The sequence below is a fragment of the Gambusia affinis genome, linkage group LG23 (assembly GCF_019740435.1).
Source record: "Gambusia affinis linkage group LG23, SWU_Gaff_1.0, whole genome shotgun sequence".
Lineage (NCBI taxonomy): Eukaryota > Metazoa > Chordata > Actinopteri > Cyprinodontiformes > Poeciliidae > Gambusia > Gambusia affinis.
The window spans coordinates 8,705,717-8,994,074 of record NC_057890.1 but is presented as its reverse complement, the minus strand read 5'-3'; the positions used below and the strand labels follow the sequence as shown (position 1 = coordinate 8,994,074).

General features: G+C 39.3%; 11 protein-coding genes and 1 long non-coding RNA gene across 47 annotated transcripts; 7 read left to right on the top strand and 5 right to left on the bottom strand.

Moving 5' to 3' along the window:
• Positions 1 to 64,770: 64,770 nt before the first annotated feature.
• On the bottom strand, positions 64,771 to 108,759 carry tfec (transcription factor EC). Of its 8 annotated transcripts, XM_044108875.1 has the most exons (9): positions 108,631 to 108,759; positions 100,607 to 100,799; positions 72,949 to 73,203; positions 72,232 to 72,333; positions 69,360 to 69,480; positions 68,335 to 68,391; positions 66,976 to 67,051; positions 65,932 to 66,079; positions 64,771 to 65,676 (listed from the first exon to the last, which is right to left on the bottom strand). In XM_044108875.1, exons 2-9 carry the CDS (start codon positions 100,775 to 100,777, stop codon positions 65,209 to 65,211), a joined length of 1,398 nt encoding a protein of 465 aa, XP_043964810.1. In that variant the 5' UTR covers positions 100,778 to 100,799; positions 108,631 to 108,759; the 3' UTR covers positions 64,771 to 65,208. The 8 variants fall into 8 exon arrangements, with proteins under 8 accessions (XP_043964810.1, XP_043964809.1, XP_043964811.1 ...); XM_044108874.1 differs by lacking the exons at positions 100,607 to 100,799; positions 108,631 to 108,759 and adding an exon at positions 77,209 to 77,591; XM_044108876.1 differs by lacking the exons at positions 100,607 to 100,799; positions 108,631 to 108,759 and adding an exon at positions 77,209 to 77,586 and having other exon boundaries at positions 69,435 to 69,480.
• Positions 108,760 to 111,480: 2,721 nt separating this feature from the next.
• Positions 111,481 to 119,144, top strand: LOC122826708 (aldo-keto reductase family 1 member B1-like). 2 transcript variants are annotated; one of them, XM_044108886.1, is made up of 10 exons: positions 111,481 to 111,622; positions 114,038 to 114,205; positions 114,317 to 114,433; positions 114,591 to 114,668; positions 114,903 to 115,025; positions 116,274 to 116,380; positions 117,467 to 117,548; positions 117,733 to 117,816; positions 117,926 to 118,008; positions 118,509 to 119,144. In XM_044108886.1, the coding sequence occupies exons 2-10, from the start codon at positions 114,110 to 114,112 to the stop codon at positions 118,549 to 118,551; spliced, it is 813 nt and encodes a 270-aa protein (XP_043964821.1). In that variant the 5' UTR covers positions 111,481 to 111,622; positions 114,038 to 114,109; the 3' UTR covers positions 118,552 to 119,144. The 2 variants fall into 2 exon arrangements, with proteins under 2 accessions (XP_043964821.1, XP_043964820.1); XM_044108885.1 differs by lacking the exon at positions 111,481 to 111,622 and adding an exon at positions 113,184 to 113,372.
• A 150-nt stretch (positions 119,145 to 119,294) lies between these two features.
• LOC122826709 (aldo-keto reductase family 1 member B1-like) lies at positions 119,295 to 123,760 on the bottom strand. The gene is made up of 10 exons (XM_044108887.1): positions 123,495 to 123,760; positions 122,713 to 122,880; positions 121,531 to 121,647; positions 121,275 to 121,352; positions 121,059 to 121,181; positions 120,876 to 120,982; positions 120,699 to 120,780; positions 120,179 to 120,262; positions 119,995 to 120,077; positions 119,295 to 119,497 (listed from the first exon to the last, which is right to left on the bottom strand). The coding sequence occupies exons 1-10, from the start codon at positions 123,558 to 123,560 to the stop codon at positions 119,455 to 119,457; spliced, it is 951 nt and encodes a 316-aa protein (XP_043964822.1). The 5' UTR covers positions 123,561 to 123,760; the 3' UTR covers positions 119,295 to 119,454.
• On the top strand, positions 119,512 to 129,164 carry LOC122826716. Its single transcript, XR_006369848.1, has 2 exons — positions 119,512 to 119,731; positions 127,838 to 129,164. It is a non-coding gene; the product is annotated as an uncharacterized LOC122826716 (long non-coding RNA).
• A 582-nt stretch (positions 129,165 to 129,746) lies between these two features.
• LOC122826712 (dnaJ homolog subfamily B member 9-like) lies at positions 129,747 to 132,353 on the bottom strand. The gene is made up of 3 exons (XM_044108889.1): positions 132,252 to 132,353; positions 131,712 to 131,952; positions 129,747 to 130,361 (listed from the first exon to the last, which is right to left on the bottom strand). The coding sequence occupies exons 2-3, from the start codon at positions 131,926 to 131,928 to the stop codon at positions 129,886 to 129,888; spliced, it is 693 nt and encodes a 230-aa protein (XP_043964824.1). The 5' UTR covers positions 131,929 to 131,952; positions 132,252 to 132,353; the 3' UTR covers positions 129,747 to 129,885.
• A 146-nt stretch (positions 132,354 to 132,499) lies between these two features.
• LOC122826707 (THAP domain-containing protein 5-like) lies at positions 132,500 to 136,910 on the top strand. 2 transcript variants are annotated; one of them, XM_044108884.1, is made up of 4 exons: positions 132,500 to 132,518; positions 133,247 to 133,356; positions 133,788 to 133,974; positions 134,132 to 136,910. In XM_044108884.1, exons 2-4 carry the CDS (start codon positions 133,274 to 133,276, stop codon positions 134,828 to 134,830), a joined length of 969 nt encoding a protein of 322 aa, XP_043964819.1. In that variant the 5' UTR covers positions 132,500 to 132,518; positions 133,247 to 133,273; the 3' UTR covers positions 134,831 to 136,910. The 2 variants fall into 2 exon arrangements, with proteins under 2 accessions (XP_043964819.1, XP_043964818.1); XM_044108883.1 differs by lacking the exon at positions 132,500 to 132,518 and having other exon boundaries at positions 133,163 to 133,356.
• Positions 136,911 to 137,010: 100 nt separating this feature from the next.
• Positions 137,011 to 139,768, bottom strand: avpr2l (arginine vasopressin receptor 2, like). Its single transcript, XM_044108888.1, has 2 exons — positions 138,945 to 139,768; positions 137,011 to 138,347 (listed from the first exon to the last, which is right to left on the bottom strand). Exons 1-2 carry the CDS (start codon positions 139,762 to 139,764, stop codon positions 138,268 to 138,270), a joined length of 900 nt encoding a protein of 299 aa, XP_043964823.1. The 5' UTR covers positions 139,765 to 139,768; the 3' UTR covers positions 137,011 to 138,267.
• Positions 139,769 to 142,935: 3,167 nt separating this feature from the next.
• pnpla8 (patatin-like phospholipase domain containing 8) lies at positions 142,936 to 152,823 on the top strand. The gene is given in 12 exon segments (XM_044108892.1): positions 142,936 to 143,216; positions 144,610 to 145,102; positions 145,105 to 145,525; positions 145,578 to 145,744; positions 146,356 to 146,505; positions 146,600 to 146,751; positions 147,328 to 147,422; positions 147,509 to 147,680; positions 147,785 to 147,842; positions 148,033 to 148,227; positions 150,237 to 150,432; positions 151,339 to 152,823. Coding segments are annotated over 11 exon segments (2,190 nt in total). The 5' UTR covers positions 142,936 to 143,216; positions 144,610 to 144,793; the 3' UTR covers positions 151,614 to 152,823.
• Positions 143,252 to 144,039, bottom strand: akap14 (A-kinase anchoring protein 14). Its single transcript, XM_044108890.1, has one exon. It carries the CDS (start codon positions 144,014 to 144,016, stop codon positions 143,513 to 143,515), a length of 504 nt encoding a protein of 167 aa, XP_043964825.1. The 5' UTR covers positions 144,017 to 144,039; the 3' UTR covers positions 143,252 to 143,512.
• A 3,204-nt stretch (positions 152,824 to 156,027) lies between the features above and the next one.
• nrcama (neuronal cell adhesion molecule a) lies at positions 156,028 to 208,893 on the top strand. 20 transcript variants are annotated; one of them, XM_044107876.1, is made up of 31 exons: positions 156,028 to 156,464; positions 176,363 to 176,408; positions 187,981 to 188,162; positions 188,466 to 188,483; positions 188,890 to 188,995; positions 190,007 to 190,200; positions 190,286 to 190,408; positions 190,497 to 190,667; positions 193,128 to 193,239; positions 193,472 to 193,656; positions 194,076 to 194,207; positions 194,357 to 194,500; positions 194,602 to 194,713; positions 195,051 to 195,217; positions 195,303 to 195,450; positions 195,529 to 195,653; positions 196,127 to 196,156; positions 196,682 to 196,783; positions 197,180 to 197,377; positions 197,476 to 197,546; positions 197,637 to 197,862; positions 198,066 to 198,181; positions 198,339 to 198,546; positions 198,668 to 198,790; positions 198,886 to 199,062; positions 199,288 to 199,320; positions 200,350 to 200,415; positions 201,153 to 201,284; positions 201,373 to 201,451; positions 202,101 to 202,112; positions 203,851 to 208,893. In XM_044107876.1, the coding sequence occupies exons 3-31, from the start codon at positions 188,069 to 188,071 to the stop codon at positions 204,083 to 204,085; spliced, it is 3,639 nt and encodes a 1,212-aa protein (XP_043963811.1). In that variant the 5' UTR covers positions 156,028 to 156,464; positions 176,363 to 176,408; positions 187,981 to 188,068; the 3' UTR covers positions 204,086 to 208,893. The 20 variants fall into 20 exon arrangements, with proteins under 20 accessions (XP_043963811.1, XP_043963817.1, XP_043963812.1 ...); XM_044107877.1 differs by lacking the exon at positions 156,028 to 156,464 and adding an exon at positions 167,693 to 167,738; XM_044107867.1 differs by lacking the exons at positions 156,028 to 156,464; positions 176,363 to 176,408 and having other exon boundaries at positions 187,461 to 188,162.
• Positions 208,894 to 209,218: 325 nt separating this feature from the next.
• cntn1b (contactin 1b) lies at positions 209,219 to 220,510 on the top strand. Of its 3 annotated transcripts, none has more exons than XM_044107888.1 (24): positions 209,219 to 209,379; positions 211,780 to 211,853; positions 211,950 to 211,985; positions 212,061 to 212,187; positions 212,261 to 212,442; positions 212,583 to 212,678; positions 212,798 to 213,010; positions 213,106 to 213,205; positions 213,517 to 213,701; positions 213,774 to 213,898; positions 214,003 to 214,120; positions 214,214 to 214,364; positions 214,449 to 214,576; positions 215,571 to 215,743; positions 215,878 to 216,001; positions 216,090 to 216,257; positions 216,383 to 216,532; positions 216,623 to 216,693; positions 216,788 to 217,040; positions 217,176 to 217,297; positions 218,035 to 218,224; positions 218,308 to 218,429; positions 218,532 to 218,688; positions 218,778 to 220,510. In XM_044107888.1, the coding sequence occupies exons 2-24, from the start codon at positions 211,799 to 211,801 to the stop codon at positions 218,852 to 218,854; spliced, it is 3,123 nt and encodes a 1,040-aa protein (XP_043963823.1). In that variant the 5' UTR covers positions 209,219 to 209,379; positions 211,780 to 211,798; the 3' UTR covers positions 218,855 to 220,510. The 3 variants fall into 3 exon arrangements, with proteins under 3 accessions (XP_043963823.1, XP_043963824.1, XP_043963825.1); XM_044107889.1 differs by having other exon boundaries at positions 211,687 to 211,853; XM_044107890.1 differs by lacking the exon at positions 209,219 to 209,379 and adding an exon at positions 209,595 to 209,677.
• A 919-nt stretch (positions 220,511 to 221,429) lies between these two features.
• Positions 221,430 to 284,777, top strand: pdzrn4 (PDZ domain containing ring finger 4). 6 transcript variants are annotated; one of them, XM_044108532.1, is made up of 12 exons: positions 221,430 to 221,582; positions 221,756 to 221,827; positions 230,910 to 231,033; positions 231,360 to 231,448; positions 270,726 to 270,985; positions 271,576 to 271,678; positions 276,197 to 276,295; positions 278,930 to 278,992; positions 280,796 to 280,897; positions 281,115 to 281,234; positions 281,943 to 283,007; positions 283,096 to 284,777. In XM_044108532.1, the coding sequence occupies exons 4-12, from the start codon at positions 231,383 to 231,385 to the stop codon at positions 283,666 to 283,668; spliced, it is 2,451 nt and encodes an 816-aa protein (XP_043964467.1). In that variant the 5' UTR covers positions 221,430 to 221,582; positions 221,756 to 221,827; positions 230,910 to 231,033; positions 231,360 to 231,382; the 3' UTR covers positions 283,669 to 284,777. The 6 variants fall into 6 exon arrangements, with proteins under 6 accessions (XP_043964467.1, XP_043964470.1, XP_043964469.1 ...); XM_044108535.1 differs by lacking the exon at positions 231,360 to 231,448 and having other exon boundaries at positions 221,431 to 221,582; XM_044108534.1 differs by lacking the exons at positions 230,910 to 231,033; positions 231,360 to 231,448 and having other exon boundaries at positions 221,431 to 221,582.
• The last annotated feature ends 3,581 nt before the right edge of the window (positions 284,778 to 288,358 follow it).

Here is a 288,358-nt window from a genome sequence, read left to right as displayed (position 1 = left end):
TATGTTGTAATAGATTATAGGCTATCTATAGTCTCTCTTTAAAGTTTTTGATACTATTGCCATTGAAGCAGAACATTGGTTTTAAGGTTCCCCCAATCCACGTAGAGCTGTGAGCATCCTGTGGTTTTATGTCATAGGATTATAGCCCACCCCCTTACTTTTGACTTTTCTCTGTCGAGTATTATTGAAATATACAATACAGGAAAGTAGAAAAACTGATATGACAGCACAGCAGCTCACAGGTACATTATTTTGACGAACATCTGCCTGATAGTTCCTGTGAAATGTCTTCTATTTTCACTCTCCACTGATTTCTCTTGTCCGTAAGCTGTTTTATGGAGATAATCTTTGCTCAGATAGGGAACATTATAAGCCAGATGAGGTGAGCAGTCAGCAAGCTATTTATCCCCATCACCTAACACCGTGGATGGGGAGGAGGAGGATGGGGAGGATTAAAAATAAAATGAGACTTGTCCCGTCTTGATCCATCAGGGTCCTAAAAGACACAGAAATGGGTGGAGGGGGGCATCTTGTATTACAGAGATGTTAATCTGCTCATTGAGTGAGATTGACTCAAATTTCCATTTTTCTACATTTGGAGTCCATTCTGCTGGCTCTGCTGAAACTAATGTGACTCCTCCACCACCATAAGTGAAAAAGCTACAACTTGTAAATAAGGTTCAACAGAGTGAGACAGTGTGAAATACCAGTTTGTCCCACTGTGCATGTAAATAAGGTTCTCTTGGCATTTTCTTATCAATGTTCCCATGGCCTATTGCATCATCCATATCACTGTGTGTAAGCTGCCAGTAGCATTAACATAAAGCACAGCAACTAAATGCTCATATCATTACCCCATTAGCATGTGACATATATGTGTATAGGTGCCTTCTTAATTAATGTTGATTGATTGGAATCAGTGACTGTTAAAAGGAAAGGCTAAGAGGAGGCGGGGTTAGTGGATGGTTAAGTGGGGGTGTCTTGTGAAGGTACCTAGAATTAAACCAAAGATAGTCCTCTTATTTCTGATTTGATTTGGCTAAGCTGCTATAAAGCCAGACAATCTTGTTGCCTTTGATACTCAAAAGCTATCATGGTACCACACTGCTCCCCCCCCCAAAGAAAAAAAAAATGGCAGCCTAATTTTGTCACGGATATTATCCAGACACGTGCAAAAATCGGTGCTGGTTGTCATAATTATGTTAACATTTGGGATATTAAACGAGACAGGCCTGTTTCCAAAGGTGAGACGGTAGAATCAACTTAGCGCTCAACAAATCTTGGTGTCAATCACGCGAGTGATTCATATTCAACAAAAAGTCAAGCGCATCTGTCTGGATGCATTATTTATGTCAGAAATAAGCTGCTTAACCGAATCGTGCTACCAGCCATTAGCAAGAGACACCACAACTAGCTTACTTCATGGTTTGAAGTCTAAATAACACCAGTTTGATGGGGCCCATTGAAGCTAAGGCGATCCCACTGAAGTCAACTGTTTTATAGAGCTTGAACAAAGCTGTGTCTGTGTTTGTACTTGTCATTAGGCTGTGTATCTCTCTCTTTTTTTCTCTCTCTTTCTCAGTTTCTCCCGCCTCTCTGCGGGCCAAATAACAGCGGAGGTTAGCATTCTAGAGTTACGGCTCTATCCGCCTGTCATGAGCGCGAGGCTCTGTTTTAGATCAGCCGTCCCCGCAGCGCCTGACGGACAGCTCTGAGGATAAATGTAACATGAATAAAAACAGCAGTGTTGACTGTACAAAGGCTTTTGTTGATGAGGCAGAGCCGGCAGTGAGGGGAAAGGAAGAGTTACGGGGTTATGAGAGGGTTAAGCATTGCGCAGTATGGGAAGATAAGTGATTGTCCTCCTCCTACTCACTGTTCATATGCAGCCTGCACCTTTCAAACATGTCTTATTCATTATGAATAGATCCGGATCTCTGTTTTGAATCTTTCTGACAGTTTTAAAGCTTTATTTTTATGTTCTTCTTTTCTTTCACATTTTTTTGTTCCAATATTTAATACTGTAGTTTTTGTAGCAATTGAAACGTCAGCTACAGCGCGTTTTTAGATTTATTTCAGCTTTTTCTTTAAACTTATTCAATTATACATGGAATAGGAGCTTTTCACCAGTTTTATTTTGAGATCTCTAGCTTATTATCCTAAGCAGGTTTAGCAACAAAATCTTCTTACAACACAAAGGGGTCAACCATTGTTTAGTAATGTTTCTGACTCAAAGTAGTTTTCAGTTTCTGCTGCCATTAATATGAGACTAACGGCTCCAAACACTGACGCAATCTCACCAGGAGTTTTTCTAATTTTATTTTTATTTTTCATTTTTTACAGATGCTGATGTCAAACACCTAGAAACAAAAATAAAAAATTAAGATGGTATGGTTATTTGAATGTAAACCACAGAGCCAACAAAGTTTTTGAAAAATTGTTCCCATAATTGATTATCTTCCTGGGGGGGTTAAAAACTCTTAATTTAAATTACTTTGTAGTAACCTCAACCTCCAGCGTTGACTGTCAACAAGTATGACTAGGAATGTGTGCAGGATAAAATGAGCCTTTGTGCAGTCCATTTACGATTACAAGACGCACACAAAAAACTGTTATTTTTGAGATTGTACTGACAAATATAAAGTTTTTGTGATAAATATAGCTTTTAAAAGAAACCTATTTGTTTGTGAAACATAAAAACATGTTTTGTGCTCCATTGGACTGGTGCTGCCAGAAGTATGCTTTACTTTCCAGGGACACACTAACATTTTCTTTTCAAAATGAAATTCGGAAAATATCCTGGCTTTGTAGACGCATTACCGCCGTCTGAGTTCACAAACTTCTACAAGGATGCATCAGGTGGCTCTTGCAAGTTGCCCATCATTTGCCCTAAAAACAGTCTACACATCACAGCCTTTTATTTTGCTCAGTATACACACACATACCCTGTAACCCCAGCCGGCCTAGTGCAGGCTGCCTTTTACCCCAGCTTATTTAGATGCACTCGAGGACACAATGGGGGTGCATTAGCGGCGCTCAGCCTCACAGCAGCTGTAATTTCATTGTGGTTACCGCATGCATCCTACTTGACTCTCAATTCACTCTCCGGGATGAGGACCAAATAATGAGATTTACCCTGTCTGTCGATGGCCTCCCACCCTTCCCTGTTTGTGCCTGTGTGTGCATCTTATACTAATGTTTATGCGGGTGCAGGACACTTTTGTGTGCATTCACAGGGTTTGCACGTTTTAGATGTGCGAATGTGTCCTGCTCTTGCTGCTGCTGTCAAAATGGATGAGCTAGTTCAAAGTGGAGAACAGAGTAAAAGACCTATATGGGGTAAAAAATTGGTTAGACACATAAGGGGTGGGTGTGAGTTTGACATGTTACGTGTTCAGGATTTGAATTTAAAAAAATTTCTTTTAAATATTAAGATACAGTGCCATGACTAAGTCTTTGTACCTCTTGAACTTTTTTTTTTTCATGCTACAACCACAGATTTCGGTGTGTGCTTTTCTCCATTAATTTTATGTGATAGACCAGCAGAAGGTAGTACATGACTGCAAAGTGGAAGGCAAAACAATCTGGTTTAATATTTTTAATTTAAACCAGAAAAGTCAAAGGTATATTTGTTTTTAGCTCCTCTGAGTCAGTATGTTGTAAAATTACCTTTGTCTGAAATTGCAGTTGCTTATTTCCCTTTGCAAAACACTTCAAGCTTAGTCAAACTGAACGAGGAACTTGCCCATCTATTTCCAGGCCTTATTGCCAATTCTCAGTTGATTTTGGCTATAGTTGACTTTGATCGAAATGTTCTAACATATAAATATCCCTTGACCTAAATCATTCCAATCAAGCTTAGACTGTTGGCCATCCAGTGTTGATATCCAGATGAAATCTGAACCTCCACACCAATGTTTTCCCTACTAAACTGGTCCCACACAATGTTTCTGCGACCACCAGGTCTAATGGAGGGGAAGATGTTGGTTTTTGATCTAAAATTGTCCTTGTATAAATACTAAAAAGCCCATTTTTTTCTTATCTGATTAATTCTCTCACCTGAGTTATTGGTCTCTTCAGCTTTTCCAGAATTATTATGAGTCTATTGCTTCTCTAATTAATGCTGTAATAAACTACTTTGCGTTTGTCTATCACATGAGAGTCCAATAATCTTTAGACAAATTATATAAAGACAATATTCTAATATTTTGAGGAGGGTTAATTGGTGAAAAGATGACCTGCTTCTTTTTATTTAAAAAATGAAGCAGGTCTTTTACTTACTTACATTTTCTTAAGTAATTGAAACAAAAGGTAACTTTTATATTTGAGATGCAATTATTTTATCATACTGCCACATATTCAGAAAACACACATGCATGCACACACATGAATACAAACTATGCAAGAGAGAAAAAATAATAATCAGGATGAACAAAGCTTGTTTGAAATTGCAACTGCACGACGGCTTAACAAAACACACTCACACACAACAGAGGCATTAATTTATTCAGGTTATTGGTATACGTTAATTATTACAACCAGCCTTTTCCCCCCTGCATTCCCTCCCTCCCACCAGTCAATAATAGCCAGCCGGTCTGTAGCTGTCAAAAACGAGCTGAAACAATTTCATCTGCGAGCCGAGAAACAAACACTGTCGCCTCTCTGCGCATATCGCACGCTCTGTAGTGTATAGGCCTTTAATCAGGCCCTGGTGTATTTTGTATTTGTTTATTATGTGATAGTGAGAACACAGTCTCCGAATGTGCTATGTTGTTGTATGGGCTTGCGGAAAATTTCCAAGGGAGGGGAAATTGATAGGCAGCTTCATAATTAAGCAAATTAATGAGTTTATTGGTGAGCAACTAAACACAAAGTACAATGGCAGCTCGTATCTCCACAGAGACATGAAAAGTCTCACTTTGTTGCCACGGTTATTTATGCCAGCATGTTTTTCTGAGTGAGTTTGAAAGCCTTGTTTTATGTTCTGCTTTTATTTATTTATTTATTTTTTTACTTTTTTGCATTAAATGGCATCACAGCAAGACTTTGTGTTGTTTTCATGCTGATTTCAAAACCATGCATGAATGCAAAGAAAGTTATCCATAAAAAAACATTCCAACATCAAATGTGTGGCAGTACATCTCCACCAATTTGCAATATATATTTTTTCTTTTTTTCTTTTTATAACTAACTATTTTTCCAATCATTTTTGTTTGTCACCAGAGGCCTCGGGGATAAAATCTCCCCTACTTCTAATATCTAGCTGTGTCATAATGGCCTCTATGACAGCAGGCTATTAATGAGCAGCCATTTTGTGCCTTTGACTGCAGTTGCACTGGGCTTCATTAATTTCTTCAGGTTTCAGAGGTGAGCAGAGAGAGGGGGACGTATGTAACGGTGGAGTAATGTCTCCAGAGACACAACACAGCTCACGCTTGATCATCGCTTTTATTCATTTCTTTCCAGTACCTATTAAAACATATGTAGTGTGTGTGTGTCGCCATGCAGTCCCCTTCAGTATTATTGACACCTTTGTTGAAAACGCTCAGCACATTTAAAATAATTTGTTTCTAAGGAAGCATAGCGACCCCAACGTGCTACTCTGCTATAGTTTCTCAACAGTGAACTTGGAGATGTTTTTTTTTTATTGATTTTTTTTTTTTGTCTTTAATTTAGTTCACAGCTATTGGTAAAATTAATACAGCCTTAAACAAATACATATACAGTATATATATGTGTTACATACATATACACGTATATTTATTAGTAATTTGTACTTGGGCTGTACACTTTGGTTTGTAGCAACAAGATTATGTCATGCCCACACATGCTTTGGTAACGCCTTAATGTTAGTCATTCCAAATCCAGTTTTGGTGGATCTTTATCATCATTGTTGTGTTGTTTCCCTGCTGCTTATCAACCGTTTGACCCATCCCTGACCCAGAGATGAAAAGATGAAAGGAAATGTGTTAGGATGTTCCTGAACAGCTCAGCAACCACCAAAGTGCAAGCTTATCATAAACTGGAAAGTGGCAGAACAACACCAGTGTCACTTGCCACAACCAAGTGTGAAAGGAGAAGGTCCAGACCAAAACAGAATCTGCTAATTTGAAAGTTTTTGAAACTTGATTAAAATTTGGACCTGCCAGCATGGCCAACTTAGTAGAACCGAGGAATTCTACTGATAAGAGTGGTCAAATATTGTGCAATGGTAATGTTTTGTGACAGCATCTAACATCATCAACAGAAAAAGAGATGTTCCAGTCTGCATCTCCCCTTCTTCATCCATCTTTGCACTTCACCCCTACTCTGCGCTGATATATGTCTCTTCACTTCAAGCCACCCCACCCTCCCTCACCTCTGTCCTAATGTCTGGGCTCTCTCCCACCAGCAGAGACAATAAATATCATGTCACGAGAACGGCAATGCTCCTTCATGGAACACTGCTTGTTTATTAGAGGCAGGAGAAGTTTAAGAGAAATGCTAACAGTGTTCATTAATGGGCCGCATCCACGTTTGATGAGGCATGGCACATCCCAGCTACCGGCCGAACGGGAGAACGAGTGGGGGGGGTTTAGGGAAGGGAAAAGTGGTGGGGGCGCCGTAACGGCCACTGGTAAATGGTCGGTAATTGCGTCCAAATTGTACGGCGAAAAGGCCTCTCAAGGACTGACAGTGACGGAGCAATTATGGCAAGCCAAGCGAGCTGTGTCAAATTAGCCCTCTCCTCCCTTTCCTCTTTACACCAAAGCCCAACCCTTTCTGCCAGTTGATGATGGAGAGTCATATTTCTTTGCCCTACATAGCAGCATGGGGTGATAAACCCTTGATTGTGAATGATGGGCTAGACAATCCATGGCAGTGATGATTCGAATTGTAAATAACTTAGCTGCCTGGTCACGTGAGTGCCTGAGCAAGTAATTGGACTTTAAAGATCAGGTTGGATGGAGGAAGTTTAGAAAGGTGGTTGGGTGACTGGGGTGTGTCTTGTGCTTAGCGACCCATCTGAAGGAGTCTCCAACCAGGAAGGTCATCAGTCAGTGTTGCTTGTCAGGAACGCATCCCAGACAGCAGAGTATATGCCTGACTTTGGTAATTACATCTGACTGCTGAGTGGGGATGTCTTCTTTTGTGGGCCCACGATGACTGCATAATTTATAATTAAGAGCAGTCAGTTCAGTCACAAATAAGTTCATCTGGGCTTTTTGTTTCAGGGTGGGTAGATTAGCAGTTGAGAACTTGAGGGGGGAATGTCAATGTTCCTGAGCAGGTTTGAAAAGTCTGGGATTTGATTTTATTGATTTTTCATAGATTGAATAACTACAAATGAAAGGAGAACAGTGGCTAATATTGTTGTTAGCCACTGTTGTTGTTCCATATACTCAAGGTTCCCTGAGAGGACTGGTGGCATTAGCCATCTTTAGTGTTGCTCTGACCGACTGCATTGCTGTATAAAGATAAATAACTGTGTTGTTGAGGTAATAGGAAGTCACATCAAAAAGAGAGTAAGTTGTTCAAATAAGACATATTTGCTTCAAAAACCTTTCAAAAAATAAGTCCAGTATAGAATACCTAAAAACCTCCAAAATAAAACTGAGGTGCACTGTGTGCAAGAACAAGTGAAACTGGCCAGTAGTTTAACACACCATAACATAGATGACTTGTTACCAGGCTAAAGATGGTGACTCATAAGAACTGGACTTGGGTATGTAGTAGGAGTGAATGATGAACTTCATTGTATATCTACTCGGGACAAAAAAGCTGATTATATGTTTCAAAATTAGTAAATAATAGTCTTGGTTAAGAGACTAAGTACAACACCAGCCATATGGACAACTGTCCCCACTGGAAGCAGAGGTGGGAAAGACTAAGAGTTAAATTAAGACAACATAGAGATATAAGTCATCTGTCATAGGAACAGAAAGATATAACAAAGAAAGAATATGGGAGGTATCACCAAGTGAGACGACTTCACCAGTCGTTGAGAATGATGAGTGAACATCCTGTGAGACTTCTCGCACCAGACTGAAGCAAAACTGATGATTAATCAATCGGATGTTTTTGTGCAACATAAAGCACAAGAGAACAATAATTATAGACACAGTGATCCATACCATAAAAAATGAGAAATACTAGGAGGAAATAGAGAAATTTTGTAAAGTCTTTGCTGTAGGTTCCAGAGAAAACCTTAAAGAATCTAAATTCAATGTAGAATAATCCAACTTGATTACTTTCCAAATCTGTTATTAATTTTCAAAGAAAGTGGATCTGTGTTTATCCATACTGATATTGAATTAATCTAACTGTGTGCATGTTTGTTACAATGTTGTAAAAACTACAGTCTGGGAAAATGTGGGTTAAGGTTCAGCTGGCTCCATTTTAAGACTTGTAGCTCATTTTTACGTTTCCATGGAATTAACTTTTAGATTTCTGACTTTCCAAACCCCTTCCTCTGATAGAAATCTAAAAATATATTTCTCTACATTCTCGTGTTTTTCTTCCCGACCCCCCTCAGCTACTGCTTGTGCAAGCACGAGGAGAAAGAACAACTTATTGGCTGGATATGCAAACTTCAGCCGGAACAAATGGGTTTTATGAAGATCACAGCAGAGGGGGATCAATAGGGCTGATGATTCGAGGTGTCAATCCATACATGCAAACACACACTAATTGATTTTCACCTATTGATTTCACTCATGCCTCTGTGTCTCTGGTTAAGACTGGTACATGTGTTTGTGTTTGATGGTAGAATTCAGACGCTGATTAGTCCTGTAAGCGTGCTAAGATTAGTAATGTGTATGCTTTGATTTATGATTGTAATGCATATTAAAGAAACCTCAGACACTGTACCGTGTTTGAATTATGATTAAAGTATAATTATGTGCCATAACGTGATAATCATCTTATAAATTATGTAAATACTTATACTCATAAATTATATAAAACTTTCAGTCAATTTTCTGCCATTGTCACAGGATAGACTGAGACTCCCCTGTTTGCCTCAAGCCATGTAGTGGAGACCACAAACATGTAGAAGAACACAGACTGACCAAATGAGATCAGATTTTTATTTTTATTTTTTTTTATGGTCAACGCACTCAGTTTAAATTACTTTGGAACTTCATATTACGGGAATCCTTTTCTTCAGCAGTGACAAGAAAGCTGATTAGAAGTGATAGAAAGAAGGATAAAATTCGTTATGGAGCAATCCTGAAAGAAAGCTAGTTAGGAGGCTGAAAAGACTTAACGCTAAGACTCGGACATATAGCTAGAGATACAATAGAGTGGTTTAGATCAAACTATTTGCGTGTGTTAGAATGAGGTAGTCAAAGTTCAGAATAAACAATAAACTCAAACTCTTACGGGCACGTTCACAGGTGGCTGCAATACAGAAATGCACAGGACAAAGAACCATGCATTCACACATCCACTTCTAAGACCAATTTAAAACTCAATGTAAAAAAATGTGACCAAAAGAAAGCTGGATTACCAAAAGAGGAGGAAGCATGAACATGCAAGCTCCAATGAGAAAGATGGCAGGCCGATATATGAAGCTGGGACGTTATTCCTATAAGGCAAAAGTTCGAGCAACAGTGACAAAAAAACGAACACATAAAATCTTAATAAAATACCTTGAAGGTTGCAGCTGAAACAAAATATTTCAAGGGGTAAAAATACTTTTGTGAGGTCCTGTAAGATGAACAGGCTGAGTGATGGTGGTTTTTTCAGGAAAAGGATGTAAGTCAGAGTAATGTCCTTTAAAATGATGGCCATGAATTTGTGTGTACGTGCTCATGCTCATTTGCAGTGTGTACATGTGCTTCTATCAAAGTCTTCCGAGTTGAGTCCAAGTAAATCAATCTTGTTACTCCCATTAATGTCACTTTCAGCTCATCATTCTCAAATTATAATTAATAATAGATAGCTTATGGGCATAAATGTTAATGCAGAGTTGCGTGATATTTTATGTTCGTGAAATGACGTGCCTTAGTTAACCTCTCAGCGTAAAAAAAAAAAAAGAAGGCTGCACTTTCAAATGCAACGGCCAAAAATCTTAATAAGCGAGCGCCCAACTCCAAACTTCCTCTGCAAACTTTCCTCTTAGTCTAAAGCAAACACACGTCCATCATTTTGCTTCAAGCTTTGACCCAATCTGCTAGAATAGTAAACAGTGGGCTTGATTATTGATTTTAGTCCTAAAAGCAGCTCTTGCTAATTTGGCTGAAATAACATGTCGGCCTTAGTTACAAGACTTTCCCGTGATATGTTCCCTTTCCCAAAAGCAAAAGTGAGTCCCAGGTTAAAAAAAAAAAATAATAATAATTTGTTTTTTACCCCTCCAGGGGGTCTTTGTGGGCTCTAGTGTCCCTTATATGACAATAGGCTGACAGGAAAGGGGGGAAGACATGTGGCAAATATCGTCGGGTCCGGGAATCGAACCCACGATGGCCGCGTCGAGGACTCAAGGCCTCCAAAAATGGGTCGCGCTATTCCCTACACCACCTCGGCACACCCCAAACAATCAGCTTTAATGTACGTGCTGTTGTAAGATTTTCTTGAATATTTCAGAAACTTATGTTTAGACGATTTAAAATACAATAATGCAAATAGCCTGTTTAACTTCCTGAATATCAGTAATTTGTCAGAAGACGAGTGTAAAACCTCATCACATCCCTTCATTTTGCAGGAGCTTTCGGCTACATGTGATTATTTAGATAAGACCACTGGGAATTCACCGGCACTACAGCCCATGTATCGATTAGCTATTAACCCGCTAACACCCTGTAATCCTTGTTAAATGTTTCCACGTTCGACAGATGCAGCCTGAGTTTGAATCAAAGTTGCCTAAGGACATAAATGTTGATTTCCACTCCTCTACACACACAAAAACTGCGATGATGGGGAGCATCTTTGCAGTCGCATTGAATATTAATGCCATCCTCAAGTTATGTTCTTAAAACATGATGAGTACACTGGAGCTGAGTTGCCTCCAGGATTAATTATTGACACTGTCCTTTGCGCAACCTGATGTGAAAGTGTACTCGCTGTTCTATTTTTTTTTTTAAATCCTCTTATGTAGAGGAATATTTCTGACGCTTTGTGAGTTTCCGTTTCTTGTCAACATTCTGAAACTCTTTAGATTCAATCTGTGCAGTCTGCTGGCTTTAAAGAAATAGAAAGTTTTGTGATGCATGTCCTTCTCCCTGACCCATCTGTTGGTCTTCATGATGCTGTTTGATCACTAACATTCCGAAACAAACCTCTACACAGACCTTTGTTTTCTTAGATACAACTCTACACACATGTAGAGTTTATTTGCTGATTAGGTGACTTATGGAGGCGATGAGCTTCACTAAAATAAGGGGCTTGAATAGAAACTTATCAGACTTTTGCAATGCACTGTACCCATTTTTTTTAAAGGTGTCTATTTGATAAACTTAAAGAGAACGTGTAAACAATATCGGGCCAATTTTACTCGCAAGTTGTTGCTTTGGCATTGGAACTGAAGGAGTTTTGACGAGTGAGTTCTGCACACTGGGTGCATATGAGCTGCTGCAAAGTAGCAAAACTATGGTCACGTAGTGATGCATGTTGTTAGCATATATTAGACGTCTTTCTCGCTTGTCTCTTCTGTCCGTGCCATCCCTAGTGGTATGTTTTTGTTTATTAGAGGGATTCATGGGTCCTGTTGATTATTCATAAGCCATTGTTTTCAAGCCTGAATTGCTCTATTCATATTTGTCAGCTGAGTGTCAGTGAATGGCACTGGCACGCCTCCGAGCACCTCCAGAGACTCTCCTTCTGACAAGGACTTTTTTTTTTCCTCCCCCATGTTCTTCAAGCTCCTGGTGTAATGAAAACTAAATACGCTCGTCTTTCCCCTGCTGTCTTCTGCAACTCTTTCTTATTCTTCCTTCCATTTTATCCATCTCTCTCGGCTTTCCTGACACCTTGGCCAAAGGGAGTTCTGTCTGTGCCCAGCGGTTGTCAGGAGAGACATCCAATAAGCCATCAAAGAGACGGCCAGTGGCTGAGACAAAGAAGCACTCTGCCTTTTTCTGAGGTGCTGCAGCGGGCCGTAGTGAAGGGCTTGCATGTATAATTAAGTAAGAATAGGAAGCCAGGGCCACTTAATCTTCCCCCTAATGGTGATCCTAGCTCCATCACTAGGGCTCCTTTGGGGGGGCATACCCCAAAGACTCACTCTCTGGGTCAGCACCGTCCCCCAGTTGTCATTGGCAAATCTTTTTTATCGGCCGGAAGAGCTGTTTTCCTAGACTGTTGGCATTGATCCATTCATCATGGCTTTGTTCCTTTAAGAACTCTGAGGGCACACCAAGGGTCTGCCGAATGTGCTATTTATCATCCAGCCGAGAAAAATAGAGAAAAAAAAAGTTAAGAGATGCATATTTCACAGAGTTCTTTTTTTTTCTCCAAGTTGCATCAGCCTGGCATATTTTCAGGTTGGGATGTTCTGTTTAGAGGTTTTCCCATCACTTTTGTGATTTGATCGAAGAAGGTAATCACCTTTGACACCAAATTTGCTGCCCTGTTTATTTGCAGATTGTTGTTATTAGACATTGCTTTCCTGCTTTAATTGACAGAACTGAATTTTATGAGTTGTTAGGCAAAGAGAATCAGGTTTTGATTGAGTGCCTTTTCAGATCTTAGTCCTGATTCTTTTCAACCAGGTTTGTAAAACTGCTGCCATAAACACCATTAAAATTAAGATCTAATGTCACAATTATAAGTATCTAAAATATTTTGCACACCAATTTTAAGATATAAGAGAGCTTTAGGGGTACTCTATTTTGATGGCTGAAGTTAACCCACATGTTACTGCTCTGGTCCATTTTAGGAGGTCACCTCAAACCCATAATGACTTTGATGGAAAGGATTGTAGAACAGGCCTAACTACAGCCTCTTACACAAAATAGTTCAAAGGTGATTACTTCTTTGAGCTGCCTTTAGTTGTTTCCTTAAGTCATTAATCAAGTCATTGTTGTCTTTCAAAAATCAAACTGTCATTATGGAACCAAAGGAGACATTGTGTAAAACTCAGCAGGTTCGGCAAAGTGCATTACACAGAAAATTAGCACCAACCAGCTTCCTTTCTAAAGGGTGAGACATAAAATTGGCATGTCCTTATGAATTTTGTTCACTACTGAAAAAACTTTCCCTCACTAAAGTTGATTATTGTGTTCTGTCTTACTGTACTTCTGCGAATCTGGTACAGTATGTAAACGGTAAAAAAAAAAAAAAACCTGTGATTTATCGAGACAGAATTAATGAAAAGTATTGTTTCTTTTAATATTGCAAGAACGCTACATATCTATTGAATAAATACAAGTGAAAAGTGAATGTTGCTCAGGTGAATGCTGCTGTTTTCTGAAAGTACAAACGGTACAATGACATCAGCAGATTAACTTGTACAATGTTAGATCACAAAGTGACCCATGAAAGCAGGAAGATATTTGTGAGTTTATCAATGAACTATGACATGAAAAATATTAAATGGAGAACAGTTAAAGAGGAGCTTTGTCGCTGATGTGAAATTCAAGCAATACCGTAAAAACAGGTCCTCATACTCTCTATGTAATTCTCATTGTGCTCTGGCATTGAGTACTGCGGCATCCTTTGTCGCATTTTCATCTTCCAGAAAACCCTGGATGTCCTGAGCTTGAAAAATTGCTGTATGCATGAACTTTCTGCCTGATATTATTAAGCAACAACAGCAACAGACTTTCTCCCAAGAGAAAGACACACCAAGGTTTGGTCCTCCTGTTTTCAATTGACACAGCTAAAGGCAGCATAATGGGCCTATTATGAACTACCTGCATCATGCTTAATTCATCAGGGTGGTATCGCTCTGCTTCCTTATTCAGCAGTCTTCCTCATACATGTGATATAAAAAAGCAGCTGCTAACAGGAAAAAAAAAAAAAAAGACTTGCTAAGGTCCCCTGTGTCAGACCCGGCACTCAAACCACGGGTGACCCTTTGGTATCTTCGAGATGGAGGTGCAAAGTTGGGGACAGGGAACGTAGAAGAGGAGAGAGGACCCATGTGATTCAGTCCAAATGGAGCGCCTCGTGGTTATCCCTCTAAAACACCATTAGGTGGTCCCATCACTGACACTAATGGGATGTTACAACGATTTAAAATGATTTAATGGCTCCCAGGTTGGGGCCCCTAATGGCCCTCTTTATACGTCAATGCGTATTATGAATGGCAATGACAGTGTTGTGAAGTGCCTCTGTTTCTTCGGCTTTCTTTTCTCTCTCGCTTGGGCTTCTTTTAAGGTGCTTGCACAAGTAGTGTGACAGGTATCGTTTTGTTTGGGGATATGACCACAGATTCAGCAGCAAGCGTCTGTATGGCTGATGTACTACCAAGGCACTCATAATTTGGCTCATGCGATCATAAAATATCCACCAGTTTATTTCTGTTGGATAATTATCTATGCTGTTTAATAGTCGAGGGAACATATTCTGCAATATATCCTTTGAAATAAAGAAGTAAGAGATGTTGGTCTCCCAAGAATCATCTATAACAGACAAATATGTTTTGGAGAAAAAGTAAAATATATGATAGCCATTGTCCTTTTTGGTCAAAAGTTCTTTGGGAATGACAGTGTTGCCACAAATGGGTGTTCTATACTATGTTTATGCTTTAAGGTTTATGATTAAATATGTAATATTTGCAGAATTTGCTCATATTTTCTGTGGTTGCAGCATTTATTTGCATTTGTTTTGTTGATTGTAAGTTTTTGCTCCTATTTTTTGTGATTGCCTCAGTTTTGTTTTTTTTGCTACATTTTTCGGTTGCATTATCTTTTTTGTGTGTTCTTGCATCTTTTAAAGTTTGCATTATTCGAGTGTTTGCGGATCATTTCACTGTTTGCTGCATGTGTACACCTGTTTTCAGCATATTTTGCCATTTGCTGCATGTTTGTACTTGTCGGCCACCATAGCATGAAGATTCTCAACTTCTAGCTTGTAGTCTAATAAATCTGACAAACGGGCAACAATTGGTACAAACAAATGAAACTATTCTGGATACCAACTGCATCTTAATTAGCTTTAGCTGATGGCAGAGCAAGTTGAGGGAACAGGATGCCATTCTGTAGGCTTTTATAAAAATACTTGACATTGTACTGGAAAAAATGTTTCTAATTTTTTAATTTTGAAATGCTTTGGTTTGGGTTTTGGTCTCTGGTTTTCCATGTCAACATCATCCATTTAGGGAATATAATAGATATATCATCCATCTTAACTGTCATACCAAATCTGTTGTGAGACATTATGCAATTCACTATTTTCACCATAACCACAGAATGCATTCATAGAATATGCTGTAACTTATTTCTACTTTTCTGGATAATCTAAACCTCAATCATGCAATTGATGCCAAACACTGTGTGCTCAGAAACGTACTAGCCTAATTGATAGCTTTAATTTTAAAGTGCTTTATCCATTAAGTCTGTTTTACAATCCTAGTGGACATCTCGCGCTGCGGATTAAAGCTATTGATCACTAAAACACAGTCTGGTAAAGTGGCTTGGGTAATTTCTCTTAGGTGTTTCCCATGGAAGCATCAATTCTAAAACGCTTGCTCTCTGCGCTCATTTGTTTTGAAAACTCTGAAGTGAAACTTTTCGAAATGCCGTGCAATGATGGATCTGGACAGTCTGAATGACTTGAAATCCCCTTTCAACACCTATTAAAGCAGGCAAGCCACAGACGACTCCGTTTTATTTTCCCGGTGAGAAGCAAGAAAGAATGGGAGGTTTTCTTGTATGTACACGCTTACTTGGGGTGTATCTTTTAAGAGTGCTGTTTGGAATACGAGTCGGTGTGTGTGTGTGTGAGAGAGAGCAAGCGAAAGAGACTGTGAGAGTGAAGGAGAGCCTAGAGGATTGACAGGTCTAGCAGTCATTACACGCTGGATTGAATGCTAGATTAGTCCAAAGTGGCTCAGGGTCAAGCGGCTGCCTGTTCCCTTTTGGCACTGAATGACTTTAATACCAGCTACTGTATTAGTCAATTACTTGGCAGGCTAGGTTGGCCTCTTGCTACCTATCTCACAGCCCTGACTTCTTGCTTTATGAGGTATCAACCCTTTTATTGCATCTATTATTGAATTGCCTTTATTAGCAAGGAATATTGAAAAAAAAAGAGCACAAAAAAAGTTATAGGCAGTTCCTATCCTAACGGGGTACAGACTCGCTGCCCCATTAACACCTTCTCCCTAACAATATATATTTTAGTGAGGATAATATATATATATATATATATATATATATATATATATATATATCTATATATATATATATATATATATATATACATACATAGATAATGGTTACTCTTCTTCTTTGTTGCCCAGTATGTTAGGTACAATGTTTAAGCACCAGTGAAAATAAACCAGACCAACAGCATGATGCTACTAGCACTGTGTGTGAAAGATTCACCCTGTCTTCTTCAAAAATATTTCTTGTCTTTGTAGCCAATGACAAGAAATAAGTTATATCTGATTATTAACGTTTGCCTTGTCCAGGTTGGCAGTTGTATTATTCTATGTAAATGCACCAACCGGAAATGATATCATCCATGAACAGGAAGCTGTGTCAGACTGCAAAACCTCAGAGTGTAGGCCTTCAGAGTAGCTTTGGGAATACTTGGGCTCTTCTTATGAATGTTGATGTAGTTACTTTTGACATTTTTAACACCTGCTGACACAGAACAGGTATTACAACATCTTGATTGGTTTTCTGGGACTGTGTCCAGTTAACCCCAAAATTATTGATCCATCCATTAGATCAGTGCTTCCCAAAGTGTGGGGCACGCCCCCTAGAATGGGCACCGTGCCACTGCAGGGGAGGCGCGGGGAATAGTAATTTTTAAAAAAGTTACACTAAAGTGTTTCACTGTAAAGATGGTTTGTAGTGTGTTTTGTTGCAACCTGAAGTGTGAAATAAACTTCAGTGGAGTTTGAAAACAAAATGTGTATAGGTTTATGTCTGATTGAAAAATGTGTGTGCTGATATTTTTGATATTTGATATTTTGATTTTTTTTTTTTTCCTTTTTGGGGGGGTTATTGAAATCCATAGGGGGGCCCAGAAAATCTTTGGGATCCACTGCATTAGATTTAGATGTAGTACGTTGCTTCTTACTGGTATTATCTACACTCGAGCAGCCCAGCTAGAGATAGAAGAGCTGTGAAGGGAACTCAAGATTTTTGTGACCCCAAATAGTTTAAATTTCTGCATTTGAAATGCCATTGATTAGGATGTAAATAATTTTCAAAAACATAATAATCTTTTTTTATATATGTATATCAAAAACATATATGTGTTTTACATGGTTTGATTTTCTTTTCTAAGATCTTTATTTTATTTCCTCTCAAACATAAGCAAAGTACTATGAATAATTTTGGGCTAAAATAAAGACTGAGGTTTAAAAAGAAAAAGGAAGAAAAGAAAACATCTTCTGACCATGCAAACATCCAGACCCCTCTGCTTTCCACCTCTCTCCCATTCATTCTGTCCATCACATCTCCACTCCTCCCATTAGCTCTGATGTTAAATTGCTCTTGTGTGATTGTGTCACTGGGCTCTCCCTTTCTCTTTCTCTTGGGTGACTGATATGACCTTTAGGTACACCGACTGACAATTACTGTCACTGAGAAATTGAATTATTAGCTTTCTCTGCCAACGGAGCCATGGGTAGGTGGTAGGTAGTTGAGAGTAAAATGCTGTAATTACTTAGCTAAATTGCCATATTATATTTTTTTTGCAACTCCTTTCCCTATCTCATTCTTTCTCGTGAGTGATACAAAAGCAGGCTGGGAAGGGGAGAGAAGGAGGTTTTGAGCTGTGGAGCTGATGAAAAAATGATTTTGAATGTCCCCTATAACCTTTTTAAGGTGTTGATTGTCAATAGAAGCAATTTAGCGATGTCAAGGGAGGGACCAGAATGAAAGGTCGCACTCTGTCTTTTCCTTTTTTTTGTCCTTTCTTCACCTGTTGGTCAGCATGACTCTTTCTTTTCCTTTCTTTTTATTCTAATTTCATTCTCTCCCAAACTGCTAACAATTGATTCCCCCTCTTCCGCCCTCCTCCTTTATCACACCCAATGCCATCACATACACACCGCAGACTGGTCAGGCTGAACGTAATTATTTTTCCTGTGCTCTGTTTCTGTGTGAGTAAATGGCTTCCTTTGCTTAGCAGCTTGTATCACAGCCTGTCAGATCTCCCAGTTTGATTACAGGATCTGGCTATTTAGCCAAAGCCGAAACTGCGCCTTTGTTAATTAACCAGCATTTGAGGGAGACTGAAGACTGCAAGGGGTCTTTTGAGGTCACTTGGCTTCCTCAGAATGTGAAGCAAAGACTATGCAGAGGGTTGGAGATAAAATAAGAAAAAAGGGAAAAAGGCATTCACGACAGAAAATGGGAGAGAAAAAACGACTTTTCTCAGTCCCCCACTGATTTCATTCTTAACTACAGAATCTTCTTATACTAAATAAACATTGCACATGGATGGATAACTTGTTGAACATAAATTAAGTTATTGTAAGAAGATATAAGTGAATATTCAGCTGCATATTAATTAACTGCCTAAAAATATTTCAAGGTTTACTTATTATAAATACCTTTTTCTATCTTTTCTTTTTTTTCAGCTCTTCTCTGTGCAGCCTTAATGCTGCATTCAGGTCAGACCTGGAAGTCAGATTTTTCTGCTTCCCAGAGGGAAATGCAACGAAAATGGCCAAAGAAGTTGGAATTCAGACTGAGCAGGTCAAAAGTTACCAATCAACCATGAGGTCAGTGGCAGTGTTTTCACATCAAAGTTTATATTCCGGAAAAGTGCAGAACTTGTTGTGTTCTAGGAATTTTTTTTTTTTTAGATATTCTGGAATTTCAGTCACGTTTTGTTCGTGCTTCAGTTCACGCAGGAATGCCAACTGCCGCTCTTCTGAGTAATACTTATTCTAATCAGATAAAGCTCACCCCACATAAGGAAAGTATCTGCTCTCAGATCTTTTCCCAGCTTGCTGCTGCATTTTGTAGTATAAATACGGTTTGATAGTTTTATTTGAGCTCCTGTTCAATTTGCGGTCTTTCCTAGTGAAGGCCTCAAAGTATTAAAAGGAATTCTGTTTGGAATCTAAGAAAATCTTCCACTGTTAGTGGTCAGATAAATTATATGCAACTTAACAGTTGCATTCTGAAATGTTGGCCTTCATAAAGGTATGTCCACCTTATTTGAGGTCCTTTATGCATGAATTACTGTATAAATGCAACATGACATGGAGACAATCAGCTGAAATGTTAGAGAAGACCAGGTTGCTGTGGTAACAGCCTCCAGCTCGTCCGTATTTATGGATCAGGTGTCTTTCATGTATCTCCTGATGATTGTGGGTTTGCTGGAAAATCAATAATAGAATTAATTTAGCCATTATGGCATATATTGGTACATCTGCTATAATAGCGGTGAAAGAATATACCAAGTCCGACTGGAATATGAAACTAGCATCTCTATGAGCTTTTTGACTGTTTTCATGACAAATTATTTTTTAGCAAATTTTATTTTCCAAAGATTTCTTAATATTATATAGGTATAAGTACCATCTCACATTTTTAAACTCATTGCAAAAGTAAGAAACTCTGGTTCATTGCTAATTTAGGAAAAGTCACATCTTTTCCTGAAACATGCTCTTGGCATCCATCCCAAATGTGATATGAGCCAGGGGTTATTACCAGCCTGTCACATGCAGAATGGGAAGAATAAAAGGCTAATCTGATGTTTTTGTGTCTTCAGCAGCAGAAAAATAGTGTGCAAGTGCAAGTTTTACAAAACGGTGGAGCATTCAGAGGCTAAGGCCTTACGAAAAGGGGGACACTGCATGAGGAAATGGATGAGAAGGATCCCGTGTGTGTGATTTTTGATCCCTTAAGGTTGAGCCTGCTCAGTCGTTGTGAAAGGAGGGACAATTTGCACGCGCCATAAAGGACATTTATGTTCATGGCCGCGTCCCAGCAGAACCCCCATTGCTCTTTGTTTTAATTGTCCATGAACAAGGCATTGTTCTGCAAGATCAGGGTTGGAGAAAAATCTTCCTCAAACCGATCCTTTGTTACAGCAACTGCATTATGGGGGCCCTTCATTATTTTTACTCTGATATAAAGAATATGTTATTTGAATTTACATAATTCTCCCAGCAGCTCCAAAGCCGCCTCTATAAATAGCTTTATTCAAGTTGAGTGCAGATTCAAATGAAGGGAGAAGTCATAATCTCCTGTAACGTTGTATCTTTGTCTTCGTCGTAGAGCTCTTCTGTGTTCCCACATCCACTCTTTGTGTACTTTGTATAGGGTTTGTTATGCATGTCATAATAGTCCATATTTGATTACTGGTGTGTGTATAGCAGCCAGTAGAAAGTCTCACTTGTTGTCCGTTCACCAGAATTTTTGTGCTACATCCGACTTTCTGCTGACTTTGGTGTGTTCACGTGGGGTGGATTTGGCACTGGGTTTGTCCCACTTTCAGGCATTTCAGAAGACTGGCTTCAGGAAGGTGTAGCGCAACGTCCCTCCATCTCGAAAAGCAAACATTGACTCCCTCAGCATGGTTTGCCCTGAAGTTTAGGCAAAAAAAAAGTGTTTCGCAAGCTCTGTGGCTGCTTCTGCTTGGCTAGCCCGGCTGCACCCGAGGACATCCAGTTGATCGACGTGCCATCTCAGACGCAGGCAGGACTTTCAGCGGAGCATGACCGACTCTAGCCTGACAACTCGAGGTGCAATAATTCTGCTTTGTTGCTTTTTCCAGAGTCCAGAGGGTTCCACCATGCTCAAAGAACATCAATGTTTTTGCCTGAGCGAGAAATCACATTTACAGGCATCCAGCTTGATCTTTTCCATTCGGAACAGAAGGACGTGATATATTAGCAGTAGGTTGATCCCAGTAGAATGATAAAATGCGCAAAAATGAACTCATGTGTGGCCTCCGAGTGTGTGGAACAGCCACTCTTTTATCCAGCTTTCGGGAAAGTTTGCGGTTTCAATGTTATTCCACAACTTAGCATTATTCTGCTCTTACAGCAAGTCGACGCTGCCCAGCACTCAAGTATCAATAAGCCCACAGTCTCTCACCTCTCGCCTCATGGTATTAATAATACAACGGTATCCATAAAACGGGAGCTGTGCTTGTGTTAAAGAACAACTAGACAGGGCTATTTCCAAGGTCATCACAGTGCTGAAATGTTATCCTCTCCACACACCCACTCCCCCTGCCTGCACAGAGTGAGAGGGAAACCACCGGTCATTCCAGCAGGAAGAGGTGAGGGCCGAGACACATGGGCTCATTTTCCTAAATATGCAATCAGCGAGCCGTCGGAGACCTCTGTAGGCTGGGCCGTGCATAACCTTTCAATGCAACGGTGATGTGTCATCTGCATTCTTTGTTGTGTTAAGAAGAGTTAAGAGACCACCAGGGATGAGCGAGGCCTGACCTCTGACCTGCAAGGATAACGAGCGAGATGGGGAGCGGCAGGTGTAATGGACTGCTGAGGCTTGTGATGCCACAGATTTCCTGCTCAGTTGAGGTGATACAGACACAAAGGAATACGGCTACATTTTGTTTAATTACAGCCACAAACATCAATGGATTTAGTTCAGTAGATTTTATGTGACAGACCGAAACAATAGTGTGTAATTGTAGGTGGAAGGAAACTAATGAGTGGCATTAACAATGTTTTATTAAAAATAAATGTTTCCGACTTTAATGGAAAAGCTAAAAACCACTTCAACCAAGCTTAAAAATGTTTTTTGTAAAATTGAGAATGTGATTACAACTTTGTTGTTTCTATCAATCTTTTCTGATGCAATACTTCGAAGTGCACTGCACATAAAAAGGTAAATGAAAACGAGGATTGGAAAACTCCATTCAAACTTTCAAATATATTGACATGAAACAAAATTTTAAGGGATGTCACTGGACACTTTATGACCTACCAAACATGGTGTCCAACTGCAACATGGTCCACATTGACTTGGTGATGATGATTGAAATTTGATTAGGCTCCACTCTACATCCACCATGACATGGATGAGTATATCGATCAGAAGAGCAATGTCGAGGCCCGTGACATCTCTGAGTGAACTGCAGAGAGCTAAACACACCACTACCATGTTGAAACATGGTGGAGGTAAATACATGTGTGACCTTTGAAGAAAACTTTATTTCAGGCTGCAAAAGAAACAAAGACCCTAACCAGACAGAGCTAAAAGGCAGAGTTGTAGATCAAAGCACATGTAGCTACTATAACGATCCAGTTAAAGTCCTGTTCAGAATCTGAGGCAAGACTTGACTTCTTCAGCCCATCCAATAACACTAAACTTTAGGTATCTTGTGAAGGAAAATTGGCAAAGATCAGGAGAACATGATCTATTATGTCTTCACACTTTGTGATTATTCTCTATTTTGTGTTGGTCTCTCACATAAAATCCCAATTAATATTTCTGGAAAGCACTGTAGATGAAGTTGGTGTGGTGACAAAAGGCCAGCAGTACACAGCACAATTTCTATGATGGTTGCATTAGAAAAATTGAAGATGCATTTCCTACTGCATCTGTTATCCAATAATTTCTTGACAGCAGTGGGGAAAAAAAGAATGCAGAAGAGGCAGTTAGGCATCTGTGATTATTGATTAGAATGCTGAGAAGATCCAGGATTTTCCCTCTTACATTTAGTGGCCTTTAACTGTCAGAGCTGCATGTGTTTTTGTCCCTGAAAGGGCACGTTTGTTGCCTCTATAATGTTGTGTCAAGACAGCATGAGGCAAAAAAAAGGAGAGATCTATTCTTTCACCTCTTTTAAACAATCACATGCTGTGGAATTCATTTGTCTTGGTTTGGCTTTGTCTCGGAGGTGGCACGAAAGCAGGAGCCTCCTTTTGTTGCTTGAAATTGATGCCGCTAACGGTGTAATAAAAACGTCCAAAACTCGCGTTTCTGTTTGAGGGAAGAGCTCCTTTTGTTTCTCCTTGCAGAAGCGCTCGTACTGAGGAGATAACTGCAGGCTGTTTTAGTGGCAAGATTAATATGTTGTGCACTTAGGCTGGGGTGTGTTTTCTCACACCAGCAATATCTCGGGTGTCACAATCAAAGCGTTCTCTCTTTGTACGTCGACTTCGAATCCCTCCCCTGTTCCCCCGTCTTCATTCTTGTGAATGGTAAACAGTGCTGCGTGTCAACAGATAGCACATTTATCTTGTTAGAGGACGCTTTAGTGACTAAAGATATTGCTGTCATTATGTTTAAGATACTCCACAACAGCAGGAGAACTTCATTTAATCAATATCAACTGAGTCTGATGAGTATCGCATTTTGATCAGGGACAAAGGAGAAAGTGACACTGAGTAGTTTTCTCTGTCCCCAATGTTTTATTGGGGAGCCAATTCATCCACTTGAATCAGCTGCGTTGAAACAAGAAGATGGGCGCAGTTTGTAAGACTGTTGACTTGTCTTGCATCAAGAATGTACTCCAACTTCCTTCCACAGTCCAAAAGTATCACCATTGGGTAATTGATTACTCAAAAGTACCCAATGGTGTGACTGTGTTTGTTTAAAACGTGTGTCTTTGTAATGGACTGGATGCATCTTCTCTTTCTGCACAATGACCACTGGACATAGGCACCAGATGCATGTGGCAGGGACATATCTGAAACATGCAGAACGCCAACCTTGGAGAACTTAAATTGGACATCTTAAATTGCCTCTGGAAAACTGTAAAGCTACCTCTTCCTTCCCTGAATATAACCCCACCTCTTGTGGCCTACTCTACAATTTCTCCCACGTAAGTTGTCGATCTTAGTTGCTCTTCTAGAGTTAGAGGTGAACTCTGTTTCATGGTTAGGAGACTTCAGGCAGTGGTCGTGCAAGCCAAACAATTCCCTGCCTGGTGTTTCACCAGGTATTTTAGTGTAAATGGGGGTGAATACATATGTACACAACACAATTTACTTTTATTTTTGTTAAAAAATTCTAGTCATGATATTAGTCTATCACAAAACACCCCCTCCTGCCCCCAACTACATATAGTAAAGTTTGTGGGGTTTAATGTAAGAAAAGTTCAAGGAGTATGAATACTTTAGGAAGATATTTTAATTCCTCTGTGTGGATTTGCTGAATTTTAACTTTTTAAATAATATTTTCCTATTTATTTATTCCTTTTCTTTTTATTTCTGTTCTTTGTTTTTATTCGGTGACAAACAGTAACCTGCCATGGCTGGATTAGCGAGCTGTATCTGAAGACTAATGAGAGAAATTTCCCCCGAGAATCTTTATCTATTGCTCTTTCGAGAGCACCTTGGGGACTCACTTTTCCTATCTGTCACTTACTCAAGCACACACACGCACGCACACCGATCCAGTGTGACACACCTCCAATCCCATCACTGATCTGCCCCTCCACTGTCTGCCCATCATCCCCTTTTCACCCCACCATCCCCTCATCCTCGTCCTCCACCCCCACCTTCACTCATTGACACTCCTGTTTCCTCTAACACTATCATGTAGCACAGGCATTTCACTTTCACACCTTGCAATTAAAACTAGCAGAGAGGTGGAGGAAAAGAATACTCTTTCTTTCAGCCCCCACTTTCCCCCGCCACCCTTTCGCCAAACAGCAACCGTTCTGTGTTTCTCTTTTTCTTTTTTCTTTTTTTTTTGTGGGTACACGTGTTAGAAATTCAGACTTTACGAGAATGGCAGGCATGGAATTAATTAACAAAGGAAATCTCACCACGGCTTTCAGCTGGAGTTGATAATTTTGCCTCTTTTAATTTTTTTTTTTCCTTTTTTGTTTTTGTTCGTATGATAACAGGTGCAGGCTGATTTAGCAGAACACAATAACACAAAGTGTCAAATGGAAAAGAAAATTTCTCCACCCCAGAGTACTTACACACACACACACACACCCGCCCACACACACACACACACACACACACACACACACCATCATACTCGTACATAGCGTGCTCCAAACTTTGTACACCATCTGAGAGGAGTACACCCACTTGTGAAGTCCAACCCTTTGATTATTTGGTGCTGCTATACTGACCTCTGCAGGTTCCTCCCCCCCTGCTCCCCTGTGGGTTTTTGTGGTTGAATGCGTGTTCGCATATGTGTGTGGCCAAGCAAGTCTGGCTTCTTGAATTCGTTAGTGATCTTGTGAGGAGCCTGCATTGGTTGGAATAGGATTCTGATGCTGAACAAAAACACTAAAGAAAGTTCTGAGTAAAACCTACAATATGTAGGTATCTATTGGCCTTAATTTAAAGAGAAGAATGGTAATACTATTAAGCATGCAAATCTGAAATAAAGGATTACCTGGATTATTAATATATAAATTATGTATTTATATATGAAATTAGTGAATAAGTAATTACAGTATATGCTTAGTCTTGTTTTAATAATGGCATCAATGAAACTGTCAGCATACCGAGATTGAAAAGTTTATTTGATTCCTGAACCACCTAGTGATTCTAGTAAGCAATGTACCCAAATGGTAAGTGTGATGTTCAACTTAATAATCCCTAATTAATTTATTATCTTATTGAAATCGTAACAGAAATTGTGCAATTTTTTGCACAATTGGATAGAAATTCAGGCATTATAGCATTCTGGCATGGATGGTGTGTCATTATTTGTCACCACACAAATTGTGCATGTCGGCCAAAACATAAAATTTTGGGCATATTTTACCAAAACACTTTCCAAAGGCCAAATTGGAAGGTTATCAATTGTCCTGTCCAGAGATCATCCAACCTGTGCAGTGGGTCTCCGCGGCTCTAAAAGAGTTGCATTGGGCCTCTTGAGTGCTTTTCTGAGTCCATAAATCAGTCTATCCATCTCAATATTTTAGTGCATTTATAAAGTCAGCATTTTGTTGGACACTGCAGGGCACTTTTTAGCCAGTTTCTGAATTCAGGGGAATGTTTCAGGCAACAGCAAACATGGTGACGTTGAAGGAAATCTTCATAATATATGTTCGTAGAAACAGCTGAAATTATGGGAGATTGTTTTGTAGCCCATTGTTGCTCTAAGCTTCTCCAGAGCTACAGCCCTAACACCTTGTATGAAATCTAAATGTGCAATATCGTTTTTCTCCAATCCAGATTTAGCTTGTTCTTGTATGTGCGAGCCCCTGCTTCAGTCGCATCCCAACCAATCGGAATTCCAAAAGTTATGAGATTCCAAGATGCTTATGCATTCCCTTTAGTAAGGACACCTTGGGCAACTGCCTTTGTAAGCCATTAGAAAAGAAAACTGCATTGCTTATTTAAAGGGTGCTTAGTCTAATTAGAACAGGTCAAACAACGTGGATGACAGAGCAAACTGCATTGCTTATGTGGCTCTTCTCAGGCAAGTAAAGTGTACCATCCTTGTGATGATAGGTGTCAGAGCGGTCAGTTGTGGGACAGTGTTTGGATGGAGGAAACTGCTCAACAAACACAGGAAAAACTGTCCAGTGTAATCAAGATCCACACGTGCGTGACAAACATTCATGCACACTGACGCCTCACGGGGAAAGCATCATCACACATGGAGTCAGAGATCAGGGCAATGTAAACAAGAACTCCTGATTATTGTTGCATTCCTGTTCAATTTTTTATTTGTTTGAAATTGGAAGTCTGGGCTGTCTTGTGTTTTTGTCCCTCCCCATCTTTTACACAGCAGTGCCTTGATATTAAACATGGATTAGCAATGTCTAATCTCTGGCCAGCCAGACACGATGGAGAGCAGAGGAGGGGCTGGGGGTGCCTCCACCCCACACCACAGAGGCCATTGATTTTGAAGCTACTTACGCCCTGTTTGTATGTACAGCCACACTGGAGTGTAGGCTTGTTAAATGCGAAGTGCTTCACCTGTCACCCACAGGTCCATGTCTCATCTTCCTGGGGTTTATCAGCACATAAAGTCGCAAAGACGCAAAATAAGATCTGGGAATTTTGCAAATCGGGTTTAGGTATTGCATGTGCTTCGTGGTCCTCAGACAAGGCTGATTGGATCAATCCCTGTCTCTAACGTCATGGGTGACTCAGTACAGAATAAACAGGGTAATCATCCAGTATTCTGTCTCCTGCTCGCTTTTTATTTTTATGGTAATTCCAGATAGCTCCAGTTCCACTCAAACATTTACTCAATCTTCTGTTAATCTTAGGCTTTTAACGATGCATTCACAATGGGATGATTATACAACACACAACTTTTGAGGGTTTTAATTTCCTTGATTAACTGCAAGCTTGAATTTATGTACTCAATTTTATTTAACCCACCCAATCCACAATCATATTTGTAGCCTTAACCCATTTTATGGCATCATTTTTGATGAACATGTAAGCTGCCTTCTTAGCTGAATTGGTAAGATTAAATTTAACTAGGCTGGTTTCCTGCCATACACCTGGCTTTTAGAATAGTCTACAACATTTCAGTTGGACTGAGTGCATTACTTTGCGACGTCTGTTCTAGAAGCTTTTACACAAGTTCGGGATCACTGTCCTATTGAGTTATCCAATTGTGTCCAAGCTTTAAACATCTCATCCAAAATTTCACTCTCAAATGGATTTTGCTTGGGAACCACCCAGGAACCACAAAAGGCTTAGGCCCATCATAAATCAGAAATTAGCAGAACAAAAGTGGTACTGTCCACTTTGAGGCCAGTTTGATGTCGACATGGATTCAGAGTGCTAGCCAAGAAAGAAGCCTCTGTTCCAAAACCGTCACTTTAAAGCTCATTTGAAGTTTGAGGAAATAAACTTTTCGTAGGAGTAGAGGTAGCAAAGGTGGGTGTTCGAGCAGGACAATGATCCCAGATGTTATTAAATTACACATGGGTTCCACTGTATTGATTAATGGTGCTACTTAACAGGGTTTTCTTCCTCATGACCAACATAACATACCATAAGGGTTCTCCTCCCCCCGCCTGTACCGCCTTGTAACTGCTTGGAATAATTCAGTTCACATACTGGTCCGAAATGCAATGGTGCCACACACCAAACACACGGTATATCTGTTTGCTTTTTTCTATTAACAAAGCAAGCTAACAATAATCCTCTGTAATGAACTTGACATCAGTGCTGTTGAAAATGTACGAACTATGCATAGAGGCCAAGTCTGTGATGGAAAACCAGCTAATTTAAATGAGATGTATCATTTGTGATTGGAAGTGTGGTCAGACATCCATGAGCCAGGTCCAGGTTCAGAATCATGAAAACATCGTAGGGTTTTCTCTGCAAATTGTTGCAGTTGTGAGTTGTCCAGTGTTGAAAAGGGAACAGTTTAAATGAATCAATGAAATAAAAAAATTAAAAAAACACTATAAAACATCTGTGAGCGGATGTAAACATCTGTGTGAAACCAAATGGTGACTGATTTAGCATTGGAGATCCAGTATTTTTTTGTACAGCCTTGGTGGAAAAGAAGTCTCTTGTATAGATTAAGATTCATGCCTAGTCATATCAATCATGTGATTACTCTCTGACAAGTTCACTTTTCTCATGATTAGAGCCCAGGTTAAATCAAGTCCCAAACTAGTCTTTGAAAAGGCAATTTTATGTATTTCTCTTGGCCTCTGGAAAGTCCAAAGCGTGTATTTCTGCAGCGCAGGTTTTCAATCTGGCCTTGGTGCTCAATATCGAAGGATAACCCTGGTGATTAGAGTCTGAAGTCTGCTTCAGCTTATTATGCCAAACATCACCGGCCCCTTCTCCAAATATATCATAAATAATTATTACAGAGTGCATGTTCACTGGTCTGGGCTATGGATATAACCTGTTTAGTTTCAAACACGGCCCAATCAATATAACTCTGTAATCAAAAATGTATGGGAACACCAGCTTGTATTTTATTTATGTGATTTTTTCCACTGTCTTATATTATGTATGTGTTTATTTGTTTCCTCCAGCTAATTAAAGTCATACTGATTTTTAAATGAGTTGGGAGTAACTGCACACTGCACCGCTAAGTGCATTTAGCCATATGTGTGGGCAAGTTTGCGTGTTTTGCGTGCACGCACTCTTAATCTTGGTCCAGCAGGCAGCGCAGCTCGAGGGACTCTGGAATTATAGATTGAGGACAGGAGTCATGCGATGATTGACAGCCGCATTCTGTTTGAGGTGATTAGGTGCACAAGGCCCAAAGAAAACAGACATGATGGAAATTTCAACATCTCTACTCTAATTTCTACTGCAGGGTAATTATGATACATGATGATCTGCAGACATCATGGGCCACACAGTTTGACCCGTTCCGCTGCCTCTCTACTTCACAGCAGGCCCGTCCTCCCACAAATGCTGCAACATGGTAAAATTCAGTAAAAACTGGCGGCGTCAGAAAGCAGTGGGGAATTGTGGCATGAAGAACGTCTGTAATTACACTTTGTTTTTCAGTGAATAAATAGTGCACATGGGTGAAGGTGGAACTCACGACTCTGTCCAAATTCAACAAAATCAACCTACAGGCAGGCCTGTAATTATCCCAAACTACACGCGTTACCATGTTTATTGATGTGCACAAAGCACCAAAGTATAATGCAGCTCATACATGCGTGCTCTTAAAACATAATTATTGTTTCACATGTAACTCTTGTGATGAGATCAATCTGTGCACTCAAATCCATTCTTTGACAAGCTGAAAGGTGGGTTAGATCCATTCTCTGAAGTTGTGTAAGACTAATATAAAAGGACTATTTCTTTTTTTCTGGTAAATGTCTTTAAATTGATTTAAGCAATTTGTAGCTGCATTTTTCCCATCTTTGTTCGGTCTTGACTTGGTATGCAGTGGCATACGATTTGCAGCAATAGTAAAACTCTGATTGGAAATATTGTACTCAATGACAGCTCATTACCAAGATGCAAAGAAAAGAAAACAGATGGTTGCTCATACCCCAAACATAAAGATTTGATGGAAGCTGACCAAAGAAATATTCTAATTTTTGCATCCTTGATTTTGTTCTGTTGTTGTTTCTGTTGTTAGAGACCAGGAAATCAAGGTGGCACACTCCTCTCTACATAACAGCAGCTGAAGTTGCCTAAGGTCACACAACCTAACTGTAAATGTGCTGTGTAGTAATTTCATATTGCAGCCTAATTGTCAACATTTTCATAATTCATTCGGCAACATCAACATGGTGCCCTTACTCCTTCAAATAGTTTCACATATTTATTTTGAAGCCAGACTTTGATAGTTAATGATTACCATCCTGACACACATGAAAGTTTTGTTGTTGTTCAGGACTGTTCCTCAATAAATCAGCGCAGAAGCCACAGAGCAACATAATGTTCTGTCTTTAAAACATTAAATTTGGAGTGCATGTGCACGATTTAACTTTTTTTTCATTTATTCAGCTGTAGGGGCATTTTTATTAATGTGACTGTGCCAAAGAAAAATGGCTATTCTGCATCGCAGCTGAAAAAATGAAGCTTTACATTCAGTTATTCACTGACTGTTCATTGGCTCGTTTTCAACCTTAAGGTGAGTCTATGTTGAATGTTCATAAGCTCATTTACAAAGTACAGGAAGAAGAATATGTCCACTGCAACATGTGTGATATATGGGATCGTGTAGCCTCGAAGGCGCAAAGTCAACCCATATATGTGTACTATTTCAACGTAGAGAAACAGTAAAGTACCAGGAGGTTAATGACTGTCCCATATGTTCTTTGTACATCAATTTCAATACATTTGGAAGATATGGCCGTGAAAAAAGGACCTTGTTGTCACCTTTTGGGGTCACACTCCTCCTGCTCTACTTCCAGTCTGACAAAAGCTGCTGCTTCTCCCCACCCACATCAAGTGCATTTAACATGGCTTTGAACGCCACGCTGCCATATTTTATTGAACACTTTGTTGGTTGATGCAGGAGTCCTCCAATACTGCCTGGTTATGAGCTCATGTATTAGAGATGTAAGCTTTTTCCAAGAGGGGAGGTAAGGGGAAAAGGGTGGAGGGGGAAGTAGGAGGAAGAAGGGGGTGTTTTTGTTTTGATAGGCTGTATCGGAGTAGTTTTCACTTAGCATTTGAGCATTAGTTCATGTTTCAAAGAGAAACCTCTCGGATTTTCTCTAAAGAATAAAGAATTCTGCAGGTGCTCTTGTATGTCTGACAGCTGCCTATTGACTTGTTTACTTTTAGCAGGTGTGTTTATGGTCTTGTTATTCAAGGCAGGCCTTGAATCCGTATTGGATTTGACAGTGTGAGGCATTTTACAACCATCAACCGAGAGGCTGAGAGTCGGTGTTATTTCCAGCCCTTTGCGTTCAGAAAGTTGCTATAACTGTTTATGATCTGTCAGCGCAGTAGAAAGACAAACTCTGAGAAAAACATAACAGTTCCTCGCAAAAATATTCACAACTCTTGGATGCGTTCAAATTTGTTGCATTTAAAGCTGAAAGCATAAATGTATGTCATTAGAATTTTAGGTGAGATCAACTAGCTGTAGTTGTGAAAAGAAAGAGGAATTGTAAGTGGATTTCAAAATGTCTTTAAAAGTTCAAAATGCGGTGTGAACTTATACATTATATTTTTAGCCTAAAATGTAATTTTTCTGGTACTCAAACTGTACACAAGCATGTTTCTTGGTGAGCTTGGTTTGTTTTAGGCGCAGTATTACTTTTTCAACCACACTTTTTTTTTTACACTCTAGGTCACTCACAAAAATTGAATAATTCTAAACTGAATGCAAATACATGCTACACTTTCAAAATTTTAAGCAAATGTGAAACCCTTGTGTCTACTACAATCTTCCACTTTACCTGAAATCCGACTAAAATTAAAATGCAAGCTAGAAAATGTAAAACAAACATTCATAGTGTATGAATACTTCTGCATGGTTCTGTAAGATGCTACTTAAATCGTTTATCAACTGCATGACCTTTTTATTTAACTGGAAGACAGTCTTGAATACAGCTTGTGTGGAAGAAGGGCCATTAACATTTCTAGGGTTAAAGCCCAGCTGTCCTTCATATACACACCAGGTGAGAAAATACTTATTAATCCCCCAAGGAGGTGAGTACAAAACACATATCTACAACCTCCTGATTGTTATATGTAGCAATAGGAAAATTAAACACTGAAATGTGTCAAGCCTTAAATTAGCGCCCCATATTTTAGTGTCATTTTCCTCGGTGACACGCTGCAAAGGCCTCAACAGACAGGAGTCATCTCACTTGTTGTCAGACAAGCTTCCCGTCACCTCACCGCTGTCTCATGAATTTGCATGGAGTCTTGACTTTGTTTTCACTCCTTTTGTGTTTTTTTTTCTTTTTTTTTTTTTTTTTGGCTGCAGCTGTTTTGAAGGTTGCAAAATAACTTTCAAACAACCAAGTTGTTACAAATGTTTGTGCAGCTTATTGGCTGCCTTTCAAATGCTCTGCAAATGTGTTGCTATAGACAATCTGTTCTTGCCTTTTTTTTTTCTTGTCTCCTAAGGGTTTCAGGAATTTTTGGTGCATTCTTTTAACAGCAGATGTTTAATGTTCACCTGAAGAAGAAGGGGAGAAGCGTGGCTTAATTTAAAAAAATCTTCACATGCACCTCGCAGGTTTTATTTGAAAGGAAACAGTTTATGCTGATTCTCTTTTTCACGTCTCAGCGCCCCCCTCCGTCTGGGCAGCTATAATCCTACTTCTTGTAGACTAAACATAAAACCAGGAACCAATCTGCTTCTCCTGGATGTTTTAGAGAAATCTGACAAAAAAAAAGAAAAAGAATTCACATCAGCAACTTTTCCAGATAAAAGCGTCACGTCTCGCCAAGTGAAAAGAAGATCTATGGGTTTTTTTGAGTTTTTTTTTTTTTAACCTTTTATTGCCTTTGCATATGTTAGAACAGCCTGATTAACAACCAGGGCGCCCAAAAGCTAATTATTTTATTGAGTTGTGGAAGAGGCGGGATCCCACCGCAGAGATTTGGCTTTGGCTTGGGCTGCATAATAATAATAAAAAAGGAGTCCCGCATATGATTTGTGATTTCTCTCCCCTCTCTTGGTGACAGCAGGATGAGCCCCAGGTATGGGTGGTCTCATCTCTCGTCCATCAATAAGAAGCTTACTAGCAGTACTGGAAATGGGAGGGAATACAATAGCATTGCAATTTGATTTTAAGCCCCATAGGTCAATCTCCTGAACCCACCGTTTCTGGGACTGCCTTTTATCTTCTTTTTTTTTCCCTCATCCTTGAAGTCAGTATTTTTTGTCACCGGGACTCGGTCTAATTTTCTTTTCTTTTTTCATCTCTCCCCATCTCTTTTTGCCTCCTTTACCTTTCTGCTGAATTGTTGAACAAAGTGTGTTTTTATTCCTTTTTTTTAAGTTATGTCTCTTTTATGATTTGCTTTTAATTTGTACAGGAATATACACTGAAACTGTTAAAAGAGCATAGTGTAAAGACAAGACTGGATTTAAAAAGTTACACATTTAATATTAGAAATTATCATCCATCCTTTCTTTTTTATTTCACTTTTATTTAGACTGTTGTCCCAGATGAGTTTTTCAATTTGATATTTTTAACTTCTTTTTTTCTTTACAACAAATATACTATTTTACTGTTTTAAAAAAGTGGAATTGAAGTTCAACACAAGCATAAGAAATAAACCAAATATGTGTTTTCTTTTAAATAAGATCATGACACAAATAAATAATAAAATGGAAACAGATTTTGCTGTCCCTCAAATGGTAGATTTAGGTAGCAAAATAAAATAAAGTAAAAGCATATATGGTAAAACAAAAATGACTTCTACTTTAAACACCAAAGTCAAACATTGACCCTGCTTCTTGCCCAGGGTGAGGGTGAAAAATGCACTGTAGCATTTAGATCTTTTTAGAATACCAAATTTAATGTTTAAATAACCAAATATATTTACATCGTTTTATAAGTTAATGTAGAGCATTTTATATGGATAAAATCATGAATCTCAAATAGCAATATTGTGTCTACTGAAAAATAGATAATTACTATTTTTCATAAGGAAAGAATCTAGATATAAGCTGACCTGAATGCACAGGATAAAACATATACTTGGAGAATTATAGTTTTAACAAAAACCTTCTTTCCGTCTCAGATGCAAATTTTCTGATCATTGCAAAACCAGTTAATTATGATCAACTGGTTTATGATCAAACCAGTTGATTATAATTATGTGCAGATTTGTTGTTCTATTGTCATTTTCGTCATTTAAAACAAAACTTTGCGTAAGTGACTAATTTAAATAACAGCAAAATGTGTGTAAAGTGTAATTGACCATTTGTTTCTGTAGACTGAAAAACATTCAAATGAAGCAAAATCCTTGTAACTGTTTAAAAAAGGCATAAAATAGATCAATTTTGTTATACCTCTTCTAGTGTCATTCTTGCCGGGAGCAGCCTTGCCCTTTTAGTGGCGACACCTACTGTTGAGGATGAAAACTGCAGTGAGAGTTGCGCATCTCAACGCCATCAAATGCAACAGCGTTTTGGTTTGCTTCATAATTAAATGGGTTTTTTGCCAAATCAGCCCGCTATCATTTTGCCTCCTCTATCGTCTCATATGATTCTAATTTAGATTTTTTGCAGCAACATATTAGAAATTGGTAATCCTTCATCTCCGACATTGTGCTGAAGTGTTTGGACTAGCTATTCAAGGCTTACCATTTAGCAGCAAGCGATTAACATTTTGTCCACATCGAGTCATGTCTTCCTACGTATGCGTCACTGTATTAGGAGAATCTAAGTGAACTCACCACCCTGTCAACAGAATGTATCTTCTGGGCTTTCTGTGTGGGAGGGAAAAAAAAAAAAAAAAAAGGACTGTAGTCACCGCACTGAATCAACGGTGGGGTGGACAACAAATTGGCTTCTTCAAGTGTCCCTCTCCAAATGCTAAGGTTAGGCTTTAATTGTGGCACCTGGGTCGAAAAGCAGCCGAGTTATAGACAAAATAGCAATGCTCGTGTCAACGGACGTGTTGTGAATAGTTCACATAATACCAGTTTATACACAGTGGACACGGAGCCAGCCACCTTTGCTCCTCTCCCCTGTTCTCGCTGAATAAGAATCTGACATAAATTCTGCACATATAAAATTAGTAAATGCCACTGTAGCCGTAGTTAAATATCACACAAGCCCCCAGAGACGGAGAAGAGGAGGGGGGACTGGGAGGTGGAAATGCTGGCAAGTTACCTTGGCCTATTTTTATTTTTTTATTTAATTTTTTCATTTTTATAAAGGGGGAGGGAAAGCCAGAGAGAAAGGAAGGGGAGGAATACTGTCTGGTGGAAGGGTAGAGAAAGTGGTGAGAGGAAACAGCTGTACATCATCAGAGAGAGTGTTTAGACATGGAGCTGTCACTATTTCCACTTCCCGCCCCCCTCCTCTTTCTCTACTGCAATTCTTCCTTTCCATAATGAAACTATTATTAATACCAGAATCTTTAAGGAACGCTGATTCGTCGTCTTTCACCACCTTTCCCACTTAAAATAGAAGTTCCACCATTTGCTGACACATTTGTGAATGAACACAATATAAGGATCGTCGATCGAGGCTGTTTAATGAAGCTGAAGCGTTAAACTCTCATTGTAAAAGCATTGTTTTTGTATTAGTAGGATGATGTTCTGCACAATTCATCATAACAGGAAAAGTATCATGGAGCATCTTGGAGACTCGTCTTTGTACTCTGCTAGATTGTCTCAAATCTTACATTTATTATACATTATTCATTTTTTTCGTTTTTCTTTTTTACTCAAGAGTTGCATGATCCCTTCTTTCAGCTGTGAAACCAATGGCAATCTTTTACTAGGAACACCTAGTCATCTTAAAATGTGTGAATACCATAAAAGTCGCACAGTGTTTTCTCAGCTTTAGTCTTTATTCTAAAAACTGTTGTTTTAAAACATTAACTCCACAAAAGAAGCCATATGAATAATAAAAGGAAATGTTAAGAAGTGGAAAGTTATGGTCATAGCCGGCCCAATGCACAAAGAAGCTAAACAGCCATTTGGACCTTCAAAAAGAGCAATAAAATCGCAACACAGGGGGAGAAATGGAACATTTTCACAACTAATTAAATAAAGGAAATCTTGTTTCTTTGTAGTTAAAATGTTACATGCAAATGAATGTTGTCAGATAATAATTTTTATCCTGAGTTAGATATTTTATGTGCTCTTTTTCACTCCACGTTACAAAAAACCGAAACCTCAACAACAGAGCAGAAGATTAAAAACAGAAAAACAAATGTACCCCAAAATCACCTGCTTTGTTTTCAAGTAAATGTAGATCAAGAGAAATTCAGTTAGATCATTTCCATCTTCTTTTCACCCGCTGTCCACTGAGATTTAACAACACACATTTTGGCTGCAAAGTTGAGTGGCTGCTATTTACTTTCTGTTTATGATGTATGAGTCAGATGCATATATGTTTTGCCATGTAGGATATAAAATCAGTACTACTCGAGTTGCAATGATTGATGGTAGTTGGAAGAAGCCCAAATGAGATTCTCCCGCAGAGTTTTGCTCTATGAGTTGATACATCTTTTTTTTTTGCTCTTTCTTCCTGCGTCTATGTTATGCCGTCCTCCACTCATCCTCTCTGCCACCAGCTTGTTGCTCCCAGAGTGTGAGCCTGGCAAAGTGCCACAGCCCTCCCCTTTAATTTGCCAACTGATTGCCAAAGGCTTCCCTCGGTTCACAGAGAGGGGGGCTGTTTACAGCAGTTAAGTGACAAACCGACGGCAATTAAACCCTTAATGCAGCGCAGCATCACAGAGTCTTGACTCTACTTTTCTCTCTCTCTCTCTTTTGTTTGACACTCATCATGTCAAAGCAGCCAGTTGCTGTTGCTGTTGGCATTTTATCTTAATTGGACGTCCTCGTTTCCTGCCAACACCAGCAGCCGTGATGCAACAGGTCTGAGGACTGGAGGAATGCCAGCAGATTTACAAAGGGACATTCAGTGAATTGTTCTAAGTGACTTCTACGCATCATAAAATATGGCTTGAATTTATGATTGACCAAAACATTAAAAGTAAATGCATTATTAACTGTGGCAGCATAATTTCACACTGAAAATGCAACCTTGAGTTTGACTGAATTTGCTGGTTGGGGTTAAAAATGGCAAATATTCATAATTAAATTTTTCTACGACCTTTTGTCCAATCTCCTGTTTGACATTGCATAGTCCATAATGCCTTATGCCTCCAACAGGGCTCCCAGGATTTTTGGAAGAGAATCAGTCACATGAAAGATTCTTTACTATGCTTAACAACTGCTTGGCAAGTATATAGCATCTAATGTGTTTTTATGGAAACATAGTGACCTCAGAATGCCAATTTTTACTGCTAGCTTCCTTAACATCGCCCCGGTGACAGCAAGGTCAACCAAAGTCCTTATCCAGGCTGCTGGTTCGGATCTGAACATTTTACAGTATTGACGCCATAAGGGGCATTAAGGAAAAAGAGGCTAACACACAATATAGGAGGGAGTTTGTTTATGGAAAAAAGGGATTGTATCAATTAAGAAAAGACACAAACTATTTAGAAATATTTGTGAAAAGCACAGAAAGTATGTCAAAATTCTGACAATGTAAAAATATTTAGATTGTTTTAATCGCTGCAGTGTGCAGATACAGATCTGCTTGCTTCAAGCTTTTTATTATTTCTCGAACTGTAAGTATGCACAAATTTAGATGTCTGTATATCATTTTTACCATTTGTTGACCAACAAACATATTTAGACTTATTTTGTGCGCTCTCTTGTGTTTCCTGTTTTAAAGCACGGTTGAGATTTCCAATAAAAAGTTGTCAAACTTGTGTGATCATTCTGGAAAGAAAAAAAGAAAAAAGAAAAACTTCCAAAGTAAATGTTTTATATACATTTGGAAAAGCAATCATTTCTGAATGCAGTATTTAGCATAATAACAAATCAATCCTTTTTACACAGGATTTCAACAACAAGATTTTCACATCATACTTTTTGTCACTTCTTTTAATTAATGGAAGCACAAATGTGTGCAATTTACTGTATAACTTATTATTGCTAACAGCTTGCCAGATACAGCAGGGCCTAATTTGGTGGTCATTTTCCGAATAAATGTTATTCCACTCACATGCATCAACGCCATATGTTTTTTTTTTTTTTTTTGGGGTGGGAGGTGGAGATATTTTGCTTAAAGGACTGGGGAGAGTTGGGGGCAGTTGAGATTCCTTCCCCAAACGGATTGTGTTAAATTACTCCAAACCGTTTAGTGTCCAGCACGCAAAATGCAGTTTCTCAGCCACATGGAACCGCTTATGGATTGTTGATGTACAGAATCTATAACAAATGATAATGATTTGCAGGTGCGGGGCGGATGAGGTGTGGTTTAGGGCTCGGCGGTTTGATGGCTTCAGCATGAGTTGTGTTCCCCCGATTCTAATGTTCCGTGCCCACTAACTAATGAAATTTGATATTTATGCTTATTTTGCTCTTTTTGTATAGTGTTAACGGGTGGATCAGTTTAATATGGGCACAAGAAGGGGAGTTTAGGTGAGCAGTGGTTCTAAAACTAAAAACAAATCTCCATGTTGTTGCAAAGAGCATTTAGCCAAATAGTAGCCATTGTATCCAACTATCATATTGATTTACTCATGTTAATCAATAGCGCAACACATTCATTTCACTGATTTTTGAAAATTTCCTGAGCATACGACTGTCACACAGTTCCAAGAACAACAACAGCTGTACATCTGTCAGATTTATATGCATATGTATCACATCCTTGGTAACAACTTGCAGACAGATGACTTATTCATATTGTGACAGCTCCGTATTCTCTTGTCACCTCTAGAAAGACGAGAAGTCTGGATGCGGAGCTGATAAACAGGAGTTGCAGGCAAGTTTCTTTGTGAGGCCAAGAAAAAAAGAAAATATAGCAGGGCTGCACGAGCTAATAAAAACAGAACCTTCAAACAGAAAAAGAAGCAGATGTGCAGTTACTTCTAATCCATGTAAAATACCCTCTTAGATAGGTAACATACCTTCACTGACCACATGAAAATGTATTCAAGCCTGTGACAAATTGTATTACAGGCCAAACGAGTGAGTGTTTTAGAGGGCCCAATTTGTCGTCTCCAATAAAGGCCATTGTTGCTCAAAAGACTGGGCTCTTTGCCCACTTGTTGTTTGGAGCCAAACTGATGTAATGGATGTAATGTCTGACAGCTGTCTGGGGCCGACATGAATTGAGTGAAATTCTGCATGTCATGCCAAGTTTCTCTCCATCAATATGTATAAGGTGAACGGGGCAAAGGAGAGGCTGCGTTGCTACAAATTGATGACTGCCTGCTGTGGTAACAAGAGGCCCCATCTGGTGCTGCTTTAGGTTTCCCCAGGCTCCATGTGCAGACAGAAGAAAAGCTGGGTGAAGAGAAGGTGGCGGTGCCAGTGTATGAGGGCAAAGGTGAAAATGTGATTGTAGAGGGGACTTGGATGAAAGAGTGTCTAGGTCAAGACGGTCAAAAACTTGGACTAAGGCGCCTGGCATTGAAGTTTTTTCTCTAAGTAAAATGGCAATGCATAAAATGTAAATGCTTTAGATTACTAGCCAAACCAACAGCATTTTGTCACCTCATTGCTCTCAGTCTTCTTCTCTCTAAAAAAAAAAAACAAAAACAAAAGTCCACACTGAAGAGTGGTGCTGGTAGGTTTTAGACAAGATGTGTTTATTGACCAGAAAAGCACCAGATTTTATTTTAGCTTAGTAAGATGAATCTGGATATTACGGTAAAAGTGAGAGATTTAATCCAAATGCCAGTTTGTAGGTAAAAGTCATTTAACCCCCTGGTATCGACTGCTATACTCATTTAAAAAACAAAAAAAAATAACAAAGCAAAAAACATTAATGGTGACTGAGTGCACATGCAGCTACATGGGACCGCTGACATTACAATGAGCATCTCACAGCAGACGAAGTGTAGCAGAAAAAAAAGCACATGTGTAAGTAATAACAATAATGGTTGCCTATTACAGTGCCAGGACAGGCTATTCTAGAACGCCAAGATGCACAAAAACAGCACTGTTCAAACTAGCTTGAGCTGAAAGCAAGACAGCCATCATTTGTCTGATTAATAACACCAACTGACATGTCAAAACGCCCCGCTCCAACTAAACCTTGAGTTATTACATTCTGTACGTAATAAGTATGCACAGATATTGTTGCCAACTGTTGTGTTTTTATTATTGTTGCAGCAATCTGGCAATTGAGGCTACTTGGCTCATGCAGTTTATGGAGAAATTTACAAATTTCTATTGAAACGCCACAGATATCCTTGTGGCGGTCTGGGCCAGGAAAATTTTTTATTAAAAATCTAACGGTAGTTTTTGGGTGGAATTACCCGTGTGTACTATATAAAGGATGTTTTCCTTGTCTTGTGTGGCATGTCATTACTTGAGATTTTGTGGTATTCCAATATTTGAAATGTATTTGTCTCCCACAGTGAGTGTTTTGATGTGACAGCTATTAGGGATCAAGTGCTCCTGGCTTTGTTTTTTCTTTTCTAAATGTTGTTTTCACATCTTGATCAAATGGTACTAGCTGCGTGATGGTAGCGATGCCATCTCTTGCGGCTCTCTTCAAGACCTGAGATACGAGGCAGGTAAAACTCCAGAGATTTCATTGAAGCCACATTTCTGTCACTGATTATCCAGCAATTACCAGCGTCTGTTTGATTTCCTCTATTGATTAAAGGCAATCCCTAATCAAACAGGCCTTATTGATGAAACAACACAGGCTTCCCGTTCCCCCGATAAACACGACGCGGCTTGCAGTCCTCGTTGCGGAGCGTTGCCGCCAATCAGTTGCGGAAAGGTTTCAGCATTTCATCACCGGTGAACGCACCACTGAGATTTTGGAGGATTTTGAAGGAATCATTTGTGACAGTGCATGCAAAGATGTGTCATTGGATGCCCTATTGCAAGTGTTGCCATTTTTTACACAGAGTGCAGTATTTATTCTGCGTATTTCCTTTTTCTTTTTCAAAATTCACTCTAAGCAGTAGACATTGACTTGTCGCCATGTAAATCTTTACACTTCCCTCCTTTGTGAGGGATATATGTCATTTGGATTAATAATTAATGGCCTGGTTATTCATTTATGATATAAAGTTGTTGTTTCTCAGAAAAAAAAGAATTGCTCTTTCTCACAGCGTGCCGAGGAGGAAAAACAAGATTTCTGTTGATGTTTTCATTTATGTGTTTGTCGGCGGCGTGCTGCGACTCGACACTGAGCGAATCAAAGGAACATGGTAAATAATACACCAAATTACGCCACAGCTTTCTTCCTCTGTGTCGGGAAAGCCGATTTGAATATCCATTATTTACACAAAACATCTTGTCGGCTACAGAGTAAGCAGTTTGTTTACTAAATATGTGTTTTGAGAGTGAAAACACTCGCGGGTTGCATAATTCATGGAGTCAGGAGTTGTTTGTTCACACGAACCAATGCTCCGCAAAATGTTGTGGTGTCAGGCACATCCCTGCACATTAAAAATACACATGGAAAAGCTCCTGCGTTCCAGTCGCTTACTCAGACTCACTCGCACACATTAATATTGCACATTGCACACTGGAATGACAAAGCTGTGTATGTGTGTGCGTGTGTTTGTGTGTGCCTGCATCCGGCTGTTTTTGTTAGGAAACAGAAGAAACTGAGGATTTTTCCACTTTTTCTTCCCTTCCATCCCTGCTTCAGGCACCCTACATCCCTCCACCCCCTCTTCCCACAAAATTAATCCTCATTTTAAACGTCTGCTCTGGTAGAAGATCAGGGCCAGGTGAGAGATAGTCTTCTCTTCCCGCCTTTAGGGCATCTCGAGCTCCATTTAATCCAAATGCCAATTTGTAGCACACAAATAGGAAGAGACTGGAGTCTGGGCAGCTGACTTGTTTGGGCATTTTGTGCTCCCAGTATAAAGATGTGGGACAATCTGGATGCGTGCGTGCACGTACACGTGAGTTCTCCTCTGCGCTGGGTTTACACTCGGTCGTCTCAGCTTGCTACATCTATAATTGGAGAGAAGGGAACGTCCGGAGGTGTGGGGTTGTCAGTCACTGTTTGGGTTGCCCTGGGGCCCCTGGCACTCCTGTGGGTATCAAAGTGGTGCTAATTAAATGTGGGTCCCGCTGCACCACCCTCCACATCATGGGGCAAACAGAGCCCAGCTACGCTGTCCTCCTCGTGCCTTTGAGAGGCTGCTTCTTGCACTAATTACCCATTGTCCAATTGACTTGCCCATTCTTACATACGTTTCACCCCCTATTTCTCTCTTAACTCCCCCGTTCCCCCCCCACCGCCACCTCGCTTCCTATATTTATTATTTTATATTTCCCCTGCCCACTCTGTCTTTGGCTTGCCGGCCTAATTAATCTTATGGAAATCTCCTCCAGCCAAGGTTGGCCTCCGATATTTGTAATTTGATTTGCTGATGATAAAAGTGAAAGCCCGGTTCTGGGACGGTGAGGGAATAGTGTCATTTTTCTGTCCTCTCGCCTGTCACCCCCCCGCCTCCTCCTCCCCGTCCCAACACTCGGGAGATGCGTGGGGGCTATCAATCTTTCCCACGTGCCCAGCAAACTGATATCCCAGAAAATTAACTTCAATTAATAACAGAAATCCCCCGATGCAGCCATGGAGGCAGGCCGGGGCTTTGAAGGAGAACCTTCAAAGATGCCTCTCTGCAAGTCTTTTATAGACCAGCTGGGGAGGGGTTTTCTTTTCATTATCATCAACCACCATTTGAACATTCTTTTTTTTTTCCCCCACCACAACTGTGGACATTTAAATGAAACCACTGTCAACACACACAGAGACAGACAGACAAAAATCAATTAGATTTCCTCTGGCAAAACAAAATGACTGCTCATTATAAAAATGCACACCCTGGCCTTTGCCTGGATGTGCTCAAGACCTTGTTTGTAAGAGCTGAGAAGTTGCTTAGAACAGGGATGATATTAGCATACAACTATTTTATTATGACTCTGAAAACCTGCCTTTTGGTAGAAAATACTTCTTTCATTCATTGTTGTTTGACTGTCACTTAAACTCCAGATTTGAATATTTTCATGTGGGATTTCTACACTTTGACACTACAAAGAAATATCATTAAAATGTTTCTTTCTTCTTTTCCCAAAAGCATTTTGCATATAGAAATATTTCTCCTCAAAGTGAAATTTTGAGAAATTCTTTTTTTGAAGTAAGAAAGGAAGCGAGTCCTTTAGTTGCCATGTTACGAGATATTTGAATTATAAAAATGTCTCATTCGGTTGGCTGACCCGTTGGCATGGATACAATTTGTGACTATTGTAAGAAAACCACAGCTGGTTTACCATGAACTCATAAAAACACTAAAGTTAGCATCTGCTTGGAAACTACATGTTGGTGCAAAGTGCTATTTCACAAGTATTTTCGAATCTACATTAAATATAAATACTTTTAATCAGTAACTTGTAAAATGTTTGAACCAAAATATTGCTAAGATCTCATCCTTGTTTAGGATGTTGATAATTATTGTCTATTGTCTGTAGCGATTCTTAACTTCCTTCTGTTATTTTGTCACTTAGGTTTTAACCAAAGTGAACTATCTGAAAATATTGTTCATTATACTTTAAGGTAGTGTGTAGTGATTAATCTCTAGTTTCAAAGCCCCCCTGTATCCTGGATACAAATGTAAAAGAACCAATTACTTATCAGGAATGGTAGTTTTATATCTACATATTTGTACTTCGCAAGTCATGAAATCGATACAAGAATATAGCTACTTGTCTAAATTTACACAGATCTACAACAGTCAGGGTAATAAAAAATAAATAACAAATCAAGGCTACACCTCTTCATCTGGGTTGTGGAAGTGAAGTTTTGAAACGTGCTAAAGTGTGTTTCAAAGTTTTATTGAATTTAAAACTTAATCCTCTGTCCCTAAAGATCCCATTTTTCTGATAGTCGGTGGTAGTTTTATTACAGCAGAAGACCGCCTGCAGCTATTAATACAACTCGGCCCCTGTAACAAATTCCTGCATGCTTGTTGTGTCCCCCACCCAAGCCCTCTTAGCATCTTTCCCCCGCAGATCCAGCTTTAGTTTAAGTGGCACAAATACGACAAATACACCACGCTTATCAAGTCGCAGTCCCCTGCCACCCCGTACAATAAAACACAATTCTGTTTTCTTCACGCCGCCTTTATGGAGTGCTGGTATGCCATGGCGGTCACGTCTGGGGAGAGAGCTCTCTGCTTATTTATTTGTGGCTGTTTCCTCGCCTGTCAGGATAAAGAGGGCAACACGGAGCCTGTCTGAGAACATAATTTCACTTTGAGTGCCTTAGCCTGAAGCGCTGAGCACAAGCGCGCACACACACGTACTGTACGCTACACACAGGCCCGCACTCCCAAGCAGCGAGAGTGGCTGTTGACCTGCTGAATAATGCTTTTAGACTGCTAAAGCACTGCACGGTGTGAGCGCGTGTTTTTGCGTGTGTGTGTTTGTGTGTGCCTCAGAGTGGGTGGTTAGCAGCTTAACCCTCCCGCTGACTCCTGTTAAGGGCTAAAGGGATCCATGTCAACAACAAGCAATAAAGAAGATGCCTCTTCCAGAGAGATGCGCTGGAGATGCAAACACATACAGCTCGATGCACAGTCACTGAAACCGCACACACACACACACGCAAAAAAATACGTACACATAACAGGCTTGGCATGTCTCAAATAAAATATAGATGGAGGTAAGAGTATTTGAAGGGTCTATTAGCGTGGGCTGTCGGGGAGTGATAGGGGTGGGATCAGTGTCACAGCTCCTCTCGGCTCAGCTCGGCCTCGCTGCACACTGTGGGGAGCTTGGAGGCCTGCCAGCTGCCTGTTTACAAGCCAGACGCGTGTTTGACATTGGGCTACTTACACTTGATAGCAGCCAAATCCCCTTTCAACAAAAGAGAAGAAAAACAAAAAGATAGAAATAAATAAATATATATATATATATAAACCAGGGATGTCCTTCTGAAGCGAAACATGCCACCGCAGAGCGAGATGTTCTGACTCACCAAAAAATGCTGAGACAAGAGGCTTACTGCATTGCAGGTTACAGGGGCAAAAGGATTGATCTGTGATTTTCTCCGTGCCTCAACCAAATGGAGAAAACATCTGTGGTATTACTGTTTTTATCTGCATATTAACGTCCATCCACAGTATATCTAGCATTCGTATGAAGCACAGAAACTGAACGCTGCTTCTCCATGTTTGGGTCTGATTCTGGGGATGCAGACGAGTGTTATGGAAGGTTGATGCATCAATAGGTCTGCAATGTATTTTGGTGCTATGTAATTCACCTCTTTATTAACTAACAGAAGTATTTTAAAGTCTATTATCTGAGAAACAGGGAGCCAGTGTAAGAACTTTAGAAGTAGACTATTTTAGGCAGACCTTTGAAGACACTGTTGCATGCGTCAGTTTTACTACAGATAAAAACAAGGATGAGTTTCTCTTGATCTTCCTGAAACATTAGTCCTATAACCTTGGAAATGTTCTTTAGGTGATAGAAGACTACCTTCTAATTGTCTTTACGCTACTCTGAAGGTTCAAGTGTGAGTCCATCACTACACCCAGATTTCGGAGCTGATCAGGAGTTGTTTATTCTTGTGATAGCTGACCTGTGTGCCGAGTCTTGATGGTTCCTTACTTCAGTTGTGTTTCTGCGAAGTTGAAGAAAGTTATGAATCCTCTCCGTGCTTGAATGGGGTTAGGTTCAGTAGGCAACATTGTAATGTAGATCAGTGTATCATCTGCATAGACATGATAGCTTCTCTTATTACTGAGCTGATTGAACTTTGGGCTTCAGATGCTGCAGTGACAGGAAGGTTTGTCAGTCTGTCAAATGTGGCAAGCAAAGCATAAACATTGTTGATGTTTTTGTTTATGATGTCAGCAAGTAATATTTTCTTTACAGCATTCTACTACAGTCTCCTTAGTTTTCACAGTCTACATGGAGTCCAGTTTTCCACCTGTTTTAGATAGTCATTCATTTTTTTCCAGTGAAATTTAGAAACTGGTGAAAGAGATTTGGGGATGAGAACACAGTTCTAGCCAGGTACTCTGGTTTATTCCTACAATCCAGAAATATGCACATCAGCCTAAACAGTCTCCCTAAATTTCCTGTTGAAGGTTAAGTGGTAGTGGTTGTCTGTCCTCAGTGCTGACCAGTGATGGACTGGTGACCTGACCCTTTGTCAATGACCACTGGAGATGGGCATCAGCTCCCATGAGACCCTGAATGAATGAATGAATGAATGAATGAAAATTGACTTAAATGCTCTGTTACAAAAGGCAATATTAATAAACTTAGTATTAAGTTTATTAATACATTACTTGCATTATTTAACACATTTGCATATTCAAGCTCTAGCTTAAACCACCATCAAGTCAATAAAGCTTTCTTTAGGTTATGCTGAGTGTTTTTCCACACTTTCCCAGTGTGAGATCATGCTCCTGGAGGGGAAAAAATGTATTTATTTGAAGGCTTTTTTCATATCTTTACCAGTGATGCCAATCATTGTGAAGGGAGCTACATAAGTTATATAAAAACGACCAAATCAGCAGAAATTAGATTTACAATGACTTTAATTTCAACTTGCTTATACAGCCATGGTATTACAGCACCAGAAAGCAAAGAAAACAGCCAGATAGGCCACAGTGCATGTGTGAAGGAACAGAACAACCCTTTCGCCCCCCTCTCTTCTTTTTTCCTTGTGCCTATGTATATTGTAGCATTAATCATTTTCACCAAGCTGAATGTCACAGAGTCTGCCTGCTAGCCCTAAATAAACACTGTCATCCCTCTGCAGGAATAACCTTCACATATCACCGCTGCCATGTGTGTTTGTGTACATACAGTATGTACGTATGAGCCTCGCCAAAGGTTAGGAGGGCATGTAAATAAAAGAACTGTACTTGGAGAGTTGCCTATGTACATCTGTACATTTTCTCCTTTTTATTTTTTATTATTATTTTTTTTATATAGTACTGTGTTGTGTTTGATTAGTCTGAGCCAGTGCAGGCTATCTCTCCTCACACAAGCACTGCTTTCTGTCCCTCTTTTTCTCTTTGTCTGTCTCTCCCTCCATCCCTCCTTCTCTTACCGCGTCTCCCTCTGAGTCTATCCCTCGTTTGTTTTCATTAGTGTGATTGCCTCAATGTCTCCCTGACCTTCAGCCATCTTCGGCGCACTCGCCCCTCTGCAACACATTCGTGCGAACATTCCTCTGGAGGATTACTTCTGATTTTTTTTTTTTTTTTTTAGGCCTCATATGTTCATACAGCTTCTCTCTCATTCCGTCTTCATTGCTGTCGATTATTGTGAGTTGGTAAATGTCTGAGTTTTTCCTCCTAGTGGCTTTCGTGAAGGTACCAAAAAAAAAAAAGTTTCTAATTGTAATTTGACTCATTTTTCCACTTAAAAGCACACCTGGTGTTCAGTTTCAAAGTGTTGCAGTTGCAGATGTAGGCGTTCAAAAACGGACAAGAGACGGATCGCTGAGTAGCCATGACCTTCTGCTGTGATTGGGGACAATTACAGCTTGAACCACAGTTTGAACCCCAATGCCACTGTCACAGAAGAAGGAACATTTTCAGCATGGCTTGGCTCTATGATTGGAGATACTTTATTTATTTTTTTTTTTCCGGTGCATCCTTTCACGCCGACGTATATTGGCAGCGGCGAGACGAACGGCTTGTTGTGCGGGGAGGATGGAGAAAGGATTAATATTAATTCGACGGCTGATTGAAGGCAGCACTCAAGTGAAGTGGCTCGTGATGATGTCTCCTGAGCAACTCCCACGCACTGCTCCTGCCACGAGTGGGACAAGGAGAGGAGGAGAAAAGAAGACAGGAGAGGAGATGCCAGAAGTGACAGCATGAGGAAGATGTGAGATGTGTCGCCCTCCACCATCTGCCCACCCACTCTTCTACCAGCGTGTCTCAGAAGACAATGTGCAAAAAGTATTTGATCAAAGGAGAAAATGACCATGCTTGGATTGGTAAAGTGGAAGTTTGGGGATTTTCCACCTGCTGGATCATCTTGATGTTGATTTGACCAAATGTTCGTCTGACACCCATTGACGACCTATTTTTATTTTAGTTTCCTGCCCTTAATTGTCCTTATATTTCAAAGACTGCCTAATGTTATGTATTATGAAAAAGCTCCCATGGCATTTGAAAGGAAAACTGGCGTCCAGCATCTCGGTTCCTCCACCAGACTTGCTAGGCAGTGTGAGGTGCTTTTCCACATACAGCTCTGGAAAAAATTAAGAGACCACTGCACTGAAACCCATCGACAACCTCATGGTTATTCCACCACATATTGATTTCTGAATGCTTTCTGAGTTAAAACATTAGTATTGCTGTTTCTAAATGAACTTGTTTTCTTTACATTACTTGAGGTCTGAAAGCGTGGCATTTTATTTGTTATTTTGACCGGTTCCCATTTTCTGCAAATAAATACCAAATCTTTGCTTGGAATTTCGGAGACACGTTGTCAAGTAGTTCATAGAATAAAAGAACAATGTTCATTTTATTCAAACACATACATATCAAAAGTAAAATCAGAGAAACTGATCAATTTAAGTGGCCTCTTATATTTTTCCAGAGCTGTATGTTCCATTTTTTTCATTCCAAACACAATGGAGTGTTTTGTCTCTCCGGTTAAAAGTCCTACTTTACCAAACATAATACATTTATATTCTTTGGTACATACTCCTAGCAACCTTTGGGCAAGAGGCAGAATAAACCATAGACCCTTAAAATTATTTTTTTTTACTTTGGATAAAATCTTAAACATTTACTATTTTGAAAGAAAATGCAGTGTTTTTCTTATTATAATCTTAATTTAACCAGAAACGTCTGGGTGAAGATGCACCAGCACAGTTACTGCAGAAGCATATCCAAATAAGCAATAGAAAATTTGTCCTGCAGTTGACTGACTTTTTCTTAAGTGCTTGTGGCACCCCCCAGGCCATGCCGCCTTGGCAGAGAGCCATACTGACCATATCAAAGAAAAAAAACACCACTGCAAATATAGATCTACACAGACCTTTTACAAGCTGTTAGCATCAGCAAATAGATTGTTAATAATCTTATTTTGAAAGAATTATCTTAGCATAATTTTCCCCCCATTTGTCAAGCCTTCATAAACGCTGACCAGAGGTGTTAGGTTAATACTTGTTAATGTGTAGGGATCAATCAAGGTGTGCAAGATGATAGCGAGTCCACACTGCTTAAAGCCAAGCTTGGATTGACACCAGTAGGTCTTTTGAGGATCGTGAGAAGCCAAAGTCTGATGACAGAAGTAGTTGTGGGCAACTCCAGAGGGCATGGGTGGGTGAAATCAGTGAGCAACGAGGGGCCCCTTTAGGAACTATCTGAAATTAAGAATGATTAAAAAGCAAGACACACCAGAGGGAAATTCTGTGGGGTGGGGAAATGAATTCCAGGTTTTCAACACTTAAAGAATTTGAGACAGTGATAAATCATCTCCAAACTTTTTCCACCTTGAGAGTGGCATATGCCCTATTCTAAGTTTAACAGGGGAAAACAGCTGTAATAAGCTGGTTGAACGTTAAGCTTATACTTTGCTAGAAAACTCTTTGGTCTTATTTCAACTTCAATCACATGTGGCTGGAATTATTTTGGATCTGGTGTGATGCTCAGGACCACGTACCTATAGGATTTTGCTGACATCTGCGTATTTGTCATCTTTAGCAAAAGTCGTAGTTATCAGAGAGGTGAAGCCCAAAATCATTCAATCCCCTGGCAGATTTAAGTTCGAAGTAATCATTTAATTTTACCTGTTCAGATGTAATATTAGTGTTTTGGTGTGACCCATCATGTGTCTTGACTTGAATCTGATAGAAAACTCTGAGGAGGAAACTGAAATTAGGCTGCAAGTGTGATTGTAGTTATGCCAACAACAATTAGCTTTCTTAAAATGCCTTATCAAAGTGTAAATACGTTCCTTTCTGATCTCTGTGGATATGCTTGTTTCATTTTCTATGTATAGCAGATGGAAACAAAGACAAATCAAAGGTTTAGAAAGGTTTTAACCAAGGTTATCACTGTTGCTTGTGCATATTTTTCAGACATATTTTTTTCCTTTCACCAAGATTTCCACTGCACAACCAGCTTCTTTAGCAAGAAACTTGGTTGGTTACATGATCATTCCAGACAAAAAACGTTGTTTTAGAAATTATCTTATTGATTTTTACTAACTGTAAGACGTAACCATCAAATTGATCACAAAATAATATGAATTTAATGGTCTGTTTATATTTATTCTAATATGAATTTCACATTTTGCACTAAATTACTGAAATTAATAAACTCTCCCATGTTGTGCTATTTACCATAAAGCTGCTTCAACCTGCTTCAGTCAGCAACACAAAAGCTTTAACTGACATGCACAGCATGTGTGGCTAATTTTAAAAGTATCTGTATCCTTGTCAATACAGTTCAATTACCGTTTCTAATTTATAGCAGGTGGGTTTCCTGCTGAGAGGCAAACAAGAGTGGTGGGAGGTGTCGGCGCATGCATTGGGGACTGGCATTTATTTTGGCTCGGACAACTGATGTAATTAACTTTTAGACCTTCCCGTTCACGGCCGCTTCTCTGGGCAACGTTGCCAAGGAAAACATGCCGAAATTACCCTCCTTCCCTTCCAAATACACTCGCATTAATTTGCGCACACATTCCATCTCAGATGTTGTACCTTGCCCTCCTAAATCTTTTCTTCTTGCCTTTTACCTTCCAACTCCTCCCTTTCATGCCCTCGCTCTTCCCGTCTCTGTCTGGCTCTGCGGCGAGGTCTCTTCAAGCTTCAAGTTGTAACCAGGCGTGGCGCCTTTCAGTTTCACTCCGTCAACGCGAAAGCGCTTCTTTGCTTTGTAACAATTTTGTACTCTGGGGAGACTTGCTCTGTGTAGGCCTACAAGTTAACTTCAACTGCGGTGACGCTCCAAAGTTGCTTAACGCAGCACTTTCTCTCATCAGCCTGGCAGCTTTGCATCGGAATGACTGACAACATACAGCCATCAGGTGCATGTTTGTACCTTGTCTGTGTCAGGGAAACTACAAGAGTTTCCCATATAAGTTGGAGCTTTCACTGATTTTACTGACTTCACTGACTTTCAGAGGGGTTTCTGGTTGAAGTTGAATAAACGAATAAAAATTAATTCCACACGAGGTAAAGATGTACATTGCCTTGCAAGCGTATTCAGGCCCTTTAAACTTGTTCATTCTTGTCACGTTGTCGTCTTAAGCATTCTGCAGGTGTTGTATGTGATGGAACAGAAAGTACCGTATGGTCACGTGAAAGCAGAAATTTAAAACATTTTTTAAAAATTTGCATTTACTGCTCTACCCCCGAATCAAATCCTTTCCAAGCATCTTCAATTTGAAGCCAACCGATTTGTAAGTGACGTGTGGCTGGATTTCAAACCAACAAAGACATTGTTGCCCAAAATCTTTTGCTTCCTTTAAATATACTGTCATGTTGTTGGGAGCTAGATGGTTCAGATATTCATATATTAGAATGGTCCAGTAAAAGTCCAGTGTGGTAAACTGCTATGGCCGTTTTCTGTTTCCCAAAGAAAAATGTGCTCAAATGTATATTCAAGGCAGTTGAATACAATTTTATGCCACATATTCAGATTTGCATTTTGATTTTTCTTAGTTTTCAAGAGCCTTTAACTTGCAGAAAGATCTCAAGTGTCGCATGCACAGCCCACAGCACCTGTCAAAGGCACAAGAGCTTCCCAAGATTACTTTGATTAGGTCTGTCTGGAGTTCTGGTTTTCCAGCTGTACATTGTAAACACCCCCTGCGTCAGCCGTATCTTCATTAATAATGAATGCTGGTGCTTGAGATCCATTTTGTTTATTTGTCAGATCGACTCTGGCTTATCTCCTCGATACGACACAGATAAGAGGCTACAGTGGTGGGCGGATGAGCCCCCATGCAGACGAGGTGTTTGTTTGCACTAGCTGATTTCCCAGACTAAACGGGTATCGCCCTCCCCTCCCGCCAGCTGGTCCGGATCAAAACCAGCAGCCAGAGCGTCCAGCTGGAAAAATAAAACGGGACCCTGACATGACAGTCTAGAGTTACATCCCTAGCTAACGAATGAGCTGTTTACTGAAATGATGCGTCTGAAAAGTTTGCGCCCTTAACTCCTGTCTTAACTGTAAATTTAGTCTGAGTGGAAGCTGAGATCACAGAATTAGAGATGAGAAGAAACAGTGGAGCACCTGCTTTGTCTTCAGATCAGGGTCAGACTGAAATATGGGCTCAAACAGAGGCTACAAAAGCCAGATGCTATATTTAGTCATGAGAGAAAATCTCTTCACCTCTTCTTTTCTGTACTTTGTCTGTCTCTGCTGATACACACTCCAGGTGTTTGTAATGACAGCAGGACTGGCCTCACAAATCTACTTTTCAGTGCTCAGTAACAGCACATGTAGAGAGAGGACATTTCATAGGCACTTGGACTGTGTTAAACCAGGCTTTCTTTCATTGTGCATGTGAATGTGCCATTGTTTTTGCCGTCATGCGCTGTTGATCGCAGTCAGACGCCGTCAGTTCAGTGTCTGTGGGGCTAAAAGACGTAGTAAATCACTTTTAGTCATTCAGGTAAACATCTATAGAAATGGTACCCAGGAGAAAAGTCGAGGTTCGCTTTGCGTCTAGATTCGCGGTGGCAAAAAAATGAGAAAGACAAACATGGCAAATACGAACTTTTAATAGCAGGTCATGTGTATGTTTAATGACGGGTTTGTCCGAAGCACAGGTGTGTTGAAGCAAGGTTTCAGGGAAAGAGGTTAAAGGAGCACAGAAAAGAGGACAGAAAGAAAAGTTTGGAAAGGTTCCTATTCTTTATTAATTTAATTGTTTTGGCAGCTGTGCCAAACTTGTAGACAGCTAGCTGATGATGAAGAAAGGCCCTAATTTACTACTTTTAGATTCATGATTATTCTTCGCTGAATGCTCGTTTAGTTTTCAGTGAATTACAAAAACGTCATATTGACTATTGATTTTAAGTTAGTTTATGGGAGTTTTTGGGCTATTTATTGTGTTCTGAGATCAGTTCAAGGTGAGGGCCTTCATAAATGTACAATGTGCTTTTATTAGAGTGCGGAGTATGAAGTATGAATTCACTTATTAAGCAAACATGTTTTTGATGCATGAAGTGGAACCAAGGTTGTGCGGTTTTACAGATTTTGCTTATTTTTATTTTTTGCTTTGTGGTGTGAAAAGAGGATGTTTTTGGTATTAAAACATCCATGGCTGTAAGAATTGACTTCCTAGTAAACATAAGTCAATTACTGATATCAATCAATCAATCAATCAATCAAATTTTATTTGTATAGCACATTTCACCAGCAAGGCATTTCAAAGTGCTTTACATCAAATCAAACACAAAAACACAATGCAACATAGAATCAACAATAAAAACACAACATAGTCAGATTCCGTCAATAAATTTGCAATTGATTATGTTTCGAATACAACTCTAAACAAGTGGGTTTTTAGTTGAGATTTAAAGGAAGTCAGTGTTTCAGCTGTTTTACAGTTTTCTGGAAGTTTGTTCCAGATTTGTGGTGTATAGATGCTAAATGCTGCTTCTCCTCGTTTGGTTCTGGTTCTTGGGATGCAGAGCGTAGGTTTTTCAAGATCGCTAATTGCTTAAGTCTGATAAAAAAAAGTTGGTGTATGTCTGATTAGCTTGTTAGCATCCACCACCCTGGCAATTCTTCTCCAATTAGCTCCATAAAATAACATATTTCTGCTAAAGGTAAGGGACCTATTAAACCCGAACTTCACAGAACGACACTTCAAATAAAACTACCTCTGTAATGCAACTCTGTTTTGAAGCTCCAGTCGGAAAACTACCAGCTACGTGTCCTAGTTAGCCACTGATCATAGCTTGGTTGTGTTGTGAACTAGCATGAACCAATTATTATATATCCCTATTGTTTCTCAATTTTCGGGATCAAAATGAGAATAACAATAAAAAGATATTATTTATACAACTGCAATATATAATAAAATTGCATGTTGTGCTACTTTAACATGTTTTTTCATGTTTATTAATAAAATCATTTATAACTTGTTTCTTAAATTTGGTTAAACGTTTTTTGTAATGCCTTGGTATTTTATTTCAAATATGTGGTAGGAATTTTAGTTTAGCCTGTGGCTTAAATAAAATAAATATATAAAACATATTATTTTGAGAAAGATCAAAAATAAGCAGAACAGGTCAATTAGCACCAGATTTTCTGCTTTAGGCTAACTTTTTCTTTTTTCTTCTTTTTTTTTAAAAATGTTAAATTCTCTCCACCTCTCCAGCTTTAGTATTTAGCTCATCTCATTTTGCCGAGACTGAACACGCATATATGTTTTTAAAAGCCGTGCACAGAATGGATGACTGAACCATCTCTTCCCTTATCGCCCGCCTGTTACCACCGCTGCCACTCCATAAATAAAGCCATTACAGTGGAGGGCCTGTGCAGTCACACAGGCAGGCGCACATAAACAGGCTGACATGCAGGTACTCAGACTGCCGTCGCAGGGGAGCTTTAACCCTGAAAATCCTGTCCAGCTTAGCTCAGACATGCGGGGGCTTTATGGGACATTGGGGAGAGGCTTGCACAGAGTAAATAGAATATCCAGTGATATCTGTCCCAAGCTCAGATGAAGCTGCCAAATCTCTGCAGGTTTTTTTTTTTTTATTATTTTTATTCTGACACACTGAGGACACACTCGAACACAGAGAGGACAACAAAAAACAGATAAAAGACAGAAGCTCTTACAGAGAGCAGTGGGTCCCAGTGCAGGTAAGAGTTTCATGTCTGACACTAAAAAGAACGTGTTCATCTTGGAGTGAAGGACTTCACTCCCCCCCCCCCGTCTCTTACCTGCTTTTCTGACTGACTGAATGAATGAAGTGGAGTGTAGTGGGCATCTGACAGGGATTTTAATGTGATCCACTGCAGCTCCCAAAGGACTCGGAGCCAAAGCCTTTTCTTTGGATTTTAAGCGTAATGGCAAAAGACCCCAGTTGAGGAGAGCCAGCTTGCAGGGTCGCCTCGAGTTTTTAGGCAGCTGAAGATAGAAGAGATTTCGTTCTGCCTCTGATTACCAGAAGTCGCAACGGTCATGTAAGCTGTGTGTGGCGTCTGAGCAGGTAAGACGAGTGATGGCTGGCAAATGATTTGAAGTCATGCAAAAGTTATGAAAACAGTCAAAACAAGGCACCAAAAGTATTTTGAGAGCACCATATATTAAAGCCCTGCTCTCTACCGCCTCGCTCTGGGCCAGGTGTATGTAAATAATGGATAAGGCAGTGCATGGGAGTTTGTGAGGTGGTGTTGCTTGAAAATTATTGTATCTTGCAAAAATTTTAAACCCCCCTCATCTTATTGACGCCCTCATTTTGATTGTTTTATTTGATAGACCAACAAAAAGTGGCACACATTTTGAAAGAACAGCCAAAAAATGGCTCAAATTTTCTTTACAAAATTCTTCTTTATCTGGAACCTGTGGTGAGATTTGTATTTAACTCCCCTCTGCCCCTACTTTGTAGAGCCATCTAATTTTTAGATATCTTACTTCTGCAACATGGCTCAAACTCAGTATGGTTGGTTGGATAGCAAGTGTGAACATAAACTTCCAGCAATAGATTTCCAGTGGTATTTAGGTCTGAACTTTGACTGAGCCATTCCAAACACATGAATATACCCAATAAGTCTATTGTCTTCCTTAACAATTGTTCTTTCTTCCTATCGTATCTAAGGGTTCGTGTCAGTTTAGGTGTGGATGTTCATGTCTTTCTAGGTTTGAAGCTAGATGATGGGCTGAAGAGTTCTCCGTAACATGCTGCAAGATTGGCATGCAGTTTTGTAACCCAACTTTGCTGTAAACCTCTCCACAATGTTCGCTCTGCTCTGACTGACTCCTGTGTTTGTTGGCTTAAAGCCACAAAAGGAAGAATATAAGCAACTGAGAGACGATGATAGCAACTTATCTTAGCTAGCTACAAGAAAAGTAGTCAAAATTCACTTTTTCTTGGAAGATTTGATTATTTACCTTTCTGCCTTCATGTTGAGCTCAAACTGCTCTGGAAGTACTTTAACCAGTCATCGGTGATATTTATTGCCCCTACATAAGGATTCCTTAGGTTTTCCTTGGTTCCACACTGTGCAGGCATGATTGAATTCCCGCCTGCCCATAAATGTTTTTTTGATCTGCCGGGCTTGATCTTTGAGCGCCAGAGCTCCGACTCTCGTACGGTTGCCTCTGTACATGTGCGCGCACACCCACACATGCATTGAATTACACGACACCAGCCAGGCTGAAAGTGTGTCGTTATTTACCAAACAGGTTGCCTAACAAGCAAAGACGGATTCCCCTGCAGGGTTGGGTATGAAAAAAAAAAAAAAACTAAGAAAAAGAAAAAAAAACCTAGAAGCATGGCAGCAGAGCAATATCCATCATAATTGATGTGTCGCAAAGCAGATTACACACATTAGCGCACACTGTTCTAGCTGTGACAGCTCCAACTGAACATGACAAATTCCATAATATGGAGGGGGGGAAAAAGATATTTTACTCGTATTGGTTATTAAAAAGTAGAGCAACTAACAAGGGAGAATTTGCATTAGTAAATATGAAAGCAAGTGTGCTCTCTTCTCTGCTTAATTGCGTTGTATTTGTTCCACTTTGGGGGCCGAGTGGCTCCCGCAAAACTCTTTGTGGCTCTGTCGAGCGTTCGCCTGGTCCTTGCCAAGTTTTCATTCGACGGCAGCTAATCCCAGCACGCCTCAGCCACGGCAATATTTACCGTACACAGCACAACAGATAAGCCCACTGAAGTCGCACATGCCTCTTTATTGTGATGGAGCATTAGGAGAGAGTTCATCTGCCTAATCGGCAAGCTCGACACCGGTGGAGGACTAAATAGGCTTTGGGAAAGGGAGGCAGCTCGACTTGTTCAGCTCTCGACTCTCCCGGCCCCTCCGTCACTCTCCTCAGAGTCCTTTAATCAACTGTGTAGCGCTGCAGAGAAATTCCTGGATTCCTTTTCTCTTTCTGTGCAAATACTTTGAGTTAAGCAAAGGTGCTGCCATGAATTAACAACAAAAAAAGTTTGGGGTTTTTTTGTTGTTGTTTATTAGATTTTTCACAATAATTAATAAGCATAAAAGTGTGTGTTACTATATTTACATTTATTTTTATTTATCTTTCTTTCTTCTAGAAAAAATACAGATTATTTTTTTATGGAAAGTTTTGGCATTTATAAGCTAATGCTAAAGCACTCACCCCTTTTTGAGTATTTTGTTTTCATATTATCATCAATGTAAATAGATTTTTTTTTTGTTTGCTGGCTGTGAATATTAAAAAAATATTTACTATGATAATACAATGTTTTCCATTTATTTAATAAGTACTTGTAAAAAATATATTTATAAGCAAAATATATGTTTTACCCTCCAAATACAAAATGGCAATTTTCAATAAATGAATAAAATAATATCATAACACATGTCCATTGATCACGACTGTCTTTTATTTTACATCAAGGTTGCATATGACAAGCTATTGGAATAACTGTGCTCTAATTGTGGAATCCAATTTTATTTTATTAGAGAATTAAGAAGGCCCGAGTGGAGCCAGACGTTTCTGTGACCGAGCTGTTCTGAGTTGCATCATTTTAGCCACACACACACACACACACACACCCCTACACACACGCACACTCTCCTGACGACCTGCTAATTAACACCCCATGTTAATCACTCTCAACCCAGCCAATAACCGGTGACATGCCATCATCCAGATCACTTGATCGTAACACAGCAAAGCAGCACTCCCCTTTTTCCTCCCTGCTGCCATGTTGTGCAGACGTCGCGGTCGGTATTTTGACCGAGTTTTCCTTGAAGAATAAGTTGCTCTTTAGGAGGAAAATCTCGTGCCAAATGTTGCCAAAGCAGAATAAATACTCAAAGAAACATGTCACTATAACCCCTCCTGTTCCAGTGAACAGCCTATGGCCTTAAATTGAGAACATAAATTCTAACTACGCATTTATTTTTTTTGTTATGCATTAGATATAGTCCATTATCCTGATCCCGCTTTGCATAGACTGCTTTAAGTGCATGTCGGTTACACGTCGTCTGGGCAAACGGCTGCAGCAGAAACGCCGATTTTGATATAACTTAAACTGATTTGCCTAAGCTGCCGACTAATTAGCCAAACTTAATCATTTCATTTCAATTCACTGCTATTACCCCAAGTTATTTTTGCAACTGTCTTTTGTGCAGGCCTGCGTCGAGTCCACTGTTGTTTGTGAAATCTGTGACAATACTGACCTCTGGTGTCAGATTTTTTTGTTGGGGGGGAAAAAAGAAAACGTGACATTTCACCAGTCTCATTGGTAGTCCTATTTAAGGTAATGAATCCGCTTTGGACAAACTGCCTGGTTTGAAGCTTTAGCCTCCAAACGCCTGCAGCGGGGATTGCCGGGGATAGGGCAGAGGTAGATTAGGAGTCGGTGTAATGAGAGGCAAAGCGTCTCTTTAGCTCGCCCCCTTTGTCTTTGCCTCCTTCCACCGAGCCTTGGAGGAGAAGGAGATAACTTCTCTGGCCAGTAGCAGCCACACAAGCTTTGACTTTTTATTTTATTGTAATCATCGTCTCCTCTCGCCGCCTGCTTCCTCTTTCTTTCCCTGTCTCCATCAATTTCTTTAACTTATCTTTGCTCCACTCTCACCCTTGCTGACACTTACTCATGCCAGAGCGGCCTCACTTCCTCGACAGGGGATTGTCAGATCCCCTGGAATATGGAAAAAGACAGACACTTGCCAGGCACACTGGCGCGCCGCACATGGGTAATAGGCCTAATAGGGTCAGGCCTGCATTTAATAAACAATTACCCATCTATAATAGATGAGTCCAGCTCCTAAGGCCCCATTGAGATGAGGAGGGGGAGCAGGAAAGAGAGAGTAGGTGAAAGAGAGGGAAGGTGAATGAATAATGCAGACGAGATGCCCATCAGTGCACCTAAAAACGCGACACCAATTATCTCCCTCTGCTAACGATGATCGTCTTAATGCTCTACCCCTTACCCCCAACGCTGAATTCTGACATTTACCCAGCCTCTCCTCCGCTGCCACACCAATGCAAAGGCGAAGATGAAAGCTGTGCCGCCCACACGTTGTAGCCCGATTGAGGTTTTTTGTCTGGTTTCATTTTGTGTTGAAGAGGTGGCAGAAGGACTTTCTGAGGAAAAGAAGAAAACAAAAACACTTGAAGTTTTCCAGATTTCATCCCACTACAGGCAAAAACTTTAATATATTGTGTTTGGGTATTATGTGAAGGACATGGTGGAGGTGGCGTCATGCTTTTGTTTAGCAGGGGTTGATGGGAATGTGAATGGAGCTGTTTGCTGGACAATCCTGAAGGAACGTCCAGCCAGAGCTGCAACGGGACGGTTTAGATCAAAGTGTATTCATGTGTTGAAATGGTCCAGTCAAAGTGTAGGCCTAGATCAGAGCGGTTGAAAATTGTCGTTTTAGATGCACAATACATACATCAAGTTCAGTCAGGAAATATATTTAGTAAAAAATAACTTTCCAAAAATCTCTTTCTAGGTGTGCAAAGCTGGTAGAGACATGTTCAAACAGACTTAGTGGAGCTTAAATATAAGATTTTTATTATGAGAAAAACAATAAAGAAAAATTTTAAAGTCCATTTTTGAGTATTTTTTTGTTGGTCCTTCACATTAATTGTCAAAAATAAAAATAAAAATTCATGATTTTAACATGACAAAATTGGGAAATAATTGGATATTTACAATTACAAAGCACATGAGCACCTTTTTTTTCTTTTCTTTTCTTTTTCCCAGCAGCATCCTCTTTGCTCCAAGGTTACCCAAATTACACAAGGTTAAAGTGGTGCTAAAGAGGTGGTGCCGGCGGTGATGGTGGGGGTTAGGGGTGGGGACAGTTGGGTCGCCAGTTCAATTAGCATACAACCCTGACGTAGCAAGGGAATTATTGGCAGCACAAGAGGTAAGATAGCCAAGCAAAACGCCTGCTGCTCCCTGCTGCATTCGAATAGGCAGAATGAGATAGAGGGAGTGAAAAAAAAAAGCGAGGAAGAGGAGCGAAGAGACCCCGTTTCCTTGGCCCCAGCAGATCAGAGGAGACGGACCTGTGGTGCTCAAGCAGGCTGCTAGTGAAGTGGATAGGGGTCCGGCAGCTTCCACCATATAGGCTCTGGGAAAAAAAAAAAAATACACACCCGCCTTTACCTCCCCAAGGACCCAAGTCTGTGGTAATAATGGGATCAGAGCCATGACCCTCCCAGGACAACGTACCGCTGTTGGATATTCTATTAGTTTGCCCTGCAGTGAAAAGAAGTCAGCGCTCGGCTCCTCTGAATCACATTTGTTTTACTTTTATGTAGCTTTAACAGCAACTAATCAAAGAATTTAAAGTTTCCAAGAGGAGACTTTGTTAGAGCGCGCTGAGCATCAAGGAGATCTTCAAATCACATCTAATGTTCTTTCTTCTTGCGAGGATACTATGCGCCATTAACATGTGTTAACAAAAAAGCAAGACCCTTAATTGTTCCATTTTTTTCCCCTATTAATCCCAACTCTGGGAGATACAGCAGAGATCGCATTAGCATTCCCATCCTTTATATGACTCCAGCTTTCAGGCCCGGCATCTCATCTTGCCTTTACATGATATCAAGCTGTATTAAAACTACATATGGCTTTCGCCGTCTATGCAGAGTGAATTTACATTTTCCTAATGAAGTGCTTTCAGTTTTTTGTTTTTTTTTTGTTCTTTTTCCATCTGCCGTCCCCTTGTCCTTCCCTTCACCTCCAGCCCACAGCCCACTCTGATTTAAAACACACACAACCGTACTGCTGTTTTACTGCAAAATAACACAAAGCGCGGAGTGAGACACCTTTCGGTCGCCTCCAGCTTCCCATCTGTTGCACATCTGGAAGCGGTGTGCAGCACCAAGTAATTGGAAGTCAATTTGTTTGAAGTTATGTCTTTGGCATCTGGCTCGATTCATAAAAACCCTGGAAATGGCATTAATTTTATAGCGTCCCTCTTTGTTTCTCCCGCTTTCCGACGGCAACGCACGCAGGGGCCTTGCTCTCGGCTGAGTGACGTGGGAGTATTTTTCAGAGCCGTTCAGGGTGTGGTCCCCAATAAAAGCAGCAGTGGGGCCCCCCGAAGAATCATGGAAAGGATTACCACAGCGCACCGGCAGAGAAAATATTGATAAGTTCCCCAAGCATTAAATGGAATTCCTCTGACTTTGGCGAAGTTTTATAACTTCACCTTTAACTTTGACCGCGGCTTCAGATCGTTTCTTATTTTTCCTGAAGGGAAAGCTCATCCCGGCCCTAGTTTGCCACATTTCCAGCAGACGGGCTGACTGATTGAGAAGCAGCATGGTGTTGTTTGTCACACAGCTCTGAGTCACAGCTGAAAATAGAAATGACACTTGATGTTTGGTGCCTCTCTGCCGGCTGTCATATTGTTATTCCCACTCAAATTTCACCTAATTTGTGCACAAGTCTTGTCACAGTCCAGATCCTGATAAGGGCTTTTAGGTGGGTATTTTTTTATATATATATTCCCCCACCGCTCATCCTCGTATATGTGGCAATGAAGTGCAATGAGACACACACACACACACAAACCATGTGCATGCATTTGTGCGTGCGCGCATGCCAGCGTCTGCAGATTCTGCTTGCATGTGCACTTTCGTGTTTGCACACAAGCGCATTTGATTAGGCTTGTTTGTGTTCTGGAATTGCAGGGGCACCATGCGTTCGCGCATCAATGTGTGCGTGCGTGTGTGTGTGTGTTTCACCTCAGCGGGAGGTGATTAAGAGTTGCCAATGGCAGGCTCGACAGGTGAGTTCATTGTAGCACGCTGGCAGCCGTGGCATCTGCACAGGTGACAGCTTCTCCCCACTCAGTGCCGGTGTCAGTGTTGGTGGGTGGCAGGAGGTCTGACAACGTTGTTTTGGTGACAGAACGACTCTGCTGTGAGGTTCACGACATCACTTGCCTTCTTTAGATTTGTCAGTTTATACTGGGAGGTATAGTGCCATGAACTTTAGCTGGTAAACTACTGCCAGGGCGCAGTGCCATATGGGATGGTTTCTATTTACCAACACGGCATTGCGTCTCACTCAAAGAAACTCGATTTTAGTGGCTACCTTAAAGAGGATCCTTCACACAGTTCTGCTTTGGGTTAATTTTAGTGCAACACGCTGTAGAGATGAAGCACAGCCTATTACTGCCACCTGGTGCTCGAAGCCTGACACAGCAACAGTTTTTCTCTTTTTTTTTCACTTTCTACTAGGAGTGAGGTCATATTTTATTATGGAAACCTTATTCCTGTATGCAACACGGATACAAAGAGATGTGGAAAGATTATTTTACAACTTTGCCGTTTCTGGCAGACAGTGTAATAAGCTCGTCTGCTTCTTATGAATGAGATTAGGTAAGCAAGCAAAGGAAGTATGAAAGAGGTATTGATTTTTTTCCAAATGCATGTCACATGTTCTCCTGACTTATAGGTTCCATTCATGTTGTTTCAATGCAGTTAAGAAACATCACTGTCTGTGAATGACGTTACAAACATTTAAAAACCTCTCATTTTGATGACAATGTTACCCTCTGTGTGGTCCTCCTTGGTTTTGGAAACATCACTGTTTGAAAAACACCTGATGTAAGAATTTTGCTTTTATGGAGCATTACATTTAGAAATTCATATGTTGATTAAAGTTTTATTTAATTGGCAACGTCTGCCCCAGGGGTTACACTTCCTAGCGAGTTTGACTGCAGCATTACCAATGTCTGTAAACTAGATAAGGACTGATGCATTTGGGTCGCACTGAAATACCAGTTAATGTTAGAACCAATCTATTTGAAGATGTTGCAGTGAAAAACTCATCTGGCTGGCAATTTATTTATTTTTTTTATATATATTTTTTTTTGGCAGATCGAGTCTTAAACCTGACTAATTTGTATGAATAAAGCAAAACATTTATTTTTTTTATAGAAACAAATTTTCCACAGTGACTGTCCTACGTTTTAAATCTCTATCATATCAAGTACACTCATGTCTTTTTTATCTTTTGACTTATTTAAGTGTGACATTATTACCACACTTTAAAATTTGACCACAATAAAAATGTATGAAACTTGAGTTGCACTGTGTAATGTGATTACAGAACTTTTTGGAGTTTTTTTCAAATAATTACTTGGACTTTTAACGTTATGCTGTTAAATTTGAACATTTTAGTCATGGTTATAGTTTATCATAGTGATATTTTTTCTTTCAGTATTATTTGGAATGGTGTACCAAACTAAAAAATACTAATGATACAAAAAAAAACAAGTACCAGAAAATTAAAATTTAATATAATCTTTTTGAATTGCTCTGTCGGTCTTGCAGAGTCTATCTCGGACACACGGCATAATGAAAATCAATGTTGACCTTCCATAACTGCTTTTGCCAATTACCTGTAAACATCACTCACTACTTTGTACCTGGGCTGCCTGTGCTCCATGATGATTGATCGGTTTAGTCTTATTTGCAGCTCAAGAGGGGGATCCGAGCGAGTGGATGTTTCGATTTCTCCGAGAATCGTGCTCTAATAACACTCTGCAACATTAATTCAGAGAGGCTTTGATTAGAAATCCATTAAGGAAGTACGGGCATGTTGTTATAAGACTTAATAGTTTGCATGAGCGTGAGGTTAAAAAAAGAGAAGACGGGAGGTTTTCAGTTTCAAAATGCTAGAATTGTATTCCTGTTACAAGCAGGCCTTATTAAGTCTAAAGACGGTTTTTACAATGTTCTGGAAAAGTGTTGAATTTGATATAAGTAAGAAAATTGTGTTGGTAGATGTTTAGATTTTCATACTTTATTCCCTTTCCCAATACATCCATCAATCCTGATTCCTGATTCAATATTGTAGTAATATATTGTAATAGTTGAATATTGACTTGGATATTAAAAGAAAAGCATAGGACAGCCTATATTTTGCCATTCTCTCCTGGAAGAATCTGGAAAAGACTCATTTCGTCATCTTACATCAAAGGAAACTTTCTTAGTTGCCTGCTAGTAGCTCTTAGAGCAGCTCCTTATCTGACACCGTTATTCATTCTCAAGGGCTCATCAACTCACAGTAGACTCATCAGAATTATCACTCCTTCTCTACTTGTCTTTATTATCTAATTTCCCTCCTCTTTCTCCTCCTTTTCATCTCTCATTCTCAATCAACCAACTTGTAAGCAAGCCCTTCACCTTCCACCACGAAACTTCTCGTTCAAGAGGGGTTTATTACGGACTTTTCCCATACTTCTCTGAATAAAAAAAGTTATCTTTGAGTATTGTATATGTATGTATATATATCTTTTATATGAATACATGGATTAAAACGTATATAAATACAAAAAATGTGTAACAAACGTGTAAAAGAGACAGACAAAACCAAGTACATGTTAAGCACTGAGATGAGTACATTAGTTACATGTTCAAGGAGTTCGTATAAGGCCTTCCTAAGCAAAAGCAACTAGGATCCTTTTGTAAACGGGTAGAAAAAAGTACACTTCAGGCAAATATTCAGTAATTATTTTGCATATGTTACAGTGTGTAGCCACCAGTGTCTGACATAAAAAGCCAGTAGTAGTTAATATTTCTACTCTCAAATGTCTCCCTTTTTTAACACAAGTCTGTTTGTATCCTCTGTATAAAGCAGAGAAATACAGTGGTTACCCAAAATAAAGTTAGAAGTAGTTGGTTCATTGGACGTGACATTTGCTTCGGAGCAGCATACAGTGTCAGCATCTGCATCAGTCGAAGAATTTCTAAACAGGTGGCACTTTGATGGGTTTTGCTTAGTTTGTCAGCTGATATTTAAGTTACTTGCACCTCTGCAGTTGTCAGACATGGATTTGAATCCTTAAATTCATCAGTGAGTCTTTCAGGGCCTTCCCCCCCCATTACCAGGAGAAGTTTGACCTGTGCAGTCATTGGACTATACCAGAGATGAAGAGCCCTTATAGGTCGTCGGCCTCAGCAGAGCTGAAGCTACTCCTTCGGCTGCTGTCCTTGGAAGCAGCCCCTTGGGATCCGGTGGACAGGAGCGGATCGGCGCCAAAAGGCGAGAGCGGGTCATCCATCAGGATTTCGTCCAGCTGGTTCTCCTCCTTGAGCGTGGCGGTGAAGAAGTCTGTGAAATGGGAGAGCGGGTCGGAGAACGTGGTGCAGGCGTCGGCGCCCTGGATGTGGTCCTGCAGGCCGCTCGCGGTGGCGATGGACGACACGCCCGTCACCACGGCTATCCTCTGGAGGTAGTCGCTGTTGGGGTCCTCCTGGTAGATGGGTGGCTGTTGTGGTTGCTGTTGCTGTACCTGCGGTGGGGATTGCTGTTGCTGCTGTTTAAGCAGGTGGGAGGACAGTTCAACCGTCCCCAAGGCGGTGGCCATATTCGGGAGTCCGTGTGCTCGTGCCTGGATTTCAAGCTCCTGGAAAAAAAATGACATCAAACCAGGGTTAAGGTTTAATCTCTCCTGACCACATTCATCAACAGCTAGAAGGGAGTACTACTGAGAAATTCCAGCCACACCTTCATTACCTCCCCTTTCACATACTGACCAAGGATAGGAAAGCTATCAGTACTTATCTCTTATCTGTGTCATCTCATGGAAAATATCTCAAATATACAGCACAATGGTTCTTGAGGATTCACATTGGACACCAGTCTTCTTGATTTTTATTACCTGGATCCTCAGCAGCAGCCTCCTGTTGGCTTGCTCCAGCTTCTTTTGGCGGCTTTCGAGTTCCCGAGCATGCTGCTGCTCCTTCTGTAGCCACCTTATGTACTCCACCGAGGCCTTCAGGATGGTGCCTTTGTTCCACCGCATGTCACTACAAAACGAACAACAAAAAAAACCCCAAAAAACTGGAAGTAAAGGATAAGTTTTTACGCAGAAACCCCTGATGTCAGCAGAATACCTTTTTGCAAAAAAAAAAAAAAAAAAATGGGGGAAAACTTTTTAAAAGGTTTTTTTCCCCTCCTTTTTACGGTATGAATTAGAAATGGAGACTTACATGGAGCAATTATTCATCCTTGGACATTACACGAGGACATGGAATGGGGATTTTTAATAGAATAGTTAAGAAGCTCTGTGGAAAGTCCATTCTTGTACCTCCTTGTTCAGTAAAATTAATCCTCGAGTAAAAATAGGTGAGGGAAAATGAGCTAAGTAGGAAGCCAAGGAGGAAAATGGAACATTGGACTTAAGGTGCTAGAGTGCAAGTCATTCTTTTGCAGGTATTATTACTTTTTTTTAAAAAGGACAAGGGACCTCAGTAAAATTGTCCTTCTGCACACGACTGAGTCGCCGCTCTGATCGGCGTTAATAATCTCCTTTATCCCTTTGTTAATGGCATGGTGACAATACTAACCTCCCATTTATATTTGAAGCAAAAGTTCAACTGCAAATAGATGGCCGGTGTGCCGTGCTTCATCTGTATGTTCAAATTGAGCTCCAGACTTTGATTCGAATGACGTGAAAGGGTCTTTACATTTAACCCTCTTTCTCATCGCTCGGGCTTTAAGACAAAACAGCCTGGAGCTACTTAGAGAGAGGGGGTTGCACATCTGAAAGTGCAGAGACGACACACAGAAGTTTGAGTGCGCCCTTGAAAGACGTCTGAAAGGTACTTGAGGACTCATCTCATCACGTCTCTGCTTTGAGTTAAACACTTCAAGGTACAGTTTTTGCAGCAAACAGGAGCTGCAGAGGGTGTTGTTTACTTACGGGTCATTTGACTTTGGAATGAGCGTCCCCAGCTCCTTAATCCTGTAGTTAATGTTGTATCTTCGCCTTCTTTCAACTAAGCAAATCAAAAAGAGAAGAGTCGATTAGACCCACGATTTCTTCAACTGCGCGGTTTTCTAAATATGACAGCGACATGCTCAGTGATGGAACAAACTTTTGTCATTACCTAGTTTCACAGTTACGATTTTCAGTGTTTAAAGCATGTCTGATCAAGTGACATTTTTAAAGTGCTTTGTGAAGTACACATCTTCTTCACATTTTGTCATTTGCTGGTAAGAAGGCAAAGGCTATGGTAACGTTTAAGTGAAGCGTGTAGGGCGAGATAAATACAAATGCTCATCACTGTTCCAAATGTTATATGCAAAACGTTTTGAAAACCATTTAGTCTTTTCCTTCCCCCATTACAGCTCTGTAATACTTTGGGTTGGTCTAAATTTCTAACAAAATGTAAAGAAAGTCATGGTTGTAATGTGACAAAATTTGAAACTTCTGCAGGAATTGGAAAACCTTTTCAAAACGCAACAATGTAAAACTGTTCCAATGTGCTAAAAAATGTACTTTTTATGTATTTATCCTAAAGTCTTATGTGCATGGATGCCACATTGGATTGGGAAGTTGAAGTTGGTGTAAAACCCTCAACTCTTAAACTCAAAGTCCAACTTCTATGTGGATTTGTGTTAACTAGGTGTGCATCGGTGTCTTTTTGTACATTGCAACCACAGATGAGATTATATTGTAATTAGTTTCAGTGATGTCTGAGGGCAGTTAGTCATTCCAGATTTCATAAAACATCTGTCATCTGTCAATTTTCCACTAAGTCTAGATCTGTCGCATGAAATCCCGTTTGTGGTCATAAAGTGACGGCGCAAAAGTACATGAAGTATCACTATTTTGTTTGAACTATAATGACTGTTGACTTTACCAACAACAGAATTATATAGGTAAAATAGACTTGGTGGTTTCTAAAGTTGCAGTTGGTAAGAAACCCCCAACTTCTCTAGTCAAAATGCCATTTCTTCCAGTAACATTTCTTTCAATTTGTCCAACTTCTAATATGGAAACATCTATGTCTGAGTAAAAATGAAACAGGAAATGCTATCACACCCTTAGACCAAAAGCGAGGTGCCACTGGACCAGAATGTTGCTGTTTTTTATTTTTATTTTTATTTTTATTTTGGTTTCTTGACATAACACGGCAACTCACACACAAAAATCGCTCTGCAACATTGCTTCCAAGATAGTAATACTTAAAAAAATTGTGAGTTTGACAACAACTGGATTAGAAAATTACCAACTGAAGTCAGATAAAAAAGTAAAAAGCCAACTAAAGACACTTACTCAAATTATGATTGTCCTTTTTCTGTCTCTCTTTGGCCATAACCCGCGTGTCATGCTCTGTCAAAAAAAAAAAAAGAAAAATTAAATCACAGAGCGGAACAAATGGATTATCAATGCACACTAATTTAGAAGCTGAAAGACAACAATCAAAAAACTTCATAAAAGGTCCAATCATAAAGTCAAACAATCAGTTTATTCTGAGGAAGTTCAGTCCTGAGGTCAGAATGGGGAGCTATAGCCTCTTCTGCAGACATATATTTGACCTTCTCACACACATACACACACACGCGCACAATGCCCCATTCATCCCCCTTGGCATGCCATGAAGCTCATTGTAAAAGAAGAAAAAAATAATTGTGACCACTTTTAGAGTACTCATTTCGCAATTAAGATAGTTTAGCCAATTCCATAATCTGTCCCGGAGAGAGACGAAGCAAATGCGGTGGGGTCCATATTTGTATTCACATTCTTCCAAATTACATAATTAGGAACCTGAGATTGGATTTCTCAATTTGTCTCTGTTGATTCAATCAAGTCAATTTAGCGTCTGTGTAACATCCCATTGTCCTCTGCGCCCGCGTTCAAATGAAGCGGATTCTAATTTACTTATTTTCCCGTTCAGAGTGAAGCACTCTCCTGGCATCTTTTCTATTTTCTAAATCAATTAGGCATGATTTTTTTTTTAGCTTTATGCTTGAGATTAATATAACATTTCCAAAGGCTCCTTTGTTGGAGTTGGTCCTTCTTTTGAATAGTGATAAAAAGCAAGAGTAGTTCTTCAGGTAATGTGAAAGCTTAAGTACCTGACAGAAATAAACCCGACACACTGCACTTAATTTCAGGACTAAAGATTTGCCAGAATGTATATTTTTTTTAGCCACCACAGGTGGCCTTGCAAAATGCAAATTACAATCTGTCCTTCTGCCAAAGGTTTCAAAGAATCTTCATCGTTTCTTATGCTTTCTCTTCCTCATCTCACTCTAAGCGACTGGTTGCTAGCTCAGTCCCATGGTACGAGTCCATACCTGTAAATTCCCTTTTAACAGTGAGCTTTGTGGTGTTAGATGTGGGACTCATTCCACCATTAGGGGGGTTCATACCTTGTTCACCCCCATAGACGTCCAGCATGCTGTTGCTGAGGGAGACCTGCAGCGGGGAGGAAGAAGCAGAAGGAGGTGTCAGTCAAAGGGGAAACGCATTTCACATTCACGCACTCGGCTTTCACACCTCATTAAAAGCTATAAGACAAATAGTTGTTTTTGGCTGCTCAATGGCTTTGTCTTGCATCAGCAGGAACAACAAGAGCCAAGCGGAATGATCAGAGAAGGTTGTCGTCCCGCCCAGGGCTTTGGATCTTGACTAAGCAGCAGGGGGCCATAGCCCCAGACCTCACTTGGGACGATGTTCAAGTTAACTGTTTATCTTGCAAGACAAAGACAAAAGTCGCTGAAACAGAACCTGCTCATATAATCCTTACTGTTGACCTTCAACCCTAGCTTAAAACATTGTAAATTTCCGCATTTTGTCTCTTTTTTTTCCCCAGTTTTCCAACCTATTTTACTGTAAAACAGCCCTCTGTTCCACAACCTTTGACATTTATTTTGAAATACTTGGTGTCACTGATCATTTATGGCAAAATATTTAGTGCTCAGGCTTTGAATGCGAAACCTAAAAAACTAGGAAGACTACAAGGGAAGAAAGAACTGAAGAGAGGTACAGCTCAAAGAAGGCAATGAAGGAGGTAGAAAATAAATAAAAGAATGAAATGGTACTAGGATTTGTGGGAAAAAATGGAGGACAGACGATGCAAGAAAACACCAGGCACCCGTAAGGACAAGCAGAAACTAAATGTAAAACGAGGTAGAATAGAAAGGTGAAAAAGTGGTTTGAAAAGAAACGAAAGAGGAAACTTCTAGACAGTGGGACAAAGAATAAGTGAAAACTCAATTATTCTTGCGTACTTATATGTTCTTCTCCCATTCTTATCCAGACTTGGAAAACAGTGAAACTAAATTCAATGCTTTTCTACACTCTAGGAATACTGCAGCTCACTAAAAGCACAATTTGTCAACCTCCATTCATTTAAATCGGACCCTAAACACTGAGGCGCTCTGTGTTCAAAAACAGCACGCCATCAGATGAAAGGCCTCTCTAGGTCAACGGCATGAACAGAGGCAAAACTGTTTTCCTATGGGGGCCTCTCATCCTCTCGGATAATAACGCCTTTTCACTGAGTCCAGACATGACACGATGTACTGCACACTGGAACCCGTGTGACTAATTCGCATTTGTGTATTTATGGCAGGAAAATCTCGCATAGGGTCACCATGGATTCCAAGAAACGCACAGCCAATTTTAGCAATGACACGTGCGTCAAATGTAACTACCAGTGAGCCGAACGTGGTAAGACTGGATGTCAAGTCGAGAGACAAGCTGGGGACTGTAAAAGGAAGAGGCAAAACAGAACAGAAGAAAGAAGCACCATCAGATTTGTGTTAAGGGTTTGTAGGTATTGCCCTGCCAAAAATATTAAAAGCCCCTTCTGGGTTTTTTTTTTTTTTTTTCCCATTTTGTCACTTTACAATCACAAGTTTTAGTTTGTTTTAATGGGACTGTATCCAATAAACCAAGTCAAAGTGGTGCATAGTTGCATGGTTTAGATTTTTACAAATTAAAATTTCAACATTTGAGGTCTGTGTTCAGACCTCTAAATTTTAGTATATAATTAGTAAATATACTCCACCTGTGTTTTACTTAATCTCAGTTCAAATACAGCTGAGAAAATTGTGAACGAACAGCATGACGAGGTCCAGGCAATGTTGGGAAGAACTTTAGAGGAGGGTTAGGTTATGATGTGACACCTTGGATGGCAGAAATGTAACCCTGCAAATCAGCCTGAAAGCACTAGGCCCACAACGATAAATGTTAGTTAGCAGCATCATGATGTGTGGATGTTTTTCATTGGCAGGAGCAGAAAAGCTGTCAGATCAGTGGTTGAAATATGACTAAAACGTTCAAGTGATAGGAATACTGTTATTCCAATGTAGATTCCTAAAAATATTGGACAGTTAGAAGAAGAAGTAGGAGGGGGAGGGAGGGGGATAAAAACGCATAAGAAAATGAAAAGATTACAACAATTCCCCCTCCCGCTTCTACTGTAATCACTCCGATCCGTCTCCCGTCTGTGTCCCAGAATGTGTTGACAAGGCGAAGCGAAGTGATGCATCATGCTGTATGACTAATTAGGATGAATTGATCCATTTAAGCATGGTATCATTTCTGAACAAGCCCACAGGGAGTGTATGCATTAGCCCGATTCGATGGCTCAGTAACTCTTTCCGACAAATTCCCTCGCTCAAACAAACCGACTCTTCCTTTTCCTCCCACCTTCCCCTCCTCTGCTCCCTTATCTTTATCTCCCCCCTAATTCCTTCTGTTTTAGTACTTTATCTTTCTCTGCATGCATCTTTTTAATCTATCAGAATGTGCGACTCCCATCATCATTTTTATTTTTACCTATCTGTGCTTGTTTGGTGTTGTGTCCCACTACATGCCCTCCTAAGAACGACTTTCTGTTTTAAAAGAACCTAATCTGCTTTGCCCAGCTTCTTTGATAAAATGGTAAATGTCCCTAAGCCTTTGTGAACTTTGACTCGTCTCTTGTCTTAATCTGATCTGAAAGCAGGTCAGGTCCCCCTTTTCCCAAGCTAGTCTAGCTTGCATAAATCTGTGTTTGGGTGGACTAACTTTGCTTTCAGCCTTTAAAAGACAGAAATCTTTAGTCAAATAATGTGACCTAAATCTAACCACAGCTTTTGTTAGATTACAACAGAAACGCATGCAAATCATGGTTAGTCCCTGGCCGTTAGAGCAGGACTTAAAGTGATTCATACTTACATTGCTTTGCATTATGATGTTAGGCTCCATGCAATCCAAGCCTCCATCATTGAAGCCGGATTCAAGACTAATTAGGTCATCAATAACTTCATCCATTGGAAACTAAAAGAAAACAGTCATTTCAGTGTATTAAGGGACAGTTTTGGGATGTTAGTGTACCGTCCCCGTCTTTAGAGATCTGCAAATTCAAACCGTAAGCCGGTATAAAAACAGGGAGGCTGATTTAATAACAGTTTGTTTAGCGGCGTTTGCAGGAAATGCACGTTATCTGTTAGCAAACTAGCTTCCCCCCCTTGAAAAAAAGAGTCCTCTCATCAGAGACCGCATGTCTGAAGTTATTGATGAGCTCATCAGGGGGAAAAAGAGAGATCAGTGGTGGCAAAACTTTGTTTGGAAGATTAGTTCCTCTCAGCACCAGGGTTCAAAACCAGTTCAGTTGATTGACTATTCATCCACACAAAGAGCATGCTTTTATGATTAGATAGGATTTACAGCTACGTAATATGTCTCACATCAATACAGCAGCCACGTATTTTGCCGGGAATGTGGGCCGTTGACAGGAAACGTCTCAGGGACATTGTGAAATCTCTAAAAATTATGACCTTGCTGCCGACCAGCATGCAAACCGACATTCTCTTTTTGTTCTGGTTTCACTTTTAGGCACAATTTCAGTTCCATGTATTCCACATAATTTTTCTGTTTCTGTTTTCTTCTCACCTCGCCTTCGTGGTTGCCCATTGTCAGCAGGGTGACGGGGCTGTTGGGGCTGCTCCCGTCACTGACGGCGGGCATGTGTCCGTTCCTCATGATCGGCACGGTGGCCAGCGGCTGGCCAGGGGCGTGTGGATGCGGTACAGTGTGGCCGGATCCGGTCGAAGAGGCCAGCTTGGAGCCCAGTGTCAGGTACTGCTTCACAGGCTGGTTTTGGCCTTGATGAAGGTGGAACTTGGAGTTTTCCAGGTGGCTTTGTACCTGTTGAAACACACACACACACACACAAACGACAACAAACAAAACATGCATTAGTTGAGTTTGTTACCTATATGGAGTACTGGATCAAGATGCAAGTATTTGCACCATTTTTTTTTTATCTATTTTTGCTCCTGGAAGGAATGACTAAAACACATGTTTACTGTAAATTTTTTGAAACAGCTGCAAAACTTACTCATTCAGGACTCGCCAGCGTTACTCACAGCAACTTTACAGGATCATGGTTACATTTTAAAATGCGTCAGGTTTAGGTGAAGTAATATCTTACTCAAATCTTTTGTGATCTGTTTAATTGTTCCTCTACAACCTGAGTCAAAGTTTCAAAACTATACTGTTACCGTATTTACAGTCACTTAGGTGATTGTAAACTGGGTTTTAGAAACTATTTTAAAAATTTTCCCAAAACTTTATCAAGTAACATTTAAAAAAAAAACTTTCATATTCTTACTTTTGAAGCTCTGGTTGCGTCCCGCATTTTGTAGTAGCTGCAATCACTTAAGTGTGGCATTCTTAGAAAAGCAGGTGATCCAGTAGGTCAGCTTTAGGGATCCACGTCTGTTGCTACTGCTGTCCTGTCACACTACTGACTGGCTGTCCCTTCCAGTCCCCTAGCAGTGTTTTATAAAGGGCCCTAAGTGAACTAATTAGCCCCACAGCTGGATGTAAGCCTTTATGTTGCATAGCATGATAATCACTTCAAACGGCAGACTGTTAGATCGTTCAGGGTTTGATCACTGCTGGACGTCTGCCTGTAAGCAGCTATCGCTAATTCATCTGGACCGCCCCCTTTTTCTATCTGGCTGACCAATCGGCGGTCACTTCCCAAAGTCTGCTACTATCTGCTTCAGGGGATGTGGCAGCACAATTGACTCTTGTTTCCCCAGTGGATGGTTTTAAATAACTTCTCTTAATGCCATTTAAAGCAAGCCTTTTTCATTCATTCACGGTTTTAAAGGTAGACGGTTAATCTTTAAAAGTTTCTCACTAAATAAGTGCAGTAAAGCTATTTTTAAGTCTTCGTTGCTGCAAAGCGAGAGCTGCTCGCAGAAAATCTCACCGTAAATGGCTAATTCACTTACTTGTCTTGTTCTCACAGATAACCTCAGTGTGGTAACTTGCTTTATTAGTTAATGGGCTGGCAAGGTATTTTGGTAGGCAACGCAGAGGGACACTCTACAAAGTTAGTGTAAAGTGACCAACAGAAATTTGGTCTGTTGCCCAAATTTCACTTACTGCGTCTCGGATGAGAGAGACATTTTTCCATGATCGACCAAAGTGAATCAATCAGAGCAGGACAAACGTTTGAAAGCAAACCTCACTAGCATAGCAGGAGAGCCTTCTGACCATTCTGTCTACTCGGCTGGTCAGGGAAGTGAAACCAATATTAAAAAGAAGAGATTTTTTTGTCTGTCCCTCAAATCATTGCGAAATGTTTAAAGCACCTCACCCAACAAAGGAAATAAGAGAAAAGCGTTTTAGTTTTGATGGGAATAACTTTGACGCAGCTGTGGCATGTATCTAAAATGCTAACGACTAAGATTAAATGTAGTTATGTTTTATTTTCGAGAGTAACTTTTTTTTTTATTATTCTTGAGTCTCATAAAATGATCTGCTCCATTTATTTAGAAATGATATGTTTATGACGTAACGAGCAGTAAATCCATTTTTGAGATGTGGTTATTTGACTTTCTCACTTGTCAAATAAGTGAGAAAGTCACTTATTTGACTTTCAGTGACAGTGACAGTGACAGTGTCACTTGTTCTGACAGTGACAGTAATAGAAGTGCCAACTCAGGAAATGTGTACCAGGTGTCATTTAATTACTAAATTGTTTACGTATTTTTTTACGTATTTACGTAATTTTAAGGAGTTTTAAATTCATTCATATTTTCTGTTGAGCTTAAAAATAAGACTGAGCCTTTCAGATGCTGGATTATTAGCAGCAGCTTAGATTGATCGCGCCTTCAGGTGCCTTTTCATATATAGAAGCAAAGTCTGACTGGAAATGCTTCAGATGTTTTGCCGTTTTATACTGGAAGACCATCGGTGGTGCACTGGCTCCAAATCTCATTTCTAGTTTAAATAATCGCTGCGATCTCGCTAAAGACTTCCATAAAACTAAGAGACTTTGATTGCAGTCATTTTAAGAAAGAAGTTTGTTTTGGTTTTGGTCCTTTTTTACTAGTAATTCTCTGAATGCAGTGAGACAAACTAATGTTGTTCTACATAAAACTAGACATAACATTTTAAACTACTGAACTATCCTTTGATGTAAAAATAAAAAAAGCATTGCTTATATTTTTAAGCATCCAAAAGCTCCACATTAAATGCACCCAAACATATTTATTGCCCTTGTCAGCTGGAGTTGCTGGCCTCAGTCACCCCCCATTCACATAACTAAGAACAAACTCATCACAATACTCAACTTGTCAGTAGTAACTGAGAGCTCTTATATGTCTTTTCCCGGTCAAACAAGATGCTAGTTGTTAGCCAATCAACTTTTTTTTTCTTTTTTTTCTTCCACAACGGATAGCAGGAGAGACGCCCAAGCCTCCACACACCGCATCTGCTGTGTGTGACAGCGGATTGTCCCGGTTTCACTTCAGCCCTCGCACTACTGTACATTCCGGAGACACGCTTGTTATCCACTTAAGGGGGAGAATCTGATTAGATTCGAGCAGCAATGGCCGTTCAGTCACCAAGGCTGTCTGCGACAATGGCAGGCCTGTGCAAGTGTGAAGTTGGGACATAGTAGGGAAAAATGATCAGTGCCTGCCAATGCACAGAGGAAGAGGGACGAGATAAGAATCTAATCAATCAAGGTTCAAATCTGGAGACTGTTGCGGGTGTTTCAGACCATTCCGTTTTACTCCCTCGTATGGAGTACAGACACCAGCACCTGCTCCAACAGTCGAGGCAGTGTTTGCAATTACAGGCAGGACAGAGGTCACAGGTTCACTTTCCGTTTGCACACATTACCTCCATTACAGCTGGCATGCAACCATTTCAGTGCAAATAAATTTTAATATATTTTAGCAGAGTTTGACTCATTTTGAGTTATTTTTTATTTTTTTTGTGGTTGTTGTTTTGGTTTTTTTGCCGCTTAAGCTTAACATGTAAACCTGCAAACCATGAAGAAATCAGATGCATCTTTCCACTTGATTTTCTTCTGTGTTGGAGACATTTGGACACCTCAGAAAATGTCTGAATTGATTTTAGTAGTTCTGAATCAATTCATGCAAGCAATCAAACATGACACCAGCTACAAATCAGAATTACAGTTAAAAAGTACACGATGTGTAAAATATAATAACATTATGCAACATCTGCAGCACACATACAAGTGATCATTGTGTGATTTACCTAGAGGTGAAAGGTGGCACTTCTCAAAGTCCGCTCAGAATTCCTGCACTTAAAAAAGGGTTTTATAACTGTCACGCTTTAACCTCTTTACTTATTGAAACGCTCTTGCCAAACCCAGTTTCAGTCTTGCCCAAGTTCTCCTTTCACTTCAGAAAAATCCAACACCTTATGAAACTATGGGTGATGGTGACATTAGTTAGCTGTACAAATTGTGGACAAACCAAGTTAAGGGGTTTGGATTCATTTCTCCCACACGGTTGATTCACGACATTTTACAGAAAACATTTAGGCACCGTTCAGTGATCTTCCTATCCAATATGAATGAAAGTGGACCAAAAAAGAAAAAAGCCTCCTCAGTCGTGCTGTCTGTTTTTTTGCTGAGCGTTTTTACCAGTAAATATCTGTGACCACACACCAGATTGTGAAATACATGGCGAGATAAGAGTGGGAAAGGAAACTCTTCACAAAATTTTCATTCCACGGTGACTGTTCAGTTTTTCTTTTTCTTTTTCCTACAAATGTATGTCAATCAAAAGAAGATCATTCATTCCAAAACCTACCACACACCAACTTGTGATGTGGCGATTTTACTACCTGGACAGAATCTAGGTCATTTGTCCCTACCTGTAGAAGCTGGACATCTGTCAAGGTGATCACTTGGACCACACAGCAACGGCTCATGGCTCTCCGAAGAGGCAGCGACTCCCACCAGAGAGGCTGGAGATTGGTACAGGGGAGCAAACCGTCAATGCCACAGCTCTGTTTCGCACAGACACATGTGGACTGGAAGAGGAAGAAACAGAGAGGTGCAGCAGCCTCCTTCCTGAGCTTTTGCAGAAATATCGGAAAGGAAGGCATGACACATCAGTTTATTTAGGAGCCTCTTCCTGTGAATGCCTGTGTGTTTTTGGGCCAAAAAAGCCCTTACTGAGGCAAAAAGGTACTGATTGCAGCCATGCTGGTTGAAGAATGTGCATGTGTGAAAGTAAAGTGAGTTGACAGAATGCGGGTTCCTGCTTGTGGATAGCTCTGCTTTCCTGTCTGCAGAACATGAAGTCCGTCTCAGCACTTTTTCGCTGGTTATCTCCATGACACCGACTTCCTTTGGATAGCCATTGAACCACAGCAGTTACAGTTGTAACAGGAGAAATGCAATTTGGAAATCTGCATACGGTCAAATAACCTGCGCCAATCCATATCTGTCCAGGAAAGATGAGGGAGCAACACAAATTTCTTTTTTATTCCAATTGTTTTCTTTTACATCAGCAATTGAAAAGATAGGAAGTTATGGAAGTATTCAAACATTACATTTTTTATAATACCTTATGTTATTTTGTGACTTGCTGGATGTTACTTAAACTGTGGTCATACATGCATCCCAGTGTTTCAGGCCTGCAGGAACTTCTAACAATGTTTGTCAAGTGGAGTACTTAGTTTCCTGGCCATGAAGTGATTCAGGTATTATATAGTCTCATTTTGGAAAGAATAGCACAAGATCATCTGCATGCTCAACATTATCAAAGTATAATATGGAAATAAATGGGAGGCCCTGGTTAAAAAAAACATACAAGACTCAATGGGAAGACTTATGAGAAACTTTCTAATTCTCCTTTTTTCATCTAATATTTTCCTGCTACATAAATTGAAAAAAATTACAAGTGGGGATATTTAAATCTTAGTTTATGTGATTAATGACTTCTTAGACCCATACAATGGTCTGATCTTACATAAGTCTAACTTCATTTAAATTGTAAACACACATGCAGCCTTATATTTTGTCCCTTTCTTTATGCAAACATGCCCTAAGATGTGGACTAGTGAACGGTCATCTGCATACTTTTGTACAATCCTGCCAACTCGTAATAGGCAAGTTTCTATTTTGAAATGTTTATATGTATTTGATACAGCAATTTGGTTCTTCTGCACAATGAATTTGTGCAGAAGGACACATATGCATTAAATGACTGTTAAATTATATTGTTTTTTGGTGTTGTCCTATGCTGTTCTAGTATGCAAGAATTGATTGTTACTAATTAATGAAGAAAAAATGTGAGAAATCCTGCTATCTACTCATTTTTTTCTGATTTGTGGTTTCAAAAAAAAATGGGACTGCACTGTGGCCTTTCAGCAGGAACAGAACCCGAGAGCTGTATTATTGTTTAGTTGGCCCCTCTACTGTTTTCCAAGGGTGCGTCCATTAACAAAAAGGAATATCCTCACCTAAAAGGCATTTCTTTTTCAGTTATTACTGCAAATGGTGCCTGGGCATTCCATATTTTGTGATACTCCGTGATAAAACCATCAGGATTAACTTGAGGACATCGAATGCAATAAGAGCAAATTGAATCAAAATGACTCAGTTGAATCTAAACTGTGGTGCTTTAAGAGGAAGTCGCTTTTCTGCTGTTAAATTGCAGTTTGTCCTGGGCGTGCCTTTAGAGGGTGATTTGATTACATAGAGAATGCCTGTCTTGATACAACTGTATATTTAGTCATCTTTGCTTGGCTAAGTGAGATACTTCAGCATTATTTATGCAGCTGTGTCTAAATTATTTCACCCTAATTTCACACACGCTCAGCTTTTCATTATTGATGATTCATATAAATCAGCTCTGTTGATGCCCGCACACTACAGATGCTGTACTGGGTTTTTTTGTTGTTTTTTTTTTTTTTTTTTTTTTTTGGGGGGTGAGGGGGTTCTTCCGCTCTCTGTTGCCCATGTGTGTATTTGTCTACCTTTTTTGTTTATTTGATATCCTCTTTGTGTACAGTCTGGTAGATCTATCCAAATTCCTGGCTGGCCATTTTTGGCCCATCTTGGGGGCCAGCCACAAGTTGCTCACCTTTGTTAGTCCCCCTGCTCGGCATGTTTTAAACATCAGGGACTTCCTGTAAGAGCTGGCCTGCTTCTGAGACAACACTTCAAAGTGCAGCGCCAACATCTGAGGGCTGTTTTATCCTGCTAGAAAAGGAATGCATAATGGACACAGCTCCACTGCACTTTTAATGATTCCTCATATAAATTAAATATTACTGCTGTTTTAACTGGATTACACATGGAATTGTGTGTGTTGGCGTGCACGTCGATGTGTTCCCGTTACCTTGATGAAATATTGAATCTATGAAAATGGTTTTCAGTGCTGTTGTGAAAATAATTAAGATTCAAATTCAGCCGGCTTGCTATGACGTGAAGCAAAGGTACACTCATTTGGTTGTGATCATGTTTTATCCTTTGCTTTCCTGAACACATTTATTGCAGAAAAAAAAACACATACTGTAAGACTTTAAGTCTTCAATATGTCAGGCTCAAGCATTTCTTTTGACAAAAGATAAAGAAGAGTTGTTGCTTAAATACATTTACACGTTTTCTATGGTTGCAAGCACAAAATATAGAAATAAACCTTGAATAAACTTTTCTGTACATTTTTTCAGGGTTGTCTTCCAGAAAATAAGATTTTAACAGTTCAGTCATGCCACACATTTTGGGAACCTAACAGTTTTCAGCAAATTCATGTAAATGAAGGCTGCTGCCCTTTCCGACTGTGTCCCTTGGCTCCATTAGGTGACAGGAGTCTATTTCTCTTAGACACTTCAAGATAGGATCAACAAGACTGAAATGTATTCAAATGTTTATTGTTGAGCAGGACAAATAGCTACTCATGTAAGCTTGTTCGTTTATAGCAAGTATAGAACTGAGACAAACCAGGGTGATCTTAAGCCAGTACAACCTCTGCAGAGAATCTACTGTCATCTTGGAGTTGAGTGTCCATTGAAACTATTGGTAGCATTTACATGCAGACCCGTTCTTTGATCATTTAAATCTAAGACAAAACAGAAAAAATAATTTTAAAAAATGCTTCAGATGGGTCTGGAATGAATCAAGGAATGATTAGCTGTCAAAGCACACCATTAGGAGTGGTGGAGGATATGTGACCCAAAGGGCATGTTTCTCTTCCAACGGCCTTAGGAACCTTGTTGGAGTGCATGGCATCATGATAACAAGGACATGTTAAATAAAACTCTGGGGACCTCTGCCAGATAACTGGAAAGAGGTTAGCACTGACCACATCAAGATAATGGTACCTATGGAAAAATCAACACAGATGCCCTTCATCAGACAAAAATCTCCACTAAAGTCTTCAGGCATACATCCTGTTGCACCCCTTTAAAAGTAAAGAAAGGTATCAATAAGGTACATTGATTTTTACTAAACCGATCTTTAATTACACCTTACAGTAATTAAAGATTACCCTAAGATTTGTTCAGTTACTTGCATTTTGTTCCAGTGACGACTGCCACATAAAGTTAAAAGAGAACGCTCGAAATGATAGGATACGGAGAAGAGAAAGAGACAGATGTGGTGTGTTCTACCCATCTCAGTCAGTACACAGGAGATGCAATTAGTCAAAATGGAATAATATGATTTTTGCTGCTAAGTCCATTGGAGCACATTATTCTTTCTCAGTGCTCTGAAGAGGAGCTTGTTCACAAGAACACCTGAAACTCTGCATATTTTCTGCACACATGCATGCATTGTTTTTATGGATGCTCACCACTTCATAGAGACATAGTAAAGTTCAAGTTCTTCTGCGCCAAGTTGTGCCACATCACTTAATGTGCTCTCATGTCAGTAATAATCTGCCTTTAAGAATATTCTTACTTGAGAATATACTTTGTGAACTGGCATCTATGATGAAGATTTTTATATACACTCGTATCATAACACTGAATGGTCACAGCCACAATTCATCCAGAACAATTGATTTACAATCATTGAGTATGGCAAAGACGTTCTACAAGATAATCGCGTGTTTGTATTTATTTCTCATACACAATGTAAACCTAGTGCTGCTGTTGCTACTATTAACTCTGTATGCATTTTGTTTTTCTTTCCCATTGAAAGTATTTTTAGTTCTCCTCTTAGTTTAGCTGAATAAGCTGCTGAGGATTTGTTCTTTTTTCCAATTTCACAGGTAGTACACCTGACAACTTGCTTCAGAGTTCAGCTGTATGTCTTTCATAGTTAGCACTACTGACTGTGCTTCTGCTACTATTAACTTTATGCACGCTTCCTGTTCTTTTTTTTTTTACTTCAATTCTATAGAAAGTGTTTTTTGTTTTTTTTCCTTGTGACCCAATCGTTTCCTTTCAAACCACTGGACAGTAACAGCACTCAGTATATTTAGCTTGGAGTGGGTTCTGTCCACTGCCACCACATGCTTGCTCAGAATGATGGATTACTGCAAAGTTAATTATTTAATTTTGCGGTTAAATAATTAAGTAGTTATCTATTCAAAGACTACGGTCTTTGAATAGACCTACAGTCTATTCAAAGACATTGTTGGAGTCTTTGTCTATTCAAAAACTATAGTCTCTGAATGGACAACTGCTTATCAGTTGCTACTTTATCAACAGAATTTGCCTGCAGGCTACTGTAAAAAAAATTATTTGGACTGTTTTATACTGCCTGCTAAAAGATCTGCTGTATATCGACTGACTGAAGTGCAATGGAAGGACTTGGAATGATTTCATCATTTCTATATGGAGCAAATTGGATTCTAGACAATTAGATGAACTGGATGGGGTTTTTCTTCTATCAGAGTTTCTCGAGGTAAAATCTGTTGTGAATTAGTGTGATATTAAAATTGCAGTTTAATTGAAGAGGACTAGTTTCTTAACTTCCAAAGAAACGTTTACAGTTTATAAAGCCTTACCTCCACCACACTCTATTGTGTTCACATTGGGGATAGCTTACAAACCAGAAACTTTAACCCTCTTTTGTGTCTTTGCGACATTTAACTCGTTTAAAATGTCTTTGAGAAAATGTTAGAGTGCCAAAACCACAAAATCTAACAGAAATTATACAGAAATCCATTTCTAGTAGTTCAGGAATAAGAATGGCATCCTTGACCCTCACTGTCCAGTGAATTGAAACAGGATAGACCAGTGTTTAGGATCGCTTCTCCAAAAGATGCCAAGAAGCTGCTCTAAGGACTATCTTTAATCTCTCTCTTTGGCAGACAGTGAAAAGGAGCCACAGAGAACTCCAACTATCACTTTTTCAATTGAGTCTTATTAAAATTATGCACATGATCGATTGCGAGACAGTTACGGCCCAGCAAGCAAAGGGACTCGTAAAGCCGAGGATAAAGAAACCTTTTACAATGTTTCAGAAGAGGGTAAAGGCTTGAAAGTATTGCCTTGCTGATCTTTTATTTCTGTTATTTTATATATCTTTAAGTACAAATAGCATCTAAAACTTATGAATGAAACCAATGTGTAAGTGTCTCTCTCTCTCTGCAGGAAAGGTTAGCACGCAGTTGAATGAACAGTCGAACTGTTTGACATTTCTCTGAAAAACAAAGTTTAGAATTAGTTTATTCAATCAACCTGATGATTATAAAAATGATTGTAGGAAAAAACACTGATTACTAGAAAAGAGTGTTTTAACCCAGTTACTGGACAGATCTATTTAGTGTTTAGTACTTGGTATAAAAACTTAGGCCTGATGTAACATCATGCAGATTTAGACACTTAATACTTATGACCTTTGATGGTATCAGACTTGAAAACCCTAATTCTACAAACAATGGTTTGTTTTGTAGTCCAGTTTGGTAGTTCAAAATGCGAGGCCTTCATATCTATTGTTAGATTGTATTCTTTCTTTTGTGGTTAGCGTCTCAATTGCAGCAGTTAGATGAAAAACATTTGAATTCTGGTAATCTTCTGATATGCAAGATTTTATTTGATTGCCTGAGGCCTAACATTTGTAGCTGTAGTAAAACTATGCATGGATACGTGAACAATTATCTGTAAAACGGGAAGAAGATGTTAAAGGTAATGATCAGGACAAAAAAATCGATAATAAACATGAATTAGAGACTCTCCAAAAAAAAATTCAGAGTAGCCAAGGCCCTGACGACAGTACTATAGACATATAGATTTGTACCTCTGTTAAAGGAAATGTGGCCATTCAAACTACATTAAAAAACTGCAAGAAAAATGCTGCAATACTCACTTCTAGGGTGGGAAGCAAAAGCATAAAATACGAACAAAACACACAAAACTATCTTTGACACAGTTTTTGCAGTGTTTGAACAAAGAGAGGACCCCTGGAGAGAAGTTAAATGTGTATGAACATACTGACAACACTCACCGACCTCTTAGACAACTTGGTAGTCCTGAGTTGTACCTCATTTTGGCCTTAGAATTGGGTGAATTCTTGTTAGCATACATTCCACATTGTGTCAGAAACATTCCTCAATGATTCAGTCCACATTAGCGTGAGAGTGTCACAAAGTTGCTTCAAATTTGTTTGCGGGGTGGGGCGGGCGCATCGGCGACACAAATCTTTTCTCCCACTACATCTCAAAACTGCTTGAATTGAAATCTGGTGACTGAGAAGGAAGAGCATTTGAGTACATTGAACTCAATGTCATGCTCAAGAAACCCTGCTTCCAACAACTGGAGTTTTTGTGTCATGGTGCATTCTTCTGTTTGTAGTAACCAACGGGAGATCGGTTCAAAGAAACAGGCGACAATACACAGGTTGCTAGCGAAGGACCCCCTCATGCCATTACATCCCCACCACATGCCTGGACCACTGACAGAGGTCAGGGTGGATCTGTGCTTTCATGCTTATGCCCAAATCTCCTCCGACACCACATCACAGCATTATCGTATAGAAAACCTCTCGCTTGATATTTTCTCTGTTTTAGATCATTTTCTGTAAATCTAAGAAATGGTTAAATGTGTAAGTCCAAGAAAATCAGTGGTTTGTAAAAAAAACAACAAAAAAAAAACAACAACAACAAACTGACGAGCATATCTGACAGTCATGTTTGCTCTCCTACCAAAATGACCATGAATGTCTGCTGAAGAGAGCTCTTCACAGTAGCTCCTCACACCATTGGAAGTCTAACATGGAACCGTAGTGAAGACCGTACTGTCTCTGACCAGTATGAAGTGCATCGGTCGCTCAGTTTTGCAGAGATCTGTTCAAAAGCTTTCAGTGGACATATAATGATTAGTAACCTCCTCTGCTCCCACCCGCCCCTCACCCCAACCCTTCTCATTTTCCTTAACTTGACTGTTGGAAATTAAATAATGCAATAGCTGTTTAATAAGAACTAAGCAGAAAATTAAATCAACCCTGACCTTACCCGAGCTAATAATATATGGTTTGTGCTGAGGACAAAGATCTATTTGTCCGACTCGTCTGGCTATCTTTGTGCCCCTTCCATTTGAACGAGCGAGCCGCTGAGATGCAGGGGAGGAGTGCCGGGTCCTTCATTTCCCAGCATGTGAGGAAGAAGAACAAGAAAGGGGAAAAATGCAACCAGCAGCATCCAGCTCAGATCAGATACTTCACTGCATGTTGACCCAACTATATAGAAAGTTATGACCAAAGCTGGAGTTCTGGTAACAGTCAAACGTTTCGGCATGTACTTAGCAGTCCATACTGAGACAGAATCTCTGGGTACTTGGAATGTAAGTAATCAATTGTCTCAAACAACGCGAAAAGAAAAATTGTTTATTTTAATCAAAGGGGAAAAACAAAAGCTCAGGATGTTTGAAAGGCAAACGCCTCTTTCTGCAGCATCTTTCCCGTCATACGTGATCTGATTTTCACGAATGTTCCCCAGAGGTAATGGATACCTACACAGAGGCCACAAAACTCAGAGCATGCCAATATTCCCTCTTTTATTTACTACATGAGTCTATTTTTTTTTTATGCCATCCATCCATTTTCTTGCGCTTTATCCGGGGTCCGGTCACAGGAGTGGCAGCTTCAGAAGGGGGGCCCAGACTTCCCTCTCCCCAGCCACTTCCCGCATCTCCTCCGGAGGAATCCCAAGGTGTTCCCAGGCCAGCCGGGAGACATAGTCCCTCCAGCGTGTCCTGGGTCTTCCCCGGGGCCTCCTCCCGGTGGGACATGCCCGGAACACCTCAACTGGCTCCTCGACGTGAAGGAGCAGCGGCTCTACTCTGAGTCCCTCCCGGATGACTGAGCTTCTCACCCTATCTCTAAAGGAGAGCCCAGCCACCCTACGGAAAAAACCCATTTCGGCCGCTTGTATCCGTGATCTCGTTCTTTCGGTCATAACCCAAAGCCCATGTACATAAACGAGGGTGGGAACGTAGATCGACTGGTAAATCGAGGGCTTCGCTTTTTTAAATTCTCTTGTTTATTTTCCTGTTCCTATTTGATTATAATCATTTGATCACCATTGGTTTTGCCAGTTACCATTTCTTTATCAAGCTCCTTGCTAGTACTTCCTAAATTGAGTAATTTGCTGCGCCTGAGTTCAATTTGTTTCTTCCATAATTCAGCATCTGCCTGTTCCAAGTGTTACAAAGGCCATGAGTCCTTTCCTGTTCTCAAACTTCTGCGTGCATTTAAACTATTTGCCACCAGTCTAATGAAAATTAAACATCATTTGACCTGCCGTGTATTTGAGCTTCTTCTCTTCAGGTCACTCCAAAATGTCCTGGAGGAAGTCAAATGAAGTTGTCATTCTCACAGATCCCATCCCAAAATCTCCAAAATCTTCTGATTTATTTTAAATTTTTAATTTGTCTATTTTTTTACTTTAGTAACTTTCCTTTAAAAAACCGTGTAGTGTCCAGCTAATCAAAATACCCGCGTCTGAATAAAAAGCATTTCTTGATATAGTTTAGCATAGCTAACTCATGGTGCAGAGTTTACTGTTACACATGAAATTAATACAAAAAGGAAATGTGGGGCATTGAGAATTTCTTGTTTTCATATGAGCTGTGCTTGAGTTAATTTGTGGCGTTACATTGTGCTCTAATCGCTAGCATCTCATTTATCTGCTGTACATGCATGTAAGAGCACAGCCTCAGTCACGTAGTCAGATGAGCATCAAAACATCAGCAGGTCAAGTGATATTTCTGTAAAATCACAGATACATTCTGTGACCTGAACTACATTAATTGTCGTCAGTGTGAAATTCTTCTCAAACATTTCAATAGGATTACTTAACAAAGGAAGCATCAAATTAACCGCGATCATCCAGAGGTCCTGTCTGTGCGGTGCCGAGAGCGAGAAACACACACTGAAGCACTTAACTCCATGACTGCTGCAATCTCTATAGATGACAAAGCAAAACACACATCTACAAAATATTTAAATCATAAACCAAAACTTTAAGTAAAATCCATGGGTTGCCAGAAAGTATACTTTAGTAAAAAAAAATAAAAAAACTCTCCTTAATCCATCTGAACAGCTTCTAATATATAAAAAAAATGTTTTATTTCCCTTCTGCAAAGATTTTAAGTATAGTACCCAAGATGGTATCGTTGATACCTTCACCGCTAGTTGCGTTATGTCATAAAGTATAAGGATATTGAAACAACAAAATGTTCCCCATAGAAAATAGCTTAAATGCACTCTCTGCTTGAAAATATCTTTTGACTTGTTTGTGGAAGGTTTTTCATTCTGTTCCTAGAAATCTCTTCTTTCACAGGAAAGCAGAGAAAGCATGCAGAAACGCAGTAGGAACTACGCCACGCCTGTAGTCGGCGCTGCAACTTGGCAAAGAAAACGCGTGGGGAGATTTTCAGCACCTACAACAACAGTTTTATGGAAAATGAAAAGGCCAAAGCAGTTAAAATAATAATAATTTTAAAAAAAAACAGTAAATACTTGTGTATTCGCATCATGCTCTCTACAGAATAATCATCTCCGTACATGATTTTGCTCTCGCTATTGCCCCTTTTGTAGTCTGTTTTGCATAACTTTCTGATCTATAAGCTTAAACACCTTTCTGTGAAATTTCCACAATGACAGATCGCGATGAAAAATGGAAAGTGACCATGAAATACGATTAATAAATAATGTATGAACTCCTGATCACTTTTATGTCACTGTACCCACAGATAGGCAGAACATAATGTGCCCATGGAAAGTTACTTTTGGCATCAGATAAGTTCAGAATGTTTATAATGTTGATGAAACTTTATTTAGTAAAACATGTTCAAGCAGATGCACAGTAACCTGCAGAGGTTTTCACACCCTTTTAACTATCCAGCATTTTCTCAGTTCACAGCCATAAACTTCTATAGTTATTGGGATTTTGTGTGATAGATAGACCAACACAAAGCACCATGTAATTGTGAAGTTTAAGTAAAATGTGTACTTGTTATTTGAATTTATTTTCTTTTAAACATCAAATAAATTCTGCATTTTTATTCACCCATGTTTTAAATAAAGCATTTTAGAGGTACGTCCTCATCAATTACACATATAGAAATTTTGTTTTTTCCAACATAGCTCAAACTCGGCAAGGTTTTAAACTCCTGCCAAAAACTCTTAAAGATTCAGATCTTCACTTTCCAGAGAAATAAACCGCTCCATGTAGCTCTGGCTGTATGTTCAAGGTTGTCGTCACGCTGCAGTCCTCAGTGTTTTACAGCCTTCAGCAGGTTTTCTTCAATATCTTTTCATCCATGCTGAAGGAAAATATCCCCACAGCTTGTTGCTGCCACTACCATGTTCTTCTGTCAGACTGTAAATTACTTGCATAATCAGGTTTGGTCTCTTTAAAAGAAACTGACAGATTTTCCACCTAAGCCATGAATTACTGCAACTCCCATAAAGTAACATTTTTGTTAACACTCCTGTCCTAATATCTTTAGCAAATAGAATGATGGGTAGATTTACCAGCAGCAGCATGTTTTCTCTACAATAGGGGAGAAATGAGTAAGAATGTAGAAAATGAATGGCACAACAGGCCACATCTGGTTCCAAACATATGAAGCCATCATAGTAAAAGTTTAACAACTTCACACCGAGCATAATAATAAGATATCAGATGAAAAACTTTAAAAATCATATATGTAATTGTCCTTTCACTTCAAAAGTTATTCACCAGTCTGCATTTGTTTATCACACAAGATCCCAACAAAAGACGCTAACATTTGCCGTTGACAGAATGTGGAACGTTTCCATTGGTGCATTGTAGCAAGGCTCAGAAATCGAAATAGTCATGAGAATTTACTTTGGATGTAACTTGAGATCAGTACAAAGATCTTTACTAAACTTAGAAGCAGGACTTGCACAACTGCTACAGCAGATATTCAATTTTCCTGGTTAATTTACTTCTCCTTCCATCTCACTTCCTTCCAACTTCTTCCCTCTCTTCCTGTTCGTGTCTTGTCATGCGCATGGCGTCTCTCTTATGGAAATGTTCCGTTGCTAAGCCACCTGTCAAAGCTAATGCTAATGATAGACAACACCCTCGCAATCCTGAGGCCAAAAATGTCCCATTAATAGGAGTATTTAAAAAGAAATGTTTTAGCTGAAGTGGTTCTCACAAGTATGGGAAATGTTTGGTGCAGAAATGAGAGGATTAATAACACAGAGATGACTGCAGTGGAGTCAGCAAGGAGGATGTGGCTGAACTGCTTTGGTGTGTAATAAGATGAAATGTCTGTTCTGCCAGAATCACGTGTTGCGGGCAGACAGAGTTACAGTGATTGAGTTAGCTCTCTCCACTTTTTCTGCACTCTTTCATGTTTTATCTCATTGTGCGAGTGGGCGTATTTTTGCTCAGGTTCTCAAACAGATCAAGACATTTTTTTTTTTTAAATTACACTTGTGACATGGACTTAATGAACAATGAATAACTCATAGTTAACCACTAAATGTGGTTAACTATTCCTTCCGAATCCCAAAACAAGTAATGCGATTTGTTTCATTTTTGATTCATGCCAGTATTTGTAAAGTTTATGAATAAATTATTAAAGAAAAGGATTGAAGTCAATCAAATTCACATTTTCAGCCACTAATATTTTCTTTCTTTTTTTTTTTTTGCAACATATAATCAAGTTATGAAGCTTCCTTCAGAATTATCTGATGCAATCGCCCTTATGCCATAAACAACCAAATGGTCACAGCAATACAAGCAGGACAATTGTTTGCAAATTTGATTAAGAAGCAACAGAAATGTCAAGCGATAATCCATGATATCGATTCGATTTTGTTTTGCACGGCTCATGATTTTAACACGGCGATCCTGGTTTGATGATCGCCATAGATGCACCAATCTGTCGCGGTACGCCGCCGCGTCATCATTTGACCGTCTGATTGTTCGGCAGTAAATTCACAGACAGGTCAGGAGACTGACTGCTTTTCACTCCGATAGCCGCAGGTAAAGGTGTGCAGCCGCTTCCACTCACCTGTCCATACCAGGTGTACTCCAGCATCTTGGCGGCGGCCGCCGCAGCTCTCGCGTGACCGGCAAACTCCCGAAAAGGTGACACGCACTTCTCGGCTCTCGTGCGGCAGACAAATAAATCGGGAAAGAAGGAAAAACAAAATCACGGCCCGTTGCTCTCCTCACAGCACAGTTGCACGACTGTTAGTTTTCCCCGGGTGGAATCGCTGCTGTCTGGGCTTTTGGATCTTGGGTAGGGGGGGCCAAGCCGGCAAAAGATACGCTATTTCACACACATTTTGTACACATGGGCTGGCACCCTTTGCTCACACACACCTCTGACTCTCCTGTTGAATTTTGGCACTCCCGGGGGCTTACGACCTGTTGATAATGAACCTGAACCCATTATTTTGAGTCAATGAATTGAAAGAAATAGGGCAAGGAATGAAAGCCACAGGGCCAATTAACAGCATTCTTTGATGTATTACCCTCGCTCACCACTCAGGCAGACTGCTCTGTGCCTTTTGTCTTTATCCCCTCTGTTATTCATTAATTATTCTGAGCAGGGTCAGAGTTCGTGTGGATAATTGTGCAGAGCGTCTCTCTTTGAGGATGGCAAAAGATTCGCCCAAATGCTGACACTCCCCCCGACTGTGCCCAGCCACCTTGAATTATGCCAATTATTCCAATTCTTTGATTTTTTTTCCTCTTACCCTCCTCCTTCTCTCTGTTATATGATTGCATTCTTCTTTTCCCCCTCCTTCCCGTCGTTTCAGCTCAGTGTACAGCTCAGTTTCTAGCGCACACTCACAAATATGTTATTGTATTTGTGTGTTCCAGCTTTTCAGGTGGCGAGTCAAGGTCTTGTCAGGTTGATCTCCAGCCGTTTATTACATTATTATTGGTTGTTCTGTCAAGTTTTTAGGCTTTTCAGCCATTTTACTCCTCCAGTTTGACTTGGTGGATATTCACTTGTCATCTTTAGGATTTGGCAGAGAAAGGGAACTTGCTGATTTTTCCCAAAATATCAACTCGTCCGTTTAACAAAAGGAGGCTTTCTTCTTCTCCCTGGGTATTAATTGGTTGATATGATTCACTCAGGCCTTTTCATAGGTCCACTGATAAGAGCAGTAGTGAAAATAAACCCTGATGAAGACAAACCAAAGGGATGGCTTGCAACAAGTGGTGATTTTTCCAACAAAAATCACGTGTGTTGTGTGCAGATAAAGTTACTGTGATTGAGTTACGGGAGCCTGATCTGATTTTTCTTGATTTTACAAATTCTGCATGTGAGCAGAGTAATTTCACCAGGATTCTTGAGGCATAATTTTTTCTTTAGAGGCGAATTATGTTGCAAAAACAAAACAAAAATCAGAAGAGACAAGCAAATGTAAGACGTTTGGAAATAAGTAACACACCACTATTTAGCTTCTGATTCAGATGAACTTTGAGTTCATATGTTTTGTTTCCTTTTGGGATTCAAATACAATAATTTAGATCTAGTTCAAACTTGTCATGTTTGGAACTAGATCTAAATTATTGTATTCACAAGCAAAATGTTTCATTTTGACAAAGTCTGAATACACAGTAATTATATGTATAACACGTATCTCACAGTGTAGTAGGATAACTTGGTTGACATGCTGGCAGTGCAATGAAATAAAATTGTATTTTTTAAGTTTCAAAATTGTCATTTGAAGGGTGAAATTACTTTATTTTGTCTAACGTTAAAGCGAAAGATGAAGCCCTAAAATGAGAATGATATTAGAGCTGTCTTGCATAAAAATGGTTAATTTTAACATAGTGCTACTAGTTAAAGTATGGCATCCTTGTTAATTGCCAAGTCCTAGGTCCTCGTGATTCTTTATCGCCTGCTTTTGTTCTTCAAGAAATGCCGACCACTGAAAGCCCGTGCCAGCCTTGTGTCTCCAGTCTCTTTGGATGTGCTTTCTTCAAAGGGAGTCCCACGCAGCACCTCTGGCTACGGTCAGCCCTGAAAGGAAAGATCCCCAGGCCATTTCTCTGTTGCAGACACCACTGCCTAAGCAAGGTGTCCTCTTCTGACCTCCTTAATTTGTTGCGTGTGAAGTTTTGCCTATCATGGTTCCTCATCTTGGCTTTTAATGGAGACAGAGGGAAGTGGGGATCTGGGGAGGGGGGGAGCATTAACAAAACAGAAGCAAACAAGTCAAAGAAATTGAACGAACTGATAAGCTTTATAAATCCTAAGGAGCGACTTGGCTCGGGGACTTTTCAATGTTGATCATTTCTTTGCTTTCTTGATGGGATGTTTTTGCTTGATTTAAAGTCAGTATGGCAGAGATGAAACTGAAAGTGTCAGTTTAGTGTTTTTGTTTGTCCCATAATAAGTAAGAGGAAGTTTCTTATAACTAAATTGTGTGGCCATTGTTTTGGATATTTCTTCATTCCCTGTCTTTAAATAACCGCAGAACTAAAAATGAATAAATAAATAAATAAATCTGGATCTAATCTTTAAAAATAATTACTTTTCAGTGTAGGACTGATTTTTTTTTGTTTTGTTTTGTTTTTTCATGGTTTTCATGTGTTATTTACTTTAAAACAGATTAAATGATGGTTACTTGTCAGCAGGTAGTTAGATCCCATAAAAACACATTGCTTGTGTTTGTTTTGTTTTTTTTCAACTCGTCAGTGTATTGTAACAAAAATCAAATGCAACATTTTTTGCTCATGCAAAAAAAGTTAATTATTCATTACATAAAGTGAATACTTTAGTTACAAAGCAAAGTATTTTTATCTTAATAGCCTTGTTAGCTGGCTGAAAAAAAGATCTTCATTCACAAAGACTAATTTAATGAATGATATGGACTGTTATGGAGTGGAAACCAAAGGCACAGCACCTGTACATTTTTTAAACCATACTGTTTTAAACCTTCACTTGTCAAGCTAATGAGTGTCATCTTTAAGCATCTTAGTGGAATATGACTATGTGAGCAGATAGATTGATTGCCCAGCATATATTATTTTCTTTTGCTTGGTTGAGACCTAAAATATTCTATAGTATTGTCATTTGAAAAATAAAGCCACTATTTAATGTTGTTTTGTTTTTGTTTTTAACCTACAGCTAAAACTCAAAGAAGAAAAAAAAAATCATTTTAAAATTAAGGCTCAATAGTTACTGGTAGTGCATTAATGAAGTGCAATATTGAAAGAAGTTAGTCCTGCGGATAAATTCAGGTCAATTTCTGTATCAAATTTTGAACCATTTTTTGTTTCCTGTTGCAATTTAACAAGGCTTTTTATTTCCCCTTAGAGTTCTTTTCACATTTCATCTTAAAATTAGTTAATGCAGGGAACATGGGAAAAGCACAAAAGTACCCCAGAAATACTGTTTTTGACGATAATAGTGATGTTTGCAATCGTGGTTAAGTCTTAAGTACACCTTCCCTGAGTCCTGCAGCAGTTCCTCTCCATTTCTCTTAAACATGTGTCCCAAACACAGCAGGACACTTGTGTCAGTACAAACATTTAGCCCAGTCCTCTTTACTAGCTCCCTGATGCACACTGCCTGTAGTAATTCCACTACTCTCCACACATAGTACCTCTTTTGCCCCCTTTTGAATCCTATTAGTGCATGAACTTGGTTTAACTGAAAAAGACTGTCGACTTCACTCAATTGGGTCTAATAGGATTAGGCTGCTGGTATGGGCCTGCAGGTTTAAATAGGAATGGAATTTTGGCAGACATCGGCTCAATCCATTGCATTAATCTCATAAAGGTTACAGAGTATGTGCGGGCCCAAAGTTGACTGGATGAAGGGCTGTTTTAAGTGAATTTGCTTCAGTCAAGGCCCTGTCCTCTTTGACACAGACTTCTTGCTAAATAAAACATTTTTGCATCTGTCACCTGCATGCACACAGTATAACCCTTTATGAAGCTAAAGTCGATTATAAAATCATTTTTAAATATTATCTTTATATTCTATGCACCTCTACAAAACAGAGGCTATAACTTATTTGTGTCATACTATATTGTTAATACGAGATATGAAATGTATAAAACACTGTTTGTCTCACGAACAACAACAACAACAAAATTCTAAGAAAAAGAAAATGGCTACATATTTTCCAAAATTGACAGTAGGGTAACTTTCTTGACACTGTGTAGCATCATGGAAAGTCTTTGCCCTTTCCAACACATTTGTGAAGTTTCAAAATACTTTTGTAGACGTCTCAATTTTTTCCTGTTTTCAGGTTTACATGGATTCACCGAATTTCACGTTTTGAAAATCTGCTCTATTAAACGCATTTTACAAATCTCCTTTCAAGGCCTCAACAAAACTACTTCAGGATATTATTTATTTCATTCTTTTCAAAAAAAAAAAAAAACATACACTCAATCAGCAAAATTTTCAACAGAATAAGCTAATATTCCTGTTTCGAGCACCGGGTGGCAGTAACATCAACATCAATAATATACATAATATACTAAACAGGCAAATAAAAAACAACCCTGATATAGCAAAACTAATGTCACTTGATATATTAGATATCGATGGGTATTTCTATTCTATTCTATTATATTAGTCTAATCTATGTGATTCTTCTATGTATCTTTGTCTAATGTTTCTGCTTTATGCTTCTGTAGCTCTTCTTCTATCTTCATTCTGTTGATCTCATGTTAAAATTCAGTCAAGTCTACTTCCTGTCCAAGTTTGGGTCCTTCACAACTACAAACCATGACAAAAGCTAGTAAGAGATGAGTAGCATGTCTGTTTAGCAACCAACTATTGGCTTGGTACCTTTTACAGACAGCCTGACTAATCAACCATCTTCTGTTACCTTGTAATACTTGTATTATTCTATAAAGAGCAGAAAAATTCTATGAGAATCTCATACCAGCCCAAGCACATTTGTAATATATATATACATATTTATATTTATTATTAACATTGGCATCAGAAACACATTATTCAATGTTTTAAAATCTGCTGCCCCAAGTAATGAAGTACGGGAGTTATAGTTGATAGCTTTTCTTGTCTAATCGCTGTTCTTCCCAGAGGTGTCCCACCCGTTCCCATACCAGCACTTCAGAATGTCTTACCCGGAGGTCTCTTCATGTCTCTGAAAGCTGTGAATAGCTTTCTTGGTGGGCTTGAATTCCCCCGAACCCCAACAACCCCCACCCCACCCCAATTGTGCCACCTCGAAGGATTATGATATGTTTTAGCCAGAAATAGTCTAAGTTCTGGTCCTGATCTCTTGATCTGAGCTGTAGCAAGAACAATTGGTTTAGGTAGAGGACAGGGGTATGCTGGACAGGTGTTGGTGTGTGTGTGTGTGTGTGAGTGTGTAGGTGTGCGTGCGTGTGCGTGTGGGTGTGTGTGTGTGTGTGTGCGTGTGTGTGCGTACACGTGCATGAGTGTGTAGTTAGCCAGGAGAAATGTCTAACACTTAAAACTTGAATGTGAGGTATTTAGGGGGTTTATTGTGTCTAATCCTATTAGTGACTTTGATAACATGAGATTATCAGATTGTGTTGGTGCAAGAACTTTGAGGGTAAATAAACAGAGTGAGCGCCTTCATTTTGTTTTCCACACAAATATTCCATTCTATTATAAAATTTGAAGTCAATAATGTTTTTTTTCTTTTACAACTTTACTTGATTTGATCTAATCTTTTTATTACCTGATTTTCCAAGTTTTATAGCACAAAAATATGACACAAATATCTGAGGTCTATGTTTGTTGTGGAGTATGAAATTTAATTTAGTTCATTAGTGAGTTTGAAACACTACAAAATAAATAGAAGAAAACAAAGTTTCCCTTTGCTGTGTTAATGACTTCTGCATGCTAGAAAGTTAAAGTACATTACCTGAGTGTAGTTGTTACATATGGTTGACAAAAGACTAACAGAGAAGCAAGCACTTGTTCTTCATATGAGGATTATCACAGGTCATGTAGAAAACAGAATTATAAAAGTGATGCCTCATTTGATTAGCTAATTTCATTAGCTAATGTTAGCAAAGCTGCAAAAAGAGGTCAAAGGGAGTCAAATACAGCCGCTGTTTCTCTTTTTTTAACACAGATGCGATCAGGAAATTCATCATTTAAAAAAGAAATCGCATTTTTGAAACGGTTATTGAAGCAGTCTCCACTTTGTGATGGCGAATTAGAGGTCCTTGTTCACAAAGGATCGTTATGTGTGTTTTGAACCACTTGTGTCAAACTCGAGGCCCGTGGGCCAAATGTGGCCCGCCATTGCGTTTTCTGTGGCTCTCTAGACTCCAGATTAGATGAATAATTCCCTCCAGTTTTTCAACAAGTCTGAAAAACTCACTCAGTTCAAAATTCACAGATTCCCACATTTTTTTTCAGATTTTTCCTCAAAATTGACCAAAAACTTTACAAAACTTTAAGCGACTGCTGCCTCAGCTTTACTTGATGTCAAGTTATAGTCCATGACCAATGCGGCCATCAGTGAAAAGTCACGTTTGATATCATACAGTAGCACAAATATCAGAAAATTCCTTACAAATATTTCAAAATTAGCAGCACAAAATCTGTGATTTTGATTGCAAAAAAGAAAAAAACACACTAAAAAAATCACAAAATCCTAGATGGACTGATCAATGTGAAAAGAAGTAAGTGTTGATTTTGAGAAACACTTACTGAAAACTGAAACAAACAGCTATTTATTCATACCTTAACGGTTGAATCGGTTTTATCAATACATTCTGGCACAACTAACCATTTAAAAACATTCAGATTTTATGGCCCAAAATGAAAATGAGTTTGACGCCCCTGCTCTAAACTATCACTTGTTACCCAGCATGTGATATGTTTATGGTTTAATAGTAATTAGTCAACTGAGGAACATACATACATTTAAGAATCCTTAAAAAGTATGTTTATTTTACAAATTGCACCTTGTGAATCTGTAACGAGTCCTGTCAGGATAACAAATTTTGTTGGACAATAAGTTGTCCCAGAAATTGTTGCGATAAATGATAATATTGCTGTTTTGAGACCATTTTTAAGCAATATAATGGCAATGACATAATGGCGCAAGAACACACAGGCAATTGATTAATACATTTTAAATACTAATGAGCGTCTAACATTTAACACTGTAACTGGAAAACACTTAAAATATCCAAAATAAACAAACAAAAACAACAGGAAAACAAAAAAATGAATTATGAAGTTTCTGTAAACAAAATTGTCCTTCAAAAAGAGACCAAAACACCAGACTGAAGAATTTTGTCATCCAGTTTTTGGTAGAAAAGGAAAACGATAAATTATGCAAATAGAAATGATCAAGTGCTATAATTTATCATGCAATTAATTGATTTATTGTTTATTGTGACAGGCCTATCACTAACCAGTTCCCAGGGAAACTTCCTTCACAATCCTAATGATGATTATGCTTGAATGCAACAGTCTGTGAAGAACTAACTTAGTTGGCATTGACCTTTTGTGGGTCAACTCGCGGTCACTCAGATGAAGACGAGTCTTGTAGTCTTTGTTGAGATTAGGCTCGCAACACAGCCAACATGCCATGACCTCAACCTTTATGAAAGAGCGGACTGAACCTCTATTTTAGAGTTTACCTGAAAAGGCTTAATCAGATTGTCTCACATTGTTGCATCATACCTTGTAATTTTCTGCCTACTTTGTTTTACCTCCTGTCTGTCTGCTCCGGTTTGTTGTGCAGCTGATCTAAAGGGTTTCAGACAGGTCATGATCTAAGGATAACTTTTTGGAGAGGATTTTTGTCTGTGGAACTTTGCAGAGCTTTAGCATTCACAAAACACTAAAGTCGTTAAAGGTGTGGGAAAACCTAAAAAAAACAAAAACTATGATCTAAAATGTTTCGCTTTGTTGTTGTAATACACTTAGAATATTTTGGTCATACACCAGTATTGTCACACAGGATTTTTGTCTGTTTATGCCTTGATGTAGGCTCTGTGTTTAGCTGGTTAATAGAAGCCAGTCTAGGCATTCAGCCAAGCCTGATGGGTGGTCCATGTCAACCATGTCCAGTGTGGCCTCCCAGTGTCCACGTTGCCCTAATACCTTTCTGTAGTCAAAATTAGCCATTCTTGTGTATTCTTCTATTCCTTTCCCTTTTTCATAACTTCAATTGGTAACTCTTGACTGTTTGTTTTTCCACAGTTTTGTCACGGCATGATTCCAATCTTACATTATTTTTGCCATTGCTGTAGTCCAGCTTTTACAGTTTGTTTCAACAATAGCTGCTAATGAAAAAGAGTTTCTAGTGATGACATGTCAAACTTTAAACGGTGTGTTTGGCCATACATGTAAAATTAGCACTGAGAGGTTAAATCTGACAATGTTGTCCTTAATTTATATAACTCCCTAAATCTAACCATCAGTAATGGGTATGACTGTGGTTGCTATCCATGCAATCATAATGTTGGACCTTATGAAGCACAAGACATTATGATGCCTGAAAAACCAAACTAAATCTAGGAGACCTCTTACTTACTGGACTTACACAGCCAACTTTCCATGCAATAAAAATAAGTTCAAATTGTTGATTTTCAAATTGCAAATGACGGATTAGACCCAACTGGTCTAATGGTCCAACCTTCTTTTGGGCATGACATTGACTGAAACAACAAAGGTGTACATCTGTCAAAGGCTGAAGTGTTCAGCACTACCTTATGATGTTCAACAATCATAATCTTTCAGTCAACTGATGCAGGCATTAATAACTCCAAAATCTTTATCTCTTTTCTTTATGCCGTCAATCATGGAAGTTGGACACCTTCACGAAATTGTCCAGGTGATTAAATTAAACCAACATAGGCCTTTCAGTCCAATAAACCCAAGAACTATGAAATCAATTCAACTCCTCTTCCTATAAGGACATCAGCTCCTTCAGGCTGATGTCAAATCCCAAAAACACCCACAAACGTTTCTGCATGCCCACAAACAGACACCAAAGCAACGTTGACGCATGAAAGGCCTCCTACTGAAGTGGAAAACATAGTGCAATAATGCTTTGAAGTCCACCAGTTATCCATCTAAGATAGGGATGTTTTCTGTTTCTCCTCCTCTAAAAGTCTGATTCATATGCCCCTCCTGGAAATTCCCACCCTACAGCCTGGAGACGGCTAATGCCAGTCTGGGAGCTATTTGGCAATCCCATTGTATCGCAAACATCAGAAAATCAGTCTTACTTTTGCATCAAAGCGCACCAGAAAACATGTTATGGTATTTCTTTGTCTTTTTTTTTAACTCCTGCATAAAGCCTGTAATCTCTGTGCAATACAAACAAAAAAAAAACACACACACAAAGTTTACAAGCCAGCTATAATTAAAATTTGGCAAAAGAAATTGCTTATTTAGGAGGGAAATTTAATGCTTTTTATCTGCAACAGTCCCGCTTTTTTTTTTTTTTTAAAGATCCAGAAGAGGTTGTGATGAATAGTCAACATTGTGATGCTTTTATTGATATGCAGCAGGCAGGAGGAGGTTTGCTAGAGGTGTCCCTCTGTGTTTATGACCTACTTGGGTTTTATATTTATTCCATATGCTAAAGCTGCTTAATTACTCTTGTGAAACCTCTTTTTTAAACCTTACAATTCAGTAATTATACACCTGTGGTGATAGCTTGCATAATAAGGGCTGTGTGCATTTTTCAAAGTCTAAGTGGCAGGGGTCTACTTTAACAGAGGCCGCCCTTGTTTATGTCACCTCTAATGCAAAGGGACTGACGGAACCACAGGAAGGATAACGTTTCAAAATAGGTGTGTAGAAATAAATAACATTATGTATTAATTTTTAGAGTTTGATAAGATGGAAAGCTGACGAATAAATTAATACATAAACATAACATAACAAAGAGAATTTAAATTGGAAATGGTGCAAATAGAAATCTGTTGCATTTTTTTTCCAGACCCCTCTGTTGTGATGCATCTAAATAAAATCCAGTTCAACCACAAATTTATGACTTAAAAACACAAATATGGTTCGGAAATTTTAATGATCACTGATTGGAAGATGTATTGAAATTGTCTTTTAAAATGACAAAACAGGTAACTATGTTTTTAAAGATTGCTTTTCTTGCTTTTTTTTTTTTTTTGTCAATTATGCATATCTTTTTACTTGTAAGTTGGAGTCATTTTTGTCTTGCACATTTCCGTGAACCACTGCTGCCTTTCTATCATCTGGGATAGACACAAAAAAACTGAATTTTTTTTATCTGTGCAGCTTTCACTTTGAGAATGTTTTCTCAGGCCACCTAAAAAATGGTTCATCCGGAGCATCTGAAACACCTTTGGTAGTTTTTAAATGCCAACAACCATCAGAGTCACACAGAGCCCCTTCCGTCTCCATTGTGATGCTGTGCTGGAACCATGTTTAGATTCCTACATGCACCACATTGTTCCCATTTTGAGTCATTACAGTATTTGTGTCGACCAGCTACTGAACATGTGTACCTAAAAACAGTTTGGAAATCGGGGAGTGTTGAATAAAATATTTATTTTTCAGAGGTTCTGACTGATCACTGTAAAGAGTGATCAGTTTTCACCCAGAAAGACTATTATACACTGTAAAATACTAGCTATAACTAGTATTAAATGCCGGCAAACTTTGAGATAACGTTTTAAGCACATGTCGCTACTGCAATCATGTCTCACTTACAGATAAGTTGTTTGGATGACTGGCATTGTTCTCGATTGGATATTGCTGCAAGTTTACTCTTTCTTTTTTCAGAATAAAATCTTTGATTTTGTCAGTTCCTTCATATCAATGTTTAGCGTTGGACCTGATGTGGTTCCAGTGTTGCTCAAGTGTTCTTCTCGTACCGTTTTCTGTTGTCACCACCTACCTTCCATGTGTTGCTATACGGCCACCAGTTAGGAGCTCGTGGTCCGGTCTGGACTCCGCTGTAGGAATATTGGAAGCCAGAACGATGGATGACGTCGCTTTGATAGATCTGACGGTCATCTCTCTCACTCATCACCCGCTGACTGTCTGGGCCGGAGCAAGACTGAAACATTTCTGGCAATGGAAAACTGGGTCTAAACAGAAAGGGGAAATATCAATTAGTCAGTGACTGAACTAATTATGTAACGAAATAGTTGTATTATGCTTATTAAATCATAGTCTGAAGTGGGTTATGGGCTGGAACTTGGTGAATAACAAAGTTAGCAGACAATGGCATGAGGGGACATAAACCAATGGGAGTGGGTCTTTTTTTTATTGTTGCTTATTTCTGTTCATCAGAATTGCTACTACAGTTGTAAATGTACTGTAAACGGTGAATTGGTTTTCAAGTGACATTAACCATTCAAAGCCCTTTATACTGGAGACACGTTCACCCAATCACACCCACACATACGTATTGGTGCGCTGAGGTGAAGATGTGAATTCAAGGACCTTACCCCCCCAGGGAAACCTCGAGATTCAACAGGAGGAAGCTGGAATCAAACCCACAACTTTCAAAGCTGACAACTCTTCCCACTACACTACATGTACCTCCAGTTAGTTTGCTTAATTTTTGCTCCCTGGTCATTGTTTATTTTTTACTTTCTGATGAGAAACTCGTCTTCCATGACATACCGAACTTTTACAAATATTTCTTGTGGTGTGTGTTTATTTGTGAAATTGATTGAAAGACCATATTTGATTTAGAATTTGCTGTGTAAAATTTTATACATTTTCCCCTTAAGGCATTGGTGTTCAAAGTGCAGCCAATATTATTGTTTGCACACATGTATTTGAACTACAGACGTGGATGTAAATTGAGTTTAAACTTGACTGAATACACCAAGGGCTTTCAAGTAAAGTTCAGAAACGGACAAAAAAAACATTTTCTGAACCAAAAACATAGAAAATGTTAGGAACCATGATGCATTTTACTATCGTAGCAAAAAGAAAATAATTCCCAAAAGAATTGGAAAACAAGGCCCCTTCACTTAAATTTTACCGATTTGAAGAATGATTTTGTGACACAAAATGGTTAATACATGACATACATTCAAAAACATTAGAATTTCATTTCTGAAACCATGGCAGATCATTTTCAAACTATTTTCACATTTTATGGAACAGACATCTTGTATAAATGAGCAGATAAATATAAAAAAGGAAGTGAAATAACTTGCTTACTTAAGTGTTTGCGTCCTTAAACTAATAAATTTGTTTTGAGCAATCCTTGGTAACATTTAGCCCCTGTACCTTGCAAAATATTACTGTCCATCAGATTGTGATCCATCCCCTCTTCAGGTGAACTCACAGATTTTCCCTAATTTTACTCGAGTTATTTTTGTTTGACATTAGCATCTGTTTGATGGTCAAAACATTTAGATTTAAAATAAAATTTTAGAGGAAAGGTTAACTGGAAATCAAAGCTGGAGTTCCCAAGAAGACATTAGAAACTGAGAAGCTGTCTGAGGCAGATTGTCACAAGGGAAATAGGATAGAAAATGTATATCTTTACATCTATATATGTATACATATATATATATGAAATACATCATCTGAGAACAAATTAGCTGTCACTGCCGCTGGATTAGAATTCATCAAAATAGACCCAAGCGTTTGCAAAGCAAAGTTGAGGGAACGGCGGTAGAGAAAAAAGATCGTAGGGTGAGAAAGTAGAAGACTGCATGTGATATAATCTCGGTGTGTCTGCCTTCTTTCCCCCTCTTCCTCTTGACGTGGGAGGTTAATTGGCATGACATATGGCTGTCCAAGCATGGTGCGAACGGGGTTTAATTGCCTTTATTCTTTCGCCAAGCTGGCAAAATACCTCGAACGCGGAATCTGTCCGAGTGGTTCTGTGCACTGTGTAAAACTGCGTAGGTGGCGAACGTTACGTGAAAGCCGGCTCTTGTCAGAGCAGAGAAAGGGTTTTGTCCACCTAGCTGCATTCCGGCAGAAATTGTCATCTCTGAACAAGTCGCTGGTCTGTGCGGACTGAGCCTGAGCCATTGTCTGACATTTGAGGGCTTCTCTGTTGGCCCATAAGGTTTCTTTCTGTGATGCCCCTCCTCCTCGGCTGCCCAACAAGTGTCGATTAAGATTAAATTGATGACTGCCAGTAAAATCGCTCATTATTGCACAATTTTTTTTATCTTTTTTGTGTATGCGTGTGTGTTTTATTGTTTCCTAGCCAAATGAAGCGGCGTAACAATGGACCTCTTGGCTGTTGTTGATTAACACTTTCCACGACTTGACTGTCAATTTGGATGGATGGTTGGCTGGTGTGCAAATGCTGATTTAGAAGACAACTTAGCTTCAAACCTTTCATAAAATGTATCCCAGCCCTACCTGCTGTTTTCCGTGGGCTTTGTGATGCTGTTTGTTCACTAGTATTCTTTAACAAACTTCTGAGGCCTTTGTAGAACAGGCATTTTCTAATTAGCAATTAGCTGCCATTTGAATTCGATAATAGATTGCAGTGAATTTTATTGGCAAAAATGGTAAAAAAAACCTTTAGTCCCTTTACTCTCGCTCTTCAAATGTATGCACTACTTTGTGTAGTTCCATCCAAAATCTCCCAAAAATATGTTAGTTTGTGGTTTTAATGCAATCAAGTGTCGCGCTCAAACTCACATTGATAACTTTTGTTCAAAATCTGATCATAGGAAATGTTAAGCTCCTTTTTTTAAAAGAGAAATTAAGAAGATATAACTGTCGTTCTCGACTTCATTAAACCTTCCAGAAAACTTTGAGAATATCAGGCGCTCCCTTTTCAGTCTTAATTAGCTCATTATTGATCACACGTTAAATGACCATGTAATGCTGTAAATAGCTGTGCTGTGATGTCTCTCTCATGAGACCTCTAACCGTATGATCTCACGGTTGTTCGACAGCAGTTAACCCTGCTTGAGTCTGCCTCACTTGCTTTATTTCCAGCTGGGAGTCAACTAAAAAGGCTAAAGGCTCCCTGCTGTTGTGTAGATGCAGCCTACAAAATACACAAAGCCCTGGGGGGGCATACAAACAACAGTGTTGCGCTGCCTTTTCTTTTCCATTCGGCTGCAGGCCCGGCAGGTGACCAGGTGGTTTATGTGTAATTATTCTTAATTTATGTATTTTAAAAATAAGCTGCCAACACGGTTTTTGACACTCTTGGTAAGCTGGTGAAGAGGTGTAAAAAGTCTCAATCTAAATACTGCGATCGTTCAATTTCACAATGAAAACAAGAACATTACTTTAATTCACATAATGTACAATTAGATTAGATCCGATTTGCTTAGATTCAATTTGATTCAACCTTCCAGCCATTGCAACTGGAAGGTTGCAAATGCAAGGCAATAACGTGATTGCCTTCCACTTCTCACCGGTGGTGTGTAAGCAGTTATTAAACATATTGATAAATGAGGTAAATAACATGAATAGTTTGTAGAAATGTGTATCTGTGTTTCCAGAGCCAATGATTGAGGACATAAATAATATACTGGCGATCTGAAATAAGAGATTTTGTTGTTGTTTGCTTTGTGTTTTCTATTTTCAAAATCTACCTAAACCGTCTTTTAATTCATGCTTAAAATTTTCTAAATTGATTACAGATGCTGTGAATTGGAAGCTTTTGACTCCATGTTTGCTGAAGTTTTTTTCTTATTTATTTTTTCTGCTGTAATATCAGAAAAGATTGGCTGCGGTGCAAGTTTTATCTTTCTAACATGCACAGTGATTCACTGTGGGAAAACTGCAACAAAATACTGCTGAAAAGAAAGATGGCTCATGTGAAGACTATTTATTTCACAATGCAACCTCACTAATCTGTTGCCAATGTTGAGCAAGCTCTGCACTGGTGGCAGCACAATCCAGAACATTTACTGGACACTCTGGAGTGTATGGAATAGCGTACTTTATTTTTTGTTTGTGAGGTAAACTTTCTCGTCACGCTCAGAGTTTACTGTTGACTTAAGATATGGCTATACCAAGACGATGTTTGACCAGTAAATTTTTTATGTATTTAAGACGATGCTTAATAATCTAAAAACAATGGGAATGTTAGAGGCCAAAGCTGAAGCTGCAGAGATGAACACAATATCTACATCACGACCGTTCACCTTCACATCACACAGCCACTACTGACCGTGTAGATAAGATATGTATGTATTTATTTTCATTACAAGCACAGCTGGCTTCATGGGAAAGACAAGCCTGGAAAACCTCTTTGCCGATAATTTTAGCAGAAAACATAGGAGTGTTTCATGCAAGCAGCGCAGGAGCATCTGCAGCTCTCTGCTAGATTTTCCTGCTGATTTTAGACATTGGTCACAAAGAGTCACAAAGCCAAGTAAATGGACTCTGAACAAATGCTGCACCAACAGATTGAAACGTGCAGATGGGTCGTCATCTTTCCACAGAATGAACCTTCACTTCATATTCAGACTTCAGGAGCTTCTAATAAGTTTTCTTCCAGGATTCCCTTGAATTTTTCTTCATCTATTATCTCAACCACTCTGACCATCCACCCACAGCATGATGCCCCCTGCCACCACGTTTCAGAGTGGGATCAGGTGTTAGTAAATGAATGAACACAAACCATAACTTTTGTAAAAATGTTTTAAAAACTAGATATCCCGTGTGTTTGTCACATTAAATCCTGATAAAACTAAACAAAATTCAAGACTGGCATTTGAAAAACTGTGCAAAAAGGTATGTGTTAAAACACAGTGACCCAGTTTGAGGAGCCACTGCCGTTATTTGGAATATGACACTACCTTGTATTGTATTTATGAGTAATCATCTTCTGATTAACACTTGCATCATCTCGTCTCTCTGTCTCTTCACACTTTTTTGCAAATCCTCACACATGCACTTGGAGGCAAAACATTCCGAGTGTTTTTGCAGAGAATTTCTAGACACACACACACACACACATGCTGATGCTTGTCTCATTAAAACCTTTCCTGAAGATGTTCCACTTTGTACAGCCCTTCACTCATCATCACCTCCAATCCGCTCGGCCCCTGCCTCCCCTTTGCGCTCCGCTGTTTTATTTTCATCAAGGCTGCTTTCTCTCTCCTTCTCTCTCTCTCATCTGCAGCGCTCTTTTGTTGCTGGTCTGTCAAGTATTTATTTGCCTTTTTAAAAACCTCTAATGCGCTCTTATTGTTCCTCCCAGTGACCTGCCGTGTCAGGAACCGGAGCCTCCCGCGAGAGTTTTGTTCTCGGTGCTCAAGACTTGAATCACTGGGCCGAGATAATGATGAGGGGCTCAGACATGCTGCCGATTCGGTCTCGATCACTAATCACACAGTTTAGGTCGTCTAAGGAGCAGCAGTTTTGAACTTGTGTAGCTTAGTTGCGCTTCATCCTTGTTGCGTTATTTAAAAAAGAAAAATCGCTTTTTTAACAATTAAGTAAGTTAAGAATATTTGTCAAAAAATAATAGTAATAATTTAAAAAAAAAACATGTCTCAATGCTCCCAATACCCATTTTCTGTATTTAAACTTTAATTTTGAACTGAAGAGAGGAGGAGATAGAAGACTCTAAGCCTCTGGATGATGTAAGGAGATTGTGCAAAGAGCTTTTGTTTCTTTCTGCCCCTACTTTGTGAAATATTATAGGAGAGTAATATATCATATGCCACAGGAGCTGTAAAGATGTTTTCAACTTAGAAAAAGTTCTAAAAGTTGTAAAGAAAACATTTAATTCCTGCTTGGAATCAATAAAGTATTGTTGAATTGAATTTAATAAACAGGGGTGGTAATTATTGTGAAGTAGGCAGTTTTATTAAGTACAGTCAGTTTTGAATTATCACTTCATCTTTTTATATTTAGTAACAGTTTTCTTTACATTCGTTATTTGATTTGCTCACCACATCATTGTCTTTCATTGCAAAAACCTTTTATCTGCATTATTTCTTGTCCCCCCCCCCCCAACTTATGAATAAAAAGTTAAGTTGCAGATTAGACATCAACTGACTTAAGATTGTGTTTTGTGAACAAATAAATCAATGAGATCAAATTGAATAAAACATGCTCACATTTGTACCCTAACGTGTGTGGGCCAAATGTAAATCGAAATGCCATTGACATCTCCAGTCCATCCACAAGAGGGTGCTATTCACTCCTCTTCCTCTCGGAGGAAGGCAGGGAGAAAAAAAAAATCACATCTCCACCTTCCTCATGAAACAGATGCCCACACAAACAATGAATAGAAAACAAAATGGTTTTGAGACATTTTGGATATACTCTCCAAAGTGATGTGTGATGATTCACACAGAAGGGGTGTCTGAGAATTGCACAACTCTTTAAGTGTCCAGTGCACTGCCCTTAATGTCAGAGCAGTACTGGGTTTTGCAATCCGCCTGAGCTTTGCAGAACTTTGCACCCCACGCTGAATGCCCACACTGTGCTGCACACCTCTCGGAAGCTGCGCCTCCACACGGCAACAAAGAGAAATCCTCGCATCTCAAAGGAAGTTCCTGGTGCAAAAATGCATACTTTATACAAAACGTCTAGCAACTGAGTACAAGAATATTGTTTAGGACATATTTGTGCTTTCCAGTATTAATTAACATTTGATTGGTTATCAAAATTCTGCTGTGAGTCATTGTCTCATGAGTCGTTTTGTGTCCTCCATTGACTGCCAAATCAGTTGTCCATGCGGTTTTCCCCACATTGCTCAGATTTTGCACACGCACGACTCCAAAGTAATAAGGAAAAAAAAAAACATCCCCGTGATGCAATTTTAGAGAAGTTAAAAATTTTCTTAATATATTGTAAATAAAATCAGATGACTAAAGAAATAAGGAAGTTCCCTCATGAGGGAAGTTTTCCTGCTGTGTCATTCTGATCAAGCTGTACTCAGACAAACATTCGGCACAATCAGAAAGTTAAATGAGGACACACATGAGGCCCTGAGATGCCATGAGCAGCGTGTTTGAGAAAGGCAGTTGCATCACATTTTATGTGCAAAAAAAAAAAAATCTTTCACATGTAGGTCATAATTATTATAATTTATTAGACTTTTGTGAACGCAGATATTCTATGGATGTAAACAATGATAATACAAAAAGATTTACTCTTCAATAAGATTACATAAAAACATTAGATTTATTAATTGACTCTTATTTCCATTTCTCCTTGTGTACAACTTGACATTAACTAAGAATACACGCGTTTTTATTTAATTTCTATTTATGGTTATGCCAGTGATGGTTTCCTTTCAAAATGACTTTAATGTTTAGGATGTGTTTTCTGGGGCATTTTGGAGCCTCAAGCAAAAATTGCATGGGATGGACAGGGGTCTGTTGTCAAGATACACCAAGAAGTTTTAAACAGTTACACTTTCAGAACTGCTAAACAAACTTTCCAACGTATCATTATTGCTTGTTTAGGCGACAAAACAGCCTGGACAGTTTGGAAATATTTCCGATCATGATAAACACGTGTGGAAGCTGAAAGAGAGCCACCTTTCATAAAATATGGTGATGCATTGTCAGATTTTAGCTGGCAAGCATAAGTATGTTAAGTAACCAATTGCAGACTGGCTATCAGGCTGCTATTTAAGTTTGATCTCATTGTTAATCTGCCTGCATCCTGCAGGCTGTTGGGTCCATCACTACAACATCACTGGACAACAGCTGTACAGTCACCACCACAGCTGCACTAATAACAAATTGATATCAGCTTGTTATACTTGTGTTACTCTACGAATAGCAGAAATGCAATATATGCTGCACAAAAAGCTCTTGGAATCTACAATTAATACTGTCAGGTGTTTTATGTTTTGGTTTAAAAATACCTCAACTATCAAAATAGCAAAATGTTATATTGTATAAATTTAAAAAAAGCTAAATTAGATATGTTTCAAAGTGTTCTTCAATCCTGAAAAACTGTGCTTTTAAATTTCAACAAAAAATTTTAATTTTCTCACTTTACCTGGAGTTTGTAGTCTGTGGAAAGCAGCTGCCCTTCGATGCGTTATCTTCTCTTCTGTTTCCAAGTCCAGCTTCAAATGACCCAAATTTAAGTGCCTCCTATTGCTGTCTGAATCATTCTTAGAAGCATGAGCAAGTGAAAGGGGCCCAGATTTAAACCAGAACTATGTTTCCTCTTTTTCTCCAGTGCCATGGAGCGGGGTGCAAAGGGAAGCTTTTATGTCAGTACCCCTCATTCCCGAAGCAGAAATTAGCACAGATTCTGGCAAATGATTCATCGTGTGGCTCAATAACTATTGTTGACCATTTTAGTCGTAATTGAACAAGTTACTGTGAGAGAAAAATAATGTCTTTCCAATCTTTCTGTTTGTTCTGACTTTCCATTGTTAGTTTTACTTTGTTTTCGTTTCTGGAAATTCTCAACATAGCTAAGGTACTTGCCTACTAAATCACAACAGACACAGCAACTGATAACATAACTTACACCTGCACTTTGCTATTTTTGACATTTATATTCCTTATGATTTTCCACATATTATCAGGTATCAAAAATGTTTACATGGCTGTCAATATAACACCGTTTGCTGCAATCAACACCCATTTCTATGGAAAATGTTCCTCATTTTCCTTTGAAAAATAGCTGAAACTCTAGGTTGGATGGAGCTGGTCTATGAAGAGCAATTTTTAAGTCTCACTACAGATTCTCATTTTGATTCAATTTCGGGGCTTTGACTTGGTCATTCTAAAACATGGGTATGTCTTAATATATATGTAAATCAATTTTACCTGTGGCGGACTACTTAGAGTTATTTTCTTGTCTTTTACAGCTAAGGATTTACCTCCAACTTTGAAGAAAGTGATTCCCAGGACATGATGCTGCCGCCACCAGGAGTTATATTGAGGGTTGCAAGTTCAACTACACAGCATTTTGCCTTTAGGCCAAAAACCTCAAGTTCAGTCATAACTGACTACACTGTTGCTATGTTGCCTACTTGGCTTGTGCTAATCTGCTAGCTAATCCTGCAGCCCCCGTAAGATGCAGATTCATGAATTTCATCGCTGATACTATTGCTGTCAACAGATCACAGTTTTAATTTTTTATATATATATAATGTAACATAACCTTTACTTCTCAATGAGATTTTATCAGTTGCATAGAATCCCATTAATATCAATTAAAGTTTGCCTTTGTGACGTTACAAAATGTGACAAAATTCACAGAGGCAGTTCAGTACTGAAAACAAAGACTTGACTTTGAAGAGCAGACAGCCTGTTGCTATCTCCAAATCCTTGAGACAGTTTGTCCATAACCGAGCAGCGCCGTTCGATGTGTAAGAAGAACAAAACAGACGAGTGTTTTTGGAAATTTCGACGCGAAGGGGAAGAGGGCTCCGACGTGGCGCTTCGCGGTCAAGCTTGTCTGCATAATGACGATGGTGAACAAGCCATCAGCGAGGGGAAAAAAGGGCCTCCAAATTCTCCTTCAGATGCATGTTGATTGTGTTTATTCACGACAGTTACGTTGATGAGGGAGCAATATGGAGGAGGCTGGATGGACACTTGGTGCGATTTACCGTTAAAATAGCAGACGTCTCTTGACTGAGAACAAACAGCGAGGGGAGAGCCAAATCAAGGCATCTGCAAAGGCTCTTGCGAATGCAAATTCAAAAGCACTTCATTACATGCTTTTTCCCTGCAATCTTGTGTCTAAGAGACTGTAGTAAGTGGTTAATCAAGCCCAAAAAAAAAAAAAAAAAATTGCACTGCATCTGAAGGGAGGAGGCTCTTGGGTTAACGGGCAAGACCACGCCTACATGTGCATCCAGAGAAATTCATGCACATAACTCCAAACATCTATACGGATGTATTCCTACTGAGTTGGATCTATTAAGTTAAAAAAGAAATAATGTTAATCCTAATTATCAGTAGAATAAAGAAGTTTCTCTGTTGTGGTAGAGAAATGTAACCCAGTGGAAGCCTATGAAGTTAATGAAAGGTTCCATAAGACTAACTTTGGCAACATGCACACTATGACTCCATTAACATTGCCCTAACTAATTTAGTGGCAATGTAAGTTTAAAATCATTTTTATTCTGAAGTTCTTCTCTACCTAAAACAGAAGCTAAAGCACAAGCCTGAACAAACAAACAACATTCAAAAGTGAAACAGGATCACCGCTTGATTTAGTTCTACATCCATAAATGACAAACTTCAAAAATGTCAGTCTTGTCTGATTTATAAACTGCTACTCTATTTTATTATATCACATCCTGCAGGTACAGCCTTTACTGTGATTTACTTGTGACATATGGATTTCTCTCTCCAATCAAGTTAGACTTCATGTTCATCATACAGTCGTGTGTGTATAAGTGAACGGCCCCAGCCGACACTCAGCATTAGACTTGATCGTAAACTCCTAAAAGGAGAGAGAAGCCAAGAACAGTGAGGCAAACATTGGGGATTGTTTGATCACGGTTTGACACGGGATTTGATTTTTTTAGGACAGGTTTTGTTTTACTGGTGGACTGTGAGATCTGACGAAGACCTAGTGAAAGCCTGGACTCTGTCCGACGAAGAACAGACACAGCAGCTCTTTGTCATCGAAACGAAGGTCCCCTTAAATAGTCCGTCTGAGCTTCTGTCATGTTTCCAAATGTCTTGGTTGCTTCCATTTTTTTTCTTTTATTCTTTTTAATCCCCTTGGTACAGTGAAGCCGTATTTGTCTGCAGACTTAAAATAAGAGCCCTCTTCCCTTTTAGGTAGAAGTTGTATGTGTCTGTGTCTTCGTCTGGTTTACCTGCAGGTCTTTGATCCCGACAGTACGCGACGGTGTTTGATTTCTTGGGTACTTTGACAGTTTGGAGGATGTCGAAAGGCCTTCCAGTGTCTGAAGTCAGATCAGAGGAGGGAGAAAGAGACAGGGCCTGAAAAGCAGGTGTCCAGCTGGGAGAAGATCAGAAGAGACTCAAACTTTAGCGAGAGCCATTGTGAGGTACACGGCGGCTGTTAGCTCACATAACTTTTCCCTTTGTGTGTGTGTGTTTCTCTCTCTCTTTTCATACGGCTGTCTTCTCCTTCTCTTATCTTTGCCTCAAAATGTTGAATGGCTCAGTTAAAGGTCTCTGAGGTTTTATCAGATTTTTGCCAAAATAAGCAATGTGTGCACACTCCATCAGCAGTTTCTTGAGGTTTAAATCTCTGTGTGCACACAAGGGTGCTCCTCTTCAAACATCAACCTGGGATAAAGTCACACTTTAAGTATAATTCAAATAAGCATACTCCTTTTATCTCCGTGCAAGTAATTGATCATACCCAAAGTTTGTTCAAAGAGGAATCCATTGACTCCATTTCAAATCAAAATTAAAGTAATTCTTGAGGTCTTTTTTTTTTCTTTTTTCTTTTTTCTCTTTTTTGGTTCTGGAAGAAGCTTAAATGGAATGATCAATCTGTTTTACTTACCTAAATCTATGCACCATGTGGGCCAATGTATAAACTGATATGATCAAATTACTTTAGGTGATTCGCACTAAAGGGATTTTGAAGGTGTGACTGTGCCCTCTAGTGGTTAAGCAGCAAAACTAACCAAGTTGCAGAAAGCTTTGTTTGGGCCTCCGGGATGATTCTCAGGAATTTTAAGTAAATTAAAGGATGCATAAAAAGCAAGACATTTGAGATAGTGTGCACAGTTTGAATAACAGTTTAATTTATAGTTAATTTGATGTGCAAGATTCATTTCTTTGAACTACTTTTAATTATATCTCCTGACATTGTTCAGGTATATTTAGACTTTCTAATCTATTAGAAATGCATTGCATATTTCTGCACATGATTTGGAGTTTTCTCTGATACTTTTTGCTGGAACTGTTAATTTCCATTTAGTTAGAGCTTTATGGTTAAGCAGTGTTTGTGTAGGTCATAAGCTTTTATTCTCTGCAGCTCTGCCAAAGTTGGCAAATGTAAACTTGTTTGATTTCTTGATTAATTGTCTTGTTTACCGGCCTGTTAAGTTACGCTGGCCACTATGCCTCATTCGGTTTGGAGACGTATACTTCACTTATAGATAATGGATTGAACACCATCAGATTTTATAATATAGACTTTTTATCAACTAACCCTGCTCCAAACCTCTCAACCTTATCTCTGACTTGTGTGTGGTTGTTGGTTGTTCACTAATGTTCTCAAACAAACCTTAGAGGCCTTCAGAAAACAAATATACTGAGATTATTTTTCTTTTGCGTGGACAAATTGGATGTTACCTGGAAGTAAACTGCTGCACTAGATTTTACTTAGAGCTATTTGATTTAATTCTATTCCCCCTTTTTTCTTTTTTGTTTTATATATGTCACGTAAAATTCAAATATACTCTCCAAATCACCGAATTTTCACAAAATGTGACTAAGGGTTCAGAGGGTGTGAATACTTTTACTAGGCGCTGCATGGTTGTAAAAGGCATAAGAAAGAAAACGCCTCTTATATTGTGTGTTTCGATTATTAATAGAAAGTTATGTATATTCCCACTTCCTAATAACAAACGGAGTGACAGAAGCGCATGGTGGACTCTGGCTCAGCTCCAATAAAGTCCTCTAAAAGGCATAATTAATCGATCTACGAGGCTCTCGCTGTGTGTGCTGCTCCGACTTGCGCGTCACATTCAGGGTCTGCTCGTCTCCAAAGCAATGGCAACTGCAGTGAAACTCAACACCGGTGCCCAAATACCCATTGTAGGATTGGGCACATGGAAGGTGAGTTTGCCTGTTTAAATAAAGTGTTGCATATTTGCTTTAGCTAACAGTTTCAGATAAGCTAGCGGAGCATTTTCATGGGAAGAAGGGCGAGACACTCCACTGAGCTAAAAGAAAGTTTGGTTTCACTTCCTGGCTTGAGCCTATTTTCCCTTCTCAAGTGTTTAAAAGTGTGTTTTTCTTGCATGCTGTGAAGTTTTGACGGAGCTCATCTTGATCATCTTGCACTGGCCGTGGCTAATACGCGGTCCACGCAGGCAATTTTTAGAAACATGAGCGCGGTGTGCACAGTCTGCAGTAAGACTTCTGCATTAAAACTACATTCAGTGAGAATCAGCAAAATCTCAGTTATTTTGTTTAAGGCTAAATGACAGGAAGGTGGTATTCTTCTGCTTACTACCGTGTTACCATTTTATCCTTCCTGACTTTTAAAAGCCAAAACTGTTTGGCAATTCAGCCAAAGGGCCCTCTTAGCCCAATACAAAGGGTTATAGAAAAGGCAATGATTCCTTTTAATTATACTGTTTTGTTATGTCGTGTTCCTGCTTAATTTACTTTTTAAATCCATAAACTCCTTTGCCAGTCTCCCCAACCACCCATCTGCCATTTCTATTCATCTGTTGAGACAATTTAAGCTAGATTTATGTTTGTATTTTTTCTTCTAGTCTCCCCCTGGCAAAGTGGCAGAGGCAGTGAAAGCAGCCATTGCAGCTGGTTACAGGCACATTGATGGGGCGATGATCTACCAGAACGAGACAGAGGTGGGCGAAGGGGTCAACGCCATGATCAAAGAGGGAGTGGTCAAGAGAGAAGATCTTTTCATAGTCAGCAAGGTAAGATCTCCTTGAATGCAGTGTGTTGCCTACTCCAAAAATACTTGGACAGTTGATGTTGCTGTTGCTGATCTTCAAAATGCTTGTTTCTGAAATATGTTTGCTTCATAGCTGTGGTGCACTTTCCACGAGAAGTCCCAGGTGCAGCAAGCATGCGAGAAGACGCTCGCTGATCTTAAACTGGACTACCTCGACCTTTATCTTATGCACTGGCCCATGGGGTGCAAGGTGAAATGAGTCCCTCCACACCTGAATGTTTTCACAGTCATTTTAATGAGCCACTTAAATGGCGTCACAAGAAACATTTTTTCCTTTTAAATCTAGTTTCTTAGTAATGTTGTGCTAAAAATGGTTGAAAAATTTTTTTTTTTTCTTTTTTGTCCAGTCTGGTGGGGATCTTTTCCCTTTGGACAGTAATGGGGAGATGATCGGAGATAATACTCACTTCCTGGAGACATGGGAGGTAAGCTGGTAAAACATAACTTCTCTCAACTGTAGTTTGCTGAAAATTCAAATATCACATCCAAATAATTAAGCAATGCAGAACTTCTTGGTGAAGATATATATATATATAACAAAAAGCAACTATGCAGGTAGAAAAGTTGCAGTGCATGTTTACTTAAAGGCATAAACTATAATGCCAGGAGGCTGCTTGTCTCATTAGATGCATCATTTTGCCTTTGTTTCTCATTCTCAGGGTATGGAACAGCTGGTCGACGCTGGCTTGGTCAAAGCTATTGGCATCTCCAACTTTAACAAGGACCAGATCGAAGCCGTCCTCAAAAAGCCCGGCCTGAAGTATAAGCCTGCCAACAACCAGGTAAGTTTACTTTAGTCGCCACCTTTATGACCAGCAAAAGCTGGCTACAGATGTAGTGGTTGCTGTTTACGTCACCCATTGAAACCAAAGGGTACTGCTGGTAAATAACATGTCTAGTTTGTGTCTCTCTGAAAGGGTATAAGTAATGGTTTTATCTGTCTCTTTCAATCTGCTCTGGCCATTCGCAATGAGCCACAGCAGCTTTCCCACAGGCCACACCGATTATCTGAGGTGACCTTATATTTTTGTGCTTCTAGCACGCCATTGCTCTCAATCATTGCCCTGCTGCTGCTTTCTAATGAAATTAAAGGGCCATTCTTTTTTCTTTTTTTTACATCTGCCTTTTGTCCTCTTACACACCAGACAAAGACGTTTTCTGTCTTTTATATCAGCGAATCTATCCTTTTAAAATAGACTCATTGTTTGAGATGCGAGTAACCATACCCATGCCTTGTACTTTTGGACTTTTTACACATTTTGTCACACATCAACTACAAACCCCAATGTATTTTATTAAGATGTGTGTACTTTTTTAAGTGATACAAAAATGTTACATTGTTCTACATGCAAAAGAACCAACGCTGCTCAACCTCTCAGCCATGAACCATGGCGCTGCTGGCATCATGCTTTTTTTGAAAATGCTTTTTTCTAGCAAACGCAAGGTAACAGGATAACGTTGATAGGAAGGTACAATATACAGAGCATTCCTGTTAAACCATGTTGAAGGCTGCAAAGACTAGAGCAGAGAGATTCCTCTTCCTGCAGAAGCTACAGTAGAACGATTTAGATCAAGACTTGAAAGCCGACGTTCACCGATTCTATGCATTCGATTTGGCGCAGTCAGAAAACTGGCAAAACTTGTAGAAACGGCCATTTCCTTTTTCTGCTTGCGGATTGTTTACCACTGTGTAGCTTACTTTATGTAACCAGTTTCTATGTGAGAGGTTCCTGTTTTACAAAGTCTTTAATGTCTCCTGTTTGACAAGAACATGTTTCACTTGATGCCATCACGCGTGGCCTGCTATAAAATGTTTCAGTTAAGAAAAGGGCCTTTCAGCACTGAGGCAGAATAAAATGCATGCCACACATTTCAGATTTTCTTGTAAAGAAGAAAGTTTTCTTTTTATATATGTTCCTCTTGACAATTTTGCTCTACTTTATGTCTGCCTATGAAATCCCAATATTTGTGTGCAATGTGCCTTAGCTCTTACTGACTTGTGCCATTGCCTAATAGCGTTTTCTTCCTAGGTCGAGTGCCACCCATACCTGACCCAGGAGAAGTTGATCGAATACTGCCACTCTCAAGGCATCACAGTGACTGCTTACAGCCCTCTTGGCTCTCCTGACAGACCCTGGTATGTAGTTCAAATCACATTGCTATATAAATGTCTGTAAGGTGGAAGAAACGCACACCTGTAAGCTTAGCTTGTGCTCAACTAACTGCACTCCCAATGGTAAAAAGGAAATGTGCCGGCTTATCAAAAAGTCTCATCAAAACTATCCGGACTCACATTAGCTGTAGCTATGGGCTAAATCAGATCAAGGTAATTACAGCGCTATTCATGTCTTAGATGAATAGTTCCTCAACATGTAAATACGGTGCTCTGAACCTGCTACACATGGACGAAATGTCGATCGATCGCCATCACAACAATTTGACAGAAGTCGCAAACATCTGAGTGATGCCTGAATGTCAAAAGATATCCCTCATGTGAAACACTTGAACCTACTTTTTTTTTTTCAAAATAAAATGTATTTTTAATTTTGTTGCAACAACAAACATTTTTGCTGTATTACAGAGAACCGTTTAATATTAAATATAGGATGTATTGCTGTTAAATTATATCACGGTGTCCATTAACCCTTAAGAAGCACTACTTTTAAATTGATATATCTAAAATTAAGACTTCGATATGTCTTAAATTCATTTTTTAAAAATGTAAGTCGGCCTAATTTGTGATTAACAAATTTTAGGCCAACATAAATTTTGTTGTGTCAGGACTATTTAGACATTTACATATTCTGTCTAGTCTTTTTTTGTTCCCTCTCAGGCCTCAAAACTAGTTTTCCAGGCTAGGTAACATCGAATGGGATGTGCACTCTGCGCTTTTGCAGTGTGCGAAGCACAGAGCTGCTGTCAGGAGCCACAAACAGACCCCAGAAATGTCACAGTTTGTATCCGCTGGGGTGGCTAAAGCTCCCCAGTAAACAGTCTGCATTGCTATTTTTGTGTTTCTCCCTGCTGTTCAGTCTGTCACGTCTCTTTGGTTAGTTTCAGCATGTGACTGTTGTTCCTCCTTCCTATGTGTGATGTATTTTGTAATTTGTGAACTAAACATCAGCTACATCAGTAATTGTCGTGCACTGAATTGTTTGATGTTGCTGGTTATTGGTGTGCTCAATGAGCAGTGTTTGACCCCTGTAAGTGATTTAAATTTCAGGGCTAAGCCAGAAGACCCCTCACTTTTGGATGATCCCAACATCAAAGCCATCGCTGACAAGCACAAAAAGACTTCTGCTCAGGTACAGAAAGATGTTTATGCCACAGACCTTAATTCATGTTCCTCTTTTATTTTTCTTTGCATGCACCAGCAATATTTACAGAAACGATAACAAAAATTAATGTTTGACTCTGTTGCTATTTGTCTTCAACTTTTATTAGGCCACAGAGCATGTTTAATATCCTGCCCACTTCCTGTTTTTCCAGGTCCTGATCCGCTTCCACGTCCAAAGAAACGTGATTGTGATCCCAAAGTCCATCACTCCACAGCGCATTCAGGAGAATTTCCAGGTAATTCAGTGATCCGCTTATATTTTACTTTTCAGAGAAAACACTTTTTTGTTGTTGTTTTTGGTTTTCTTGCTCTGAATCCGACCCAAGAGCTACTTCACTGTTGCAGGTGTTTGACTTTGAACTGACTGAGGAGGAAATGAAGATCATACTGGGATTCAATCGGAACTGGAGATGCTGCAGCATGCATTGGTAAAAAAAATATTAATGAAATTGCTATTGTGCTTTTATTTGACGGACCTTTCTTTTGCATGGTTATAGGATTATTTAATGTCTGAGTTAATATTAGCTATTTTAATATATTAGTGTTTATAACTCATTGTCTCTGTTGGTCAATAATCAAATTCGTCTCATAACTTAAATTAAATCCATGTGAAGTACAAATTCTGTGTTTAAAGGTAATATAATAGCTGCACCTACAATGACATAGAAGATATTTGCTAGATTTTCTGTGATGAAAATATGACAGAATTTCTTTTGAGCCAGCACTTGTGGAGGACGTATTGTTAACAGTGACCTTAGTCATAATAATAAGATTATATAGACGAAAGCTTACCATTTTGTTTAGCTGCTTTAAGGCTAACCAAAGAGTTCATTTTGTCTACCTCATAAAATCCAGCAGAACAGCAAAAAGCTTTTACAGACGAAAAGTCCACCGAAGGAGAGGTTTATGTTTTTTCTTCTTTCTGTAGGTGCCTGAAACACAAGGATTACCCGTTCAACGTTGAGTACTGAAAGGAAGACAGCAGATTTTCTCCAGGTTCTCAACTCTGCTTCCACACACTCTGGACGTGCTCACTTTCTGGAAGAGTTTTTTTTTTTCCCTTTCCTTTTTTGAGAGCAGAAGCATAATATGAGCACAGTTCTATTTTTCTCTTTCTATTGGTTTGTCTCGTTGCGAATCGAGTTCTGCTTTAAGTTACTGACGTCACTCAATAGTTGCCATCCCTGATGAATATTACATTATGTTTTAGTTTTAAATCTAAGTTTGGCATTCCTTTTTTAATACAGGGGAATGTTGTATTAGGTAAACTTTTGCAGTATTAAGATAAAAATATTTTTACGACACTACATGTTACATTTAAGTACACTCCTTCAATTTGTGACTAAGGCAGAGATACTTAAGATTTACATATTATTAGTGAATTTCCAAGCACATACCACTGAAAACCTGAACATGTTGCAATCCAGAAAGCTTCTCTTCGGCTGACTCACATGTGGTATTTTTCAGTCATGTATATCAACTCTGTCACGAAACAATCTCCAGCTTTCACTTCTCATGTTATCTGTGTGTGTTAAGCTGTACAATAAAGTTCGGTGATGCATTACGTCACACGTTTATGCAGTTTCCTATTGTTAAAGGTGAAAGAAATAAATGGTTAATGTTTGATTCTGGAGGACCGGTTCTGTAGAATCAAACTTTCTTTGAAGTGCGAGACATTGAATTCAGAAAAGGAGTCTCGGATATTAAAAATGGCATTTTCCTTTTTAATGTCTGTCTAACCATTCATGAACAATTATTTTGGTGACATTTTCTGCAAGTTCCATAGACGATAATTGGGTAGTAGTTTAATTGAACAGTATGTTCATCCTTTTTTTCCACAAAGAAGAATCAAACAGAAACAGCGCTGCATTTGGCTAGTATTCTGCATTGAAGGGGTAGTCTTTATGCTTTACGGCCCTGTTGGAGGAAAAAAAAAGAAAAGACAATGGAACATTGTTAAACTTCACGATACGAAGCAGGAGTCGACAGTTCAATGCCTACTTGTTGTTTCTGTCTCAAAATTATTCACACTTCATAAACTTTCCACATTTTGTCACGTTACAGGTGTCTGTGTTTTAAGTTATTTGGGAGATCAGCAAATGGCCATTTCACACCATCAACTGGCATGAAAGAATGACAGCCAAACTCCAGGTATGTTTTTTGATGAGGGAATAACATGACATGATATAAAGCTAACGTAACACCCATCCTCTCCTTAATGGAGCTAAAAGCAAAAACCTTTCAGATCCTTATTTGTAAGATAAGTTTTGAAAACATGCATCAATACGTTGCATTACTTTGTGTTGACCTATCGCATGCAGTGAACATCCAATCAAATACTTTGAAGGTTATTGTAACATGACAAAAGGTGGAAAGGTAACACACAAACTAGATACTCTGTCATTTCTACTCACCACTTTGCTGGGAATCCTCTGTAGTTCCTGTTCAAGCCCAGGATCGTTTTCACGTCGTCTTGGCTTAACTCAAAGTCAAACAACTGAAAGAGAGACGAGATCGATTTGAAAGCGTAGAAAGATAACAGCTGAGGATTCTTTTCCTAAATCCTTTTAACATGGATCCTGATGGAGGTCATCTTACCTGGAAGTTCTCCTTAATCCGACTTGGTGTTGCAGACTTGGCGATGACTGCCACATTCCTCTGTGTGTGGAAACGCATGAGAACCTAGGAAGGAAATATGAGGAGCATATTTTAAAAAACAGAAACTGTTGCATGATGTCATGTTTGGTGGTTCACCCTGAAACACCATACAAATTACCAACTTATGATGTTCTTATAATAAACACCAGTGCCTTTGGGCACTGATGTTATCAATTGCCCTAGATTTTCAAACTTTGAAGACATTTGAGGGTTTCATTGTACACGGCTGATCAAAGCACCACCAGAGCACAATATTTTGTTGTTTACTAATTTCTTAAGTTCACTTATGCTGCTGTTATCAGTGATCTTGTAGTGCAACTTTATGAGGCATCTCATGGAGAAGAATGATGACTTTAAAAAAAAAATTAAGGCCATCAAGAATATATTTACCACATTCATTATTTGTAGAACATAAGAAAGAGTAGTTTTAATCATAAGGAGTCATTAGCTCCTGTCTTACCTGTGCTGGAGATTTGTTGTACTTTTTAGCAATGGCCAAGATGGTAGTATCCTCCAGAAGACGGGGGTCATCAGAGGAAGCCCTTTCAAAGGACGTGAATTGTTTACAATTAGTGATGATTTAGTTTTCTTGAGTGATGACACTGATGTGAGTTCTGCAAATGGCAGGTCAGCTCACCAGGGTCTGTCTGGGGATCCCAGGGGGCTGAAAGCTGTAACCGTGATGCCCTTTGAGTGGCAATAGTTGATCATTTTCTCTTGGGTTAGATATGGGTGGCACTCAATCTAAAGAAGCACTCAAATGTTACCGATCTATTTTTTTTATTTCATATGATCTAGAAAACCCAGTTGTATGAATTACCTGATTGTTGGCTGGTTTGTATTTGAGGCCAGGCTTGTTGAGAATGGCTTCAATCTGGTCTTTGTTGAAGTTTGAGACACCTATGGCTTTGACCAAACCGTCATCCACCAGCTTCTCCATTGCCTTTTAAATAAATTATACACAAGTATTATAAAAAATATAAACACTCGCTAATTTGCAGAGCTAATCTGTTGGTTCAGTGACTTTTTAAATTACCCCCCATGTGTCCAGGAAGTAGCTGTCATCACAAATGATTTCGTTGTTCTCGTCTGATGGAAAAATCTTTTCCCCTGGCTGTGGAGAAAATACAGTTCTTATATGCATCAGGGTGAAGATAATGACTATAAAGCTTCTGAAGTTCTCAAAGAAATTTGGATTTTAGCTTCTAACATTAATGTTAAGTAGCAAACATGCACTTTTCTGTAAGGTTTTCAATGCTAGGTGAAGTTAGACAGGGTAATTGTGGGCTGACCTGCATCCCTACTGGGAAGTGTAAAAGGTAAAGGTCCACATAGTCCAGTTTCAAGTCTTTGAGAGTTTTCTCACATGCTCCCCTTACCAGCGATGGAACATGGAAGGTGCACCATAGCTGAGAAACACACACACACACACACAAAAGAAGTATGAATAATCTAGGAGGAGAAACAAGTGTAAAATGTTGTTGCCACAATATTTTTTTGTCCAAGTGAATTCTGGATGTCTGTAGCCCTTTGAAGGAAGTCAAAACTTTTGCCATTCTTCAGTCCCTGCCAAACACCCTTTAAGAATAACGGTTCATTTAAATGTATTTTTTAGAAGCCAGCCTTGGGTAATCCATTTCATTGTTAATCACTGGGAGAACTAACAGGCTTTGGATTAGACCAGTCATTTTCTCCTTTTGAGAAAAGTGACGTATTAACCACTCACTAGTGGCTACCGCTCTCCCTCTTAGACCACTCCTCGTAGACATTCGTAATGGACAGTGAATGCAACTAAGATGACGTGAAATGTTTGTAAATGTCTGGCACATTCTTTCCCCTTTTGCCTGTTCTTCTTATTTAATGAAGTTGGAAAGGAAAAACAATTTTGATTTGTTCATATAAAGAACTAGTCAAAAGCTATGGACCATTGGTAAGCTTCACTGCTGTACTATGGCTGTTGCCATGTGACTTTGTCTGGTAAAATCAGTGTTTGTAGTACTTAATAGTACTGGATTTACATTTTCTCGTTAAAGCTCAAGTACACTTGATGCGTTATAAAACTACTAGAATTAGTGACTCAATGGTTGGTTCACCATCATCTCAGTTAAAAAAAGTGGATGGAAATATTAACAGAACCACAATATTCTTGCTAGTGTGTGAACAAGGGCCTAAAGCTTCTAATGTTGGGCAGGAAACACAGTGGGGCACTTTATAGCTGAAAAGGAGATGCTACAAGAAAAGCTCTGTAGCTGTAACAAACATAATTCTGTCTAGAAACATCTGATACTTAGGCTGAACATACAGTGCTTAGTGATATTTATAGCCACACAGGCCACATATTTAGTGTGACATTTTTGATTTCCATGATTTGAGAACTTTAGGGCAATTTGGAGCATGGAGAACTTTATTTTCTACAGAATTTGTCTTTGAAATACAGCTTTTTTCTCCCAACAAGCAGTCATTATTTGGCATACCTTACTGACGATGAATAAATCCTCTCTTTTTGTCACTCCTTGTTCAAGCATGGCGCGCACTCCTTCCCCAACTTCTCCTTCGTTCTCATAGACGAAGGCACCATCTATGTGCCTGTAGCCGCTGCTTATAGCCAACTTCACAGCCTCGGTGACCTTCCCTGGTTCGGCCTGCGAAGGTTTACGCAAATGCACAAACATGCAAACACTCAGGCGTCAAACATTTGTGGCAATATTTTGATGTCCTTTTTATGTAAAAGTAGTAAATAATGTCTCAATTTGCAAATTATTTCAACCCATAAATTGCCTAAAAGTAACTGAAATCTTCAGTCTGGGTAAGTCTTGTCGTTTTTGAAGTAGTTTTAATCATGGCCACATGTAATTTTTTTATGTTTCTATTGTACAACTTAATGATCTAAACTCCAAAAATTTTAGAAGCTCCTGCTTTTAGCATGTGGTATGTTGTCCTTTGTTGTACTTTCAGTTACATAACAAATCAAATGACCTTTACACAACCATCCGCAGGCGGAGTTCAGCATGCAGTAAAATGTTAATATTTATCATTGTATGCAGATAACACAAGGCACAGTGTGATTGTAGTGGTTTCACTGCTTATTTCTACTCCAACAACTCTGGGAATTAGGTACATTAGCATGCAAATTTACAATATAGTTTCAGTTTATAAAAGCTTACAGAAAGCATTCAGTGAGAGTCAGGACCAACACAGATGAGCTTGCAGTGTATTACTGAGCAGTTGCAAGAAATGTATTAAAGCTTAGCCTTACCCTCCATGTTCCCAGACCAACTATGGGCATTTTGGCTCCATTGTAGAGCGTAACTGCAGGAATCATCTTGAATTTTCTATGTCCAATCTAACTAGGTGGTTCCGAAAGCAGCTGATTAAGCAAAAGATGCCCGCCGAAGATGCAGGCAGCCTTTTATTTGATTGTGAAATGGGAGGGGTTAAAGTCACCAGCCCTGTGACTACACATTGAAAAAGGGGTGTGGCTGTTAAAATGAGATTTTTTTTAAGGTGTCATGAAATTAGGCCAAATTGTAGAACAACGCTTTCTTTATTTCATTCATAGGGACAGGATAAATTAAATCAATGTTACTTATTTTTTATACTTCTCCAAATTGTAAGAGGACGTCAACATTTTCAAGAGGTACAATCTTAAAATGCCCTGTTCTGATATAAAATGAAGGCTATGGATATTTGATTTATCTTGCTGCATAAACAAAAAAGCAATGAAATATGAAATAAAGAGATGTACAAAGTTCAAACTAATCTCTGATTTGTATTCTGTCGATAGAAGAGGAGGTGGAAAAACAGCTGAAAGCCTACATCAAAGTAACTCGTACTAAAGGATGACTCCGAAGATGATTTTAGTAATTTATGGCATATTGAAAACCTAATCTTTTACTTTTGATAATCGAGGGGGGTTCCGCCTGTCTTTATTATGTCATAATCATAGATGAAGCAGTAAATTGCGGTACAGAGTGACCACAATTTACTTGTAAATTATTGATGAAGCTGTAATTAAACAGCGGTGGTTATTGCTCTGTGACACCCTGTTTACCGAAAACTCGTAAGCAGCATGTTTGCTTAGGTTCAGTCAGAAAATGAACTGTTCAGGTGCTGTATCATGTCACTTGCTTTTTTCCCCCCTTAGCTTTCATTAGTTTTCAGTGACAAATCATGGGTCCATTTCTGTCCAAATTAAATTTACATTGGCCCAATTCATTCTAAAAAATCCAGTATACATTAGATCCAGATGTGCACTGTCGAATTAAAACAAAATTAGAATCCAGTAAAATTGAGGTGATTATTTTATGCCAGTTGATCAAAAAAATTTATCTGAGGAAGCTCAGATAATTGAATCGAGCTGAGAGAGCAAATCAAGAGAGAGTAAATATTGTGTACGATTCATTTTTGCAAGGACCTGGCATACCTATAATGGACACTAGAGGGAGTAACTGATAGCACACTGTATAACAGCATCCCTAGAAAAATCAAGGGTCATTTTTGTTCTAGATTTGTCCAGAATATGGGAATGGGCCATATAGATGTCTCAGGTGGGGAAAAGCAGGCTCGCCTACGATGTCAGCACTTATCCACTCTTGTGCCGAGATTATGTGCCAAGATTTCCTCACCCACTACTGTTATCATTAGTACAGGTGTGATATTGTAACCGACTGTGCCATTTGCTAAAATCCTAGTCATCCCATGACTTGGCAAAAAAAATGCAAGGTTGCGCAATAGCTCAGCGAATATACAAGTATAGTAGGGTAGTGGTGCCTTTTGATGTGCCGTACCTGATAACAAATGTTGGTCACCTGATTTGGAGGACATAATCAAAAATGAATACAAGAGAATATGAGGAGATTGAGAATCTAGAGGCGTATGGTCCCATCTGCAATTTGAAACCCGTTTCAGAATATCCTATATTTACAAGGAGGTATGTATCCAGATTTTCCATGGACATCATTCACTCTTCTTGATGTTCCGTCCTCCATTGTTGCAGGTGTAGTGGGTTGAGAAACCCAATTACTGTTGAGAAACAAAAAAACTACAAATAAATTAATACACCCCCTATTTTTGAATCAGAAATGGTCTTGTCTTTTTTCTTAGTTTTTACTTTGTCTTCAAGAGAACCTTCTCCTGCCGATATTTTTCCATCTTCCATCTGGATGTTCAGCGTTGGCTTGTCTTCAAATCAAACAAATAGATTAATAATTAAATTAATAAATATTGTGAATAGAAATCGTGTTTTTTTTGTTAGGATTGTGTAGGAAAAATGTTTATCTTTTATAAATATAGTGTTTTGTGGTCAATATTATTTCACCATTTTATTAATGTGGGTGGCCAGTTTGGATAAGGTTTCTTATCCAGCTATAAGAATGATAGAAAGCATGCTAACAAAATGCCTCAGACCTGCAGCCCATAGGCGGTTCAATTATGTTTTAGTTTGGGTACCTCAAAGTTCAGAATGTAAAAAAAAATAATAATAATTAAATACATCGATAGCATGGTGTTTAAGTTTAAAACAACATTATTGAATTTGTATTTTATTTTTCATCTATAACCTAAATCTAAAGTACTGCTAGATTTGATTTGATTTTTTTTTTCTTTCTCATTTTACATTGTTCTCAAACTGTGTGTGGTACTTATTTTCAAGCGCCAGTTTGCAAATCTGTGATGACTCAGCAAGTGTAAAACTCTCAGAGCAGCAACCTTATCTTGCTTACTGTAGCTATGCAGCATTTAGGTGTGGCACAGCCAAGGTGACAAAGCAGTTTTAACAGGCCTTTCATATACTTATATATTTTTCAACATTAAAGAAGTTATATAACCAAATGTTTAGATTAGAACTCATGATCAATCAGCTGTGCTGGTTTCAGGCTAAATGTTCTTCCTCTTGGTCATGTGCAGTTCCTTCAGATAATTTTATCCTTCCTGGTTAGTGGGAGTCGGAGCAGAGAAACTGTGAACACAGTGAGAGGCTTAAGTTGTGCTTCATTCAAATTTATGTGGATTGCGATGACCACCAAAATATGTTAACGAAATAAGGGAAGTTTTGGGTTTAGTGAAATATTAGAGATGTAAATTAGATTAGGTCTAAGAGCTAATTTGCTCCCGTTTTGTCCTTGTCACTGTTTGAATCTGGCCAAATAAACCAAACATCATGGTTTGTATTTGACATCTCAAAAAGAATTTGCTTTTTCTAGGCCTCTTTTAGAAGATAATTCCAGATGTAATTTTTTTTAGCTTTGAGAAAGTGTTCCCTCTGGTGGAACTGTCTGGAACAACAGTTGGATTATAAACGTTTTGTGATCTTTGGAAAGTAGAAAAGTTACTCATTGCAGGGTTTCTTCTCTTTGTGGGACATCCTTAGTTTTATCTGCCACCCTTGATTTTATCCTGTCCTGCGTGATTTTCAGAGCTACAATTTCCTTATTCAGCTCTTCATTCTCCCTTTCAATCCACTCCAGTACTTTTGACTTTTCTTTCAATGAGTCTTCTACATTTTTTTTCATTGTTGCCTGTGTCCGTTCCAGTATCACATTTAATCTTAACATGGTACCATAATCGCATTTCAGTGCCTGAATTGTTAAGTCTCCTAATCTTTTTTGTAATACTCGTTGGAATTAATAAGGATGTTATTCTCAGCTTGCCAGCTCATTGCGTTGTCATTTCTGCAGGTAAGGCGGCGCTCGAGTTTTTTATCTTCAGGCTTTCCAGAGTCTTCATTTTCTTTGTGCAGCTTCCCGTGGCTCTTCAGCAAACTATCTATTTTGGTCAACAAGAAATCTTTCTCTGCCATCTTTGCTTTCTTTGTCAAACCTTAAACTGCAAGTGCATTTCTATTGTTTTAATAGCTATTTTTTGTCTTCGATAATCCGGATATAAAACTTAACTTCATTGTAAAATGCAGCAAGGCATGGCTTCCCCTGCCTGCAACAATGAATATGATATTTAGCTAGTGACAATGAAGGATTTATGAGAAACTCTGAATTGTTGAGCTTTTAGTGAGGCCAAGTAAGACATCTTCCCATAACAGCATAAATTGTGTTTCTATGTTGTTGTGGATAAAGTCACACCGATTCTGCCAAAAAGCATCAACAAAGGGACAGTGTCAAAACAAGTGGACAGCATTTTAAGGATATGAATCACAAAACGTGCAATTTACATCAAAATCCTTCTTGAATGCAGAGTTTTCATAAAAGGATAAGTGCAAACATCTGCGATAGCTTTTCATTTTAAACGGGTAGGATATTCTGATGAAGGAAGTGATATTTTTTGTGTTTCAGTGCTATACTAAGCATTACTTCTAAGCTTCCACTTCAGTCTCGTCACATAAAGAAGTGAGTGATAAGAAATGCTAATATTTAACATTAACACAGCATGCTATAGTTTTCGGTTTGTAAACATCACAATAAACGTTTTAGACACGTAGCGCCGACAGCTACCGACTTAACTAGTTATCCGTGCTACGGCAGGAAACGACAAGGCAGCACAGATGACGGCTCATGTTAGATCCTTTCACCTGCATACGGTGTGATCGATGATGAATTCTTGTTGAACTTTTGCCTTTTTTTTCTCTTTGTTTTTTCCCTCTCAAAATAGCCGAGGATTCTTCTGTAAAGCTGCCGGGCAACTTGTTAGGCAACACTTCCCTGCATTTAGTGGCTGCCCCTCATAGAGGAGCAGGTGAGAGACGCATCACAGCGTTTAAACCGATTTTAAACACTTTTTTCTTTTAAACACAAACATCAGCGTATTTTGTTTGAATTTTAATGAACATAATTGTCAAGTTTAAGCAGAAAGCAGATCAGATGTGGCATTCTGATATTATAAAACTCAGCCAATTGCTTTCTTATTTCTTGATCTGTTAACATGTAATAAATCCACTGCTAAAACACAAACTCTGACCAAGTATTTTTGGTCTAGTTTTTTAGTACATGAAGTAAGACAAAACTAACTTACTAGTAACGTTTCAGCAAGATATGAGCTTTTTAAAGTAAATAATTCCTTAATATTAATTTTAAAAAAAGTACTACTTCCACTGACAGATCATACTTTTAACAAGATATTTTCCTGCCAGTCAAACTAATACTTTTTTTTTATATCAATGCTAAGGAATTATTAACTTAAAACGATCTCCTCTGTTGTGTGTAAAAGTTACTTGTAACAGACAAAATACACATAAAAAGTTAAAACAAAGTACAGTACTAACTGGTGTATCAAACCAGAAGTCAAGGACATCAAAAGTACTGGCAAAATAAAACACATTCAGATTTGCTATAAATAAATATATATATATATGTTATTCAGAATTTAATTTAAATAACTGTAAATATCCACATCTCTAATGTGTAAATCAAAAAGCTGATTTATTTCAATAATATTAAAAGTTGGCCCCCATATGGATTCCTTGCACAGAATATTATAGATTATATGACTATTATTTTCTTTCTTCATTCAAAGGAAAATCTCAAGGTACTCAGTGCGTCCAGCCGCAGCTGCACCAATCCATACTCTGTCACTTGTGAGCATTTTAGAATCACACAGAAAAGCTCCATATGGGAATCAAACTTAAAACTCTGTGAACTAAGAACTTCTGATCACATAATAGCAATTAGCCATAGCTGTCCTTACTGATAACTATTGTCAGTAGTCCCTAACATTAATATGATCAGGCAGCATGCAATCATATGTTACTCTGGACCCGTGAAGTAGCTCCCGGTCTCAAAGGTTGGTGACCCCTGTTCTACACAGTGAGTTCCTAATTTAGTCACAGAGGGAAGAAAAGACAATTCTTTGATCTTTCATGTTTTAATTTCTTTCCAAACATTTTGCAGTCAACACACACACTTACCACACTCATACACACACATACACAAAGTGCAGATGTAAGACAATGGCATTTGCAGGGCACTGTCTTTGAGTCATAGGCAACATGAAGAGCAAAGGTGCTAAGTATTGCACATTCTTATTAGTTTGGGAAACTTAACCTGTCAGACCATCCAGCTTGACTGAAAAACGAGCGGATGAAGCAGTAAATTGTCTCCGTCTCCGTTTCACAGAATTTATCGTGGGGCTGATGTTAATTCCTGACCCTGACTGAGTGATAGGAGATGCATCTCTGCAGGAAGAAACTTAAACTTCAAAATGAGGTAACTGTTGACGACGGCCAGCCTGCACGCATTCCAGCTACATTTCCCGGAAGAGGAATTTGTTGTCGTTTCAAAGTTAGAAAGCAAAGTGGCCTGATTAGCTGCTGAATCAAAGATTGCCTTCGAGAACTCTTACTGCCTTCCTGCCCTCGACGGAAAAGAACCTTTTATCATTTAAAAGTAGGCCGTACCTGAGTGTCGGAACCGTACAGTCATAATAAACCAAAACAAACACAATAAACAAGGGAAAGGGAAGGTTTTTGAATGGTCCTAAGACTTATTCCCGTACTATAATCAAAAATGTGGATTTGTTATTGCTTCAGAACAGCCACTAATTTGACCAGCTTGGATGTTTGCTGAAAAAAAAAAAAAAAAAACGCAATGAGTTACAAAAGCCACACCAAGTGATAAATTAGCATTCAATTCGATTTCAACACCGCAACTAAAATTTGTGCAGCACCCAACATTTTTTTTTTTTTTTAAATCCTTCATCTCGTCTCAGGAGCAGTCGGTGAAGGTGGTCACCATGTTCCCCCTGCGCTGAGTCACCGTCCTGCAGTGCTGCTTCGCCGAACCTTGAAATCTGCTCTCGGTTCTGGCAGTGTGGGTGTTGAAGAAGAACATTTTCTCCAAGTCCTCATACATGTCGTCGAACATTCCTCCGCCGAAGCTCCCCTGCTGGAAGCTTCTCCGCTGCCGGTTCATCGCCTCCTTGTGAGCCTGGAAGTGGCTGTCAAAGTGTCTCTTTTGGTGCGACTGATGATGCGAGTGGAAGTGGTGCTGGTGTTGTTGACCGAACGGGTCAAAGTCTTTGAAGATATCGTCGAAATTGAAGTTGAAGGACTGGAAGTGCTGCCTGAAGTTGTAGTCGCCGCCGCCTCCTCTACCTCCTTGGTAAGCTTCTCCTGATGAGGCAGAGTGGCCAAACTGGTCATACTCTCGCCGCCTCTTATCATCCGATAACGTTTCATAAGCTAAAAGAAGCAAACAGACGTAAAGTGAGCGTCAGTATTTTAATATCAATACACAGTAGAGCATTCAAAAAGAGTTTCTTGTAATTAAGCTCTGATGCACATCATGTGTTGGACACAGCAAGCGGGAGGATAAGGCTGCTATTGTCAGATGAGGTCAAGATTGAAATGTGATGTCACATCCTGAGAACACCACTGCCTGGTGAAACATAGTGGATGCAGCATCATGCTGTGGGGATGTCTTTCTTTAGCAAGGGCAGGGGAGCCAGTCAGTTGATGGGAGGATGAACTATGAAGTTTGTAATGTAAAAAAAGAAAAAAGCTTTTCACTTTATGAATACTTTTAAAAGGTGCTCTAAAGTTCAACAAAAGCCATGGAAAAAAAACTTGGAGTACCTTAGCTTAAAACATAGATGACTTGTATGAACAAAATTAGTTAATTAATAAGAAGAAAATATCTTTTCTCAAAAGATTTCATCCTGTCTCATACTAATAATGTACAAATTAAAGACTTTTCAATAAAAGCTCATTCTACTTGACCGGAATTTCACTGAATGATCGGTACGAATTAATTAACTTTCCTACATTGTGTCTGAACTAATGTTAGAGTTTTTGCACATTTCCTGTTTCAAAATATCAAAAGTTTCCAGATAAAGATTAATTGGTCACCTTTTGTTTTTTATATAGCATTTTGATATTTTAAGCAGAATAGGGGTTTTTTTGTTTGTTTTTTCCGTACAATGGCAACTATTGTATGTATTCTTGTATTTTATGTTTCAATAAAGGCTCATATGGAAGATATTCAGATTTTTTAGTTAAATAGGGGGATTTCAGACTTTAGGTCTGCATACAAATCTAGATATTAGTAGGTTTTGTATCATGATTAAGGACACAGTACATTTAATTTGATTTACATGAACAGTTTGTTGCAACTCGGCACATTCTCGGCACGTTAAATAGCATGATGCATAAAAACTGTGGTAATTTTTTAAAAATCAAGATAATCATACAATAAGATAAGGATAATCGCTTAGCAGGCCCGTCTTAAACTTTAGTTTACTCTGGAATTACTATTTGGATTTTAACTTAACTTTATGTCTCTATTCTTAACATAGTAAAGAAACCGAAGTAAACTCCCTTCCTACCACAAAAGAGGAAATTCAAAACACAGCAGAGTAGTGGCATAAAAATTACTTTTAAAGAAACTTGTCAAGCTGAATGTGACAATTTAAGTCAATTTTCACAACAGGAGGAACGTATTTTAAAGTACCTGACAAACACTTTACAGACCAACTTGTAAAAGAAAACACTTCCTTGACGTAATAGGAAAACTATGATGAATCACTGGCATACCTTCTGCTATTTCTCTGAACTTCGCCTCTGCATCTGCGCCCTTGTTTCTGTCAGGGTGATACTTCAGAGCCAGTTTATGGAAAGCCTTCTTGATCTGGCGCTCCGTGGCATCTCTGGGCACCCCCAGGATCTCATAGTAGTCTCTCTTAGCCAGGATGAACTCCGAGATGAGAAGAATGTGAACTGCGAGAAGCAGCATCGACTGCGCCGTGGCCATACTGACAGTTTTAACACCCGTTAGCTATAATAAAAGCAGAACGTATACCGGACATAAAACGTTTAAAATAAACAATGAAGTTCAAAATTGGATAACAGAAAATTAAAGCAGGTAAACGTTGCTTAACGGTTGTTTTTTTTTTCGCTAGTTGTTTTAACAGAGCCTTTAAGCTGATGATGGGGACTCAATGGAACAGACTAGAAACTTTCGATCAGTTTTTAGCAGTAACAAATCTTATTAAAAACACAATTCTCTATTTTCAGTCACAAATAAGCCCTTTGTACACTAGAAACCGTTATTTTTACAGAAATCCGAACAGTTACCTGCAGAGGAATTTATGTACAGCCTCGGGGGTTCTTCTTGTCACCCGCCAACAGCTCCAGCTGATGCGAAACGAAACCCTGCAACTGTTGACAACAAGCATTCTTGAGCCTAAATAACACGACTCGCATTCCTATTGGTCCGTTACTGAACACACTGACTCTGAAGGCTGTGATTGGTGGGAATTTTGCGCACGTGGAGGTTTGAGAGCAGGGGACTTGACTGAGAGGAGTCTGAAAAAGAGTAGCAGTATGAAAAGATAATTACAGGTTTTTTCCTTCCGTGTTTGGGTTCCGTTGCTAACTTTAGATTAGGTAAAGTCAAACATCTTATTTAACAGACTATACATCTTAATTTTATTTAGCTTATATTTGTAATATTCCTAAGCCTTTTTCTTTAAATATGTTTTTGAATAAAACTTTGACGTTTATAATCTTTCTTGTTAGATATTGTATTGCACCCTTTCTCCCTTCGGTGAGGAATTAGACAACTAGTATAGTTTCTGTCTTTAAGCCCTTTTTTATTTTGTTACATTTGCTTGGATTTTTCAATCCATATTTTTACATGTAAATGTTTTAATGCGCATCTGTTGAGTAACTGTGCGGTGGGTACGCACGATTTGTCAACCGGCGAGACAGAACTAGACTTCCCGGATTTTTGTAGTTAGCTGACAATTTCACATTCCGTTTCAGCTGGGGAATACGCATACCCATTCAAGATGCGCCGATGTCGGCGTCATTTTCAACAAATTTTTAATCAGTCAACTTTTTAATTTGTAACAACAAATAGACATGTATTCTCTGGACGTTTTCCCTCCATTTAAGAAACTCCTTCAACTCCACTCCAATCATCACGCCGGCTGATGGTGAAGGATTCAACTCAATGTGTTGGCTAAATAAATAAATAAACGTCACCTCCGCCATTCGCACAGCATACCGGAAGTAGACTTTTTCGAGATTTTTCGCGTTAAAAATATCCTTAAACGTGTTGTGTCAAGGTGTTTCCATGCGGCTTCACAGAGGAGATGCCACGATACTGCGCAGAAAAGCTTTGTCGAAACCGTGGAGGGACTTCATCAAAACAAGACAAGAAAATCAGCTTTTATCCGTAAGTTTTCTGTTTGCATAGTTTTTTCTCAGCTATTTTAATCAGGCATTTACCATCACCGTTATAAATTGCTTATAGTGACGGTACGGCAGGTTCATGTTTGTGCTAGACTGAAATAAACTACTAGGAGTAACGGAATTGCTTAATATTACTCATCTTTAAAGCTGCATGCAAAACCTTTCTCCATCAAACCTGATAAGAATACAATAGATCACATTGATATAACATGCAATCAGTTTCTGGATTTGTTTTGACATTTTAAGGTAAAGTGTCATTTAGTCAAAATGAACTTATTATGAAAGGGGAGAAAGGTGTATAGTGTGTTTAACTATCTAAGAGGCTCAGTTCAATTTCAGTTCAGTTTCATAATTCACAATAATCTTTCATTCAGGTTAATTATTAATATCCTTTATTGTTCTCCTTCTGCATAGTTTTCCCTTGCAGGACAAGACCAGGCTCCAAAAATGGGTAAACAACATGAGGCGGGGGGAGTGGACCCCAAGTCGGCATCAGTATCTCTGCAGCGAGCACTTCACAGAGGACTGCTTTGATATTCGCTGGGGTATCCGATATCTGAAGAATACAGCTTTTCCCACCCTTTTTCCCTCAGTTGAGAATGTATGTAGTAACCTCCATGAAAGAAAATGTTTAAAGAAAATTTGTTTGAGTTTACAGATGTTTAACACTGCAGCTATATTTTTTTCTATCCTGAATCCACAGCAGATACGTGTGTTGCATTGCTGTGAATTAACTGCAGTACTCTCTTTCATCCAAGGAATGTGAAGACAAGGTTACCCTTCAGAGAAGTCCTAAAGCCAAATCCCCGTCACAAGCTGAGGACTTTGAGCGTGATACCACTAGGATGCCTCTCATTTTGAGAAAAATGCACCCACCTGTTAAAGAAGAGTCTGCGATGCTGCTCAAAGTCCCTCTCTTCCAAGAATCAGAGATCACTTCTCAGTCAAGTCTACCTGAGACACACACTACTGTCTGCGAGGTAACAGGTGACAGTGGAGTTTCAGCAATGCCCTGCCTCACTCCGGCGATGTGCTCCGAAGAGCAAACTGACTCGATTGTGACCGTGTTGTGCTGCGAGACACTAGGCCCTCACTCCAGCAATGCACATTGTGCTTCTTTTGCAGCAGACCAGAGCCAGACATTTCGTTTTGTGCCTGTGGGATCGATGAGAGACAAATCTCTGGGGAGTTTTGCAGAGGAGACTGAGCCCAGCGACAGAGAGCATGTTTTGGTTCACGAACACTCGTACTGCAGACCAGACACCGACAAAGACGAGTTGTGGAGTAAGATCGTGAATCTGCACGCAAAGATCTTGGAACTGGACCGTAGAGAGGAGAGCACTGTGGCTAAAATCCACACTTTAGAGAATGAGATTTCACTCCTGAAGAGGGATGGGGCAGTTTTTAAAGAGAAGCAGAAAATTTTAGAAGATTATATATCATCTATTTTACTCTGATCTTTAGACATTTGACTTGTGTTATTATTGCTTTTTCTGCAGCTAATTTTGGTCAATTATTTGTCTTGGGTGAAACAGCTTCTGCAACATGCTACTATATGTGCAGGTCTGATGATGTCCACGTGGTGGCACTGTGGTCATTTTCATTGCTTAACAGCTGTACAGGCCTATTGGACAAATTAGAATATTTTTGAAAAGGCCATTTATTTCAAGAACATTATCGCTTAGTAAAACATTTTATAATAATAATTACATACAGATGGATGTTTTAAAGTCTTTATATCTGTTAATTATGCTGACATTTAAAATTAAAATAGAATATCAGACCAATTAAAAAAAAAAACATTTTTAATATAAAAATGTAGTCATAATGAAAAATATGCTTTATACCTGCTTAAATGTTGTCAATTTTCAAAAGGTACTTTTATCCTGACAAATGAGCCTAATCAGGACACATATTCTAATTTATTAACGTATCTATTTTTAAATGTGAACTGCACATTTCACTTTTTCTCTGAATGGTCCTAAATTTCATTTTACAACCTGCCACCAATCTACAAGATGATTTAAATTCATTTTGGCTATTCAGCTTCATAATCCTCCCCATACTGTAGTCATCAATTTTTCAGGCTTTCCGTGTGGCGTTCGGAAAACTATTCACCACTTTTCACGTCTGTATGACTATCAATCATAATAAAATAGAGTATGGAGAAATGTAAAAATGTTTTCCACACTTTTATTCCTTTCTAGTCACCATAGTGACCACCATTTCACCTCTTTCTTCACCTACCACATCGAGTCTCGAGCATTGTAGGAATAATTATCTTGAAAATCTTGAGCTCAAGCACTAACGAAGGTTTTGATGGGCCGATGGGATTTGAAATATTTGTAGATTAACAACTGTTAATTCCTTAATTGCTTACTTTCGTTAAGTGTACATTTAAGTTAAGTTGTCTTTTTATATTAAACTTGTCAATCAAGTAATTTGGAAGCTAAGAAAACTGCGGAAATTTGATATGAAAAATCTCATTTTTTCTGGCCCACTTTTTGGGGATGTAATTTTTAATGGAACAGCCGATGTATCACAAATCCTTTGACCACAGTGGTGTGCTACTATTTTTTTAATAAAACAACTGGTGTGACAAGTTGGCACAAAAACTAGTCAAAAGAATGAATTATTTAGATTTTTTTTTCTCTTGCATGTTTTTCTCAATGTTTAAGACACAGGTGTTTATAAATCCGGTATAAATACTCTTTCTTGTCACATTGCATCTGCTCAATCAGCAGTCACTAGTGCGCCCCCAAGCGTCTGACTAACACTTTGGAAATTTGAATAATTGATGCCCACAAAGCATGACAAGGCCATAAGAAGATAGCGAGGCTTTTCCAGGAAGCAGTTTCCGCCTGTTTGCAATTCGACTAGGTAGAAAAATAAATGAAAAAAACAGCTAACAGGATTTGCTGAGGTCAAGCTGAGGTCTTGGAAAACTTGGAAAAACTTTTGACGGAAGAAATTGCAAGTGGGTTTACAAATAATCAAAAGCCTGGATTGAATATATTGACAGCCATGTCTGCTGTAATAACATCTTTTAGGATGCATCATAAAAGTATTTTCTTTTCTGTATCCTTCACTTAAAATTTTCCTTCAAAAATTTGCAAGTGGACTTCGAAATGAGGCCGATGTGCATCATCGCTAAAGCTAAAAGAAGCAAAGGGTGAACACTGCCTGACAAAGGACGTCTCATCAACTGTCACTACTATGCTTTCATATTCCGGCCTTTTTGAAATAAATTGCTGTATTCCTTTAAAAATGGGCTTCTCAGAATTCCCCTTCTTCCCCCTCCCATTAAGTCTGTAGTGATGGTTTTATACAATGCAATTACATGAGCACAAACCTGCAGCAGGATTTATCTCCCACTTCTCCACCCTCGGGCTTTGAGTTAGTCACAGTTGTATTTTGGCTGCATCAGATAGTTAATCTTATTTGAAGCAGATATAAAACAAAGCGCCACGGGCTCTCAGGAACATTCTTATCTTTCTTTTTTCTTCCTTTATTTTTTTTCACTTGACGTGAACGTCAGCATGTGTTTCGAAATGGGCATGTCTCTTCTCTGTGTCGTCTTGACGGGAATTTCTACGGCAAATTAGATCATTTATATGGTGACACAGCCACGGCATACGCACTAATGGGCACGTCCTGTTGACGGGCTGCTGCAAATTGGCAGACATGGATGGGCTTGTGAGGTGCAAGGGAAAACACGAGGCAAACTACTGCACTAGGCTTTGCTGGAATGGAAAAGAGAACGTAATTCATATTCAAAATGGGAATAAAGTCAGTCTGGCGAAGTGTGAAGCTGCAGGAAAAGAAGTCATGCCTACGTTGTAAACCGAAATCTACATTTCTCCTACAAAAGGACATTCAATCATCCTGTGGGGGATGTAGGTTTAAGAAACTATGACTCATAATTATGCCTGATTTGACTTCAGAAAAATACAGATCTTTGCCTTGGTTAAACAAACAGTGAACCTTAAAGACAAAGCACTTTGAAGTATGTAGAAGTAAGAGCAAGAGGAAGGACAATCTGAAAGCAAAAACTGTCAAAGCTCACGTTCCTCCACCGGTTTTATATGCAGGGACGACGTAAACACAGTTTAATGCTAAGAATGTATGTGATGTCACTTACTGTTAGGGGTCAACCATAGCAAAACATACAAACTGGCTAAAATGCTCACAGAAAAAAATCTCAGGTTTTCTAGTAATCATGAAAGATGTTGAAAATATCAATTATTTAATAGCGTATTGTCTTGACCCAGACAAAGTCTGAATGGTGTTTTCTAGCTGAAAGCTTCATTTTGTTTCATACCAAAATGAAGTCAAGTAAGACTTCATTTTGTTTCAACTGGGAAAAACTGAAATTAAAATACATTTGCAAGGTCAACTTTCTAGATGTGACAATTTATTTTCATTTATGTCTGAAAACTGAATTTTAACATGCCTGTTTCTACTCCCAGCCTCCACATGTCCTGTTTACCCACAGCTTCACACTGACATGAATAAAAATCCCCCGAATGTTTATGTCTCTGATTGCTCATTTCTGTTTCATCTTGGTCCAGCTGGAGACAATCCCCCATGCAGTCACTGCAGCGCCTTCTGAAAAGATAAACCCTGTTTGAATATATTTGTGTTCTGTTCCTTTGCCGGTTTCCCCGCAGTCTGCTAAGTATACACCTCTGTCTTTTGTACAAAGGAGCGAGAGGATATTTTTTGCCAACAGAGAGCACAAACAGATGTGCTTTTCTTCCTCAAAGTCTTCTCCATGCAGTTCAACAAAGGATCGCTTCAGCTCAGTCGTCACAGGTAGGAATCTGTAGAAATCTTGTTAATTATTTCTCGTTTTCTTATGATGTTCAATTGAGAGTTTCTTTGAGGTTTTTTCTCAGCTGTAGTAGAGATATATCCAAGGGTTTGTGCAGCTGTTGAGACTGGCGAGCAGCATGATAATAGAAAATATGGGACCTGCAAGATAAAAAAATAAATAAATGTGATGAAACACTGATGTCATACTCACAACCTGGGAGTCTTTATGCACTTGCTGCAGGTCGTCTTCCTGTTTGATGGAACGACAAGCATGTTGTAGCTACTACAGGCACTAGAACATTCTTAAAAGATTATTTAAATCACGTAATAATAAAAGTAATGTATATAAAAGTAATGTATAGATTCATTACGCAGAGATTTCTTTCAGCAGAGCCTTAGACAATTTGAATATTACATAAGATCAATAAGATATTATTTTAAGACAGAAATGTCATGTTGTCATGTTTATGGCGAAGTCTGCTGATTTGACTGTTATCGAGCTGACACCGCTCATCACTGAGAGAAAGCCTCAAAAAGTGCTAAAAAAAAAAAAAAAAAGAGCCCGCCTTCGCACACTACTGCAACTAAGCACACTAATGTAAAATTGAGTGGAAGAAAAACGCACTAGCGATATCTATTTTTGGAAATACAGCTTAAACAGAATGAATCCAGGTCACAAACTTAAGTGAACAGTGCACTCAAGAACGGCTCCAGCCCAGGGGCCCACATTCTACATCCAGCCCGGCTGAAACCAACCTTGCGTAGGCGCGCTGATTGGGCTCCACGCCGACCACAGCTGCACGACAAAAAAGGGGCTCCAGCACACCGAGTACGCCATTATAATCACAAAAGTCATTTTCACCGTCTTGAGCATTGCGTTGGAGACCCCCTTCGTGCCTGCGCGCCCCGACTGCAGAGCCTTCCTCTTCATGTTGAAGTAGATTGTTGTGCAGATCCTCATCTGGCAAAACAACAAGATGACCGCGGGCAGCGCGAACACTGCCAGAGTGATCCAGCTGATGTAGATCCTGCTCCCCCAGGGCTCGACGAACGTCGCCCAGCAGTCATACAGGTTCACCTCCACCTCCTGGAGGGAGAAGATGAAGAGCTGCGGGGCGCTGAAGACGAGGGAGATGAGCCACGCTGCGCCTATGGAGATGTACCTCCTGAAGGAGCCCTCCAGGAAGGAGACCATGGGCTTGCAGACGGCGTGGTAGCGGTCAATAGCCATGGCCACAATCATGTAGGCGGAGGCGAACATCCCGACCACCTGCAAGTACTTCACGAGGCGGCAGAGGAAGTCCGTCCCGCGGAACCTGTGCGTAATTTCCATGGAAAGCTGCGGCAAGACTTGGAAAAAAGCCACCACCAGATCCGCTAGACACAGGTGCAAGAGGAAAAGCTGCGTCCGCGAGTTCCTCTTCCTCCTCTTCCACAGGGTGACCAAGAAGAAAAGGTTGCCACATGTGGCAAACACAAAAATTAACCCCAGAACTCCGGCTCTGAGGAGCGCAAAACGGACGGCTTCGTCTTCATCTGCTGCCATCGTAGGACTACTGCTGCTGCTGGGATCCATTTAGACTGAGAAAAAAATATATATGTATATATTTATATATATTGTCGTTCCCAAGTGGCTTGAAATCAGTAACCTCTTTTTAAAAAATGGGATTTTGCCTTTTTGCCGAAGCACAAACGAAACGCGTCGCAGGTGTCAGCGATGACTGTGAGAAGAGAAGGGAGGAGGGGGGCTGAAGTATGACTAATGTCAATGTTATCGCTAATACTACACACACACTGAGATAAATGTTTTAAATAATCACGATTTATTTGAGAGTAACAAACATTATTTAACCATCTACAAAAAAGTCCATATTTATAGAATGTATTTCATAGGGACTGCGTGATGAACACAAAGTAGTGTGTAATTAAGTGGAAGGCAAAACAAAATACATGCTTTTGTCTTTGTCAGCTTTGCACATCTAGACACAGAATTTATGTAGCTTGGATGGAAAGCAACATAAATGTGAAGTCTTGCCTGACATTCTCTTAGATTTTATTCAGAACTTTGACTGGACCATTCTGACACATGAACACCCTCTGATCTACACGGCTCTTTGTGCAGCCCTGCTGTAAGGTGAACCTTTGCCCGGGTTTGAGGTGTTTTGCAGCCTCTGACAGGTTTTATTCTCTGTATTTACCCGAATCCATCTTCTCCAACAACTACTGAGAAGCTCCCCTGTGCCTACTGAACAAAATCTTCCCCACAGAGTGATGGTGCACTTATCTGCAAACTGGTCCTCTAATCTATTACTTTCAGCCGTGGCTCTTCACTTGTTTAGCGCAATTGGTTTGTATGAACAGAGAGTAAAAATGGCCAAATACCGCAGTGTTTTGTTCACCTCGTTACATTTTTGAATACTTTTCCTCCTCCTTTACAGTAACACACAACGTGGTGTTTGTTTCATATAAAATCCCCCTCTCGTCCTCTCTTATAAATAATTATGACCCTTGAGCGACAGAGAGTTAGCTTTTCCATTAAGGAAATGCTTGATTAGAGATTTCCATTAAAGAGTCAACTGGGATCTAGTCTTAATCTGTTTTTTTATCCAACTTTCTTTATTGCATTTTACAACTTGACCCTTAATCTGTTTTGATTAGACGACTAAAGGTCTTGATTTACTTGAACATTTCAACCACGTGAGCTTTTGTTGTTTTGTGCCGGCTTTACTGAGAAGCCTGAAACTCAATTCAGTCACCGTCACTAAGGAGCAGTGACTCTCCACTCATGACAAATGACTCTTGATCTATACTCTATTTCATGGCAGGTTGGTGTTGTGAATGAAGGATTTGCATTCTCTCTCTCTCTCTCTCTTTCTCTTTCTTTCTCTTTCTCTCTTTCTTTCTTGCATTGCTTCTCTCCTCTCTTGTTTACTTTTGATTTTAGTTTCTAAGAACTTACCTCAAACTTTGCTTTTTCTCTGAAAATCAATAAATCAAAGAGCTTTTTTTTTTTTACAAGCTATTCACACATAACACACCCCTTTTACAGAATGGAGTGCCTTTTCGGGGAATCAATCTCTGCAATTTTCTAAAGCAGATATTTAAGTTTTTGAAAAAAATAAAAGAAGTAAATTGATAAGCAGAAAGGTTTCAGAAATTTGCTTCTTGAACACGGTGTGTTTAGTCTTTGCATCTACCTTTGCCTGGCAATTTATCTGTGTGAATCTCTCAAATTAGGAAGAAAATGCGGGAAACAAAAGGACATGCAAAATGAGTAACACCTCAGAGACCTTACAGCAATTTCCTGTTTCATGCCAAGAAATCATTATGTGTAATTTTGAGCTTTAGAACAAGGATTTTTCCTACTGTACAAAAATCTGCTGCTTATTTTCTGGGTTATGTTGTTTTATTTATTTATTTTTTGCCTTGTATGTACTGTAACCCACAGAGAACCCAACTTCCTATTGTTCTTAGTTTAAAATATAGATTCCATTGGATAATATGGCTCATATTATTCAATATATACCAGTATTAACAAAGGGATGGGCAAGGACCAGGAAAAAAAATTCAGTGGAAATAATTTGTGATTACATTAAGCTCTAATTGTGAGAATATGAATTATTTCTATTTTATGAACCTTAAAGATTGTGTCCATTCTTGACTTATCCTAATTTTCAAAACACTATTTCTTATCATTGAAGAAGCAAATAAAGAATTTGAATGGTTAAAAGCATATAGTTTTAAAAGTGCTTGATTTCAGCAATTTTTGTTAGCTGCATACATGTAAATTAAAATTTTTCCTAGCACTAAACATCATAATTTCAATTTTTTTTCCCTTTACTGCGTGATAATTTCTTATTGTTAAAGCATTTTAAAGCATTTCAAATTACATTCCATTCCCTTTCTACCAATTTGTGAAATCTAAAATACATACATTATATTATATTAAATAGGCTATCTACTATCATTCTTGTCCAACATCAGTGTTTGACCTCACCAATGCACTTATTGAAGAAGAAGAACAACAACAAAAACATGAACCCATTCTTAAGCCTTGTGGAAAATCTTCCAAACTTTATGGACAAAGAGTAACATATCATTGGAGTTTATATGTGTGTAAGGCAAATACTTTGGTTGTTTTTTTTTTTTTTTAAACTGCATATTTTTTAAAATGTGTTGAAATTAACTGCTAAAAAGGCAGAGAAGGTTCCTAGTACACAACTATGGCCTATAGAGTATGGTAATAGTCAGATCTTTACTTTACATGAAATTTACTTTGTAAATTGTAAATATCCAAAATTTGTGAGAAGTATCTCTTTGACATTCATAGAAATGAATTGAACCATTTCAAAGTTCAAGTCATTGACTCAACAGGCAACCCCTAAACATAAAAAAATAACAAATACAAAAACAAAACACATGAGAAAATGAGTACATTTTTACTGTTTGTGTTTATTTACAATATTGAATATGTAAAACGGCTTCATTTGGAATGTTTAAATCCAACACTTTTTCTAATATTTACTGTTACTTTTATTTGAAGTATTCCAATTTTAGGGTAAAAAGCTAAATGAAGCAGTAAGATTCTCATATTTTGGTGTCCACTGAATTTTTTATATATTAATATATAATATATTTTCTGGTTTTCTTTAAATTTTTCTATACACTAGGAAGTGGAGACGACATTGAACATTATATCCACAAATATCATCAAGTGAAGGTATTCTATCCAATACTGGCTGTAATACATTTTCTGTAGTAGTTGTAAAATTTTCCACACTAATTCTAAAATTTTCTAGCTTCAGTATTTTGCCATTCCTTAAATGAATTGTCAATGCAGTGGCCATTTTTTGTTTAATTTCCCTCCAGGGCTGTAGGTGGCAGTGATGTCTATTTTATCTGGCTCCCTTAAAGTAGAGCAGCGTTCCACTTCCTGTTTATCATTCACAGCTAGCTTAGGTGGAGGCAGAAAGTACTAGCTCTGCAATCAATGAAATATTCCAGAAAACCCTCTTTAGGATTCACGAGGTAAGAAGAAAATTTATATACACATTTTTAACCAGTACAATTTCACTCGCCGACACAGACTCTTAGGATTATGTTGCTATTCAGTATGCTTTATTTGGTAAGCCAACACGTCCTTTTACTGAGCTGCCTCTGAACGAACTCTCAATCGCCAGTGCGTTGTTACAGTTTTATCAAACACAGGTGTGTTTTTAACAGGTGTGCGGTCGTTTCAGCTGAGACTTAAAAAAAAAACAAGCTCAAAGTCCATACACAGGGCCTGTTATATAACTGAATGTTATATACGGTGGCCATGTGATTTATGACTCCATCATTCTCTGGAATAAATCCTTGGTTTCGGTAATGTCGGTCAACCACTTCTCACTGAACTTGCTCCTCCCCGGAGTGTGTATGAGCCGCCTGGACTCGAGAATGAAGCGAACTTCCACCGGAGCTTCGAGCTCGGTTTTTGATATTTCCATCGCGAAGTAGATGCTGACTCTGTCCCCTATTGGTTTTCCGGCCGTAGGGGCCATGAAAAGGGCCCTGTAGAGGTGGATCTTACAGTCCTTGTCCCGTTCCAAGCCGAAATAGTCCACGTTGTAGACCCAAACGGGTTGGATATCCCAGGTTTTAATATATGCCTCAATCTTAAAGTGCCCCCCTCTGATGGTGAAGTCTCTGCATAAACCCCACACAGTTCTGTCCATCATACTGGCCGGCGGGGTTTCAAGTTCCTCCTTTAACTGTCTCTCAAACCGCAATGATTTTATAAGTAAGGTGAGCTCAGCTGGCTCGTTAGTTCCAGGGAGATCTCGCTCCATCTCGTTGTTGCAGTCTTGTTGTGCTAGCGGTTACTATGGTTACTGAAGAAGGCTAAGTCAAATACAGCCATCTAGTGGCTACCTGCTGTTGTAACGTTAATACTTAGTGTATAACACGTCTCTCTCTTCGGACTTCTTTATGTAACAACAATACAAGTATATAAACTATATAGATGCAAATTTACTTTCTTTATTTTATTTACAACAATTAATTTCTAAATGTGGAACTCATTTATTTTAAAGATGCATCACACAACTTGTTTTTTGTTTTCTATTAAGTTCGGTGATTATGGGGTGTTGGACACTGGGTTGATCGGGCGGCCCGAGTTCGACTCCTGCCCTTGGTTCCTTTACCGCCGCATTATTTTTTTTCTTCTTTTTTTTCCCCTTGTGTCTTTCCTGTTGGATTACTGAGAAATAAATTGCACTAAAGCCGAAAAAAAATGTAAAAGTTTGGTTATTATAATTGAGCGATTAATAAAGGTTTTACTTTTTGAATGGTCTTCCGTCAAGAGACACCAATACTGTAGAATCATCTGGTGGCTTATTGGTGTAACAACAATAATAAAATGTTCTTTTTTTTTTTCTTACAGGAAGTGAAGGCTAGCAGAAACTTTCAGTGCAAATAATTTTTTCCTTTTAAAAATGGAGCTAAAGCAACCATAGATCATGGAAGACAAACCTGCCAGGATGCCGGATCATTCCAAACAAATATTTTAGCCTCTGCTCTTCTCCCCAGTTTCTTCTCCCTAATGTTCCCAGAGGGTCATCAGACGCATGTCACGGCTCAGGTCCACAATCGACAGCGTCACCAAGGCAGTGGGAGGCACGGACCTCATCTCCAGATTCTCCCGCTTCAAACCTGGTGGTGCCGCAGCCAACGGTGCCCTCCCTGAGAAAACGCCACTCAAAGCTGAGCGCGTCAGTGCTAATGACACCTCTTCTGGAGGAATGAAGGAGAAGGCAGGTGGGACAAATGGAGCAGTGGAGGAGGCAGATGAGCAGAGGGAGCAAGTTGCAGAGAAGCCTTTCGTTGCCCAAAAAATTTCTGTTAAAGTCTTTATGTCTACTTGGCTTACAGATACCTCTTTTAAGTAGCCGCTCTGAGCTCCACCTCAACTGTGGCAAAGCAAACCAGGCAGCTGTTTCACCCAGCAGCTCTGTCCACAAATATGGACGAGACGTACAAGACTCTATCCAACCACATCAACAGTTACTTTGGTCCAAACACACAGGGAGAAGATGGAGAGAACAGAAAGCATCTTTCGGAGCCCGTTCCGCATGTCACCACCCTGAGAACAACGGAACCCATTCCTGTTTTGTCTCCAGTCTCTGAGACCAAGAGTGTCGAAGCGCCCGCTACCTCTCTACCCTCAGAAAAACCCAGTCGGGCTGAAGAGACCACCGCCGCTGCTACCCACGCTGGTGAGAGCACAGCTGTGTCCTCATAATAAATCCCCAAAAAAGGCTTTGTCCCCACTACCTGTCGTAGTCGGCCCAGTCTCTCCTGTCCATCATTTCCCGGAGCTACATTGCCCGCTGTGTCTTTGTTAATGTCAAGTTAATATATTACCTCTGGGCGATCCGAGCGTTTCACGCTTGACAGAAAACTGCAAACATCGAGACCAATATGAACGCACAGAGGACAAAGCAGTGGAGAAGACCGAGGGTGAAGAGGAAAAAGCTGAAAAGGCAAAGCGGCAGCAGCTGCTAAGTCAAAGGGAAAAGGTAAAGTTATTGCAAAGATTTTTTTTGTCATGTGTTGAACAAAATTGCAATTTCTGTTAAAGTCTTTTATGTCTACCAGGTTGTACACTTACAGGGGGATGATTTTTCCCTTTTTTTTGTTAAGTAGCTGGTTATATGTTTAATATTTTCTTTCCACTTCTGGTTCTCAGTCTCAGGTCTTTTGAAGCCTCTAATAGGTTTTCCCAGCATTCAATTTGCAGCTTTTCCTTGTTAAACAAAAAGCACACACAACATGATGCTACCAAGCAGCATTTAGCATCTATGCACCAAAAATCTGGAACAAACTTCCAGAAAACTGTAAAACAGCTGATACACTGACTTCCTTTAAATCTCAACTAAAAACCCACTTGTTTAGAGTTGTATTTGAAACGTAATCAATTGCAAATTTATTGACCTAATCTGACTTGATGTTGTGTTTTTATTGTTGATTCTATGTTGCATTGTGTTTTTGTGTTTGACTTGATGTAAAGCACTTTGAAATGCCTTGCTGCTGAAATGTGCTATACAAATAAAGTTTGATTTGATTTTGATTTACCATCCCCATGTCTCACAGTGGTGTTTATTTAGTTTTTTTCTTATTTGTCTGTCAGATAATAGCCAGAGTGAGCGTGGACAACAGGACCAGAGCCCTGGTCAAGGGTCTGCAGAGGGTCTCCGACGTGGAGCTCCTCTCCACTCGAGTGGAGGAGCTCAGCTTTCACCTCCTGGAGTTTCCCGAGACTCGGGGCGTGGCAGTCAAGGTCGGCTTGGACACAAAGCTTTCTGACGATTCGTGCAGTTTGCTTCACTGCCACATGGTTGTTGGGTTTACATTCTTATCACTGTGTCTTTTAGGAGAACCTGTTGCCGTGCTTGCTGCGACTGCGCCAGGCCAGGGACCTTTCCCTTCAGGCGGCTGTTAGGGAAGCTCTGGCGCTGGTTGGCTACACAGACCCGGTCAAAGGCAGAGGAATTAGGGTGCTGACCATAGATGGAGGAGGCACAAGGTACGACTCTTTATTTTTTGAAATAGAAAAGCATGGATGCTTTTTGCAACAGATGCCCATATTGTTAATCTGAAGATACACGCTGCAACTTTTGGAATATTTTGTGAAAACAGTTACTCTGTTCCTTTATTGAACATGAAATGCTAATGAAACACATTTCAAAGTCTTTTAAATTATAGGACATGTACTATAAAAAGTCTTTTGTTGTCAGAAAACTGAAAATGGCTCATCATTTGATGTTTTAACCAAAACTTGCAGCCTAATTAACGCATACACCAAACCAACCTAATGTCATTTTCATTTCAGTCGACAGGCATAAATTCTATTCTATAGTAATAGACAGAGTACAATCCTATTGGGAAATTAGGCTGTATGTACAAGTATAAACAGAAGCATTAACTTTTCATTTTAGCTGTGCAATACAAACATTATTGAACATGTTTTGTTTTTTTTTGTTACAGCTGGAAAATTTTTAAAGAGGCATGTAGCTCTTGCTCTCTGTATGTTGGTTTAAAAACAAAAAAAGCTGACATTTGTTATACTTTTAAAATATAAAGTTTGTATTTGGGTTTGCAGAGGACTGCTGGCCCTCCAGACTCTTCATAAGCTGCAAGACCTGACTGGAAAACGCATCCATCAGCTGTTCGACTACATCTGCGGAGTCAGCACTGGTATGCTTTGCTCGCCTTTTAGAACCACTATTTGATCAAATTAACACTTATTATTTGTTTAAATTTTTTTTTTTCTTTTGCTACAGGTGCCATTTTGGCTTTCATGCTGGGGATTTTCCAGATCCCCTTAGAAGAGTGCGAGGATATGTACAGAAAGCTGGGCTCAGACATCTTCAAACAGAACGTCATCGTTGGAACAGTGAAGATGGGCTGGAGCCACGCGTTCTATGACAGCGAGATGTGGGAAACCATCCTCAAGTTAGTCTCTTTCTGTCCAGCTACTCTTTACAGTTTGTGGATCATTCTTAACTGGAATAGCTTATATGCTGTCTTTGTTTTGCGATCTCTTGTTTTTCCTGTAGGGAACGTATGGGTGAGGGCCGCATGATTGAGAGTGCAAGGGACCCACACTGCCCCAAAGTAAGTGTTTGTTTTTTTTGTTTTTTTTTTCAGTAAATAGAGATTTTATTGTTATTTTGTTTCTTAAAACTAGTAGTAATACATTTATGTATTTTTTGGAATTTCTAACCTTTTTTCTATAACTAAGATGGGCTTGGTTTCTTTTGTTTTGATTTCCAAAATCCTCCTGTGTTTTGTGTTTGTCCACTAGGTGGCAGCGGTGAGCACCATTGTCAACAGAGGTTTGCCTCTGAAGGCCTACGTATTCAGGAACTACAGGCTCATGCCCGGAGTGAGGTCCCACTACCTTGGAGACTGCAAACACAAGATGTGGCAAGCCATCCGGGCCTCGTCTGCCGCCCCCGGATACTTCCAGGAATTTGTTCTGGGAAAAGACCTCCATCAGGTACCGCACTGATAAATGGGTTGACAAGGTCCAGTCCAGCCAAATTCAGTTCAGCTTTGGCTTGGAAGTTTAAGAAGAAGTTGTACAATTGCCTAGAACTCAATTGAAAAAATTATGTACAGAAAAGTATCTCAGTAATGGCTTTTAATTGTAATATTGCAGACTTGTATTTGACTGCAAAGGGATGCAGTCTAGTGCTGCTAGAATTTTCTTTCATTACTTCCAGTTCACTCAGTGTCACTTTGATTAATGACCGTCTTAGTTAAGGGACAGTCACACCATGTGTTGCATTGGCTTTGAAGTGGGGCTGCGAGTTCAATTTTACCCTTCCAGATTTTTTCAAAATATTTGTTTTTTTATTGTGATTAAATCAGTGCAGGTTCTGGAGTAAAGGTGTCTGAGCAGCAATTCTTTCAGTTTTTCATTTGCAAATTGAAAACTCTGTTGAATTTTCCTTCCTCTTCAACTATTGTCCCATTAAAACACTGATGTTATGGGGGTTTAACATGACAGATTGTACAAAAAAAATAATAATAATTCAACGCGGGATGAATCCTTTTTGCAAGGCTCACTTTATTTGTCCTCCTACCCCTTTAGTCCTTTTAGTCAGAGTATGTTTGTGCCTTCAGGGAGCTGCCCAAACAGACTGGTATTATTCTATAAAGTTCGATTATTAGGCCAGATATCTTTAGCCTCTCCTATCAGAGAGCAATTAGGCTGGAGGCTTAGCTTCTTTTTGATAACCTACTTAAGCTAAATTAGCTTGGTCCCCATTGCTCTGCTGTTTCCTACAGCAGATGCTGGTATGGCTGGCCTCTGATTGTGTTTCGGTCAATAAAAGACCCTAATCTCTCGGTTTGCCTTCATCTTTTCCAAGAAACAAGAAGTACAACATATGGCCTTGTGGTTTCCTTTACATTAAATCCTGTTTCTCACTAATTCCGATCTGCACGTATCGAATCCTTATGTTCGTCCTGTTGGCATGGGCGTGCCCTCTTCTCCAGCAAACTCGGGAGAACGACAGCAAGCAAGAAAAGATGGAGGTAGATTTGTCATCCACATTCACTGTGGAGCAGTGCAGGTTGAGCTTACATTACCACCCACGGCTCTGACTCCTACTCTAGCGGAGGTATTTCGCAGAAAAATCATGCCAGAATATCCACACTGGAGAGGTGCACACACTCACTGATACAGTTTCTGGTACAGTAATTGATATAAAGCCACTAAAATTGCTAGGATTTCCTGTAGAGATTTAGACTTTTATTTCTAGCTGGGATTAATGTTGATTTTTTATTTATTTATTTATTTTTTTTTTTTGAGACTCTACACCATCACACAAGCATCAACACATAAAACTTTTTGGGCTAACTCAGACTGAAACAAAGACCTCCAGTTCTCTGACAGACTTCCACATCACCTTCAGAGTCATTGAAGTAATCTTTCCTCCTGCAGTGCGGAGGAAGATAAGTAACCACAGTCGTAGTCGCTATCTGGCTCTGGATCAGAAGTACGTCGGGGCTTGGGAAAGGTCTCGGCACGGATTCGATGGGGGGGTGGAGGGGAACCTGAGATAAAGTCAAAGTACTGCATCTTTCCTGCCATTTATTCAAACAGTTTGTCCTTATTTTTGTTTTGCTCCACAGTTTCTTCCACAACATACAGTCACTTTATATTACTGTGAGACAGTTTAATTCATGAATAAAGCTGAATTCACACTAACACAGCTGTGTGACTCAGTATATAGGTCATGTCTTACTTATTTTAGTTTCAGGGAGCTTGTTTACTTCTGGGTAAACTGATTTTTTATTTTTTTTTTAACCAGAGTAGCACATCTCTAACCCAAAGCTGTGTGGCTCAGTGACAACCTGTCTACTTCACCTCATTTATCCCGAGAAATCTGTCACCGGGACTATATTTAAACTATGCATTCAAGCCCCCCCCCCCTCCCACACACACACACACACACACACGCATATTCTTTACCTTAATCTCTCCCACTGTCACTGAAGGACGGAGGACTCCTCATCAACAACCCCACGGCTCTGGCCATTCACGAGTGTAAGTGCCTGTGGCCGAACGCACCCCTGGAGTGCGTGTTGTCTCTGGGGACGGGACGGTACGAGACCGTGGGCACGAACAGCACCAACTACACGAGCTTGAAGACCAAGCTGACTCACGTCATCAGCAGTGCCACAGATACGGAAGGTAAGATGTGTGTGGCAGGGGAAAAAGGATTAAAGCTGCTACCCAGTGATGTCTTTTCTTCTACCGACAAATGAAGAACATCAGTAGGTAATAGAACAAGTTTCCACCGATGGGATTTCACCAAATACAAAGATTCCAAAGGGGGGGAAAAGACAGCATTGTTTGCGTGTGATTGGGTGGATGACATCACCACCCAATCAGAAGAAGAACTGAGCTGGTCAGCAGACGTTAGTTAAAAACCTACGGCGATCGAGTTGCGGTTGAAGTTGGGCACGGCTTTTCACTTTCTGTCCAGAGGCGCACATTCAGTTAAAAATTCTTGAATCTAAAATTAATGCCTTAAAATGTCTTAAATTACTTTCTGAAAAATGCAATTTTTCCTTAAATTTGTTAATCAGAGGCCTTAAATTTTGTCATGGCAGAACTATTTAATCTTGTATATTCTGACTTTGTCAACCTAAAGTTTGAGTCACCCCCATACATATTCATTGTGTTTTGTGACTTGAGGAAGTTGAGGCTACCGCTAACTAGCTGCTAGTATACTCTTCATAGCTAATCGTTGGTTTGGGGTTTGTTTTTTTTTTACATCCAGCAAGTACAAATTTATTGCCAATTTATCATCGTTTGCACCCTTTTGTTGCGATACAGATCTTAAATTTTATTTATGACAGACTTGAAGTCTTAAATGTGAGTTGGTTAAACTTGCAGAAACCCTGTGTTCGCTCTTTTGCTCACTTGAGTTTTCCAATTGGATTTTATTATTTAACCCAAATTAGTTTGGGTTACATAATAATTTTCCTAAGTAATGAATGTGTCTCTAATCTTCCAAACTGTTCTAATTTTTCTTTTATTAAAAATTTGTCTCTAAGGGTCTCTTCTGACTGTAACGTGAACTTTCTATTTCAGAGGTGCACACCATGCTGGACGCCCTGCTGCCACCGGACACCTACTTCCGCTTCAACCCCCACATGAGCGAGGACGTGCCGCTGAACGAGAGCCGCCAGGACAAGCTGAACCTCCTCAAAGGCGAAGGGGATCGCTACCTCGAGCGCAACGAGGCCAAGCTGAGGAAGGCGGCCAGCGTGTTGGGCCAGGAGAAGGGCGCCATCCAGAAGCTGGCCGAGTGGGCCAAGCTGAAGGCCAACATGTACGAGGGAATCCCCTTTGTGTCCAAACTGTAAGTTTTTAAGGTAATGAAGGGCAGGGGGGTGGGGGGAAAATGCATTTCTGGCACATTGTTATTTGGAATTTGATTCATTCCTAAACGTTTACATGGGCTAATGATGATATTAACCCAGGGATAAAAACTGTATTGATTACATTATTAAGATGAAAGAAGTGGAGTTAAATAATGTGTTATACAATTTTATTTATTTTTTTTTTCAAAGGACTATGTGTGATAGACACAATATTATGGCTGATGTAAGATTTTAAAAATTATGCATTTCCCCAAAAAAATAAAATAAAACCATGTACAAGTATGAGTTGACTTGATCTTGAACGTTGAAAATGTAAATAACATACATGTGTGAGACTCATGTTCATGGCCTGATTATGTGGATGTGTGACGTGTTAATTTGAACATGTGAAACAAATGCCTGAAAATAGAGCTGCACCGATCAGTCAGAACTTTTTTTCTTGTGTGTATTAAATGGAGGAAAACGACAAAGTCCCGCTATTTACATTCTAAAGATCCATTGACCTACTGCTTGCGCTTAATTAATATTTAAAAATTCAAGGAAATGGTGAAATTTTCTATACAATTCAAAACTTCTACCTCGGTCGCAGGAACTGCAGAACGTTTATCTTTCATGTGAAGGTCAGTTAGGGAAATAGAGAAAGTTAGAGTTAAAGTCAGTTAAAGTCAGTTAGAGAAAGTCAGACCGCAAAGAAAACTGAAAATTGGTATCAGCAATGAACTGTCTGATAGGTGCATCTCTACCCGTAAGTGATGTTTGCTTGTGTCCATGGTAACTTGAATAGATTAGGGTGTAAAAGAAAAAGTGATTGCACAATGGGAACTGAAATAGGACTGCCTATTACTACACTGTACAAAAGTAAAACAAGAAAACTTGTGCACTTTGTAGGATAACCTTTCTTTTATCCTAGGTAGAAAATGTATTGCTGTTTGAAACAATCATGAATGTCTTTAAGTTCCTCTTTGTAGATTTTTGGAAGAAAATTAAACAAATACATTCACTGGCCTAATTCTTAATTTTTTCAAAGCATGTTTATTCTGCTTGAAGCATCGACTTTTGGGCCTTTCATATTGTGAGCATGTTTAACACGATGAGCATCAACTTGCTGTGATTCCTTCTTTCTCTGCTCCATAATGGAATTTTAAAAAGATCCAAAATGTCATGAAATAATAAAAGTTGTTATTAAAACGCACTTGATTTCTCGTCTCATCTGAGTTGATGGCACTCTCTGTGACAGTATCGCTTATTATGTTTGACACACTTTCACACAGCACAATAAAATCGTCACTCAACGCTGATTGTCTTCCCGTGGTTAACTGACGTTTCTTTCAGCTGCAAATTCACTGCTTCACGTTTTGAACTCTAATTATTTGGTGAAATTCTTTGACATCACATCAAGTCTTGCCCTCGTTGCTATGGTCACCAGTAGTAACATGCCACCATGGATCATAACCACAACAACTGCCGATATTTAAAAGTGAAGGATCTTCTCTTATTATTTCTTCCTTTTTTTTTTACATTTGTTTAAAAAGAAAACCTAAATGTTGAAGTAACTATATCAGCCCTTTTATGTAGCTTTCTGTTGCAGCTAGCACTTGAAGTCCACAGTATTGCTTTAAAAAAAATATATATATATTATAAAGTTAAAACAAGTCACGTTGGTGTGGGCACTTTTGCTTTTTGGAAACTTGTAAATACAAATTTCATTGCTAAAATACAGCCTATTGTCATATTGCACTAAGAGGGCTCTGTCTGTACTAATGAAAACTCACTCACCTCAGCATTCTAAGTGCTCGCAGTAGACTGCAAAGTCACTATGCCGTTACACAGCAGCATATTATACATTTGAGACCCTTCATCAAAATGCGCATGCTTTTTATGAAGTTAATTTGTCTCATAAACAGACAAACCTGATTTGAACCACAGGCTGCACTGCGTGGCAGGAATCTCCAAAGTGAATGTAACATTGTTTTATACCTTGGCTCAAATAAATTTGAAATAAAATACATAACATAGGTTTATATAAAAACCAGTGGAAATGTCCATTTCTTTGTAGCATCTCCAGTAAAATAATTTAGTTTCATTCAAGTTTAAGTGGTATTTATTTTTAGGAATAAATACCTGATGGTGCTTAAAGTTGTGAAATCTTTAAGTCTGTCAACAAGTTTTCTCAGAGTTTTTAAAAGCCAAAATGCCAAAACTCTGTTACATGCAACAAAAATACATTTACTTCACTCATATCACCGTGTCATTAGTCGCTTGCTGTGGCAGGACCTGTCTATCTCTTTCCCACCTCCTCCACAAGCCGGGTTGGATTGTGTGGTCCGGTGGCGTTCCCTAGCAACTGTTGTAGCTCTGTCTTATTTACAATATTGTCGATGTACCCACGCTTGCCTATAATTGTCCCGGATCTGGCAGAAACACAGCATGAAGCCGGTCTGCTGTGTGTATGTGTTATTGCTACGAGTGTATTTTTGTCATGCACGAAAGGATGTGATAGGCTTACAATCTCCTCATCTAGTACAAGTTGTGTGATCTTGTGTTATTATGGATGTGTGTCGTTTTGAAATGCACATTAAACTGTCTTTCACTGTTTAATCTGGGCAGCAAGTGTTCTTACACACTGAACTTTGTCACAATTTGTCACAACAAATATCCTTTTTTTCTTGCCAACGTAATTAAAGTCTTGACATTAATTGTTTTTACCGAAGCCACTTCTGAACACATCTCCACATTCTAGGTTGCAGCTGATTGGGTCCCGCAAATAAACCTTTCTGAAGCCTGGCACCTGATGAGCAAATGCAAAACATTCTTTGTAGTTTCCGGTCTTTCATCCGATTCCTGCCAGCATAAGGTGTGTGAGAAAGGCCCAGATGCATCAACAGCGGGAAGACTGAAGACTGCTTCACGTCGGCGTTTATCAAATCAAGTCAAGATGGCTGCCGTGTAAACAACACCAGTAGGGGAGCTTAAGTCTGGTGAGTGTCAAAGCAACATGGTCCCCTCCTGATTTATCTTTGGTCTTTGTTTAAACAGGCCAGCTCCTAATAGAAACTCTGGAGTGGATCCAATGAGGGTTAACACTAGCATTACCAGGGATTTCGACCTCCTCTGGGCTCCAATGGTAGAAATGTCAAATGACCCTTCTCTGGTAATTCTAGTGTTAAACGGCTGTGAGAGTCAACGTTTTGTCTTTCAAGTGATTTGCTTTCTGAGCTTCCTGCAACGTCTGCTTAAGGCGTGGGTAAGTTGAGAGCACTCCCTTCGGAGAGCACTGTGGCACTGGGGTGGTATGTCTGCAAGGAAAACACGGGGGCCGCCTTCACGTCTCCTCTCTCAGCAGAAACATTTACACAGTGGTGTGGCCCTCCGCGCATCCCTGCCAGTCGGTTAGTCCGGGGACACACAAACGCATCCTTGTCAAAGGTGCCTGTGCCCACTGGTGTAAAGTTTGGACGTTTATGGAGTCTTGTCCCCCCAACAGTAAGATAGTGTTGAAAGATAAACTAAGGTAACACGCTGTGGAGCTGCGGTGTGCTTAGTAGAAAGTCTCAACCCAGAGTTATTTTGTTATCCTGTGTGCAGTTGGCTCTTTTTGCACCCAGTGACTTGACTCCATCTCTTATAAGCCCATATTGCTCAAAAGATTAAGTCTGAGATCCGTCAGTCTATGTAAGCGTCACCTTTAGCACATTTTCACACATTATGCTCTCATGGTCAATTCTCCAATTTGTTCATATAAAATAACTTATTGCTTGAAAGAGACACTCACCCAATGTATGACTACTTTTGCGAGAGGTAAGTGTTGGTGAAATCTGCTGTTTTAGAGGAATCCTCTGCTACTTAAAATGTGAATTACATTGGTGAGAGATGGGGAGGGAAATGAAACCATTTCACAAGTGTTATGCCCCATTTTGGATTCATCCAATCCTGGTGCTGTCATTTAAACAATTCTAAGCAGAAAGCTGTGTGGCAGTCTGGTGGTTCTGATTTTAATGTTGTTGATCTATTGTAGAGCAGTTTAGACATTCACACACCACTGTTGAAAGTGATAACATAGCTACTAACAAAGTTATTCAAGAATTAAAAATGACAAAGACAAAGAGTGAATGAAGTTGCCTCCAGCTGCCCCCAACCTGTGAAATTTTGCTGAGGTCCTTCCTTGTACAATCTTGGATTTACTCCACTCTTCTGGAAGTTTTTTGTTTCCAATATTTATCTTAAGTTTTGCACTTCCCATTTACGCCGCTCATTAGAAGAGGGGCGCTGTAGGTGCGGTATATTTATTCTCTGAAGATAATTTAACTTGAAGATCTGTCAGTGGGATGTTATTCTGATATACAGGTTTCTGTTGGAACAAACGTTTTCCGGTAGTCATCTTTAGCTGCGAATAGTAAAATTTAAACTTTAAATAATAATAATAAAAAAAGAAAAAGTCGCTTTATTTTCCAATCAAAGAGAACGTGAAAGATAATAAAATATAAATGAATACACCGAAATAATTTATTTCACAAAATTTGATCCTGGCATTAATAATACAAAACAGAAATCTTAAAAAATGTCAAAGAATAACACACAGGAGAGCGGTGGTGTTTTTCGCAATAGAGTGCGCCCTCCCAAACATAGATCGTCTCCTCAGCTGCTGCTTATGACAGCGGCGGGGGAAGCTGGTGAAAATACACAGCTTGCTGTTGCAGCGGCTGGGCTGAGGGGGGACGGACGCACCAGCAGGGGCACGCTCCCTCCAAAGACACACACACCTCATCGTTTCCAGCAGCATCAAGACACACTCGCTGAAAGAAAAGGGAAACTGCAACCGGACTGCAGAAAACGGTAAGTGAGGACATGCGATTATCTCTCTCTTTTTTCCCTCCTCAAAAAAATGATGGCTTCATTTCCCATTGTTTTGATTAAAAAATGTATATTGCGGGTAGTCATTCAAGTCATTATTTGGATGCGGCATCCTCACTATCGTAATTAGGATCGAGAACGACGTCAGGTGCGAGTGATTGAGGACGGGAGATCGCGCGCGCTTGTTTTTAACGTCGATTCTGCGGAGCATCAAAGGCTGAGAGACCGTTGCGGTCTGGGCGCTCGCTGCGCCGCACGCACTGCATCTTGAGGAGCTGCCATCAAAGGCGAGCGGAGGGAGGGAAGGCAGTGTGTTGTGGGTTCGCCCCCTCCCCATCCCACCTTAGCCCGCCGGTGGTGCGGCAGGATTTGTGTTGCCTACTGCCGGCCGGTGCAGGAAGGCCCCGCAGAAGCTGAGCGGATGGTCGGACGAAGCCAGCTGGAAGCCCCGCTCCTGCTCCTCCTCCTCCTCCTCCTCCTCCTCCGAGTTTCCTTTTTGTATTTGGACTTAATGAAAGACAACAAAGGCCTTGTTTTAACTCTTCACGCTTTCGGAATCGCATCTAATCCCTGATCTGGTCCATATATATATTTTTAAGCGCATAGAAAATGTAATTTGTTGCCACAGTGTGGCTAATTTGACCGATTTTGACAGTCGGCATAATTGAAAATTGACCCAAGATTTTAAACGAGCGTGAATTTGTCATGCATGACATGGCAAATCAGAGAAGTGATGCTCAGAGATTGCATATTGGAACATTTTCCTCTCTCACTCTGGCAGTATGTGTTGCACAATAAACAATTGCACTGTTGCTCAGTGACAGAGTGGATGCATACAGCAACTGGGTCTCTACTCATTTCTTTATGTCAGATCATGATATTTTGACAGGCTTGGCTCTCAGTGTTAAGATATTTTAGGCATATATTGGTCACTTACTGGGATCCAAATGTAGAACCTCTATAGAGAAGGAAGGGTGGCTAAATGTTTGGAAAACATATTGATAGATGAACAGAATATGTAGCTGTCAGAGCTATGTATGAGTGCTATGGTAGAGAAGTTCATTTCCTTTCTAACCTTTACAAAAATAAATACTAATAGAAATAAATCCGTCATAAGATTCTGATCTGGGAAATCTGGTTTGCCAAAACTCACCTTTTATTTGACTACTGCAGTGTTGTTGATTTAGCTTGATGACGAATCATTTACAGAACAAATCAGCTCATACCTTGGCAAGGTATATGTGGTGTGTGTGTGTGTGTGTGTGTGTCTGTGAGTGTTGGTGCTGCCGGCCGTTGCTTCCACCTCTGTCGAGTTCTTCTCACAGTAGGAGATTAGACGACGTGGGTTCCGTCTCCTCTGACAGCTACCCCTCCACCCGCCACCCCATCCCAACCACCAGGCTGTCACAGCAGAGTCAGCTCGGAGCCATTACTCACGGCAGATGTGGTGTCACCATCCCAGCTCTCCTCTGTTTTCATCCACGGCTCATTAGACGGGAAGCCGAGTGGATAAGGGTTTATGGTTGGCTTGGGCGCGTTCCTCATTCTGTTTGCCGTACCTGTACGCGATGGGACAATCCAAAGATGAAGGCGATGCATGAATGTCCTTTCAGTCTCTTTGGGTGCAGGGAAATCTATCATTTTATCGGCTCTGAGGAGGCTACATGAGAAAATGAAAACAAACAAATCTTTGGCTAAGATTTTCCATAGCAAGGAAGCTAACGTGAACTTTAGATGTCTCTTCTTACAATTTCTTTTTATTTCTACAAGTCCCCATATTAGTCATCCTGCGAACAGATGTACAAATAGAAGTCTAATATATATATACCTGCCTTTTTTAAGCAATAGTGTTTATAAACCTTTGCTATGACTTGCTGTTTGTTAACAGCAATATTGAGTTCTTCACATTATTCTGAGCATTATTTCTAAATACCTACTTTAGATCACAAACATCAATACTCTATTCAGAGTTTAGGATTGTCCCAAAGTGGTCAACTAAGTTTTAGCTTCCAACAGGGTAAACAAACATCTTAAAAGATGCTATCTGTCATTTTTAAGATGTTTTTCACGAACAATTTCATAAACAATTTGTTTAAATATTAGTACAAGATATTGTACAGTGTCCTTTTCCAGATTTATGTTCTCATAGCCTGTTTTGCCTTAGGCAGTACCCAAACAAGGAAACAATGCCTCCAATTAATTCATCCCCAGAGGTTTAGTTTATTTTCTTCATAAGCAGCCATAAGGAAAGTGTTGCAGATGCTGATGGTGATGAACTCTTAAATCTTAAGACATGAAAATGGACAAGAAAGCAACATGAAAAACAAAATACAGCAAAAAATAAATAAATAAATACACCAGTCACTGTAAGGTTTTCGTGAATGTTTTTGGACATCTTCTTATCCAAACTGCAGCCCAGTAATCGTAATTAGCATCATACATCCCCCTGAACACTTTGAGTTAATAGCCCCCTGCAGCGATAATGGTGAGTTCCTGGAGGTGGGAGGAGCATAAACGGCCTCGGTGCCTTGCGACTCGCAGCTGAACGTGTTTGGATGGCTGTTTTCATTACATCGTTGCGACGCATTAAATCGGCGAGACTGACTGAAGATTGATGAATTGGAAAATGGGGGTGAAAGCAAAGACTGATGGTTGATTTGAAAGAAAGCAGCTGCTGTTGTTGTTGATACTGTTTTCTCCACAGGACAGATGGTTTTTTATTGATGCTTTTTAGTTCTTTTTAAAAAGGATGTTATTACTATTGTAAGAAACTCAGTTTTGCATAATGGTGTCATATTTACCTGGGTATTTTTCTGCATCTGTAGACTATGCACAGTTTGTTCAGTGTATACAATTTAAAGCCATGCAGCTGTGCTAGAACAAACTTGATATGGGCTATGAATGATTAGAATAAATTAAACATCCTAAACCGCCGTGAGAGATATAAGCACGTTTAATTTACTGAATTTTGCACATGAAGTTAAAGCAATGATGCGGTAAATGTGCCTTAAAGGAACAAAATTGTCTCGCTGTCAGAAAGGAACGCCAGCAGAAGGTTTGAGTCTGCCAGTAAAGAGCCGGAGTTGATCAGCGGAAAAGTTGTCGGACTGGTTATGGTCGTCCCAGTGCAGAACGTGCGTCCAGTTTACATCGGCTGATTTGATTTCATGTTTTGAAAGGCATACAGGCGGTGATGCATTTTAGGTGGCTTGGCTGTAGTTGTCTGTGTAACAGAACTGGTTATTGCTGAAGTTGAAGCTTTTAGTATCAAACATTTACCATATGTTAGGCTTTAAAGCCAACCGTTTTCAAGAAAATAAGACATGGAATAGCTATACAAGATGGCCTAAAGAGATGGGAAAGGCTGTCTTCCAAAACTGAATGGACACGTGCACATAAAATGATCAAAAAAATACATTTTAATTGAATTTATGGTAGCTGAGGAGATGCAATGTGGTGCATATCCATTCTATTTACAATCAAACTGTGCTCTAAACTTTTTAAAAGTTTGACGTTTAGCTCGCATTGAATACTGGTAAGGTTTGTATAACTTTTTCACTTGCCAAAATAAACCCAAACAGGACTTGGAAGAATGGAAAACTCTGTAAAAAACAAGGCTGGCTTGCTTGATTAGTCATAGACAATCAGACAAAACTTTTCTCTTAGCTCGACCCTGGTGTATGCTTCAACCTCTGAGAAGCAAGCTACAAGCTGTCAGGTAATGTCATCAAGTTGTCTGGCTGGAGAGTCTTAGAGCAAACTTGTAAATGTCTATTAGAATCCACCCAAAAATGTCTGCTCAAGATCTACCAGCCTAAAGAACTAGTCTTCAGAGCAGCAAAGTGAAAGAGGTTTTTAAGACAATTGTTGACCGTTTGAAGTCCTGAATCAGACGGTCAAATATAAGAATGTCTGTCAAACGAGGACTGACTTTTACTCTTTGGATATTTTGCTTGTTTATGAACCAGATGAAGCATGGAGAGTTGCTGAAAATGCCAAAATTGTCAAAAAGATGAGTACTATTAAAATTTAACAATCAAAAAAAAAAAAATCAACATTCAATGTAAACAGGCTGCTACTATTGCAAATACTAAACAGCATCTGAGGAAAACAAAGCAAAGTTGCGCGTTATCAAAAATTTGGCCACAATATAATTTATTCTTTCAAATATTCCTTTATTCCAATGGACTTGTTTACTCCATTCGTCACATACTGTGCTTAAACCAAACTTAACAGCAAATAAAGGAGAAGGAGAGAGAGGGTTAAAATTTCAGCGGTCGGCGTTTAGCTCGTCGTATTCTCGCCTTACGCATAATATCATTCTCCCAGCACCTCAATATTTGTCGCAGCTTTAAAATCATTAGTACAGATTTGGGTCACTGGAATCCTTAAGGAGTTCCTCTCATCACTCTAAAAAGCCCAGCCGGTTTCAGACGGTCGTGTGCAGCAACGTGCTGGAGCCATTCTGCCTCGGAAAAATGGTTTTACTGTAAAATGTTACATCTATTAGCCCTTGGAGTTTTTCTCTTGTTTTTATACAACAGAAAACACTAGTATGAAAAAACTATTTTAATGCCTCTACATGAATTGTACTGCATTTCATGATATTTAGTTTCTAATCTCTCTGAAACACAGTTGACAAATAACACTGACATGCCAGACTGGTCACAGTTAAAGTTCATTAAACTTCTTCACATCTTGTGTGTTGAACCTCGTTGCAGTTTTGTACTTTATGTAACAGAGCCACATAAGGTGGCTCCATTTGTGGTAATAAAATGCACTTAATAGCTCATTAAGTAGTAGTATTAGTAGTAGTCTCATTAATAGTATTCAAATGAGACGGAATACTTTTTGGACTCGTATAGTGAAAAAATAAAAATACTGAATTTTGTGTAAAGTTTTAAATACCTATTTTAAATCCCATTATAAAATGTGGAAATTGCTGCACGGTGTAAGCCATATTTTCTGTATAAAATGAACTTTTAGTCTTGTTTGTTAGAGGAACACACTTCGGTGAGTCTCTGTCATCATGAAGTGGTAAATATATTATCTCCAATTGATGGCGGTCCTCAAAAGTTCTCAGCCCTACTTGCCTGACTCCCCCCAGGGGAGGCTGCTCTGAGGCCACTCTGTCTTCACCGACAGTCCTTTCCTTGAACTGAAAGAATGTCTTTGTGGGAGAAGATAAGCACACAGACGCGGTGGACGAAGAACAGGAGCAGATGTCGCCATGCAGAGGCCGTTCGTCTCCTAAAGATGCGTCTTGTCTGCGTTGTAAAGCAATTAAGGAAAGTCAAGAAAGGGGGCATCTGCACTCATAAAAAATCTTTCCACATTAGCGGGAAAAGTCCTTAACTTTTAATTTAACTGGAGCTGAAACAGCTGCCGGATAACGGGGACAACAGAAATCTCTTGATTTGTCTCCACAGCAATACACTTAATCAAACAGCTAATGAGGACTGAAAGTTTGAGGATCGTTTTCATGGCTTTATTTTACTGCAGGGTACATATCTCTGCTGTATGACGTCTATCCTTACTCGGCATGATTCGACGCAGCTGGATTGCTGCCATGGTATACTCCAGTGGCATTTCCCCTCGGTGATAAAGTCATGCCATGCCAGTCCAGCTGCTGTGTCTTCTCTGTCACTTTTACCCTTGGAACTGATGAGGTGGTTGTTTTGCGGCGTTACTCACCTTGGCTTTTGGCTACGTGACACAATGCTTCCCGGTTTGCTGTCTTAGCATCTGAGCTCACTGCAGTTCAACTAAAGAAGTGAGTCAGCTGAAGTCCGTGAGTGCTTCTTTGCAGGTTTGGCCTTCAAAGTTAGGTTAATTTCCTGGCTTGGTGATTTCTAGTTGATGTACTTCTATCAACAACTGTTTGTCCCTGTTTTTGTGACTCTCAGTGGGTGTATGTGATCAAATGGAGGAGCAGACTGTGATTGGGCCATTTTCTACTTCATTAGCTGCTGTTCTGCTAGCACTCCAAGGCATCTTTGTTTTGGGTTTTTTTTCTGCAGGAAGCAGACGATCCGTCTTTCTAATCTGATTCCTCAAAGTTCAGCCCTGAAACATTTAAATCAGAGTAAATGAGTTTACTCTGAGTTTTTAAATAGTTTTTTTTTTAATTCATGAAGGGGTAAAATGTGTTTAAACCAATATTGAATATTCCCACCAAACCACCGATTGAGCATCAACACGGTCATCAGCCATTCGTGGCAAATGGCAATGAGTCTTTTACATCTCTGTGGAGGAAGATTGGAGGAATTTTCTTCTTTTGCTTGTTGTAAAAGTTCAGTCTTGTTCTAATTTGACTTAAAACTTCTGTTCCTAAGATGTTTCGGAAACTGCCGATTTTGTTTTAAACTTTTAAATTGTTGCTCTAACTTTAGGTGTGGACACAATGTTTTGCCCGAATTTTTTTTCCCGCAAGTCCCCATCGGGGAAAGTCCGTGTCGGTCTGCATTAGTCATGGTCAGTCTGTAGGGTGAGCGGGTCACAGTCAAACAAACATCTTTGAATTTTTTCAAGGCAGATGTGGGAAATGTCAAAAGTGAAAAAGAGAAGTTGGGACGTAGCAACAGTTGATAGCCAACTTTATTTTTAGACATTTTTTTTGCGATTATACAACATTAGGAAAGTTGTGGTTTATTGCCAGCTTTGAATTGCCTTACCTAATGTAAAGAGTGACTGATTCTCTTTAACCCAGACAAATAGGAAGTCATGGACTACTGAACTAAAGGGATAGGAACCGTTGCTTTTAAAGGATGGATTTTTGCCTAACTAGTTTTTTTAATCAAATATCCGTGAATTAAAAGTAGAATTTTTTTTTTTTCTAAAATTTTTGTCAGCGGAAGATTTCTCTACAATTTCACAAATTACAATTACTCAGACACCTGGGAGGACCTGCAAAACCTTCTTTCCTCCACACCATTTTCCCACCATATGTACGCTACTGGAATTGACTCTCATCCCACTCTATTTCTCCTCCATTCTCCGGTCTCATCCGTGACTCACAAAGCCCATTTAACCTTCACCCAGCTAAACGCAAGCCAACCCTTCTTCTCTACCCTCTGGCTAAAAGCACCCCGGTATCTATTTTTTGTCCATTCCGATACTTTTTTTTACGTTCCGCGTCTCGCTGTGCAGCTGCCTTTATTATGTCACTTCTGTACACCTGATATTTCAACAGACAGCGGTATCGTCGTTGGGTATAAAAATATGCGGTATGCATAACGCATAGCTTTAGCTGCCCTTGTAGGACCTGTTTTTGTCTAGGAGATAACCGAGCACAAAGAAGAAACAAGAGTAAAATTCAGGAAACTCCTGTGCTTTGTTACATATCTGCTCCAGCCGGTCATCCGTTTCAGCTATAGGATACATGTTACCTGTGAGATATTTCCTCTACAAAAGGCCCATTAAAACAAAGGAGAGCAGCTAACTTTTCAAAATAGGTATCGCATGCTTTTTTTTTTTTTTTTCCCATGGTGTCTTCCTCTGTATGCATACAAGCTATCAAGTGGCCCAGGGTGTGTCCTTGAAGCCTTGGTTCAGATTAACCACCTGTCTTTTGGTTGAAAATGATGCTGCACTTATTCAACTTTTGTTTGATATTTTCTGCTCGTCCCCCTCAGAGATATGCTGTTTGAAAACTTGACAGATGTGACCCGTTGATGAGGCTGTGAAAGAAAAATATTTCAAATCTTCAGAAAAAAAGAAAAGAAAACCACTTTTGAGTTTAAATCAATTTATGAAACACTTAACAGATTCTTAAAATGGCTAACCCGGAGTCTTTACCTGGTGGCACTTTGCTGATTTGCTGATCAGGAAAAATACCAGATTTTTCACTTTCTGATGGACTTTTCCAGCGGTCAAGTTGGTCAAGTGGAAAATCTTCCTCTTGCCAGTCATCAACTGATTTCACTGCAGGTTTGTTTTAAGCAAGAAGAAACACACAAATTAATTCACACCAAAGGCTTGCATCATTGCATTTTCTTAGGCTTTATTTTGTAGCTCTAACTTGTTTTATTAAATTTAGCGTTAAATTAAATTTAGTGGCACCTTGTTAGGCTATTAGGGAAACATGTAATGATATCCGCAAATAGTGGTGAAGCTAGTGATAACAAGCTATTTCTGCTTATGGTAGTTGTAGTTTCTTAATAACTTTTCCACTTATCACCACCTAAAGCCTTTACATTGCATTAAACAACAATTATCCTTAGGTTTATTACAAGCATAGGCCTCCTGGACCCATGGTACTTAAATAATTTGTTTACACTTATAGCTGTTATTTCCAATTTTAGATAAATGCAACTTAGCAATATGTTCTGCAGCTTTCTAACTTTCCCTTACCATAAACAGTCTTTACTGCTCACCCAGTGATTTTCACATTCGACTCGCCGTCGGACGTGATTTTTCTTTAAAATATGAATATTTCTGGCCATGTTCCATAACAATGAAATGCAACGTATCTCTGAGGGGAAAATATTGAGCAAAAGTTGAATAAGTGCAGCGTCATTTTCAACCAAAGACAAAGTAGTTAATCTGAACCAGTGCAACGATGTTGCTCAGAAGCGTTGCTTCTCTTTTTGATGAATCGTTGCCAAACAGCTAAGGAGTCTCCTTACTGATAAATTATTGATTGTATTTGTTTTCTTTTTAGAAGAATTTGACATCTTCCATTTACAAGGCTGCATTTCCATAAAACTGCCGATTCAGCTCACAATCAGAATTTTGATCTATTTTGTATTTTGTTGATGACCAGTATGTCATAATTTGAAGCCTCCTCACACAGCGTAGGATCAGGTATCAGACATCCAGTGAAGTGGCAGGACTTTAGGTTTTATTGACACTAAGTTAATTGACTTTAGGATTAGAATCAGGAACCCTGGGGTCGTTAGTGTAGCCGAATGTAGAATCGCTGGTTTTACACAGTTAAATGATCCCCTGTGAGCTCTGTCGCACCGGCGGTCTCTGTGGGTTTGCTCCGCTTTTCCTCGTCAGCCCAAGCCGCTCGCATTCAGGCCTTTTGTTCCCAACAGCCACAAGCAGAAGGATTTGGTTGTGACCAGAACCGAATGAATTTGATGCTTTGACACAGTGTATGTACACAGTGTGTCCTCAATATAAAGTGGCTTTTGCTTTGCTTTGAGCTAGCCACTTTAGCGCAGGCAGCATCCGTCTGTGTCTGAAGTACCAAATCGCTGACTGGGGCCTTTGTGTAGAGGCGGCTGCAGCCTCTCCGGTGGTGAGTCCATGCTGTCTGGCTGCCCCCCCCCCAAGCTCAGTACCATGTTCCAGCCCTGAATATCCCTGGGTCTGTGCATGCATGTGTGATGAGAGATGAAGTGATAGTCGCTCGGGTTCGCTGACTCGGTTGGTCTACTGCAGCGCATTGCTGAGCTCTCAATCGTTCCCCAAACTATTAATGTTTGAAATTCTCTTCTGCATTTGCATCTGTTGCCAACGATAAGCTGCAATTATAATAACACCTGTCATGAACATGAGTCAGTCTTGACGGTTGTCATAAAGTGTCATTCGGTAAATCATGACGCTTTTAATACAAAGTTGACATGATTCAAAAAGTCTTCGTTATGACGACTTGACATTAACCAAGAAATTATGATCTGACATAAATTTGTTATAAAAGTATTACCGATTATACTTCAGCTTTAATAACATACAGCTACATAATATTTAAGTGTCATGATTTACCGAATGACGGTTTGAGTCATAAATATTCATGAAGACTTACTCATGTTCATGACAGGTGTTATGTTATGTTTATGACGGTGTCATGACAGTCTTATTCACAACCCGTCAAATAAAGTGTTACCTTTTTTTCTTACTGCGGGCTACAGTAGAAGGAAAAGCTGACTGGCAGGTTTACAGTCACTGGAAAAATATTTGCAGTTTTGGTGATGTAGAATAACTTTTACTGTGTACAGTTTAATTTTAGAGAGAAAAAAGGGCAGAAAAGTCCATATAGCCGACCGTATGTCAGATTGTGAGCTTTGTCAGACACAGTTGGGTGTGTGCCAAGGCAGCAGATGTCCTGTGCAACGCTGGCCGACTTTCTGTGCCAGCACCAAAACGCAGTACTGTGAGAACAAAGACAATTGAGAAAGTTCTTGAAAAATATCAAATCTATAAAGCAAATGTTGTTACTCCTTAGCTTCCATCACTTTTACATTTGTTTTCATTCTATTGTCTTGTGTGGCAGAATTTTGAATTTTGCTAACAAAAGATTTTGAAAGTTCTGTGAGGGAAAATATTTCCTGACGCTGAACAAGATTGTTTCTGAACACTCTGGGTTGTATTTTATCAACTTGAAAAGCTTTGTTGTCACCTACAAAAAAGCTCTGGGGAAAAATTTGTCAGCCATTTAAAAAAAAAAAAAAAAGCCCAAAGTTGATTGTCAGGCTTTCTGCTAAGTTCGTCAGTCACTGAAATCCCACATTTACAAGAAACAAACCTGAACAGCAGTGATAACGGCACAAATTTGAGATGGGTGTAGAATAATTTATTACTTTATAAACTCTATTCAAGTTACATAATGAACACGAAGATCTTATTTAACTGCGACATGTTGACCCTGCGCTTCATCCAGTTGTGAGTTTTAGGAATGTTTTACCAACATGTCAAAACCAAAGCGGTAGAAACATCCATGCTGTCAGTGGAAACAGGAATTTGGTCTTGCTATGCTGCAGACCTGCGGCTCTTCAGCACAACGTGGCGGGGCTGGTTGCTTTTGTTTTGTACGCTGCATGTGACTGCAGGTGAGTGTAGTTGGAGAATTTGTTTAATGGAAATCGGGGCAAAGAAAACAAGCAAATTAAGGGGGTTTATTTGTCTGCACCGCGCCGAGTTCTCAGTACAATGAGCACGATCCCTGAACCACGACGCCAGACAAAAGGGTTGCATCGTTCCCTTTTCATTTTGCTGCTCAGGTGGAGTCGTGACTCACGGTGCTCTGGAGCGTCAATATATTTGCTTTTGTCATCGTAATGAATGCTGTAATTTTGACAAAGCTCGGGGCTACGGTGAGTGGCAGCTGGGATTTAATTGACCACAAGCCCCGTAAACAAACACGACACTTAAATAAATTTGAAAGCACGAACGCGGGCAATGATTCAGTTTGAGCACAAACCCAATACGGAGAATAATGCCGCTGATTAAACGGAGTTCTGCTTTGTCTGTTGGTAGCATCAAGTCCCTTTCCAGCCCAGTGTGCCACAAACAAGAAGGCAGCAGAAGGTAATTTGTTGCCTTTGTGTCTGGCATGCCCCTTTAAAAAAAAATACACCAATTCTGTACACACACAAACAGTCGTCATAATCATCTGATTGTCTCCATGATTATGGCATGCCCCTATTTCTCTTGTATTGAAAATGAGTGGGGGCCAGTAAAACATTTAGGCTGGGACAGCAAAAAAAAAAGAAGAAAAAGAAATTTAAAAAAATCTATGATATATTTATTGACAATAACTACTTTGAAAAGCAAAGTCAACATGATATTCTAAAAATAGGAACCTTCTGAGAGTCTTCTGTCTGATCTGACACCAGGAAGAGAGCTGATAGCTGGGACTTTGTGATAAAACTGCAATCAGGGCTTCAATCCTCAGTTGAACCGTCTGAAAGAAATTATCTTTTTTATGCGAGTCTCGCTTCCTTGCAGCTACACTGCCAGACAGAATGTGGGTGTCAGTCTGCACCCAGATATCTTTTGTGTCGGCTCCTCATCACAGCTCCACAACTGTCAAAATGAGATTTAAAAAATGTTTTTTTTTTTTTTTTGCACCAGTCCTAAATTAATGGGATCACACCAGTGGAGAAATCCCTCTCCACTGGCGTTACTAATATTAGCAGGCCTCAATCTCCTTCCCTCGTTCTGCCTTTTGTCTTTGTGAGCTGGAAGACATGCGGTCAATATTAGACATCTTCCGCACATCCTATAGGTCCATTCAGACCAACGTTTGCTTTCCTTTGTTCATAGAGCTTTTGTTCCTCGTTTCCTTATTTCCACTGTTCTGCTTTTCATTTACCTCCACTCCCCTTCCTCAACATCTGTGTCTGTCTTTGCTTTCCCTTGCATGCCTTTAAGGTTGCCGTCTGAGATGAGATGGTTTTAGTCTCACCATGGTGATATGTTGTGACCGTTTCGTTCCCTTTTCCTTCTTTCTTCAATAGTAAGAAGTGAATAGTTTTTTGTGCTACAGTGAGTTACTAATAGGAATTGGCTGAAGGCAGAAATATTCAACACAATCTTACCGATTTTATTAAAAGATAAATAGAAATGAGAGCAATAAATATTCCCATTGCTGATAAAATATTAGATTAGATTGAATACTATATTTATTTCCTCTGCTTTTGTTTAATATTTTTATTTTAAAGTCATCAAATATCAAATTTAGCATTTTGCTATTGCTAATAGTTTTACTCTTCTGTCTAGTTTTATGCATTCTGCATTTAAAAATTATTCATTAGTTTTAATTTTCGACTTACTCCTGATGAGAGGCAAAATTAGACAATGACGTGTGTTTAAGATATTTTTTTATTAAGGTTACACTGCCTACCATAATAAATGTCACAAGCCTCTAAAGCGTTCTGGTAATCTTTTTCGATCAGTGTCTTTTTATTTTATTTTTTTTCTCCCAACAAACAATTGTGTCATTATCCCTTAAGTTTCCCTCCAGATATCAACTCTTGGCTCCCCCATTACCCTCAACAGTTGCCTCTTGATTGCATTATTCATTAAGGAAACGGCTGACTTGTAATGACTTTACTGTCCTATTAAATCTAGTCAATTAAGTTTATTTATATAGCCATCGTTTTCCACACAAATGGCATCTGAAGGCAGTTTGAAAGAAAAAAAAATCCAACTGATTTCTTTCTTTTTTCTTTTTTTTCTTTTTTTACACAAGCACTCAGTGAACATAGAAACGGTTTCGATTCAGTGACACGCAATTCACTTTGATCTTAAATGTATAAAAGAAAATCCAAATCCATTCATAATGCCAACTGGTTAAAAAAAAATGCTTAAAAGTTATTTGTATTGACGGCAACACTTCCTCCTTCTAAGCAAGCAAGTTGCAAGAGTGGGTAGATAATTGCATTGAGGTCTCCCTCATACTGAGGAAGAATATGGAAATTAGCAAATCCCTTTAAGCAGGAAGAAACCTCCAGCAGAACCGGGCTCAGTGAGAGTGACCGGTCTAATTTGGTCAGTAAAGTCTTTCATTCGTTACTGTTTGAATCGGGAGGGTGGCTGGGATCAAAGCTCCCGCTGAAGTGGCTAAATAATACAGAAAACGAACTCCACAACTTTCTACCTGCAGCATGATGTAAGTCACTTAAAAACAATAAAATAATCAGTTTTTGTTGTGCACTGCTGCACAGGTATTTGCTGCAGGAGCTTAGTAAAATATACTTTTTTTAGTTTGCAAATTAATGATGTGGTCTTTAATATTATTAATAAATTTCCATTCTTCCTGTGTTGATTCATATGGGATTTTCCGAAAGGTTTTATTGCAGGCATATTTTCCACAATAATAGTTCCATTTTTATCCTTTGGCTTTTGAATACTGCTGTTGATATTTTCTATTTATTCCACTGGTGACGACTGAATTCATGTCACTCTCCCATTACTACTTCATCTCGCTGTAAAATGTGGATTGGCAGCTGGTGACCAGCTGGGAAGTTGGATGGCAGCCTGGGAATAATGTCATAACCGCATTGCAAAGATCCGTTTATAACCATATGTCAATTCATAAAGTCTTGTTTATAGGCCTCGTTTATACTGATATTACTGTGAGCAATCTAAAAGGCAACCGAGCATAACCATTTTATCATCATTATAATTACATTTATCTGTGTGGGACATTTCAAATGTCTGTTAGGCTTTAACATTTGTGCCACCTGATGTGAGTTAATGCCGATTCTAACTCGTCACTCTACTTTGTGCCAGCGGTTTGTTTCCTTGAGAAAAGCGTGACCACCTGATGAGCAAGTTTTGGAAAAACAGAACCCCTGAAAAGCCCCCAGCATGAATGTTGTGTCTCTTTGCATCTGTTCCCTATTGCTAAAGCTCGCCACAGAGAAGTCGCACAAAATATTACAGCGATCACACTACGCCACGCATGCGCTCTGTCTGCATTGGCGATTTACTCGTCTTTGCATGCTGGATGCCTGAACCTGACACCATAACCAATGTTTGCTTAATTAGGCTAACAATTATGTCACGTTCGAGGACACTTCTGTGATAATATTGTACCAACAAGATCAACTAACCTCAGAACAGGAAAAACTAAACAAAACCTCATTGTTTTAGCAAAAGTAATGTCACACTCGTTTTCACCAGATGAGAAACAGTTTGACAGCAGTGTTACGACTCCTTTTCTGCCCAAGTTTTTTATTTATTTACCTTATAGGCTGTCAACAAGGAAGTCAAATGTCTTGAGTAGGACTAGATATTTGTGTTAAATTGGATTTTATTCGCTCCAACACATTCTGCAGAAATCAGCAAATTAACATAGAAATAAAAGTCAGTGGCAGGCCTCTTACTCACTGCCACTGATTTAATGGAGTCAAGTCTCCTATGGTAAAGTCTTTTTATGCACTCATGGTTATCCGCATAGGCCATATTTTTAGGTCAGATTGCATTTTCTTTTGTTTTGCTGTTCATCCCTCCCATTTGATCAAAATACTTCCTACTGTTCTTCAATCTCGCTCTTATATTTCCTGCTTCACATCCTCTGCGTGACACTCTTGATATCTATATTGTGGGCTCTGGCTGAAATGGCGAGGAAGGGAGAAACGACTCTTTAACCTCTGGAGGAGCACAAAGAAAGCTTCGAGGAGGCAGTAAATCTTCATGATTAAACCACAGTTCTCTCAGTCTGCTCCTGTTTGTGTGGGGCCAGTCCATGCGATTGTCCTCCGAAGAATGCTCCCAGACTGTTGAAATAAAAAAAAAAACCTCTGTGTGTAGTTATGACAACCAGACTTTCCCCCATGTTTCTCCATGTGAAACGCACATACAGTGTGAACACATACAGTAACGGAAAGGATGAGTTCTGAACTTTTTCACTGAGTCTTTGAGGGCCAGAACTTGTTTGTGGTATTTTTTATTTTTTGCTCAATCACATCCGTAGACGTTGATTTGTACTAGTTAATACTGTAAGTTTCACCAGTGTGACTGTCAGGGGCTCTGATCTCGAGGATAAGTGAAAGTGGTAGAGAGAATGATAATTGTGTAAGTACTATTTTAAATTACCACATGACAATCCTTTTTTAATTTCAAGTCCAATTCAATAATTGAAAGCAAAACATAGTTCCAACAGCTTTTAGCATGTCATAACCATTAAACACATTTTACCTAATAGCTTCCCTGGCTGCTTGACAAACCATTAAACCATCGAACACTTCTAAATGACTACTATCAGGAATGTTGGATTTCTCGATAAAAATCTAACCAGAATTAGAATAAAACTATAAAAATAATTAACTCAAGCCTTCTCAGCTTATAAACTGTCCATGCTTCTTTTGTTTTCTGCTTTTTTTTTGGCTGCTATCCATAACCCTTGTCAACGCATAGCTTCGGCTTCCTAGACACGCCACCATCTGTACCCGTCAGTGAGGAAATAAGTTCCTGACCCGATACTAAAACTGAAATTTAAAGATTAGTCTGAACTGATTTTATCTGAATAAACTCAAAGTAAAACCAGCTGTGTAAATATTTTGAACTGCAACATCCCCACATTCTGCTTCTTGTCAACTTTCCTAATGAAATATAAAAAATAAAAATTATTTCACTTTCATAAGTAGTTGACATTTGTCATACATAATTGACTACATAATCCCCCTAACTCCTTCATATTCCATAGATGCATTGCAGTAATTACTGATAAACTGTAATGGTTATCAAAAGGTACCAGATAATTGCAACAATTGTATTTGTTTGGCGAGAAAGGAACATTTATCTGGAATGTTATCTACATTTAATGTGATTTGAAAGCGCAGTTAAATTACAGCACTTCATTGCGGTACTGCCAGCCTTGTCACAAGCTGTTAAAATCTAACCTTCTCGTATTGAATTTCATTGACCATCTAAACGTTGTTTTACAGCCAGCCGTTACTGTTGCACACATTGTTGTATCTGCTTTTGCATTTTCTTTTCTCATGCCGAGCTACTGTCCAAAACGCAACAATCATGATTCCTGTGCCTAAGGGACCAATCTATCTAAATTTGCGATAACGCCGGCATGGCTGCCGTCTTTAAAGAGATCATTTGTCATTTTGTGTAACTGGAGAAGCACGTAGCCAGATGTTTATAGGCACAGAGTACACACACAGAATAATGAATGACCAAGCCCCTCACCAGAGCCTCTTCATGGACAGATGGCATGTCTGAAGTTGAACCAAACAACATTGAGAGTCTTACTGGCAGCCAGGATTTCACCTCTGTGTTCTGCTGCCCACCCTGCTGTGAAAACTCTCTTTTTTTTTTTTACGTTTTCCTATGCCTTGACACGATCAAGCAGTCACAAATATCCCATTAGTATGTCTTTATGCAAAAGAAACAGTATTTCTTATGTTTCCTGCTGTTTGCACTCCAGGTCAGCTGATGTGTGGCTCTCCAGTGAGACTCAGGCTGATTTCATGGCAGCCTGGGCTCTTTAAGCCATGCCAAGACGTTCGGTACTCGGACAGATGGCGCTCGCTTTCGCTCGTTGAGTTGTAAGGTTCCAGTTTCATAAATGACAAACAGAAATGTGCAACTTATGCAAATTCTCCTGCCAGCTTAGCCAATATTGACTTCGAAACAATCACACCCTGCAGGCAATAAAGGCCTATTTATTTCTACAGGTATCAGCTTCAGCCTTATTTTGCAATCCACCCATTCCAGGGCTGGAGCCAGAAGTTCAAGTGCTAAAAAATAAAACTGGCAGAAGGCTAATAATGAAATAAATCCTCCATGAAGCACTGTAAATACATCACATAGCTGTCCTTGAAGTGTTGGGTAAATAAAAAAAAACACATATTTGTTGATCCAGATTAATCTTACCTAGAGTTAAATAGCTTCACTGTCTGCAGGTTATGTACATTTAAAATAAATGTTTCTAAGATCATATGAAAGATTTAAGGGATAGACAGTAAGAGTATGGATTAGATGTGTTTTTCAGGCAGGCGCTTCTGTCTTCTCAGGGCGGAGGCTTCTACTCCAAGGCATTATGGGACACATAAATTTCTGTTCATACTTGGGGTCGCTTATTCTGTCACGGTGGAAAGAAATCAGACACATGGTGTTTTACTCCCAGTGGAGCCATAAGATCAGGGAACTAATTGAAACAGCTACAGGCTAAATCAAAGTGGTGCAGGCATTGGGCCATGCATTATGCTACATCTTCACCTTTGTTGCCGATGTTACTGACCCAGTTCTGTTGGTGGAACCACCTGCCTTCATCTCCTGTGCTTAAGTTTCAAATCTGCAAAGTTTGTCACGGAGATATTCTAGTTGACTGTTGTTGATTTTTGCTTCGGTATTCCTCGAGATGAATCCAACTGAGAAGCTTTACTGAAAAGAGTACACAGTTCAATAATAGTTAAGTACTTGCGAGTTAGCTCAAACAAACTAGGTTTATGGTTTAACACAGTGGTCCCCAACCACCGGGCCGCGGCCCGGTACCAATTGGTCTATGGACCGGTACTGGCAAGAAATAATTGAATATGTCCGTTCTATGTATTGAGTCCAGAGGAGCTTTTATTTTGAAAATCCTAAACCAGATGCTGTCGGTTAAGTCTTGTGCGCCAACATGCAGCAGAATGAGTAAGAAACAACGGCGTCGGTCTCGGTCCTCACAACGCAATTCTCCTTTTCTTTTTTTTTGACGCCATTATTTGCAAATATGAGCAATGCTTGCACAGGAAATCCCTGTAGGTCAACAACTTCTGAAGGACTCCAACTAGCCTGTCTGGCATCAACACAACAAACTCAATCAAATCGCATTCCTTCCTTGTTCTGATCTGCTGTTTGAGCAGCAGCGAATTGTCTTCATTGGGATTAGTCATAACAGATCAATAGATCTTCATCTGCAGCTGCTATTTGTTAAAAAAATAGTGATGTTTTTAAGTTTGCAACAGAGATGTAGGTCTCTTTGTGAGTTGCATTAGCCTTATATAACCTCATAGGAACACCTTTAATGCTCACTATGTGGCGCAGATTAAAACCTTTTTTGCTCATTATGCTTACATATTGGGTCAGCTTTGCTTGGTTTTTATGCCATTTCCCAGCTTCTCTCTTGTGTCGCATTTCATCTTTGAGTCTGCCACCCCCCCAACCCTCCCTCCTGCTCTCTGATGATGAAGCGCTTTTAGATTTGCTCCTTAATAATGCATGTTTCCGAACCTCGCTTGCTCTTCATTTTTTTATGTTTGTTCCTCCTCTACTCTTTTCTGTCTGTCTCAAGCTAAGTCTTTCTCCCACGATCCCCGCGTTTGCCTCTAGCTACAGTTTTCTGATGTCTCTGTGCACTTCTGTCGCTATTCATTAGGATCTCACACTTTTTTTCTCCCCCTCACCCCACTTTTCTCCCTTATCCTTATCTTTGTCCTCTCTTGTTTCGGCTCGGCTTGCTTCAGTTCTACTCAGATAAGATCAATGCAGTCCAAGTTCAAAGCAGATCAGTCGAGAGCACAGAGCTTAATCGGTTCTAGCTGTTGCAATTCAGATCATTCGGTTCTGTAGACCTTTACCAGGAAGATAAACCAATAAAAATTTCATTTGAGTTTTATTTAGTTTTTCTTTTTTGTTGTTTTTGAAAGATGTTTCAGTCTCATCAGCTCAAGTTTTAAAGGTCCTCGTCCAACTAAGCACGCTTTATTTCATTTTTATAATTTTTTTGGTTGTTTGTTTGCTAATGTGAGATGAATGAACCGTCCCTCTGGAGATTATGATAATGCATTTGTGGTCACGAAGGGTAGCCTCTTTGTTGGAGGTAGAAGGGGTATTGTGTGTGTGTGTGTGTGTGGGTGTGCGTGTAGGCGTGTGTGTGTGTGTGCATGTGTTGAGTTTGGGTGGATTTTACATCAGTATGCGCCCTGACGGAGGTAGAAATAATAAAAGTGACAGAGGGACATAGTGGCTGATTAAAGGCCATGTATTCAGCATAAAATAGTAATTTACTGAGTATTCTCTGGGGAGGAAGGAAGATGTGCACATATTCAGCAGCTTCTGGTCAACCATGGCTACAGAAGGTGAAAGAATTAAGATCTGTTTGCTTTGATGACTAATTTTAACCCATTTTTCTATTATTATGTTAATTGGCTATCTTAAATTCTATCAGAAAATGTCTAAATAATAATAAAAATTGCATGATGTAGTGAAGAATGTCAGATGTTACTAATTGGTACCTGTTAAGAAGTGCTGGCTCATTTTTTATTCTATTTTTTTTTTCATTTGGCCTTTTCCTGTCTCTCAAATTAAAGAAAGTATATGCTGCTGTCCCCATTAGATTGTTGCATGATGGCGCACAAAGCTATTGTTCCAAAAACAGTGTGGACAACTTGGATCATCGAGCGAAATCTGCATCACAGATAAAAACGTGAAACAGTCATCCCCTTAGAGTTATGACATTTGTAAATAAAATAAAATAAAAATCCACCCTCAAAATTTATAACCTAGCTCTGAAGGATAAATCCTTAACCTAGAAGGAGTCCTGGATACTTATCAGAGTCAAGATTTATTGGTACCTCCCTTGTTATATACTTTTTGCAGTGTAATTTTATTTCCAAGAGCCTCATTAATGTCTAATTAACTGAGTTTTTTTACTTTACTGGGGTTGAAAACATCAAGTCTAACTACATCTTTGTCTGTGTTTGCAGGTCTGACACAACAATACAACAAATTGCTGGGATTAACTCCAAACAGGTGAGTCAAAGAACCCTGTCTAGTAGTTTTGCTAAGTTGACTAGAGATGCATAAAAGCAACTTGGGTTCATTTGTCCTGTGGGATGTTTTTGAGATGTTCTGGGTGTATAAATCTACTGGATGTGCTGTGTTAGATATCAAGTTAAGTTTTAGTAGCGTTATTCCCCTACCTTCTTGCACATATTTTCTCCTTTTTTGGTGCTTTATTTTGTTTGGCATCTTTGTGATGATTGTATTTCACTGTGCACCCTGTTGGCATTGGATCACAGTTCAATGCATCTGTTTCTGAATGGTTGAGCTTAGAGTTAGAAAGGTGCATGTGCAGATCTGAGGAAGACCTTCTGGCAGCTGTACTGCATTTTCTTAAAGTTGCTGTATTTCAAATACAGAAGTTCAGCTGGAAAGTGCTGAGTAGTGATTTATAGCATCTGTAGTTTTACCTCTGCAAACTGCAGAAGGTGAATGTTTGGGGGGGAAAAACACTCACAAAATAAAGGTGAACATTTTGTGAAGGGGAAGAAAAAGTTTGGATTAAGCAATATTTGCTGTTGATTGGATTTTCAGATGTGAACAGAGCCCAAAGCATTTGGAGGGACTTATAATCTTTCACAAACAGAATTTATTATAGTCATTATAATGTATTATTCGATTGCATTCCGATTGCTTTTCGCTTTTCACGATTGCTTTCATTTCCATTAAATGACATGGATGCAAAATAGAAATTTGCCTGAGAGGTGAGAGGACAAGCATGTGTTTGAACACAGTTTGAATATGACTGAAAAAATCCAAGCCGCATGTCCTGGCTTCACCTGCTGCTCTCCTGCTGCTGACCACACTGCACACACTCATTTCACAAAGGCACAACAAACACACATCACGACAATCAAATATCCATTAGTTTCAAGTTCTCTCGAGCAACACTGTAGTAAGACAAAATCGACCATGTGAAAACCCCATAAAACCAATCTGCTGGCCGGGAGCAATGGTTTAGTAAGTCGAGCATGCTGTACAGCAGTATTACATAACACGCCACTGTTACGTTTCCATGTTTAATTACCATCATTGTTTTCTGAACAGTCTCATGAGGACACTCGCTCGTACTGACCCATAACTTACACTGAACTTACACTGCGAGTCATTTGGGCAGGAGTTTGTTCTAGTGCGTAGAAGTGGTTCACTTTCAGGTATCGCTCGGAGTGATGGCGGATCTCTGTTCTGTGGAGCCCCAGCTTTCTCTTTCTCTTTCCTCTACGTGAGTAATCCTGACGAACAGATGGGTGGAGGAGGCAAGTGGCCATGCCAGCTTGTTGCCCTGCCATAACACCGTCAATTGGAAACCTCCACCCTTGCACCTTCTGCCCCCACTTTCCCATCATGCCTTTTTACTCCTGTTAGCGCTTTAGCTTCCTCTGCCTCGTATTTGGCTTTCCCAGTTCTGTATCCATCATTACACCTGGGTGCTAACGACAATGTCGCTGTCAGCCAGCTAGTTTATTTGATTGTGCCACTAATGCAGCAAGAAAACATACATGAAATATTGGTGTTCAACAACCGTAAAATCTTGCGATACTGCTGCTCTGAAAGACGAGCATATCCGAATCCTGAGAACTGCACACAGTAAATCGTGTTGCCATGCAGCCCTAAGTCACATAGCAAGGCCACGTGTATCGTGGCTCATCAATACCTGTTCGCTTTGCAGTAGCACCCAGGAATACCAATGAGACTTGGCTTGTTTTCAGGCCCAGAAGGATTTACAGCACGTGTCTGTAGTCATGCTGCATTGAAATGAAACCCATATGGATTTTAGAGCTTGCAATCTAATGTGCGAGCTCTTTGTATGCTTCTTTTCAACAACGCAGTTCACATACTCTCACCTGGAAACTTCAAAACCAGCCAAAGTCTACATCAGCTTTTCAGAGTGTGGGGTGATACCCATGAAGGTTTACAGTGAAGGGCAGGTCCTTGTGATATTTTCTAAACTAATGCTTTGAATTTATAACCAATTCAAAATCAATGCAGTGAAGAGGTACATCTCAAAAGTTTCTTTTTTCTGATCTTCAGCTGTTGACTGTGAAATGTCCAAATGTTTTCATTCTGATTTTACACAACATCATTTTATTTCCCAAGATTACAGTGCACAAAAAGACTAAATTTCTTTTTGTAAAGAAATGTAGCGGTTAAATGATTTATGTAAATTTTATCTGACATGTCTTATTTTGCTTGTGTTATGTTCAGTTTCCCAGGGTTCAGTGCTCTGACCAGTAGTTTTTAATGTGAACACACTGCCTTTGGGTATTGTTTTTAGGAAACATTAGGACATGATGACTGTAATCATTTACTTTGAACTAAATTAAAAAAAAAAACAGAATTTGACCCTCCCAGAAAAATGTAACTTGACACTTTTCGCAGATCTGATTTTGTAATCCTACTTTCCTGAAAGGAAAAAATAAAGTCCACACAGTGAGAAAAAATTTTTTGTGTCTCATTTCTGCTCAGTATTTCACATGACTTGGCAAACAACAACCGGTGATGGACGGAGCCAGCCTCCGCACTGACTCTGCCTGCAAATTTTTTGAAGAGATGACTTTAGACAGGCAAGGCGCACATTCAGAGCTGAACACAGTCGCATGTGCCCACTGGCACATCCACAGTCAGGCCTCTGGCAGCAAACAAACAGATTTCTGCTGCTCGCTGAATGTGTGCAATTGTCTGAATATCACACTATATAGACGGTGCTCTATACGTGAATACAAGTGCCTCACAAAAATAAAAAAAATTATGTTGCAACATAAACATCATTGTAATGGGATTCTATGTGCTAGACGAACACAACTCAAGTTGAAAGGTTGGGGAAAAAAGTGATGTATTTTTTACTCAAATCAGCCCCATTTGCTGTGATACCTCGAAATCAAAGAGTTAAAGAAAAACAATTAAAAGTTAAAAAAGAAAAGAAAAAAACGTAAATACTGTTTCCATATTGAACTCAGTGTCATTATTCTCAGGAAACCTTTTCCAAAACTTTATCCCATGCAGGCATACCTCTATGGTGCCCAAATCATGGCTTATCTGTAGCCCCAGTTGTGTTATGGCAGCCAAGACGCTCTGCTTGTAGTGTTGGCTAAATCATGCAGAAGACTTGAATTGGAAAAACTGTTACATAAATCATGCCATCATTCTTAAGAGGGTTTTTAGAAATTCTGACAGGCAGTGGGGAACACTGTCCTCTTTCCTTGCTCTATCAAAATGGCCCTAATGGCAGCTGTAGAAGTTGTACACAGGATCACGGAAGATTGACTTTTAAACTCATTGTTGGTATCGCCAATGAAAGAAAAAGTCCAACGTTTTTGCTTTCTGCTTGTGAGAACATATCAGATTCCTAATCAATCTGTTGGAGTTAGCTCTAATCATCAGGGTGCTATGGTATAACATATATGCAAAAACACAATCATATTGTTTTCAAACATATATTTCTGTCTCTCAACCACCTACTGTGCATGTCCATTTGATGGGTGCTTAACTGTTTAAATCTTAATGCCTTCGCGGGTCAATATTGCCCCTAAGTTGACATTTGACCACATTTAGCGTTTGGACGCCCTAGAGAGAGATCAATAGATATCTTGCTGTTTGCTTCTTTTAAAAGCTCACAAGGACAAAAATGAATCCACACTCGGACTTAATAATAAATGGACATGAAGTGCAGTGGGAAAGGTTTTTGCTCCCTTACAAATGTATACGTCTCATTTTCTGTATGCTTCTCCATTTAAGTCAAAGGTAACACAGTTAATTCTTTTTCAATTGCAGTCAACATAACACTATTGCCATTAAGCGTCTTAAAATCTGCAGTTAATTTTTTTTTCTCTTTTTTACAAATGCAACGATGTGCCATGCCTTATTACAGGCATCAGATATTAAGTATATATGATGGAGCTGTGGTCTCTTATGTTCTTGCCCAGAGGTGTCACTTTGTACCCTGGGAGACCCCTGCTGCCGTTTCAGCATTATTGCGGTGGTAAACAACGCAGAAGGACAAAAGCCCCCATGGGTCAGCGTCAGAGGAGCGGGCGGAGGCCGTCATGGCATGGGGGCATGCTGACCATCAGCACATCACAAAGCCTCAGAGAAAAGCAGGCACCGGGGAGGGGGGATTTCTGTGGATGCTGCTGGAAAAACTGACCCGAAAAACCCAGGTCCTATATGTGTGTGTGGGTGTGAGATAGTTTGTTTTGATTAGGTGGCTCAGTGTGATCTGGTTGTGGAGCTGTGGGCGACAAAGGGACCTGCCAGTTATATCAGTCTTTCTTTTCTTTTTTTTTTTCGGGACGAGATAATGTTGGTGAATCAAAAGCTACATAATATCCGACACAGGTGATGGCTTCAGCAGATGAATCCTTTTGGTGCCAACAATTGAAACCACTGGCTCAGGGCAAAACAAAAAAAAAAAGATGTCACTTATAAGTCAGAGGGCTCTTTTAGATTTAAGTGTCTTTTGACTTATTTGTTGTTTTTTTTGCAAAACGACAAAGATAAGCTTTCAAACTACGTCCTGCCTTAAAAAAAGCATAAAATAGACGAACTCTGTTGCTGAATCTGTTATTTGAACATTTATCCATTTTCCTGGAGACAAACATCAGTTTAGTTTTAAAATCTATTCACATCCATTTGTCTTTGCTGTAATGAAAATCCTCAGCCTCACCTTTTAACCCTTTCATTTAACAACTTGCTTGGCTTCCCTTAAATTTGAGAATGAATACAGGATTTTCATTGCTTTTCTGAAGTTACTACTGCTTTCCTTTATAGCCTAGATAGAAAGCATTACAATCCAACCTACGTGATGCATATTATGTTCTAAGTAAAGAATACTAATGTAAAAAGATACATTTTACATGAAAAGTGTCCCCTGTCAAGGCAGATTAGTAGAAAAATGCCACCTGTTATTTTTCTCAACAGTCAAGGCAATGTTTTGTCCCTAAGATTTATTATTTTTTTAAATCTAACACTTGCAACATATCTGTTGGCTGGAGTGAGTTTGCCAACTTGACAGGAAAAGGTGAAACAACATCTGGATCATATGGAGATAAATTGGTTGACAAAGGAACAAACAACAGCTGGGGCTCTGTTTGCATTTAAAAAAAAAAAAAGATATATCGTTATTGTTTTCAACAAACTATCAACAAAACAGCAGGACAGTTATCAGGATACATGGACATACGAAATGTTGATCAGTCTGCAAAGACCAGTTAGTGTGGGTTGACGCTTGAGAATTTTTTAATTCTCTAAATTTGTTAATGACTTGTGTATTTTGGTGGCATTGCAAGTTGAAAGTAAAGCTAAAAGTAGAATCAACATAAAAGTGTATGACACTTATCTGTAGTGTCATACACCGGCTTTGGGACAGTAAGAAATCTTGAAATTGCATCTTAAATCCATAAAATGGACCATAAATGAACTCTTCCAGAAGTTTATAATCTGTGTGGTTGCCATAATAAATATTAAATATTGGTTTTCTTTTGATATTTGCAGTGCGTTGTTTTATTTTATTGGAGGCGAAGAATAACTCACCTTTGAAAGCAGCTGTTCTGGGTTTCAGGAGTGAAAACCAAATAATAAAATTGCTTAGGCATAGATCACCTTGTGTACAGAGCAGAGATTAAGCAAAATCAATAATGTCATTGATCCCATTGTCACTTATTATGCAGTAATTTTTTTTCTTAGAAACTAGTGAGAGCTTGTCATAAATAATCATAATCAATTTCTTAAATAAATGCTGTTTGGTGGGAGTTTCTCAGATCCTACAGGAGTAGCTGATGGATTGTTTTCAGTGGTTCAGAGTATTTGAAGAACGGGGGGAGGGGGGGGAACAAATACAAATTTTGTTTTTGAGAGATCAACTCCATGCAAGTAGACAGCTACGCATGTTCTGACCATTTGGTCCAATCCTGCTGAACAGAGTCTGAGTCAGTACACTGTCACATAAATATCTGTGTCACTGTGATTTAATGTGACTGACTGCAAATAATTGTTTTCCATTCCTCCCTGCAATCCTCTTCCTGCCTCCCTTTTCTCCTCCCTTATCTGTCATATCAGCCTGTGATCTTTCAGTATCTGTTAGTGACTGAGGGCCTAGGAGTGACCAACATAGTAGCTTGCTTTAGGCTTTACAAACTGAGGGCCATAGTACAGTAGTTCACGGTCGTACATTTGACGGCTTTAAGAGATGTTGCTTGTTTTGATGTAGAACATTTTGGCAAGAACGAAGAGAGTACTGTCTTCTGATAAGCAATAATTAGATCACCTAATTATTGCCATGGTCCTTTAAAGGATTTATTTGGGATTTGCAGGTTTGCCTGACATCACCACTTAAAGAACATACCACCTTATGTCAATGTAAACGAGCCAGAAGAACCTTGTGAACAAGAACGAGCGTCTATTCGTACTATTTTTAGCTCTGCTAAGCAACTTCACTCCAGTTGGAGATATACATATTTTACTACAACCTCTTAGCTGAAGAAAAGAACTGAAAAGAAGGAATAACATGATTTATATCAATGCAGTTTTTAAATCCTTGTCCTAAAAGATAACATATCCTCATTTGGAGGGTGGGGGGAGCATCTCTCTACTCTGTATTACTGTGAAATAAGCTTTGCTGCTCATTATGTAAACGTTTTTCACCTGCTGTGTGTTTGACACAAATGTCTGTATGAGAGTATTATGGTCTTTGTTGGTGCATCCAATATACAGCCAGTGTCTGGGCAGTATATGAATATCTGCAGAGACCTCCTAGCATACCTTAGTGGGCAGGTACAAATGACAGAAACTACGTCACAAAGGGTTTAGCGGTTTATCGAAAACGGACAAAACAGTTTCAGATGTTTGAGCTTCATGTAAGCTGGATGTACCCACTTTCTGTTTTTCTTTTGCACTATTCTTTAGGCTGGAGAGATGATCAGTATCTCTTTACATAACTTTATAGGAACAATAGTATCCATTGTACAAGTTTAAACTTGAAAGAACGTAGCCATTGTTATTGTGACAGTAAGCTATCATGCTAATGGGTTAGTTTTTGGAAAGGAGAGCAAAAAAAGTCACGACAAAGCGTCCAATGAACGTAAAGGGAGAGCTTTGTGGTTTTTCTGACCTCAGAGTTGGAAAAAGGATAAAGGATGATGAGCGATGACCTTCCCCCCTCGCTGAAGTCGTCCCACTGATTCACTGAGTCAGCTGTTATTATCATAGTTGCTTTTCCCTTGCAGCCTGTGAGAAAATGTTCATCCAGGAATTCATTTGCTCCTTTTCCCATTAGGATGAATGTTGTGCACGTTTGTGTAATTGTGCCGTTCTGTGAATAATGTTTTCCACCACACTATGCAGTGCAGCCTTCATGGTTCTACCCTTTAACTCTGAGAAGTTCACTCAGCAGGCCGCATAAACACATTAATATTGTCAATTCTGCTGAGAGCGAAAAACAAAACAAGTGAAGGAGTGTTGTTTTTGTAAGAGGGTAAAAAGTTCACGTTAGCTATGTTTATACATCTAAACGTACCGCAGATGAACATTGCTTTGCAAAATTATATAACATCTCGACCTGTTTTACATTTTGTGAGGTTGCACTGACAAATCTGTATTTTTTGGTAGCACAGTGCTGTGGGTTTGTTTTTCCTCATGTCTTATGTTGAGATGAATTGAGCGAAATATCCCGTAGGTCTAAATACATGGCAGAACATGAAGAAAAAATGCACAAGCAATTTGAGATTGGTGTGGAGGCTCACCTTCCAGAGGGAAAATAATCCCAAACATTCAGAGCTACAAAACATAGTTTGTACTCAGAGCATATTCATTTGTTGATTGTTAGAATCCTCCAATCAAAGTTCAGAGCTATGTCCTATTGAGAATAAATGCTATTTGGATGATTGTTTACACATTTTGTCTTTTGAAACAGTCAAATTTGGAGTTCATTTTATATTTAGGAGGGCTTATTTTAAAAATAATTAGTATTACATTTCCTCTACTCTTGTTTTTGTTTTTTGTTGTTGTTGTTGTTGTTTTTGTTGGTGTGTTGCAAAGCTCAGCAGAGCTCAGTGTAAATGCTGCTGATGTTGCAGGACTGTGTCTGCTGCAGCTCCATGGAGCGTTACTGTAATTAATCTGAACATAAGATGCTACATTTATGTAATCATATTGCAATGTTTTTTTTTCCTTTTTTTTTTTTTTACAAAGAAATTAAGAGCTTTAGCATCCATGAACTGTCGGTAATGTATTCAGTGATGTTACCCTCTTTATGCCTGCTTTTCATCCCCCCCGGTGAGAGTAATACTCAATAGGACGTGTCGGCGTAATTAGCTGTGTCCTGGGGTTGTGTTAGCTCGCACTCACTGCATAGCTTCAGTAGGATGAAACCTCTGTGTGTATTCATAACCTCACTCTCTCTCTCTCAATGCCTCTGCCCTACAGAGCAGTAACTGACCTGGGTTTAATCATGTGTTATGATCATTTCACCTTCAGATGCCTTTGAAGGCTTCAGTATCCTAAGCCCCTATCATATTCTGATTGCAAGAATGACTTGCCTTCCTCAGTTTATCTACTTTATTACTCTAACACTGACTTGACACTCACATGATCTCATCCATTTTATTACTGATGCTATAAATCTTTTTGGATTTTGTGCTTTTTAAGATTCATTTAGAGAGTCATTTGTTTATCAAGGAAAACAGCAAGACCTCATCTTTGGCGTTGCATGTCAGAGGATTCAGGTGTAGATTGCTTGGTTTGTACACTGTTTTTGGTCTCTCTTTTTGAAGGTGAGAGCATCACTGACATTGAGCTGTGCTTTCAGAGCTCCATGAAGTTTGTATCCCATGGCTTCCAACACCAGGATTAATGCAACTGTCCCTCTCTGCAACATTTGCCGTTCTGGACCTCTCCCCATGGTGCCAATATACATGCGAAAGCCTTTAGTAAGGGACTAATGAAGAACAAAATCCTCTATAGAAAAGATGATGTTGCCTCTTGTCATCAGTTTATACCTCCCAACTCTGTCTGTACTCTAAATGAAACCATCTGCTCTGGTGTTTATGGCGGGCTACGCATGAGGCAGTTAACTGTTAGTCTGATTAATGGCGGTCTTTGAGACAGGGTGCAGGATGATACTTAGTATTGTAAAGAGTCCATTACTCTTATCCAGATGGTAGGCGCTGAACTCTTGAGTGTGTAACGTTTGCTGGCAGTCATGGTCTGCGTTTGGCAACTGGATGCTTTACGACAGATACGCTCTGATGTACCCATTTGTTCCATCGTTGGGCCTCTGTGACATTCTTACAACCCACATGCCAGGCAATTGAATTACATCGACCAACGGTCTGCAGGCATCCACATGACTGATGCAAATGATAAATGTTCTGGCTTCTTGAAAATCAAACCAAGGAAATGTCCTTTGATTATCTGTCAAATGATCTCCAAAGTGGCCAATTTTTTGGATGTTTTTTTTTTTTTTTCTTTTTAGCTAGTGAGAAAAATGTTTGTGATACAGAAAGAGTAAAAGAGGTCAGTTTGATTATCCATGCTGCCCAGGTTGCAAGAGAGCATGAATCGGAAGGGAACAGGAAGTAGAAATAGAAGAGGAACACGGGAATTATGATACATTTCTACGTTTTATTCTTTGATTCTCAGTCAATAAATTAAATAGCCTATCAGATAGAGTGAATATTGATCAGACATTTTAACATGTCTATTGAATTAAGAGGATTAAAGCCTGCAGTAATTTTGCTTAGGAGACATGTGTATATATATATATGTCAGTCACTATAACCATTTAAGTCTGCTCATAAATTAAGGTCTACTAAACCATAGTTTGTGAACCGCAAGCAATAGTGAATAAAGTTGAAGCAAATTGCATAAAATATTTTCCCCGTGGTTCAGTTTACCAGATAACATTAATGCTAGCATGATTATGCTACGTTTATGACGCATCAGCTCATATCCGTTGGCGATCCTCTACCCGGCAGAAACAAAAGCTCATCTGAGACGCTTCCCAGGATGATGGTTCTGGTGATGTGGAGTTTTTTGTGCATGCATGTGCCAGTATGCATGCAGCTGTATCTGGAGCAGCATTGTTTGTTCTTTCTCTCCCCCCCCCAACCCCCCAGCTGAATCTTCGTACATGTCTTGTCTAAGCATGTGGAGCTAGAGGCGTCTCAGCTGTGCGCATTGTGTGGACGAGTGGTTGCCCGTTTGGAGGCTAATGATCAATTAACTGGTGCTTGAGAAAACTAATCAACCTGGATGGTTTAAAAAAAAAACACACAAAAAAAAAACCTCTAGTGACTGTTTCTCAATTTGTTGGATAATGGGGAGGGGGACAGGCCCCTGGACAGGGTTGTTTAGGAAAGCGAATCCTGAATCAAGTTTGTTTTGACGACTCCTTCTGCCAGAGCCTCTACGCTGGCAGAATTATTGGGTAACCAAAAGACCGGCCAGTTGAAAGTGCTTGTCTTATGGCGTGTCACGTTGGAATCTAGCAAAAAAAAACAACACAAAAAAACCGTAATTGAATTGTATTACTATTAGAATGTAAATGTTTATAGATGTTTTAAGATCAGTCTGTGTTCATAGAAGCACTGTCTGTTTCCAACAAAAACTTTTGATTTAGACTCTAGCAAGGCATCTACATGTACACCGGAATCCTTTTATATTAAAACTCTGTTATTTTTGGTCATGTGTTATACTGTATTGTGTGTAAACCACAAAGGCACTTTTGGCTATACTGCTGTAACTTTTGCCCATATGGTCCAATTGTATTTATATTCGCAAGATTCATAATTATATTATAAATATTAGGGGGCGTGCTCCAGTGGCGTGGAGGGTGGCGCGCCCCACGTTTGGAGGCCTTCAGTCCTCGACGCGGCCGTCGCGGGTTCGATTCCCGGACCCGACGACATTTGCCGCATGTCTTCCCCCTTTCCTGTCAGCCTACTATGAAAAAAGGGACACTAGAGCCCACAAAAAGGACCCTCTAGTGGGGTGGGGAAAAAAATAAAAATAAAAAAAAATATATTAGAATAACCCTTTTAGTGTCTTAATTTGCATTCTTTTCAGCTGTAGAGAGGATAAATTCAAACTGTATACTGTCTTAAGATTGAGTTGAGGGTGGCACAAGAGACTTTACCAAAGCTAATGCTGATGCTTCAAACTTTGCTTTTTTTAATGAATTGAAAAACCATTAAATCACTTCTAATAATATAATTAAATGAACCAGAAGCAAGGTGCACTGAACTCACTGCAGGGGTTGTAGATTGATGGTCTGCCATGTTCAGTACGGATCTCGATATTGGTATTGGATCAGATTGTTGCGGTCTCTAAATATACTGTATAGTGAAGTATTTTTCATACTGGCTGTACTTGTGATGATGGAAATGACAATTATGCTCCAAAAAAAAATGTGATGGCTGCATCAGAATGTTAATTTAAACTTCAGGCCGTGAGCTGATATTACAATTTCTTTACTACATAAAATGAAACGAAGAAAATATATGTTAAATAAAGTTAATTTTTACTAATGTATGTTTTTATATCTTTGTAGAGTCGATTCTTCTTCACCAGCTGGTCACTCTTCTGCCACTGTTAACCCTGGACGGAAGGTCGTCATTCGGGGTCTGACTTACACAAACATGGACAAGAAACAAAAATGGACTCCAGGTCTTGAAGCTATATTGTTGATACTGCTGAGTCACATGACTGCAGGGCTTGAAGTGCCTCTTGATCGTAAGTATCACTCACAATAATATATAATTTCCAACCGATGCTGCGTGGTGTTTCTCTTCTGTTAACTGATATCTGTCACTTCAGTGTTTGTGAAAAGCCTCTTCTTGCGTTTATTCCACCTTCTTCCACAAAAAATGCAAGCTACACGTGGGAAAGTTGATTATTCTGGCTCTATCAAACTCTTTAAAAAAAAGTCTTTCAACTTAATCTGCTGCTTGTTCCTTGCAAGACATCCGAAGAAACTCTAACACTTCTCCTCAATATTCTATTACCTTTGTATGGCATGTCATGGGGGACAAAAAGCTAAAGTACTGGAAGGATGTAAGTTGCCTAAAAAATAGACTTGGCTTGTTGTGTGCAGTTTTTGCCTTTTGACTGTATTGATTTCCTCTTTGTGTGCCTTGGGTAACAATGTGCATGGAGTGTTTTTTTTCTTTTTTGTTCGTTTGTTTGCCTTTTTGCCCAATCGCATAACTCTACTGAACACCTTGCTTGGCTTTGGAGTGTTGCTTGGAGTGTAATTTTGAAGTTGAACAATGGTAAGTCATCTACTCAGGAGAGAGATTGCTGCTTATGACTTTGTTTGCTCCACAAATCCTGTCTGACACGTTTGGCCAAGCATGCTTGTTGCTTGAATAGTTCATTTCCTCTTTTATACAAAGTGTCTCTTACATTGAATTCAGTGCTGACGTGTGTATGAAACATTCTTCTACGGATGTCTCCCCAGTGCCTCAACCCCCCACCATAACTCTGCAATCCCCAAAGGATTATATCTTTGATCCACGGGAGAACATCGTCATTCACTGCGAGGCCAAAGGGAAGCCTCATCCCAGGTGAGACTGTAACTCCAAAACACTTATTGAATGATTTAATGCCGCTGCCGTGCTCCCTCTCCGCTAAATTACAGCCCCGCTTCCGAGGGAAACTTAACCTGGAGGCAAGTGGAGAAGATAAATTGCCATAGCAACTGTCGTCTTGGAGATCAGGCGGTTAAGAAGCACACCCCGATGGGTGGATTAGCTGCTACTCTGATTTGCCACCAGTCATTGGATCAAATATGTTGGAATCAGGCAAATTGAATCAAAAACTTTCCTGAATTTGAAACATGACAAATCCCATCAATATTTTATTAATTTATCAATACACGGCTGTCCACCTACACTTGACTGATTGGGCAAGGAGAGCATAAATTGGTAGCAGACATCCACAGATTATGCGGGTGTATCTGTTGACAGAACGTTTATTTAACCAATCTGGGGATTGTGGACAACTGGCAATAATAATTTTTTTTTTTTTTTTAAATCAATTGCCCAAAAATGCCAGAAGAAATCCCCTTTACAGTTGGTTACAAACTTTGTAGGGAACATAGTGGGAATATATGAAGATGTTCTCCTCATGCGAGTCCAAAACTGAACTTAAATATAAAACACCCTTTTGTGAGGCAGAACACTATTACTGCACATCACACTCAACACAACCATCCTCATGCTTAAACATGGTTCTTGAAGCATCATGTTGTAGGAAAGTTATTCTTCAGCAGGGACGGAAAACCTGGTCAGAGTGTATTTGAAGATGGATGAAAATGATCTGAGATTCTGCATGAATAAGAGTTTTATTGTACCATTGGCGAACAATAAAAACATTTCTTCTTATACAATTAAAATTAAGATGTTTTTGAAATGACTAACACTAAAAGTTGGACAAAAACAATTCGTTCTTCACAAAGCTCCAAAGCTGACGTCAAAACATTAGTCGTTTTACGTATTTTATAAATGACCTGCATTATTTCTTTTTTTTTTTTTCTGTCCCTGCTAAGCTACATTATTTACTCTTGTTATCTGTAGTTTTTCATGGACAAGGAACGGCACCAACTTTGATGTGGAGAAGGACTCCAAAGTCCTGATGAAGCCCGGTTCAGGAACGCTGGTCATCGATATCAGTGGAGAAAAGGCTGATGCCTACGAGGGAACATACCAGTGTACAGCTAGCAATGAGCATGGCAGAGCTCTGTCCAACACCATTATGATCAGGCAGTCCAGTAAGACACCTCAATAAAAAATATTCAGTTATTCCTAAATGTCTGCGTTTTTAAAACACCCTTGTTTGGTTATTGTGACTCGCAGGGTCCCCCTTGTGGTCAAAGGAGAAAAATGAGGCAATTTTGGTGCAGAAGGGGGTTTCTCTCGTGCTTCCATGTCGACCCCCGGCTGGCCTGCCTCCTCCTGTCATTTTTTGGATGGATAACAGTGAGTCATCTGAATGTAAAGTTTGCTGCGTTCTTGTAAAAGAATACCGACACATTAATCACACCTGACATGCTGTTTCCTTCCTCAGACTTCCAGAAGCTCCCGCTGAATAAGCGCGTGTCCCAGGCCCTGAACGGAGACCTATACTTTTCCAACGTTCTCCCAGAAGACACCCGGAGTGATTACATCTGCTACGCTCGTTTTCCATACACGCAGACCATCCAGCAGAAACAGCCCATCTCTGTCGTAGTGCTCAACAGTAAGTCCAGGCAGTGAAAGTTTGTTTTGTCTGTGTAAGTCGAAATGTGGCTGCCACTGTTTCTGTTTAAAACAGTGCCTTTGCAACAAGCGTTTATACACCTTGAACTTGTCAGCATTTTCTCATATTACTGTCTCAAACTTCAACGGATTTCATGCAATACAATACACACCTTGACTGCATTATCAAATTAGTTAGCCTCTGAGTGAAGCTTGTTGGATGTATCAAAGTCAGAGAGCTGAATATATGAACACTGTACACTTATGAAGGTTTTATTTCATAATCAGCATGCATAAGATACATAGCATTATGATAAAATACCATGACGTTCACTTTAAAGTGGGGAAATGTGTAAAAGTTGAAAGGAAAATGTACAGCTCTTCTTTTGCAGAATGCTGTACATTCTCTGCATGTATGCATTAGATCAGGGGTTTTCAAAGTATGAAAGGGTGAGCCCCCCTTCAAGGAGCTTAAGGTTTGTTAGTGCCCCCGTGGACGGGGGTCGAAGGGGGGGGGGGGGGGGAGGTAACTAAGTTACTTTCCAAGTCAAGTAGTAACTAACTGCAGGAAAGTAACTAACTGCAGGATTAAGTAACTTTTTAGTTACTTTCAGCAGCTGCTAACAACAACGCTCTGCCTCCTGTGAAAATCACATTGAGCTTTGCCAATACTTAATTGTAAGTTATTTTATAATGGTAACATCAACAATGTGTCTCCACTGATAAGGTTGAACTGAAGAGGAGATTGTACAAAAAATAAAAAACATGAGTAATTTGTGTGGTCCACTGTTGTCTGGAAAACTCTAAGAAGAATTTTAAAGCCCCCCTCCCCCCAGCCTCCAGATTCTGCGTTACGCCCCTGAGTTTGATGTCGCAGCACAGAGCTCCTACTGCAGCTCCACAGCTCCGATGGCTGCGACACTTACCGTAATATTAATAATTATAACGGTGCTAACTTGCCATTATAATCATTGCCAACTACGGACACGTTTATTTGTGGCTGTTTTCACGTTTATTGCGCTGTTTATATTGGTCTCGATGTTTGCAGTTTTCTGGAGCGCAACGCGAAGCTCGACATCATTCAGAGGTAATAAATTAAGTTGACATTAACAAAGACACAGCGGGACGGATCATCCTGGAAATGATGAACAGGGAGAGACGGAGTAAAACTACCTTAATGACGGACAAATTCTGGGATTTATTGTGAGTCTCTGCTTATTTCCAAGCCCAAATGAGCAACTTCACGTTCAAAAACGAGCCCAAAAAGGCGCAACCCGCCGCTCATTAAATCTGCAAGCGACTTTAAAAAAATGAAGCCCAAAGCCGCTTATAATAATCGGACTTGTCGACAGAAACTCAAAATAGTTCCAGTTTTTCCACCAACAAAACGCGCATCTCCCTCCATTGTTTACATTTCTGTCGCATAGAGACGTCGGTCACTCGACAAGACACGTAGAGGAAATACGATTAAATAACAAAAGAAGATAGTAACGCACAGTAACGCAAAAATGATTTTGATAAGTAACTGTAGTCTGACTACTGGATTTGAAATAGCAACGCGTTAGATTACTCGTTACTGAAAAAAGTGGTCCGACGTCAGTAACGTTACTGACATCACTGGCCAAAACATCCTCTAAGGGGGGAAACATTTCCACTGATCCCCGCTCCACACGCGCACCCCACAGTACCAACTTTTTCCTAAATCCACAGAGTTGATCGTGTGCGTAAAAGACGTTTCTCTCACATCAGTAGACAGCAAGCAGATAGCTTTTCCGGTTTATTTTTTTCCCTCGCACCGCGCCTCCCCTAAAGTGCTCTGGCGCCCCCCCGGGGAGGCGCGCCTCACACTTTGAAAACCGCCGCATTAGATAATGCAGCGCACATCTTTCAGCATCACAATGGTTCCAACGCAACACTTAAAAGAATGTTATTGAAGAGAAAGTAAATATCAACTTTATACTTCCTGGTATTGCATGGTTATCATGTTTCTTTTGTCATATTCCAGTGGAAACAATGAATGAGACTTTGGCTGCTTATAATATGACTGATTTCTATAGTGGTGTGTGCTGTTGGTGTATTCCCAGTGTGAATCCTGCCCTGTGTTTACCCCCCCGGCATAGACATGCTCCTTTTAACTTGGCCTCAACACACTCCCTGTGTAGTTACAACACAATTCTCTCCTGTTTCTCAAACTGAAGAGTATATTAAAGAATAAATAAAGATGTATAAAACTTGTCTTTCTTTTATTCTGGTACCATAAATTATTTTCTATCCCATCTTATCACATTTAGAAAACAGTTTGACTTGGTAGTGCCTCTAACTAATTGTCGTAAATATCCCTTCCTGACTTCACATCTCCACATACTAAGCCTTTCTTGTAAATGTTGTGGTGAGACCAACATCTCAGCTAGCTGATGCTTTGGCTTGACTCGGATTCCCACTTGTTTCCTCCTGTGATCAGGCAATCCAGGGGGGGAGCGTCGCCCCGGTTTCAAGTTGCCGAGCGGCAGTACGAGCAACAAGATGGTTCTGAGAGGAGAGACTCTCGAGCTGGAATGCATCGCTGAGGGATTGTAAGTTGGCTTTTTTTTTTTGTATTTTTTAAAAATGCGTTTTGAACTTCTCTCAACATTTTGTCACATTAAAACCACTAAACCCAGCATGTTTTGTTGGGATTTTGGGATATGATGAACCAACACAAAGTGGTGCATGCAACACAAATTGCAATAAAAAAAATAAAAATAAAAAAAACACACAAAAAAAAAAAACGTCTCGTGAAGTTGATCTATGTGTTTTCTGTGACAGACCCACTCCAGACATTTCATGGCAGAAGGATGCAGGGAAGCTGCCGAGCGGCAGGGCGTTCTTTTCCAACTTCAACAAAACACTGAAGATTTCTGACGTGAATGAAGACGACGGTGGCGAATACCGCTGCACAGCGACTAACAAGCTGGGCTCTGCACATCACCTGATTAAAGTCACCGTTAAAGGTCTGAAGATCGGCAAAGATTTTTACTTACTGTTGTCTCTTCATCAATTTTGAAATACTTAATAATTTATTTGGGTAGAAAATTACCCAAACCTTCCTAGCCAGGTGTGAATATAAAATCTTGTTGTATTTACTCTTGTTAAGTTATCTGCAACATTTAAAAAAGCAAAACGTCTTGGTTATAAAGATTTTTTTTGAGTATTACCTAATGTGTTACTGTGCTTGATTTAAGTAAAATGTACAATCCAAATAAATTCACCAAAATCTGCTGATTACATACTTTTAATAACAATGAAATGCATTTTGCTCGTCAGCTTCCCCTAACGTCGTTGTATAAACACATATAAAGACAAGCATATCTAAAGGATTGGAGTCGTGTTCTCGGTAATCTCATTGTGCATTTTTATACTCCCTCCCCAGCTGCTCCTTTCTGGATCAGTGCTCCCAGAAACCTGATATTGGCTCCGAATGAGACCGGCATCCTAACCTGCCGTGTTAATGGAAATCCCAAGCCAAAAATTAATTGGTTTGTCAATGGACGTCCAATACAGGGTAAAAAAACAAAACAAAACAGACTAGTATCTGTTCACTGTAATATACACTACGGTAAAATAAGATGCAGATAAATTCCATCAAATGCTGCATTGCAGTTAACTGAAGTGCCAGAAAGACAAAAATATCTCCTTTTTTATTTGTCCTAGATGTTTATGAAGAAAATGGCCCAAAGATAGAGGAGGACACTGTGATTCTCAGCAATGTACAGTCGGGAACCAGTGCTGTCTTCCAGTGCAATGCATCTAATGAGTTTGGATACTTGATGGCTAATGCGTTTGTAAATGTGCTGGGTAGGTTTTAAAGTTGTCTAGCTGTTAGCGTATCTTCAAATACGCAGACATCCACGTGAGCAACGAAATCCAGCAGCAATGTTTGTCTGTGCGTTCAACAGCTGAAGCTCCAAGAGTTCTCACTCTGCCAAACCAAGTGTACCGAGTCATCATGAACCACCCGGCGCTGCTCGACTGCGCCTCCTTTGGCTCACCGATACCAACCATCGCATGGTAGGAGTTGAAATTGAAACCAAGTCGGTCACTTTTCCATTTTGCCGTTTTCTTCCAAGATCAGCATAAAACTGAGGGTTTCTCAAGGTCGAAACAATTTTAATTCATTTTCTCATATGTAAAGGAGAGCCGTGACTGAGACGTGTTGGCAAGCTGTATAGCTGTTTCCTGGCTTGTCGTTTGTGTCTGTTAAACTGCTCGGGGGCTGGGGAGACGGCATGGACTGTTTCTGGTTCCATCTGTAGACATTATGAACAAACTTGACAGGAGTCTTCTAGTTTCTTGTGTTTCCCATAACCACAATAACGAAAGTGTCCTTTTCAATTTTTCAATACAGGTTTAAAGACGGTCAGACCAGCATAAAGAACAGCGACTCCTATGTGATCCATGAGAACGGCACGCTGGAAATCAACGTGGCTCAACCTTTACACAGTGGGAAGTACACCTGCACTGCCACCAATAACCTAGGATTTAAAGAGAATGATGTCTTCCTGGAAGTTAAAGGTCAGTAAGAGATGGAAAATTTGCTTTAATGATTCTATTTATGTTCTAGCTGTAAATACGAATTACTATTAACTCTGCGCTCCAGAACCCACTCGCATCCTCACCCAGCCGACATACAAAAAGGTGCAGAGAGGAATGAGTGCTCTGTTTGAGTGTAAAGTCAAACATGACACCACCCTCATGCCCACCATGACCTGGCTGAAAGATAACGGAGAACTACCAGACGATCAGAGGTACAGCAGACCTTCAGATAAAAACACGACAGCAATAATAATGATACTAAAACATCTTCAAACCTGTAATCCATGCAGGTTTGAGGTGGGCGATGAGAGTCTGATCATCAGAGATGTGACAGATGATGACGCAGGCACTTACACCTGCATCACAAACACCATTCTGGATCAGGACTCTGCAAGTGCTGCATTGACTGTTGTTGGTGCGTTGACACATTTTTGCATTAAACGTGTTATTTTCTGACGCATTCGCTACGTTACATGAGTTAAAAAACATTGCAAACATTGACGGTTGGTGATATGTGCAACTTGGCTGACCACCCAGGGCAGCAGGGCCTTGAGGGTGACTCAAGGCCCTGGGGAATGGGGAAGGTAGGTGGAGAGAAATCACATGTAATCTGATTTATTGCTGACATGTTGTGTCAATTTGGACTGGGCTAACCACTGCATCATGGCCCAGGACTTCATTCAAACAAGAACAATCATTTATTGTACGTCAGAATCTTTCTTTAAACTCCATGAATTCAAATGACTGTCCTCTTCGTTTATCTTTGCTGATTCTGTGATATCCTATTGCTTCAGTTGTGTTTTTCCTGCCTTTTCTTGCATTTCAAAATGATCTTATACTAACAGCTTATCTTCTTCTTTCACTTTCCTCTATTTTCCTTGCTATCAGAGGCAACTCCTCCTCCACCAATTGTGTTAGGTAAACATAGAGCTTTCATTCAGGCCATCCGGTCCATTCCGTCATGTGCTGCATTATTTATGTTTACATTTTTGGCACTTTAGTTTCTTCTCCATGTCCACAGTTCTTCAGTGCAGCCGTTTTCACTTTCTCTCCTGTCAGAACTGTGGGTGTGTGTATGAGCATCATTGATTGATTTGTTTTTCCTACATTCAGTTCAGCATTTACGTCTAATGAGCTAAAAGTGACAAAACCGTGTAGGAGACGTACAATTTCTGCAAAAAAAATAAATAAAAATCACCGAACACTTAGCAAACTTACACAAACGTGTTAGTGAATCGCAAGTCATCATGAAATGAATGTAGAAAAAACAAAACATACATTCCACCAAAAGGCACATGCTGAATTTTAATGATTTGCTTTTGTCATCATAATGGTGCATTAAATATGTCTTTGTAAACTCAAACATGCTCCCTTTACTGTGTAACAATAGAAAGCCCACCGGCATGATGTCGAGTTCTAACTTTACTCTGACCGGTCTTACAGAAAAGCCGGACCCTCCGACTGACCTGGAGCTCACCGACCAGATGGAGAGAAGTGTTCAGCTCACCTGGATCCCCGGAGATGAAAACAACAGTCCAATACAGAGTATGAAATATTGATTGACTGATTCATTCATTCATTTTTGCACTTTACTATTGTTTGGTGTCAGATTTGAACTGGTAACAAATGAAAAAACGTAAATTCTCCGTGTGAACCTCTCTTACACTGTTTCCTATGTTGCCACAAATGGTGCCACTTCTATAAAATATTTTTTGCATGAGTCAAAACATGAAGAAAGTTACTCATATTATGATACTCCAGGTTGTGATGATCTCATTGGCTACAGTATAAAATTGATTGACTGAAAGGAAGAAAGGAGATGCTAACATGATTATTCCCATACCATCAAATTGCAGTGCAGACAAATTGGCATTTTAGAATCAAGATCTTTACTTTCCAATCTATATGGTCTCAGTAACATTGTGCATTTTTCTCTTCCAGACTTTTTGATTGAATACATGGATCTACTCCACCAGCCAGGAGTTTGGGTCAACCTCACAGAAGTTTCTGGTACCACCACCACGGCCCAGCTACAGCTCTCTCCATACGTCTACTATACGTTCAGAGTGCTGGCTCAGAACGACGTCGGCTACAGCGACCCCAGTAACCCCTCGGCACAGTACAGGACCAACCCTTCAGGTAGTAAAGACTTTTCATAGATTACTTATCAAGTTGTTCATGTTTAAGGTTCCCAGATGGACAGAGTGAGCCATGCATTATTATTTGATTTTCCTCAGCTCCGGATGAAAATCCAACAAATGTGGAAGGAGCAGGAACCGAGTCTGACAACTTGGTCATCTCTTGGAAGGTAAGAAGGATTTGATTTAGTTTAGTTAGATTTAAAACTGTTTTCCTCAGCTTTTTAGCCAATAGACTCTTTAACATTTGTCTTGCGTAGCCCCTCACAGGATTTCAGTCAAATGGTCCGGGACTCCAGTACAAGGTGCAGTGGAGACAAAAGGATGTGGAAGACGATTGGACCTCGAAGAATGTTGTCAACGACTCCCAGCTCATTGTTTCTGGAACACCAACCTATGTGGCCTACGAAATTAAAGTTCAGGCCTTTAATAACTACGGCAACGCTCCTGAACCCACAGTTGTGATTGGATACTCGGGAGAAGACAGTGAGTGAATTTTGCGGCTGTTTCCATGAATTTAGTTTTTTGCTTTCAAAGAAAAAGAAAAAGGTTTGAGCAAGTTTAAAATGTTGAACTTTTTTGATGTCCTTGTGTTTGTGGTTTTTTTGTGTAGTTGCCTCAGACACAGTAGCAGATCTGAAGTCATTTTCTATGCTGATGACTAACACTGATGTATCTCCACTTGGTAGAGCCTTTGTCTGCTCCTGGCAGCATCCAGGTCACTGTTCCTAACAGCACGCTGGCAGAAGTTCAGTGGGAACCGGTATCAGATCCCTCTGTCCGAGGTGAACTGCAAGGATACAGGGTACTTTTTTTTTTTTTTTTTCCACAAAAACTTGTTAGTTTTTGGTTTTCCTTGGACCAATGTGCTTTCAAATCATGACTTCGGTTACTCAAATAAACCAGGACATTTGGTGACCAGGCTTTAAAATAGCGCTTATGTCGTTGTGTCTTTTATCCAGGTGTACTACCGTCGGGTGCGAGGCCAGCAAGACCAACAGGAAGAAGCAGACGAGCAGGAGCAAATTTTAACTTTCAGTGGTAACCGCAGTGAGGGAATGCTGCCGGGGCTTCAGCCTTACAGTGTCTACGACCTCTTCATCAAGGTGTTCAATAACAAAGGAGAAGGACCTCCTAGCCCCAAAAAGACCTTTGAAACCCCTGAAGGAGGTGTGTATGTAAAGTTTAGCATTATCCTCTGAACAGTTGGCTTTCATACCCTTTTTCATACCAATTCCAGAGATTTCTAATACATAATAAATCCTGACTATGGCTTTACTTTGTATTTCAGTACCAGATCTTCCTTCTTTTCTGAGCGTGACTGACCACGGTTTGGACACTCTTACGGTTAAATGGGGCCCACCTTTGAGCAACAATGGACGCCTTACAGGATACACTCTCAAATACCACCCTGGTAGGGGTAACCAGACACCTAATAACTTGTTTTCTCTTCTACTTTTATGTAGTCATTCACTTCCTGTCACTCACCTCTTTCTGCTTCCTCAACAGTTAATACCACAAGTGAACTGGGACCAGTCAAGGAAGTGACCTTTCCAGCCAACGTGACTGCCATCACACTGACCAGCCTGAACTCAAGCATGCTCTATAAGTTTTACTTGAAGGCTCGGACAAGAAAAGGCCCTGGCCCTGAAATCACAGAAGAGGCATCTACTGCCATGGATACAGGTATGGCCCAATGTGCTTTTGGTTTTTTAGCTTGAGGTGATTCACACCGAAATTCTGATAGACAGAAACGGTCAGCAGTATCTTACATCAGCAACATTACTGAGGGTTAGAACTAAAGTTGGGTTAAAGATTCCTTTAAAAGGGACAACCAGGAGGAGGCTCTTCTTTATCCCCCATTTAATGTCTTACGGCCCTTTGTGTTTGTCTTTCCTTTTCTCTTTTAAGCTCTTATTCAGCCCACTATACAGCCAGGCAAAGGTAACATGTGTGCCTCAAACATGTTTGCATGATATTTTTCCCATCAGAAAATCAAAACAATCCTTAGGTTGTCGTATTTTATTATTATATTTAGAGTTAATCCTAGATATTTAAAAATTAAATTGACATGTAACCTTTTTTTTCATTATGTGACTTAAAATCAGGCAAAAAGTTTTTTGTTTTAGGTCATTTACAATTACCACAATTATTTGCTAAATATCAACAACTTGTATGGTCGTTTATCCTTTTAGATAATAATTTGGAGGCATTTGGCACCTTCAGACATTTGGAAGACGTACCCAAGAATAAATCAGACTTATGGAGGTTCGCAAATCTCTTCCTGATACCTTTGCTGATTTTTTGTCATTTCTCTATAATATCCAAGAAGGAAGCAATGCAACATACCTACTCCGCCTCTAATTAGCTCGTATATTAACCTTTCAGAAGCGTACAATGCCATGAAATCATCATTTGAGCTCCCCCAAAAAGATTAATGGTGTAGTAATTTTAGTGTTTGTACATTTTTGACTTTGAAGAAAGACAAAGAAACAATCTGTAAGGATTTTGGTAATCCTTGCCGAGCTGGAACAGGAAACATTCAAACCTGATTTAATGTCACATTGAGAAAAAAATAAGGTTATGTGTGTTCATGAGCTTTATGTGAATATCTGTTTTCAATTGTATCTCACCTTTATGCACACTGCCTTGTTGCTATGCTTGCAATCTCTATCTGTATAACCTAACTCTATAACGTATTTCCTGTGCCTTGTTACACTCTGCTACCTGTTGTCTTTAATCTGCTACATGAGAGATTTTAATCAAGCCCAGTTTGTGTGCATGCCTGTCTTGTTGTAATTCAGATCTGAGTTATTTTGGTCTGGATACAACGATCAATTCAGTGTTTGTAGGAGCTCTAAATGACAAAGCTCAGAGGTAGTACAGGATATCTTAATTCTTTTTCTCAGTACTGTATGTTGCCCTTTGTCACCTGCACTCTTGTGTTGTCTTACTCTTTCCGTGTCCTTTCAGGCCCCACAGAGCCCCCCCACCCAACCTCCCCCATCACTCTGTCTCTGCATCCCCCGCTTCACAAGGGTACAAGCACTTCCCATGCCCCTAACTGCACATCCAAACGTCTACCCTGGCTTACACTGAGTGCTGCAAAAATGGTTCCCCTTAAAAGTAGACCTCAAAAAGAACCTATTGAGTCATTTATTTATTGAAGAAAGATGTTTTTTTTTGTTTGTTTCTTTGATATCATACATTGGGGAAAGTAGACTTTGCTGATCAACATTAATTTCTAGACATATATTCTGACTTTTTTTTTTTTTTTACCGAATACCTTTTCTTTTTATTTTGTTTCTTATCTTATTGCAAGTTCTTGGTCAATAAAATGATCACACTACCATGGACACAGAGACACATGTCTCCATCTTCCAAGCACAAACTTGTGGATGAGCTGAGGATTTTTTTTTTATGTGAAAACAATCTCTACTCAACAATCTCTCTTTTTGTGCTTTTTCAGACTTAATTTTAAACACCTCGCTGTTATTTTCAGAGAATAGCTACGTTTTGAGTTTGGTAGGTAACAGCTACCACGTCGAAGAGTGCTTGTAGTGCACTTTGTTTCCTAATGTGCCAATAGGAAAGATTTTATACTTTTAATGTTTTAACCAGACAGTTGTTGGCCAGCGTCAGTCAAACTAAGTCAGCCATTTTTCAGATCTCCCACACATTTATTGGTGCATCTCTTCAAATGCACTCAGTCAGTTGTTCTCACACTTTCCATTTGTTCTTTTCCGCTTCCTGTCCCTCTCCGTCTTTTCCTCCAGCTGCCCCCAACCGGCAGGTAGACATCGCCACGCAGGGCTGGTTTATCGGACTGATGTGCGCCATCGCTCTCCTGATCTTGGTGCTTCTTATCGTATGCTTCATCAAGAGAAACAAAGGTGGCAAATATCCAGGTAAACCAGTAACAGTAAAAGACATAACTGGGGCCTGCGGGGAATGGAAGAGTGCATGTTTAAAGGGCTCTCATTGTGTTATCTGCAGTTAAAGAGAAAGAAGACGCTCATCAAGACCCAGAGATCCAACCTATGAAGGAGGACGATGGAACATTCGGGGAGTACAGGTGAGAGAAAACACTCTACAATAGAGTGTACAGTGAGAAATACATGTGTGTTTTTTTTTACTTTATGTATGTAAAACATGTCATCAGGTTACAGAGACACTCCCCTTCACCTGGCTCCATTTTCAAATGCTCCATTGAGGCAAGGCAAAATTCAAAACATGTTTTGTTTACCAACTCACCTTTTCATCGCCCGTCTAATTGACCCTGTAATCCTGAAAAGGTTTTGATTAATCCGCAGTACTTTAGCTTTAAGCAACATCCAGTCATTTACACTAACTAATTCTGAAATGTTGGAACAAATGCATTATTAGGTTTTTAAATTAGATCTTCTGATTTAGCAGATGTAATTAAGAACCTTGACCTAATGATGACATTATTAGGTCAAGGTATATTTTGGAATTTAGAGATATAGTATTGAAATAATTTAGTTTCTTTGGTTGAACTATTAAAGGAGCTTTGTTTGTTTGTTTATTTTCTACTTTCCATTTGCATGCTTAGTTTACAAAGATGCAAATGGAAACTTGCATCCTTGTAAGTTTTCATTCTTTGTGAGATATATACATTTTCTGTGGCCAAAAACTACTGAATTATCCATAAAGTGCTGTTTATGTAAATTTGCATTTTTATCTTTCTCCTCTGTGGGATTTAGGTCAATGGAGAGGTAAGACATGCAATAAAACCAGCATGCACCAAATGCAACCCTCGGTTGGTTTTAAAGCTCTTTCTAACTTTAGTGGATTAATTTGTGGCGACAAGCAGCATCAGTGCAGACCCTGTTTACACCTGGCATTAAGGTGTTCAATTAATAACATTTAATAACTTGAACAATCGTGTCAGGAAATCAGACATTGCTGTCTTTTAAAGCTGCCTTAGTCTCCTTATTAGCAGTTTTTGTTTTTATGCAATTGATAAAAAAAAAAAAAACTGTTTCTGTGCTCACAGTTATCCAAAAGTCATAAATGGAGCTCACTGTAACTCATCTCATTTTGTTTACTGTCGATACAGATATGGCTACTTTTTATTGGCAGCTCATGTATAGATCTGTTAAAAAAGCTTTAACATGAATATATCTATTTTTGTAGTTTCATAATGTCACCCTGATGTGTATACCTGATGTTACAATCGCCTAGTGTCACTCTTCAAAATGGGAAAGACAAGCTTTTATGCCACCGAATCCTGATTAATTGTAAAATAAAATTTGAAGAGAGCGGTCTAAGTTGCGTGTGTGCAGAATTTTTTTGCTACTTGTTTTAGTGTAGCACAGAAGAGCGTTATATTTCCAACTTTATTTCAAACCATCTGTAATGTTGTGTCAATAATGAGTTATTAACTTCTCTACAGTTTTAAAAAGATACTTGAAAGTTATCCCCTACAGTTAATACCATGTGTAACTGGGTCTGTATTACCTTAGTAAATGGTTTAACACAAAAAGAGTTGCTTTTATTTACTCTACCTTCATAACTTTAACAAATAAATACTGCTTTATTGATTGTAAATAGACAGTTGGTAAAGAAAAAAAAATCTAAAGGCTGTGTTGATATTATCCTTGAAAAGCTTGCATAAAAAAGGACTAGATTAAGGAGTTCTTACTGAAATGCAGCATCAAAATAGACATTCTGATTGCATTTTGGACTGCTGCATGCTACCTGCTGGCATATTGACTAAAATAGTTCTTATTCAGGTTCACTGCAACTAGTCAAACAGCACGCACTTCGCAGACTTCCTCCATTAGCACACAGGCTTCCAGCATTAAAGCACTAACGCTATACATGATACTTTTATGTAGCTGAGCTGCTCCACTGTACAAGTACAGGAACATAAAATGTAATATTACTTACAGTTTGGGGTTTTTTGTGCAGTAAATGTTGACATAATTAATTTGTGTCGTTGTAATTAGGCATGATCTGGTATAATAGATAGATAGTAGAGAGTAATGAAACAATCAGGTGATGTTTGGTGATAGAATCTTTTCTCCATTTGTATCTTGCCTTCGGTAGGCTGCTTAATTAAACAGACTTTATAACTTTTGCATGTTGTTGCCAGTATTCGTTGGAAATATTGTGTTAAAAATAGTGAAAAATTACATTCCATAAACATTAGATGAAAGTTCATGGAAATTCCTTTTCCTCGTCTTACTGTCAGTCTGCAGCAACCACCTCATGCCACAAAAACAATACAATGGAAGGTTCTAGAAAGTCATTGTGTACCATCACCTGACCCATGCCTAATTGTTGTAGACTTAAAATTTGGCATCAAGACATGCCAATGTTCTTGCAACACTTGTGCAGTGGAAAAGCTGTAGAATGTGAATGTTTTGAAGAGCCTGTTTGAATTTGGATCAACAGTATGAATAATTTCTCAGTGGTTCTTCGCTGCTTTACCTTCCTGCTCTCTAACAGTGACACCGAGGACCACAAGCCACTGAAGGGCAGCCGGACGCCATCCAACGGGACGGTGCGGCGCGACGAGAGCGACGACAGTTTAGTGGACTACGGGGAGGGCGGGGATGGACAGTTCAACGAGGACGGCTCCTTCATCGGCCAGTACAGCGGCAAGAAGGAGAAGGACACGCACGAGGGCAACGAGAGTTCGGAGGCGCCGTCGCCTGTCAACGCCATGAACTCGTTTGTCTAACGCGGCCGCCTCCTGGCTGCAGCGGTTGCTACGGCCGTCCCCGCGTCACCCTGGCAAATGTGATCATCGCGGTGGTGACAGTTGCTAAGGCGACAGCTGTCGTGGGCACCTACTTTTACCCTGTGGTTGCCGTCACTCTGGTGGTCAAGGCTGCCTTTACACCAAGACTGCTGACATGTCCTCATCTCCACACCCCGTCGGCCCCAGTCGCACTGTGACCTTCCAGTGAACACACACTTACGAATCCCCCACAACCATTAAAAGAAGAAAAGAGGCAGCGAGCAATACTGAAAAGCAGACAAAATGTGCCAGAGAGGATTTTACCGCTCAGACTGAAACATGAGTGTGGCCAAGTGTACGTGTGCGTGTTAGTGATCTCTTTACAAACATGATAATTACAGCTTCCATCAAATATCCACATATTTGATGGAAGTATGGCATATGATCTGCAGGCAGGCTAATATAAGTGAATCACATTCATAAGCAACTGCATGGAGCAACTCGTGTGTCTGTTAAGCATTTTACCTTCCTCTTGTCTTTTTTTTTTTTTGCAGAAGTATGCTGCATCTTGCACTGTATTTGCTGCACGCCTATGAGCCAGGGTGTTATTTTCTTACTTGCAGAAAAGTGTTATATGGTGTTTGGCATATAGAAGAAAAATGGCAGCAGTGGTATTATGATTCCAGCTGCGAAAAGAGTGACTCAAAGTAGAAGCTACGTAGTAGGTGTTTTTGTTTAACTACCTATCTTTATTTTATTACAGGTGGACTGTTTGTGCGTGTGTGCTAGAGAAAGAATGGGAGCTATATTTCCAGGTCAGACGTGTCCGGTCGTAGTGCCTGAACAGCCTGGTGTCGCACGCTAGCAGCGCAGTGCTAAACTAAATGTTTTCACATTTTCTCACATTGCAACCTTATATTTCAGTGGATTTTATTGGGACTGTATAGGAGAGACCAACACAAGGTGACTCATAATTGACACATAGATTTCTCAACATGTCTTTCATTATGAAAATATAAGAAAGTGGCGTGCATTTGTACTTTGCTGAATCACATTAAGCTTGACTTTGCGGGTGAAAGTTATTTGGGGTATGTCTCTACCAGCTTTCCAAATCTAGAAACTGGAACTTTTCCCCTGGGGGATTTCTTGTGTTATATTTCCACCACATTTTTTTTTATTTTGCATGTTGGCAAAGAAGCTTAAGGTAGGCTTGTTTTGCTTTGCAAATTGTGTCCTTCCACTTGTGGTTAATGAAAGTCGTCATGATACGACTTGCTCTCTGATTTTCTTTAACCAAACTCTAAGACTTTGACAAAACATAAGCGTTTATGCAAAAATTAAACATCCCCCAATGTATTTCCTCCATGGTGATTTTTAAAGGCAAGTGCTGATAGCTGGAAACTTTTGAGTTTCCTTGGTTAAAGTTTTAGGCGGGGGCTTTTCTGTTCATACAGTGAATGGGTTCTTTCCAGGTACTTTGATTTTTTTCCCCTTAACTGAAAAACATGCATGCCATATATCTGGCCTCTGTGAGTGTCTGCATGCCCTCTGATGTCCTTCGTCTTATAGGGCGAATGCCTCTGTTGTCTATTGTTCAAAAGTTAAAGGCACACCCTCCGATTAACAGGCAGATGTAGAAAAATGGTTGGATGTAGTTTAGATAAATCAAGGCGTAAAAGGAGCAGAGCACAAATGAACGCCACCCTTTTCCTATTTCACAATTGCAAAAAACATCTTGGTTACCATAAATCCTTATTCTTCCATTTTACAGTAACACGCAACTTTTATGTTGGCTATTAAAAAAACACATTGAAGCTAAGGTTGTAATGTAGCAAAAGCCAATATAAAAAGTACAAGTATCAACACATTTCCAAGCCACTGTGGTTCCAAACAGTCTGTTTGTAGCCTCTTGGTTTCTACCATCATTTAACTTATATTCTATTACTGTTGCATTGTGCCCTTGTTGCTGAACACTAACTGATCCAGTGTCGCCGTCTATTGCTTCTGTGCAAACCCTGTCAACTCTCTCCCATCGTAACATTAATTTCACTGGCATTAATCCTCCAACTTTGTTTTATGTACACGTACTTACAGAAATATTCTAATCGTACAAGTTTGCTAAGAATTTTGGAGGTATTTAACGACGTGTTGGTAATCGCAAAGCTGTCAGCATGGTTTCTAGTGCCTTGGTAGAAAGCAGTTACTTAGATCCACAGTTCAATGCCGATTTATGCAAACCAAAATTTTAAAAACATGGTGGATGTTCAAAGCTTCATAAAAGGCACCTGATGAAAAGAAGAGTTTAAAAAAAAAAAGTTTGCTGTTTTAAATAGTCCTTAATATAAAGCTGATAATTACCTTTATTTTGCCAGAAAATATGACAGATTTGACCATTTTGTAAGCTATAAAGAACAAATCAACAAATTGAACTGATACTCTTTGAAGTGATTGGAAAAACCCCTCCATGGTTGTGTATTTTGGAGTTTCTTCAAGGGTGCCCTTGTTTGTTTCCTATGGTTGGGAGGTCTGAAAGATCAAGTGGATGTTAGCTGATGTGAGACCCAGATTACCTCCTCAACTTCTTTTACAATATCTGAAAAAAAAAAAAAAAATGTTAATGAAGGCTGTTCTAACTCATATTTTCTTAGGGGTCCGGGTTCCGACACAAGGCTGAAAGCAGATTTCAAAAATGGCAGTAAGTGGAAGGAACCTACTTTAACTCTCGATGGTTGTAGCTTTGTCGACAATCATGTTATTCAGCTGTTCTCAGCATCTTACTGAGAGTTGAGCGATTCTAAAACGGGCCTGTGAAAGGAAACTCCAGATCGGACATTCATGTCAAACACTCCCTTTCTCAACTCATCCATCAAAAACCCAAACTAAACTACTGCCAAACTGCTCACCAGATAACTGCCAGTGTGAACCAGCTTCACCACCTTGTCTCGTCCTATTGTAACCGTCACCATTGGGGAAAATAAGTGGGGGGCGGGAGGGAAATAATAATACTGAATGTGGATACAAGTGTATCTGTTTATGTGAATGAAAATACTGCTTGTTTCATTTCAAGGAGTGATTGCACTGGTGACTTTGATTTATGCTTACCTTCTGCAGTGTATGTTATTACAGTCCGAGTGCAGGTTTCATGTTTTTGCAAATGAAGTACAGGGGTGAGTGTGTGAGTTCACGAGCGTGTGTGTGCATGCGTGAAGTGCACACTGCTTTCTATTGTTCCAATGTGTGTCCTGTAATTTGCTCCTTCTGGACATAGGAGATTCTCTTTTTTTCTTTTTGTTTTTGTTTATTTTTTAAAGCATTTTCATGTCTTATCATAACTTGCATCAAGTTTTTAGGTTTCAACATGCCAGAACACCGCGTGCAGATATATATATATATATTTTCTGTTTGTTGTAAATAACGGTTTGATTTGAGCGTAGATGTGTTAAGATCAGAGTTGGCATGGCGTAAGGAAGTTAGACTGTGAGGAATTAGACGACTTCTAGTTTTCACTCTTTGATTTAGTGTGAACTTCTGCTTGTTTTTTTTTTTTTTTTTTATATTATCGTCAGGTAAACATGTTTAGCCTACAGTATCGGGTATCACCTCTGATGATTGAACTTGTGACTGAGCTCTTGTGACACCTGTATTGTTTATATTTCTGGCAGTCCATGCACATTTTCTGCCTTTTTATACTTAATATATATGAATATTACAAAAAAACAAAACATTAAGTGGACTATTATTTCAAAATAAGTTTGCACATCTAATTTAGGACAACCAGATTGTCCTAAATTAGATGCCTTTTTTTAGGCTTGTGCACTGGAAAATGAAAAATATACTACTAATTTGGAGAATACAATAGGATGGCATGGACACACTAACTGGTGCATTTCAGTGTGAATACCCTGGAAACAATGTTGCTGGCTGAAACAGTATATAATTATAACATTCTGGTAAATGTTGAAGCTACATGAGAAGCATGAACGGCTGTTGAATGGTTTACTTCACAATATATTACTGCAAAATATTTTGTATTTTAAATGAAGTACAAAAACAAAATGAATAAATGTTGGTTTTGGGATTTCAAATCAGTTTATTTTGTATCCTTGCTGCAGTGCAACATGTTAAAGTGTGAGATTTTGGCTCCACCTAGTGTATCTATTCAATCTTTAAACGTCTGAACGTTTCTTTCCAATTTGTGGAATCAGGGCTGGACTTTGATTGGACCAATACAGTGTGATTTAAACCTCTTTCGTTGTAGCTCAGGCTGTGTAGTTAATGTTGTTCTCCTGGTGAAATGTGAACTTCACCTTTAGACTGATGTCTTTTGCATCCAATATGTTTTCCTCCACAACTGCTATACGTTTCCTCTTCCATAAAGGCGAGATTTATCGACTGCATAAAGAATCGACGTTGCGTTCACAGATAGTTCTACTTAAACTTTGTGTCTCTGCAGCATTTTCAGTTGACCTTCTTCACTTATCAATGCTTTCCTTCCTTATTTTTTAAGGCAGCCACGTTTTAGTAAGTTTAGAATCTTGCCGAACTTCTCCTTTAGGTAATAGATTGAGCAGTATTTTTGAGAGATGTTCACTTATGTTCTTTTAAGAATGAAAACATGAGTGACCTTCACATCGACAATGATCCATTAAGAAAAAATTGTCATTCAGGTTTGTATTTAATATGCGGTGGCTGTGCTATTTCAGAGTTCAAGAACCCGTCCATTATAACAGTGGTTGGAATGGGATCTTAAATCAGCATGTATTGGGTCTTCAGATCATTTTAAGAACTTAAAGTAAATATTTTTTTTTTTTAAGATGATCATAATAAAGAATATTCATGCTCTAAATAGTCCCATTTATGTATTTTATCCTTGGGTGATACTGACATGTCCTTTTATTATCTTAAACTTTAAAGTGTGACATCCCCACCTCAAAGTAAAAGCAGAGAGCAACATAAAATGAAAACAAATAAATAAAAAAATCCGCAGGTGGGCAAATACATCCGTCTGTTTTCATCATTTCCATGACGCCTTTGCCTGTCTGGGATGCGCAGCTGCGTCTCCCCTGCATCCCTCCCATCTTCTCCTGCTCATGGACCAATCATAGCCACGGCGTCGCCGCCCTCCTCACGCGCCGCTCTCAGCCAATAGAAAAGTTCACCCTGAACGGGACGCTCCGGCGGGTGGGCTTGTTTCTGGGGGCGATGCGGTTCGGGTTCATGCTTTCCATGGAGACAGACTACTGATTTCTCCTTTTTTGTTGTTGTTTTTTCTTCCCAGTCCTTCTGTCTCGAAGGTAAGACCGACCGCGCTTCGCCTTTCGTGCCTCTTAATTTCTGTGGAATGTTTTGGGCTCGCCGTGGTGCTGAAGTGGACCGGCTCTGGAGTACCGCAATGCAGAGCTGCGAATTAACGGTGCCGCTCCGGCGTCATTAGGGTGAGGTGATGGAAGCAGCTGCGCAGCTACTTTTTGAGGCGTTTTCCGGACGGCCTCGTTGGAGTCGGCACCATTAGAAAAATGAAAAAAAAAATCAGTCATTCTGTAGTCGGAGTCGTAGACTTCTCAAAAAACACACAACAGCTAGGAAGTAAAGGTAGGGAGGAAACGCAAGGTGAAAGTGGCAGATACTGCAAGGGCGAAGGGAGCTGCATCAAATGATTAAATGGCCACTCCCTCAGTATTTATATACAAATGCTACCTCTCGCTTTAGAATTGCCCGTTTGTGTTATGCTACGTATGACCATTTTACTACTTTCTGGAATCATTTCCTAAAATGTTTTTTTTTTTCTTTGAATTGGGACCCCCAAAAAAGGGTAAAGCACTGGCCAGTTTTTTAATGATTGTCTGCCATAGTGTTTCCAAATAGTACCATCTGATATTGATATTGATCTGATTCTTCTGCTTTGTCATCAATCTAGATGCACACAAGGTAGAAATAGTTGATTTTTTTTTTTAGCTTTATAAAAACTTTTTTTGTGTTTAAAATTCTGCAGTTAAACTCTGGGATTTCTCAGCATTTTGCCAGAAACCGTTTGCTCGTGACGGGAAAACACATACAATCTCCTGGAAGTTCTTCAGCATCTGACATAATGTAGTTAGTATATTATTTTTAGGGTTTTTTTAATATCCAAATCCTACATTTAAATCAGGATTTATACATGTAGGATTACAGAGGACAATCTCTTCTTTTTCCTTTTTAAATTCAGAGATTGTTCCGACTGTGATTCTCTGAATCCACAAAGCCATAGTGGACATCGCCGTTCAGCCAGGGGCTGAAACAGTAGGCTTGGGTTAATACGTGTGACCTAAATTTCATGGCAGGAAATCCAAAGAGGATCTGTGATGGGATTACCAATAGAGGGAAAAGCATGAAAACACTCTCTTAAGCAATTTATCAGATAGATCTAGAATGGGATAGATAAACTATAAAACGACATTTAAATGTTTTTGGATCATTGAGACATGTCTTGTGACACTATATTGTCATTTAGGAGATCTGATGGAAGAGGCGTTGCTGTTTCATGCTTTCTCTCTGTCCCGAAGATAGACGGAGGGCATATTGACTTGCAGTGCCACAACACATGCAGCCAAGTGCTGTGTGCTGAAGCAATGTTAGTGTTGAGTCATCAGAACTGCCTCCGGACCCAGAGCTCCGGTCTCTCCTATGTATCGGGTTGCACTGCCTCTAAACTACGGCTCTTCTTGGTGAAGAGCTTTATTAACATTATGTCAATGTTATTGCTCATTCATAGTTATTTGTGGCTGCTATCTAGAAATTACATTGTCCAAAATTTTGATACTCCTTGTATTTGATATCTGCATGAAGATCTCTTACATAGAAAATTAAGCAGGATTTTTGCTCTCATTCTGGAGATCTAAATTGGAGGTGCACAGATCAAAATTTTATGGACCGTTTAAGATGTCTAATTTTTGTAACGTTTTAACCTGTTGATACTGATTTTAGCCAATTCTGATTTTAAGAACTACAGGTGCATTTAGATAAATTAAAGGAGAGTTATTAGCACACCTCACAAGGAAAGTTAGCCACCAAATAAATGTCATTGCTGTAACCATGCATAAAAATGGAAAGTTAAGTGGAGGGAAGATTTGTGGTAGGAAAAGGTGCCCAAACAAGAGGGAGAAGTTTCACCATCTAATAGTGCCACAGCGATCCACAGCAATTTTTATAGATTAAAATGTTGCATTCATGGGAGAGCTCAAAGGCTAGAATCACTTAAATTAGCAAAAACTCACATTTACCAAACAACATCGTGAAGATCACCAACACCTTTGTGAAAGTATTTTGAGTACTGATGAGATAAAAGTAGAACTCATTGCCAGTTATCTGCACTTGTAGTTTTTAGGTTTAGGTGGCCATTACATTTGAGTCTTCATCCCCTTGTAACATCTCCCACACCTCGTAGCCCTTAGCTATGATGCATTTACTGACTCAAAATAGATCCGATTTAAGATGTCAAACAGCCAGTCACCAGTCAGGGGGATCAAACTGAATGTTCACTGTACCTATCTCTGAATTAAATCCCATTTTTTAGATCCCATGCTCAAGTGAATGCAAATGTCTTCTGTTTTGGTTTCTCTCAGCCCACTCCAGTTCATGCCCTGTCCATCCTCCTCCTTCTCTCCTTCTTCCTTGCCCCCCGTCTTTCCATCCATTTAATTTACTCGGTTGCACAGACTCTCCTTGCTGACCATCATGGCTTCCACACCTTTATTACTGCTGGGCCTCTTCTCCTCTGTGTCCGTCACATGTAAGACTAAAACTACATTGATAAAACAGATTGCAGACTCAATGCATTCTCAGAGTCAGGGATCATGATAATGTTTCAATGTTTCTTCCTGATTAGTGGCGGTCTTATTTGGTGAACCCAGAATATATGGAGGTGAGTTTAAAACACCAAGGCTTATTTAGTGAGGTTTTTAAACACAAACTAACATATTGTCTCATATTTTCTCAGAGGACGCCACAGGTTATGGTCCCATTTTTGAAGAAGAGCCTATGGATGTGGTCTACACCGATGACTCACCCGATAAGAGGATCTCCATGAACTGCAGGGCCCGCGCAAATCCTCCAGCTACGTACAGGTAAGGAGGACATTTCTTTGTGCACAGCATCTCTGGTCCGCACGCCACACAGGAGTGGTATTTTCCTGCGCAGGTGGCGCCGGGATAACTGGGAGATCAAGCTGATGGAACAACCCGATGAACACTACAGCCTGGTTGGAGGAAACCTGGTTATCACGAACCCGATCCAGAAGAAACACGCTGGGACGTACACGTGTGTGGCCCGTAATATCTACGGCACCGTTCTCAGCAAGGAGGCCCGAATCAAGTTTGGATGTGAGTGCAGAGATAAATTATATAACTAATAATCTATGTTATTAACTTGGCTTTGAAAGATGGTAAAACCAATCCAAAGCTTGTCTAGCAGCTAATTTCATCATTATTATTTATTTTGTTTGTTTTGTTTTCTCATGTAGATATTGAGGAGTTTCCTGATGAAGAGAGGGAACCAGTGTATGTCAAAGAAGGCCAGGGAGCAGTTCTGCTGTGTGTCCCACCAAAAGCCTGGCCACGTATGTATACACTCTTCATCGGTCTGAAAAATCAGGATTTGTAATTGTTTAACTCCAAAACGTGTGCATGTAGATGTTAAAATTTTGCTTTACCCACTCGTCTATGTTTTTGTTTTCAGAAGAAGTAAGCTATCGCTGGATCTTCAACGAGTTCCCAGTATTCCTGCCCACAGACCGCCGTCGGTTCGTCTCCCAGAAGACAGGGAACTTGTACATCGCAAAGGTTGAAGCTCAGGATGCTGGAAACTACTCCTGCTTCGTCTCCAGTCCTATCATAGGAAAGAGCGTCTACTCCAAGTTCATCCCTCTCATCCCTTTACCTCCAGAAGACGGTTAGTCTTAATCTGTGGCAGGCTGAAATAAAAAAGTTTAATGTTTATCATCATTCATGTTTGTCAGGTTTTTTTTGGTTTTTGTTTTTGTCCAGGTGAGGAGAGAAAATACCCAGCTGACATTAGGGTGAAGTTTCCAGTCACTACTGCAATGCTGGCCTCCAATATTACGTTGGAGTGCTTTGCTCTTGGAAAGTATGTTTTTAAAGCTTTCTTTGTAAACTTTTGTGACATACTAAAAGTTAGCAGAGCACTTGGAAATAAATTAAGGATGAACACAAAACACTGAGCTTTGGTCTAGTCTATCGATCCAGACTAGACTATAGTTTTTGAAAAAGACAACACATGCTCTAAAGCCACAAAAAAATGTTGCAAAAATGATTTCTAATTGCTGACTTAATAGTAAAGAAAGTTAAAAGCTGTAAATGCGTTTGCAATGTGATAAAAGTGAATACTGTTCTCTAAGTATGGAGTTCCTGTCTTTGTTTATCGCCATGCTCACTCAGTCCCATCCCACATATTGTGTGGAGGAAGGTGGACGCCACTGACCTCCCTGCAAACCATGAGATCAGTGAATCAGGCGCTGCGCTTCATCTGTACAATGTTCAATATGAGGACGCTGGATCATACGAATGCGAAGCCATCAACACCAAAGGAAAGGACTGGCATAAAAACTGGCTTTATGTGGAGTGTAAGTCAAGTGAAATGTTTACCAATTGTTTTGTATGAAATAATAATAATAATAGTTATTATCTTCATGTAGCTGCACCTGAATGGGCAGAAACAATCAACAACACTCAAGTGGACATTGGATCAGAACACACAATGCGCTGCGTGGCTTCAGGAAAACCTTTCCCTTTCATCCGTTGGTACAAGGATGGATATATGGTAAAAAAATCTCTTTATAAGCTTTTCTTTAAAGAATTTGTGTAATCTGAATTGCTGTCATTTTCTACAAAACCGCCCTCCTCTTTGGCATGTGGTTTCTCTAGTATGGCAAAGGCGAGCTGAAGTTTTCCAGTCTAACTTTTGATGACTCTGGGATGTACCAGTGCATTGCTGAGAATTACCGGGGCATCAAATATGCCAACGCTGAGCTGCGAGTTGTTGGTAGGTAGCAATTCTTTCTTACTTTCTTTTTTTATTATTATTTTTGGAAAACAGTTCTTTAAACTGAAATTCCCGTCTACTATCTCCCACCAGCCTGGGCTCCAACTTTCGAGCTCAACCCAGTGAAGAAGTATCTTCTTGGAGCTAGAGACAGACGCGTGGTAATAGAGTGTAAGCCAAGAGCCGCTCCGAAACCTCGATTCACCTGGACAAAGGGCAAAGAGCTCCTCTTCAACAGTTCACGGTCAGCAGAAGCAATTTCCTCTATGAAGCAGAGAAGTCACAAACAACTTTTACAATGAATTGACTTGATTCTGTTTGCTAACAGTGTTTCTGTCATGTTCGATGGGAGCCTGGAGATCCGCAACGCCACCAAAAATGACGAAGGCCTTTACACTTGCTTCGCTGAGAATGACAGAGGCAAGGCCGACAGTTCAGGATATCTTACCATCACAGGTCAGCTGCGTCATAGTAGCAGCATTGATACAACCAGATCTTCTTCGCTTTTTGTTGTTTTTTTTAGTACCGAACTAGTTTATAATCAAAAACATAAAACCTCGAAACTTAGAGTAACTTTAGTCAGAACTTTTCTAAGATCTTTTTTTTTGTTGTTTTACAGATGGTTTAAAGGAAATTATGTAAAGTCACAATCACATGGGCTTGAAAACTGCCTGTCAAAATATGTCTTGTTTTATACAAAATGTTATGATAGCTTACTGTCTCCAGTTCTGTTGTCTAAAAACGTTTAACTTTGTGATTTTATGTCTGATTGTATTTTTTTTTTTAAGGTTTTGAAGTCCTTTGGAGTTTTTATTTTTTTCTGTAAATTTATTCATTCATGGAAAACATTCCACATTAAGAAAAAAAAGAAGCTTTTCTTATTTACTTAAATTTACATGTGTGACATTTGCTGGCGTCGCCAACCATTCAAGTAAAATAAACGGAACGGAGACATTTTAAAATTCATGCTTCACTTTTTAACTGATTGGCTTATCCAGGAACAATAAGTAAGTAATTCCTGGCTTTATTGAAGAATGGCTAAATTGGAAAAGAAAATGTAGAAGTATGTTAATACCCCAAAACCAGGGATACGTTTGAGCTATTAAAAAACACACACTTTCAGGTGTGTCTGGTAAAAAAGAAAGAATAAATACTTCGTAAAATTCCTCATTGCCCACCGCTACGTATAACGAAGGATAAATGTTGCAGTGAGCATATTCTCGTCCAAGAAATTATTACTACAAACAAGATTTTTGGTTAAAAAAAAAATAACAAAAAACCCTGATCAGTCCTAGCATTAAACTGAAAAGAAATATTTAATTTAATATGAAAAAGGCAAAAGATAAAGATAAAAATAGAAGTTTACACTCGCTTACAATACTGTAATTCCTTCTTATTATTGTCCATAATGATTTGGACGTGGGATCAGTTTTTCTTTTGTTATTTTCAGAGGCAACAAGTATAACTGTAGCACCTGAAGACTCCGAAGTTAGAGTTGGAGACGAGGTGATTCTTCACTGTGCTGCTTCATACGACCCCATGCTGGACATCACTTTCATCTGGGCCATTGACTTCAGAGTCATTGACTTCAATGCTGAGTGGCCACACTATGAGCGGGTAATGGTAAGTCAACATTTTAATCATTTTTTTGAAAAGCATTATTATTATTATTATTATTTATAATTTGCATGTAATTACTGAAAACATGTTTTATAAATGGAACTTTTCTGAGATCCATTATTTTCTGTGTTGATCAGAGTGAAGATGGAGTCGGTGACTTGAGGATAAAAAATGCACAGATTTGGCATGAAGGTCGCTACACTTGCACCGCTCAAACCGTGGTGGATGACGACACCGCTTACGCTGACCTGAAAGTCGTAGGTAAGTCAGTGCATGAAAAATAATAACCGAGACCCACTATCTTTCGTTTGCGCTAGTGTTTTAAATCGATTGCCTGTGAAACCTCCAGGTGTTCCCGGGCCTCCTGGTGTGCTCCGGATCGAGGAGATTGGCGACACCTGGGTGAAACTTTTGTGGTCCAAACCAGCTGAGCACAACAGCCCCATCCTGTACTACACTGTCCAGACCAGACACTTCTGGGCTTTGAATGAAGACGACTGGAGGAATGCCAGCACATGTGAGTCCTGATTTAGGCCAGCAGAGGGCCATCTTGCTCCAAAGACGACCAACAGCAATGAACGCAATTCCAGTAGAAGCTGTAGTTCAATCAAATTTTAAGCAGTCCTTAATCGTGTCCCTCAGCTCCAAGCTTTCTCGATGGGACTCTAGAGAAAGCAGACGTCACAGACTTATACCCTTGGATGGAGTACCAGTTTAGGATCATCGCCACCAATGAGTATGGATCCGGGGAGGCCAGTATACCTTCCCTTAAGATCAAAACATGGGATGCCCGTAAGTACATTGAGAATTGTTTTATTTATGATTGTGTCATGAGGCAGATTTTTAGCAAAAATCTAACAAAAGGTCGCCGTTTTTGTCCAGCTCCAGTCGTTTCTCCCACAGACATCGCAGGATATGGAGGTAGAAATGGCGAGATTGTCATCACGTGGAACGTAAGCTTCCAAATTCACAAGTTAAATTCACGTCTCCTTTAAGTTTCTAATGTACATGGATTTCTTTTTTTTTTTTTTTTTTGGCAATCGTCAGCCTGTTCAGCCCTGGTATTTCTATGGCAAGAAATTTGGGTACATTGTTGCGTTAAAGCCTCACAATGCCTACGACTGGTTTTACGAAACCATCTCGGACCCTGAGACGAGACGACACGTTCACAGAGACTCCTACTTCATTCCGACCGACGAGGACTTCCTGGTGCGAGAGTTCCAGGTGAAGATAAAGTCATTTAATGTTAAAGGAGATGGACCGTACAGCCTCACCAAGGTCATCTATTATCCAAGAGATGGTGAGAATTTGTTTTTAATTTTACGCCTTATCAGTTTCTAATCACATTTAATCTCATTTTCTGGAGCACAGTATAATTTTAGAAGTTTTGTAAATCATATATATGAATATATTTCTTTTTTTTCTGGTCACTCAGTTCCAATAGAACCTCCCACAGATGTCTATGCCAGGCCCGTGTCTTCCACTGAAGCTGTGGTTTGGTGGCTGCCTATAGTTGATACTGGAACCGGCCTGCAGCAGTACATTGAGGGATACCAGGTATGGAGGTTTTCCTCAAATTTTTTTACAAACTAGATCAGCTAAAAATAACATGTCAGAAAATATTAGAAATTGTCAAATTTGCAATGTTGCATAACAGAGTAAAGACTATAATTAATGACCTGATAGGAGGTTGAAATGTTCAAAATGAATTTGATGCTCTGTGAACAAGAGGAATATCCTGAATAACAGGATGGTTATTTTCCTTCAAGGTACAAACCTATACAACTCTTCAAAATAAATCTTAAAGTTTATATTGCCTTACATGGAGTTTATTCAAACAAACGTAGGTATGGAAATGACATTGTTAGTGATCTTGACAGTTTGATTTTTTTAAATTGCAGATGTACATTAAAGCTACTATACAAGATTTTTTTCTGTTGATTTTGGTTCCACACGATTTTCTAAAAATGTAATTATTTAGACTGCAGTATACATAGAAAATATAGGTAGTGTTAGTCTCATGATCATGGTTTTTTAACAACTGCAGCCATATTTGATTTCTTTCATATAGCATGTGATAAAATAAATGCAAACTCAAATGAATTTGTTTTTCAAGATGTTTTGTTTGCTCTTCACATCAATGTCAGCCTATGTTGACAACACTACCATAGACACTTGCATTTAAATTTGTACCCATCTTCACTTTATCGGTATTTGCCAAGTTGTTACCTGTATCTTCCAAGCTATCCACTAAAAAAAACACAAGTCTTACAAAAATGTATCCTACCACATAGATCAAATACTGGAGAAAGTATGACGATCCAGAGCCTGGGGCAAATCGCATATTCGTTCCAGCTACAGTCAATCAGACCCGGCTGGAGAACATGCTGCCAGATTCGCACTACCTCATTGAGGTCCGGGCGTTCAACGGAGCAGGTCTTGGACCGCCCGGTGAACACTGTGAGATGTTCACAAAGAGGCCACGTAAGAGCGACAAGAAAACGGACAATGAGATCTGTAACAATGCATACGCAAACTTTTAAAATAAGTAAACTGTTTCTCCGCAGCTCCCTCTGAGCCTCCCAGAATGTGGCGCTACGTCACCTGGACCGGACAATGGCTGTACGTGTGGTGGGATCATATCCAGTATGACTGGTTTGGAAATGTTTCTTTCCCCCTGTACTACAAGGTGGGTGCAGTTAGTGTTGTTTCACCTCTATGGAAAGAAGTCCTTCAGGTTTTATGGCTGTTAGGAATTTTTACAGTCTACTGGGGTTTATTTCTTCGTCAGGTCATGTTTAGAAAGACAGGGTACATCTACGGGAAGGTCTACATCACTGGCTGGCACTTTATGGACTTCCCAATGCCTCAGCTTGGAGACTATGAACTGATGGTTCGTGGTCGCTATGAAGGGGGAGATGGCCCAGTCAGGATGATAAGTATTAAGGGTAAGAATTAAGATAATAGTAGGTTATTAAATAAACTTCTAGTTGTTTTTATTATTAACTTTTTTGATGCTCTTTTTTTTTTCTTCCAGGTAAAGCATCTCTGACCACACCCACAATCAGTTTCTTATCCTTGTTGCTGCTGGCGCTGTGTATTACAGGTTTGTAAATTTAAGTGTGAAGCAAATATATTGTATATAATGGACTTTGGAAGGAAAATAATAGGACCTAGCAGATGATTGAGTTGTCATGAGAAATCTTTACATGGTAGTTCAGTAATTAGTATCTGTTTTTACAGTATTTGTGACAATACACTGAAGATTTTTGATTTCCAAAATTAAAATGGATTATCAGCACTTATTCTGGACCATGTACTGTACAAAAACAACAGTATAATATCTAAATGGAAAAGTGAGAATTTTAGCTGGATTTTTTTGGAAACACAATATCAAAAGTGTTTAAAACACAGAGACGCTTTTCATGATAAATAAAGACAAATGACAACTCCTGGAGCCTATATTTAAAACACTATTTAGATTGAAATAAATGTATAGAAAGACCACTATGCTGCACAAAAAATACTTGTTCTTGTGATCCTTTTACTTAGTTTATTGTGGGTGTTTTTTTTTGTTGAAAATGTTGAAACGGAGCTTGCACTCAAAACATTACGAACCATATTTTTCTAATCAAGTACTGTACTGAATATGGAAAAGTTTTAGGAGCTTCACATTAGCTAATATGAGCTAACGTGAGCTTTTCTGTGTGGCTTTCACTGGCGTAAAAGCCCCACATACACAGGGAAGACATGCAAACAGCACACAGTTTTACCAACTTAGAGACGTTTTCTCTGTGCTTAACAAGTTTTCAGACAGCTCCAACGAAAAAAAATGCAACAAATCTATCAATGTTTTCCTTTAAGACTATTGAGTCAAATCACTTTAATTTTACTTTTACGAACAACCTGTGGTTTCTACGGTGCCCACTTCCAAACCATTCACTGGCGGACTAGTTCTCATGGAACAGTCCCTCTCAGCTGCAGTCAGAGCCAAGCTCCTTGTCTAAATGAATATTATTTTCTAGTAACAACCAATAACTGCTTCTCTTACTGAGGAGTTGGCATTGGAGTAGCAACTGTAGTGAGCAATAGCTTGTACTTATATCTCCTTAGAATTTTAAGGGTCAGCGTTATCTTAGGTAGACAGACTTATTCTCTACTGTGAACTAAAGCTATTTGACCAACCCACTGACATTAACATTATTATACAGCATCATTTTCAACTTTTTCATTTCTGATTCACTGAGGTCTGATCAGGTCTTTGTAGAGTTCAAAATGGTGGACTGAGAAGAATAACAAGCTTCCCTCTCTCTGCAGCCCAACCTTTGGGTCACAATATTTGACAAAGTGTTTAACACTTTCTGTCCAAACAGCATAAACCCAGCAGTTTTTTGTACATATTACAACATTAAAGCCATGTATAGGGAGTTTGACTGATGTATAGCTATATATGTATTGTAATGCCACTTTCCTTTATGTAAAGCTGGAAAACTATTAAACAGATTTCAACAGTCTTGATGTTATTTTATGATATTCTGTGCTCACCTCAAGATGTCAGGTTTGAGGTTCAGCACATTAGAATTGACTGAAAATGTAAAAACCAAATATGTTTGGTAAAAATAAGACTCAATTAAAATAAATGTGGAGTCTCAGAAAACAAATTTCAATGCAATATTTGCAATCTCACCCACAGACCATGAAATAGGTATTTACTGGTGTAAGACTTTAGTTGTATAAAAACAAACAAGAAAGCCCAATAAAACTCTCCAACATATATACCATGTTTATTTTACTTTATTTTTAAACTTTAAACCAATATATATTCTAGCAAAATTATATAATAAGCACAATCTAACTTAGGTGGTATTAAAAATACCACCTAAGCACAGAATCTAACTTTTATTGTGACCTTTAGACACCCCAACAAAAATGGAAAAACAGGAAGTATAGTTCTTCAACATATATTTAATTTAACACAAACTATAATTAAAGTATCTTGATATAAAGTGTAAAAGTCTGAAATTGGTGTATTGTATTGGCAATGTGTGTTCAAAATTCTTCCTAAGCAATTCTTAAAATACATAAATAAAATCGTATAAAATGTCTCAGCGAACAGTTTTCATAGTTTTGAAAGTATGACTCTTGAAAACCTCTGTATACACTATACTGGTCACCCACACAGGCCTAGCAACAAAATAAAATATTTAAACTTCTAAGAAGAGAAGGATACTTCTTTTTTTAAATTACGTAGTAGAGCACAACTTATGAGTGGGTATTTTATTTGTTTTATGCCAAAATGAAGCAAGTATTTAACAGACTAGCAAACAGTAGTAGCAGATTTCTTAAATTACATTTTCATACAGGTACATTTTTAATATTTAGGCCTTGAGTGCACAACTACAGTCCCTGAAAGAAACTCTTAAGACGCGAACTCTCTCCTCCGCCAAGTTAGGACAATTCCAAGGGCCCCTGACCAACAGGGGGGCATCCCACTTTTATTTCCCCCTAATAGAAATACAAAAAAAATGGGGGCCCTGTCGATTACAAAATTAATCATATAGTGTTTTTAAAATTATTTTAGCAGTACAAATTATATGTTACCACTCCCAGACCAAAACGCAGACATCCATATTTGCACTGAACACCCCCCGGGATCTTCATGAAATGGTTCGTTTCTGCTTAGCCCGCTTGACGGTGGCGGTGTTCAGCAGCAGACAGTTGAAGACAAGGACGACTGTGGAAATTTCTGTGCTGCCAAGAAAAATAGTAAAATCAAGCTTTCTAAAGGAGAGAGAGAAAAAAGACAAGTGTCAATTTATATCCCAGTTTTTCTCCAAGAGAGGTGGGTAGACTGTGCGAGATTGTCAACTATTTAGCATAGTTAGCTTAGCTTACCATAGTAGCTACAGGCTACTGTTTGCCTCCATTTCACTAGCATATAATGAATGAAGGAACGAATTTAACATATTCATATATTTAACTTGTGCCTGTACCTTTTACCACACTTAACAACAGATGAGTCAGTCAGCAGCAGCAGCTCTAACCCAGATACCTGCATAACTCCTCCTCCCTGTCCCATTGAAAAAGGTGAGCAACACTGTTGTGGCATTTTCTTGTCTCTACTCTTTTTACAACTACACAACAAAAATTATTTATTTGTCACTCACAGAAATTCAAACAATCTTTATAAAATCTTCCTTTAGCACACTAGCAGTGAGCGAATGAGATTAATTGACAGCGTTAAGACTGTTCTCTTGGTTCTGATTGGTTGTTTTTGGTCAGAATGGTGCATTTCTTGTAGCAGCTCAGGGAGGAGGTGGAAGAGGTCGATCTTTTCACATATTATCTGTTTCATATTAATCAATTAAATTTTTTGTCATGAGGGCCAAGATTGCCTCCACACCTGTATCAAATAACAAATGGCCTTTTGCAGAGTTGAGACTGCTAATAAGAGAAATTAGCAATTTGACACAGGTGTGTTGGAGAAGGGAAACGTGTAAAAGTTGTATTATAGTAGCTCTCCAGAACTGGAGTCTAGTACTTAAAATATTGTAACAAAGGAGAAAGCAACTCGGCACTAATTAGCTGAACAACACACAGGTGAGTAGTGGTGAGATATTGTAAGAGAGAGGCTGAGGAAACCAGTAAAGACAGGAATATGTTTCAGTTCAGCAAAATTTTAAAAATGCTGCATTTAGTGTAGAGTAATTGAAGATGTGTGAATTTGAAGAATATTCAATAAAATAATAAAAATCTAGAAATGAAATGAAGTAGAAATTCAGTCACCAGATGGCAGTGTACCCACATGACATTAACTTGCCTCAAGCGCAATTTAATCCAATCTCATAGAAACATTTTTTTCTTTACTTGAACAGAGGCACGCCCATTTTATTGCAAGATAACACATTGTCACTTTTGTCCTTTTCCTTTTTTTTTAATGTCCTCCTTCCATCTGGAAATCTTATCATGCACTTCCAATTTTCCTTTTAATTTCAAAATGGCATGTCTGTAATATCTGCAGCCGCTCTCAGAAAAACATCTCTCTCTCTCTCGCTCTCTCTCTGAGTGGCTTTTATCTTTCCCACGTCTATTACCTGTTTTTTCCTCCTATTTTACCTCCTTCCTGATAAACAAATTACTCCGCCTGAGAAAATCCCGCAAGCAGCAAAAACAAAAAATCAATCTTGCTATCATTTACATACAACCACAGCAGTCACACAAAGGTGAGTCCTTCCACGGCAAGGGGAAGGTATTCTTCCTTCAGGGAAGTATATTAAACAACCCTGTTGTGATATTTCTTTTGGGTTTTATTAAAATCCTCTATCTGGTTCTTTTTTTGACTATATTGTCTGATTTTGAAAACAGCAATTTGTCTGCTTAGTATTTGTTTGCCTCTTCTTCACATGAACAAAAATATCTAAAGATTAGTGTGTCTGTGCAGCTGAGTATTCAATTCAAAGCTAATTTTTGTACATTCCTTTCAGCGTGGCACTGTGTACATTAAAAGATGAACATCACACTTATCTGTCTCTGAGCCGGTGGTTATTTTTATGAGGCAAATGGTTGAGCACAACTTTCTTGACTATAAAAAGTAGACATCCAGCTCAATTTAGCAAATGCAGTGTACAATTGTAGTTGAGCTCTGACTATAACTGGAAAAGTAAAATAAATCAGTACTCTGTCAGTCATTGTACTTTTGTCGGCAGCATTGACGTTTCAGGACAAAATAGACTTGAATTAGTCATTGGAATTTACTAATTTAAGTGAATGGGATTTTAATGTGCACAAAGAGAAATGGGGACATTGTGATGTAGGATAGGAGCAGAAACATCTAGAAAAATTTGGGTTAATCGTAATCGATACCATCGTTATGACAACGAACGGCTTCATTCAGTTCCTCCACTGCCATTACTAAAACTACAGGCATAGTTATAAAACAATGCAGAAAATCGATGTAATTGTTCACAACTTCTTCTGTTTGCTGATTGGCCTTTTCAAAAATTGATCAGAGACAGTCGGAGTCAACGGGAGAAAGATCAGACTGTCCTGGAAGCGAGAATTTTTTTTCAAGTAGAAATGCACAGGAAGGCAACGGGCAGGCTACTTTGAACCCATATCTATAATTTTGTTTTTTTTGCTAATGTATCACATTGTGCTTACTGCACCTTTTTAGAAAACCTCAGAAACAAACTGTTCATGTGATGGTGGCAAAGGACATCAGGTGCAGAAAAGCCCTGCAGTCCATTTGTTGAGTAGAGTGCGGTATCAGTGATGCTGTGGACTTGTCTCTCTTTTATATGCCATTGAAATTGTTGTCAAAGCATAGGCTAATGTGAACATGTTTCATCTGAACAGAATAATAGACTGTCAGTAAACTGAAAATACTTCTTCACCGGGTGCAATCGGGACCCAGAACCAGGACTTGATAGAAACAGAGGACTAGAGAGGACACAAGAAGAACTTCGTCCTACACCGCTGGTTTTCTAACTTCCATGTTTTAACCGACACCAAAAATATTACCGAATACCAGCTCCCTTATTGTGGTAGCACACACCCAATTATTTACATATTGGGTATCCTCCATTTGATCCGGGAGGCTCTGATTGTCACATTAAACCTGTGATGGTGGGAGCACAAAGACGGATTTTGTAATTAAGTTGATGCCTTTAATGCTCAAAGCAGGCTTTCTTGTGGTTTCTATACCCTTGTCGCATCATTACCAGGTCCTTTTAACCTTTTTAGCTTCATATTTCCTTACTGTGAATTAGCCTCATATCCACATGGTGCATCTTCTGTAGTTGAGCAAGATATATTTGTAAATGAATAAACCCCTGCTTTTTATTTAACAGCAGCAGGTCTTCATAATACTGCCAGGGAAAATGCAAAAACCAGGCCATATGCAAAGTAATCGGCATGAGCCATGAATCACATCCTTGCCCAGACCCCCTGGCTAACTCACTAGATAGCTCAAACCCAAGAAGCCCCAGAAGATTTGAGTCCCACAGAGCAGAGCAAGAAGTCTCTTCAGATGGCTCCTGGGGTTTGGAGGCACCCCCCCACTAAATCTTCCTGACAAATCTCGCAGTGTGGTGCTAGGCTGTCTAATAATGCTGCTAACCTGGTTAGCAGCCTTGAGGACCATGTTCTCTGGTTCCTCTAGCTAGTTCTGTGACAGAAATAGGCTGCAGTGTCAGATAAGTAAGTAATTGCCTCTTCTGCAGAGAGTTTATGGCCTGGTTTACTGTGTGAGAAATGGCAATTACAAATTGTCTTCTCTGGGTTTTGTCAGACCATTGCTTGTGTTTTCAGAATATTAACAATATAATCAGCATTTTAACCAGGTTATTTATTGACAGCAACACTGTTGGAAGATTGATTGTCAGTAACTTCGTGTATGATAAATAAATGTATGTGGTAAGTTGTATTTTTGAAGCTCCTGCTTTCCAGTTTAATCATATTTCCTTTTTTCTGTTACAATAATAACATGCCTACAAATATGTCTTCCAAATATATTAATTGAACTGTTTTGTACCTTCACCTTTTTTCAGATAACCTGTGGCTTCAGCTGTTGAAAACTAATTATTCATTTGCTCTTTATATTGTTTTTTACCAGTCACTGACATATGAATCAAGACGTGCTTTACATGCTTTTATTTTGTTTTTAATCCATACATGTAAAAATATGACACGAGTAGACAATTTAATATTTTTCAGTAATCTTTGCCTGATATTGTTCTCAAAGCCAAAGAAAATGTCTTGGGACTCATTTTCTTTGCTCGTTTTTGTCCTGCCCGTGATTGCTGTGGAACTGGAGTTTATCTTGGCAGCAAAGTGTGAAAGGAGGGGTAAACTTTGGCAGTCGATCACAGGCCTAACACAAGCACATAGGTTGAAAGACTTTGAATGCAAAATGTGGAAGGAAACAGGAGTATTCAGTTTGTGCAAGCATAGGATTGTTATGCAAACTCCAGTAGACCAGAACTTAAATCAATAGCAGTAATAGTTTGGATACAATTTTATGTTTGAGGCACCGTTTATCTCTAAACAAGCATTAGGTTCCAAAAAAAAAAATACTAAAATAGTTTCCTGTCAAAGGAGATGGCAGTGTAATAATGGTGAACATGAAAACCATTTGCAACTTAAGCTGAAATGTACTCCAACCACTCTAATATTAACATGTCAACAATCTCACACCGTGTTATTTGAAAATGTTCTGCAATTTGAACCGACGTCACATTGGTGCTTCCAATATTCCATTGTCTGCTGAGTAAGTAATTTACAAATGTAACAAAGACAACCAAGAAAACTTGAAATCAAAATCAATTTAGAATGTCCAGTTGTAAAATGTCTTTTGTTTGATGAAAGTAAAAAAGCTGAGCTCCTCAAACAGAGAAGTCTCATCTGCTGGCTCAAACTCTGAGGCTCCAATACTTATCTTCCAGGCAGTAGGCCATGAAGTAAATGTACTCTGTTAGCTTGACAAAGGATGAATGCGAAGCTTGTCAGGTCAGGAAGGAAAAAGTGTGAGCAATGGAAACACCTTGACCCCCAATTTACATAGTTTGTCTAGTCACAGAATGGCCTCTGCAGTAATGCACATCATCTATATAAGGACATGGCTCTAGATTTTTCCATTTCTGGGTCTATTTAGGCTAACAGCAACACCAACACATACTAGCAGTACTGTATATACCAATAGCGTTAACTTCACAGTCGTATTTTTGGTAGATCTTTTATTTTTTTTTCCCACAACGATGAGGTGGCATCAAAGTAGACATCAAATTAAAGTTTAGCGGGAACTCAAGATGGCAGATTTTCCAAATATTCCCTTTATAGTTTCTTTTCTACTATGACGGATCTATCATGATGAAAATGTTAACTTCAAAAGGTGAAAACGTCTTCATGAAAATCTGAAGTGGGAGCAGATGCACAAAAAGACTGAGACTCAGCGGTGTCTCTGTACGGATGTGTGTCAGGTTTAGGCATCTGTACGTTCTTTGTCTCCACTTAAAAGCCGTCTCTGTAGGGGATTTAGCATTTTTATTCCCAGACAGCAACTCAGGGGAAACCCCTTTTAACACACAGACTCTTGCATTATCTCAGACTGGTGTCGGCGTGGATGTTGGATTGCATCAGGGATCGTTGGCTCAGGTTCAGTCTCGAATGATCTCTGGTTGTTGACACACTCGTTATATTGAGAATCATTAGTGGAACTGGTGAAAGTCTGTCTTCTGTTTTCTTGCATCGCGCGCACTCGCTCGCATTTGCCGCTACTTTCCCCCCTTTAGCGAGAATTGTTGTCCTCTGTCAGCTGTAAAACTTTATCTCCACAGGAAAAGAGCAGTAAAAACGTCACTCCCTGTGAATGATGAGTCTCCTGTGCGGGCCCAAATGGCAACAAACGTGTTGCATTGTCAGCTTCAACAATGGGTCCCCCTTCTTTATTTGTGCAGGTGACATCAGTTGTAAATGTCCATAATGCCCTGCTGGAGCTAAATGCACAGGACATGGCGCTGGCGTCTGCAAACCCCCAACAATTGAGGCAAAGCTGCCTGTTCAAATTCCAAAATTTTCCACCTACTTTGCTCTTCTGGACACCCAAGAAGTATGAATTGTGAGGTCACAGAGGGGCACGCTTTATGGGGGAAAAGCTTGTGCTTGGCATGTCAAGGTACTGCCAAAGCAGCAAGAAAATACAAAGGAAGAGCTGCATTCAAGATCCAAATTTGAGCCGTTCTTTTGCTTTTTGGAGAGTTTTCTCTGTTGGGAATTTCAATTGAACTCTTGTTAGTCAGAATATGTTGGAGTAAGCAGTAAGGGTTGGAACTCAAGCAAAAGCGAGTGGGAGCAATGCAGAAGGTTGACTGAAATATATTAAGCACTATAACCATTTTTGTCTACTTCTAGAATGTAAATACATGACCCTGAAAAATACAGATTTCTCTTGTATTTGCTTTTTTTGTCACATATGTATGCAAGTTTGTAAATAGTTATTTCATTTAACCAACACAGTGCAATGTGAAATACCAGTGTATTTTACCATCAAAACTTAGTTCTCTAGTTTTCTCCTGACTCTGGCTCTGATACAATTCAAATATAAGTTGAAGTTCATGTGTAAGATTAAAGGGTAAGCAATGTAAAATAAAATAAAAATTATGTTTATGTTTTCGTCTGGCGAGCATGTGGACACAGATCTTTTCAGAAATACATTAGTGTTCCAGAAGTACTTCCAATGTCTTGTAAATTCATATTGACATTAACAATTGACAAAATACCACTCTAACTTAAGGTAATTCGCTCTACAGAATGACTAAATCTAATAAGCACATTACCGAAATTAAGGTAAATCATCGTGTACCTGCTCTCCAGTGATTACCCTCTTAAATACAAGTAAAAGCAATAGGTGACAGACTTTGTGTGAGAATGTGTTAATGTGGTATTCTTAATTGAGACGGATGCATTTTTAATGACTCGTCCTGGCTCAAAGCAAGAGAAGCATTAAATTATGCAAAATAGGTGATAAATGCTAATGGCCATACAACTGCCTCTGGCGGCAACTCGAAGACAAAACGTAGCGGTTTTTAAATGTACTTTTGATGAATCTTTACTTCTGTATTTTAAAAGCAAAGTAGCCGTCTGTAGTTGAACTCAACAGAGTACAATCAACCAAAAAATGAGAACGTTTTAATCATCCTGTTTATCGGATTTGTAACCTTATCAGTTTATAGCCTGTGCTAATATTTGCATCCCGTGAAACATCTGCTTTCCATGTCGGGTCAGCGGTATTGATCTGGATGCTTCAGTTCTGGATGCTCCCCTCTGGGTTGCACCAAGATCAGCACACCTTAAGAGAACCACGTCGATTTCAAAAAGCGGGCACATTGTCGTTACATGGATGACTCGCTTGCCTCTACATTGCTCATATGCAATGTAGAGGCAAGCTTGGATAAACATACAGGCAGATGGGTACATAAACAGAGATGAACATGGATTTTTCTTTTCTTTTGCAGCCATCTGTCAATTGTCCCAATCTCGAGGGAGGCCACAGACTGCGCCTTAGTTGGGTGCTAAAATGAACGACTTGGCAGATGTTTGGGAACTTACTAAAAACCTATCCAGTCTCAACAAGAACCTGCCAGCTTCATTCCCCATGGGGCAGCACAGCATAGTCTTGTCTTGTTGTAATGCCACTTAATTAATGACATCATGGCAAAATGAGTGGAAAAACATCTGTGTTTGCCTACTAATTGTCTTTGGAAGACATGCAACACAGAGAAAAAGTCAGATAGCGCCTGGGAAAATATTGATGTTGGCTAAAGATGTTTTCACATTACACCTACAAACTTCCATGTAGTTTATTGGGAATTTCTGAAATCGATCTCTACATAATTACAGAAATCACAAATAAAAATGTGCGCATATTTATGTGTTTAAAATGTCCCAGAATCCAGACTTCGATCCAGTTGTGGAACTTTGTCAAGACTTGAAAACTGATGTTCCCAAATGTACAGAGAACATCAGCTCTGATCGTGAAGTATTGAGCAACGAAAAAAGGTCAAAAACTTCCATCGCCATATGAACAAAAACTTGAAACATTAATAGAAGCAAAATATACATCCAGAAAGCAATGCCTCATGGGGCTAAATCCCACACTCGGCAGATTTTGTAGTTTTTTTTGTGAAACCATGTGCTATTGTCTTTCAACATAGCACGAGTTGGTTTATTACATAAAATGTCAATGAAATACATTAAACGTGTGATGTGATACAAACTAAAAAATTTCAAGGGATATAAATATTTCCCATAATATTCCGTTTTTTTTTTTTTGTTTTTTTTATTTTTTATTTGTCAGGTTAGATATCTTATGTATACAATGTTTCCAATCACATATAAGACACGTCAACATCACACTGTTAAAAAAAACCAAAACAACAAAAACAGACGGTTTAACAAGCTCCGTCGATGCATTTTGCATTTGTGCGCAGTTCTTAGAATTCTCTATTAATCATTTTACAGCCTGACCTCGATAAAGGATAATGAAAAATGATGTAGGTTTGATTAATGTGACATGCACACGCAGCCGCTCAGCCTCAGCATATTGCAAGCAACACCTCCCAGACAATAGGCAACATGTTCGGTCAATCCTCGTTGCTCCCGCCGTCCCGTCTCAGCCACTGATGGATGGCGTAGTGAAGCTTCCATTGTTCGTGAACATTACGCAAATTAGCTGAGTCCAAAAGCTCGCTCCCTGCTGATGTGACCAGAGCTCCCCTGTGAGAGAAGATTAGTTACTTACATCATCTGTTTGAAGGAATAAGCCTTTATACAGCTATTTCTTTGCAGAGTGATGAAGTTTTACTGTTAGATTTTTCAGTTTAAATAAAAAAGACTAAAGATAAAAAGTCTCTTTTTCTACTTCAGTTCTTGGATTTGAATGGAGGTTTGATTAAAAAAAAAAGAATGATTTAGTCAAAGACTCTCCAAAAGGATTGACTGTTATTTTTTTTTTTCTTATCTCATCAAACCTTTAGTCTCTATACAAGTAAGCTAATCAGTTTCCATCTACTTCTGCTTGCACCAATATTCAGCCCAAACTGTTCACTTTAAAGTGATAACAAGTCGATTCCCAACAGTGAAAGCCACACGTTTTCACAAGTGCATTTAAATGCAATCCACATCTGTTTGTTTGAGGGCTATGCGAGGATGAAAGGTGTTTCGGTCCATCGCAAGTAAAGATATGTAGAATTTTGGGAACTAAAGATGAATATGTTGGAAAACAACTCATTCCACCTGTAAATACCCTGGAGGATCTGTGACGTGTTTTCTCTCTTCCAAAGGCACTTTCTGTAAAGCATGCCATCATTAGCTCTTCGAAATACAAGGAAATCTTGAATAACATTCTCAAAGTGTGACTCATTTGTTCGTTAAACACATCTGGAGAGATTTTGTAAAGAAGAATATAGTCAAAAGACCCTCTTTCTGTTTGCTTCAGGCTTGAGTTCCAGAAATTAGGTGTAAGAACTGTCAGAAACGGCACAAATATCTGTGTCAGATGTGATTTTCCCCACTGCCAAATAAATGTTTGATTCATTGACGATTTTCAGGGTGAGGGTACAATGCGGCAATAAAATGGGAATTTATTTAAATTTTTTTTCTATGCTTTTCTCAGGGCTGACAATGATTGTTTGGTTAAATTCAACAATGCACTTTCATGAGGCTGCTGAATACAAAGAGCAACAACAGAAGCTCCTTGGTCTCCTGTTGGAGAGGGAGAGAAAAGGAAGGTCTTTCAGGTATTTATTTATTTAATTTCCAAAATTGTAACAGTGGTTTTCCGAAGGCAAAAATGCTGTTTTATTTTGGAAGTAATTTAATTTTCTTTTCTTTTTGATCAAGTCTTTCATAACCCTTTTAAACGTAATAGTGGCATTTGCAACCCTTCAATAATTTAAGTTTTAGAGTCTTTTTTATTTGTTAATCTGTTCAGGCTGTTATTCATAATGTCCTCCACCAGGCAAAGATATATTTTCATATATAAATACACCATATTTTGCAAAATGTAGCTCACACAAACCCCTGTCAGATTTCTGTGGAGAGTAACGTTCTTATTTGACTTAAGATTTCTGACTGGAAGCAACATTAATGCTGTGGAATCCAAACATGAATCTGACACATAATCTGTGGAGGGATCTGAAAGTTTCAATTATGGTAAGGAGGCCTTATTTATTTAACTTGCAAAATTAAATGTATCACAACTCATACATTTCCAAAAATACCAGTGGAAACCTGTCTTGCCAACAACGTTTTTTCCAGATTGAGATTCTAGATTTTTATTTTTTCTTTTCTTTTATGCTTTTTCTTAATCAAACTGAAAAAAAAAGACAATGTCATGATTCATGTTTCTGGGCTGTTCTTGTCATGCCATGATTTATTTATTTATTTTTTCAAATCATTTTCCATTTCTCGCCTCTTCCATTACTCTTGATTGCCTAATCACTTAATCTTGCTCACCTGTACCAGTGTAATTATCTTCACCTGTTCTGTTCAGCATATAAGCCTCTCCCAGTCGCAGCACAAGTGTCAGATTATTGATTATCAGAAGCTTCATGCAGGTTAATCCAAACCAATTTACTATGAACACTGTGACACTTTTCTACCATCTGAACCCAAGCTCTTTACCTGCTTCTGCCTGGTTATATATTTTTGGACTCTGACCTAATAGTTTTGATCCTTTCCTTACTTTTGGCACTCCTGTCTGCCTGACTTGTAAACTCGTCGAATAGTGGCGCTTGTGATTCTCTTGAAAATTCTCCACCACATCTGCAAACACACCCGATATCCGCTTCTGATCAAAACTGCCAATCTGTCATAAGCTGTCTTAATTTGGAAGAATAAAAATGTTGATAATCGGTTTTATTTCTGAGAAAGGTACTTGTTGCCAAATTTACCACCATGCCAATGCATACATAGAAGATAGAAGTCAGTACTTCATTAATAGAAATGGACCAAAAGATTGGAGAAAAAAACCCAAACAGGTGGTGCTGACAAATGAAAGTGCATGTTTAGAATAAGTGTTGATAAATTTGAGCACGTCTAGGCTCAAATACCTGCAATTGTGAAATTGGCATGCAGTGAAACAAAAACACTTTGGTTTTGATGCATAAGTTACTTACTATGTTCTTTGGGAAACGATAAGAAAATATATCTAGTAACCTAATTTTGAATTGGGTTCTGGTGGCATATTCTTCCCTTCTCTGGTGTTCCTTGTTCTGTGTGATCCAACATGAGCAAAGTCATTCTGAAGAAGCAGACAAGTCCAATCTACTGCCTCAAAAAGCCATTAACCTCTTTGAGCGGCTAGATCTTACCCATCGACTTCTGACTGCCCTTTTTGTCAGGTGCGATTTCGAAACCAATTTCCTTCCTTTCCCAAAAACTACACTGGCGGCTTCTCGACGTTCAACGATCCAATCGGCACCATTCGCTTAGGGGACCAAAGGGAAGAGATCTGTTTAAATAAGACTGAGAAAAGCTAAATAAATGCAGATTGCAATAAGCCAGGCTTGTCTGACCTCTTGTGATGAGCAGCAAGTAGCTTTAATTCTGTGCTAAAGGTTAGAGCAGTGTCAATTGTAAATAGTGAAAGGCGTGACCCCCAATGCCAGAGAACATCAAAAGGTTAAAGGTCAGAGAACAAGGGTTTTGGGTTAATAAGGTCAGGCAGTGATACATTACAGTACTCCCAATGCAAATAACTCTAATGGAAACCAATGAAGGTTAAGTTTATTATTTCTTTTTTTTTTTTTGTCTGAATCAATGACACTCAAGTCTCTTTATTCTGTTTCAAACTTACACAAAGCTGGTTAGAAGCAGCAGCTGAAGTGAGCTACGTGTTTCTAATCACATTTCAGTTTACTTCAAAGTTCATAAATGATGGTTTGTTAAATATACAGGAAAGCTTTGCGGTATGAAATTACGACAAAGCTGGGCATCACAGCATGACGCCTGGCTGTTAATATGACCCCAATTTCAACAGAGACCAAAGTGCGTCTATTATAATGACTCATTATGCTCATTAGCAGGAGTAATAAAAAAGAAAATATGGGACATAAGTATTTTTATTATTAAACCTTTGCACAATTTGTCATATTAAAACCCTAAAACTCCATGTATTTTTTATCAAGGTTGTCTTTGACCTACTGTCACTTAAAATGTATAATTGAAGAGGAAGGGAACAAATGGGTAGTTTTCAACATTTTGTATAAGTAGATATCTAAAATGTTTATATTCAGGATCCTAAAAAGACCAATAGTTTGATGAATCACCATTAGTTGCTATGACAGATGGAAGTTTTTAACAATTTCTACCAACTTTGCACGTTTTTGTTTTTGCATCAATTTTAAGTGTTTAGTAAATTTTTGATTATATTTAATTCTAGGTTTAGGTTTGCGATCATTCCAACACCTACATTTTCTATGATCTAAACACATTTTCAGTTTTTAGATTAGCCAAACCAATGGGGAAAAAAACTCTTAGAAGAAGCCGTGTGTTGGCGCAAGCTGTCACATGTACTAACAAAGATGTCGGTGTTTGAAAGATGGAAAATAAAACAAAATAACTTTATCGCGGCTTTCAGTGAGACGCAGAGCTGTTTTATGCCTCTGATTTTGCTGAAATCAGCTTTGTAATCTCTTTGTTCAGCTATTTTTTATTAAATGCCAAATTCATATAAGAGGAAGATTGCACAGATTAGACAATCTGGAGCAAGAGAGTCAAAACTTTTCATCTGTCACATACTCCGTAACGAGCCTGAAATCTGAGTGTCTGCAAAAGATGGAAGGAACTGTCATCAGGAAGATATTTGCATAAGTGCTAAAGAATAAAGCGGCGACCCGGAGACCCCCTGACTGATGTAAGCGGCTGGTTCCGGTGCAGGCAGCAACAAGAGAAAAGACTGCAATGAGATCCGGTTGATCAGACAACAAGACTTGCAATTATCTCTGCTGCAGCCCAATCAGACACACCGTGCCGAGGCAAAGAGGCCACAATCAATCTCCACTACTTCTAATGAGCAACATATTTTTCCTCCGCCATTGAAAAGATAATCAGTAGCCGAACAGACGGGTCAACAGGTCCTCGCTGCAACGATGTCTCAAAACAACAGTTGGCACAAATCTTTATCAGGTGCGGCAGATTTATCGCGGGAAGCCTTAAATCCGTCAAACAATTAACATTTTGTTTGGTGAAAAGAAGCTGTAACCCTCAGCGCTGTCAGTTTTACGTTTAATTTAAATGTGAGGTTGTGGAGAAAAAAAACAAAGTAGATTTTTATTTATTTTCCCTTTTTTGTGAAGCAGCTACTGCTGAAAAGAACACAGAGTGCTTTCATAATGTGTAGTGCATCTTTGAGTTATTACCAAAGTAATAGATGAGCTACATTTCTGGGGAAATCTCCAGACTTGAGCACGAATGCGTTATTTTTCAAATGAAGATGAAGGAAATGCACTCAAGAAAATCCATTAATTCAATTTGAATCACTTTTTTTTTTTTCCTTTTTTAGGTCTGCACAGAATTCCTAATGTCTTTCAGAGCACAAATTAGCACTATGCATAGTTTAATTTTTTAAAACATTATAATAAACTATACAGAGGAAATGTATGACCAGTCAGACTATTACTGAACAAAGTACCCTTTATGAATTCTTGAAAAAAGCAGTATCACATTATTTTGTGACTGATTTGATGATGGCGTTTCTTTTTTATACATCACTCTCTCGAATCTGATCTTTAATTGTTGTCATCTCTTTAATCCCATTTGCATGCAATTTGTGACATGTTGTTTTGAAACGTAGCTTCTTGAATTTGTGACAATCTAAATCCCACGATGTTTCTACGAATGACCGCAGGTGGAAGTCAATGAAACTCATGTTTTGCGTGAGTTCTCTTAATCTTTTCTGCTTCATCCATTCTTATCCTGTTATTGTTTAACAATGTAAAGTGACATTAGATGTCTTACGCTTGATGTGTTTTTTTTTTTTGTTCACATGATTTATACAACAAAGAACAGCAGAAAGGGAAAGCATATTATGTTTTTTTGTTTTTGTACTCATTCTCTCCTTGAACCATGCGTCCTTGAACTTTTTGCCATGCGAATTCATTCTTTTTTTTAATGGAAGGACACCCCTTTGTAGTCACGTTTCTTACATACGCTATATATACATTAAGACTACGCTGTTGTAGCTGCAAGAAAACATGAAAAACATTAGCGGGTTATGTTTCACAGGCAGTATTCATGAGTAGTTAATGTGACCGTACAAGCAGTAGAACTGAAAACATCAGTGGCCTTTTTTTTTTTTTCCATCACAAACCGATTCAGCCAAAATCTCTTTGCAAGCAAATCTGATACATTATTGTGCGGAAACACTGGCGATGACTATGCCATTCAATCACAGAATCATTTTTCTTTTAGGAAACTTCAGTGAATCTCATTCCGCACGCCCAAACTGAAGCTCTCATTCACCCGTTTGCGTATCAAGTTTGACCTTCTGCCCACTCGCGCTTGCTAAAATGTTGGAACAAAGACGAATTTGTCTCGGCGTTGCATGAAGACAGTTTGATTGAGGAGCTTAATCTGCCGCCGGCAACCTTAAGTGTCGGTGAGAGGACCAAAACAAGAAAAACTGTACTCGTTGTTTTGCTACTGTGGCGCTCCGGTCAGACCCACTCGACACAGCCGCTTTATGTTTCTGGGGAGAAGGGAGCTCCCAGGTCAAATTAGACATATCTATATATATGTAATTTTTTTTCCTTTTCGTAGACGCAGCAGAAGATCCGTCTGAGCACGCTCTCACACACACTCACAGGTGTACATCATTATAGCGTGGCTCCACCGTACGAGGCTATTTCAGTGACAGATCTCTGCTTAGCGCTCCTCTGTCATCAGCTCTGTCATATTGCCTCGTTGCCATGACAACCACAGCATGATTTCGAGAAAAGCAGGTTAGAAAAAGGGGGGGGGGGGGTCTTATCCCGCCGCACCCTACTTCATCAGTTTCTGATTTTAAACACGTGAGGAGATAATGCAAGATGCAAGAGAGCTAATTAAAAATATATATATATATTTATTATTATGAAATGAGGAAAGTTCAATAATTTCTGATGGGTGGATTTTGTCTTTTTAACAACCAGAAAACTATGCTGTAAAACGCTCCTGACAGCAATATGGCTCTTTGTTGCCATGTACCCATAAAACAAAATCTGAAAGTCTGACCTTCTGTGCTTTTTTTTTTTGCTTTTTTTTTTTTCATTTTTTATTTTGTTCCCACACAGTCCGGTTGTAAAAGACACGGCTCTATATTGGCTCATAAATTACTGACAAGGCTGATGCTAAAAAGAAACAACTTTGCCAGGTAAAAGTGAGCTTAAGACTGCGATCCACCATATGTGATAACAAATCTATCAAATCTAAGTAATGCACACGCATATAGAGTCTTACATGAATAAAAGGTTTAGTGTAATTTATTGGTACAAACCTGCATAAAATAGTGCGCAATTATGAAAGGAAAGGAATGCGTGATTACATTTTTTTTGTGTGTGTGAAGCATTTGACTCTCATGATACTATTAAAAAAAAATCTGATGCAAAAAAGAATTACTTCAAAAGTCACATGTGTAGGAACTAGCATGGGCTTTGTCCTGAAAACATTATCACTCTGTGAGGCTTTGTGGTGGCAGCATTATGCTGCTCTATCTCAGCACTGACTGGTAGAGCTATAAAAGAAAATTAGTTTAGTAACTCACAATCAATGTGTCTGTAGTAATAGTAATGGTAATAGATTTTTTTATCCAAAAAGATGCAACTGATAACCCAGTTAGTCCTTGTTAAGGCGGAGAAGTAAATGTTAAGTAGAAGCATCATCCGGAACAAGTAGGCAATTGAAATCGGAAGTTAAGCTGGATTTTCTGACATCCCAGGTGTTCATAGACAGGACGGTGAGTGTCAGAGATTGCATTGTTGCACCTCGACACATCATTATGTTAAAACCATACCATGAATGTGATGAAACTGTTTTCTGTAGACAGTGTTGGTGCAGTTGAGAAAGCTCCGTACCGGTCTTGTCCTGCACAATCTGCTGTTGTGATTGTGTCTGTTTTGGTGGGGAGAATTTTTTGCAGGAGCTGTCCAGTGCTGAAAGGGACACAGAACGTTTGTTGAGGCCGTATTGTGAAGTTAACATAACCTTAATTCTTTCTTGTTGCGTTTGATTGAGGTTCAAAAAGTGGCTTGTTGGCCTGCAGGCTGGTGGTTAGGAGAAAAAGAAGCTTTCGATTTAGAGAAGTGACTGCATCATCTTTATATATTGTGTTTAGGCGGCAGTTACTGCCTCTTCTAACTCATTGGCGATCAATTTAGGTTTAGTTGTATTTCATCTTTTACAAGGGTTCTTGGGGTGAGGGAATGAGGAAAAATATGGAGCGGGAGATCGATAGGTGGATTGGTTCTGCGACTCCAGTGATGCAGTACCAATCTGCTGTGGTGAAGAGAGAGCTGACCCTATAGGCAGAATCGGTCCGTGCCATCATTCTGACCACAGGGGCCCCTCAGGAATGCATTCTGAGGCCCCTACTTTCCGTCCTGCTGAGCCAAAGCCGAATAGCAACATATAAGTACGTCTTTATCAAATTTTAAGACCACCACTGATTACTCATTAATGATGAGTCAAACTATATCAATGAGGTGAGCCAGATGTCCATGTGGCGCAGTGGCAACAATCTCTCTCCTAATTATGGGAAAAACAACAGAGGTTCTTGTCAACTTCCAGAGAGCTGCCACCCAGTTCCCAGCACTGGTCATCAGCGATGTTGCCGTGGAGAGAGTGAGCATCACACCTGGAGCATCGACACCACACCACTGGCCAGAAAACCTCAACAAAACCTCCACTTCCGCTGCAAACTAAGACGACGCAGTCCACATCATGTTCACGTCCAAATATCAGTCATCAGGGATTAGGTTTCCATCACAGAACTCCACCCAAAACATCTCCTATTAGAGTAATGATTAAAAAGAAATCATAAGGTAAAACTTGTGATTCTGATGTTCTCATAGGAATTTTCAGCAATTTTATGTTGGTTGTAAATCTTAGCTGGTAATAGGTTAAACCTTAAACCTTTTTTAGTGTCTATGAATGGCAGCTTAATGCATAACGTTTGATTGGAAATCTGAATTTCCTCTTTCAAAACTGTTGGTGCATAATGGGCCTTGGCTAGCTGAGCAGAAAGTCCTCAATTAGAATTGATTTCAGATTCAAATTAGATTTAAGGCCAGTGAATGAATGTTATCGATGGAAAAATGGCCATTCAGTTGAGGGTGGGGAAAAATACTTTGTGTTACCGACCATTTATAACAAAAAAAAAAAAAAAAAGGCCTGACCAACCAATGCTGATTAGCATTGGAAGAGTCGAGGTAATCTGATCCTTCTACCACTTTGACCTCTGTGGTCACAATGGACCTGTGTTCTGGCTTCTTGTAAATGCTACAACCTGGTTGGCTTCAATTTGCTATCTGTGAAATTACCTTTATTTCAATAAAAACCATATTATTTATGATATAAAACATAACCAGGCTGCTTTATCCAACATTTAGTATGTTGTTGTCGGTGGACTGTGGTTGAATTTTTATTTTGGTGGTGGTGTTGTTTAATTTGCATGTTTCTGGTTCTTAGTCCGATCCTTTGTCACATCTGTTGGTTAAATGTTTTGCTGTTTTTATCCTTTAATTTATTATCAAGTCAACACCGTACATTGCAGAATGAGCGAGTCAATTAAGCAATTAATGACATGCGTTTATTGTGCAAAGAATATTTCAAATGCATACACAAGTATTCTATAAATATTGTTGAATATAAGCCAATTCTTGAAATATAACACAAAGATGCTCTGAGGCCCTCATTAAACTATAAACAATAAAAATTAATGTGGAAAAGCAATTAAAGGCAGGACAACAAAATGGTTTGATCAATCTTCTTTTACAACCCAGCGGAGTATTTGCACCGTGTTCCAAATTATTATGCAAATTGTATTTAAGTATCATAAAGATAAGTTTTTTAGTTGTGCTATTAAATTTATAGATGGTATTGTGTTTTAGGGCTCTTTGAATCACTATAATTAATTTCAGAGAGCTGGTTGATTAGTTTGTCTGGTGAGCTCAATTAAAGGAAATCTACTTAAGAAGGATGTTCCACATTATTAAGCAGGCCACAGGTTTCAAGCAATATGGGAAAGAGAACGGATCTCTCTGCTGACAACAATCATCAGATAGTGTAGTGCCGAATGACAAAGTATGAAAAGATTAGATATTTAACAAAAACTGAAGCGTTGTACTGTGAAGAGATTTGTGCCCGATTCAGAACAAAGCTGGGTTTCTGCAGATAAAGGCTGAATGAGGAAGGTTTCTGTTAGATAAATTCATTGGATTAAGAGATCAGCTGTTAAAATGCCCTTACAAAGCAGCAAACACTTATTTGAAGCTGCTGGAGCCTCTGGAACCTCAAGGTGGAGGATCCTCCAGAGGCTCGCAGTGCATGAACCTACTATTGGGCCCCTGACCAGAGCTCACAAGCAGAAACAGTCGCAGTGGGCCCAGCCGTACATCAAGATTAATTTTCAAACAGACTTGTTCACTGATGACTGCTGTGCAAGTCATCAGTTTCTGAATCTACTTTTAGTTTGAAATGTCAATGTGAACAGCAAGCAGCAAGGGATTTCTGTGAATTGAAGGTAGGGTGTCATCTCAGCATTTGCTCTTTTTGTGCCTATTCTAGCCAAAAGTCATTGTTTCCAGAGCTTTTTACCTTTGGCTGCACCTCTGCTTGGCATTCAGACTCGAACAGCGACCCAACACACACGCATAAGGAGGATCACGGAGACAAAGGCTACTTCCTTATCTGTCTGACAGACAGCGGCTTGTCCTTCAGTCAGGATTAAACAGAAAAGGTGTCACCAGCAGCTGGAAGCAGGAAGTTGGACAGAACACAGCAGCAAGAACCACACTTCGAGTTCAGCGGTGTGTGACTAATCTTAAGTCTCCTGAACATACATTATTTTATCACCATGTGCAGGGAGCCAGATTAAGAACACATTAATTCCCAACAGGGAAGTCCTTTTAAACAGAGTTAGTGTGCTCAAGATATGAATACCCTTATTCTAGAGGAGAGTCTATAGGCACGGAAAGATGTTGAATCAGAGGAGTGTGAGCTTCTTTTGAAATACATTTTCCAATAAATCTTCATAAGTACCCTAGTGATGGGCAAAATGATGAGAAAGCCAAAATGTATTGTATTTTCCACATGTTTAAGTTTCAGCTATAAAAATTTTGTTCAACTTCTTGAACAAATTTTTTTATCCTTTTCTTTTTTAACTTATATGAAACTAAAAGTTAGATGTTTATTTTAATTTCCCAAATCGGGTGTAACCCTAAGAAAGAACTTTTTTTTAAAACCCAGGTTGAGCTAGTGGTTCAAATGAAAAAAGTTGAAGAGAAAAAATAAACAACATAAAGACCAGGAGTCTCTTTATCTTTCTTTTAAAATGACTCTTTGTTTATTGTTGGGTTTGGAATTTTGCCAAGCACTTTCCAAATTTTATAATGGACTGAACAGCGATCAATCAATCAATCAATCACTTTATTTTGGTAAATTGTCCACATTAAACACAAGAAACAAACAAAGAAAAAAAGAAAAGAAAAATAAACAAACCCACAGTTTACCAAAAAAGGAATAGGCCGAAGCAAAGCTTATTCTTGCCTACCCTATTTTTTTACTTTACAACCTACCAGGATTTCTTCAAATTCAGATTCAAGTACATAGTACATATATAGATCTACATAACAGCGTAAGATTTGATCATTTTACATTTTAAAGCTCTTTTAAAGTTCACCAAGAAAGGACATAACTTTAATTCATCATTCAATTCATTCCACAGTTTCACACCAATAGTTTCACCGATCTGTATTACCTTTAGAGATTGGAATATTGGTTTAAAACATAAGCCCACATTAAACGTTTCCATAACTTTGACTAACCTGGCGCCGTGGCCCTTGATAGAACACCCTTATTTACAAGTTACAGAGTAAAAGGGGCTCAATATAAAGGCACAACACTATTTTTTTGTACATTAACTTTTTTTTGTTTTAAAAACTATGGATAATTTTTAATCCACTTAACAGAAATGCTCTTACCGTGACAAAAAAAATCCCAATAAATGGTATAATGACAACTGTATATATGATAGCTCCAAGTTTTCCTGCCAATAATGCCAAATATCAGGTACTGACCCTCATGCTCAGCTGAACTCCACTCCTTATCAATAAAAGCTGGGGGACGATAGGCCAAGGTGCTTCTCGACCTGTTTCTGAATATTTAGGTCAAGTCAAAGTATGAACAGCCCTTCGCGTTCATGTGTGCATAGAGAAGATTGGCCTTGTACCCCTCTGTAATCCTGTTAAGCACCTGAACAATAAGTGAACATCTGGTTTGGCCTTCCTGCACTTCGGAGCATGAAGCTGAGGAGAGGATGCTGTGTGCTGCATTCAGATGAAGAAATAAGAATAGAAACCTCGGAGCATCAATACAATGGACTAATCTAATTATCTCCAGATTTATTTCCTACCCACGCTGTGGCTCTGACTGTTTTTCTTGCAGTCCCCTGTATGTCTTCGTGCCTTTCTCCCTCGGGTCACAATGGCTGTCCACTGGTCATGTTGCTGCATTTGTCCTCGCAGTTCAATACTGGCACAGATGTTGTGTAAAGTTTAAGGGGCCCGATTGTGCCATTAGTCCGGGAGTGAGGCCTGAAAGCAGCAGGGGAAGACTTCTCTAATCAGTTTTATTGGAGCCGTGCTATTGGGTTAACACAACGGGGTCAAGCTCAGAGCCCAGCGGCACTACAGCGTAAATGTGAGGTTGTGAGCACACAGGGTAGATCTATGTATGCTCAAACCCCAGGGCTAAAGGGCAGATAGTTGTTTCTTTCCGTCTCCTCTTTCATTGGTTTTTGGGTCTCATTTGGGTGACACATGAGCTCTGATTGGTGTAAATGTGCTCTGAATACAACCAGAGTATAACAAAGCAGCACAACCTCGTTTTTTGTGGGTGTGCACATGGAAACTCAAGAAAATTGTACCATAAATGAATCCGATGTTATCTTTGTGTAATTGTTTGATCTCTTTGTGCATTACACATTTTTAAGTTTAAAATTTGGCCAATGTATGCGTCAGAAACTCAGTTTATCGGGGAATTTGTGTCGGACTCCTTCAAAACTTTAACATCTCACCAGTATTTACATGATTTTGTTGCGTTACTTGCGTTTAGGTTACTCTGATTATCTGATTATCTCATTTTAGATGGGTGGACAAAATTTTGAGGTCTGGAATTAATTTTCTAAATACTTAAGATTTAAATTACATGTTCGTATATTAAGATATTTTTTTCTTGACGATAAAAATAAAAACTGATTCAGTTTACAAGTGATATGTGGACACCATAAAAATTCTTAACTAAGAAATTAACCGCTGTCCCAAAAATATTACCCATGTCACTTAAGTGGTCCATCTGAGGGATTTGGTAACTACTGCTGTGGTACCATGTGTTGTTATTTAGACACTCAGCCATAGCTCTTAATAACTTACTAACTGCAGAGATAGGCAGCTCATCAAACCCTGAATGAGATTCAAAAGATCTGAAAAACATATTTATCAACTTAAAAAAATGTATATTTATATCTTTTTGAAAAGTTATTCATGATTTAACAGTCATTCAAATTGGCATTTGGTAACAAGTCAGCTTTAAGTGGCAAAACAGTCTCTGTGTTAAAGGTTAATTTAGAGTCAGTATTTTCTTTTTGCCTCACTGTTCAATAGTCAAAGGGAAACTGCTTAAGGAGATCTGAACCTGTTTTCCACTGCTGGAGGACAAATCCATTCTTATGGATTACTTGACCCTGTCGTGAGGTCAGTTGTTCAGATGACAGTTTGACTCTCTAAAACACAGGATCCCGAATTCCCCCCAGTGATGTCCCACCTCTGGTTGTGAGTTGCTACATATATTTATATGAAGCCCTCCATTTTGCGCTGAACGTTTGCCTTCCTTATCACATTGTTTCCAAAACCAGCATAAAATTCATCCATTTGTCTATCTTAGCTTTTTCTTTGATTAACAGAAAACCATATCTTGTTAAATAGCTGCTTTTATTTGTGCATTGCAAAATGACTTTTTCAAAGTAGTATTTGACTGTCTCTGTGTGTGTACATGGCGCTCAGAGAGACCATACTTATGCTTCAACATTGAAATAAAATACAGTGACTTCATATTTTTTTCTTTTTTATATATAACTACTAGTTTAAACATTTAAAACAATTTGTTCCCAAATTCAACCCAGTTTAGCTGCTTTATCTTCTCTGTTTTGTGATTCGTCAGCCTTTTGTTTGTGCTGTGATTGTCTTCACGTTACAGATAACTGGTTGGGATCTCTTGTTCTTTTTATTTTGCGAAATCAGACATTTTGCTTCTATGGTCAGAGTCAGAAGACAATGCAGTGGAGGAAAGACAATCATCATGAATGTTGGAAATCAGCATTGGCCTTCTGCAAAGTAATTAAACAATTATTAATAGTTAAAATGTAATTACCAGAACGTCAAAAAAAAAAAAAATAAATTGGATTGGACGGTAGCTTTTTAATTACCAACATGTACCATTATTTCTCCTTGCCCTTTGGATTCATAATGTGAGTAGTACTCCAATTGTGTAGACAAATGGTTTAGACCAGGGGTTTTCAAAGTATGAAAGGGTGAGCCCCCCTTCAAGGAGCTTAAGGCCTGCTGCGCTGGAGTGGAGTTCTAAAAACTCCACCTTCAGCCCCGCTCTGGCCAAAACCAGTGATGTCATAGTTACTTTGAAAAAGTAACTTTAATCGGACTACTGATTGCTCCTTGAAAAAGTAACTTAGTTGAGAGTTGCTGATTACTTGACTTGAAAGTCAAGTTACTTTCAAGTCAAGTAGTAACTAACTGCAGGAAAGTAACTTTTTAGTTACTTTCAGCAGCTGCTAACAACAACGCTCTGCCTCCTGTGAAAATCACATTGATCTTTGCCAATACTTAATTGTAAGTTATTTTATAATGGTAACATCAACAATGTGTCTCCACTGATAAGGTTGAACTGAAAAGGAGATTGTACAAAAAATAAAAAACATGAGTAATTTGTGTGGTCCACTGTTGTCTGGAAAACTCTAAGAAGGATTTTAAAGCTCCCCCAGCCTCCAGATTCTGCGTTCGCCCTTGAGTTTGATGTCGCAGCGCAGAGCTCCTCCTGCAGCTCCACAGCTCCCATGGCTGATTTCTTACCGTAATATTAATAATTATAACGGTGCTAACTTGCCATTATAACTATTGCCAACTACGGACACGCTTATTTGGCTGTTTTCACGTTTATTGCTGTTTATATTGGTCTCGATGTTTGCAGTTTTCTGAGCGCAACGCCTTGCTCGATGTCATTGAGAGGTAATAAATTGTTGACATTTACAAAAGACACAGCGGGACGGATCATCCAGGAAATGATGAACAGGGAGAGCGGAGTAAAACTACCTTTAATGAGGACAAATTCTGGAATTTATTGTGAGTCTCTGCTTATTTCCAAGCCCAAATGAGCAACTTCACGTTCAAAAACGCCCAAAAAGGCGCCTCATTAAATCTGCACTTTAAAAAATGAAGCCCAAAGCCGCTTATAATAATCGGTCCAAGACATCAAAGATGATTGACTTTTTTTTTTTTTTTTTTTGGTATCCCGCAATTTCTCTTTGACAAGTTCCAAATTCCACGGCTGTCAAAGTTACACAAGTCAATTCAAAATGTTAAGGGAGCACAAGCATGTCCAGTTTCTCGTTTACGCCCGAATAAGAAGGAAGGATGATGAAATTTGAGAGGGAGCCCATTTCAGGGTATGATGAAAAGAGACTGACATCAGCAACAAAAAAGGTCTGCTATGATGATGTCACCTTTTCTAAAGATTTATGGGATTCCTTGTTTGTATGTTTTCTTTTATTTTGGCATTTTTAAATAAAAAATTACCTTTGGTATATCTCTTATAACTGGCATTTGCTTTTTAATGTCTGTGCTGATATCCTTACTTGGTGTCAAACGTTTGTGACAACACCTTTACCCACAGGATGTTAGTGAAAATATTCTTTGTGGTTAGTACATCCAGAGAGAAAGAAGCCTTTAAATTTTTCACATGATTCCATTCATATCACCTCTTCCGCAAACAGTTTTAGAGTTTCACCTAATTGCAGCGGCTAAACAATAAGGCAATATATCAAGATCCTATTAAAGTGCAATCTGCTCATATTGGTAATCCATTTCCACATTCCAAACTGCAACACTTTCAAGAAAGTAACATTGAGCAAAGATCCAATGAAAAAAAAACCTCTGACATTAGTTGGTGACGTCAACTGTTTAGCAAAGGTCAGTGGAGAGAGCAGTGACCTCATCACCGTGCTCCTTGGCTTGAGAGCGCGTTTAGACAAAGGGTCGGGTTTTATCTGGGAACCTATATCTGGATCTGCCTGGACACCCTTGACTGCTCCTTTATTGGCCTTATTCCTGTTTAGGTGGCGATAAGAAGGATGGTGCATCTTTGCTCTCTGCTCATTAGCCATTGCAACGATTTGTCTTGCAGACACGGTTTGCCTGCTTCCAGAGCTAAAGTAGTTCTCCAGAGCACAGTGGTCATTTCATGTAAAGATAAATAATGGTAAACTGTTGACTGTACTTACAATGTTTTGCATTTCTCTTGTGTTGGTATGAAAGCCAACAAGATGCTGAAACTGTTCTTTGTTACATCCTATCACACAGCCTGGCTTCACAGTATATGGAAGATGATGATGATGATGATGATGATGATGATTATCCCTCATATGACTAAAGGTCATATAGCCCTACTGGATTTACTTTAGATTGTTTTAGTTGAAGAATTGTTTAAAAATGTGCACATTTTCTCAAACAACGTCTGTATACTGCAGTTATCATCTTGTGTCTTTGACTATCCAGCAACAGCTTAAAGGGCAAACAAAAACAACAACACAAATCTGATGAGATGGTAATAGAAAAAAATTGTTTAAGAAAAAGCATAATGTTTTAATGGAAACATTTGCATAAACAATGGATTTTCTAATGATAAAAGCATTACAATTTGTGAATCAGACAAGTTGTTTTTGAAAACGCACTGATCCTCGATAGGGTGCTAGTTTATTAAGCTCCCAAGAGACTCTGCTCAGACAGCAACTTCTGGATATTTCCGGAATATTTTGAGTTTTAAGCTGAAAAGTAGTTAAAAGTAAGAATACATGCCTATTTCAATTTCTTACACTTGCATATAATTATACGCACAGTCAGAGATCTTTCAGCTTATTAGTAACACATTTGGTGGACCAGATTTCTTAGTTGTAAGCGTAAAAAGAACCGGGATTTGATAAATGCCATCACTGCCATTTTAATTAATCATAGCTGCAATTCTATATCATCCATCCTCCTTCCTCCTCCTCTTCTTTCTGTCTCTACTCTGAAGAGATGAACCAGCAGGACATCAAAAGATGATTTACTTTTTTTTTTTTTTTTTTTGGTATCCCGCAATTTCTCTTTGACAAGTTCCAAATTCCACGGCTGTCAAAGTTACACAAGTCAATTCAAAATGTTAAGGGAGCACAAGCATGTCCAGTTTCTCGTTTACGCCCGAATAAGAAGGAAGGATGATGAAATTTGAGAGGGAGCCCATTTCAGGGTATGATGAAAAGAGACTGACATCAGCAACAAAAAAGGTCTGCTATGATGATGTCACCTTTTCTAAAGATTTATGGGATTCCTTGTTTGTATGTTTTCTTTTATTTTGGCATTTTTAAATAAAAAATTACCTTTGGTATATCTCTTATAACTGACATTTGCTTTTTAATGTCTGTGCTGATATCCTTACCTGGTGTCAAACTTTTGTGACAACACATTTACCCACAGGATGTTAGTGAAGATATTCTTTGTGGTTAGTACATCCAGAGAGAAAGAAGCCTTTAAATTTTTCACATGATTCCATTCATATCACCTCTTCCGCAAACAGTTTTAGAGTTTCACCTAATTGCAGCGGCTAAACAATAAGGCAATATATCAAGATCCTATTAAAGTGCAATCTGCTCATATTGGTAATCCATTTCCACATTCCAAACTGCAACACTTTCAAGAAAGTAACATTGAGCAAAGATCCAATGAAAAAAAAACCTCTGACATTAGTTGGTGACGTCAACTGTTTAGCAAAGGTCAGTGGAAAGAGCAGTGACCTCATCACCGTGCTCCTTGGCTTGAGAGCGCGTTTAGACAAAGGGTCGGGTTTTATCTGGGAACCTATATCTGGATCTGCCTGGACACCCTTGACTGCTCCTTTATTGGCCTTATTCCTGTTTAGGTGGCGATAAGAAGGATGGTGCATCTTTGCTCTCTGCTCATTAGCCATTGCAACGATTTGTCTTGCAGACACGGTTTGCCTGCTTCCAGAGCTAAAGTAGTTCTCCAGAGCACAGTGGTCATTTCATGTAAAGATAAATAATGGTAAACTGTTGACTGTACTTACAATGTTTTGCATTTCTCTTGTGTTGGTATGAAAGCCAACAAGATGCTGAAACTGTTCTTTGTTACATCCTATCACACAGCCTGGCTTCACAGTATATGGAAGATGATGATGATGATGATGATGATTATCCCTCATATGACTAAAGGTCATATAGCCCTACTGGATTTACTTTAGATTGTTTTAGTTGAAGAATTGTTTAAAAATGTGCACATTTTCTCAAACGTCTATATACTGCAGTTATCATCTAGTGTCTTTGACTATCCAGCAACAGCTTAAAGGGCAAACAACAACAACAACACAAATCTGATGAGATGGTAATAGAAGGGGTACAACTGACTTGGGTAAAAAATTGTTTAAGAAAAAGCATAATGTTTTAATGGAAACATTTGCATAAACAATGGATTTTCTAATGATAAAAGCATTACAATTTGTGAATCAGACAAGTTGTTTTTGAAAACGCACTGATCCTCAATAGGGTGCTAGTTTATTAAGCTCCCAAGAGACTCTGCTCAGACAGCAACTTCTGGATATTTCCGGAATATTTTGAGTTTTAAGCTGAAAAGTAGTTAAAAGTAAGAATACATGCCTATTTCAATTTCTTACACTTGCATATAATTATACGCACAGTCAGAGATCTTTCAGCTTATTAGTAACACATTTGGTGGACCAGATTTCTTAGTTGTAAGCGTAAAAAGAACCGGGATTTGATAAATGCCATCACTGCCATTTTAATTAATCATAGCTGCAATTCTATATCATCCATCCTCCTTCCTCCTCCTCTTCTTTCTGTCTCCCCCTACTCTGAAGAGATGAACCAGCAGTGCTGGAAGCTAATTTGGAGCCAATCAATATTAGTCTGTGTTTCTTCCTGTGTGTCAGCCCGGTTCGGTGCCCTTGTCTAACTGCGGGTGGAGAGAGGAAGCATATGCAGGGGGAAGCATCGCATGCTGACTGTAAATCTATGGCAGCCACTGAACACCACTCGTGGAAAACACGGAGCTGAGTGCAAAAGGCTATCCGACTGCATCCAAATGAGATTGATTTCCATGCCAGATCCATTTGTTAAATGTGCGCTCTGACAAATAACCCTCTTGCCAAATTGATGAACTGGAGAGATTGCGTTTTAGCTGCTAGTTCGAGCTTTTGGAAACAGAGGGATCCAGAGGTGGCGGACGGGTGCTTTTTCAAACCAATGGTCAATCACCGAGTCTTCACAAGTTGAGACGGGTCCACTCCCTTTAACACTCCCCTCCTGTCCGCCCTCAGCCAGCCACCCTCCTTTCCTTAAACAGCCAATAAGGATGCTGTCTATTCATGAACTGAAAGTGGGAGCAGGCATGTGTAGGCAGCTTGCCACAGGAGGAGGTGTGTCTCTGAGAGCCAAGAGTGTGTGCATAGACGAGAGTACGCTCACACTGAGAGAGGAGGTGGCGGAAAGAAGAGTGTATGGAGGCATGCAAGTGAGAGCCGGGAGAGGAAGGGACAGGCAAGAGGGAAAGGGAAGCCAGGTGCATTTTACTGAGTTAATTAGAGACTTGTATACTCATTAGGAATACAAAGAAGAAAAACTCTAAAATTTGGGTAGCATACATGTGTGTGAGAGAGAAAGAGAGAGGGAGGGATCTCTGAGGATACACGGATGAGAAGGAAGAGTGAGGGAGACGAAGAAGAGGAGCCCGAGTGTGGATCGCCCTGGGGGGAGCTCGCACACGCCGCAGACAAGCGCACACACTCCGGCGGGCACTCGGCACCGTTTCCCTGACAACTAGGATGGGCTGCAATTTGTGCACCTTGCAGAAACGAGAGGAACACTACAAACTGCTCTACGAGATTGCACAGGTAAGTTAGACCAGGCGCAGAACGAAGGATGACAGCGCTGTGAGGTGACGTGAACCCTCCCTGGTCGAAATAATTGGGTATTCGGAGAGAAATGGATTTCCCAAAAGTGAGTGCTGGGAAGTGAGAGGAATATGCAGGAAAGTGGAGAGAAATTAGTCACTTTGGAACAGGCAGGCAGAGTTTAAGAGCATGCGTGTTTTCGTTCTCCTTCAAAGTGAGTGGAGCTAGTTATCTTTCCTTAGCAGCAGAAGATGTGAGGACAAGTTCAGCTCTTCTTCCTGCACTGGCTCCAGGGGAAATCAACACATCTCCTCTGCCCATGACTCTACAGAAGCAGTGCAGTTCCAAATAGGTCTTGCTGGTTCTTTTTATTATTTTTTTTCAGGAGGGGGGGTTTACTGGTCCGTTGTAAAATCGGCTTTGTTTTGCTACTGGTTTGAAAACCCTATTGGAATTTTTTTCTACAATTTACTAAAAGGTTCCTTCCGTTGCCTTGTGTGGATTTTAGTTTTGTTCTAGTAACCACATACTTTTATACAAACACAATTTCAGTCTTGCAGAATTTGTTGTGCATTGAACGTACTGCTTCTTGAGGTTTCTCTCAAAACTTCCTCATCAGACATTAGATGTGGTCAAAACAAGCTGCTATACCTCCAAAAAGCATTCCAAGATTCCAAAACTATTGGCTGTAAAAACATTTTCTTTTATATTCTGATAAAACTATAAACTCCTAATGAATTTTAAGCCATCTTGCTTTAAATTCATTCAAAATTGTGTGTTATGTAGGTCTAAAGATAAAAACATTGAGCACATTTTAAATGCAACTTATTATGCCTTCTATTTTGAATAGTTCATGTATATTGGAATCAAAGGTGTGGAATACACATTGTTCTACAGTATCAAATTAGTTTTGTAGCGACAACTCGTTTTTATCTATTAACTGACCATCTGCTGATCAGTTTAATAAGTTCCAAAAGGGATCCCAAGTAGAAAATAATTATTAGATGCTTAGAATGTTGGCTATAATATCAGTTTCACTTTCAGTTTCATTCGTGTAGCGTTTTTCTTTTCATGTTTCTATTGCTTAATTAGCAAACATACCGTAGATATTAACCAGTAGGTACTAACTTGCTTTATATGTTCTTTTATTTTGGATCCCATTTATAATTTGCTCTCAACCATGTTTTTTTTTTTGTTTGTTTTTTTTTTACTTTTATTTTGATTGAAGTCCTGGGTATTCTAAGTGTTGATTCTATTTAAGTCTAGTGCTGAGAATTACACAGAATTCTGAAATCTTGCTTGGCGGAAAGTTCAAGTTGCTCTTCGAGACTGATTTGTTTGGAAACGTTAATCATGATTCAGTTAAGTGCGAATGTGCCACATTTCTTCCTTGTGCTCTGTTGATAACTGGACTGTGTTGATGTGGGATAAATGCTTCATTGTTGGTGAAGTACATGCTTTTCTTCTTCTGATTGTAATGCAGGCAAACATCAGGGACAGCTTTCATTCATCATTTAGTATCTTACACTGTTACAGACAGCGGGAAAACTCAGTAGGGCACAATCTAAGGCATCAAATTACAAACCGTGCCGGTGTTTTCACATAGCTATGGATACAAGTACATCAGAATGTGCTCTTAGCTGCTGATATAAAGTATGTTTATGGTGAATATCTTAATGATTTATTTTTTCTCTCGCTCTCTCTGAAGTAGTAAAAATGTTATAAATTCTATGATCTTCCATTAGTGTTGAAAAGCTTAAACTAATGAATGTAATTCAGAAACCTGCAATCTGAAAGTCATATAATTTTTATGTTTATTATTACCCCATGCACTAATTGGATTGTGCTGTTTATGTTGGATGCCTCGAAAGCAGACAAGCAAGTAAGCCATGCCAATTATAGGAAACTGTAGGAGGTCATGGCTTCTTTTTGTTGTTGATGTAAAAGGGAATTTACTCACGTAACCAAAAGCAGAAGGTGCATTATGGGACCAGCTGTGAAATCTAAGCCTCTTAAGCTGTTTAGACATACAGTAAACTGAACAAAAGTGTCCTTATAAGTATTATAAGGTTCAAAGGAAAAAATATATCACATTTCCACAAAAAACCCTTATATATCACCTATCCGTCTATACAAGCAACAGCCTATTTCCATAAGACATGTGCATATGAATATTAATTTTTTTATAATATTTTCTGCTGTGCTTACAGCTCTAATTTATTTGTAAATAAACAAACACTTTCTCAAACAAACTCACAATGACATAATGATATACTATACCTCACAAAACTGTCTTTGTGTCCTGACTTGCCATTAACTGGTATTTGATTCTCACTGTATGATACCCTTGAGTCTTTCTTGAATTGTATTTGAAATGAAAAAGCAGCAAATATTCAAAGAGATTTAGGGTTGCAGTTGTTGTATTTACAGGCTTATCCTTTATTATTTTGGTTTAAATGCATAAACCAAAGTAAAAATAAAAAAAGGTAGTATACGCACCTGCTTGACTTAGTGCTGATTTTTAAACAAATGTGCTTGTACTTATTTCTCTTTCTACAACACTGGGAGAATGTTGAATTGAATGTTTTCTACCGGTTATCTTCGTGGATGTGAGCATGTAGTAGTTGCCGTCAGTCACAGTTTCATTCAACTGGACATGAGGTGGCGTTCAAGCCTTGATCCTTTACTTGCATTATTCCACACTCTGGTTTCTGGAAATGTAATATATTGTACTCCGCCCTCTAAGCGTTCTGGGCAACGGCTGTCCGGATTGTATGTTCCCCACTGACAACGTTTGTCCATGATTTCCTATTATTTTCCTTGAAATTCCTATGACCACAGTGCATTAGGATGATGAACCCTGGCAATGTTGACAGAGGTGCAGTTCTGCCACATAAGGGGCCACATAAGGGGCATGTACTTCAGGACAAATTGCAACCACCAATGTTGACAAACTCCCTAGAACGAGTGACAGATGGCATCATGTCAATTGGGGAGCTTCCTTGGCTTCAGTTTGATAAAAAAAAAATTTTCAAATAAACTTGAAGCACTTATTATATCACCATGTCAGTAACAGGTTACTAATAACACTCACAGTAAGAAGTTACATGTAAAACAAGTGGCATTTTTTGTGGTGCCTGTGTTCAATTAGGTTCTACAAGTAATCTAGGTTTTATGGGGTACTCAGAAAGAGCCAAAGCAACAGAAGAGCCTTTACAGTTTTTAGGGTGTAAAACAACAGCAGATGAACCATAAAACATTGGGTTCACATCAAGATTGGCTGAAACAAACACTAAAATGGCCATAATGATGCATTTTAATCCCTAATTACACTTGGCAAATGTCCTAGAGAGTATTATTTGTCTGTGTACATGTCACCACACTACAGTCAAACGTTCTTTGTGACTGTCAGAGGACACCAACAGTTCTCAGTTTTAGTGTTAAAGAAAGAGGAAGACAAAAAAAATGCTCATCAGGCTGCAAGTGTGTCAGTGTGACTTTGGCCTGAAACTTGAGGCTAAGGGGGATTCTGCAAATCCAGGGAGACTCCCCAACGATCCCTCCGTCTCATTTTACTTTCGTCATTTTCTTTCCTTCTTCCTTTTTTTTTGCGTAATTCTCCATCTCTATAACCTTCATTAATTTTGCTCTCCTTTCCATTTCAGTGTTCACTTTCTTCTGTCTCTAAATTCAGTTTCAGCAGACACACAATAAATGCGTTTCCCATATTTTGCACTCGACAGGAATACAGCGGAACACTCTTGGCTAATTACGCTTGTGAACTACTCAGGGAAGCCGATAATATCCCCAAAAGCCAGGTGGGGACAGGTGCAAAGGGTGTCCTATTAACACTTGTCTAGAGGCTCATCTGTTATGTGTGGCTTACCTCATCATATTGTGGCCTGTGGTTTTTAGCAACGAGAAGTTTTGTTGAAGAGTATCCTTCTGTTGTGTATTGGTGGAAGGCTATCTGTTTGGAAGGGTTGTTTTGAGAGCTTAGCAGAAAAAAAACTATGGTCTAGTTTTAGAAACAAAAACACACATTATCTGAGGTTACAGGTTTATATTGGCCAAATATTTTAAATTGTTAAATTTTTTTATTTTTGAGTGAATGAGTACACAACAATATATATAGAAAATCAAGTTAAATTTTATGAGCCAATGCCACTTTCAAACACTACCACACCTGTAAAATCAAATCATTGCTCAGATAGAACCTGCAACTTAAAATTAGCTGAAAGATCTTAAAAAGACAGCACATTTTGTTCTGATCTGTGAAACCGACATTTATCAGTCTGGATATGTTTTTGAAGACGTTTCTAAGAATTTGGACGGGCGGCAAACTACAGTACATTTAGAGCAATTCTCTGCAGATGAAGGAAACTTGGAAAGTGGAGAACAGACAGTCTGCTAGACAAACATGGTGAAGGGAATGTGATTGTCTGCAGTTACTTTGTTGTTTAAACATGATGACTTGTTGTCATTTATGGGACCATGAATCCTGTTCTTTACCAGAACGTTCATTAGGTGGATCTCGCGTAATCGTATGTGTACGTAGGACAGTGTTTCCAAGCACACTAGGAACTCATCTGTGACTGGCTTAAAGGAAAAGAAAGTCTAAAATAATTAAAAGTCAACATAATGGTCCTCTTTAATGAAAATTGTACTAGTAAGAGCCACAGACTTTGGCAAAATGAACACAAACTATCCTTTGCACATTTGCTAAAAGGCGTTCACTATGAACCAATCTGCATTTTGCAGCAAATGCTGAAGTTTGTTTTAATGTTTCTGTGTTGTTGTATCAGTTCTCATCTCTAGAGTGTTGCTCTCAGGACAGTACTTCATTTAATTAATTAGAGACATTTACTAGCCAGGGACGGAAGTGCTGAAACAGCTGCTTTCTTTCTTGACAGTGTCAGCATTTAGCCTGCCAGTTGCAGTTCATAAACTCTCCCTGTGGGTCGACACTGGAAAGCTAAACTCTCATACAGCTAAATGTTTTACACTGGTACAGATGAATTATACAATTTGAGTTTCTAGCGTGAAAACACCCTTTGGGAGAGTTTCTTTTCAAGGATGTAAAATATATTTAGAGGCTGAAACAATGGCAGCTGAAATGGCAGCCATTTGGAGTTAGGGTAATGGTTTTCCCTCTATAACTGACATGTAATATTGTGAACAGACCTCTAACTGTTAGAAAAAGTAACTGAGCTTTTCAGAGACCAATTTGAGTTTTCACCCTGCAGGCCTGTTCTCCACACTACCAGCTATCTTTGCACACACAGTTGCACTATTCTGACAGGAGCGCTGGGTGCTCGACCCCAGCTGCCCAGCGGCCACTGAGAGATTTATAACTCTCGTCAGACCATTTACATTCAACATTGCATTTGTGATGGCGTGCGTGGCCTGGTGTGTGTGGGTGCGTGCTGCTCTGCAAACTCACTCTGCGGGGCTCCATGCAGGGTGTAGCAAATGCTATTCCATGTAATTTGCTCGTGGCTGTGTTAAATTGTCCCACAGCCTCTGGCTTTTAGTGTCTCACTGGGCCCATATGTTATGTGCTTTAGTTTGACCAAAATCAGCACTATTGTGTCAAACAAAAGCGCAGAAGACAGCAAACTGTATGAGTGTAACCGGGTTGAGATTCCCACGGAACAACTTTGATACCAGTTTCCCTATGTTGTTGTTGGCATGTAAAATAAAATCAGTTTGCATAATCTAATTGCTTTGATCTAAAACTGTTGTACAAAAAAATATTAAAGCAATATAACAATGTTATATATGCCATATATTAATTATTATAAGAAAAAATATTAATTACGCCAACCAACTTACCAGTAAATGGGGGAAATGTACGTTATTTTATGTTATTCTGTTGGCTATTTATCTACATGACCAGCATCCGGTTGTGATTTTATAGCATTTTAATGTATTTTAAAAAGTGTGATGATTGAAAAGAATACCTTGTCCAAAAATATGTTGTCAAATCATTTTAATACACCATAAACCCAGTGAAAATGTGGTACTCTGGGACTTTTGGTTGTTGATTTCACTCACCAACAAGTCAAATGTCAGACAGAAATTTTCCCAGAACCCCCCGAAGCCAAATGTGAGTTCAGAGTGATATCCTTGACTTTAGACCTGTTCAGTCCCGACATCCTTCTGAGCGAACCAGATTTCCCTTAGCGGATCACAAACGGTAGGAATATCTCTTAAGATTGTCTTCGAAGTCGTCAAAATAATCGGGGTGTCCTTACGACTGTAGGAACGGGGAAAACAGGACAAAAATCAGCTTGAAAATCTTGACATGTGATCTAAGTATAATGTCTTGTATTTTTTGAGGGAATTCTTTGGTTTGCAATGTTGCTTCATCAGGACAGTGAGGAGGAAGGGAAGTGGTTACAAACTGATTTTTTTAACCGCGTATTACACACATGTCCGACATTACTATTGAAGGCTTTTCCTGAAAATATCCATCTTCCCCCCATTGCATACCTTATGTATACCGGTCTGCTCTTGTTGCGAACCAGGCCAATCTCTGGTGTGAGCATTTCCTCTAGAGACAGATGCCGTGCCTCATGTCCAGCCTGTTAGACAGAACAGAGGAGGCTAGACAACCAGCGCCTCGCCCCCGCCACCACCCGAGGTGTCCTGCAAGAGCCACGCAGAGCAGGGGAGGCTGGGGTCAGACCCGCACAGCCGGCACATCCATATGCCCAAACTGGACCTGAAACTGAACTTTATTTGTCGGGAAGTGTAGTTACTCGCCAGAGAGGCTATGGCTCGTTTTTCTTTCTTTTTTTTTTCATAAAGGTACAGCATAATATAAGTGATCTCATATGTTGAGGTTGTAAAACGTACTACAAATCAAAGGAGCACTCTTCTTTTGTTGGTCTTTTTCAATCTTTCTGATGGGCTTTTGAGCCATTCATTGTGCTGACCTCTCCATCTTTCTTGCGTTTTTCATCCCAACAAGTACGCTGTCCGCCTGTCGACGCGGGTCGGCGAGGGTGACCTTTTTACCTATCACCGTAAATCGTCTTGACAGTTTTGCATGCCCTGAAGGTTTTTTTTTTTTTTTCAAAACATTTTCAATCTTTGTTTTCACTAAACTGTTAGAGTCATCTTGCTAAAATATTTTCTGTTCATAAGAAATACAAGAATTAATGACACATAATGGAAATTATTTCTGCTGCTTAACACTGATCATCTGGTGTCTTCCATCATGTTTATAGCTGCTCATTGGAGCTCAGCGTGGTGATAATACTGCATGATTTAGAGGTGCATATGTCCTCGTTGCTGGCACCGTGGGTAGAATGTCTTCTGGTTGCTCGCCAAGAACTGGGAAGAGCAAAAGGGTGAATATCCATTGCCAGTAACACAAGGATGTATAAAAGTACGTCCTATGTAAGCTAAGGCTTTTTACTTGAGTTGCAAAAAAATGAGCGAAAGCGACAGAATGCTAAAAAACTAAATGTCTTTATGCGATGTTTCTTTATCTTCCAGACTGCCTAACCGTGAGCAAACATACACTTTGTTCCTCCATGTGTTAGTGGGGGGAGAAAGGGATGTCCAGTGTTGATTTGGGAGAGAGGGGGTAGGCGAAGGCAGCAACAATCGGCGTCTTGCTCCACTGGCCAACAATCTCCCTCTGCGCTGGCTCTGATAAGCCTGGGATAAAAGCCCTTTCCCTGGGCTCAGTCACTCTCCTCGCCGCCTCTTCTCTAACTGCCTTCAGATGAGGCAAAGGATGAACATGTGATGCCTGTGGAATCCACTGAACAAAACAAAAGCAGATATGCATATTTGCACTTTTGATTTATCACACAGAATGATAATTGCAAAGGGTCAGGGGATCCATCAGTTTTACTGCCTTTTTCCGTTTTTTGGACAGTGTAAAAATGCAATTCAAGGATTGGTCAACACTTTTCGACATGTCGGTGATTATAAATTATGTCAAAGATCAATCCAATGAGATGTTAGGAAGGCAGGGAATTTTCTGCAACATATTGGAATTTTATAGCCACAATGTTCAGTGTATTTCATTGAGATTTTGAATAAAAGACTAAGATAAAGCAGCAGATAATTACAAAATTTGGAAAATGTGGTTTATGTTCAGACTCCTTTACTCTGACACTGAACCAACTGGACACACCATCCTCATTAACCATGGTGGTGGGCATGTGGCTCTTTAACAGGGAAAGCGGATCTGGTCAGTGTTGACGAAGGGGAAATCAAATTGTTCATGTATGAGAATGGCCCAGTCAAAGTCCAGACCATTGAGCAGTTCAAAATCTGTGACAAGAGTCAAATAGAAGGAATGTGACTGAGACGTATGTTTTTGTATAAGGAAGAGATGTACCAAACTGGCAAAATAGTCAGTCTCTAAATGTACAAACGTGGTAGAAACACACTCAAAAGATTCACAGTTGTTATTGCAATGATCAGAGATTCTACAAAGTACAAATAAAAATCGCAGCTACAATTTTCATGTTGGTGATTAAACATTTTGAGAGCTACGTGTTCTTCTTCCTATTAATAGGTACGACTTACTTTGTATTGATAAATTCAGATAAAATCTACACAAAATGGCTTGAGTTTTGTAGGGGTACAACTACTTTTTCCAAGGCACATCATGATCACGGAATGAGGGGAAAATGTCCTAAGAGATTTATATGGAGTTTAAAGTTTAAAATAAGTCAATGGAAGCGCTGAGAGATGAGCTGCGTACCCCCAGTAATTCTGTTAAATCCTCACATTTTCTTCTAAACCTTTTCAAAACAGATAGGTTGACTGCTTATTAGTCATCAAACAGCATCAGGTCTGTTCCATCTCACGTCCCCAGTCTGTCGTTTCTTCTCCTCTCCTCCTCTCATTAAAATAGTTGGGCACAACCTCTGCTTCCACGGTCCCACGGATTTGTTTTGTTAGAATGACCCTGGAGGAAAAAAAGATATCAATTAAAGTCATAGACGTGTCCAAGTTGCCCGGAAATATAGTCATTTTTGTCTATTGTTACACTCCGCTTTCAGACGATTACTGTTATTCAGCCTGAAGTCAACCTTCTGCCAGAATAACCAAATAACACACCTTATGGCCACATGCTGCAGGGTATGTTTTGTCAGGTTAGACAGATGCTAAGATAAACCATCTGGAGCAGTTATGGATGCAGTGGAGGCATTTGCTTGCAACTGAAGAGCACACATACACATGAAATATGCACAAAGAATTCCCTCGACGTGGAGCAGTTGGAGGAGTGGAGGGAAATATTGAAGCATAACTTTGAAGATGTTGAGAACCTCCAGCACTCTCTACGTTTACGCATTTCTTCCAGTTGGATCGGGGGATCAGATCTTTGATTTTTTTTCTTTTTTTTTATTCTAAGAGCAATTGTTAGATCAGATGAAACAGGTGAAATTTCTTTTTAATATATATAAATTTTGTTTTGGAGTTGTTTTTTTTGCCAAGAACATCTCTATTATGTGCAATCGTTTGGGGCGACAAACATGAATAATAGCTTTATGTCGGATTTCATAGAGATTCACAGCAGATTGCTTGAATTTCGAAGCTCTGGCATATTCTCTATCGCCTGTTTTCAAAGCCAAACGTTACAAACGTGCTGAAAAGCATTGAAACTGTCGAGTGTGTTGTGTAGCTTCTGTGTGCACCCTCAGACCAGGTGGTCCAAAGGGAGATCAGGTTGCACCAGAGAGTCAGTGTTGCTTTCTCGCTTAACCAGCTTGGGTTTAGAAGTCATTAGGCCCACTCAGAGTCTGGCTTCGAGTCCAGTTACAGATAGAATAACACTAAACCATCTGCATAGCAGGGGGGTGATTACATTTAGTGGGAGGTGTAACCATAAGCCTTATGCTGATGTGGGAAATGTCCTGAGGGTGGAGAACGGTTGAAGCCCTGCTTGGTTCTACATGGAAACATGCGACACAGTTTTAACGAGGAGCAGCCCTGTCTCAATGTTTTGTGTCTTTCCTTGCATTTCTGTGGCATAGATGCTTTAGGATCCGCTATGCTTTTCTATCCACCTAGGTTTAGTATGTTTTTTGAGACACAATACATATTGAGAAAAGTATTGCTAAGAAATGTATGCCCCGCAAATGTTGTACCAGTGACCTAATAATAATGGCACTTAGGCTATGTTCACACAGCAGGCAATTGTGACCCAAATCCATTTTATTTTTTTTTTCTCCCATATGTGACCCACATCAGACTTTTTCATGCCAGTCTGAATTCAGATCTTTCCAGCCAAAAATGAAAATGGCCAGAATTTGTATGCGCTGCTCAATTTACTAATGGAAACAAGTGTTGTCATCAGCGGCTATGCTAACTAGCCTAAGCATTCATGGTTGGCTCCTTTGTGGTGAAGGAGCATAGCAGAGAGGGCTTGGGAGGGGAGAGTGTTCACAAGCATGATTAACAGCACTAAGACCTTCCTCCTGGCTTTGATTAGTTGTTTATGGCTGAGGACTGTATTTTTTCAGATGGCAATAGGAGTACTGCCAGAAGGTGGACGACCTCAATTTGTTTCACTGATTATCTGTCTTATAATATAAATGCTGTATTAGTAACAGATGTAAAAAATGTTTTAAAAACTTTTTTCTTTTGTTTTTATAAAAGTTACACAGTGCTGCTTTAAGGCAGTGTTTGGTTATAAAATAAAATAACAATAAAGACCACAACCTTTGTGATTTGAGGCTTTATTTGAATTTGCAGACAACTTTGTCACTTGCAAACTCACAAATTTGCGTGGTCAGATTTAAAGATATGCAGTCGCACTGAAATATTGTTAAATCTCGACTGAATCTGGTTGAATTAGGAGCAAATTAGACGACGGCAAATCTCTCATTTAAGCAACCATGTGTCTGTTTAGATGAAGGCATTTTTCTTTACAGGCACAGCTCTCCTCCTGCTCACATCTAGTGTGAATTTTAAATGAAGTGTAAAGTCGTTTCTCTTCTCCACCAAAGGGCAGACTGAGGAAACTTCATGTTATGAATAATGCTAATATGTTGGGTGCTTCCAGTGAACATAAACACGCGTCACTAGAAAAAAAGGGTAAAGTTTGATGGGAGGAGAGAAAACTTCACACACTCTAGGCTTTTCTGGAAAATAAGATTTATATTTATGCGAAAAGGAGCACATAAATCTTTAATTTTCCCGCTCTTTAGTGGGGTTTTTCCACTTCCCAGGCTGCTACTTTTCTGCTAATTATGCTCCCGATTGCATTTAGAGTTGACTTTTTGCCGTTAGCCATTTTTGGGCTCGTATGAAGAAGAATAATATGACTGTGTGCAATGATGATCTATGTAAGCTGAAATAAATGAGGTACTAATGAGCATCCTGAATGTCAGATACGAGTTAAAAGTAGCTGAAATTTTTGGGTTCCTTTGACCTTTTGTGATGTCTCTATTTCCTTACTTCTAAGGTTGCAAGTTAGTTTGGGTCCACAGTTTTTATTGTGAAGGGAGTAAGGTTCTTTCATATTGATGTCTATTGTTTTTTTTTATTTAAAATATGGAAACTGAAACATTCTCTTAGTATTTTAATGTCTCGATTTTACAGCTAGCCTTTAACATCTCTGTGTCTAAGATTATCTGCATTAAAAGTCTGCATGATATCCAGTTGTTGCTTAGCTTTTAGTGTGCCGCTGTTCCACACGCTGGATTTTATTCCTTCAGTTTAAAAAGTAGAAAGTAGTAGGGAAGCAAGGAAATGACAAAAGTTGCTAAACTTGCTTCCCAGTTCAGTTAAAAGGCAAAACAAGACTAGGCATGACTAGCACAATATCTGAAAACTACTGCTTTTTTTGTATCATTTAAGAACTCGCTTAGCATAAGAAAATCCATTTATCAGTAAGTTTATTGACAACAAAATTTAGATTAAAAAAAAGTTAATCTCTCATTCATCTTGCTTAGTCACAAGGAAGAAGTGCCTTTCCAGAAAATAATTCGAACTAAATATGTAGGAGAAATGTTTGGAGAGGGCTCTTATTACATGTAATCTGCTAACATTTAATTCAAATTTCTTTTAAAAAGGCGTTTTTTAATTTAACTTTATGCTCACAAACGGATGGTTGACAGTTCATCTCTTCTGGCTTGAGTTATCACTCTTTGTGCTGTAAAATGTATATGTACATATATATATATTTCTTTATGTATAAAATTCAAAATAAATCTTGACAAAAAATATCCACCCTAAGAAAAAGAAAAGTTGATTCCAAAACAGAGAAGTAACTGATGTAATTAAACGGAGATTTTGTGTTACTCAGCTTTCAAATAGGTGAGTAAAATATAACCTCTTTGCGAACTCAGCCATCTGGATGAATTATGAGGGACTAATCGGTGACCCGAGAGAGCCGAATTCAAACTCATTGCCAGTATGAGTTGTGGGGCTCAAAGACGGGACACTCTATTGTTACGCTCGGCTCACTGGTTGTTGCTCTAATGGCAGATGAGAGATTAATGGTGATATAATGAGTTTGGGGAGAACACGGCGCAACAATAGAGTCCTGCTACCGCACGGGCCAATTACATTAGTCAGTCAAGGCAACTATCTGCATCAGCGAGAATACACCCAATTATATGTGGTTGAAATGTTAATAAAACACATTCAGACATTGCGCAGACACAAAATACCTGCGTATGTACAAATGCAGGAATCAAAGTGGCATTTATTGATTTCTCAATGAAGATTTTTATTCTTTTTTTTTTTTTTTGCTCCCATCCCAACATTAATGCTCCACGTGTCACAAGGAGGAAAACAAACTGAGCCAATTCTCAACCTGCCAGCCTCCTGAAGTGACAAAAGGGAGGCTAATTTATGCGTCTGTGACAAGAAATAAGGAGTGTGTGGCAGCGAGGCTGGGTGCCCACATTTGGATTGCAGTTATTGTGATTTGGTTGCTAGGATGGTGAGGGTAATGAATGTCTTGCTGATGCAGCCTGTCATAACCCGTGGCATCCCTGGCTGCTCAAAGACACACAACCTATTAGTTAAATGGCAGCGCATGATGTATGGGAGCACAAAGAAGAAAACATTGCTCATTTATGAGAGTAAATTAAGAAAACTACTAAGATGCAATTCACATAAAGAAAAACAGATTGAGGATTACATTACTGAATATGTTGAAGACCTCTTGAATGTTGTCAAGAGATTTGCAGTCCTGAGACGAAGTTGTTTTCACCTTGAACTTATCAACGCATCCCGTTTCCAAGAAAGAAAAAAAAAGGGAAGGGACAGCAAGACAAAATGCGTTTCTTTGCAGGAGTAAAGCAGTGAGATGTATCTGTATTCATGAAGCCTAATTGAAAGGAAGGCTGTCTTGCATAAAGAAGTGGGACAAAGAGGAGGAAATAAGAGGGTTCTAATGCATTCACTGACGGATAACCTTTGAGTTCCCTTTGCTTGCATCAGAAATAGCTGCTTGGAATGACGATCACAAGAGTTTCTGATGCTGGTGTGCTTGCCTGAACTACCTGTGTAGTGCCACAGACATATGAAGAAGAAATGTCTTGTTTATAGACATTTCTTTGGCAACATACGACACAATATTAAACTGGTTCAAATGAGTTGACAAGTGATGAGAGTGACAGGAAAAGAACGGGGGAGGGTTCCTTATAAGACAAAACATGGAATTTACTGGTGAGACCATAAAGAGGCCCTTTGCTAGCACAAAATATGATATGCCACTTTAAAATACAGGCATATGGGGCAGCCGTCGCGGGTTTGATTCCCGGATCCGGCGACATTTACTGCATGTCTTCCCTTTTCTCCTTCCCCCTTTCCTGTCAGCCTACTTTCATATAAGGGACACCAGAGCCCACAAAAGACCCCCTGGAGGGGAAGGGAAAAAAATACAGGCATATGAGCCATTTTTATTATCAAACGAAACTAAGAGCATCACTCTTGAAGAAACATACTTCATGTTGGCTTAGAGTTTCCAGAGAAAAAAAAATCATCACTTACCCTCTGAGTTTTTCACTGTCCCCGTTAAAAATCACACAATGCATTTTTATTGTGATTCAATACTTTGTGGGACAAAATTTCACTGTAATTACAGTTTGAAATTCCAGCAACTGATTCTTCTGTAAAACACCTCAAGCTCTGGATAGAAAGGATTTGCGAACTACACGGGGATTTTCATCTGGATTAACTTTGAGACTTTGTCTGGGTCATTCCAACAGTAAATATGCTTCTATCTAAACCAATGACTTGTAGCACCGGCAGTATGTTTGCTATTGTTGTCTTGCTGGAAGGTGAACCTCTGCCACAGACTCAAGTATTCTGTAGATTTTTGCAAGTTTTCTACCAGGTTGGACATTACTTGTAGCTTTCTCAATCTCTAAATAAAATCTGAGCAACTACGCGTATCCAAAAACGTAAACACAGCAGTTGTGAATTGTGAAAACGTAGCTTATCTTTTTTCATTGTTGCGTAGTAGTTTTAAAAATAGAACTCCCAAATGCTCAGAAGTATGTGTCAAACACCAGTTTGCAGAGATGGTGAAGCATCAGCTGCAGAGAAGCAAAATCAATCCGATTAAAGGACACTTATGTGTCACTTGTGTTTCATGATGGGAATTTTGAATACAGAAAAACCAGTTGAGGGACGATACACAAGTATGCTACTTTTAGCAAGTATCACTGAACATGAACATATGGGACTTGCAGGCCAGCCGTAGCTGTGAAACTCCTTGACATCTGCCAGTCCTTAACTAAAAGGTACGGCCTTATCTTTAGGCTCCTTCTGACTGCAAGATCTAACATCTGAAGCCAGTCGGCTCGACGGAGAGCGATTCCTGGAGGAAGCATGCTCTAATCTGCTGCACACAGATACCGTGTGATGTAGAAGAGACTGACCTAAGCGCGCTACTTAACATCCGTCTCGACAGCAGCTGTTAAGTCCATGTTTCATCTTGTCATGCTGACTTCCTCATGCAGAACTAATTGGTTGTTTTCGCCTGTTGTGCCGGAGCTGCTGTCTGCTTAAAAAAAGCCAAAAACAATTCAAGGACACTTGTGCACAAATCCACATGCATGCACATAGATGATATCAGGGGTGTGGAGGAGCACAGGTGGGAAGAAGTGGACTAAATTTCACTCAGTTAGAGCCCTGAGTGAAATCTCCTTCAACCTGTTGCCATTGCTAATCACACACATGCATACAAACCAACACGCTGAGCTCGCAACACAAAGTCTCTCCCTCCCCATCCCATCAGTACTTTCTCTCTGTCCTTGTCTGATTTGCATTTTGGTTAACACTCTAATTGCCTCTCATTAAATACCTTGTCACTTTGATTAATTGGTGTGATACAGAAATGTAAAACAGCAGAGCACCGTGAGGCGCGGCGAGCGGTTGCTGATTGGAAGAGATGATCAAGCCTGCCTTAAAAAAATGCAAATCAGGGTGAAATGTTACTCATGTAATTAAGGATAAACAAAGTAAATACATTTGAGTCAGGGGTTTTTTTGTGTGTGTGGCCCTGAGGTAGTAAAAGTTTTAAAATCTGTGAACAGGAGTCGGCCGTTTGTTTTTGTGCTCGGTTTCCTTCTCCTGAAAAGAACCAAAAACTTAAACATCAAGAAAAGTGCTAAATTAAAGGATATTGCTGCAAAAGTTTTGTTGAGTTTTATATTTGAGGCGATGGGATTTTGTGCTGTAAAACCAAATCATGAGGAATTGTAATTATGGAGAAACCGGTTTCAGAAATGATTTCAGACCACTCTTAGGCCCCTTAAATTTAATCAGCTTTTTTTTTTGTGATGTGGAATACCCACTATGTATCGACTATATTGACCCAAAGCATTCTGTTGTAGCTCTGTCTGTACTGGATGGTGAGCCGCCGCCCAGGCTCACGTCTTTTGTAACCTTCAACAAGTTTCTTCTCATAGTTCTCTAGAGTTATCTGCATCCCAGCAACTCCCAACAACATTCCCTTCACCAAGCAGCATCATAGTCTAATGCTGCCACTACCGTATGTGAAGTAACAGTTTTCTAACCTCACATGGCATGTTGTGTGCAGCCCAAATAGTTTAATTTTGATCTCACTTGACCTGAGCACCTTCTTCCACCTGTTTGCTGAGCATCTCCGCAACTTTTTCCCCTTACATGTCAAGCATGTACCTCGGTCTTCATGATATTGTCTGTTCCATAATATTCTCTTACAAATTTCTTAGGCTTTCATAGAACAATTGGAGTTAAAATAAGAGTAAATGAATTTCAGATGGATCGTATTCTCTAATAGAGAGACTTCTGAAGGGACATTGTTGTCATGTTGGATTTGAGGTTTTTTCACCCACATGCAGGTTCTACCACAAAGGCCGGAAAGTCTGGATTCAAATTATTTATTTAACAATAAATGTTGAATGACATTTAATCCAGGTTGACTCTCGAACCGGCAGCGGTTGGCGGCTCCGGTTCTGCTTGGAGAGGGAGAGGTTAGTGAGAACCGGGTTGAGGGAATCTTGACAGGGGAATGGAGAGTATTGCTTACAGTTCGTCTGATGCAGGGTTGCTGAGGAAGGGGAAAGGATCCAAGAGGCACAGAGGTTCTGCGGGAGTGACAGGGGCACGATCGGCAGGCGGAGAAGTCCTGGTGACAAAGAGCAGCCGCTGCTGCGCGCTGTGATAGGCGTGGTTCCTGGCTTGATCCAGACAACTGATCGAGATCTGCGAGATGACAGAAACAAGATTAACTTGAACGCTCATAGAAATGACAAGAACTTGGAGTTGACTCTGACCAACAAGTGGGACCATCGAGCGATGAATAGCTGCTCCACCGCTTCTTAAGAATCCTGCAGCCGATTGCGGGAATCCGCTGCAGGTGCGCCAGCCTGCCGGAAACGCTCCCACGAAGATCGTCTGTTAGAAGAGCACTCACACCAACTGGAATCCTAACAATTGTTGCTCTCTATTTAATAGGATATCAAAAGTAAAGGGTTCTCAGTGCAAACACATGGCACACTTTTTGGAATATTTTGCCAGGCATCATTTTCAAGCTCTCAAGGTACTTTGAGGAAACATAAAAGGGCTGGTGCCAAAATACAATAAAAGAGGTATGCTATCTATCTACCAAGAAAAAAAAAGTTACCCCCTTTTCCAATAACTTTTTATTTAATATCATATAGTCAGGTATACAAAGTTACAATAAGATAACCCAAAGATGATCAAAATAGCTAAATGATATGCTGAAAAACCTACACCAAAATGTCTCTTACCCAGCATATTACAAATATTAGATTTCTTTGGAAGCACATCTCTAAACAACAATGAATAAATCAAACATTCATTTCAGCTCTCGCTGATTTTCGTATTTTTTTCCCCCCATCGCATGTAAGATGCATGTCAATATCCCCATCCTGACCGCATGTCTGGCCTGATTCAATTGACCGATCGTATAACCACACGATGCGCACACCTGTCACTCGAACGTGCGAAAACATGATAATTTTTCCCATTGTTGCGCTGGATGATATTGTCCGTAAGGCACTTTTATTATTGAAATGAGACATTTATGAACAGTGAGCCCTTCTGAATCCTCACAATGCAGTCAGTAGAGGGAAAAGAAATGAGATTTGGAAGATTAAAGCGGCATGCCACGTGCGTTTCCTGCCTCCTCGCGACATTGCACTTCCATGAATATCAAAACGGCCTTTTTGTGAGCGGAGCAGAAGTTTACGGAAATCAAAATGTAGGGGTAAAACGAAAGATTGCGGCGAGGGATTCGACTGCCGCAGGGGAAGACGAGGTCAGCGCTAAATGGATGAGGGCAGTTCATTGTTTCATAGTTCATTGTAACCCTTTTCAGCATGAGACAGGAGTTATTCAGTCAAACATCGTAAATGCAAACGTATAGATGCTTCAAGTCTTTCCAGGGGATGACATAATGCTTAAATTGTGCGTGAAAACTTTCTGTGCATTCTGTGTTTGCTTCCATTTGTTCGCAATGACACCATATCTGTCAGATTTAGCTGTGAGGTTGAGTGCTTTCGCTCTTATCTCAGTTCAGCAAACACATCCATTCATGAGTGCACGTACACTTACACACATACACGCACGCATGCACACGCAGCCCTTATCTTAGTGATTTTGTTATCACACGCGGTTTGTATTGAGGGCTGGAAATAACATTAAACCATCTGAAGTGACAAGTTGATAGAAACCCTCTCACGTTTAAAGGCTGACATGTGCAATATGCTTTGTGTATGTTGAAAGCTTCAGGCGAAGCGGTGAGAGAACGGTAGCTGTTTCAACAGATCCAACAGTTGGCTCCTGAAAGCTGGGACCCAATTATTAGCGAGTTAATAATCAGTCACAAAGTGTCCTGTCATCTAAATATTGACATCACTACCCCCCCAAAAAAGCATATCACAGTCATGTATATAATAGCAAACCAACTGAATTGGTTTTCAAGCGTACATATGCAAGTGGCAGACTGCTGTGTGTTGTTTTTTTTCTGTCTTTTGTCTGGCTAGAAAGCAATGTCTCTGAACTCAGAGAGACTTCAGAGACATTGTAATGGGAGGTCCCAGCAGCAAGTGTTTCTCAACTCCCGTCCTCGTCTTCCTCTCCCCGCCCTTCATGTTTTAGATGTGCTTTTTGTTCCAGAACACCTGTTTCAAATGATTGCTCGACCTCTTCTGCGGCCATCGAGCGCCGCAGACGCCTGTTAATCACCCACAGATTCAAGCCAGGTGTGTGGCAGAAGGGAAAACGCTTAAAACATATGCAAGGCAGGCGGGGGGAGCAGAGGACCAGAAGTGAGAAATGCTGCCAGGAGATGACTAACTACAGAGTAGTTAGGTTGTGACTGTAGTGAAACTTCAGAGAAAGTGGCAGAGTTACTTTAGTTTTCTCTTACTGTACCTAGCATTTTGAGTGGTTGAAAAATATCCGATTTAAAAGTTTGACTTATTTAGAAGAATTGAAGCCGGTAAATATTGTAGGCAATTAGAACTCAAAAATTACTGCTTAATTTTATAGGCCTGGCATTCTACATGATAGCTCAAGTTGATATTTAATAATAAACCAAGGAAAATCAGAGAACTGTGTCTAACCCAGACAAAAAGCAACAAAAAAAGAGAAGAGAACCATTTGGAGGAAGCAGATGAACCTGACAAATAACCAGGTAAACATGAGGGTGGTTTTGGAACAAAGAAGATGAGAGTGTAATTAACTGAATGTGCTGGAACCGTGTGGGGTGCATGACTGGTGGAGCTGAGGAAAAATGGCCAAATGACACAGAATCAACACAGCAGGGGAAGCCGGCAGGGGTGTCCAAAGTCGGTCCTGGAGGGGCGGCGTCCTGCATGTTTAAGTTCTCTCCCTGGTTTAACGCACCTGGATCTAATAATAACTCGTTAGAAGGCCTAAGAAGAACATTGACATGCTGAAAAGGTTGTTACTGCCACCAGGGAGAAAACTAAAACGTGCTGGATGCCGGCGACTTTGGGCACCCCCGATGTGAAGGGAACAGGAACAAAAGAACTAGAAATAAATGGAGCGAAACATAGGAATCTACACTGCACACTTCAATCTGTCTTTTAGCTGACACTAATTTAATTATTGTAGCTATTGGGAGTCTAAATGTGTAATGTAGGCTAAAATGTCAAATGTTTGCTTGAAAATGTAATTTTTTTAGCAAAAAAACCCCATAAATATTGTTTTATATGTAAATTGATGGGGCAGGGTTTTCTAATTAAGTTTAATAGCAAAATCTAAATTCAGCCCAAAATACCTTTCTTTTCTGCTTTTTACTCGTTGCCAATGCCAAGGTATGTATAATTTGATGAAGTATATGATGCACAGAAACATCTGCTGCTCTCGTAGACAAACCTGTTCAAAGCCATTTGTCATCCTCATCTGTCAGGTAACAATTACCTTCCAGTTAATACCTTGATTAATATATCCTTCTACTACTCAGTAAAACTTTTAAGTTGTTTTGAACTTTGCTTGGTTTTATTTTGAATTTATGTATGTTTGCTTTATGACAGAAAAGTCCATTCTATAGGGTAACGGGGACTGCCACTGTAAAAAGATAACATTTTAACGCTAATTTATTGTAACTAACACTGTAAAGTTTGATCTCTCCGTCCAACAACAAAATATCACAAGAATAAAGACAACTTGGATGTTGTTGACAGTTGTGCAGTCGTGTTTGAGTAATATCGATGCTCACGATTGACACGCATGTCCCTTGAACCTTTTTCAAGCAAACTGATACGTGCATGTCCTCCGGATCAGTACAAATAAGCTGTTTGAATAAAAGTGCAGATCAACGTGCATGTTTTCAAAAGCAGTCACTGCGACGTGTTACACAAATAGCTTCTCCTCTACCCATCCCAGTGTTGCACAACTGTGGTTGATTATATGAATTATAAATGCAGTGTTCTCTAAAACTTGTGTCTCTGATAATACATGCCGCACTCCATGGTGTTTGTTTCCATTTTATTGCTCATTTGTCTCAATTGGCATTGCTATTATGCACTTAATGGGCTTAATAGTAAAATTTAAGTGTAAATAATGCAGCTCGCCTAGATGGATTGGAGTAAGAATAGGGTAGACGTGTATTTGAATTAGAAAGAGATTAAATGTGCTCTAGAAAAATATATTTCTGAACTTACATGGAACTGAAAAACATAAAGTCAGCTGGTGAGCAGTTACAATCTCACAGCCAACTGGGAAACATACCGTAAAGTGAAAAGATATTCCAAATTTATATTTTGTAGTTTTTATCTAGTACGTACTTTAATGGATGCTGCTGGGTGGTCCAATCAAATGATTGATTATTTCTGATTAAATAATATCTTAAAGGGTTAAACAAAAAACCTTTGTTTAGCAAAACATCTCCAACATGAATAGTCGGCGGGGGATTTTTCCAACGTGAAGGTCAACACGAGCCAATTCAAAGTTTTTCAGCTGCTCTCACTGAGATTTGCCTCATGAGACTTTATTGTTTCCTTTCTCACCCAAGGTGAACGGGCGTGACTTCTCCAAGGTTGAACATGACGAATCAGTGGCCATCAGGCGAGACCCCATCGTCGTCCAGGTTCTCCGGCGAACCCCCGCCAGAGCCACCGCTGTGCAGAAGAACTGCGACTCAGCACAGGATGTGTGTGTGGTCGACGTTTGCACACAAACAGACATCACATTCGAGCACATCATGGCTCTGGCCAAGCTGCGGCCCGCAACCCCGCCAGTCCCAGACATCTGTCCGTTCTTGCTCTCCGACAGGTGAGGGAAAGCACTTATTGAATTCCTTTTATAATAGCTGTGAAGCAGCTCTGTCAGAGTGGAAACCCCAAAGCAAAGCCAAGCACTGTGATATGATTATGCACAGGCGAAGTGGCAAACAGTAATTGCTTCGGTATGCTTCATCCATTTTCCTTAATGAAGGCTTTGGCTAGACGATTAAAATCCAATGGACTGATATAGCAGGCGGCCTGACATGGTACCCATTCTGATGCTGTTTATGGAGCTTTGCTGGACAGGAAGTGAATTCATTTTCCCTCTTAAAACTGAAAATCTTACAGCCTTAGTCAGTAATTACAGTGAGGCAGTCACAGGGTCAATTTTCAGAGTTCGTGGCTTTAACGGGGGAAATTGTTTATGTCTTTGTCACAAAATGAGACAAAGTATAAAGACTTTGGGTACGGAAAAATGGTAAACAACTGCTGGTAAAGTCTGGTTCATGAAATATGTACAAGGTATCCTATATTAGCAGCTACATAAACGAATGTCCATCTAATTTATTCCACAGAATGACACGCTTTGATGTGGGAACACAGCATTATCTTTATCATGGTTCATTTTCTTTCCTTTAGCTGTCAGTCCATACACACCATGGAACACGACTTTTATGAATGTCCAGAGTTCATGTCCAATACTCCAGGAGACGTGGAAAGGCCTGAAGAGTACGAGTACGAGGTACGGTCTCTCATCATCATTTTTTGCATTTTGTCGCATTACAATCACTAACTTTTCAGGTATTTTATGGGAATTTGTGGGATATTTTTCTTCTCTGAATTTGGTATTTTGCAGTGATGTGAGTTATTTATTTACACTTAATTAGTATTCTTAGTACCAGAACCTGCACATCATTTAATTTTGTCTGTATGATAACATCATTTTGATACAATAAGATTTAAAAAGTTTTGTAGACTTTTTACCAAATTATTTTACATTTAAACCATTTTTTTGGATGATCACTTTTCAATCAATCAATCAATCACTTTATTTTGGTAAATTGTCCACATTAAACACAGGAAACAGCAAAAGAAAAACAACAACAATAAACAAACCCACAGTTTACCAAAAATGAGGCAAAGCTTATTCTTCCCTACCCTGTTTTTATATCTTTACTTCTACTTGGGTGGAAATATTGATTTAGCTCTACTCTTACAATTGATTAAAACTTTTGGCTAGTCTAAAGTCCCCTGTTTCTAAAATGATAACCCAAGCTGCACAGGCTGCAGTAGTGCAGATAAATTATTTATTTTGAAAAATGTTTCTCTTCGAGGAGAAAGTTGACCTTTTGCACAGTGTTTAGCAGATGCATTGTGCTGTTTAGATGATGCCACCTTGAGGTTCTCCCAGGTTGAAAGTGATGGGTATTATTTGCTTTGTCTGTTTTCCGGTGTAGTTTAATAGGCCCTTCCTGGTTCAGTGCACAGTTTCCTTGGTTAATAGGATCCCTTTGCTGGTAGCTGTGGCCTTTTAGCAGCCCTCCCTCCCCCAGTTGGGGGTCAGCGGTGGGACGGTGATGGACGGGTTTTGTTTGGTAATAGCAGTGCTACCAGAACAACTTGGACCGTACAACGTTCACCCATTTAATCACACACCCATCCACTCCCACCTGCCAGACGTTACACACACCAAATCGGCTGTCCTCACTTTCCCCCGTCCATCCATGTGTAACTGAAACACGAATAGCTTTCCCCTCGCAGGAAACAGAACATGGCTGCTGTTCCAAGAGGGGAAAAAAATGACTTCCAACTGACAGGTTTTGCTTCACTTCAAACTGATTGCCCACCTGGGTACAGCTGTCATGATACACCTGGTGGTTCTGCCAAATCTAGCACACCATAATATTACCAGGCGCCTGCCGAGTTTCAGGGTTATGAATTTGACAGATTGAACAGGAATCGATTCGGAATGAATTTGTTTCCAACATATTTATATACCAAGGCACTGGGATATTTCTTGCCTTAGAGGCAAGAAATATTTTAATAATGACAGGTTTTCATCGCTTGCACCATGCAATTAATAAATCGGAAGCAGTGAGGTGTACAGAAGTCAGTTTTCTGTTTGCCAAATTATTAAATCTTAATTTGGTTTGTCGCAGGTGCCACTTTCTAATGCTGAAAACCACAAATGAGAAAAAACTTAGTTCAGGCAAACCTATTTTTAATATATCATATGAAGTAAGTTTGAAGAAAGGTTTAAATAATGCTACTTCACACACATTCACCACGCTTGTACAGTGCAGCGAAATTACATTTACGTTCAGCCAAGTAGAAAACAAAACGCTTCACAGGCATAAAAACTAAAAGTATAGCAAATACACTCCACAGTTAAAGCAAAAACAATCTGGTTTATTTTAATCCCACTTTTTGGGTAAGTTTTACTCGTCAAGCCAGGCAAGATTACTCACCTGCGGACTCGACCATGGGGTATGAATACCTTTGCATATTCTGCAAAATAAATATTCTTTCTTCCCCCCCAGCCATTTTTTTTTCCTTTATGTAGATTAATGGTTTGGTGTACCTGCCACAACGGATTAGCGGGAAGTAAAACAAATTTAGAACCCCGATCGGCCGAATTATCTTTCTTATGCTTAAAGCTGCTTACAGCTGAACGGCTGTCATCCTCTGAACCGAGGAAACAATAAGTCAGTGAACGTTGCACTAATTACAACTGAATGAAACATGAGGTGGTGGTTAAGCGGATCGAAATGGGCATTCGCTTAACGTTCAACATATACCAGATGTTTAAAGTGGCACCAACAGGAGGAGACCTATTGTCACTCCAACCTCAAGATTCTTAACATATTTTCTCACAACAAAGGTATCAAAAAGCATGGTTTTCTGTAGTGTTGAGAACATTTACAGTTAAACTACTAATCAGAATAAATCATGATCCTTCTGCAATTATTAAGTAATCTCTCGTAGCCTTTGACACCATCCAATTTTCTAAGAGATTACGTGTTTAATCTCATTGCAGGCAATATCAACCAGTTCATCATACTGGTGAGGCGTGTGCCTGGTACGAAGCAGTGTGTTGTGTTGCAAAATCATAAACTCCTTCCACAACCCAACCTTTGAAGGTCAGGGCTGTTTGCACAGGGGGTTAAATGCCACAGAAATTAATTTCTTCCCCTGTCAATCTCCGCTACCGTTGTTTCCCCTGACAGTAGAAACACGGGACAGGGGTTTAATTCCTGCCCCCCCTCCAACACCCCCAGCAGCTCCCTCTCTTTACTCATCGTTCTATCCCACAACCCTTCCTCCATTTGATCACAGAGGTGAAATGGATTTGGCAGTGTGAGGTTAATAAAGATTACCCCCAGAGTTATCTTCATGTGATTACTTTAATACACAGCAGAGATCAAAAAGAACCAGCGGTGAGCAGGACTAAATATGGGGAAATGTCCTGGAGGGGGGCTGTGCAAAGACATGAAAGACTCGGCCTGCATGGCTCCACCGTATTGGCTTAGTTTGAGTTTTGTATCCCTTGACTTAATTAATATCCACGTCCCAAGACGGAGCTTGGACTGCAACGATATGCATATTAAGGCTGCCTCTACTTCAACTTCTATTTCTTTATCTTGTTTTTATTAGTGGCATAGAAATGTAGGAGACTTTTCCATACAAGCATGTATTCATCCACCTGTGCACAGAACCAGTTTGTTGTTTTGCATCTGTTCTGTCAAAGTTTAGTAAAAGGCCTGAACAGTCAGCACCAGCAAAGGGGAAAAGTTTCTTGAAAGAGAATAACTTTATAATCTTTAATAAAACAGGCCTGTAGTGAACGAGAAGCTGCCGGAACATTCTCATACCCACCCATAGCAGAATGTTTCTGTCTAAAACAAAGGGCTCACCCCAAAGTCAATATTGATGAAGCATTTATTATTTAGTCAAAGGGAATTTTAAAAACCACTCTTGTCTTAGCAAATACTAATAAAAAAATATATTTTTGTTGTTTTACATCCAGAAGAACAGGCAAATTACATTGTCGAAAGTATTCAGACACCCTCTATAATTCATTGAATTGCGATGCTACAGTCGTCGCCCTGTCAAATTGTGCCTTTATTATGACCTCATTCATATGTATTCAGTGCCATTTTGTCCCTTCATTTCAGTTTTTGATGGGAGACCATGTAATATCAGAAAGCAGCCTGCAGTATGTAGATTCCGGTGCTACATACCCGTAAACTTTATCTGCCTTCAGATTAGCTCAAGTATAGAAAACAGAGACAGTCATGTTTTGGGTTTCTACGACCACGCAGCTACTTACAATACCAAGTACGATGAAAAGTGTCAAATGCCATGTGGTTAAAGCACAACACCACTCAGCTGTAGGGCATTGGAGACGTGTTCTTGACGGTAACAAATGATCCTCATCCTACCACACAATCCAGTCCAGTTGGGTTTGGTAGTTGCCAGGATCACACTATGTGCTGATTGCATTCTGATGAATATGTAGTTTGGTGGAGGGACAAATATGACGTTGGGTCGTGTTTCAGGGACTGGGAACTTCTCCTTCAGTAAAAAGAAGTTTTACAGCATATAGAAGTCTATAACCCGTTTCTTATTGCCATAACAGATGCCCTTGTGAAGCCGGCTTTATCTCTGTCGTATTTTTCACATGATAAAACAATGGAATTCGACACTTTACGTCTTTTACCACCTGAGTGGGGTAGAAGCTGTGTAATATATTAAGCGGTGAGAGGAGCTTTAGGCTTGGATTGAAAGTGTTTGGTTGCACAGTGCAAATTTTCTATCGACACTGAATTGGCTACCTCAATTTTTTTTTTTATTCACCTTCAACCTCAAACCAACAGACGGTTGAAACGTCTTTAAAATGATGTTCTTAAGGAAACCAGTGACTCTGTAAAAGCACACATGCAGCCGGTTTAGAGAACAACTAAAGCTCTTTCACACGAAGCTACTTGCATTGTTTTCTTGTGGGGGAGGGGATTTGTCCTTTTTGCAAACCTGAAGCTAATGGATTATCTTTATGTAAACTCGAAATATGTCATAAAAGTTGAGCTCCTTTAGTCGACATGACTCATCCAAATTTTGCCACACCAATAATAAGTCAGGCAAGGTAACAATGGCCAACTTTCATCTGAGTTTTTAGTTTTTTGTTTTCACTATTCAGTCACCAGCTGTCTCTTCAATGTCTTTTTAAAAAATAATATTTGTTTTGCTTGCGTTTTAACAGGAAGTGGAGCTGTGTCGGCTGAACAGAGAGGATAAGCTCGGTCTGACATTATGCTACCGGACCGACGATGAGGAGGACACCGGCATTTACGTCAGTCAGGTACTACTAATAGAGCTTTGTGCAACGTTAAACTATTTCCTGTTGGGTTTTATTTCAGTAGACATTTTAAAAGTCACACAGAAACACTCTAAAATTCCAGAAAACAAGTCTTATTTTTGGGACTCGTTATTAGTCTTTTTGGAGCGAGAAGTTATTACGAGGAGTTTATGAAAGCACAGACCCGTTCCCACATCTACGTTCTAAAGCGGAGAGGGAGTTGAACCGAATCATGGAGGAAGGCGGAAAAGAAAAATGTCTTGCAGCCAAACATCAACAGGGAATGAGATATGCATGGCCTAAAAGGAAGTCATGTTTGAAATATGATTCACTTCCTTCCCTCCTTTTAACATGTTGTTATTCTTTTAATTAGCTCGCGGCGGCTCTCTCTTCCTTTTCTTCCCGTAGTTTGAAATTACTTCTTCTGCCATTTACTGCCACTCATCTAAATACCAAACATGCAAAGCCAGACAGGAATATATTACAGAGATTCTCCTAATTCACATGATTGTCAGCTCAGGAAAAAAAAAAAGATCCTGTATTGCAAAAGCGTTGATAAGACGGAATGGAAGCTAATTATTGAGCTATCCAAGAAAAAAAACCAAATGAATGATGGAATTCGGGGGGAATTTGGGCGACGGGAAATAAATTAGGAAATCATTCAGTCTGACTGCAGGTGCAGTTTTAATCCTGTTATGAAGGCAAAGACGGGCTGAAAGGAAAACTAAGAGCTGCAATGAGGATTAGCTTTCCGGCACAAAGGCACAGATGGCAGAATTACAGCAGTCAATGTAGCTTGAATCAGTTACATGCTTGCTGTGTAGTTTCCTGCAAAAGGTATATCAAAATTTGACCCATTTTTGTCAGTCTACAACTACAAACATTACTGTAAGTAATCTCCAATGCAACTTAAAAATAAATGTTCTGCTAATCATAATAATAATAATAATAATCCAAGTGTTGAACTTAGAAGTGTTTAATCTGTTATCTGAAAGTGGAAAAGGAAAGTTTTGATGAAACACGAGGAAATAGTAACGAGAACTTTGAAGGAGCTGTAGAGACCCCAACCCAAACTGGAAAAATTTTATTAGATGGTCAAAGTGTAGATTCTCAGAAATGACATTTAAACAGAAGACATTGAACTTATTATCCAAACACCTTGTTCAGTTCTAATCGTACATTTAACCGTACTAGGGCTTTAAATTGGAGTCAGAATCATCACGCCAAGAGAATCGTTAAGGTTACAAACTTAATTCTGTCTGTTGTTAGACTCTCTTCAATGTTGGTGTTTCATGTTTCACTTAGATTACGTATTCTACGTCTCTTTCAAACCATCTCGATTCCCTCTCTCAAATTTGTCAATTTTTGTGTTCTGAACACAAAAAGTCCCTTGTCCTTGAGGTTCAAATGCACCACTGAGTGTTGACCTGACAGTGTTTCTGTGTCAGAGGTAACGTCTTCAGGAAACAAAAAAAAGTACAGCTGCTATTCTAATCAGGCAGTAAACTTGCTGACAGGTCAGCCGTTAGTTAAACACACCATAAATACGTCTTTCCTGGAAGACTGGCGGGCAGAAAGCCATCTTTGTAGAACGTCAGGATAATTCCTGCCACAAGTTTGCCACAAACAGTGGATTTGACACAGCAAACCTGAAGAGGACGGTGCTCCGGTGACATAAAACCAAAATGTTACTTTTCAGTCCAGTCTGAACACACATCAGCTTGAATGCATCATCTCTGCTGTGAGGCGTAGAAGCAGCATCATTGCAGTCAAAAGGAATTGGAGATTTATTTTAATTTTTTTTTATTTTATGCAAAAGTTGAAAGAGGAATGAATACTTTTGTAAGGCACCACGTCCTGCTGATGTTCTGCTGTTTCAGTTGTTTCTCTTGAACTTGACACAAAGCTCCAAAAAAGCAAACTGTGGAAACTGCCTTCCACCAACAGAGCACATATATTTATGTCTGTGTATTTGCTATGAAGCATCTCTCTCATTAAAATGCATGTATGGATAGTTCTGATGCAACTGTCGGGAAATACAGGATCTTATTTTGACTTGTCTACTGTTTTTTTTTTTTTTTTTTATGTTTTGCACACCTTACTAAGACTTTTGATCTTGCACGTTGGGGGAAACAACAAAGTATATGATTGTGCAGTGTCGGCGTGCATATCCACCGGGATACTTTTGAAGAAGAGGATAAATTAAGCTATTCAGCCTAAAATTTGCAAGATTTTGTTTAAGCTTTTTATATATTTTTTTGCTCAGTCCCCCCCCCCCCACTTTTCTTTTTGTTGCGTCTCCAACACGAGTGACGCTCTCTACTTGCGTACAAAAAAAATCTGTCAAATCTGCTGTTGTTTTGTAACCGTCTTCTGAAACTTGGACATGAATCGACCTCAGTACCGACTCAGTCTGCAAAAACCCGTCTTTAATATAGGAAAAATATAGGCTTGACAGGGAGGGTTAAAAAAAAAATATGTATCTCTACTTTGTAGGGAAAAAAAAAACAGTGTTTTCTGCAAACAGCGTACATCAAAGTGCAGTTAGAGCGCCAGACATCGCAAGCTGTATTTCAGAGAGTACAGACATGCTCAGTGACTGGCTGTCGGCATTGATTTCTGCGTCCTTTTGTGCAGGTGGAGCCAAACAGCATAGCAGCGAGAGACGGACGCATTAAGGAAGGAGACCGCATTCTGCAGGTGAATTATTTGCGTTCGGTGACAACGATCCACTAACATCAGGTTATGTCATATTCTCAGAAATATTATGGGGTTTTTTTCCAGAACTCCTCAAATAACCGCTACCCTTTTAATTAACAAAAAGAAAAGACTGTCTAGGAGGAAAGCTTCTCTACCCTTATATGACATTCTTGTAAGAGAATAACTGAGCTGCTGGTGTCTCGAGTCTGGGCAAGGATATGTATATTTAATCACCTCGTTTTATCAGGGAAATTAAAGTCCTTAGTTGCAGTTTCGCAGGCACTACATCATCTGGGAGAACTCTTTCTGGCTCTGTCCCTCATTATGCAAACCTTCCATGGGGTAAACTACTGTGAATAGCTCCAGTTTTAACAAAAGGTCGTTCTTTGTAAATCTTACTCGACCAGAAATGCTAAGAAACGTTGCCGTTTAAAACAAAAAGGTTATCTCAGTTTTGATATCTAGTCTGAAGCAGATCTATAATCATGTCCATGAATATAAATCTTTTTTTTTTTTTTTTTTTTTTTTTAAACACGTTGTACCAGATCGTTTTGCCGTTTGTTGTTCTTCCACTGAAACACTGGAGTAACAAACTTGAAAATGAATGACCCCTTGACCCCAGACTCGCCTATCAGTGGCTCCCTCTTTTCATGGCCTCACAACTTTCAGCTTGTTTTATTCTTTTTAGCTGAGTGTTTGCCTCCTACTATTCTGGAAAAATAAAATAAAATTTAGCTTTCATCCTTGAGCAAGAACTTCGACGAAAAGAGTTGTGCTTCAAGAAATGTTTTAACGCAAAGATGTGTTGCCAGATATTGACCAGTCAATATCGATGATGTCTCACAGTGTGCTCATTGAGATCAAAAGTTTTGGTCCTGTAAACTAAAAAAGCAACAGATTCCGGTCACTGGCCAATATCTTGGTCCATTTCAAAATCGTCACTCGTTAAAGTCCCTTGGTCTGTGATACTGGAAAACAAACGTGTCTTCAGATGATGTGGAACTGGACATGCATTGATTTCACTTTAGGGTTATTACTAAAGTAAATGTTTTAATTTGGGAAGCAAAGGAGATCTTCATTAAAACCCAGATTTGTGTATCATAAATATCAAAGCTGTACTCCTAAATAAAAGCGTTACCTAGTGTCTATGAATTCCCTTTTACTTATGGTTGTGTAAGTCAGATCCCTTGTTTATCTCGGTAAAGTGACATTTTAAGTAGCTTTCAGTCCAAGCAGAAGACTTTGAATCGTCTTTATTAATCGTATATTGACCTCTGAGTATCTCCCTTCTCGCAGTGTGTTGTTTGTTTCCTTGTCCTATGAATGATTGGGTGGGATACGGCCTGCTGTGCTTCTGGCCCTATTATCTTCCTCTGACAGCCCCATTACTCTAGTGTGGAAAAGATGAACGCCACCTGTCAAAGAACAGTTAATTGTATGTCTGGATGGTCTGGTGAGAGCAGAGTTCTACTATTGACTCCCCTCTCCAGAGTGTGTAGCCTCTCTTGTGTATTCATACTAGGAGCAAGTGGCAGCGGAGAGGAAGGAAGGCGGACGGCAGAGGAGACATGCAGAGAGATTAAAAAAGAAGTGTGTGGAAACGAAGACTAATGGAGAGTGAAAATATATGGATAGGGGGACGAAAGTAAACGGGCTTAGAGTCAAGAAAGATCAATGATCCACACACAAAAAAAAAAACCCTAATCCATCTTCTCTTGCAGCTTAATTGCGTATAATTTAAAGGACATATGTATAATATGCAAATTTTCCTTCTCATACTCAATGTCGGTCTGTGGTGTGCAGATAAATGGCTTTGAAGTGCAAGACCGGGAGAAAGCTGTTGCCTTGTTGTCAAGCGAAGAAGCAAAGAGCATCAGACTCCTGGTGACAAGGCCAGAGATCCAGGTAAACACACACACACACACACACACACGCAGCCCTCCTGCCCCGTTCTTGACAACCTGTGTCATGTCAGATAAAAGCGACTGCTGCTTGAGAGCCTTTCGGTTTTCTTTCCTGTCAAGGTGATTGTTTGGAGTTCCTGCACGTAGGCGCGCTCACAAACACACAGTCATGGGTGCGAAACCACAGAGAGGACTCTGACGAGATCTTGTGATTACAGCTGGAAGAGGAGGCTGTGTGGCTGGATGACGAGCAACAGCGGCTTGTCGAGGAGCTGAAGATGGAGATTCTGGCAGAGAAGAGGAAGCAGAGAGAACAGAGCTTTGAGATGGCAGACAGGGTGAGTAAAACAAATCAAAATAAGAGACAAAAAAAAAAATGTCCAAAACAGAGACAGCGGAGAAAGGATGGCGACAACACTACAGTTGATATACTACAGCGTCGTTCTTATCAAGGCGGTGGGAAGTTGGACGAGACAGGCTTTTGTTCTTATCACCATCATGTTACCATAGATTACTTGAATGTTGTATTGATTAGTTCAAGCTGTAATTTCTATTTTCTTTCCATTTCAAATATTTGTTTTATATTTTAAGTGTTTCTTGACCTTTGTTTCCAATTGATTGTGGTTCAGTCTTGCTGGGATATAGCTAAAGGACTTAAATATCAAAACAAACAAAACTTCTTTAGCTGTTCCCCTGTCATTATCCTTAAGGCTCATTTCACATGGTCTTAAAACTCTATGAACTAAAGGACTCCACTGCTATTTGAATATCACTGAACCAAGGTGATTTCAAAGGTTTTATTTCGGTGGGAAGACAATCACATGGCCACACTTTTAGGGCTCCCTAAATAAATTATTCTTAGCATCCTTCATTTCTTTATAATGAAGGAAAGACTTCTACCTCTCCTTTAGTTTTAACATGCAATATTCTGAATTTGCATTGAACTTCAGCAACTTAAATATCGTTGTTTTACTTTTGGCCATCTCTGAAATGATGCCTTAGCTCTTGTAAGCCGGGTAAAGGGTGCTGTGTTTCTTCGTTTAAAGCTTCAAGGCGATGAGGACGTCACAACAGACACGGCCACCTGCTCTTCCAACAATCAAGACAGTGGATTTGGGCGCAGCACAGACAGTACCGAGCACCAGCCCTTATTGGCAAGACTTTACAAGAGGAGCCCCGCACAGTGCCTGAGGGATCGATGGCAGTCAGAACATCCACTCAACAGGCGAGGGACTGTTGTACCACAAGACGTCCAAAGCACAAAATCCCATTCAGCGAGCCAAGGCAACGAAAGTGTAGTGAGTATTCGTAATAGTGGATGCGGAGTCCGAGGTTTAGAGAACTGCTTCCAGCAACTTTTAGAGCTCAAGTGCCAAATACGAAATGGGGGCGAATGTGGGGTGTACTCCATTAGACACAGTATAGAATGTAGTCTCACTGGGCAAGGTGGAGGGGATGGAGATAGTGACGGTGATGTTGGTGCAGGGGGAGGGGTAGAGCAGGAGTTGAAGATGCTGAATGAAGAGCTGCGCAGCATTGAGTTGGAGTGCCAGAGCATCATGCAAGCCCATCAACTACGCAAGTCCCAGCAGCTCGAGCAATCACAGTCTGCACCCTGCTCACCAGGAGTGAACCACAAAAATGGACAAAAGCGGCACGGGAGGCTGGCTGACATTCATGAGTACCCCGAGAGGTCCGACAGTGATAGAGTTCGTGAAAAGGACAGCTCCAGTGCCTACAACACAGCGGAGAGTTCCCGGTCAACGCCTCTTGGCATGGAGAGATCCCCTGATCATTCGCTGCAGAGACAGATCAGCATTACCAACCAGAAAAACCTCAGACTTGCCTCTTCTGCACCATCCAATCCCATTCCTATCCCCAAGCCTCAAGGCACACGTAGGCCTTGCAGGCCAGCCGATCACGGTCCAGTTATCTCCAGCAGCCCCGACCAGAGCAATCCTTCACGGTCTGAGTCGGACCCATCACTACCAGCGGACGATGAAAGATGCGACAAAAAGGGAAGGAGCAGAGACTCGAGAAGAGCTCTTCCTTATGGTGCTTCATATCAGACGGGCACCTATCACGGCCAGGGAGGATCCAAACAACTTCAGGTTTGTATGATGAAAACTTATCTATGTAGCGCACGTCTACATAAAGCACTTCTGAATAACTCTGTGGCGAACATCATCTTTATTGCAGAGCTATATGCAGCTGCTCCAGCAGCACTCGTCCCTGGAGTATTCACAGAGCCAGCTGAGTCTCCTTAGCGTGTGTCGAGATCCCATGCATCGCAACGGTCGTGGGGGGGAGCCTCGCCTGGAGTGGAAAGTCAAAGTCCGCGCAGATGGGACACGCTACGTCGCCAGGAGACCTGCTCGCGACCGCATTCTTAGGGAGCGGGCACTTAGAATCAGAGAAGAGAGGAGCGGAGGCATGACCACAGATGACGATGCGATGAGTGAGATGAAGATGGGCCGCTACTGGAGCAAAGAGGAGAGGAAGCAGCATTTGGCAAGAGCCAGGGAGCAAAGGAAGAGGAGGGAGTTCATGCAGAAAAGCCGCCTCGAATGCCTAAAGGAGGGACCAGCAAGCGGAGCCGAGAGCAAGAAGGAGATCAACATCTTGGAGCTCAGTCACAAAAAGATGATGAAGAAGCGGAACAAAAAGATTCTGGACAATTGGATGACCATCCAAGAACTGATGAGCCACGGGGCAAGGGTCCCAGAGGGGTCTACTGTTCATAATGCCTTTCTTTCTGTCACCACTGTGTAAGAGACGTGTCTAAGTATTTGATGCAGGCATATTTTTTAAAATCCGGTGCACCGTTGCTTTGTTTTGGAAGTTGTCACTCTGTGAAACCACTGTAAATGGAGAAATGTCATTGGTGAGAAACTCGGTAGCATTCCCTGAGCAACTTTGTTGCCAACCGTTGAAGAATCTTCAGCATTCAGTACCACACGTCGGTCATTTAAAACCCGACGCAAGATGCTTTTAAACCGGACAGACGTGGTTTTTTTGGGGGGGTTTTTTGGTGATAAGGTGGTGCCTAGTAGCATGTTGGTTAAGTCAGTTCATAAAACGTGAACGAACCGACAACGTTTCGTATACTCTGTTTTGTGTCTTAATAACTGTCATTTTTATGTTTCATAATATATGAAGCAATTTTACTTGCCTCATTCGAGTTGGCCTTTTATATGGGGAAGATTGCAGTATTTTTTACACTTTGTAATCTCAACTTTTGTAAGGAATTTTTTTTAACGCAAAATGTCAATGTATTGTAAACGATTATCACAATTTCCTATTTATATTTGTACCACCAAACCCGCCACCGTCGAGGTGAGACTATTTGATTGTACTAAAGCTAATGCTGTACGCCAGACCAGCAAAACGGGAAATAAGAAATCTCAAAAGAGAAACCCTGCCGGAGACGACGCCTTCACATCGCAGCTGTATCGGTGTCAGAGTTGTCAGTTTACGTCACTAAAAATGTCCGAGACATTTTAGACATGAGTATGGAGGGTTCTTTGAAACAATTTTACCTCAGCTTACAGTTAAAACTGAACTATCAAGAAATTCAATGCTTTGCTAATGAAATCATTGCCTGATACTTTAAAGTATGAACCTGTGAGTTATGTTTAAGTCATTTCAGTTTAATTTATATTGTTCACTTGCTAATTGTATTTATTGTAAATTAAGTTAATCCTCTCCCCGATTCTCTTAATGTGGGGCATCCTGGGGAAAGCAACACTTTTCAATGCGCTGAGAAGACTTTGTATCATATTTTCAGCCTTTCAGCTCTGCTGTTTTTACTGCTGAAGAGGCCTCAAATTGAGTAATTGTTGATAATGTTTGTAAAACCGAATAAAGAAAGCAACAAAAAGCATTGTCCTCTTGTCCAAAGTTTTTAACCTCGTGTATGTGTATTGATTTATGTTCATGTTTGTTTTTTACCTCTGCTTGTTAAAAGCAGCTATCAATAGGCATCAAACATGTAAAGTACATTCTGGATCAGAATGTACTTTAAAAAAGAGCTTTAGCTGCCAAAAATGATCACATTTTAACTTTAACATGCAAAAAGGACTATTCAGGATTTAGGATGTAGATTTTATCTATGCTCGCATTCTGCAGTTGTTGGTAGATGATTTGCATTAATACAGGATATGTATACAGTAAAAATGTTAAATCCATATTAATGCTGGTTTTTTTGTTTGTTTTTTTTTGCCCACAAACTCCTCAGTGGTCTGGCTGCTAACTCCACTAGAGCCGTCAGCCTCCACTGTGAAATGAACTAGCAAACGTAAATGTTTAAACTAGCATTACTGATTTGGATATAGACATTTAGGACTGATGATGTAAAGTTTCAAATTGTCCTGCGTGTTTTGTTGGTGTATGTTGTTTTGTCGTAAGGTATGCTCCAAATATGGTGTGGGAAATGGTTAAAATTATTATGATTAAGATAAATCGTCAGCCTCATTTACCACATCAAACTGCTGAAATTCTATTCCAGGACTCGCAGGCAATCAAAACCTGTAAGTCTTGGATGAGGGCACAAGATTTAGTGTCATCTGACCTAATGGCATGAATGGTGATTTACCCTGTTGCTGCCTTTTACTGTATTCATGCATTCGTATTGGACATGACTGACAGTGTGGAAGGTTGGGACGTGTGCATGTGAGGAGCGATAACACGGCTGTGCTGTAACAGAATTAAAGCTAAACTATCCTCCCGTTTCAACGCATTAAAGAGACGCCGGTGAAGTCTCCGTTGCCCCTGTCCACAGCCCAGTGAGCTGAGGAATTAAGGAGACGCGTCAGACTGGCATCCTCATCACTGGGGTTTTTATGCATAATATTAAATCAGGTAAGCAACACAAAACCTGCCTACTTTCTCCATGTTATATCTGGGGCACTGTATCTGTGTGGCAAGAGGTGGGGGAGGTGCTAAGAAAAAACAAACATTGCAATCAGTTTCTAAGGTGCAGAGGAAAAATAATTGGGTGTATTTGAATGTTATGTTCTACTATCCTAGTCACCAGCTGGCTTACGTTTTCATCCGTAATAGCAAAATATCTGGTTTTGAGGCTGCAATGCTTTGGAATAAACTTCACTGAATCACAACATTTCTTAAATGTTTTATGGCAGTAGGTGTCAGAGAATCAACATCTAAAAAAAAAAAAAAAGCATAAAAGTTTTATGACTTTTTTGCAGACTCGGGCATTGGGAGTAATAAATAAAACAAAATCAGAAAATAGTTGAAAGGTGAGTTGAGTGTGAATATCACAATCCTTTTTTTTATTCTTTAATCTACATATGATGACATTCTGTTGTTTTCAGACAGCACTGTTGGTTGATGAATACGTCAACACCATGTCCAAAATATCCACACTTCTGACACATGTGCTGATTGCAGCTATTTGGTTAAGATGAGACTGACTTTCCTTTGATGTTATCAAAAATGCAGCTAGAAAAGATGAGAGCACACATGCTGGTAGGAGAGCTAAAGGAAAAAAGCAGAAGACAGAAATAATGTTCATAAGATTGGTCAGAATCTATAAGATACAGCCTCTCATGCCTGAGTACAGAGATTTTGGCTTTTTTTTTTTTTCTTAATATCCTTTTACATTGTTCAGTTACAATTTGTAGGTGTATAATTGTCAGGTAAGCTTAATCATGTAATAGGCATTACACAGTTTTGATTATGAAATCATGATAAATGCGAAAATGAAGTCAGAGTTGTGAGAGGATTCAACAAAAATGATGAGATGGCCTCAGTTTAATCACATTCTTTATTAAGACCCAACAAAGAACAGAGAGGTGAAAGAGAATTTGTGTTTTCATCCCTCTTAAATGTTTCAGATGAGCAAAGACAACCAGGGTGAAACCAAAATTGTGGTTTTTTAAATGTTGATTTAATTTATAACAAACAAAAAAAGGACATCTTCACCTTCCGCACATCAATCAAATTAACTGAATAAAACGTTTGTTGCTGAAATTGTGAATCATTTCTCCTCTTCTGAATCTGCCTAATTCGGATCCCAATAGTTAAAGTGGAGCAGTAAAGGCAGCAGAGATGGAGGAAACATGCCCACCCCCTGTCTATAATCTGACGATGCCTTTGAAGTTAGCAGGGGAACCAGAACAAAGTCGGGCGTTCTTAGTTGAGACGAAAGCTTAAATGTTGTGATGAGAAACAGGTGACACGTTGTGTGAGACTGTGAGTCCTTGAAGGTGGTTATATGGTGTTTAAATGTGGAGGTAGTCGACTGAAGCTGCAGTTTAATTATCATTTATTAGGACATTATCAAAATGTGCCATATCTATTTGATTGTTCAATGCGGAGAAATCGAAGAGCAAAGACGATAAAAACAGGACAGAAAAAAGGGACAGAGATGAATGTGTCGGGTCCTGGGTTGTTCTGGGGGTTTTGTTTTTATTGATTTTAGTTTTATATTATTTTTGTGTCTAGTCTTTGATTAGATCTGCTTTGTCTCTGTTTTGCCTTGGTTCAGTCCTTTGGTTACTTTGGTTTTATTGGGTTCCTTCTGTCTGGTTATTTGTTACTGTCAGATTCCTAGTTACCCGGTTTGTGAACTGTCCCTCGCCCCCTGTGCCACTCTCTCTCTCTCTCTCTCCTCAGCCTGCTTCCATAATCAAGTTCCCCTCTATATATACTACTCTTTCTCAGTCACTCCTTGCTGGTTCCTTCTGTTATATCCTGTTATTTCCCTACTGTCACTTTTCTCTGAATTCCTGTTTTTTGCTTTGCTCCTGGTGATTTTTTGTAAGTTTTCTTCGTCATTGTTTATGAAACATTCTTCATCTACTTTCTTCATCTACTTTCCGCATTTGGGTCCAACTTAGCCACTACACACCATGACAAAATGTTTTTTTACTTTTAGGTTTTCCCTCTTTATCTTGTTAAAATATTAAATAGCACTTTGATTTAAAGAAGACAGTTTGTGTTTGAAGGTGTATTTCTCTTTCCTTTAGTCATACAACAGTAAAGAAACTTCCATAATATTAAGTACAGTCAAGTGAGGCATGTCTGACATAATAAATATAATTTGCTTAGCTTTTGTTATCTGACCACAAAGTAAACCAATGTCTATTTTATTTTTATTCTAATTTTGTAAAAGTGAAAAGTTATGCAGATTTCAACCGTCTAGTTCCACTGAATCCGTAAAAAATAACTGAGTGAGAAGAAATAGCAAACATTGTCAGACAAGAAAAAGAAAAAATAACAACGGCAGAAATGACGTCAAATGTCCTCAAACATTCAAAACTGGTTTGAAAACAATCATGACTGGTCAAACACAAGTAAATGTATAATGCTACTATTAATTTTAACAAATGCACATGATTTAAATTAGCATCATGGTAAATTGTTATAGGTAAACTGACTCGTACTTTAAATGTGCCGTGACCATTTCCATAACAACCTATTATTAGGGTAGAAGAAAAAA

Excerpts from the sequence above, each read along its gene's own strand:
- akap14 (XM_044108890.1), bottom strand. The coding sequence starts at position 144,016 with ATGGAGCGAGATCTCCCTGGAACTAACGAGCCAGCTGAGCTCACCTTA.
- cntn1b (XM_044107888.1), top strand. The coding sequence starts at position 211,799 with ATGGCTTCCACACCTTTATTACTGCTGGGCCTCTTCTCCTCTGTGTCC. Across the intron at positions 212,443-212,582 it reads GGCCCGAATCAAGTTTGGAT|ATATTGAGGAGTTTCCTGAT; the intron begins GTGAGTGCAGAG and ends TTTCTCATGTAG. Across the intron at positions 214,365-214,448 it reads CTCCTCTTCAACAGTTCACG|TGTTTCTGTCATGTTCGATG; the intron begins GTCAGCAGAAGC and ends GTTTGCTAACAG.
- tfec (XM_044108874.1), bottom strand. The coding sequence starts at position 77,442 with ATGCCTTCCTTTCCGATATTTCTGCAAAAGCTCAGGAAGGAGGCTGCT. Across the intron at positions 72,334-72,948 it reads TGGGCAACCACGAAGGCGAG|TTTCCAATGGATGAAGTTAT; the intron begins GTGAGAAGAAAA and ends GTTTTCTTTTAG. Across the intron at positions 67,052-68,334 it reads AAAGGACAATCATAATTTGA|TTGAAAGAAGGCGAAGATAC; the intron begins GTAAGTGTCTTT and ends TGATTTGCTTAG.
- LOC122826708 (XM_044108885.1), top strand. The coding sequence starts at position 113,307 with ATGGCAACTGCAGTGAAACTCAACACCGGTGCCCAAATACCCATTGTA. Across the intron at positions 114,669-114,902 it reads ACTTCCTGGAGACATGGGAG|GGTATGGAACAGCTGGTCGA; the intron begins GTAAGCTGGTAA and ends TCTCATTCTCAG. Across the intron at positions 115,026-116,273 it reads ATAAGCCTGCCAACAACCAG|GTCGAGTGCCACCCATACCT; the intron begins GTAAGTTTACTT and ends TTTTCTTCCTAG.
- LOC122826707 (XM_044108884.1), top strand. The coding sequence starts at position 133,274 with ATGCCACGATACTGCGCAGAAAAGCTTTGTCGAAACCGTGGAGGGACT. Across the intron at positions 133,357-133,787 it reads AAGAAAATCAGCTTTTATCC|TTTTCCCTTGCAGGACAAGA; the intron begins GTAAGTTTTCTG and ends CCTTCTGCATAG. Across the intron at positions 133,975-134,131 it reads TTTTTCCCTCAGTTGAGAAT|GAATGTGAAGACAAGGTTAC; the intron begins GTATGTAGTAAC and ends CTTTCATCCAAG.
- LOC122826712 (XM_044108889.1), bottom strand. The coding sequence starts at position 131,928 with ATGGCCACGGCGCAGTCGATGCTGCTTCTCGCAGTTCACATTCTTCTC. Across the intron at positions 130,362-131,711 it reads GTTCAGAGAAATAGCAGAAG|CTTATGAAACGTTATCGGAT; the intron begins GTATGCCAGTGA and ends TGCTTCTTTTAG.
- avpr2l (XM_044108888.1), bottom strand. The coding sequence starts at position 139,764 with ATGGATCCCAGCAGCAGCAGTAGTCCTACGATGGCAGCAGATGAAGAC. Across the intron at positions 138,348-138,944 it reads AATCAGCGCGCCTACGCAAG|GTCCCATATTTTCTATTATC; the intron begins GTTGGTTTCAGC and ends TTTATCTTGCAG.
- nrcama (XM_044107867.1), top strand. The coding sequence starts at position 187,961 with ATGTTTTTATATCTTTGTAGAGTCGATTCTTCTTCACCAGCTGGTCAC. Across the intron at positions 190,668-193,127 it reads CTCTGTCGTAGTGCTCAACA|GCAATCCAGGGGGGGAGCGT; the intron begins GTAAGTCCAGGC and ends TCCTGTGATCAG. Across the intron at positions 200,416-201,152 it reads GCATCCCCCGCTTCACAAGG|CTGCCCCCAACCGGCAGGTA; the intron begins GTACAAGCACTT and ends CTTTTCCTCCAG.
- LOC122826709 (XM_044108887.1), bottom strand. The coding sequence starts at position 123,560 with ATGATTCCTGCAGTTACGCTCTACAATGGAGCCAAAATGCCCATAGTT. Across the intron at positions 122,881-123,494 it reads TTGGTCTGGGAACATGGAGG|GCCGAACCAGGGAAGGTCAC; the intron begins GTAAGGCTAAGC and ends AAACCTTCGCAG. Across the intron at positions 120,078-120,178 it reads GGATTAAGGAGAACTTCCAG|TTGTTTGACTTTGAGTTAAG; the intron begins GTAAGATGACCT and ends TCTCTCTTTCAG.
- pdzrn4 (XM_044108531.1), top strand. The coding sequence starts at position 249,671 with ATGGGCTGCAATTTGTGCACCTTGCAGAAACGAGAGGAACACTACAAA. Across the intron at positions 249,740-270,725 it reads TGCTCTACGAGATTGCACAG|GTGAACGGGCGTGACTTCTC; the intron begins GTAAGTTAGACC and ends TTCTCACCCAAG. Across the intron at positions 276,296-278,929 it reads CCGGCATTTACGTCAGTCAG|GTGGAGCCAAACAGCATAGC; the intron begins GTACTACTAATA and ends CCTTTTGTGCAG.